The sequence below is a fragment of the Oncorhynchus masou genome, chromosome 18 (assembly GCF_036934945.1).
Source record: "Oncorhynchus masou masou isolate Uvic2021 chromosome 18, UVic_Omas_1.1, whole genome shotgun sequence".
Lineage (NCBI taxonomy): Eukaryota > Metazoa > Chordata > Actinopteri > Salmoniformes > Salmonidae > Oncorhynchus > Oncorhynchus masou.
Genome location: NC_088229.1, coordinates 60,266,827 through 60,508,418, shown reverse-complemented (window position 1 = coordinate 60,508,418; position 241,592 = coordinate 60,266,827). Strand labels below are relative to the sequence as shown.

Here is a 241,592-nt window from a genome sequence, read left to right as displayed (position 1 = left end):
CTGGAAGAGGGACATGAGAACACAGTTTGATTAAAAACAAATGACATTTTATGGTAAAAATATTATTTATCTCAATTTATCTTAAAACCAAGTAATGTTTTTCGAAAGGAAAGAGGATTGTATTTTCACTGCACCTAAGAATGAAAACTTTTGACACCTAAAAATGCCAGACTTGGGTACATCCTCTGTTTACGAACATGTATATAAAAACATTGAAAAATACAAAACCAACAATAATACACAATTTAAAAAACAGTAGAAAATGAACACAAATCAGCAGCTATGAATGTGTAGAGGACTGAGACCAGCCACCTGCTGACTGTCTGTGATGCACTGCCTATTGTGTGACTGGGCTACTACTCACATCATGGATGAACAGACAAGCTGCAACCCTGGTTCTTTAGACTCTGAAGTGAACACCCAGCTCTGCTGCAGCGTAAACATGATTTGACCTGAAAGGAAAAGTGGGGCCTCCGATGCAGATTCATGTTGTGCGTTTATTGTTTGTGACTTGACGAGAGGGGTTTGGTGGAGAAAGATTGGTTCAGAAGGATTTGAAAAAAAGCCTGCATTGCATTGTGGGATTTCTTTTTGACCACAACACAACGGGACATGAGGAATTACAGTACAACCTAAAGACACAACACTTGATGGTCGGTCACACTACATGTTAAGAAAGACCTACTTTATTTTCATCTCAGAAAAAAATTAATGGATGTTCAAAGGTTCAAGCCCAGGGAGGCTTATTTATTGCCCTTTTTCTTTTTTTAACTTCAAAATAATAGCGTAATGCACGTGTGCCATGCAATTTTGGAGGGCAGGAATGAATTAACTGCATCTGCATTAGAGAATGCTGTGAACAAAGTGATAACTAGTTTATTTAGCTATGCTTGCTTAAATAGGCTATTTGTTTACCAAGGACTTCTTTTGTACTTTTGTCTGATGGTTGTGTCTAAAAACACTTGGGGATGAAGGTCCATATTGTGCTATAAGAAATTCAGCATTAACAAATGTTTAACTATAGTGCCATATCTTTGATGAAAATCCTGTAGGTCTGAAAACACAGTGAAAGATGTCCAAATGTTGAGTGAACTTAATTTATTGTAATTTTATGTTCTCTTGGCACATCCCTTGTAATCAAAAGATCATGAATGAATGATCAATTGGTCTATTTCAAATAACAGGATATGGTGGGAATGAAGATTGATGGTTGTTGCAAATGAATGTTCCATGGAATAAGCTATAGATTAGCCCTAGATTAACAACCAATAAAAATCTGACCATCGAAAAAGTAACCAACACATCAGAGAGACCATGAGTAAAGACAAAACCCCTTAGAACCTTTAGCACCCCTAGAACCCTTAGAACCCGAGGCACAGAGCAATCCCAAACCCAACCCACCACCCAGCTCCACATATCAACAAGACAACATAACCATCAGCCAATGGCAGGGCCTTTCACTCAAAACCACTCAGTGGCACAGCATAAACATTTACAGACAGCCTCCCCTGGCGTAATCTCTCCATGCCAATATTAATCAAATCTAAGACAACAATGTATTCAGCTGGGGAGGAGATGAGGCCATGGTCAGGTTAGATTCTAGTTGACCTCCATGGAGATAATCAGGTTTTCAAATCAGCTGAAGCCACTAGGATAAATGGAAGAGCATAGAGGGAAATAGGAACACCATAGCAACCTGGACTACATCTACATGAGAGCTTACGGAGCAGTCAAGATACATGGCAATCATTTGCATTGAAGAATTGTAGAGGCTAGAAAAGATTATAGAACTGATAGCATCTCCAATAACTGAGATAAAGGGAGGTGGTAGGTTTTTCTGTCAACCACTGTTATATGTTGTAAGAGATGTGTCGAATTGAATCCACAGATGAACAGGAATATGTTTTCTATAGAATACAGTACAGAGACTTAACTGGACCTTGGGGGAAAAAACAACAAATGAAAATAATGCACATAAAAACAAGCGAATAAAAAGTAGTATTTGCCAGCTTTTTATCACCTCAGTAGTGAGAAACTCTGCATGCTTTCTTTCATTAGTTGATTCTCAAATTTCTTTCTAGAAATGCAAAATGGTTATAGTCATATGCAGCGAATAAATACCATTTTCATTTGTATGTCTTTTCCATGCCCACAAAAGGCTATTCTCTTCTGTCATGTGATGAAGGTTGTTCTTGGGGACTGTTGGTTGACATATGATAGATCTCTCTCCTCTGCTGTATCAGTGGGAGTCAAAGAGAAAAATGTATGGTGCAAATGGACATGGTTATGGAGCAGTACCGTGGCATTGTGCCTTGCAATGGGAAATGGGTTGTTGTGTGTAGCGCAGTAGGAGGGACACACTTTGGATGGGCTAGTGCTCTGGGGAAAAAGCAGGGCATTGGGGTAAGGAGTCAAAAGCAGGGGAATCTTGACCCTCTCGCTGTTCACTTGCCCCAACTCACTAAAATGTGCCATTTTTTGCCACTTGCATCACTGACTAGTTGTTTGAAAGACTTGGAAAAACCTTACAAAAAAAAAGAGAAAAAAAGTGATATGTTTGAACATTTCAGTCGACTTCGATTTCAGTATCTTGTTGCGTACTTTGTAGAACAAAAAAAGGGTGTTAAAGAACATGAAAAGGGGCATTTCAATGATGCATGTGAGCGCAGGTGTGTGAGAGTTTATCTGTACAGAAGAATGTGTGAATTTTGTTTTCTTATGACAAAGAGGAAGTGGAGGATACTCTACACTGATAGACTACTGGGACAGGATGTGATCACTGATAGACTACTGGGACAGGATGTGATCACTGATAGACTACTGGGACAGGATGTGATCACTGATAGACTACTGGGACAGGATGTGATCACTGATAGACTACTGGGACTGGGATGTGATCACTGATAGACTACTGGGACAGGATGTGATCACTGATAGACTACTGGGACTGGGATGTGATCACTGATAGACTACTGGGACTGGATGTGATCACTGATAGACTACTGGGACAGGATGTGATCACTGATAGACTACTGGGACAGGATGTGATCACTGATAGACTACTGGGACTGGGATGTGATCACTGATAGACTACTGGGACTGGGATGTGATCACTGATAGACTACTGGGACTGGATGTGATCACTGATAGACTACTGGGACAGGATGTGATCACTGATAGACTACTGGGACTGGATGTGATCACTGATAGACTACTGGGACAGGATGTGATCACTGATAGACTACTGGGACTGGATGTGATCACTGATAGACTACTGGGACTGGGATGTGATCACTGATAGACTACTGGGACTGGGATGTGATCACTGATAGACTACTGGGACTGGATGTGATCACTGATAGACTACTGGGACTGGGATGTGATCACTGATAGACTACTGGGACTGGGATGTGATCACTGATAGACTACTGGGACTGGATGTGATCACTGATAGACTACTGGGACTGGAATGTGATCACTGATAGACTACTGGGACTGGGATGTGATCACTGATATACTACTGGGACTGGGATGTGATCACTGATAGACTACTGGGACTGGAATGTGATCACTGATAGACTACTGGGACTGGGATGTGATCACTGATATACTACTGGGACTGGGATGTGATCACTGATAGACTACTGGGACTGGAATGTGATCACTGATAGACTACTGGGACTGGGATGTGATCACTGATATACTACTGGGACTGGATGTGATTGTTGGGGGTGGGGTAATTAGAGCTGTTCAAATATGTTATTTTGAAAAAGACAAAAAAGACATTGCTCCAATTGAACCTTTCTCAGTTTGTTTCTGCTTACTTTAATTTATTTTTGTACTGTGATGGAAAATAAATGCACTGATTGTTCATGACGCACAAATGAGTGGTGTCTTCATCTGCAGCTGAACCCTTCAGTGATATAATCACATACTTGACACTGTTTGTTTACTAGACCCCACAATATACAAGTCTATAGTCCATATACTGTATAGTTAAAGAGTAGCAGGGGTTATGAACTGACTAATCTGTGGAATGAAATCCATGAAATAATAATTTGAAGATTAAACATGGCATAGATCTCATATCCAGAAGAGATTCCAGCTAGTTACAAAAGATTGAGACATAAAGAATAGAATCTGGTTGAATCATTGCATTATCTATGACCATTCAATCTGTCTCAATTTGATTTAAATTGGCCATGGGGTAAATCAAAGGCAATATAATCAAAGAGTATGAAATATAGCACAACTGCCGACTCTTAGTTTGACCTAATTTATACCAACATGTCATGTGCAACCAGAGGGAAAAATAACTCGAGACCACCTTTAGTCCACACACAGAGAAGTGTACAAAACTCTCACTCGTCCTCCATTTGGCAAATCTGACCATAATTATGTCCTCCTGATTCTTACTTACAAGCAAAAACTAAAGCAGGAAGTGCCAGTGACTTGCTCAATATGGAAGTGATCAGATGCACAGATGCTAACCTACAGGACTGTTTTGCTAGCACAGACTGGAATATTTTCCGAAATTCATCTGATGGCATTGAAGAGTATACCACATCAGTCACCGGCTTCATCAATGACATCTTGACAACAGTGACCATACGTACTGTACATATCCCCACCAGAAGCCATGGATTACAGGAAACATTCGCACTGAGCTAAAAGCTAGAGCTGCCGCTTTCAAGGAGAGGGACACTAATCCGGACACGTATAAGAAATCCCGCTATACCCTCCAACAAACCATCAAACAGGCAAAGTTTCAATACAGGACTAAGATTGAGTCCTACTACACCGTCGCTGACACTCGTTGGATATGGCAGGGCTTGCAAACTATTACGGATTTAAAAGATAAGCCCAGCTGCGAGCTGCCCTATGACACAAGCCTACCAGACGAGCTAAAATATTTCTATGCACAATTCGAGGCAAGCAACACTAAAGCATGCATGAGAGCACAAGCTGTTCCAGACAACTGTGTGATCATGCTCTCCGTAGCCGATGTGAGTAAGACCTTTAAACAGGTCGACATTCAAAAAGCCTCAGTGCCCGTTGGATTACAAGGACATGTATACAGAGCATTCAACCTCTCCCTGACCGAGTCTGTAATACCTACATGTTTCAAGCAGACCACCATAGTCCCATAGTCCCTGTGCCCAAGAACACCAAGGTAACCTGCCTAAATGACTACTGACCCGTAGCACTCATGTCTGTAGCCATGAAGTGCTTTGAAAGGCTGGTCATCAACACAATTACCCCAGAAACCCTAGACTCATTCCAATTCGCAAACCGCCCCAACAAATCAACAGATGACGCAATCTCTGTTGCCCTCCACACTGCCCTTTCCCACCTGGACAAAAGGAAGATCTACGTGAGAATGCTGTTCATTGACTAAAGCTCAGCATTCAACACCATAGTGCCCTCAAAGCTCATCACTAAACTAAGGACCCTGGGACTAAACACCTCCCTCTGCAACTGGATTCTGGACTCCCTGACGGGCTAGCCCCAGGTGGTAAGGGTAGGCAGCAACACATCTGCCACGCTCTTCCTTAACACAAGAGGTCCTTAGGGGTGCGTGCTTAGTCCCCTCCTGTACTCCCTGTTCACCCACGACTGCGTGGCCAAGCAAGACTCCAACACCATTATTAAGTTTGCCGACGACACAACGTTGGTAGACCTGATCACCGACAACGATGAAACAGCCTATAGGGAGGAGATCAGAGACCTGGCAGTGTGGTGCCAGGACAACAACCTCTATCTCAACATGAGGAGGACAAAGGAGCTGAATGGCTCCATTCAGATCGACAGGGCTGTAGTGGAGTGGGTCAAGAGTTAAGTTCCTTAGTGTCCACATCACCAACAAACTATCATAGTCCAAACACACCAACACAGTCGTGAAGAGGGCACAACAAAACCTATTCCCTCTCAGGAGACTGAAAAGATTTGGCAATCGGTCCCCAGATCCTCAATAAGTTCTACAGCTTCACCATCGAGAGCATCCTGCCTGACTGGTTGCATCACCGCCTGGTATGGCAACTGCTCGGCATCTGACCACAAGGCGCTACAGTGGGTAGTACGTATGGCCCAGTACATCACTGAGGCCAAGCTTCCTGCCATCCAGGACATCTATACCAGGTGGTGTCAGAGGAAGGCCCTAAACATTTTCAAAGACTCCAGCCACCCAATTTCTAGACTGTTCTCTCTGCTATCGCACAGCAAGCGGTACCAGAGCACCAAGTCTAGCTCCTTAACAGCCTCTATCTTCCAAGCCATAAGACTGCCAAACAGTTAATCAAATGACTATTTGAATTGACCCTTTTTTTACGCTGCTGCTTATTATCTATGCATAGTCACGTTACCCCTAATGTACAGATGACCTCGACTAACCCGTACCCCCACACATTGACTCGGTACCCGTACCCCCTGTATATAGCCTCATTATTGTTATTTTACCGTGTTACTTTTTTGAACTTCAGTTTATTTAGCAAATATTTTCTTACTCTGCATTTTTGGTTAAGGGCTTGTAAGTAAGCATTTCACTGTAAGGTCTGTTGTATTTGGCGCATGTGACAAATTTGATTTGATTTAGTGATCGTCCATCGGAAGGCTGATGATGTGTCTGTTGAGGACAGGGAAAGGGAAGTGGTGATGTTGTCGACCTGACCTGTGACCTGACTGCAGAGGCTTTGGCTGTCGCGACGTCATCTAGGGAAACAGCTGCTAGGTTAGCAGGCGGTTTAGCGTGGTTTGGCTCCCCCCAAAAATCACACAGACAGCTGGGAGAAGGAAAAGAAAACATCACAGACTAGCCTATATACCAGCAGACCTTGATGAACCATGTCTTTTCCTGGTTGAAGAGAGATAAAAGGGGTGTCATCATCACATCTCCCCATTCACAAATTTGCACACACACTCACACACACACTCACACACACACACTCACACACACACACTCACGCGCACACGCATACGCACAAGACTAGGTGAGTAATATCAAATGCTGTATGCCAACAAAAGATGAGGTCATTGAGCAAACTTGAGCAAATACATTTATTAATCAAATGATTGATCAAATAACTATCATTGTGGCTCTTGCATATAACATAAAACAGTGATGTTCCCTTCAGATTTGGTCCAAACACTTTTTCTTTCATCATCAATATTGATATATTACATAAATATGCAAAATATAAAATTAGGCACGTACATTTTCTGATCAAACTATCTATATATTCATCTAGATATTTGGTGTATTGAATACATTGAAGGAAATGAGAAGATACAACAATGTTATCAATCTTCCCCAATTTAACATTTCCGGATATCTTTGCAGTACAATTTAAACAATTTTAACCATGAAACGTTGGGAATACGGGACACATTGTAATCAAAAGAGTTATCAACAGAACAAACCCAATGAAATAGCATAGACTGGGATCCCTTTCTGAAGGAACATTAGTGATATCCGGCTAGGAAAAAAAAAACAATTGAAGGGATTGTAGGTAAAGCTTTGGATCAGACAAGTCAAACCCAACACAAACCAATGAGGGACAAGGATGCAGCAGACACAACACCTTCTAGAGTCACATATCACAAACTGTAAGGTACAGCTGATAGAACATTGAGTGTAAGAGACTAAATGGCTATGGACTCAACCAAAAAATCTGGAAAACGTGATGGAAAAAGTAACCTATTTTCACTTTGATGACTTTTTCCCATTTGCACTGGATGTACGGTAGAGGACTCAGGATATGAATAGTCTCCATGCTGCACCCCAAAGAGTGTCAGTGAACCATTAGAATCCTTATTCAACTGAACAACCACGTGTTGTTCCCGTCTTACTTATGTAGTAGTGGGGAAATTGGGCATCTCATCTAGCTCAGTGTCTTCATTGATGCACGGTCCCTCTCTCTTTCGTCTCCTCCTTCCTTTCCCTCTCTCCTCAGGGCACGGGGGGGGGGGCACAGTCTACCCACCCGGGCATAGTGCCAAGACGTGATGGAGTGAGGGGAAAGAGAGAGAGCGATAGAGAATAAGAGGGGAGGAGAGGAGGCAGCCAGGCTGGGCTTTTGTTCTCAGACAAAAGTATCCTTCCCTACAAGACAGGCATGTCGGTAGACAGGAGATAGAGAAACCTTTTTCGGTGGGATGTGACACACAGTCACAGACAGAGCATTGTAATGAGTAGTGGAATAGAGAAGCCCTGTCGAAAAACATATTGTTTAACTGGAGGATATGGGGGGATAGCTATAGTTGGCCTTCTCATAATAACCAAATCTTACAGGCAGCCCTGAGGACTAACTACATATTAAAAACCTGCCGTTAGAGATACTACTACTGTGACATCCCTGATAATACCCACAACACAATACATAGCCTACAACGTTCCCCCCAATACAGGGAATTTTCTGGTCTGAAGTGGCTTATTAACCAACGGAACAAGGTCATCATAAGCCATAGCTGCAAGGTGAAGGAATATTTGATCAGTTGAGAGGGACGCTAACTAACTAATTACAATACCGATTTTTACGGACGATATTCAAAGCAATTAGCGCTCGGCAGCAATTCTGAAAGTGATTGGAGAAAACTTTTTTCACTCTGAAAAGAATGCCAAGTGACAGAGCGATATCTGCAGCAGTACTTTGACACTGAAACTAGAACTACTGGAAGTAGGCCAAGGATCTTGGGAAATGGCGGTGTTCATAATATCCCTCCACTGCCACCTCAGTCTAAGTCAATACCCACTGGGCACAGACGGCAATTCAACGTCTATTCCAATTGGTCCATTCCAATTCAACGTCTATTCCGAGTGGGTTCAAAGTCATTTCCTTGAAATTACATGGTAACAATGTTGATTTAGCCAGTGCGTGCCCAGTGGGCAGGCCTAGTCAGTCACACAAGAACACAATACTACTGATTTACTGCGCGGGTACAGTGTCGACATCCTTTCTCTCGTCTATGGAAAACGTACAGCATCTGGCTGTGTCGTCTATGGAAAACGTACAACATCTGGCTGTGTCGTCTATGGAAAACGTACAACATCTGGCTGTGTCGTCTATGGAAAACGTACAGCATCTGGCTGTGTCGTCTATGGAAAACGTACAACATCTGGCTGTGTCGTCTATGGAAAACGTACAACATCTGGCTGTCGTCTATGGAAAACGTACAACATCTGGCTGTGTCGTCTATGGAAAACGTACAACATCTGGCTGTGTCGTCTATGGAAAACGTACAACATCTGGCTGTGTCGTCTATGGAAAACGTACAACATCTGGCTGTGTCGTCTATGGAAAACGTACAGCATCTGGCTGTGGTCATATAGCATAGACGTGCTGAAATGTTGACATAATGGATTAAGTAATTTACGATGCATCAATAAATCATTATCTAGAACTATTTTCATGAAATGTACACAATCTGGCGGGGGCAAGTTCCAATTGGAATAGACATTTTGCGTAATACTATAAGCATGTAGAGTACTATTAATGTACATACAGTACACAGAGAGAACAGATAACAGGTTTTAAATTGAGATTTGAATGCTCCCCTCAGAGCACGTCATGACGTTCGGGTTCAAGATATGCTCAACACATCCCACTCCACACCCTGTGACTAACCGACTAAACACTTCTCATCTGTGCCTCTGACACGGGTTCTGTCCCTGAAATATACGGGACAACATTCTCTCCCGTTCTTGTTTCCAATGTGTACATGTAGGACTGTCTGTGAGTCTCTAGTCCAAAACAAAAGGGTAGTGTTCAAAAAAACATTCCATCAAATCTCCACTTTAGTTCAAAATAAATAATGAAATCTGATTCTAATCAAAATAAACCAAAGCTAGCGTAATATAAAACGATTAATGCCCCAACTAAACATATGAACTTGATATTGAAAAGTGAGGGGGAGAAATCTACTCTTTGATGAATTATTGTTGTGCATGTGTGAGAGTCTGTCAAACAAATGTTGTTTTTTGTTTTGTGATAAACATCTTACATGTCCTATTGAATTTTTTTGTTGTTGCGTAAAATAAATACCCATTCAAAAAAGGTACACATTTGGCATGTCTGTCATTCTGAGAGCTCAAATCCTCCCATGCATCATGCCATACTATCTAGTTCACAAATCAGCTCTATACCTAAAGAAATATATATGGTTCCTGTAGTCTTCATTTGACACTTGTCATCGTCACAGAACGAGTGGCCCCCGAGGGGCCCTTTTAGTTTCCAGGAACTGCCAGAATGTAACCGGAGCGGCTCTTAGTGAAGTCTGGCTGTGATTGGTTGATTTTGGGCTCCACAATGATGGTGCACTTCCTGCCGTTCATACTGCACTGGATGGGACTGGTGATATTCACTTGCAGCTTCCTCTTCTCACTGCAGAGAGAGGGAGAGAGAGAGGGGGAAAGAGAGAGAGAAAGAGAGACTTGTTAAGCATGTGTTGAACATGCATAGCTTAGAGCTGTTACATCAATATCAACAGAGAGAGAGAGTATGGTGTATGATGTTTGGTGTGTGTGCTCAGTCAAAAGGCTAAAGGCCTTTTTACACCAAAAACACTGATATGGTTCACTACAATTGAATGTGCATCCTTCACCATTGTCAATATTCCTCGTCATAATATGGACATGACAGCGAACTGGATGCCAAAGGGCATAGATATAGACTATAGAGCAAGGCTCTCCATGTCTGTTCCCGGAGAGCTACCATCCTGTCGGTTTTCGCACCAACCCTAATCTAGTGCACCTGATTGTAATAATTAGCGGGTTGACCAGCTGAATCAGGTTAGTTACAACTGGGGTTGGAGCAAAAACCTGCAGGAGGGTAGCTCACCAGGAACAGGGATGGAGAGTCCTGCTATGTAGATTGACAATAGCGAGCCCATGCTAGGCTAGCCTATACCCCAGGAATGATCCCTGTGCCTGTACTGTAGGTACGGCTCACCAGCCGATTGGATTTTAGCGCTTGCCATCTAGTGAAGGGGTTTCTGGCTGAACGGCCATCTTGCACTATTCCCTCTTTGAGAGAATCAATGAGGCAAATCAAAGATTTGTTGAGGGGGAAAAAAGCATTTGTGAGGGAGTCAGGGTGTGTGGGCAAACAGACGGAGTGTTTTAAAGTGTGTGTTTAAGAACTGTAACTAGTGCTACAGTGAACTACAGCACCTGGGAAGAGAGGGAGAGAAATGCTCGTCTACGTAATCCAACTCACATCCTGACACCATTCCACCATAACGACGGTCGCTCGCATCGTTTGTTAACAAAACACAATTCATGATAATACACTTGGTGACTCGTGGAAACGGCCGGAGCCAAAACATCCACTCAACCAGTGGCGCTAAGTCTACAGAAATTAATCAGCGCGACCTCGACACCCATTAGTTACGCAACAATGCCTAACAAACAAAAACAAATCACCTCAAACTACCCACGTCAGACTTCTGCATTATACATACAGCACTGTAGCCTAGCAATGAGGGCTGCATCTGTCATGGCCGCCCATGCCAGGGCCAGCCAATAGGACAACAGCTCTGATGAATGCCCGGGCCTGTCTCTGGTGCTTTCACCACCTCTCTTTCTCTCTGTCCGTCCGTCTCTGTCCGTCCGTCCGTCTCTGTCCGTCCCTGTCCGTCCGTCCGTCTCTGTCCGTCCGTCCGTCTGTCCGTCCGTCTCTGTCCGTCCGTCTCTGTCCGTCCGTCTCTATCTGTCCGTCCGTCTCTATCTGTCCGTCCGTCTCTGTCCGTCCGTCCGTCTCTGTCCGTCCGTCTCTGTCCGTCCGTCTCTGTCCGTCCGTCCGTCTCTGTCCGTCCGTCCGTCTCTGTCCGTCCGTCCGTCTCTGTCCGTCCGTCTCTGTCCGTCCGTCTCTGTCCGTCCGTCTCTGTCCGTCCGTCCGTCTCTGTCCGTCCGTCCGTCTCTGTCCGTCCGTCTCTATCCGTCCGTCTCTATCCGTCCGTCTCTATCCGTCCGTCCGTCTCTGTCCGTCCGTCCGTCTCTGTCCGTCCGTCCGTCTCTGTCCGTCCGTCCGTCTCTGTCCGTCCGTCTCTGTCCATCCGTCTCTGTCCATCCGTCTCTGTCCATCCGTCCGTCCGTCTCTGTCCATACGTCCGTCCGTCTCTGTCCATACGTCCATCCGTCTCTGTCCATACGTCCGTCCGTCTCTGTCCGTCCGTCCGTCTCTGTCCATCCGTCCATCTGTCTCTGTCCGTTTGTGTCTCAGGGGATAGCATGCTAAGCATAGCCACAGGTCTGCTATCAGCTGCCATCTGCTCACTTGAAAGGCAAGCAGGGTTAAGTTTACAAACACACACACACAGCATACACATACCAGTGGAGGCTCCTCAGAGGAGGAAGGGGAGGACCATCCTACTCAGTAAAAATACATTTAAAAAATAATAAAAATAAAAGTTTATATTTTTAGAGGAAACTATACTAAATATATTCACATCACCAAATAACAAATTACTGATTAAAACACACGGTTTAAACACACTGCAATGAAGATCTTTTATTAATTTTTTCTTTTAATTTCACCTTTATTTAACCAGGTAGGCCAGTTGAGAACAAGTTCTCATTTACAACTGTGACCTGGCCAAGATAGAGCAAAGCAGTGTGACAAAAACAACAACACAGAGTTACACATGTGAAAAACAAATGTACAGTCAACACAATAGAAAAATCTGTATACAGTGTGCGCAAATGAAGTAAGGAGGTAAGGTAATAAATAGGCCAATAGTGGCGAAGTAACTACAATTTAGCAATTTACACTAGAGTGATACAGTTGAAGTCAGAAGTTACCATTCACCTTAGCCAAATAGATTTAAACGCAGTTTTTCACAATTACTGACATTTAATCCTCGTAAAAACTCCCTGTCTTAGGTCAGTTAGGATCACCACTTTATTTTAAGAATGTGAAATGTCACAATAATAGTAGAGAGAATTATTTATTTCAGCTTTCATTTCGTTCATCACATTCACAGTGGGTCAGAAGTTTACATACACTCAATTAGTATTTGGTAGCATTGCCTTTAAATTGTTTAACTTGGGTCAAACGTTTCGGGTAGCCTTCAATAAGCTTCCAACAATAAGTTGGGTGAATTTTGGCCCATTCCTCCTTGGCCTCTTTGCTCGCACACACTTTTTCTATAGGATTGAGGTCAGGGATATGTGGTGGCCAGTCCAATACCTTGAATTTGTTGTCCTTAAGCCATTTTGCCACAACTTTGGAAGTATGCTTGGGGTCAATGCCCATTTGGAAGACTCATTTGCGACCAAGCCTTAACTTCCTGAGTGATGTCTTGAGATGTTGCTTCAATATATCCACATAATTTTCCATCCTCATGATGCCATCTATTTTGTGAAGTGCACCAGTCCCTCCTGCAGGAAAGCACCCCCACAACATGATGCTGCCACCCTCGTGCTTCATGGTTGGGATGGTGTTCTTCAGCTTGCAGGCCTCCCCCTTTTTCCTCCAAACATAGCGATGGTCATTATGGCCAAACAGTTCTATTTTTCTTTCATCAGACCAGAGGACATTTCTCCAAAAGGTACGACCTTTGTCCCCATGTACAGTTGCAAACCGTAGTCTGGCTTTTTATGGCGATTTTGGAGCAGTGGCTTCTTCCTTGCTGAGCGGCCTTTCAGGTTATGTCGATATAGGACTCGTTTTACTGTGGATATAGAAACTTTTGTACCCGTTTCCTCCAGCATATTCACAAGGTCTTTTGCTGTTGTTCTGGGATTGATTTGCGTGGTCCCATGGTGTTTATACTTGCACACTATTGTTTGTACAGATGAACGTGGTACCTTCAGGTGTTTGGAAATTGCTCCCAAGGATGAACCAGATTTTTCTGAGGTCTTGGCTTATTTCCTTTGATTTCCCATGATGTCAAGCAAAAAGGCACTCAGTTTGACGGTAGGCCTTGAAATACATCCACAGGTACACCTCCAATTGACTCAAATTATGTTAATTAGCCTATCAGAAGCTTCTAAAGCCATAACATAATTTTTTGGAATTTTCCAAGATGTTTAAAGGCACAGTCAACTTAGCAACTTAGTTAAAGCTGGAAGTTTACATACACTTAGGTTGGAGTCATTAAAACTCGTTTTTCAACCACTCCACAAATTCCTTGTCAACAAATTCCTTGTCATCTTTGTGCATGACACAAGTAATTTTTCCAAAAATTGTTTACAGACAGATAATTTCACTTAGAATTCACTGTATCACAATTCCAGTGGGTCAGAAGTTTACATACACTAATTTGACTGTGCCTTTAAACAGCTTGGAAAATTCCTGAAAATTATGTCATGGCTTTAGAAGCTTCTGATGGGCTAATTGACATCATTTGTACTAGGATTAAATGTCAGGAATTGTGAAAAACTGAGTTTAAATGTATTTGGCTAAGGTGTATGTAAACTTCCGACTTCAACTGTATGTAAACTTCTCACCCACTGGAATTGTATTACAGTTAATTATAAGTGAAATAATCTGTCTGTAAACTATTTAAACAATGTAAACAAATGACTTGTGTCATGAACAAAGTAGATGTCCTGTGGAGTGGTTGAAAAACGAGTTGTAATGACTCCAACATAAGTGTACATAAACTTATGACTTCATCTGTATATGTGCAGATGATGATGTGCAAGTCAAAATACTGGTGTGCAAAAGAGCAGAAAAACAAAAACAAATATGGGGATGAAGTAGGTAGTTGGTTGGATGGGCTATTTACAGATGGGCTGTGTACAGCTGCAGCGATTGGTAAGCTGCTCTAACAGCTGACGTTTAAAGTTAGTGAGGGTTATATAAGTCTCCAACTTTAGTGATTTTTGCAATTCGTTCTAGTCATTGGAAGCAGAGAACTGGAAGGAAAGGTGGCCAAAGAGGTGTTGGCTGTCACGCCCTGATCTTAGAGAGCCTTTTAATGTCTCTATTTGGTCTGGTCAGGGTGTGATTTGGGGTGGGCATTCTATGTTTTGTTATCTACGATTTTGCATTTCTATGTTTTGGCCGGGTATGGTACTCAATCAGGAACAGCTGTCGATCATTGTCTCTGATTGGGAACCATACTTAGGTAGCCCTTTTTCCCTCCTTTCTTTGTGGGAAGTTGACTTTGTTTAGGGCACATAGCCTTTGAGCTTCACGGTTTGTCTTTTGTATTGTTTGTTTTGTTCGGTGTCATTTCGATTAATAAAAGAAAATGTACGCTCACCATGCTGCACCTTGGTTCTCTTCCTTCAACAGCCGTGATATTGGCTTTGGGGATGACCAGTGAAATATACCTGCTGGAGCGCATGCTACAGGTGGGTGTTGCTATGGTGACCAGTGAGCTGAGACAAGGCGGAGTTATACCTAGCAAAGACTTATGGATGACCTGGAGCCAGTTGGTTTGGCGACGAATATGTAGCGAGGACCAGCCAACGAGAGCATACAGATCACAGTGGTGGGTAGTATATGGGGCTTTGGTGACAAAACAAATGGCACTGTGATAGAATGCATCCAATTTGCTGATTAGAGTGTTGGAGGCTATTTTGTAAATGACATCGACGAAGTCAAGGATCGGTAGGATAGTCAGTTTTACGAGGGTATGTTTGGCAGCATGAGTGAAGAAGGCTTTGTTGCGAAATAGGAAGCCAATTCTAGATTTAATTTTGGATTGGAGATGCTTAATGTGAGTCTCGAAGGAGAGTTTACAGTCTAGCCAGACACCTAGGTATTTATAGTTGTCCACATGTCAGAACCGTCCAGAGTAGTGATGCTAGTCGGGGGAGCGGGTGCGGGCAGCGATTGGTTGTAGAGCATGCATTTAGTTTTACTAGCATTTAAGAGCAGTTGGAGGCCACGGAAGGAGTGTTGTATGGCATTGAAGCTCATTTCGAGGTTTGTTAACACAGTGTCCAAAGAAGGGCCAGATGTATACAGAATGGTGTCGTCTGCGTAGAGGTAGATCAAGGAATCACCTGCAGCAAGAGCGACATCATTGATACATACAGAGAAAAGAGTCGGCCCGAGAATTGAACCCTGTGGCACCCCCATTGAGACTGCCAGAGGTCCGGACAACAGGCCCTCCGATTTGACACACTGAACTCTATCTGAGAAGTAGTTAGTGAACCAGGCGAGGCAGTCATTAGAGAAACCGAGGCCGCTTTCCAATCTTTAGGAATCTTAGACGATACGAAAGAGAGCTTGAACAGACTAGTAATAGGGGTTGCAACAACAGCGGCGGGTAATTTTAGGAAGAGAGGATCCAGATTGTTTATCCCACCTGATTTGTAGGGATCCAAATTTTGCAGCTCTTTCAAAACATCAGCTGTCTGGATTTGGGTGGGGGGGGGGATGCTTATTGAAATTCTCGATTATCGTGGATTTACAGTAGCCTCAACACTCTCTGGGGTAGCACCATGCTGTAGCCGGAGGACAGCTACCTTCCGTTCTCCTCTTGCTACATTGACTTCAATACAAAACCTAGGAGGCACAGTAATTAAGACAACTTCCAGAGGACATCCTGCAACCTATCAGAGCTCTTGCAGCATGAACTGACATGTTGCCCAACCAAACAAAGTATCCGAGAATTAATCTAGTACTTAAATCATAAGCTACAGCTAGCTAGCACTGCAGTGCATAAAATGTGGTAGTTGACTCAGAGACAGAAAGACAATAGTTGAACAGTTTCAAATTAATTTCTTCAAAAACAAAAGAGAAGCAGCGTAAAGAGAGAGAGAGAGCTATATTTTGTATTTTTTTCACTTTAATTTACTTCGCTAGTTAATGCAGCTAGCTAATTTAGCCTACTCAAATACCCGGCTCAAACCGAGAGGAATGCTATTTATGTTGGATAGCCTTAGCCAGCTAGCTAACACTGGAACTCTTCCAAGTCAAGGTAAGCTTTCGCTTGTATTAATTTATTGCAACCGGGGCCCGCTGGCGTAACTGCTACACTGTACTGCGTGATTTGCCTAATATAAACATTTGTTTTCAACTGTTGGGCTAATGATTACACCCTAAATCAGCTAGATGCAGGCAAGAGTGTGCAAGGCAGTATTGAATGTGCCACTGTTTTGATTCTCCAATTTGTCTCTTGACATGTGCACCATTATCATTTAAGACATTTACATTTAAGTCATTTAGCAGACGCTCTTATCCAGAGCGACTTACAAATTGGTTATAAACCTTCATTCATAGGCTTGGTTGTAGAAACCTCATGATGGGTATAGGGAAAATTTGAGTATCATGTAATTGCCTAAACCTATCGATTTTACATTGAGCTGGGTGAATGGGATATGAATTAGAGTCATCCAATATGCTGTAATAGAAATAAAGCCATGCTCATAAAAAAATAAACATCCTCCCTAATCTTAAACAGCACCGACCGCCACTGACACACACAGACGTTGCATAGAATATGTGTATGGGACATCTTAATATGTGGTTGATACTAAGAAACGCTTAAGAAATGTAATATCCATTGTAAAATCCCTGTGATTCTGGTAGACAAAAATGCTACGAAAGCAAATCATTCGACTGTTGACGTCACCTCAATCCAATACTAAGTGACCAGTCTTAGTCGAGATATGTCCCCAGGGGGACACTCAGACACCACTGCCTCTCCTCTCCAAGTAGAAAAAAAGCATTATTTCCTACTCTCTTCCCCAGTAACTGTCTCTTCTCTGACTTATGAATCCTCTACCTCAGCCTCTCTGAGGATAAAGTGGAAGAACAGGAAGAGAAGTAGGGAATCTTCTTAGAGGTTGGGGACCGACAGGGCAACCTATCTGCATCCACACAACACCGCTGACTCATCCTTTTAGGAGTGTTTTTGTCTCGGAGCCAAGCTCTCCTGTCTCCTGCAAAATATATGAGAACTTCCCATACTTAAGAGATACAGGTAAAGTCACTCAGAAAAGCCACTGTGGTTTGCAGAAGACTCTGGGCTCAGGATTAGGTTAAATACTGAGCAAAAATCTAAACGCAACATGCAACAATATTTATGATTTTACTGAGTTATAGTTCATATAAGGAAATCAGTCAATTGAAATAAATTCATTAGGCCCTAATCTATGGCGTTCACATGACTGGGCAGGGGCGCAGCCATGGTTGGGCCTGCGAGGGCATAGGCCCACCCATTTGGGAGACTGGTCCACCCACTGGGGAGCCTGGCCCAGCCAATCAGAATTAGTTTTTCCCCACAAAAGGGTTTTAGCTGTCCAGGTGGCTGGTCTCAGACGATCCCGCAGGTGAAGAAGCCAGATGTGGAGGTCCTAGGCTGGCGTGGTTACACGTGGTCTGCGGTTGTGAGGCTGGTTTGACGTACTGTCAAATTATCTAAAACAACGTTGGAGGCGGCTTTATGGTAGAGAAAAGAACATTCAATTCTCTGCGAACAGCTCTGGTGGACATTCCTGCGGTCAGCATGCCAATTGCACGCTCCCTCAACTTGAGACATCTGTGGCATTGTGTTGTGTGACAAAACTGCACATTTTATAGTGGCCTTTTATTGTCCCCAGCACAAGGTGCACCTGTGTAATGATCATGCTGTTTAATCAGCTTCTTGATATGCCACACCTGTCAGGTGGATGGATTATCTTGTCAAAGGAGAAATGCTCACTAACAGGGATGTAAACAGATTTGTACACACAATTTGAACGTTTTAGAGAAATAAGCTTTTTGTGCGTATGGAACATTTCAAGGATCTTTCATTTCAGCTCATGAAACATGGGACAAACACTTCACATGTTGTGTTTGTATTTTTGTTCAGCGTAAAATAATTGATATGTGTAGGTTATATTTAGACCATTTAAAATCTTCTCTGATAGACTTTAAAGTCCCTTTCAATGTGCTATGCTGGGAAATATCTATCAAGCTAACTAACAGAGGTTTTGTTGTAGTGTGACTCAAATATGTGCAGATTACTGCAAATCTGGACAGTGCATGTGAATAGACTGTCTGTGGCAGAGACAAAGACAGACCAGATGCTCAACAAGAGTGCAGGTTCTATGCCAAGAGCAGCACGCCTGCCCCGAGGGAGGGGCTCCATAGGGTGCTGTTGATGTGGATCGGAGATGGAGAGAAACCCCCACTGTTCGCCTGTCAGATCGAATTTCCCTGCTTTCCTTAATAACAGCAGTTCTAAAATAAAACCCGCCCGCCTCCCCTGATCAATACTGAGATTGTGTGTGTGTGTGTGTGTGTGTGTGTGTGTGTGTGTGTGTGTGTGTGTGTGTGTGTGTGTGTGTGTGTGCGTCTTTACTGACATTTTCAACCTCTCCCTGACCGAGTCTGTACTACCTACATGTTTCAAGCAGACCACCATATTCGCTGTGCCCAAGGAAGCGAAGGTAACCTGCCTAAATGATTACCGCCCCGTGGCACTCACGTCGGTAGCCATGAAGTGCTTAGAAAGGCTGGTCATGACTCACACCAACAGAATTCTCCCGGATACCCTAGACCCACTCCAATTCGCATACCGCCCCAACAGATCCACAGATGACGCAAACTCAATCGCACTCCACACCGCCCTTTCTCACCTGGACAACAGAAACACCTATGTGAGAATGCTGTTCATCGACTACAGCTCAGTGTTCAACACCATAGTGCCCACCAAGTTCATCACTAAGCTAAGGACTCTGGGAATAAACACCTCCCTCTGACACTGGATCCTGGACTTCTTGACAGGACGCCCCCAGGTGGTAAGAGTAGGCAACAATACATCTGCCACGCTGACCCTCAACACTGGGGCCCCTCAGGGGTGTGTACTTAGTACCCTTCTGTATTCCCTGTTCACCCATGACTGCGTGGCAAAACACGACACCAACACCGTCATTAAGTTTGCTGACGACACAACAGTGGTTGTCGATCACCGACAACAATGAGACGGCTTATAGGGAGGAGGTCAGAGAACTGGCAGTGTGGTGCCAGGACAACAACCTCTCCCTCAATGTGAGCGAGACAAAGGAAGTGATCGTGGACAACAGTAAAAAGCGGGCCGAATAATAATTTAATAATTTTCTTCTTCTTGAACTGCACTGTTGGCTTGTAAGTAAGTATTTCACGGTAAAGTCTACACTTGTTGTATTCGGCGCATGTGGCAAATAAAGTTTGATTTGATATGGGGACAGTATGCTCATGTGTTTCTGCTTATTACTATTGTCTGTGGGGGAGTGGCTGGGGGTAGGAGAGTGTCGAGACGAACCAATGGCCCACATGTATCCGATAGATAGCCAACTCCTCTCACAAATTCAACACCCAAGCCAAGCGGCCAACCTTCAATCCAGTCTTCCACAACACGAGCAAACATAATCCAGCCCGAGGAGGAGGTATAAGGAAGGAGGGAGGGAGAGAAGGAATAGAAATGGTGGATAAAATGGTCTCTACAGCCGTCATTTCCACCTCAACCATCCACCCTATCCCTCCCAATGGATCTGCATCCACTCTCTCACACATCTCCCATGTTCCCCGCCAGCTCCAACCTAGACATCCCACTGGAGACGAAAGGAAAAGTAAACACACCTCTTTCAGGTCGCTAATGGTTCTAGCCAGGTGGCACAGCGGGTTTAGAATTCTCCTTCAGTCACGTCACAACAGAGAGAGCGATTCATAGTTCAAGGCAGTTCCTCTGGCATCGGTGGCACTACATGTCACTACATGTTAGTGAGATGATGTTGGAGTGCTTTCAACTCCATTGTTCACTTTACAGTTGAAGGTATGAATATAGAGTCTCGGTGACTCAACTGAATTTACAACAAGGTAGCCATTAGCCAATGCTTCTGCTGTCTCGCCAAATCACACCTCCTCTCAGTTTCTTCTCAGACATGTCTCTTCCAGCCTTTTCTGCCCCAAAACATCCAATGTGATATTAAACCACAGAGAAATCAACAACAGGAAGCAACAACAAAAAAACTGCTCAAATGCAGGAACTCTGACCCTTCAAAACAGCCCAACAACCATTACAATATTTAGTAAGCTGTGAGAGTGCAGATATCTTCCTCTCCTCCTCTGTGTCTCTTTCTCCACCATTTCTTTCATGAAAAGAAGAGCCATATACTCTAAAATGGTGGAGATGACTAAGTAGGTCATTTAAAAATGTCTTAGCAGCAAAAAGTCTATTGATCAATGAGCCCTGAACGTAGAGAGGAGGAGAAGAGGAAGAGCACAACCAATCTGAAGGAAAGAGAAAGAAAGAGGGAGGAAATGGAGACACGAGAGAGACAAGCACACAATAACACACAATAGCGCACACACACACACACACACACACACACACACACACACACACACACACAGAGAAAGCAGCCTAGCACTGCCAAGGAGTGTTGATCAAAGCCACTGTAGCCTAGGTCAGCTAAGTGCCTAATGTACAGTAGCAGTGGAGGGAGGGGTCAAAAGGCCTTAACCATAGAGATCCTATAATGTAACTCCACACTCTTAATCATGTGAGGCGGCAGGTAGCCGAGTGGTTAGAGCATTGGGCCAGTAACCGAAAGTTTGCTAGATAGAATCCCAGAGCTGACAAGGTAAAAATCTGTCGTTCTGCCCCTGAACAAGGCAGTTAGCCAACTGTTCCTAGGCTGTCATTGTAAATAAGAATTTGTTCTTAACTGACTTGCCAAGTTAAATAAAAATATATAGTGGAGGTTCCGCTGGTCCTGAAGGACACGTGTGTTGTACCGCCGTTCGTTACAACCTTCGCTGACAATAAGGTTTTATTTAATGTGCTTCAGAGTCCATGATATGAAATATGAATGCATTATAAGAGCACAATAATTGAACGGGAGGGACGACCAATACTAAAAAATCCACTTCCAACAGGACTTAACCAACAGTTGGATTGGAACCACGGATCGTCTCATCATGCCTACTGATGGGAATGATAACGTCAGTGTGAACAGAACACGTTTAGCTGCGACAGTGGAGACAGCGGAGACAGGTTTAACGCACGGCAAAGTGAGACCAGCTCTACTCCCATAAGGGTAGAGACACTACTATTATCAGGGGTGGTACAGAGTATTCATCAGTCCTCCTAGACAGATAACCGAGACAAAGACACACACATCCCCTCTTCTGCTGTCATCGGTGTTGACGTCCTCTCTTTATTGTTTATGTTTATTTAACTAGGAAAGTCAGTTCACAGCAAATTCTTATTTACAATAGACGGCCTACCCCGGCCAAACCCGGACGACGCTGGGCCAATTGTGCACCGCCCTATGGGACTCCCAATAACGGCTTGTGATACAGCCTGGATTCGAACCAGGGTCTGTGGTGACGCCTCTAGCACTGAGATGCAGTGCCTTAGACCACTGTGCTTTAGACCACTGCGCCACACGGGAACCCCCTTTAAACGATCAGCAGGGTCAATGACGGTGATACGTCCCGGAAGTGGACAAAGCAAGGGGCCACTTCCCCCTGAGGGACCGTTGATAGTAGTACACACTCTACACGGACAGCTGAGTCTTCACACTGATGGAGCCACAATGGCTTCACAACAGGAGACTCCGTCCATCTTAAACAATCACGTCTGGCTCTTCAAATTCTCCAGTTTCTCTTCTCTCCGTTCGGTTCAATAGGCATGACACTGGTCAATGAACCAGAATCCCTCGTGTCTCTCTCTCGTCTTCTGAAGCACCCAGTATAATCACATGGGTGGCTGAACCACTGAAGGACCATCAGGGAAATCAATATATCGATGAGGATGAGTCAAGCGCAGGGAAAGAAAAGCAAGAAGAGTGTCTTCAATGAGTTTCTTCATTACAGATGGAGCGACCGCTCCCTTTTAAAAGAGACTCGGCTCTCACTTTGTCACCCCAGCCAAAATCAATAGATAAACGAAGACGCCATTCCTTCCAGCTTATCGATGCTTCACGGGTCCGAGAGACATGGGGGAAGGGGACGAGGTTGCGTTTGGAACCGGGATAATAGAGTTGACAGGCCCAAGCTGGAGGTGACAGGGGGAAAAGACGAATGGGGAGAAGCGAGGGATGAGAAGGATGAGAATGATCAGGAAAAAGAGTGGAGGGTAAAGGTCAAGCGGAGGCTACATCTCGGTATACTGTACAAGGATCGAGAGGCTTGCAGCAAGATGGTAGAGTACGTGGGTGTCTCTGTGTGAGCGTAGGTGGAAAGGCTAGAGGTATGGAAGGGAGGCCAGGGACCTTTCACCCCAGTCAGGGGAGGGGATGTCTGGGGCCGCAACACCACTCTATGAGCATGGTAGAGGCCTGTTGACCTGCACCTCACTGCGTCTTTTACTGGTTGGTTGGTTGGCGGGCAGGCAGGCAGACAGCACTGCAGTGGTGCAGGGACCCACGCAGAGGCAAACTAGGTCAGATCCCATCTCTCTCAGACACACACACACTCAGTCTACACCCCTCCCCTTCAATCACTCCACCAACCAAGTGACTCCCCAGGCTGATATTAAATATAAAACAGAGCAGGACTCTCTAATGTCCAGCAAAAACTGTGTGTGTGTGTGTGTGGTGGCTGTAGCCACATGTAAGTGTGTTATGATGACACATGCACGCGCACACCTGCACACCCCCCCCCCCCCCACACACACACACACACGCACACGCACACGCACACACACACATTTATACAGGAGGTAGCACAAACACAATTTTACTGTATGCTTTTGTAAGGCAAATGAGTGTTTATACGGATGTCTATCCAATCCATCACCTGGATAATGTATAAGGATGGAGACAGATCCATTCATGGCTAAAAAAAAATACTCTCCCTCCCTCTTGCCCCCTGTTTCTCCCTCTCCCCCTCTCTTTGTCCTTCCTACAGCTTCTGTTGACCTGTCTGACACTGTTTTTCTGCCTCTCCATCCTTTTCCTCTCTCCTTCTCTGTCACCCCCCCCCAACCCCCTCGCTCTCCCTCTCCAGAGGAGATGAGTTAGTTCTCAGCCAGCAGGGTTATTATTGGACTAAATACCAGACAAACATGGATCGGCTGGTCGCTATGGCAACTGCCTCTGCAACACCGCACAGGGAGGGAGGGAGGTAGGAAGAAGAGTAGGAGGGATGGAGAAAAAAAGGGGAGGAACGCTGACAAACAGAGGGGGGGGCAGAGAGGGAGGGGGAAGTGGGAGGGAGTGAAGGAGAGATAAAGGAGAGGGAGTGGAGGGGAGCATGACTTCCTTAAGTCTGAAATGCTCCACTCAGCATAAAGGGTGACCTTGATGGCGTAGGGAGACAAAATCACCAGTTAGCAGCACGCCGCCTCTGTCTGTCTTAGTGTCTTTAAGCGTGATGATGATGATGATGATGCCATTTCAAATTACACAGGAAAGTGCAGCACGGCACATTTGTTCACGCCAAGCAGCACTTCTTCAAGGTTTGAATATTCATCACGCTTCCGTTGTACTGACACTGCAATAACACAAACTTAACGGATCGTCTTTCTCCGGAAAGGAAAACAGGTGCCTACTTTCTCTGCCCGGGGAGGAGAGCAGAGAGGATTCGCCAGAGCAATCAGCGGCCTCAGACTTCTGCTACCTGGCTGACAACAAGCAACAGATCCGTCACAGTCTCTTATATCCCCTTCTCTCGCTCTCCTTCTCTCCCTTCTCTCATGAGTCAGCAGTATGAAGCCCATAGCCTCTGTATGATATGATGTAGCCTTTTGGTTATGTTCTGACCCGGGGCTGAACTGAGGGCTTGAATTGATCATGTAACTATGCTGCCCTGTCAAATCTGGGCCAACCTCAATCTGTGACACACATAACAAGGGAATGACGAGGGAGAGAGAGAGAGAGAGGGGGGGGGGGGGAGAACAAAAGAAGAGAGCTTGAATGAAACGAAACAACAAAATGGTAGAAAGACTAAGCAAACAGTTACGTCCAATAACTGGTGTCACACAGACATGAACAGTATTACAGCGCAGAAGTGTCTCATATCTTTAGTCTGTCGGGCGCCCTCTCTCCCTGTCTTTCCCTAGTGCTATTAAGCGAGTGATGCTTTCCTTCTTATTACCGGGTTAGGCTGGGCCCAGAATAACACCATTCATCTCCACAGTGGGAGAACACAGGAAAGAATTCCTGGCGAGAGAGAGAGAGAGAGAGAGAGAGGGCGAGAAGAAAGATAGCGGCAGAGACACACACTCATCCATCGTTTGCCTTCACAAGGATCTCTCCCTCCACCCCCCGTGTCAATACTTTCTGGACTTTCAGTAGTCACTGAAACAGCAAGACAACAGCAAGACAACCTACCACAGAACGCTCTTTTCTCAGAACCCAGTAGTTCAAATACAGCGTTCCACAACGGCGAAACAAAGCTACATCTAGGACCGAGACCAGCGCAAAAGAGTCATCTCTGTCAGGGACTTACACGTCTCACAGTGGAACTTTCTCATTGGATCGGGTTCCACTGGAGCACAATGTATAGTTTAGAAACCATAACAAAGGGAAGAGTCACTATATGGAAATGTAGGGAAGTAGGTCTGAGTCCGAATCAGACGGACATAGAGTAGAAAAACATAGCTCGATGTTTGAATTTGGACGTGAAGACAGAGCTTGTGCATTGCTGGTATTTCGCCGAGTTAGCTTCTTTATAATTCCTGAGAAAAATGAATAATTAACAAGGAGGCTATTTTTAGGACAGGTGTGAACCGGTGATCGGGTAAGCTGAATGTAATGCACATGTAATGTACACTGACTATACCAAACATTAGGAACGCCTTAATATTGAGTTGCATCCCCCCTTTTACCCGCAAAACAGCCTCAATTCGTGGATACATGGACTCTACAAGGTGTTGAAAGCGTTCCACAGGGATGCTGGCCCATGTTGACTTCAATGCTTCTTACAGTTGTGTCAAGTTGGCTGGATGAACTTTGGGTGGTAGACCATTCTTGATACACACGGGAATCTGTTGAGTGAGAAAAACCCAGCAGCGTTGCAGTTCTTGACACAAATCGGTGCGCCTGGCATCTACTACCATACCCCGTTCAAAGGCACTTAAATATTTTGTCTTGCCCATTCACCCTCTGAATGACACACATACACAATCCATGTCTCAAGGCTTACAAATCCATCTTTAACCTGTCTCCTCCCCTGATTGAAGTGGATTTAACAGGTGACATCTGTAAGGGATCATAGCTTTCACCTGGATTCACCTGGTCAGTCTGTGTCATGGAATGAGCAGGTGTTCATAATATTTTGGACACCCAGTGTGTATCAGGGTCATATACAGTCGACTGAAATGTACTGCATGTAGGGTGGATGATGTATAAGCAGTGGTCAATCCTCCTCCTGGAAAGCTGCCGATGTGCCCTTGAGCAAGGCACTTAACCCGTAATTGCTCCTGTAAGTCACTCTGGATAGGAGCGTCTGCTGAATGTAAACGTAAATATAAAAACGTACTGGGTATGCATGCAGGCTTTTGATCCAGCCCTGCAATAACACACCTGATTCTACTAATGAGTTGTGTGTTAAGTGTTGTGGTGTGTTGTGCTACAGTGGGGTGCATGTCAATAGAACATAGGTCTGGGCTAAATATAGGATAGAGAGAGCAGAGCAGAGCAGCTCATCACCTTAAATATTTAATCTCTCCTCTTCTGAGTTGGAGGGAGAGGGGTAGGGAGGGAAGGAGGAGAGGGAGGAATGGGGGAAAGGGAGGGGCAGGAGAGATGGAAGGGGGTAAGAGAATGACAGAGTGAGAGAGAGGAAGAGAAACAGATGGAGGAAGAGAAACTGAGAGAGAGAGAGAGAGAGAGGGAAGAAAACAGAGAGAGAGAGAGAGAGAGAGAGAGAGAGAGAGGGAAGAGAAACAGAGAGAGACAGAGAGAGAGAGAGAGAGGGAAGAGAAACAGAGGGAGAGAGAGGAAGAGAGGAAGAGAGAGAGAGCGAGAGAGGGAAGAGAAACAGAGGGAGAGGAGGAAGAGCGAGAGGAAGAGAGAGCAAGAGCGAGAGAGGGAAGAGAAACAGAGAGAGAGACAGAGAGAGCGAAGAGAAACAGAGGGAGAGCAAGAGAGAGAGGAAGAGAGAGCGAGAGAGGGAAGAGAAACAAATGGAGGGAAGAGAGCGAGAGAGAGAAGAAAGAGGGAGAGGAAAGAGAAACAGAGAGAGAGAGGGAGAGAGGGAAGGGAAACAGAGAGGAAAGAGAAACAGAGAGAGAGAGAGAGGAGAAACAAAGAGGGAAGAGAGAGAGAGAAGACAGAGGGAGAGGGAAGAGAAACAGAGAGGAAAGAGAAACAGAGAGAGAGAGGGAGAGAGGGAGAGAGGGAAGAGAAACAGAGAGAGGAAGATAAACAGAGAGAGAGAGGAGAAACAAAGAGGGAAGAGAGAGAGAGAGGGGAGAGAGGGAAGAGAAACAGAGAGAGAGGAAGATAAACAGAGAGAGAGAGGAGAGAGAGATGAAGAGAAACAGGGAGAGAGAGAGACGGAGGTACAAAGAAGAGGAATGAAAATAGGGGAACGACAAAAAAGGAAAAAGAGATGAGAAAAGAAAAGAGCGAGGGAGGAAGTGAGAGCATGGGAATATAATCCGTTTTCATGCAGAAGCGGCTGGACTATTTGTGAGTTTCTAGACAACTGTTGTGCGTCACAGCCGATAAGAGGGTTATGTTCTTATTCACATGTGAAGCAGAATTCGCCGCGTCTGTTTTGCTCTCAACAGATTTGGCCCCGATACATTCTGAGAGGGCGCCTATCTACTCGTAAAATATGACAGCTTTGACATTTCTTGAACAAACCCGTCAAGTCGCGAACTCAATCTGAAAAGTAGTCTTTTGCCCCAACCCCCAAACCCACACCCCTCCCCTCCAGTGAAATAAGCCCCCATATTCGAAAGTTGGAACTCTCATACACTAACTACACAGAGAAAGAACCAGTGTTATTTGGAGTGGGGCTTACACAGTGTCACTATCACTCTGCACTGCACATGCTGTACATTTGGGGAATTAAAAAGCCAGCCATTGACACTGGGTCCCTGTGTGTGATGTAAGCTGCTATGGCACTCTGCTCAGTATTGTGTGGGCTGTGCACAATTTTTTTTATTTTTTTTATTACACCTTTATTTAACCAGGTAGGCAAGTTGAGAACAAGTTCTCATTTACAATTGCGACCTGGCCAAGATAAAGCAAAACAGTTTGACACATACAACGACACAGAGTTACACATGGAGTAAAACAAACATACAGGCAATAATACAGTATAAACAAGTCTATATACAATGTGAGCAAATGAGGTGAGATAAGGGAGGTAAAGGCAAAAAAAGGCCATGGTGGCAAAGTAAATACAATATAGCAAGTATAACACTGGAATGGTAGATTTGCAATGGAAGAATGTGCAAAGTAGAAAAATAATGGGGTGCAAAGGAGCAAAATAAATAAATAAATACAGTAGGGGGAGAGGTAGTTGTTTGGGCTAAATTATAGGTGGGCTATGTACAGGTGCAGTAATCTGTGAGCTGCTCTGACAGTTGGTGCTTAAAGCTAGTGAGGGAGATAAGTGTTTCCAGTTTCAGAGATTTTTGTAGTTCGTTCAAGTCATTGGCAGCAGAGAACTGGAAGGAGAGGCGGCCAAAGGAAGAATTGGTTTTGGGGGTGAATGGAGAGATATACTTGCTGGAGCGTGTGCTACAGGTGGGAGATGCTATGGTGACCAGTTAGCTGAGATAAGGGGGGACTTTACCTAGCAGGGTCTTGTAGATGACATGGAGCCAGTGGGTTTGGCGACGAGTATGAAGCGAGGGCCAGCCAACGAAAGCGTACAGGTCGCAATGGTGGGTAGTATATGGGGCTTTGGTGACAAAACGGATTGCACTGTGATAGACTGCATCCAATTTGTTGAGTAGGGTATTGGAGGCTATTTTGTAAATGACATCGCCAAAGTCAAGGATTGGTAGGATGGTCAGTTTTACAAGGGTATGTTTGGCAGCATGAGTGAAGGATGCTTTGTTGCGAAATAGGAAGCCAATTCTAGATTTAACTTTGGATTGGAGATGTTTGATATGGGTCTGGAAGGAGAGTTTACAGTCTAACCAGACACCTAAGTATTTGTAGTTGTCCACGAATTCCAAGTCAGAGCCGTCCAGAGTAGTGATGTTGGACAGGCGGGTAGGTGCAGACAGCGATCGGTTGAAGAGCATGCATTTAGTTTTACTTGTATTTAAGAGCAATTGGAGGCCACGGAAGGAGAGTTGTATGGCATTGAAGCTTGCCTGGAGGGTTGTTAACACAGTGTCCAAAGAAGGGCCAGAAGTATACAGAATGGTGTCGTCTGCGTAGAGGTGGATCAGAGACTCACCAGCAGCAAGAGCGACCTCATTGATGTATACAGAGAAGAGAGTCGGTCCAAGAATTGAACCCTGTGGCACCCCCATAGAGACTGCCAGAGGTCCGGACAGCAGACCCTCCGATTTGACACACTGAACTCTATCAGAGAAGTTGTTGGTGAACCAGGCGAGGCAATCATTTGAGAAACCAAGGCTGTCGAGTCTGCCGATGAGGATGTGGTGATTGACAGAGTCGAAAGCCTTGGCCAGATCAATGAATACGGCTGTACAGTAATGTTTCTTATCGATGGCGGTTAAGATATTATTTAGGACCTTGAGCGTGGCTGAGGTGCACCCATGACCAGCTCTGAAACCAGATTGCATAGCAGAGAAGGTATGGTGAGATTCGAAATGGTCGGTAATCTGTTTGTTGACTTGGCTTTCGAAGACCTTAGAAAGGCATGGTAGGATAGATATAGGTCTGTAGCAGTTTGGGTCAAGAGTGTCCCCCCCTTTGAAGAGGGGGATGACCGCAGCTGCTTTCCAATCTTTGGGAATCTCAGACGACACGAAAGAGAGGTTGAACAGGCTAGTAATAGGGGTGGCAACAATTTCGGGCAGATAATTTTAGAAAGAAAGGGTCCAGATTGTCTAGCCCGGCTTATTTGTAGGGGTCCAGATTTTTCAGCTCTTTCAGAACATCAGCTGAACGGATTTGGGAGAAGGAGAAATGGGGAAGGCTTGGATGAGTTGCTGTGGGGGGTGCAGTGCTGTTGACCGGGGTAGGAGTAGCCAGGTGGAAAGCATGGCCAGCCGTAGAAAAATGCTTATTGAAATTCTCAATTATAGTGGATTTATCAGTGGTGACAGTGTTTCCTATCTTCAGTGCAGTGGGCAGCTGGGAGGAGGTGTTCTTATTCTCCATGGACTTTACAGTGTCCCAGAACTTTTTTGAGTTAGTGTTGCAGGAAGCAAATTTCTGCTTGAAAAAGCTAGCCTTGGCTTTTCTAACTGCCTGTGTATAATGGTTTCTAGCTTCCCTGAACAGCTGCATATCACGGGGGCTGTTCGATGCTAATGCAAAACGTTTTTGTGTTGGTTAAGGGCAGTCAGGTCTGGGGAGAACCAAGGGCTATATCTGTTCCTGGTTCTAAATTTCTTGAATGGGGCATGTTTATTTAAGATGGTTAGGAAGGCATTTAAAAAAAATATCCAGGCATCCTTTACTGACGGGATGAGATATCCTTCCAGGATACCCCGGCCAGGTTGATTAGAAAGGCCTGCTCGCTGAAGTGTTTCAGGGAGCATTTTACAGTGATGAGTGGAGGTCGTTTGACCGCTGACCCATTACGGATGCAGGCAATGAGGCAGTGATCGCTGAGATCTTGGTTGAAGACAGCAGAGGTGTATTTAGAGGGCAAGTTGGTTAGGATGATATCTATGAGGGTGCCCGTGTTTAAGGCTTTGGGGAGGTACCTGGTAGGTTCATTGATAATTTGTGTGAGATTGAGGGCATCAAGTTTAGATAGTAGGATGGCTGGGGTGTTAAGCATGTTCCAGTTTAGGTCGCCTAGCAGCACGAGCTCTGAAGATAGATGTGGAGCAATCAGTTCACATATGGTGTCCAGAGCACTGCTGGGGGCAGAGGGTGGTCTATTGCAGGCGGCAACGGTGAGAGACTTGTTTTTAGAGAGGTGGATTTTTAAAAGTAGAAGTTCAAATTGTTTGGGTACAGACCTGGATAGTAGGACAGAACTGGGGGTGATAAAATAGCATCAAGGTATAATGTAGAGACAAAGGTATGGTAGGATGTAAATACAGTGGAGGTAAACCTAAGTATTGAGTGATGAAGAGAGAGATATTGTCTCAAGAAACATCATTGAAACCAGGAGATGTCATTGCATGTGTGGGTGGTGGAACTAATAGGTTGGATAAGGTATAGTGAGCAGGACTAGAGGCTCTACAGTGAAATAAGCCAATAAACACTAACCAGAACAGCAATGGACAAGGCATATTGACATTAAGGAGAGGCATGCTTAGTCGAGTGATCAAAAGGGTCCGGTGAGTGGAGAAGTTGGTGGGGGTCACGGCGATTTAGACAGATAGCCAGGCCATCGGTAGCAAGCTAGCATAGGATGGAGGTCTGTTATTAGCCACCTCTTGAGTTCCGTCAGTAGATTAGTGGGGTTCGGTGTGGTAGAGGGGATTAATCCAAATCACACAACAACAACAAAAATTAAAACAATAGATATAGTTATAGAGGCCCAAGAAGAAAAAATAATAATAATAATAATAAAAATAAACAAATAAATTGTCCGATTGTCTATTCAGATAGCAGCCGATAAAACAGCTAACGGTTAGCAGGCCGCAGATGGGCGTTCAGGTAACGTCGTGACGGAGGAGCCAGCCGGATAACTCCTTCTGGTAGATAACGTCGGCAGTCCAGTTGTGAAGGCTCGGTGGGGCTCCCTGTTGGCAGTAAAACGGGTCCGGATAGGTGACTGCAGCCCAGGAGTGATTGATGGAACTCTTCAGCTGGCTAGCTCCGGAATAATTAATGTTTGCTCCGGAATCGACGAAAGCCGATAGTCACACGGATAGCAGCTAGCTAGCTGTGAGATCCAGGTATGAATGTCCAGAGTCAGCGGTTGAATTCCAGGGACATGGAGAGAAAAATTGGTCCGGTATGTTCCGTTCTGAGCCGCGCTGCGCCGTACAAAACTGGCGATAGATTTTCGAGCTAAAGGATAGCTGATGACCACAAACCGTGGTTAGCTGAATACTAACGATTTGCCAGTAAAGAAGCTAACTAGCTTCTGAACTAGCTTCTGGATTAGCTTCTGGCTAGCTCCTGGCTAGCTTCTGGCTAGTTTCTGGCTAGCTTCTTGGAATTTCTGGCTATCTTCTTGGAGGATTACAGATTTGAGGTAAATAATACTTTTTTGTAAATATAAATTGGTGAGGCGGGTTGCAGGAGAGTGTTTTGAAGATGAGTTTATGGAAAATAAAATAAATGTATATGAAAAAAGTTGTAAATATATATATATATATATATATATACGGGACACGACAAGACGAGGACAAAAGACGTCTGAACTGCTATGCCATCTTGGAGTGGGAGAACTTGCACAATTGGTGGCATGCTGAAGGACTGATAAAGGTTACATCTACAGGGATGTGTAAGGCACATAACACATTATACACTCATTATACACACATTATAGCTAAGGGATCTTAGCTATAATGTGCTACAAACAATTGGATACCACAAAATTGGGGAGAAAAAGGGGGAAAAAAAGAAAGAATGGTTCACCACCCAAAGGACATCCAACTAACCTCACACAACTGTTCATTGGAGTCAACATGGGCCAGCATCCCTGTGGAACGCTTTCGACACATTGTAGAGTCCATGCTGAGAGTCCTGTTCTGCAACTCAATATTAGGAAGGTGTTCCTAATGTTTGGCGTACTCAGTGTACATGGAAACACACACTGAGATGTCTCGGCGTGGCCTATTGTTCTGGCCACCTTTCATTGTGATAGATGGGCCTCTATAGGAAGCACATGGAGACTAATTAAGAGGGACCCAATGGCAGAGGGCTTTCTCTCTCTCGGTCTCTCGCTGAGAGCGCGTATACAATGAGACATGATAGCATCGGAGCAGAGGCGTGTTCAGGCACATCCCCCCACAAAATAGACCCGTTTCAGACCAGAGCAAGGATATGATAAAGTGCCTTGGCTTAATTATAATGAAGGTATTCTATAGCAAGGAACACATGCTGCAATCATCTATCATACGTTACTGAACTATCATACAAGTCCCAACTTAAAAATAACACGACATTAATACTTGTTCTCTTGTCCGGGACAAGTCAAATAAATAATATTAATAATAGTCGCACGAGAAGAATATAGATTTAAGTTGTCTGAAAGGGCAAGTAAAAAAATAAGTAATGAAAATCACACAAATCACAACATCACAAGCATTGGAAGAATATACAAGTCAATGTGTAGGTGCTACGCATGTTGGCTACAGCCTCGCGTCCAAACCGATGCTGACACGAGGAAGGCGCCAGAAAATGGAGCCAAACTTTAATGAGACTTTTAATGACAGAAATACAGGCTAAACGCCAGTCAGGTTTGACAGGTATAATGAAGGATAATTAACATGAACATCTGAAAGGCTCGATTTAGTTGACGTTCTGAAGGCACGGTCAGGTTCAGATCAAACGGTCAGACGACCGGAGGGTGAAGGACAGTGCCTGACATGCACCACACATCACCCACCTTGAATCGGAGCAAAGGTGGTCAGCATTTTGAAACTATTTAAAGATATACTTGTTTAAAACCTGGATATTTGATGTCCTTTTATGAAGCAAGTCTAACCTGGTTTCAAAGTAGCCTAGTCAAAATACGACCAAATGTTGAGGGACTTACTTAAACACTTAATATGTCATTGAAACTAGCATTTTTCAGGTAAGATTGGTTTTCAAATCAACTTTATTTGATTTTCCAGCAGGAAAAGGCATAATCCTAGTCATATTAGTAACACAAGTTAGTTGATGCATCTTTAGATCTCCTCTCTTAATTTGTAACGGATATTTTAATCTCTGTCACATGAACCCGCTCGTGCGTGCGGTGAGAGCGGTGTTTTGTCGCTAATAGCATTTTGGAACATTAGTGCGTAGCCTACAGCCATGTGCACATTGTTGATCTTATAATATGAAGAAATACAACTTCATCAACATTTTAAGATAAACGGTCTGACGTGTTGCATCTGCCTCATTGCTTTTTAATTTTCTTCATGTTCAGCGGTATGAATTTTGGATCTGTCGTCCCAGAACCTTTGAACCGTAGACATATTTTGAATCATCCAACGGACAACGGGACACCTTTAATTACCAGCCTTGGGGGGAATTATTTTATAAAAGACATAAAAAATATTGGTTGTAATTGTAATGTTGTAATATTTGATAGGCTACCTAGGGTGGCCAACCATCCTCCAGGAGAGCCTTAAAGGGGCAGTGTTGTATTTTGAGACAGCCTTGAATATGTAAAGAAGCCAACAGGCAGAGTGTAACGTACATTTTTGTCTGATTCTCTGTGGTAAAATAAAAGATAGTAATGCGACAAAACAAAAATATTTTGGGGGGACAAGTGACTGGAGCTTTTGGACAAGTAAAAACAATCTATCCTCCTTGTCCTAAGGACAAGTGTTGAAACAAGTTCAAAGTCAAGCCCTGGTATATAATAGATGTACAGTACCATATCAGGTGGGACAGTAGAGCAGTTCAAATCTGCTGCGTGTGCAGTCTTTCCAGGGGTGACTGAAGGGACAGTGAGTAAGTAACACAGTAGGTGGGGGGTGACAGCTGGCCTGGACCACAATCTCCTTTCCTGTCTGCACATCTGAGAGAATGCACCATACAGGTACTGGACTTTGCATACAGGAGAGCACAGGAGGCTGCTGAAGGGAGGACGGCACATATTAACGGCTGGAACGGAGCGCATGGAAAGGCATCAAACACATGGAAACCATGTATTTGATTTAGTTCCACCGATTCCGCTCCAGACATTACCACGAGCCCATCCTCCCCAATTATGGTGCCACCAACCCCCTGCGGAGGACAGGTTCTGTATAGCTGTACTGGTTCTATGGCTCCCTGCAGACACACGTCACAAACATACGCAGACAGACAGAAAGACGAGTAGAAAGGCAAACAGACTCACCCACTGACCGACCGACCACCTGACCGACCGACCAACAGACAGAAAGGCAGACACATGCATGGCACACATAAACACCCACTGGTTACCTTTTGAAGTGGCTGAGCAGGGTGCCCACCAGCTCTCCAATGCGGCTGTCCCCGGCAGGCATCATGCCCTTTAGACAAACCACCAGGTCCCGGCTATCCTTAGTGTGGAACACCACCAATTGATCCTTACCAGGGGACACACTGATCCCAGTCACCTGGTAGGACAAAGAGAGAGAGGACACACACGTAAGTACGCACACACACACACACACCAGGGAAGTTTGAGTTAGCGCAGCTCAATGGACACACCAATACACTAGCGGTTCTCAGACTGAATCAAAATTGCTATCCATCACCCCTCATTTGCTTAGTAAGGAAAGGGACCAGGGGTCAATCTGACATGGTCCCACACAGACTGCAATAGACAGGTAAAACCCCAAGGTTCTGTATGTAATGTCTGGCTGCTTCAAGGGTTATTGTTCCTGGTGTGATTTCTTTATTTAACGGAACATAGCATCTCTAAGGAACGTAATGAAGATAATGAAAATTAGACTGTATATTGTGCATTTGTTTGCTCTGGAATGAATCATATTTTGTTTTGTTGATGGATTTTTGCTGAGTGGGTTATACTGTTAAATAAATATGAACTGAACCGAGCAGAACTGTGCTTGTAAAAAAAAAAGTGTAAAATTAAAAAGTGGTTGCTCAGAGAGGCTGAGAAGAATGTGGCCAAATATCTTCTTCAAGATAGAAATGTTTTCAGTTATTGGTCTTGATCCCACAGGACTAATCAATGACTGATCGAGGCTCATTGAACCAGCCAGTGTGGTCAGATGCCAACATTCTGCAGGTGTGTAGTTGGGCTTTACTGAGCTCTGCAAAACTCTACCAAATGTGTTAGACCTAGCCCTAACCTCTATTTAATAGCATCACAGGTAAACACCGCTTAAAGATTAGGGCTATGCCTACAGGTCATGGTGTGTCGAATTACCTCTCTCTTAGACACCCTCCTTCTCTGTCTCTGTCTCTCCCCCCCTATCGTTCTCTCTCTCCCACAGGTCAAGACAGCGCAGAGATTAGGGTCTAATGCTCATAGCTTATAGTTTCTTGCTTTCTTTCCCTCTCTCTTTCTATCCCTCCCTACCTCTCGTTTTCTATCCCTTCCCCTTTTCACTCCTTCACCCTGTCTCTGTGAGTCCAGGCCCCATTAATCACAGTGTAGAGTAGACTATGGCAAGAGTCTTACACATTACCCCTTTAGCCCAGCGTCATACTGGGACAAAATAATAATTATACTATCTCCATCAGATGAAGGAAATGTGACAGCTCCACCATGGCAACATGCATCAAGGGGTAAACAAACAATAGCTAGCTGCTTCACCAATAGCTCGCCGAAATAACTGAACGTGAAATGAGCCCGGGGGTTAGAAACGATTTCAACAGGTATACTCCCAACACCATATGCTCGTGTTCGTGACAGCATATTAAGAGGAACAGGTTACATTTATATTTAAATTAACAGGTCAATTGATTGGAACGAGCCTCATTTCTTTTTAATTAGTTGGGATAATGAAGCAGTCAGACTGGCGTTTTTCGATTCAGCTTCTTTCATCGAAATCAAATCAAATATTATTAGTCACATGCTCCGTATACAACAGTGAAATGCTTACTTACAAGCCCCTAACCAACAATGCGGTTTAAAAAACACAAAAAATAAATAAAAGATGTTCAGGAGTCTTATGGCTTGGGGTAGAAGTTGTTTTAGAAGCCTCTTGGACCTAGACTTGGCGCTCCGGTACATGGTAGCAGAGAGAACAGTCTATGACTAGGGTGGCTGGAGTCTGACAATTTTTAGGATATTCCTCTGACACCACCTGGTATAGAGGTCCTGGATAGCAGGAAGCTTGGCCCCAGTGATGTACTGGGCCGTACACAACCAGTCAGGATGCTCTCGATGGTGCAGCTGTAAAACCTTTTGAAGAACTGAGGACCCATGGCATACTTTTTCAGTCTCCTGAGGAGGTTTTGTTGTGCCCTCTTCACGACTGTCTTGGTGTGCTTGGACCATGTTAGTTTGTTGGTAATGTGGACACCAAGGAACTTGAAGCTCTCAATCTGCTCCACTACAGCCCCTTCCGATGAGAATGGGGGCGTGCTCAGTCCTCCTTTTTCTGTAGTCCACAATCATCACCTTTGTCTTGATCACGTTGAGGGAGAGGTTGTTGTCCTGGCACCACACGGCCAGATCTCTGACCTCCTCCCTATAGGCTGTCTTGTCGTTGTTGGTGATTAGGCTGTTGTGTCATCGGGAAAACTTAATGATGGTATTAGAGTTGTGCCTGGCCATGCAGTCATGAGTGAACTGGGAGTACAGGAGGGGACTGAGCACACACCCCTAAGGGGCCCCTGTGTTGAGGATCAGCGTGGCGGATGTGCTGTTACCTACCCTTACTGCCTGGGGGCGGCACGTCAGGAAGTCCAGGATCCAGTTGCAGAGGGAGGTATTTAGTCCCAAGGTCCTTAGCTTATTGATGAGCTTGGAGGGCACTATGGTGTTGAACGCTGAGCTGTAGTCAATCACATAGGTGTTCCTTTTGTCCAGGTGGGAAAGGGCAGTGTGGAGTGCAATAGAGATCGCATCATCTGTGGATCTGTTAGGGCGGTATGCAAATTGGAGTGGGTCTCAGATTTCTGGGATAATTGTGTTGATGTGAGACATGACCAGCCTTTCAAATCACTTCATGGCTACAGACATGAGTGCTGTGGTCGGTCGGTAGTCATTTAGGCAGATTACCTTAGTGTTCTTGGGCACAACATGTTTAAAACATGCTGGTATTACAGACTCGGACAAGGAGAGGTTGAAAATGTCAGTGCAGACACTTGCCAGTTGGTCAGCGCATGCTCGCAGTACAAGTCCTGGTAATCCGCCTGGCCCTGTGGTCTTGTGAAGGTTGACCTGCTTAAAGGTCTTACTCACATCGGCTGCGAAGAGCGTGATCACACAGTCGTCCGGAACAGCTGGTGCTCTCATGCATGTTTCAGGGTTATTTGCCTCGAAGCGAGCATAGAAGTAGTTTAGCTCATCTGGTAGGCTCATGTCACTGGGCAGCTCTTGGCTGTGCTTCCCTTTGTCATCTGTAATGGTTTGCAAGCCCTGCCACATCCGACGAGCGTCGGAGCCGGTGTAGTACGATTCGATCTTAGTCCTGTATTGACACTTGGCCAGTTTGATGGTTCGTTGGAGGGCATAGTGGGATTTCTTATAAGAGTCCCGCTCCTTTAAAGCGTCAGCTCTAGCTTTTAGCTCAGTGCGGATGTTGCCTGCAATCCATGGCTTCTGGTTGGAGTATGCACAGTACGGTCACAGTGTGGACGTCATCATCGATGCACTTATTGATGAAGCCATTGACTGATGTGGTGTACTCCTGAATGCCATCGGAAGAATCCCGGAACATATTCCAGTCTCTGCTAGCAAAACAGTCCTGACCACTTTTTTTATTGATCAAGTCACTAGTGCTTCCTGCTTTAATTTGAGCTTGTAATTTATTTTAATTTTTTTATTTTACCTTTATTTAACTAGGCAAGTCAGTTAAGAACAAATTCTTATTTTCAATGACGGCCTAGGAACAGTGGGTTAACTGCCTGTTCAGGGGTAGAACGACAGATTTGTACCTTGTCAGCTCGGGGGTTTGAACTTGCAACCTTCCGGTTACTAGTCCAACGCTCTAACCACTAGGCTTTGTACACGTCTCTATGTGTGGAGTAAAGGTGGTCTAGAGTTATTTTCCCCTCTGGTTGCACATTTAACATGCTGATAGAAATGTTGTAAAATGGATTTAAGTTTCCCTGCATTAAAGTCCCCGGGAGCCTCCTCTGGATAAGGTATACAGCTCATTGAGTGTGGTTTTAGTGCCAGCATCGGTCTGTGATGGTATGTAGACAGCTACGAAAAATACAGATGAAAACTCTAGGTAGATAGTGTGGTCTATAGCTTATCACGAGACACTCTACCACAGGCGAGCAACACCTTGAGACTTCCTTAGATATCGTGCACCAGCTGTTGTTTACAAATATACAAAATCACTTGATTTTGTAATGAAACACTGAGAATGGTGTTGTTTTTTTATTCAAAATGTTGTTTGATTTTGTAAATGTCATGTCGGTGGGTAGCAGGTAACCTAGTGGTTAGAGTGTTGGGCCAGTAACCGAAAGATTGCTGGATCGAATCCCCGAGCTGGCAAGGTAAAAATCTGCCGTTCTGCCCGAGCAAGGCAGTTAACCCACTGTTCCGCAGGCTCTGAAGAAGTGGATGTTGATTAGGGAAGCCCCCCTCTCTGATTCAGAGGGGTTGGGTTAAATGCGGAAGACACATTTCAGTTGAATGCATTCAGATGTATAACTGACTAGAAAAAAGCAGGTCCGGGACAAGGTAGCACGTCTGGTGAACAGGTCAGGGTTCCATAGCCGCAGGCAGAATAGTTGAATCTGGAGCAGCAGCACGACCAGGTGGACTGGGGACAGCAAGGAGTCATCAGCCCAGGTAGTCCTGAGGCATGATCCCTTATTGATGTCACTGGTAAATCCACTTCAATCAGGGTGAATGGGCAAGACAAAAGATTTAAGTGCCTTTGACTGGGGTATGGTAGTAGGTGCCAGGTGACAGAACTGCAATGCTGCTGGGTTTTTCACACTCAACAGTTTGGTCCACCACCCAAAGTTCATGCAGCCAACATGGCACAACTGTGGGAAGCATTGGAGTCAACATGGGCCAGCATTCCTTTTTTACACCTTATGGAGTCCATGCTTCGATGAATTGATGCTGTTCTGAGGGCAAAAGGGGGGGGGGGGGGTGCAACTCAATATTATCAAGGTGTTCTTAATGTTTTGTACACTCAGTGTATATTGATAAGATCATCTTTGAAAACTAACAACCACCAAAATAAAAACTAGACAGTCAGGGAGAATTAAAAAAATCCCAAAATGTTATGGCATGAGTAAACCATTAATTTAGTTATAATGTTGGAGTCACTCAATGTTGGAGATAACTTAAGAACATGTATAAGCCATGGCAAAATGTGTAAAATTGCAGGAAATTAGTTTAAAACAGCAACATTTTGTCTATGTGACCAAGAGGTCGGAGACCACTCTCCCCCCACCCATGCGAACTTTGCCACCGCTGATGAAAAAAATCCTAGGGGAAACACTGGGGAAACAATGAATGTTTGGAGAGATGGAAAGATAGAGTGAAAGAGAGTGAGAGGAAAGACAAATAACCTCTATTGGAAAGCGGAGCACATGTAGCAGCCAGGCGATTTGTGCACATGCCTGAACGACACCAGACACCAGCTGATCTGCCCTCCCGCACGGTCGTCATGACAACCCCGTCTCCTGGGAAGTTGGCATGACAACGGCGGAGGGAGAGAGCAACAGCCGGAGAGGGAGAGGGAGGAAGATGGCGGGAAGCAAAGGGAATGTGTTGGGAAAAAGAGGGATGAGGGAGGTAGAGAGGGATGTACAACGGATATTTGTTTTATTTTTACGACTTAGTTTTTTTTTTTTTTTTACAAGGGCACAACAGTTAACACACTAACGATCGCTGTATGCACCGCAAGGTGGTGGTTAATTGACCTATAAATCGGAGGTAGACAGCCATGACTCCTCAGTAGCATGGACGTATGGGGAGCTATCCATCTCCTAGTGGATGCGTCTCAAGTCACACCCTATTCCCCACATGGCGGACTACTTTCGTCCAGAGCCCTATGGACCACAGGGAATAGGGTGCCATTTGGGATGCACAAATTGCCTCTGGTTCCTGCAGGGGCAGGAAATAAACACAAGGGCAGCCAAGATTTAGCGTGGCAGCAACCCAGCTAGCTCGCTAATCTACAGGCCTTTCCCCTCCATCTGACCTTCAAGTAATCGACGGTTCCTCGTCATGCCTCGCTGGCTCCCCTAGCAACCATACGTCTCCATTCCAACCTACTCTCTCACCTTGACCAGCTCTCCAGCTCCTATAGATGACATTCAGAATAATGGAGTATTTCGTCATATATACAGTATGTGCGACCGCACTTGAAGAAACCTTCCGGATTGACTGACCTTCACGTCTTAAAGTAATGATTGACTGTCATTTCGCCTTGCTTATTTGAGCTATTCTTGCCATAATATGGACTTGTTCCTTTACCAAATCTTCTGTATACCACCCATACCTTGTCACAACACAACTGATTGGCTCAAACGCAGACTGGTACTGTACTGTAGCTGTACACAATGTTCTATACTGTAAGTATTGTGGGTACCGTCATTTTCTACCCCTCCGAGTAGTCTTCTTATGTCTCCCAGTCTGTTCCATTTCACAATACTGAAGCTTCAGACCGTGTGTCCAGCACACACACTTTCTCTCTCCAGGATCTCATGCGTGTGTGTGTGTGTAAACAATAGCCGATAGCCCTTCAGCCAACCCCATTCTCCTCCTAGCCCTGCTTTTCCATTTCCATTACAGATGCAGCGATAGGACCGGGGTGTCCATCCTATAATTCTTTCCTGACAGTTTCTCCAGATTGAACACCGTGGTTCCTTGTCATAGTTGCTATCGGTCGCCTCAGCTCATTCCTCACTTATGACAAAAGCACATGGAGGGAATATCTGGTCAGACGGATGACCTTTTTATACCTTTCTATCCTCCCTCCCTCTCTCACCCCCCCCTCCCCCCCCCCTCCCCCACTGTTAGTATCTGCCTGTTCTGTAATACCAGAGATTATACTTTGCCGCGCACTTTGACTCGTACGTGGAATGAGGACAGAGGTTTAAATGCGGGTGTAGGTTACATAAACAGAGTTCTGATAAAAAGCCAGGGTGTTTTGGGTAAAAGCAGGGACGCACTGCTGTGAATCTAAAAAACATCCATTCTCACCATGGAAACAAGGCTCATAGTCTTTGTGTGCCTCATAGTCCACCAATCAGTGAGAATGTTTTTAACATAACATGAATGCAGCAGGGAGAAAGGATTGGGAGAGTTGCACATTTAAACGCTGATGCCTTAGCTACAAATAACAGTCTCCGTATATAGCATAATAAGAGACGATTTAAAATGAAACAAAATCCCATCTGACCTTTTTTCAATGGAAGTCTACCAGGACATGGGAAAGACAATTATTCCATTATCTCAACATAGCGTTCAATTTTCTCCTCCTCCTCAAACCGTGCTGTTATTAATTATCAATTGAGAATCATTTAGAGAGGTCCATTATGCTGTTTGGAGCAGCAGCTAGTAAGATCCCCATCAAATCCACCACATTAAGAACACAGGGGAGATAATCCTACGTTGTAGAGGGGGATGCTCTTCATGGGCTTGTACTGCTTCAGGGGGTCCATCTTGTACAGGTGGCGGTCTGTGATGAGGACGGCTCGGTCCTCTGCCTTGTGGAAACGGTTGATCTGAGAAACACAAAAGGCCTCATCAGTTGCCCCCACAGGAGACACACAGCACTGGGAGTTGGCTAAACTCAGAGACAGTTAGGTGAGAGTGTGTGTGTGTGTGTGTGTGTGTGTGTGTGTGTGTGTGTGTGTGTGTGTGTGTGTGTGTGTGTGTGTGTGTGTGTGTGTGTGTGTGTGTGTGTGAGAGATGTGATCGGAATCTCTATTGTGTGTGTGTGGGTGCGGGTCCGCGTCTGCATCTATGTACCTTGCGCACATTGCAGGAGAAGAGAACTCTCATGAACTTGTCCTTACGCTGCAGCTCACTGGACACCAAGGTGAAGGAGGACGCTGTGTCAGGACTGTCTCGTTTCTGAACACACAGACAGACAGACAGACAGACAGACAGGCAGGCAGGCAGGCAGACAGACAGACAGAGACAGACAGACAGACAGACAGACAGACAGACAGACAGACAGACAGACAGACAGACAGACAGACAGACAGACAGACAGACAGACAGACAGACAGACAGACAGACAGACAGACAGACAGACAGACAGACAGACAGACAGACAGACACACAGAGACACACAGAGACACACAGAGACACACAGACAAAGACTGTCATGAAGATCATCAACTATACAAAGACAGCCTCCCGGGTTGCGCAGTGGTTAAGGGCGCTGTACTGTGCCATCAGAGACTCTGGGTTCGCGCCCAGGCTCTGTCGTAACTGGCCACGACCGGGTTAGGGAGGGCTTGGTCGGTAGGGATTTCCTTGTCTCATCGCGCACCAGCGACTCCTGTTGCGGGACGGACGCAGTGCGCGCTGACCAAGGTTGCTAACGGTGTTTCCGACGGCACATTGGTGCGGCTGGCTTCCGGGTTGGATGTGCGCTGTGTTAAGAAGCAGTGCGGCTGGTTGGGTTGTGTATCGGAGGACGCATGACTTTCAACCTTCGTCTCTCCCGAGCCCTTACGGGAGTTGTAGCGATGAGACAAGATAGTAGCTACTACAACAATTGGATACCACGAAATTGGGGAAAAAAAAAAAAACTCTACAAAGACAAACCTCTTTCCATTGTATTTTAGTTCCAACAATGCACGTATACACACGGCGCACACACACATTTACAACTACATTCAAATAAAAAACTAAAATCACACACATCAGAGCTACAGTGTCAGAACCCCCCCCCCCAGCCAGTTCAACTCACTAGGTAGTTGCCCTCCCAGGTCCTCTGCAGCCCCAGGTCGGGTCTCTGGTCCTTGAGGGCCTCCAGGGTGGCCCCCTTGGCTCTGATCCGCAGCTTCTCCTCTGGAGTCATGTCTTTGATCAGCATCCACGCCCACCACCTAAAGCAGCATGGAAACACCCACAGGAATAGCCATGGAGCCAAGATATCGACTCTGATACAGTAGAATCTATAGCCTTGACAACAGGATTGGCTATTTCTGACGGGATGATATTGTAGAACAGTGATTTCTTGGGGGGCTGCACTCTCTCTGACAAGAAACATCCTGCCTTGAAACTGTACTTTCGGGGATTTACGTGTGGAATTTCACTTTCTCCGGATGAAAGTATTGAATGAGGCTTTGATGGGGGGAAAATCAATGTCCACCACAGAGCTGAGGCTGGAGGAAACATGGGTAAGCACCTTCAAAGGAAACCGGTTGGAGTTTAAATCAGCACCCCTGGTTATGGCACTCCACAGAATTCTTACCACACTGATGATATACTGATGGAAGGGCTTACAGTGCATTGCGTTCAAGGTTTGATGTTCTGTCTGAACAGAGGTGAGACAAGTCACATTACAACCTTGTGTGTGTGCTATTTGTTAACCTGTTGTAGAAGCTCCGCAGCGCCTCTTCAAACCTCCTCAAGACTTTGGGTGGCGTGGGCCACTTGACGTGCTTGCCGTGGTCCTTCATGGAGCGCACGTTTTTGAATTTGCGGTTGACGTCTTTGATGTAAGACTTGACTTTGAAGCGCCGGTAGGCCCGTAGAATGATGGCGGCGGCACACATGCGCCGGTAACGCATCCTGGCTATGGTACCGCGCCATACCTGGTGAACAGGACCGAAGAGAGAGAAGGGGATGGAGAGGTTCATACAGTGGAAATGAATCAACTTTATTGATACCACCCAATAACAACTTTTACGTGAACAGGATGTAGGTCTAGAGTATGAAACAAACTAAATATAATACCTGTAAAATGTATTTCAAGAAATACTTTTTTCTCTCTATATATTTTAGATACATAAACTAGATTTTGTGTATGTTTTAATGAACTCAAGCAAGAAAGCCAGAACAAAGATTCACATGATTAAAATGTCAAATTGAAGTTAGCTGTTGTAAATCTGAACAGCATGTATGTTGGACCTTTATTGAAAAGAATGCAGACACTAACTTGAATGTACGTTTTTTTATGAGCTCAAGCAAGAAAGCAAAAACAAAGATTAACATAATTACATTTCACGTTCAAGTTAGTAGCTGTAAATCTGAACAGCTTGCATGTTGGACTATTACCGAAAAGAGCCGGCATTTCTCCTTTACCAAGATAATCCATCCATCTGACAGGTGTGGCATATCAAGAAGCTGATTAAACAGCATGATCATTAAAAAGGTGCACCTTGTGCTGGGGACATTTTTTTTTTTTTTTACAACTTTACAATTTGCAGTTTTGTCACACAACACAATGCCACAGATGTCTCAAGTTTTGAGGAAGTGTGCAATTGGCATGCTGACTACAGGAATGTCCCCCAGAGCTGTTGCCAGAGAATTTAATGTTCATTTTTCTACCATAAGCCACCTCCAACGTTCATTTAAATAAAATTGTCAGTACGTCCAACCAGCCTCACAACTGTCATATGGGTGAGCGATTTGCTGATGTTAACACTGTGAACAGAGTGCCGCATAGTGGTGGTGGGATTATGATATGGGCAGGCATAAGCTACGGACAACGAACACAATTGCATTTTATCGATGGCAATTTGAATGCACAGATATACTATCACGAGATCCTGAGGCCCATTATTTGATATTATTTGGCCATTCACCTGCCGCCATCACCTCATGTTTCAGCATGATAATGCATGGCCCCATGTCGCAACGATCTGTGCAAAATTCCAAGAAGCTGAAAATGTTCAAGTTCATGCATGGTCTGCATACTCTGACATGTCACCCATTGAGCATGTTTGGGATGCATATCTGTATTCCCAGTCATGTGAAATCCCTAGATTATGGCCTAGTTTATTTATTTCAATTGACTTTCCTTGTATGAACTTTTAACTCAGTAAAATCTTTGAAATTGTTGCATGTTGCGTTTATATTTTTGTTCAGTACAATTGAATACAGATCCACTAAAAATCATTACTTTTCTAAACTATTTGAATACAGATCTTGGAAAGTGACTACTTTTCAAAACTTTGTGAATACAGAATTCAGAAAGTAACTACCTTATAAAACCGGACACATATCAGAGAAAGCAACTAATTTGTCATTGTGGGGTATTGTGTGTAGATTGATGAGGATGTTTTATTTATTTAATCCATTATAGAATAAGGCTGGAACATAACAAAATGTGGAAAAGGGAAGGGGTCTGAATACATTCTGAAAGCACTGTACTCTAATGTTGAGGTGATTCCATGTCCTTCATGTATTTAATTATAGGCTATAGGCAATATTACGATGAATATCCAAGAGCCCTCCAAACCATGTGCTAATGATCATATATATATAAACTAATTCAACTAACTGTTGTAGTTTTTGGCTTTTCATCAAATATTTGTCAGTCATCACATTTGTTTTGTTTTCAAATAACTTCAAATATTATATGGTTTTCTGAGAGGTATTCAAAATACCTTCAAATATGACCTGGTTTTCTGAGACCTGTATTTGAAAATCAAAGAAAATAGTTGTTTTTATTTGAAACGCTACAAAAAAAATATATTCGACGACCTTGAGATTTGAATGTTGCTATTTAAAAATAAACTACAAAATACAACTATTTTCTGCCCATGTGCCTCACACTCCCCCCGTCCCCCACCTTGCTGCCCTAGGTGACTCAGAAATAAGGAGGGACGAGAGAGATCAGAGTGATCCATATTCATCGGTCCCATCTACCCATGGGCTGTATTTATTAGGCAGCAAAAAGAAGAAAAAAAAAATACTGAAAACCAGGAGGGACTAACTGAACTTGTCCAATAAGAAACCCTCATTTTCGTTTTCCATTGCAAAATGTTTTACTACAGTGTGCAATAATGAATACAGACGGGACTGTTACTTACTATCCTCCCACATGACAAGGATGATAATGAGGTGAATAAATGAATGGAATCCAACTCATAGATGGTCCCCACTAGCTAATAGTGTTAGAAAAACACACATTCTAATTCAGATCTGATCAAATGTTTGGAGAAATGAAGTCTGTTTAAGGCGAACAGCATTGAGATAAGATATTATAATACAACATATTAAAATGGAGATGGAGAATTAAAGATATTTCTTAAGGGACCCGAGTGTGTTATGGTCTTGGGTTGAGATTCACAGAATATGCTTAAAGGTGCAATATGCAGACATATCTCCACCATTTCCTGGTTGCTAAAATTCTAATAGTTTGCCTAATTTCAGTTTATGTGAAACAATAAGCAATATTGTATAGCTTATAGTATAGTGTAGAGAATCATTGTGCTATCTAAACCGCTGTGAAATATATTTTCATTTAGCAAAAATATTGTATTTTCAGCTGATGTACAAAACCGAAAGTAAAAGACGCAAAAACTAAACTTAAGAACGGAAAGCATAGAAATAGTGAACATATAACAGATCTACCACTTCTTAGACTTGCTTTCAATGAGAATGACAGATCTTTAACAAAACATTTGTATGTGAATTTGGCTAAATATTGCCACTTTAAACTGATTGTGAGCAATATACTGTAGGGCTATTGGACCCTCAATGACCTTCTTCACTTTGATTTTAAACAAAGGATTGTGAGCAGAGAGATGGTGGGATGACTGCGTGTCAAAAGAAGCTCTCCGAGTTAGAAGAAGATTTCATACAGTACATATCTTCCTAAACATTCTATATGGGCAGACATGAGAAATGTTATCTAAGTGACAAAATACTGTAACCACAAAATACTGTCGTCACATATTATGATACAACTGTGGCAGTCGTGTCATAATATTGCTAATTGATGGTAGCTACTTAGCATCAATCAAGCCCTTTGTATAAACATACATTTCAATGCGAATGTCCTGAGCTAAAAGTAAGAAGCCCGGTTACAGGAAGAGCAACAGCTGCATTGGATAAGGCCTAACGTCATCTAAATCTATCTGAATTATCTTAAGCCGACTAAAATATACAACAGGTAAACGGCGGGATGTGTGTATTCACCATGGATTTAGGTGGACCGCCCGCCTGGCCAACACACACACCCCACTGCTTGGCTGCGCTTAAACAAAGGAGGGGCAGACAGTGTGGGATGATCATGAGTAGGAAGGAGAGGAAAGGACGACACCCAGGGGAACGTGTGTAAATCAGGCCAATAACACGGCCGGACCTCCGTCTTCTCCAATAAAGCCATCTGATCAGCTTTTTACAGACTCCCTCCATCCTCCCTCCAACATTGGGTCATATTGGCTTTGGGGCACCAGATTTACGAGCTCGTCAAAGCCAAATTGGGGGTGTCTTGGCCAGACAAAATGGGACAGATTGGTAAGGCTTTATTGGGGCGCTTTGAAATGCATGCTGGGTAGAGAGAGGCCGGCCGGCACAAATCACGTACCATGACAATGGCTGGTTGTGTAGGGGGTTTGAGAGATATATATCTTCATGTAAACGTAGAGATATATAGGCTTGGTGTACCAAGCGATGCAACTGCTTTAGGCTTACTGAATATCCATATACCATTCATAGTCTCTGACCAAACATGCTAAACAAAATATCCTCTTAGGTCATCCACAGAACTAATCAAACATGGAAAGACGGATAACCTAGTCAATTTGAGCCGGTGGGGCGACACACTCGACTACAATCCAATGCTGAGCGCCACTCTTTCCCTGTCCTCTGGGGACTCCAGGCTGGTTTTCCAGTGACATGCTCGACACCAAGGTGGGTGGAGACGGCATCAAGCGGAGTGTGTGACACAATTTAACAAGGGCACCACACACACACACTCTGACCGCAGGCAATCACCAGGGACACTGGGTGAGACACTGGGCCAACGGGTATTAGCATAAATCAATCCAGCGCTCGGGTGAACAGCAACAGCATCGCCACATGCTCAAGGCAGCAGGCTTGCTCTGAAACCCTCATTAGACTGACATCCTCTATACATGATCACCATGTTCCATCATTGGGCTCATGTACTGTGTGACAAAGGATTTTTAACAATGGGAAGACTGGAACTGAAGTGATTGAAGTGATGAGGAAATAGGCTAGTTACGGATACTGATACGAATTTTGATATAAATAATTTGTGTTGCCTCCAATGACCGACTGTCAGACGCTAAAATCACTAACTGAAACAAAGAAACCCTCAGAAATGATCGCTTGTATCCGGTCCGTCAATTAGAAATCCAGACAAGTAGATCATACTGTATTTACATGAACATACATGCCAGAGGATAGAAAGCAAGGGGGGATTCTATGAGGAGTCGGGGAACATTTTAAATGAAGGTCATCTCAGAGGAAAGGCTGGGAGCCAAACCTTGGTTGCCATGGTGAGAGCCCCGTCTATCCATATCCTTACACTGTCAGGGGGATGCGTCAGGTCCGTGGATTGTTTTGAATGTGGAACGCCTGGCAATACTGTATCTTGTTGCTAGTGCGGTGAATCCAAGCGTGAATAACTATACTCAAAATAGCCTACAACGAATCAATTACATGACCAACTCAAGGATTTTTTTGCAATATAACATGAGTCGGTATTAATTCGGTTTGCATTGTAAAATATCAAATAAATATGTAATTATGAATTCAAAGGAAACAGCTGTGCCTTGATTGTTCAACAGTGGGAAGTGGGAAGTTGTCGGTGCAATGAGAAGTTGCAGCAAAAGAGAATAATCAAACTGTCACGGCGCTAGTTGACAGCACAGAACAGAACAAGCAGCATGAAAGAACACAAAAGGAGAACGCAGCTGAGCTCCGAGAGACAGGAGGGAAAAATACTCCGGTACAAGCTAGACACACTTCTTCATCATCAAAGTCTTCCTTAATAACAGAGGATGCATGTGCAAGTATCTCCCTAAGTGAAGCAAAAGTCACTGACAAAAGAAATGACAACAAGAGAAACAACATGGTTTCAACCTGACGAGGCATTGGGGGATAATTTACTAAACAACAGTTGCTGACTTCTTATGTCTTACAAACACGTACGTTATCAAATGTCCTAGACTTTAGTAGCAACATTTGCATTGATGTGACGTTGTTCTGTATGTATAAGGGGAGCTGACCCTCATAAGCCAAATTGTATCTTAAAAGGCATCGTTTCAGACTGAGGGGTGCTGTAACTCTGTTAGTGTTTGCTGTTCTTCTGTCTGTCTGTGGCATGGCCTCAGGGAGAGAGTGGAGGGGTCAGAGACAAAGCTCAACAGGGTCACGGCGCAGGGAGAGAGAGCAGACTGAGCGAAGTTCTGATGGAGAGCCGAGGGACGGAGGCCATGGGTGCGACCGACGAACGCACAACCACACCTGACATCTGGAATGAGGTGAATGAGCTGAGAGACATGGTGGTGGAGCAGAGAGAGAAGCTGAGGTACACGGAGACCAGAGTGGCAGCAAGTGAGGGCCTTACAGTGGAGCAGAGAATCACTACGAAAGAAGTAGACGAACTGAAGACAGACAATACGGCCTTGGAGGCCCGACTGACAGCCAGTGAGAGCCAGGTGGAGGAACTGAAGAACAAGAATGCAGGTAGGCCTAATACACCTGTGTACGAATTACGACAAACAACATTTTGTTCCTCGTCTACTTTATATGAGCATTAATGGCTTATGTTTACATCATTTCAAGCCAAGAAGCTGAACTGTCAGGAGCAGAAGCCAAAGAGACTGCCAGTGAGACAGAGTGCAGCCAGCGAGAGAACAGAACAGCGCAAATCAGCTCTAACCAGAATAGAAAGAGTGGCCCTGATGCACAACTGAGCAAGAGGACAAGTACATTAAAGTGTCTAGTTTGAGAAACAGACACCTCACAAGTCAACTGGCAGCTTCATTAAATAGTACCCACAAAACACCAGTCTCAACTGCAACAGCGAAGAGGCGACTCCGGGATGCTGGCCTTTCTCAGGACAAGAATGGACTGATGAGATTCAGAAGAAAGTTCTTTGTTTCTGGACATTTTGAGCCTGTAATCAAACCCACAAATGCTGATGCTCCAGATACTCAACTAGTCTAAAGAAGGACAGTTTTATTGCTTCTTTAATCAGGACAACTGTTTTCAGCTGTGCTAACATAATTGCAAAAGGGTTTTCTAATGATCAATTAGCCTTATAAAATGATAAACTTGGATTAGCTAACACAATGTGCCATTGGAACACTGGAGTGTTGGTTGCTGATAATGGGCCTCTGTACGCTTATGTAGATATTTCATTAAAAATCTGTTGTTTCCAGCTACAATAGTCATTTACAACATTAATAACGTCTACACTGTATTTCTGATCAATTTGATGTTCTTTTAAATGGACAAAAAAAATGAGTTTTTCTTTCAAAAACAAGGACATTTCTAAGTGACCTCAAACTTTTGAACGGTAGTGTATGTCACTGATGGGTGTAGGCTATATGATGATACTGACAATCACATGATCTTTAGTAGCTTCTGCTCTTCACTTTGCGAGAAGATTGTGAATACTCAATGCTGTAATGGTCTGAGGTGAACCTATTTTTGGAGCCCCAAATGCATGATAAAAATCAATACTACTTGGTGTTGTTCATTAACAAAGACATTGTCGACAAACCATGGGAGTAAAACAACCTCATATTGTGTTATATTGAGGTTAGACAGTTGTTCTCAGCTCATGAGGCATTTCAAAACTGCATTATTCAAAAATCAAATGGGCCTACGTCACTAACTGAAATGATCATTGAAGAGCTGTTCATATTGCAGAATGTATCTTTACATCCTATTTTTATTTAAACGTGATCATGTGGAAAGGATATTATCAAGTCAAATGTTATTTGTCACATGCTTTGTAAACAACAGTGAAATGCTTACTTACGGGCCTTCCCAACAATGCAGAGAGAGAGAGAGAGAGAAAATGTATAGATAATAGAAAAGTAATAGCACGTAATAATAAAAACAACAATAATAATAAACACACAGTGAGTAACGATAACCTGGCTATATACACTGTACACAGGGTACCAGTACTGGGCCGATGTGCAGGGGGTACAAGGTATTATCTGTTCTGCTGTAACAGTTCTACGAACTTCTATCACATAAAAATACATTGACAAACGTGCATATATTTCTGGCAGATTGCCCATTTTGGAGGTAGCTAGGTGCTTTGCAGTCAGCAGGTGTAAATCTACCATAAGTAGTAGAACACCATACACGCCGCTGCAATAATGCCTACATCAGACCAATTAGGATCAGGTTACATAGTGCTGAGGCGTGTGGATAGAAGGGGATCAGTTCAGGCCCAGTAGGCAGACAGACTGCGTGCTAGGGCTTACGCTAGGCTAACGCTAGGCTAACGCTAGCCTAGCCTACAGCCACACTGATAAAAACCTCAGCCGCTCAGATACATGTAACGCTTTCAATAGCGATTAATGCCCAGTTCCTTATACACAGGGGACTGACTCTCTGTCATCTCAGCTAAAAGAAAAGCCCTGACAGAAACTGATGTGGATGGCTGGGCTTAAATGTATGAAATATTCATTAAAAAAAGGGTAGAAGCTCATGAATCATTTATAAAGTCTCTGCATTTGTGTTGGATTGTAGTATTTAATCCCCTTTAGGTTGGTTCAGATTGGGACTAATCAGCCCTTTCTGAGGATAAGGTTCTGACTGCGGGTTGGATGGTGACTTGTGTGCTCAACTGCCCGCACAGTCCACACTAGGGAGTGGGCAGTGGAGCAGATACAGGCCATTGATAGTGGGATGTAGTGCACTCAGTCAGTCAGCGGGGAGGGCAGAGTTGATAGCCGTGACGGTGGATTCAGCGGAGCCAGGGTTCTATCCACTGGCTTGGGATGCAGAGGAGAGCCGGAGTGGAACGGCTTAGACGGGGGCTCGGGAGAACTGGGCGGAACCCGAGGAACGACGGAGCAAAAGGAAGCGTGAAATGAGAATGGGAGAGAGTCCCTCTCTCTCTTCCCCCGCCCTCTTCAGAGGATGAGGCTCACGTAACGAGGCTGTAACGAGGGGATGACGGGGTGGTAAGGAGAAAAGTGCATTGTGTACTCCAGAACCAGGCATGGAGAAGGGCACCTCAAACCTAATTCTCAGGTTCTATATATAGGACCTCTCACTTCTTATGTGGAGTGCAGTCACTGACAAGCACTTGTGTTTGTCTGGGGAAGGAGGCTCGTATGGGGGGAGGGGAAGAACGCTTGAGATACTGGCATGGGTTCTGCCACCCCTGGCATTGTGGGGCCCATTGGCATAAGGCACATTGGTGTGCCAGCTGCTGATAAGGGGATTGCGTCGCACAGAGGATGAGCTGTGTGTAAGTGGCAGTGGACAAATAGAGTAAAATAGTAGTCTATTTTGCTTATTTCTGGAGGGTGGTGCATTGAGTGTGTGTGTGTGTGTGTACCTGCGTAGGTGTGAGCAATGTCCATTGACAAAGAACTTCTGTTCTTATTGTCTGGCAGAGCCCCTACACGATTCCTTCTACCCTAAACCTCTCTTTTGTGTGATGTTTGTTTTGGTAGAACGCCGGGAATTCTCTCTGGTGTTTGTACTTGGTTATCAAAGTGACAACATCCTTTTGAGGTAGGAAAACAGGAGCACGAGGCGAGCTCGTCTGTTGGGCAGCCCAACCAGGTCCTTGTAGATCAATACAGAGGTCAAACAATCGATCCCAGATTGAAGCCATTTGGTTGGTTTAAGCCTTTGATGTCTGTGGGCAGTTAGATCGCAGCACAGTCCTCTGAGAGAGCTGACTGAATCAAAGTTTAGAACGTGAAGGAATGTACTCCTTGGGATTTGAGTAGCACTAACAGGCTAGGTAAATGTATAGCCGTCAATCTTTATTCTGCCAGAACACCAAACATATAGATGGCTCCCAGAATAGGCTTTCAAATCCCAAACTGGGAAAAGGAAACACGAAATAGAACAGACAGACAGGCGCTGAGAAATGGACGTTTTGGAGCTCTGTACAGAGAAGGCATTACCTTCAGAGATGCTTAGCTAGACTTAACAGCAAATTGGCAGCGCAACATTCTACAACAACATAAAACACCCCCCCCCCCCCCCTTGTACAGTCCTAGGTTGTCTTAGTGGGTGTGTAGGGCACGTGGTATGACACACACTATCATCACATCAGAGTTGCTACCGTTCTTACCTGAGGAGTACTCTCATGCACCACACAACCACATGACTTTCTTTACCAACCAATCAACAGAGGAAAGCATATAGAAAATCCAACATCCATGTCCCCCAATCCAATCACATAACAGAGAACATTTATGGAGAATTGGCTGTAATAAAGCAATAACGGATTACGCTCCGGTCTGTATCAACGTCATAACAACTGTCAATATGATAAAAGGGTCTCGTACTAAATGGATTTCCCCTACAGCTACAGTACATTAGCTAATGGTTTATATTGATACATGTGTGTTTCAGCATCTCAGGAGCTGTGGTGATATATTCCAACTAAGAGTGGGAGTCGCTGATAAAGGTTGAATAGGAGTATAGGGAACATTAGATTCTGTTTTCACAGTTGGCTTGTTCTTTTAGTGTGCATGAGTTGCTAGCGGCGTCGCAGAAGTCTGCAGTGCGTAATGTGTGGACCCCTCTTCTCTCCTCCAGATCATTTACTGAGCTGGGTCGGCGTGGGCAGATGAAACCCAAAGAGGAAGAGAGAGAAAGCCAACGCTATAATAATACAACATTATTTTAGGCTCTGAAAATATCTTGGCGCCTAGCGGCAGTGGCATATCAAGTGCTGAGTCGTTCCAGTCTCGGGAGTTTGTTACTCACATGAGAAGGAAGGAGAGTGAATTTAAATGAGGACACAAGAGAACGAGGTCACTGGATTTTAGGGAGCTTTGACCAACAATCAGGCTCCCTGACAATGTGATATTGAATATTAAAGTGTCCTCTATTGAATTTGTAGCGTATTTTTGTCTTAAAACGTATTTGTATTAATTTATAATAATAAATGTACCTGCAGAGGTAACACCTATACAATATTTACACTCGACCTAGGGCCGTTGCGATGGAGACCAGGCCAAAGGTCAAATGGGACGAGATTGACACTGACCTTCTGAAGGAAGAGAACGATTCTCCCAACCATTTCGGTCCTCTGCTCCTCCAGGCAGAAGAGGGTGCGTGGCGTGCGGATGAACACCTTCGTCTTGCCGTACGCCACGTCCTGCTCGAAGCCGCAGCCCTGCAACAGCTTCTTTACCGCCTCTTTTTCCGATGGGAGGTCGTGATTGGGCCACGTGAACTCCGAGATCATCTTGTACCTGAAGGGGTGGAATGGAGGCCGAGGGGAAAGGAGTCCAATATCAGTGGACATCAAAATACATAAGCACGATCGCAAACCAGAGTGGTTCTGATTGCTCAGTGGTCAGAGCACGGGGTGTACAATGCCATTTATTGGTTTAATTCCTGCATGGGTTATAAACACGGTATACAGTGTGTTAAATGTATGTCAAGAGCATCAGCTGAATGACTAGGACTTAAATTCCTAATGGCGTTTGCTTCTTTTATGAAACCTGAACAACAGAAAAACTGCCCAGCAAAATACAGAGCGATTTGTAACTACTACAGGACACTGTGATAAGATATTATTTGACTGCCAAGAGAGGTCAGCAGGCCTGACAAAAAAAATCCTACATGAGTTATTTCACTGGCATTTTACTGCTAAGGTATGATGTAATACCAAATTATAGCAATTTCCAGTGAATGAAAAATGAGTAAGTGGGATAGTTAGAGGAGAAGTGTGCAAAATAATCACTGTTAACTATCACAACTATTACCTAATCTATACTGAAAAAAAGTATAAACTCAACATGTAAAGTGCTGGTCCTATGTTTCATAAGCTGAAATAAAAGATCCCAGAAATGTTCCAAACGCACAAAAAAAGCTTATTTCTCTCAAATTGTGTGTACAAATTTGTTGACATCCCTGTTAGTGAATATTTCTCCTTTGCCAAGATAATCCATCCACCTGACAGGTGAAGAAGTTGATTAAACAGCATGATCATTACACAGGTGCACCTTGAGGCCACAAAAAATGTGCAGTTTTGTCACAGAACACAATGCCACAGATGTCTCAAGTTGAGGGAGTGTGCAATTGGCATGCTGACTGCGGGAATGTCCACCATAGCTGAAGCCAGAGAAATGAATGTACATTTCTCTACCATAAGCCGCCTCCAAAATTGTTTTAGAGAATTTGGTAGTACGCCCAACCGGCCTCACAACCGCAGACCACTTGTAACCACGCCAGCCCAGGACCTCCACATCAGGCTTCTTCACCTGCGGGATCATCTGAGACCAGCCACCTGGACAGCTGATGAAACTGTGTATTTCTGTCTGGAATAAAGCCCTTTTGTGGGGAAAAACTAATTCTGATTGGCTGGGCCTTGCTCCTAAGTGGGTGAGGCCCTCCCAGGCCTCATGGCTGCACCCCTGCCCAGTCATTTCAAATACATAGATTAGGGCCTAATTCATTTATTTGAATTGACTTATTTACTTATATGAACTGTAACTCAGTAAAATAGTTGAAATTGTTTCATGTTGCATTTATATTTTTGTTTAGTATAATTTGACCGAGGAAGGGCAGGGGAGTGGGAGATCGAGACAGCTGTGAATGAATTAGGGAAAGGGATTAACAGTTAAGAGAGTGTGTGTGTGTGTGTTTGTGTGTGTGTTTGTGTTTTCATCATTTGGAGCTTGTGTGTGACAGTGCAGTTTGGACCAATTCCTAATTAAACATTTGGTCAGTCTTGACTGCCAAGAGTCCAAAATAAATCCTAGAAAAATCCTCATTTTGCACACAATATAAACCTGTTTCTGTTTCCCAGATAACACACTTTTAGAGAAAAGTGTCTGAATTTATTATGCAACATCTCATCTGATGTAAGAGACTTGCTGCCACCTCAGTGACATCACTGCTGTCGCTTAGCGCCCGCTCTAGCTCTGGAACAGAGACGCAAGGTGATGGGATGATGCAAACCCCACCCTCCTCTCTCCTCTGCACAGATCTCTATGACCTAGTCCAGTACTGACTGGATTCTGCTTGATCAAACTCAAGCCCAGGCCTGGTTAATTCACGAGTTGGTGTTAGTAGAACTGTTGTACACAAAATAATATCATAGCATCATGGTAGAGAAACAAGGTTGGGAATGTTCAGTCTATACTGGTGAATGGATTGAAAACAGAGGCAGGAAGAAGTGAGGGTCACAGAGCTTGTTTTCCCCACTGAATTGCAGTGCGTCGACTGAATTCCGTGAAAAGGAAATTCATTAAATAAATCCACTCTGTTACAAGGCTGTTCCTAGTCAAGGGCACAGGAACATTGTGTTGGTGGGGAAGTATCAAATCAATTGTCTGGGACATTGGCTAAACAACACCTTAATATCGGACAGCAGGAAGTAACAAGATAAGGATGAGGTAGGGAGGGAGGGAGGATGACGTTGCCCCTAGCCAATGATCTTATGCAGGGGTGGGCATCTTGTTCAGGCTCTTGTTCCAGCCCAGTTATAACACGGATGTAAGAACATCTTGCAATGAAATCACACATATTATCATGTATTTTTTAGCACTATGAAAATGTTGCTCTCACAGTAAGACTGCTGATCTAGGATCAGGATCACAACTTTTAGATCATAATGAATAAGATTACATGGACAGGAGAGACTTGATCGTAAATCAGTACAACTCTGAGAAGCTTTTTGAATACAGCCCTGATTCTACTTCTACCCGGGAGATGGGGTGGAAGCTTATACCTCTGGAGGAATCGGGGGTACTCCTGGCGGTTGGCGAATCCAGCGCGGCGCACACGGACGTTCTCCAGTAGGCCTAGGTACTCGACCTGGTGGCGACAACGCTCGTGCTCGAACAGCAGGGGCGACTTGACGTCGTTGGGCTTGATGCAGCGCACGTAGTACGGCTCCTACACACACGCCACAGTAAGGAAACACATCATTGGCTACTATGGGGTTCGTCAGAAAGTGGCACTGAACACTGACAACAAGTCAATAGTCTGACATGGCTTTAACCAGTGGTCTCCTATCTATTATCTACACTGTTGTGGAAGAACGGGAAACGGGAAAGCTAATTTGTGTAGGATAGCCAACATGTTTTTTCACCTATCCTGTGAGTTCACATTTGTGTAATTTTGGAGGAGAGGAGCTGAGGAAAGAAAACCACTTTAGACGTTGAAATACACACACACACCAGCCAAGTCAGTAGTACAAACAAAAATTGGAAGTTGTTGGCCAATGAAATAGTTGCCCGGCGGTGGCCGCGCCCCTCACCTTGCAAGCCAGGTTCTCCACCAATGCGATCATGGAGTTCTTAAAGAGGGTAGCGGCCGTTAGGGGTCGTTTGGTGACCTCAGTGATCTTCAGCTTGCCCTCCGGCCACATCACTTTCAGCACTGGGTTGGAGCTACGGAGAAAGAGGAACAGAGATTCAGCTTCAGAGATTCAGAACAGAGATTCAGCTAACCACGGTTTGTGGTTATCAGCTATCCTTTAGCTCGAAAAGCAATCGGCAGTTTGGTACAACGTGACTCAGACCAGAACATTCCGGACCTTTTTTTCTCTCCATATCCCCGAATTTCTACCACAAGCTCTGTATATTTACATCTGGATATCGCAGCTAGCTAGCTGCTATCCGTGTGACTATTGGCTTACGTCGATCCTGGAGCAAACATCAATTATTCCGGAGCTAGCCAGCTGAAGAGTTCCATCAGCCACTCCTGGGCTACCATCACCTATCCGGAACCGTTTTACTGCCGGGGTGGAGCCCCACCGGGCCTTCACAACTGGACTACCGACATTATCTGCCCGAGGGAGTTATCCAACTGGCCCCTCCGTCGCGACGTTACCTGAACGCCCATCTGCGGCCCGCTAATCGTTAGCTGTCTTATCGGCTGCTATCTGAATAGGTCTATCGGACAATTTTTTCTAAGGGTCACTACAACTACATCTATTTTGCCAATTGGATTGATCCCCTCTACCACACGGTACCCCACTAATCTACTGACGGAAACGCACGAGGTGGCTAAAAACAGACCTCCCTCCTATATGCCAGCTTGCTACCGATGGCTCGGCTAGCTGTTTGAATCGCCGTTACCCCAACCAACCTCACTTCTCACTGGACCCTTATCATCACTCGACTAAGCATGCCTCTCCTTAATGTCAATATGCCTTGTCCATTGCTGTTCTGGTTAGTGTTTATTGGCTTATTTCACTGTAGAGCCTCTAGCCCTGCTCATTATACCTTATCCAACCTCAAATTGTTCCACCACCCACACATGCGATGACATCACCTGGTTTCAATGATGTTTCTATATCTCTCTCATCATCACTCAATACCTAGGTTTACCTCCACTGTATTCACATCCTACAATACCTTTGTCTGGACAATATATCTTGAAGCTATTTCATGGCCCCCAGAAGTCTCCTTTTACTCTCTGTTCCAGACGTTCTAGATGACCAATTCTCATAGCGTTTAGCCGTACCCTTATTCTACTCCTCCTCTGTTCCTCTGGTGATGTAGAGGTGAATCCAGGCCCTGCAGTGCCTAGCTCCACTCCTATTCCCCAGGGCTCTCTTTTGATGACTTCTGTAACAGTAATAGCCTTGGTTTCATGCATGTTAACATTAGAAGCCTCTTCCCTAAGTTTGTTTTATTCACTGCTTTAGCACACTCTGCCAACCCGGATGTTCTAGCCGTGTCTGAATCCTGGCTTAGGAAGACCACCAAAAATTCTGAAATCTCCATCCCTTACTACAACATTTTCAGACAAGATAGAACGGCCAAAGGGGGCAGTGTTGCAATCTACTGCAAAGATAGCCTACAGAGTTCTGTCCTACTATCCAGGTCTGTACCCAAACAATTTGAACTTATACTCTTGAAAATCCACCTCTCTAAAAACAAGTCTCTCACCGTTGCCGCCTGCTATAGACCACCCTCTGCCCCCAGCTGTGCTCTGGACACCATATGTGAACTGATTGGCCACCATCTATCTTCAGAGCTCGTGCTGCTAGGTGACCTAAACTGGGACATGCTTAACACCCCAGCCATGTTACAATCTAAGCTTGTTGCCCTGAATCTCACACAAATTATCAATGAACCTACCAGGTACCACCCCAAAACCGTAAACACGGTCACACTCATAAATATCATCCTAACCAACCTGCCCTCTAAATACACGTCTGCTGTTTTCAACCAAGATCTCAGCGATCACTGCCTCATTGCCTGCATCTGTAATGGGTCAGCGGTCAAACATCCTCCATTCATCACTATCAAACACTCCCTGAAACACTTCAGCGAGCAGGCCTTTCTAATCGACCTGGCCGGGGTATCCTGGAAGGATATTGATCTCATCCCGTCAGTAGAGGATGTCTGGTTATTTTTTTTAAATGCCTTCCTCAACATCTTAAATAAGCAGACCCCAATCAAGAAATGTAGAACCAGGAACAGATATAGCCCTTGGTTCTCTCCAGACCTGACTGCCCTTAACCAACACAAAAACATCCTATGGCGTTCTGCATTAGCATCGAACAGCCCCCGTGATATGCAACTTTTCAGGGAAGCTAGAAACCAATATACAGCGGCAGTTAGAAAAGCCAAGGCTAGAAATGTGCTTCCTGCAACACAAACTCCCAAAAGTTCTGGGACACTGTAAAGTCCATGGAGAATAAGAACACCTCCTCCCAGCTGCCCACTGCACTGAGGATAGGAAACACTGTCACCACCGACAAATCCACTATAATTGAGAATTTCAATAAGCATTTTTCTATGGCTGGCCATGCTTTCCACCTGGCTACCCCTACCCCGGTCAACAGCAGTGCACCCCTACAACAACTCACCCAAGCTTTCCCCATTTCTCCTTCTCCCAAATCCAGTCAGCTGATGTTCTGAAAGAGCTGAAAAATCTGGACCCCTACAAATCAGCCGGGCTAGACAATCTGGACCCTTTCTTTCTAAAATTATCTGCCAAAATTGTTGCAACCCCTATTACTAGCTTGTTCAAACTCTCTTTTATGTCGTCAGAGATTCTCAAAGATTGGAAAGCAGCTGCGGTCATCCCTCTCTTCAACTCTTGACCCAAACTGCTACAGACCTATTTCTATCCTACTCTGCCTTTCTAAGGTCTTCGAAAGCCAAGTCAACAAACAGATTACTGACCATTTCAAATCCCACCATACCTTCTCCGCTATGCAATCTGGTTTCAGAGCTGGTCATGGGTGCACCTCAGCCACGCACAAGGTCCTAAACTATATCTTAACAGACATCGATAAAAAACAATACTGTGCAGCTGTATTCATTGACCTGGCCAAAGCTTTCGACTCTGTCAATCACCACATCCTCATCGGCAGACTCGATAGCCTTGGTTTCTCAAATGATTGCCTCACCTGGTTCACCAACTACTTCTCTGATAGAGTTCAGTGTGTCAAATCGGAGGGCCTGTTGTCCAGGCCTCTGGCAGTCTCTATGGGGGTGCCACAGGGTTCAATTCTTGGACAGACTCTCTTCTCTGAATACAGCAATGATGTCGCTCTTGCTGCTGGTGAGTCTCTGATCCACCTCTACGCAGACGACACCATTCTGTATACTTCTGGCCCTTCTTTGGACACTGTGTTAACAACCCTCCAGACGAGCTTCAATGCCATACAACTCTCCTTCCGTGGCCTCCAATTGCTCTTAAATACAAGTAAAACTAAATGCATGCTCTTCAACCGATCGCTGACTGCACCTGCCTGCCCGTCTGTCCAACATCACTACTCTGGACGGGTCTGACTTAGAATATGTGGACAACTACAAATACCTAGGTGTCTGGTTAGACTGTAAACTCTCCTTCCAGACTCACATCAAACATCTCCAATCCAAAGTTAAATCTAGAATTGGCTTCCTATTTCGCAACAAAGCATCCTTCACTCATGCTGCCAAACATACCCTTGTAAAACTGACCATCCTACCGATCCTCGACTCCGGCGATGTCATTTACAAAATAGCCTCCAATACCCTACTCAATAAATTGGATGCAGTCTATCACAGTGCAATCCGTTTTGTCACCAAAGCCCCATATACTACCCACCACTGCGACCTGTACACTCTCGTTGGCTGGCCCTTGCTTCATACTCGTCGCCAAACTCCCTGGCTCCAGGTCATCTACAAGACCCTGCTTGGTAAAGTCCCCCCTTATCTCAGCTCGCTGGTCACCATAGCATCTCCCACCTGTAGCACGCGCTCCAGCAGATATATCTCTCTGGTCACCCCCAAAACCAATTCTTCCTTTGGCCGCCTCTCCTTCCAGTTCTCTGCTGCCAATGACTGGATAGAACTACAAAAATCTCTGAAACTGGAAACACCTATCTCCCTCACTAGCTTTAAGCACCAGCTGTCAGAGCAGCTCACAGATTACTGCACCTGTACATAGCCCATCTATAATTTAGCCCAAACAACTACCTCTCCCCCTACTGTATTTATTTATTTTGCTCCTTTGCACCCCATTATTTCTATCTCTACTTTGCACATTATTCCACTGCAAATGTACCATTCCAGTGTTTTACTTGCTATACTGTATTTACTTTGCCACCATGGCCTTTGTTTTGCCTTTACCTCCCTTATCTCACCTAATTTGCTCACATTGTATATAGACTTATTTTTCTACTGTATTATTGACTGTATGTTTGTTTTACTCCATGTGTAACTCTGTGTTGTTGTATGTGCCGAACTGCTTTGCTTTATCTTGGCCAGGTCGCAATTGTAAATGAGAACTTGTTCTCAACTTGCCTTCCTGGTTAAATAAAGGTAAAATAAAATAAATTAATTAAAAGATAGAGGACGAGTGGAAAAGAGACAGGAGAAGATTGTTTATCAGTTCATAATTGTAGGTGCTGTTGTTCTGTTAATTGAAGGCTACTGCGGTGTCATGTGAGGGGAATAGGAGGAGAGGAGAGGGGAAAGCAGGTGTGTGTTGAGTCTCACCTGTTGTACAGTAGCCTTTTGAAGTCCTGGAAGAGAGTGTCCTTGTTCTTGTCGATGAAGCCAACCACAGAGTACCTGTGTAAATACAGAAGTGCACACACACACACACACACACACACACACACACACACACACACACACACACACACACACACACACACACACACACACACACAAACCTCTTGATCATCTTTATCTGACACTAAGACCGTCTTAAAACTTGCATCACCAAAGACGGTGCTTACAAATGACAACAGCGTCTCCTAAACCCCACTCAGAAACGATTAAAATGGATGAATCACAGAAGAATTAGAGAACAAATCCTCTGTTTCCAGTCTGAGACAGTGGAAGAGTAGGATCCATCTGTGTTACTCAGTAAGACCCAGGGGAAACTGGCCCATTACACCCCTTACTCTACAGTAGCAGCCTGCATCTCAAGCAGCACCCTCTTCCCTATATAGTGCACTCCTTTTGGCCAGAACCCATTGACCAGAGACCTACAGTATGGGCCCTGGTCAAAGGTAGTGCACTATCTAGGGAATATGGTTCCATTTGGGATGCAAAGAGTCTGAAGTTTGAGTGCTCCCTGAACCAATTAGGCTACGCTGCAGGAGTCAGAGTCCATGGTTATTATAATGGTCTCATCTTTAAAGCCATATAATATGTTAACTATGGGGAGTTAGCTTGAGCTGCTGGGCTGGACAGGCAAGCAGGCACTGAGGATGGTTGGCACACTAGCATACAAAGCTTGTGATTTGGTTGATAGTGTTGGATGATCTCACGCTGTTGTACTGATTAGGGTATTAAAAGAACATAGTGAGGTGCAATGAACTCCCTACTGCCGCCACAATGACTTTTAGCCGAGAGTGGTTCCAAACAGTACACCACCGCAGCGGTTACTTACACGACATTCCCTGCATAGTGCCGGACACGGAAATCTCTGTCAAACTCCAAACTCTTGTCTGTCGGGGAGAGCTGAGGATGGAGAGAGATAAATAAAGAGAGAGAGACAGAGAAAGAGAGAGAGGGAAAAAGAGAGAAAGAGAAATTGAGTAACACTAATAGGGGGAAGTGGGGACATGTAACCTAATAGCTCCCATGCAGAGGAGCTAAAAAGATGGGACAATACACTCTGTAATATCAAGGATACCTGTTTTCATATGTGCTATGCTCAGTATTTCCTTACGGGAAAGTTGCTTCCCCAGATATAACATTAGAGAGCGACAGAAGTGTACACCATTGGTGACAGGAACTCATGTGGATGGCAGCCATCCCCAGATAGAGGAAATCTGTGCACATGAAATATGAATGAGCTGTGTGTGGTGCCGCAGGAACTCATGTGGATGGCTGTATGTAGGCCAGTGGTGCCGCAGGAACTCCTGGCTGTATGTGGGCCAGTGGTGCTACAGGAACTCATGTGGATGGCTGTATGTAGGCCAGTGGTGCTACAGGAACTCATGTGGATGGCTGTATGTAGGCCAGTGGTGCTACAGGAACTCACATGTGGATACAGGAACTGTGGATGGCTGTAGTAGGCCAGTGGTGCTACAGGAACTCATGTGGATGGCTGTATGTAGGCCAGTGGTGCTACAGGAACTCATGTGGATGGCTGTATGTAGGCCAGTGGTGCTACAGGAACTCATGTGGATGGCTGTATGTAGGCCAGTGGTGCCGCAGGAACTCATGTGGATGGCTGTATGTAGGCCAGTGGTGCCAGGTGGTGGCTGTATGTAGGCCAGTGGTGCTACAGGAACTCATGTGGATGGCTGTATGTAGGCCAGTGGTGCTACAGGTGGATGGCTGTATGTAGGCCAGTGGTGCTACAGGAACTCATGTGGATGAACTAGGCCAGTGGTGCCGCAGGAACTCATGTGGATGGCTGTATGTAGGCCAGTGGATGGCTGTATGTGCATGTGGATGGCAGGCCAGTGGTGCTACAGGAACTCATGTGGATGGCTGTATGTAGGCCAGTGGTGCTACAGGAATGGCTGTATGTAGGCCAGTGGTGCTACAGGAACTCATGTGGATGGCTGTATGTAGGCCAGTGGTGCTACAGGAACTCATGTGGATGGCTGTATGTAGGCCAGTGGTGCTAGGCATGTGGATGGCTGTATGTAGGCCAGGTACAGGAACTCATGTGGATGGCTGTATGTACAGTGGTGCCGCAGGAACTCATGTGGATGGCTGTATGTAGGCCAGTGGTGCTACAGGAACTCATGTGGATGGCTGTATGTAGGCCAGTGGTGCTACAGGAACTCATGTGGATGGCTGTATGTGGGCCAGTGGTGCTACAGGAACTCATGTGGATGGCTGTATGTAGGCCAGTGGTGCTACAGGAACTCATGTGGATGGCTGTATGTAGGCCAGTGGTGCTACAGGAACTCATGTGGATGGCTGTATGTAGGCCAGTGGTGCTACAGGAACTCATGTGGATGGCTGTATGTAGGCCAGTGGTGTAGGCCAGTGGTGCTACAGGAACTCATGTGGATGGCTGTATGTAGGCCAGTGGTGCCGCAGGAACTCATGTGGATGGCTGTATGTACAGGCCAGTGGTGCTACAGGAACTCATGTGGATGGCTGTATGTAGGCCAGTGGTGATAACAGGAACTCATGTGGATGGCTAAGGCCAGTGGACAGGAACTCATGTGGATGGCTGTATGTAGGCCAGTGGTGCTACAGGAACTCATGTGGATGGCTGTATGTAGGCCAGTGGTGCTACAGGAACTCATGTGGATGGCTGTATGTAGGCCAGTGGTGCTACAGGAAAGTGGTGCTACAGGAACTCATGTGGATGGCTGTATGTAGGCCAGTGGTGCTACAGGAACTCATGTGGATGGCTGTATGTAGGCCAGTGGTGCTACAGGAACTCATGTGGATGGCTGTATGTAGGCCAGTGGTGCTACAGGAACTCCTGGCTGTATGTGGGCCAGTGGTGCTACAGGAACTCATGTGGATGGCTGTATGTAGGCCAGTGGTGCTACAGGAACTCATGTGGATGGCTGTATGTAGGCCAGTGGTGCTACAGGAACTCATGTGGATGGCTGTATGTGGGCCAGTGGTGCTACAGGAACTCATGTGGATGGCTGTATGTAGGCCAGTGGTGCTACAGGAACTCATGTGGATGGCTGTATGTAGGCCAGTGGTGCCGCAGGAACTCCTGGCTGTATGTAGGCCAGTGGTGCTACAGGAACTCCTGGCTGTATGTGGGCCAGTGGTGCTACAGGAACTCATGTGGATGGCTGTATGTAGGCCAGTGGTGCTACAGGAACTCATGTGGATGGGATGGCCTGTGCTACAGGAACTCATGTGGATGGCTGTATGTAGGCCAGTGGTGCTACAGGAACTCATGTGGATGGCTGTATGTAGGCCAGTGGTGCTACAGGAACTCATGTGGATGGCTGTATGGATGGAACTCTGTATGTAGGCCAGTGGTGCTACAGGAACTCATGTGGATCATGTGGATGGGCTACAGGAACTCATGTGGATGGCTGTAGTGGTGCTACAGGAACTCTGTATGTAGGATACAGGCTGTGGATGGTATGTAGGCCAGTGGTGCTACAGGAACTCATGGAATGGCTGTATGTAGGCCAGTGGTGCTACAGGAACTCATGTGATGGCTGTATGTAGGCCAGTGGTGCTACAGGAACTCATGTGGATGGCTGTATGTAGGCCAGTGGTGCTACAGGAACTCATGTGGATGGCTGTATGTAGGCCAGTGGTGCTACAGGTGATGGCTGTATGTAGGCCAGTGGTGCTACAGGAACTCATGTGGATGGCTGTATGTAGGCCAGTGGTGCTACAGGAACTCATGTGGATGGCTGTATGTAGGCCAGTGGTGCTACAGGAACTGGCATGTGGATGGCATGTGGATATGTAGGCCAGTGGTGCTACAGGAACTCATGTGGATGGCTGTATGTAGGCCAGTGGTGCTACAGGAACTCATGTGGATGGCATGTAGGATGGCTGTATGTGGATGGCCAGTGGTGCTACAGGAACTCATGTGGATGGCTGTATGTAGGCCAGTGGTGCTACAGGAACTCATGTGGATGTATGTAGGCCAGTGGTGCTACAGGCTGATGGCTGTATGTAGGCCAGTGGTGCTACAGGAACTCATGTGGATGGCTGTATGTAGGCCAGTGGTGCTACAGGATGGCTGTATGTAGGCCAGTGGTGCCAGGCAGGAACTCCAGGAACTCATGGCTGGATGGCTGTATGCTACAGGAACCATGTGGAGTGGTAGGCCAGTGGTGCTACAGGAACTCATGTGGATGGCTACAGGAACTCATGTGGATGTAGGCCAGTGGTGCTACAGGATGGCTGTATGTAGGCCAGTGGTGCTACAGGAACTCATGTGGATGGCTGTATGTAGGCCAGTGGTGCTACAGGAACTCATGTGGATGGGCTGTAGTGGTGTAGGCCAGTGGTGCTACAGGAACTCATGTGGATGGATACAGGCATGTGGATGGCTGTATGTAGGCCAGTGGTGCCACAGGAACTCCTGTGGATGGCTGTATGTAGGCCAGTGGTGCTACAGGAACTCATGTGGATGGCTGTATGTAGGCCAGTGGTGCTACAGGAACTCATGTGGATGGCTGTATGTAGGCCAGTGGTGCTACAGGAACTCATGTGGATGGCTGTATGTAGGCCAGTGGTGCTACAGGAACTCATGTGGATGGCTGTATGTAGGCCAGTGGTGCTACAGGAACTCATGTGGATGGCTGTAGGCCAGTGGTGCTACAGGAACCATGTGGATGGTGGTGCCAGTGGTGCTACAGGAACTCATGTGGATGGCTGTATGTAGGCCAGTGGTGCTACAGGAACAGGAACTCAGGAACTCCTGTGGATGTGTGGGATGGCTGGGCCAGGAACTCATGTGGATGGCCAGTGGTGCTACAGGAACTCATGTGGTGCTGTATGTAGGCCACAGGAACTCATGTGGATGGCTGTATGTAGGCCAGTGGTGCTACAGGAACTCATGTGGATGGCTGTATGTAGGCCAGTGGTGCTACAGGAACTCATGTGGATGGCTGTATGTAGGCCAGTGGTGCTACAGGAACTCATGTGGATGGCTGTATGTAGGCCAGTGGTGCTACAGGAACTCATGTGGATGGCTGTATGTAGGCCAGAACTCTGGATGGCTGTATGTAGGCCAGTGGTGTACAGGAACTCATGTGGGCTGGTGGGCCAGTGGTGCTACAGGAACTCATGTGGATGGCTGTAGGCCAGTGGTGCTACAGGAACTCATGTAGGCCAGGAACTCATGTGGATGGTGTAGGCCAGTGGTGTACAGGAACCAGTGGGTGGGCCTACAGGAACTCATGTGGATGGCTGTATGTAGGCCAGTGGTGCCAGGTGGTGCTGTATGTAGGCCAGTGGTGGAACTCATGTGGATGGCTGTATGTAGGCCAGTGGTGCTACAGGAACTCATGTGGATGGCTGTATGTACAGGCCAGTGGTGCTACAGGAACTCATGTGGATGGCTGTATGTGGAGGCCAGTGGTGCTACAGGAACTCATGTGGATGGCTGAACTCATGTGGATGGCTGTATGTGGGCCAGTGGTGCTACAGGAACCAGTAGGCAGTGGTGTACAGGAACTCACGTGGATGGCTGTATGTAGGCCAGTGGTGCTACAGGAACTCATGTGGATGGCTGTATGTAGGCCATGTGGTGCTACAGGAACTCATGTGGATGGCTGTATGTAGGCCAGTGGTGCTACAGGAACTCATGTGGATGGCTGTATGTGGCCAGTGGTGCTACAGGAACTCATGTGGATGGCTGTATGTAGGCCAGTGGTGCTACAGGAACTCATGTGGATGGCTGTATGTAGGCCAGTGGTGCTACAGGAACTCATGTGGATGGCTGTGGATGTAGGCCAGTGGTGCTACAGGAACTCATGTGGATGGCTGTATGTAGGCCAGTGGTGCTACAGGAACTCATGTGGATGGCTGTATGTGGTGCTACAGGCCATGTGGTGCATGTGGACAGTGGTGCTACAGGAACTCATGTGGATGGCTGTATGTAGGCCAGTGGTGCTACAGGAACTCATGTGGATGGAACTGTGGATGGCTGTATGTAGGCCAGTGGTGCTACAGGAACTCATGTGGATGGCTGTATGTAGGCCAGTGGTGTACAGGAACTCATGTGGATGGCTGTATGTAGGCCAGTGGTGCTACAGGAACTCATGTGGATGGCTGTATGTGCCAGTGGTGCTACAGGAACTCATGTGGATGGCTCAGTGGTGTGGATGGCTGTATGTAGGCCAGTGGTGCTACAGGAACTGGCATACAGGAACTCTGTGGATGGCTGTAGGCCAGTGGTGAGGCCAGTGGTGCTACAGGAACTCATGTGGATGGCTGTATGTAGGCCAGTGGTGCTACAGGAACTCATGTGGATGGCTCAGTGGTGCTACAGGTGGATGGCTGTATGTAGGCCAGTGGTGCTACAGGAACTCATGTGGATGGCTGTATGTGGATGGCTGTATGTAGGCCAGTGGTGCTACAGGAACTCATGTGGATGGCTGTATGTAGGCCAGTGGTGCTACAGGAACTCATGTGGATGGCAGTGGTGTACAGGTGGATGGCTGTATGTAGGCCAGTGGTGCTACAGGATGTGGACTGTAGGCCAGTGGTGCTACAGGAATGATGGCTGTATGTAGGCCAGTGGTGCTACAGGAACTCATGTGGATGGCTGTATGTAGGCCAGTGGTGCTACAGGAACTCATGTGGATGGCTGTATGTAGGCCAGTGGTGCTACAGGAACTCATGATGGCTGTATGGCCAGTGGTGCTACAGGAACTCATGTGGATGGCTGTATGTAGGCCAGTGGTGCTACAGGAACTCATGTGGATGGCTGTATGTAGGCCAGTGGTGCTACAGGAACTCATGTGGATGGCTGTATGTAGGCCAGTGGTGCAACAGGAACACATGTGGATGGCTGTATGTAGGCCAGTGGTGCCACAGGAACTCCTGTGGATGGCTGTATGTAGGCCAGTGGTGCTACAGGCATGTGGATGGCTGTATGTAGGCCAGTGGTGCTACAGGAACTCATGTGGATGGCTGTATGTAGGCCATGGCTGTAGGCCAGTGGTGCTACAGAAACTCATGTGGATGGCTGTATGTAGGCCACAGGATGTGGACTAGGCCAGTGGTGAACTCCTGTGGATGGCTGGATGGCCAGTGGTGCTACAGGAACTCATGTGGATGGCTGTACGTAGGCCAGTGGTGGAACTCATGTGGATGGCTGTATGTAGGCCAGTGGTGCTACAGGAACTCATGTGGATGGCTGTGAAGGATGTGGGCCAGTGGTGGAACTCTGATAGTGGTGCTACAGGCTGGCTGTATGTAGGCCAGTGGTGCTACAGGAACTCATGTGGATGGCTGTATGTGGGCCAGTGGTGCTACAGGAACTCATGTGGATGGCTGTATGTAGGCCAGTGGTGCTACAGGAACTCATGTGGATGTGGATGGCTGATACTCCTGGCTGTAGGCCAGTGGTGCTACAGGAACTCATGTGGATGGCTGTATGTAGGCCAGTGTAGGCCATGTAGGCCAGTGGTGGCTGTATGTAGGCCAGTGGTGCTACAGGAACTCATGTGGATGGCTGTATGTAGGCCAGTGGTGCAACAGGAACACATGTGGATGGCTGTATGTAGGCCAGTGGTGCCACAGGAACTCATGTGGATGGCTGTATGTAGGCCAGTGGTGCTACAGGCATGTGGAGTGGTGCCAGTGGTGCCACAGGAACTCATGTGGATGGCTGTATGTAGGCCAGTGGTGCTACAGGAACTCATGTGGATGGTAGGCCAGTGGTGCTACTGTGGATGTAGGCCAGTGGTGCTACAGGAACTCATGTGGACTGTATGTAGGCCAGTGGTGTGCCACAGGAACTCATGTGGATGGCTGTATGTATGTGGATGGCTGTATGTAGGCCAGTGGTGCTACAGAAACTTATGTGGATGGCTACAGGAACTCATGGATGGCTGTATGTAGGCCAGTGGTGAACTCATGTGGATGGCTGTAGGCCAGTGGTGCTACAGGAACAGGAACTCATGTGGATGGCTGTATGTAGGCCAGTGGTGCTACAGGAACTCATGTGGATGGCTGTATGTAGGCCAGTGGTGCTACAGGAACTCATGTGGATGGCTGTATGTAGGCCAGTGGTGCTACAGGAACTCATGTGGATGGCTGTATGTAGGCAACAGAAACCATGGTGCTACAGGAACTCATGTGGATGGCTGTATGTAGGCCAGTGGTGCTACAGGAACTCATGTGGATGGCTCATGTAGGCCATGGCTGTGGATGGCTGTAGGCCAGTGGTGCTACAGGAACTCATGTGGATGGCTGTATGTAGGCCAGTGGTGCTACAGGAACTCATGTGGATGGCTGTATGTGGGCCAGTGGTGGAGTGCAGTGAGGAGAGAAACGCAGCGTGACAGGAAAGGCAGAGAGGTCTGCCGCAGTCCTCTGCAAACTCTGTAATGAGCCTGTGTGTGTATGTGTGTGTATGTGTGTGCGTACCTGTTTGTGTGTGTCTATATAAACATCCATCCATCCATGTTTGTACATCTGTGTGTTGATGTGTGTGACTGCGTCAGTGGTAAATTGGTGTGCTACTGTAGAGTAGCTAGTGTGTCTGGTGACAGGGAGAGGACGCCCTAGGCAGCACTGTGGCATGGTGGGAGTAGCATTATACAGTGGGTTTCATAAGTATTCACCCCCCTTGGATTTCTTCACATATGTGTTGTGTTACAAAGTGGGATTAAAATGGATTTAATTGTCATTTTTTATCAACGATCTACACAAAATACTCTGATATTTTTTGTATTTTTGTATTGAAAAATAAAACACTAATATATCTTGAATAGATAAGTGTTTACCACCCTGAGTCAATACGTATTAGGAACAACTTTGGCAGCAATTAAAAGCTGGGAGTCTTCTTGGGTGAGTCTCTAAGATTTGCACACCTGGATTGTGAAATATTTTCCATTATTATTATTTTCAAAAGTCTTCAAGCTCTGTCAAAGTGTTGGGGATCATAGCCAAACAGCCATTTTCAAGTCTTGCCATAGATTTTCAAGCAGATTTAATTCAAAACGGTAACTTGGCCACACAGGAACATTCTCTGTCTTCTTAGTAAGCAACTAGTGTAGATTTGGCTTTTTGTTGGAGGTTATTGTCCTGCTGAAAGGTGATTTCCTCTCCCTCCCCTGTTTCTATGTTGTGTCTTGGTGGTTTAATACATCATCCACAGCATAACTATTAATGTGACCATGCTTAAAAGAGATATTCAATGTCTGATTTGTTATTGCTACCCATCTACAAATTACTGCCCTTCTTCACGAGGCTTTCGAAAAGCTCCCTGGTGTTTGTAATTTAATCTGTGATTGAATTCAATACTTGACTGAGGGACCTTACATATGTTGTATGTATGGAGGACAGATGAAGTGGTGGTCATTCAAAAATAATATCAACCCCTATGTAACATATTATCTCACACAGAGAGAGAGAGAGAGAGAGAGAGAGAGAGAGAGAGAGAGAGAGAGAGAGAGAGAGAGAGAGAGAGAGAGAGAGAGAGAGAGTGTGACTGAGTCATCAAGCGGAGAGAGAATAGAGAGCCTGAGAGAGGGAGAGAAAGGCATTTAGTCCCATTAAAACACAAGCCAGAAATGATTTGCACACAGCAATAGATTAGAGAACCTCCAATGAGCCATTGGGACAGACACTGCTATATAAAACAGGGACAGCCAGGACGTTTGGAGGAGCAGAGAGAGAATAGAGAGCCTGAGTGCCTGAGTCATCGAGAGGAGAGAGAATAGAGAGCCTGAGTGCCTGAGTCATCAAAAGGAGAGAGAATAGAGAGCCTGAGTGCCTGACTCATCAAACCGAGAGAGAATAGAGAGCCTGAGTCATCGACCTGAGAGAGAATAGAGAGCCTGAGTGCCTGACTCATCAAACCGAGAGAGAATAGAGAGCCTGAGTCATCGACCTGAGAGAGAATAGAGAGCCTGAGTGCCTGAGTCATCGACCTGAGAGAGAATAGAGAGCCTGAGTGCCTGAGTCATCGACCTGAGAGAGAATAGAGAGCCTGAGTGCCTGAGTCATCGACCTGAGAGAGAATAGAGAGCCTGAGTGCCTGAGTCATCGACCTGAGAGAGAATAGAGAGCCTGAGTGCCTGAGTCATTGAACAGAGAGAGAATAGAGTGCCTGAGTCATCAAGCTGAGAGAGAATAGAGAGCCTGAGTCATGGAGAGAGAGAGAGTGCCTGAGAGAGAATAGAGCCTGAGTGCCTGAGTCATCGAGCATAGAGAGAATAGAGAGCCTGAGTCATCGAGCATAGAGAGAATAGAGAGCCTGAGTCATCGAGCATAGAGAGAATAGAGAGCCTGAGTCATGGAGAGGAGAGGAGAGAGAATAGAGAGCCTGAGTGCCTGAGTCATTGAACAGAGAGAGAATAGAGTGCCTGAGTCATCAAGCTGAGAGAGAATAGAGAGCCTGAGTCATGGAGAGGAGAGGAGAGAGAATAGAGCCTGAGTGCCTGAGTCATCGAGCATAGAGAGAATAGAGAGCCTGAGTCATCGAGCATAGAGAGAATAGAGACCCTGAGTCATCGAGCATAGAGAGAATAGAGAGCCTGAGTCATCGAGCATAGAGAGAATAGAGAGCCTGAGTTATCGAGCATAGAGAGAATAGAGAGCCTGAGTCATCAAGCATAGAGAGAATAGAGAGCCTGAGTCATCGAGCGTAGAGAGAATAGAGAGCCTGAGTGCCTGAGTCATCGAGGGGAGAGAGAATAGAGAGCCTGAGTCATCAATTGGAGAGAGAATAGAGAGCCTGAGTGATCGAGCGTAGAGAGAATAGAGAGCCTGAGTGCCTGAGTCATCGAACAGAGAGAGAATAGAGAGCTTGAGTCATCGAGCAGAGATAGAACAAAGAGCCTGAGTCATCGAGCGGAGAGAGAACAAAGAGCCTGAGTGCCTGAGTCATCGAACAGAGAGAGAATAGAGAGCCTGAGTGCCTGTGTCAATGAGCAGAGAGAGAATAGAGAGCCTTAGTCATCGAGCGGAGAGAGAACAAAGAGCCTGAATCATCGAACGGAGAGAGAATAGAGAGCCTGAGTAATCGAGCGGAGAGAAAATAGAGAGCCTGAGTCATCGAGCGGAGAGACAATAGAGCCTGAGTCATCGAGCAGAGAGAGAATAGAGAGCCTGAGTGCCTGTCATCGAACAGAGAGAGAATATAGAGCCTGAGTGATCGAGTGGAGAGAGAATAGAAAGCCTGAGTCATCGAGCGGAGAGAGAAGAGAGCCTGAGTGCCTGAGCCATCGAGGAGAGAGAGAATAGAGAGCCTGAGTGCCTGAGTCATCAAAAGGAGAGAGAATAGAGAGCCTGAGTCATCGAGCGGAGAGAGAATCGAGAGCCTGAGTGCCTGAGCCATCGAGGAGAGAGAGAATAGAGAGCCTGAGTGCCTGAGTCATCAAAAGGAGAGAGAATAGAGAGCCTGAGTCATCGAGCGGAGAGACAATCGAGAGCCTGAGTGCCTGAGTCATCGAGAACAGAGAGCCTGAGTCATTGAACAGAGAGAGAATAGAGAGCCTGAGTCATCAAAAGGAGAGAGAATAGAGAGCCTGAGTCATCGAGAACAGAGATAATAGAGAGCCTGAGTGCCTGAGTCATTGAGGAGAGAGAGAATAGAGAGCCTGAGTGCCTGAGTCATTGAGCAGAGAGAGAATAGAGAGCCTGAGTGCCTGAGTCATCGAACAGAGAGAGAATAGAGAGCCTGAGTGCCTGAGTCATCTAGAACAGAGAGAATAGAGAGCCTGGGTGCCTGAGTCAGAGGAGAGAGAGAATAGAGAACCTGAGTGCCTGAGTCATCTAGAACAGAGAGAATAGAGAGCCTGAGTGCCTGAGTCATCTAGAACAGAGAGAATAGAGAGCCTGGGTGCCTGAGTCAGAGGAGAGAGAGAATAGAGAACCTGAGTGCCTGAGTCATCAAAAGGAGAGAGAATAGAGAGCCTGAGTCATCGAGCGGAGAGAGAATAGAGAGCCTGAGTGCCTGAGTCATTGAGCAGAGAGAGAATAGAGAGCCTGAGTGCCTGAGTCATCGAACAGAGAGAGAAGAGAGCCTGAGTGCCTGAGTCATTGAGCAGAGAGAGAATAGAGAGCCTGAGTGCCTGAGTCATCGAACAGAGAGAGAATAGAGAGCCTGAGTGCCTGAGTCATCAAAAGGAGAGAGAATAGAGAGCCTGAGTCATCGAACGGAGAGAGAATAGAGAGCCTGAGTGCCTGAGTCATCGAGCTGAGAGAGAATAGAGAGCCTGAGTGCCTGAGTCATTGAGCAGAGAGAGAATAGAGAGCCTGAGTGCCTGAGTCATCGAACAGAGAGAGAAGAGAGCCTGAGTGCCTGAGTCATCAAAAGGAGAGAGAATAGAGAGCCTGCGTCATCGAACGGAGAGAGAATAGAGAGCCTGAGTGCCTGAGTCATCAAAAGGAGAGAGAATAGAGAGCCTGAGTCGTCGAACGGAGAGAGAATAGAGAGCCTGAGTGCCTGAGTCATCGAGCTGAGAGAGAATAGAGAGCCTGAGTGCCTGAGTCATTGAGCAGAGAGAGAATAGAGAGCCTGAGTGCCTGAGTCATCAAAAGGAGAGAGAATAGAGAGCCTGAGTGCCTGAGTCATTGAGCAGAGAGAGAATAGAGAGCCTGAGTGCCTGAGTCATCGAACAGAGAGAGAATAGAGAGCCTGAGTGCCTGAGTCATCAAAAGGAGAGAGAATAGAGAGCCTGAGTGCCTGAGGCATTGAGCAGAGAGAGAATAGAGAGCCTTATTCATCGAGCGGAGAGAGAATAGAGAGCCTGAGTCATCTAGCGGAGAAAGAATAAAGAGCCTGAGTCATCGAACGGAGAGAGAATAGAGAGCCTGAGTGCCTGAGTCATTGAGCAGAGAGAGAATAGAGAGCCTGAGTGCCTGAGTCATTGAGCAGAGAGAGAATAGAGAGCCTGAGTGCCTGAGTCATCGAACAGAGAGAGAATAGAGAGCCTGAGTGCCTGAGTCATCGAGCGGAGAGAGAATAGAGAGCCTTATTCATCGAGCGGAGAGAGAATAGAGAGCCTGAGTGCTTGAGGCATTGAGCAGAGAGAGAATAGAGAGCCTTATTCATCGAGCGGAGAGAGAATAGAGAGCCTGAGTCATCAATTGGAGAGAGAATAAAGAGCCTGAGTGATCGAGCGGAGAGAGAATAGAGAGCCTGAGTGCCTGAGTCATCGAGGGGAGAGAGAATAGAGAGCCTGAGTCATCAATTGGAGAGAGAATAGAGAGCCTGAGTGATCGAGCGGAGAGAGAATAGAGAGCCTGAGTGCCTGAGTCATCGAGGGGAGAGAGAATAGAGAGCCTGAGTGCCTGAGTCATTGAGCAGAGAGAGAATAGAGAGCCTGAGTCATCGAGTAGAGAGAGAATAGAGAGCCTGAGTCATCGAGCGGAGAGCTCACACACACCAAAGGAAGAAGAGAAAGTCCCTGTAGATGGGAGTGAGGATGTTGTTAACGAGAGAACAACTCACAGGCAGCAAACTGTGGAGGAAAGTATACATTCAAAGCATTGAAAATGTAACATGTTTTCCATAGCAGAAATACTTCAGTGGAGCTGTGATAGGGAATTGATCCATGAAGGGGCCCGTGCTCTTTACAGGCCAGTACCGCCAGCCAGCCAACCTGGCAGCTGGACATACAGCCATCTAGCCAGACAGACAGACGGAGGCTGCTGGAAGCCACCTTGTCCTCATCTATCACAATAAGTCCCCCTCCACGCACACTGCCAGCTATACTATTACCATCTCTCTCTCTCTCTCTCTCTCTCTCTCTCTCTCTCTCTCTCTCTAAAGGGGGTGAGAAAGGGACAGAGATACGCGAGGTGGAACAAAGAGGGTATGAGGGGAGACAGAGCGAGAAAGAAATAAGCCTGAAGCGAGAGGGGATACAGCAGAACACCTTCGACTGGAACAGAAAGGAGAGAGAAGACGGAGTTAGTGTTATGGGCAGGGGGGGATATTGGGTCCTTCACAGGTAGATATAGGACACATAGAACATATAACACATCAGGTGGATCCAAAACAGGTTTTGAACAAGTATATTGAGCCTATTTACACAGTCATGTGTGCACAGACTGTAATCATTGGCATAAGTTCCCTTGCCTCTTGCATCTTTTAGTTCCACATTCATTCCTTGGAGAACGACGCTACGGCTGCACACAAAAGCACCGAACGTTTAGCACCGAACGTTGAAATAGTACGTGAGCATGTAGGCAAGTCATATCTGTACAACTCAGAGAAACTGGCCTCATGCATTTGTAATCACAATAAGGCGATAGCCTGGTGTGTAAATGGGTGAACAGCTTTATGGCAGAGACCCCTTCTGATCACCCCAACACCTGCTGTCCCTCGTCCTCCTGCCCAAATCTCGCCCTCCCTCCAGCATCTCTCCTCTCCTCTGCCACCTCCACCGCCATCCTGTTCACCACCTGTGCCCCCCACGCTGACTAAGCTGGCACCTGTCGGGTAAACACGCCAGGCGGACCGACTGACTGGATCCAAACCGGTCAATCACTCACCACAGGAGCCAATCAGGACACAGGGAGGTGGACGGTGCAGCTGTCATGGTATTTACTTTCTCACTACATAACCTCTCTAGACTGCAGATGATTACTCTATAAAAAACAGAAACAGACATACACTGAGTGTACCAAACATTGGGAACACCTTCCTAATATTGAGTAGCAATACCATTTTGCCCTCAGAACAGCCTCATTTCGTCAGGACATGGACTCTACAAGGTATGTTGAAAGTGTTTCACAGGGATGCGGGCCCATGTTGACTCTAATGCTTCCCACGGTTGTGTCAAGTTGGCTGGATGTCCTTTGGGTGGTGGACCATTATTGATACACACGGGAAACTGTTGAGCGTTAAAAACCCATCGGCTCTTGAAGTTCTTGACACAACTGGCACCTACTACCATACACCGTTCAAAGTCACTTAAATCTTCTATCTTGACCGTTCACCCTCTGAATGGAGGTGTGAAGTGGATTTAAGTGGATTTAACAGGTGACATCTATAAGGGATCATAGCTTTCACCTGGATTCACCTGGTTAGTCTATGTCATGGAAAGAGCAGGTGTTCCTAATGTTTTGGACCACTTCTAGGACTAGTTCAAACGTGATATCAAGAGTATGATGCATTGAGAGGTAAAAAAGACATTGCGTTGGAACCGGAGAACTTGCGAAGCTTTCTCGCTTTCTCCCAGACACGAATGAGAGCACTCTAGACATCCTTCCTTCCTGCCTGCCTCTCCAGAGCTTGTGTTGTAAACACCCTACAGCCTTGAACAGCAGGCCCATGCTATTAGCATCACATGGTGTATGCTAGGGTAATCACTTAACGACGGCCTGCCACACACACACACACACACACACACACACACACACACACACACACACACACACACACACACACACACACAGCATCCTATGCTGCATCTGAACAGAGACGGCAAAGAGCAGGATCAGTGGGTGGATAGAAGAGGGGGGGGGTGAGGGAGAGGAAGGAGAGGTAGTGTGTGTGTCAAATAAAATAGTATTTGTCACGTGCTTCGTAAAAAACAGGTGTAGACAAACAGCGAAATGCTTACTTACGCCCCTTCCCAACATTGCAGAGAGAAACATAGAAAAATAATACATAGACCATTTGTAACGATAACGTGGCAATATACACACGGTACCAGTACCGAGTCGATGTGCAGGGGTACAAGGTAGTTGCGGTAGATATGTACATATAGGTAGGGGTAAAGTAACTAGGCAACACAATAGATAATAAGCAGTAGCAGCAACGTATGTGATGAGTCAGAATAGTTAGCACAAAATGGGGTCAAATGCAGATAGTCGGAGTAGCTACTTGTTTAACTATTTAGACGTCTTATGGCAGAAGCTGCTCAGGGTCCTGTTGGTTCCAGACTGCGGCAAGCTGAGAGAACAGTCTATGACGTGGGTGGTTTGAGACTGACAATTTCCTAGGGCCTCAAACACCGCCAGTTGCCATACCAAGCGGCGATGCAGCCAGTGAAGATGCTCTCAATGGTGCCGCTGTGTAAAATCTTGCCAAATCTTTTCATCCTCACGAGAGGGGAAGAGGTGTTGTCGTGCGACTGTGATGGACTGTGTGGACCATGTTAATTTCCTTAGTGATGTAGAAAAGTAGCCCCAAAAAAGAATGAATTCCTAGCATATACAAAGACAGGGTATTACAGGGGTACGACCTCACAAAATGCACAAGAGAAGGCGGAGAGCAAACTTGTAACGGTAGGAGGACCAAAGCGCAGCGTGGTATGTGTTCATGATACATATTTGAAAGAAATATCACTGGACACAGAAAACAAAAGGAACAAGAGAAATAAATGAGAACCGACACAGTCCCGTGTGGAACAAACACTGACACGGAAAAACAATCACCCACCAAACACAGGTGGGAAAAGGCTACCTAAGTATGATTCTCAATCAGAGACAACGAACGACACCTGCCTCTGATTGAGAACCATACCAGACCAAACAAAAAACCACAACATACACTACACACCCTAACTCACGCCCTGACCATACTAAATCAAAAGACATAACAAAGGAACTAAGATCAGAACGTGACAAAATTGGGAGATTCGAAATTTGAGGATGGTATCAACTAGTCTGGCTGACACCTAACTTGAAGCCCTCGTTACTTCAGAGTCTGGAAAGGCTATTTTGACGTTGTCGGCACGGTGTGTTCATAATCAAGGGGCAGTGCTGTTTTACTGATTGGGTCTCCTCTGTGTCTTTCTCACTCAAACAGCCACATGGACAGCCACACACAGCCCTCAGAGCGCCGCCCCCTTCCAATACAACTGTTGAAATTATTTCAACCCCCTTCTTTGCGAATACTGCACTAACAACAGACTCCTGTCCAGACCAGCGTGTCACAGCTATCCCTCGCTGTGTACCACATCAGCCAAGCTAAGAATCGACATCAGCAAGTACGAGGAGAAGCAGGGAAACTTTATATAGCGAGAACAACTGCAGTCTGTTTAAAACTTCTTCAAAGTTCTATTATACAATTGTCTGGAACACCACAAAGAGGACGCAACCACTCCTGGAACACCACAAAGAGGAGGTAACCACTCCTGGAACACCACAAAGAGGAAGTAACCACTCTTGGAACACCACAAAGAGGAGGTAACCACTCCTGGAACACCACAAAGAGGAGGTAACCACTCCTGGAACACCACAAAGAGGAGGCAACCACTCCTGGAACACCACAAAGAGGAGGCAACCACTCCTGGAACACCACAAAGAGGAAGTAACACTCTTGGAACACCACAAAGAGGAGGTAACCACTCCTGGAACACCACAAAGAGGAGGTAACCACTCCTGGAACACCACAAAGAGGAAGTAACCACTCTTGGAACACCACAAAGAGGAGGTAACCACTCCTGGAACACCACAAAGAGGAGGTAACCACTCCTGGAACACCACAAAGAGGAGGTAACCACTCCTGGAACACCACTCCTGGCAACCACTCCTGGAACAAAGAGGAAGTAACCACTCCTGGAACACCACAAAGAGGAGGTAACCACTCCTGGAACACCACAAAGAGGAAGTAACCACTCTTGGAACACCACAAAGAGGAAGTAACCACTCCTGGAACACCACAAAGAGGAAGTAACCACTCCTGGAACACCACAAAGAGGAAGTAACCACTCCTGGAACACAACAAAGAGGAAGTAACCACTCCTGGAACACAACAAAGAGGAAGTAACCATCCTGGAACACCACAAAGAGGAAGTAACCACTCTTGGAACACCACAAAGAGGAAATAACCACTCCTGGAACACAACAAAGAGGAAGTAACCATCCTGGAACACCACAAAGAGGAAGTAACCACTCTTGGAACACCACAAAGAGGAAATAACCACTCCTAGAACACCACAAAGAGGAGGTAACCACTCCTGGAACACCACAAAGAGGAAGTAACCACTCTTGGAACACCACAAAGAGGAAATAACCACTCCTGGAACACCACAAAGAGGAAGTAACCACTCCTGGAACACAACAAAGAGGAAGTAACCATCCTGGAACACCACAAAGAGGAAGTAACCACTCTTGGAACACCACAAAGAGGAAATAACCACTCCTGGAACACCACAAAGGGGAAGTAACCACTCCTGGAACACCACAAAGAGGAGGTAACCACTCTTGGAACACCACAAAGAGGAAGTAACCACTCCTGGAACACCACAAAGAGGAAATAACCACTCTTGGAACACCACAAAGAGGAAGTAACCACTCCTGGAACACCACAAAGAGGAGGTAACCACTCCTGGAACACCACAAAGAGGAAGTAACCACTCTTGGAACACCACAAAGAGGAAGTAACCAATCCTGGAACACCACAAAGAGGAAGAACCTCTCCTGGAACACCACAAAGAGGAAGTAACCACTCCTGGAACACCACAAAGAGAAAGTAATCACTCCTGGAACACCACAAAGAAAAGTAATCACTCCTGGAACACCACAAAGAGGAAGTAACCACTACTGGAACACCACAAAGAGGAAGTAACCACTCCTGGCACACCACAAAGAGGAAGTAACCACTCCTGGAACACCACAAAGAGGAAATAACCACTCCTGGCACACCACAAAGAGGAAGTAACCACTCCTGGAACACCACAAAGAGGAAGTAACCACTCCTGGCACACCACAAAGAGGAAGTAACCACTCCTGGAACACCACAAAGAGGAAGTAACCACGCCTGGAACACCACAAAGAGGAAGTAACCACTCTTGGCACACCACAAAGAGGAAGTAACCACTCCTGGCACACCACAAAGAGGAAGTAACCACGCCTGGAACACCACAAAGAGGAAGTAACCACTCCTGGAACACCACAAAGAGGAAGTATCCACTCCTGGAACACCACAAAGAGGAAGTAACCAATCCTGGCACACCACAAAGAGGAAGTAACCACGCCTGGAACACCACAAAGAGGAAGTAACCACTCCTGGAACACCACAAAGAGGAAGTATCCACTCCTGGCACACCACAAAGAGGAAGTAACCAATCCTGGCACACCACAAGAGGGATGCCATGATCACACTACAGAGTCAAAAAAACATCCACCAAAACGTTCTGGCCCATCATAGTCCCATTATATCAATTACATCCAGTAGTTTTATCTAAGCGAGAGGTCTGTGTTAACAACAACCCAGCTCCAACCACCCCTTGATGTATACATAAACAGCCCTGACAAGACTGAAAACCAAATACAGGGATATTTAAAAAGGGATATTTTCATTAGACAACATAACAAGTCTCCAAAAGCCAAAATGTGCCTGAAGACACTGCCACTGATCAAGACACTTCTTCGTTTCCACTTTCTCTCTGATCTGGAGCGTGAGGTCTTTGCCAAAGGGTGGAACAGTGTGTGTGTGTGTGTGTGTGTGTGTGTGTCAGAGTGTTTACAGGGTGACAGTCAGCCAGGAGAACAGAGAGAAGCTTGGTGTCTAGCAGCTCTAGGTCTTCTTCATAAAAAATAGGGTGACAACATTAGTGCTGACAGACAGTGCAGATCTTATAACAGGCTAATCCACTATTATAGCACTGCTTCTCTCGCTCTTTCTTACACCCCCCCTCCCACATCCCTCGCTCCCTCACTCGATAGCCTTTCTCACCCCACTCCCTCATCTTTCTACACATCCCCCACTCCCTCGATAGCCTTTCTCACCCCACTCCCTCATCTTTCTACACATCCCCCACTCCCTCTGTAACACATCCCCACTCACTCTGTAACACATCCCCACTCCCTCTGTAACACATCCCCCACTCCCTCTGTAACACATCCCCCACTCCCTCTGTAACACATCCCCACTCCCTCTGTAACACATCCCCCACTCCCTCTGTAACACATCCCCCACTCCCTCTGTAACACATCCCCCACTCCCTCTGTAACACATCCCCCACTCCCTCTGTAACACATCCCCCACTCCCTCTGTACATCCCCCATCCCCCCACATCCCCCCTCTGTAACACATCCCCCACTCCCTCTGTAACACATCCCCACTCCCTCTGTAACACATCCCCCACTCCCTCTGTAACACATCACCCCACTCCCTCTGTAACCCATCCCCACACCACCCCACTCCCTCTGTAACACATCACCCCCCTCCCTCTGTAACACATCCCCCACTCCCTCTGCCACACATCACCCCACTCCCCCTGTCACACATCACCCCATTCCCTCTGTCACACATCACCCCACTCCATCTGTCACACATCACCCCACTCCCTCTGTCACACATCACCCCACTCCCTCTGTCACACATCACCCCACTCCCTTTGTCACACATCACCCCACTCCCTCTGTCACACACCACCCCACTCCCTCTGTCACACATCACCCCACTCCCTCTGTCACACATCACCCCACTCCCTCTGTCACACATCACCCCACTCCCCCTGTCACACCCCACCCCACTCCCCCCCTGTCACACATCCCCCACCCCACTCCCTCTGTAACACATCCCCCACTCCCTCTGTCACACATCACCCCACTCCCTCTGTCACACATCACCCCACTCCCCCACTCCCTCTGTCACACATCACCCCACTCCCTCTGTCACACATCACCCCACTCCCTCTGTCACACATCCCCCCACTCCCTCTGTCACACATCACCCCACTCCCTCTGTCACACACCACCCCACTCCCTCTGTCACACACCACCCCACTCCCTCTGTCACACACCACCCCACTCCCTCTGTCACACATCCCCCACTCCCTCTGTCACACATCACCCCACTCCCTCTGTCACATATCACCCCACTCCCTCTGTCACACATCACCCCACTCCCTCTGTCACACATCCCCCCACTCCCTCTGTCACACATCACCCCACTCCCTCTGTCACATATCACCCCACTCCCTCTGTCACACACCACAATTCTCACACTCACTTGAGAAGATCTCCAACAAAAACTGCAATGTTAAAAAACTGCCCGAGGTCTTTCAAGTCTGCAGAGTCTGAGCCCACTGAACCTGGCAGCCGTGAACATGTCTAAACTTTTCAAGCAGAGCTGCTTGTAGAATATGGGACGTGAACCGTGAAAGTAAAAATGTATCCCTCCAATGCACCAGGGATCAGCCTTAGAGCATTTTCACGTCTGCTTTTGCAATAATTACCACTTTTAAAAGTAGTCTTAGAGTTGTTTTCTGCCTCCTGATAACAATGAGAGTCAAGCATTTGTACTGTGTCTACCCAGATTGTGGCTGATAGCATAACAACTCCACGGAAAAAGACATCCACATGCACACAATCATGTAGCATCCTAAACTACCTTTCTCTCTCATTCTCTGCTTCTTTTTTTTTATTGTTTCATGTACGTAGTTCTGTCCTTGAGCTGTTCTTTTTTATTTATGTTCTGTATTCAAATCAAATCAAATTTTATTTGTCACATACACATGGTTAGCAGATGTTAATGCGAGTGTAGCGAAATGCTTGTGCTTCTAGTTCCGACAATGCAGTAATAACCAACAAGTAATCTAAATAACAATTCCAAAACTACTGTCTTATACACAAGTGTAAGGGGATAAAGAATATGTACATAAAGATATATGAATGAGTGATGGTACAGAGCAGCATAGGCAAGATACAGTAGATGGTATCGAGTACAGTATATACATATGAGATGAGTATGTAAACAAAGTGGCATAGTTAAAGTGGCGAGTGATACATGTATTACATAAGGATGCAGTAGATGATATAGAGTACAGTATATACGTATACATATGAGATGAATAATGTAGGGTATGTAAACATTATATTAGGTAGCATTGTTTCATGTTTCCTGTTTCCTGTTTTGTGTGGACCCCAGGAAGAGTAGCTGCTGCTTTTGCAACAGCTAATGTGGATCCTAATAAAATACCAAATCTTCTCCACTGGAGTCTATGGGGACCGTGTACTCGAGCACACACCAAATAAAACTACATGTTATTTGTCTCACGCGCCGAATACAACAGGTGGAGACCTAACAGTGAAATGCTGACTTATAAGTCAATGTGCGGGAGCACCAGATAGCCAAGGTAATTGAGGTAATATGGACAGTTGAAGTCGGAAGTTTACATACACCTTAGCCAAATACATTTAAACTCAGTTTTTCACAATTCCTGCCATTTAATGCTAATACAAATTCCCTGTCTTAGGTCAGTTAGGATCACCACTTTATTTTAAGAATGTGAAATGTCAGAATAATAGTAGAGAGAATGATTTATTTCAGACTTTATTTATTTCATCACATTCTCAGTGTGTCAGAAGTTTACATACACTCAATTAGTATATGGTAGCATTGCCTTTAAATTGTTTAACTTAGGTCAAATGTTTTGGGTAGCCTTCCACAAGCTTCCCACAATACGTTGGGGGAATTTTGGCCCATTCCTCCTGACAGAGCTGGTGTAACTGAGTCATGTTTGTAGGCCTCCGTGCTCGCACACGCTTTTTCAGTTCTGCCTACAAATCTTCTATCGGATTGAGGTCAGGGCTTTGTGATGGCCACTCCAAAAGCTTGACTTTGTTGTCCTTAAGCCATTTTGCCACAACTTTGAAAGTATGCTTGGGGTTATTGTCCATTTGGAAGACCCATTTGCAACCAAGCCTTAACTTCCTGACTGATGTCTTGAGATGTTGCTTCAAAATATCCACATAATTTTCCTTCATCACAATGCCATCTATATTGTGAAGTGCACCAGTCCCTCCTGCAGCAAAGCACCCCCATAACATGATGCTGCCACCCCCGTAATTCACGGTTGGGATGGTGTTCTTCAGCTTGCAAGCCTCCGCCTTTTTCCTCCAAACATAATGATGGACATTATGGCCAAACAGTTCTATTTTTGTTTCATCGGACCAGAGGACATTTCTCCAAAAAGTATGCTCTTTGTCCACATGTGTAGTTGCAAACCGTAGTCTGGCTTTTTTATTGTGGTTTTAGAGCAGTGGTTCTTCCTTGCTGAGCAGTCTTTCAGGTTATGTCGATATAGGAGTCGTTTTACTTTGGATATAGATACTTTTGTACCCGTTTCCTCCAGCATCTTCACAGGGTCCTTTGCTGTTGTTCTGGGATTGATTTGCACTTTTCGCACCAAAGTACGTTAATCTCTAGGAGACAGAACGCATCTCCTTCCTGAGCGGTATGACGCCTATGTGGTCCCATGGTGTTATACTTGCGTACTGTTGTTTGTACAGATGAACGTGGTACTTTCAGGCATTTGGAGATCCCAAGGATGAACCAGACTTGTGGAGTTCTACAATATTTTGGCTGATTTCTTTTGATATTCCCATGATGTCAAGCAAAGAGGCACTGGGTTTGAAGGTAGGCCTTGAAATACATCCACAGATACACCTCCAATTGACTCAAATGATGTCAATTAGCCTATCAGAAGCTTCTAAAGCAATAACATCATTTTCTGGAATTTTCCAAGATGTTTAAAGGCACAGTCAACTTAGTGTATGTTAACTTCTGACGCACTGGAACAGTGAATTATAAGTGAAAACATGTTGGTATTACAGACTTGGACAGGGAGAGGTTGAAAATGTCAGTAAAGACACTTGCCAGTTGGTCAGTGAATGCTCGCAATACACGTCCTGGTAATACGTCTGTCCCTGTGGCCTTGTGAATGTTCACCTGTTTAAAGGTCTTACTCACATCAGCTGCGGAGAGCGTGATCTCACAGTCGTCCGGAACAGCAGGTGCTCTCATGCATGTTTCAGTGTTATTTGCCTCGAATCAAGCTCGTCTGGTAAGCTCGTGTCACTGGGCAGCTCTCTGCTGTGCTTCCCTTTGTAGTCTGTAATGGTTTGCAAGCCCTGCCACATCCGACGAGCGCCGGAGCTGGTGTAGTTCGATTTGATCTTAGTCCTTTATTGGCACTTTGCCTGTTTGATGGTTCGTCGGGGGGCATAGCGGGATGTCTTATAAGCGTCCGGTTTAGAGTCCCGCTCCTTGAAAGCGGCAGCTCTAGCCTTTAGCTCAGTGCGAATGTTGTCTGTATCCATGGCTTCTGGTTGGGGTATGTACGTACGGTCACTGTGGGGATGGCGTCATCGATGCACTTATTGATCGCTGTTCTGAAGTTCTTTTCGGTCATTAGAAGCGGTAGGAGCAACATTATGTGCAGAATAAGTAAAAAATTAAGTTACAAACAAAGCAAAAAACCCCACATTCGGTTAGGAGCACGTAAAATGTCAGCCATCTTCTCCGGCGCCGTGATATTAGCATAGCACTAGGTGTGTTATCTCTGCAGAGGGCTGTGTGCGTGCGCGCACACACACACACACACACACACACACACAGGAACACATGCACACACAAACACCAACACACATACCTCAACAGGATCGGTGTGTCACCCGCGGGACGGTTGAGCTAACATGCACTAATGTGATAAGCATGACGTTGTAAGTAACCAAATAATTTCCCAGGACATAGACATGTCTTATATGTGCAGAAAGTTTACATTCTTGTTAATCTAACTGCACTGTTCAATTTACAGTAGCTATTACAGTGAAATAATAACAAGCTATTGTTTGAGAAGAGTGCACAGTTATGTACTTGAAAATGAATCAATAAACCAATTAGGCACATTTGGGGAGACTTGATACAACATTTTGAACAGTAATGTCACGTTCTGACCTTTATTTTCCTTTGTTTTGTCTTTATTTAGTATGGTCAGGGCGTGAGTTGGGGTGAGCAGTCTATGTTTTGTGTTTCTATGTTTTTCTATTTCTGTGTTCGGCCTTGTATGGTTCTCAATCAGAGGCAGGTGTCGTTAGTTGTCTCTGATTGAGAATCATACTTAGGTAGCCTGGGTTTCACTGTTGGTTTGTGGGTGTTTGTTTCCGTGTCTGTGTTTTTCACCACACGGTACTGTTTCTGTTTTGTTATTTCACGTATTCGTTTATTGTTTTTGTATTTCATAGTGTTCAGTGCTTTTGTTATTAAAATCGTCATGAACACTTACCACACCACATCTTGGTCTGCCGTTACAATCTGCCGTTACAAGTAATGCAATGGTTCATTGGATCAGTCTAAAATGTTGCAGATACACTGCCGCCATCTTTTGGTCAAAATCGACTCGTAAGTCATATAACAGCCATTCTCTTGCATTTCAAAGATGAAAAAAATAAAAAATAAAAATAAACATGCTTTTTTTTCTTTGTATTATCTTATACCAGATTTAATGTATTATATTCTCCTACATTAATTTCACATTTCCACAAACTTCAAACTGTTTCCTTTCAAATGGTATCAAGAATATGCTTATCCTTGCTTCGAGTACCAAGCTACAGGCAGTAAGATTCTGGTAAGTCATTTTAGGCAAAAATGGAAAAAAGGTTACGATCCTTAAGAAGCACAAAAAACACACACGGTATGATAGCCATCTGCCTGCAAGCCCTTAAGGCCTCAGCCTTAAGCTAATCTTTGAGTTGATCTATGACCAGATGAATGGCACAGATGTAACGATCGCTTTACTTGAGGGGGAATGCAGTCTATATCATTACCCATGGGAGTGATTGGACAATGAAACCTTGGCTAGTAGCGTAGCCCAATGTGCTGTCTTTGAATGGAGCAGGGATCATCAACTATATTCAGTTGCGGGACTATTATTTTTTGAGAGGATAGACAGTCAGAGGGGCGGAACATAATTACAGATCATTTGTAAACTGCAAATTGACGGCAAGAAGCCCAAAAATATATAATATTGGACTAAAACATAATAATGTCCAACCTTGCTTACATTTGTATACGAATTCTTCGGGGCATGGATTTTACAATGTGTCGGAAACGTTTGTTGCTCAATTGGTATCAAAGGACCTTAACGAGTGCCAGGAAAGAATTCCCTACACCCGTCCACCACGGCCACCAACCTGTACCAGGCAGGATGGGTCCATGGACTCATGTTGCTTACGCCAAATCCTGACTGTCATCAGCATAACGCAACAGTAACCGGGAATCTTCGGACCAGGCAATGTTTTCCCACTCCTCAATTGTGTTTCCCACTCCCCAGTGTTGGTGATTGTGTGTCCAGTGTTGGTGATTGTGTGTCCAGTGTTGGTGATTGCGTGTCCAGTGTTGGTGATTGCGTGTCCAGTGTTGCTGATTGCGTGTCCAGTGTTGCTGATTGCGTGTCCAGTGTTGCTGATTGCGTGTCCAGTGTTGCTGATTGCGTGTCCAGTGTTGCTGATTGCGTGTCCAGTGTTGCTGATTGCGTGTCCAGTGTTGGTGATTGCGTGTCCAGTGTTGGTGATTGCGTGTCCAGTGTTGGTGATTGCGTGTCCAGTGTTGGTGATTGCGTGTCCAGTGTTGGTGATTGCGTGTCCAGTGTTGGTGATTGCGTGTCCAGTGTTGGTGATTGCGTGTCCAGTGTTGGTGATTGCGTGTCCAGTGTTGGTGATTGCGTGTCCAGTGTTGGTGATTGCGTGTCCAGTGTTGGTGATTGCGTGCCCACTGGAGCCACTTCTTGTTTTTAGCTGATAGGAGTGGAACCCGTTGTGGTCGTTCTACTGCAATAGCCCATCCGTTACAAGGATTGACGAGTTGTGCGTTCTGAGATGCCGTTCTGCTCCATTATTTGTCTTTTCGTGGCCGGCCTGTTAGCTTGCACGATTCTTGCCATTCTACTTCGACCTCTTTCAGCAATGAGCTGTTTTCACCCACAGGACTGCCACCGGCTGGATGTTTTTTTGTTTGTCACACAATTCTCTGCAAACCCTAGCCTAGACACTGTGATGCATGAAAAGCCCAGGAGGGCAGCCATTTCTGAGAAACTGGATCCGGTGTGCTTTGCACTGACGATCATACCACGCTCAAAGTAGCTTAAGTCACTTGTTTTGCCCATTCTAATGTTAAATCGAACAGTAACTGAATGCCTCGATGCCTGTCTGTCTGCTTTATATAGCAAGCCACAGCCACGTTACTCGCTGTCTGAAGGAGAAATCAATCTTCATGAACAGGGTGGATGTACCTAATAAACTGTCTGTTGAGTGTATGTGTCTCTATTATGCGTGGGAATACTTTGGAACAGATTTCCAGCTGATCTGCTGGTGTATTTACAGTCTTTTATGACAAACAAGAAAACTTTGTGGGGCAAATAAAATCAACTGGCTGCCAATTGGGGAACCCTGCCATAGAGAAACAGCTAAGGTGATGACACATAACACAGTCTAGGAAGTTGAGGGTAAAACATTACATTTACATTTAAGTCATTTAGCAGACGCTCTTATCCAGAGCGACTTACAAATTGGTGAATTCACCTTCCTTCTGACATCAGTAAAACAACCTGGTTGTTAGTGATAGGTCCTCTATCTTTACCTTGTGCCTCCCCTCCTCTCCGTCTGTTCCTCTTGTTATGATTCTGTCTCTTCTCCCTCTCTCCCTCCCTCCCTCTAACACCCATGCCAGCGCAGCGAGACACCAACTCCATTGACTCCCATTGGCTGCCAGTGACATCACTGTGGGCAGAGTGTTGAGTCAGATAGAGAAACGAGTGCTGGGCTGACACTTGTCTCCCTCTTGTGGTCCACTGAGTGAAATACAACCCTGTAAAATGCAGCCTTCTGAGTCACTGGGGAACAGATGTGCAGGTCAATTAGTTCATGTTAGTCTGGTGGTGCTTCTACACCTGCATTGCTTGCGGTTTGGGGTTTTAGGCTGGGTTTCTGTACAGCACTTTGAGATATCAGCTGAAGTACGAAGAGCTATATAAATACATTTGATTTGATTTGTGCACAATGACTTTAATGCCAATTAGATTTTAAACAGGATTTGATGGAACTGATAATTCAAACGTATACAGTATATGTCTCGTCTTATGTTTTAAAATACAACTCCTCCTCTGTTCCTCTGGTGATGTAGAGGTTAACCCAGGTCCCCAGTACCACACCTATTCCCCAGGAGCTCTAATTTGTTGACTTCTGTAACCGTTAATGCCTTGGTTTCATGCATGTTAACATCAGAAGCCTCCTCCCTAAGTATGTTTTTATTCACTGCTTTAGCACACTCTACCAACCCTAATGTCCTAGCCGTGTCTGAATCCTGGCTTAGGAAGGCCACCAAAAATGCAGAAATTTCCCTCTCTAACTACAACATTTTCCATCAAGATAGAATCGCCAAAGGGGGTGGAGATGCAATCTACTCCAGAGATAGTCTGCAGAGTTCTGTCATGCTATCCATGTCTGTGCCCAAACAGTTCAAGCTTCTACTTTTAAAAATACACCTTTCCAGAATTAATTTTCTCACTGTTGCCGCTTGTTATAATAACCCCTCAGCCCCCAGCTGTGCCCTTGACACCAAATGTTAATTGATTGCCCCCATTTATCTTCAGAGTTCATAATGTTAGGTGACCTAAACTGGGATATTCTTAACACCCCAGCCACCCTACAATCTCTAAGCTAGATGCCCTCCATCTCACACATATTATCAAGGAACCTACCAGGTACAACCCTAAATCCGTAAACACGGTCACCTCATAGATATCATCCTGACCAACCTGCCTTCTAAATACAACTCTGCTCTCTTCAACCAGGATCTCAGCGATCACTGCCTCATTGCCTGCATCCGTAATGGGTCCGCGGTCAAACGACCACCCCTCATCACTGTCAAACACTCCCAAAAACACTTCAGTGAGCAGGCCTTTCTAATAGACCTGCCCGGGTGATCCTGGAAGGATATCGACCTCATCCCGTCAGCAGAGGATGCCTGGTTATTCTTTAAAAGTGCTTTCCTCACCAACTTAAATAACCATGCCCAATTCAAAAAATATAGAATTAAGAACAGATATAGCCTTTGGTTCACTCCAGACTTGACTGCCCTTGACCAGCACAAATACATCCTGTGGCATACTGCATTAGCATCGAATAGCCCCCGTGATATGCAACTTTCAGGGAAGTTAAGAACCAATATACACAGTCAGTTAGGAAAGCAAAGGCTAGCTTTTTCAAACAGAAATTTGTATCCCGTAGCACAATTTTCCAAAGGTTTTTGGACACTGTAAAGTCCATGGAGAATAAGAGCACCTCCTCCCAGCTGCCCACTGCACTGAGGGCAGGAAACACCGTCACCACTGATAGATGTACAATAATTGAGAATTTCAATAAGCATTTTTCTACGGCTGGCCATGCTCTCCACCTGGCAACCCCTACCCCGATCAACAGCTCTGCACCCCCCACTGCAACTTGCCCAAGCCACCCCCCCCACTTCTCCTTCACTCAAATCCAGATAGCTGATGTTCTGAAAGAGCTGCAAAATATCGACCCCTACAAATCAGCCAGGCTAGACAATTTGGACCCACTCTTTCTAAAATTATCCGGCGCAATTGTTGCAACCCTTATTACTAGCCTGTTCAACTTCTCTTTCGTATCGCCTGAGATCCCTAAAGATTTGAAATCTGCCACGGTCATCCCCCTCTTCAAAGGGGGAGACATTCTAGACCCAAACTGTGACAGACCTATATCTATCCTGCCCTGCCTTTCTAAAGTCTTCGAAAGCCAAGTTAACAAACAGATCACCGACCATTTCGAATCCCACTGTACCTTCTCCGCTATCTGGTTTCCGAGCTGGCCATGGGTGCACCTCATCCACGCTCAAGGTCCGAAACGATATCATAACCACTATCGAAAAAAGACAGTACTGTGCAGCCGTATTCATCGACCTGGCCAAGGCTTTCAACTCTCAGACTCAATAGCCTTGGCTTCTCAAATGACTGCCTCGCCTGGTTCACCAACTACTCTCAGATAGAGTTCAGTGTGTCAAATCGGAGGGCCTGTTGTCCGGACCTCTGGCAGTCTCTATGGGGGTGCCACAGGGTTCAATTCTCAAGACCACTCTCTTCTCTGTATATATCAATGATGTCGCTCTTGCTGCGGGTGATTCTCTGATTCGCCTCTACGCAGACAATACCATTCTGTATACATCTGACCCTTCTTTGGACACTGTGTTAACAAACCTCCAGACGAGCTTCAATGCCATACAACACTCTTCCGTGGCCTCCAACTGCTCTTAAATGCTAGTAAAACTAAATGCATGCACTTCCACCAATCGCTGCCCGCACCCGCTCGCCTAGCATCACTACTCTGGACGGTTCTGACTACTACAAATACCTAGGTCTCTGGTTAGACTGTCCTCTCCTTCCAGACTCACATTAAACATCTCCAATCCAAAATTAAATCTAGAATCGGCTTCCTATTTCGCAACAAAGCCTCCTTCACTCATGCTGCTAAACATACCCTCGTAAAACTGACCATCCTACCGATCCTTGACATTCAGAGATGTTATTTACAAATAGCCTCCAACACTCTACTCAGCAAATTGGATGTAGTCTATCACAGTGCCAACAATTTTGTCACCAAAGCCCCATTTACTACCCACCACTGGGTAGTATATGCTCTCGTTGGCTGGCCCTCGCTTCATATTCGTCGCCAAACCCACTGGCTCTAGGTAATCTATAAGTATTTTCTAGGAAAAGCCCCACCTTATCTCAACACACTGGTCACCATAGCAACACCCACCCATAGCACGGGCGCCAGCCGTCATATTTCACTGGTCACCCCCAAAGACAACTCCTCCTTTGGCTGCCTTTCCTTCCAGTTCTCTGCTGCCGATGACCGGAACGAATTGCAAAACAAAAATCACTGAAGCTAACTTTAAGCATCAGCTGTCAGAGCCGCTTACCGATCACTGCACCTGTACACAGCCCATCTGTAAATAGCCCACCCAACTACCTCATATTGTTATTTATTTTTGCTCTTTTGCACCCCTGTATCTCTACTTGCACATCATCATCTGCACATCTATCACTCCAGTGTTAATGCTAAATTTTAATTATTTTGCCACTGTGGCCTATTTATTTCCTTACCACCCTAATCTTACTACATTTGCACACACTGTATATATATTTTTCTATTGTGTTATTGACTGTATGTTTGTTTATCCCATGTGTAACCCGGTGTTGTTGTTTTTGTCGCACTGCCTTGCTTTATCTTGGCCAGGTCGCAGTTGTAAATGAGAACTTGTTCTCAACTGGCCTATCTGGTTAAATAAAGGTGGAAAATAAATAATTCACTGGGCTTGGTCGTTGCATTACTTTAGCATTACTTTATAATTTCCGGGAGCAAGCCTTTAAAATCACAAATATTTTATAATCGCTAATGTTGTCCTAAAGTTAACACCACGCCATGTGGTAAGAAGAAACCCATTGGTGCATGAAGCCTAGGGTGATCAATTCCATGTGTCCACATTGTTGGTGTGAATTCCACTTTCAATTCAGTCAATACTGGAAATTAATACAAATTAAATTAATGAATTGCCAAAGAGTTCCTATTGTTTCCAACGTACCTTGCGGCTGGTGTAGTGGGCGTGATTGGCCAGCTTGCTGTTGAGTCCCTGTAAGAAGACCTTGTCGGTGACTTTGCCCACGTTCATACAGGCCTCGTCCAGCACAGAGAAGATGCCCTTGTGTTGCAGCTCCACCAGGTCCACAATGATCTGGTTGTTGAAGAAGTCAATCTACGCCCAGGTACAGAGAGAAAACGGGGGATCAGTATATCATTACAACTAAAACCAGTACAGGGAGGAAGACGCTCCTAGTAGTCATATTCAATGGGAAGGAAAATGACTTGAGGCGAAGTGACAATGCTGCCGTAGGCGATACAAGACATGAGTGGTGTGGAACCAAGATGCGGCCTTACATGTTTCCAGGGGATTCCCTCGCGCTGGTACTCTTCCTGTTCCTGCCTCAGCACCAGCTGAATGAAGAGCTGCTGCAGCTTCTCATTACAGTAGTTAATACAGAACTGTTCAAAGCTGGCAGACAGACAAGGAGAGGGTGAGTGAATGACTGTGACCCTGGTTTAAATTGAACTAGACCATACATGTTTTACGCTGTGTTACATACAAATCAACTAGGTGTCATGACAGAGAGATTGACACTAAATCTGTATAAATCCAGTATATTTCATATATATGTATAAGAAAAGAGACCAACTCAAGTAGACGTTCTATGCTGAAGTACATTCTATGTTGACGTATTTCTAGCGGACACGGCTCATAACCTGTTGTTCTGAAAGATCTCAAAGCCGTAGATATCCAGCACGCCGATGACCGTGTTCTTCCCGTGGACTTTGGCATCATAGTTTTTTACTTCGATGACATCATTGATCCTTCCCACGATCCAACAGAACATTCTTTCGTACATAGCCTGTTGGTCACAAGCCCCAACACCAAGGCAGACAACAGTAGACCAAAATCAATTGACAGAAAGCAGAGTGAAATGCATCCATAGTCAGCCTACCTACATTGGTTCCTCTTTTACGCAGAAGCATTCATAAGATGTTACACTGGTTACTTTAAAAAATGAATAGCTCTACCACGTCTAAATCAACATTGGGCCCATTTCACAAACCCTTTTTGAGAGTTGGCATTATCATTGAGAGTTGGCATTTTCGTTGAGAGTTGGCAATAGCTGCTGTTAACGAAGCGGCTAATGTAGTGTAGCGTGCTAGATAGCTACCTTAGCGAAGAGTCAGCATGTTGACAGTTAACTGTGCATCGGTTAATATAGCGTACTAGCATTAGCTACCTTAGCCAAGGCGTCCCGGCCGTAGCTGGCCTCCTGGGCTGTGTGCTGCTTGTCAATGACGTCACGGCCGGTGGCCACAGTGCGGTAGAGCAGGGCCTTCTCAACATTCTCCTCCTTAGTGGCCAGCAGGTCCCCGATCACCGCCACCACCTTGGAGTTCTCAATCAGTGTTGTGTCACCATCCACACCAAACGTCAGGTTGCCCTGGGAGAGGTCACATGGAGGTAAATACAGGAAGAAAACTGTAAACTAAAGAGACTAGAGTAATAGCATTGGAGAGAAGGGGAGGAGAATAGCACAAACAAAGGGCTGGACAGTTTCCATTCAAATGATGACGTCATATTGCTGAGTATACAGTGCCTAGTGAAAGTCTACAAACCCTTTACACAGTCGTCACATTTTGCTGCCTTAAAAATACATCTAAAAAGGATAACATTCATTTATTTTCCTACAGATCTACACAACCTACTCGACATTCACAAAGTAAAAGACATTTAGAACATTTTCCAAATGAATACATAAAAAACACTTGGTGGACGCTCCTTCGGCAGCCATTACAGCTGTGAATGATTTTCAAATAATATTCTACCAACTTTGCTCAACTCTCAGGGCAACATATATTTTTCTTCAAATTTCTCAGTCATGCTCATGAAATTTGGTTGAGAATCACTGATGGACAGCAAAATTCAAACCTCGTCTCTGATTTTCATGCAAATTTAGGTCAGGAATGAGGCTAGACCACACGGGAACACTTAACACCTCTTGGAAAGCCATTCTGGTGTGTCTTTAGATAAAAATGTGTGTAATTGTCTCGCTGCAAAATAAAACTACATCCCAGGGTTAGGTTTTCCTTTAACTAACAAACTCCCCAGTCCCTGCCAATGACAAGCATACCCATAACATGATGCTGCCACCACAATACAGAGGGTTTCACTTCTGCGTTGTGTTGTATTGGATTTGACCCAAATCTGTAGTTTTTAATTTAGGTTGTCTTGCAGTATTATTTAACAACCTGTTTGCAAATAGACCAGTCGGAATGGCCTCTTTCATGACTTAATACATCTGAGACAAGGTTTGAATATTGCTGTCCATCAACGATTCCCAACCAAATGTTCTGAGCTTGAGCAATTTTGACAAAAACAATGCATATACAGCATGTTGTGCAAGGTTGGTAGAATCTTATTCAAAATGATTCACAGCTGTAATGTGTGTAATATATTACCTGCTTCCACCAGGCAGTAACTCTTGGTTGTGGAGACATACGCAATCCTCATTTTGTATTTCTTCAAAATGTGTAATATATTTTTAGAATGTGGAGTAGGTTGTATAGATCGATAGGAAAACAATCTAATGTAGTCAGTCCCTTTTTAGATGACATTTTAAAGCAGCAAAATGTGAAGACTGTACAAGGGGTGTGTAGGTTTTCACAAGGGACTGCACATTTAACCCTGTTCCACTGGAACCTATGCTAACACTGCTGGCAGGCCAATAGGGTTAGGAGTTAGTATGGGGTATTACCAGGTGCAGGATAGTGGCCAGGACCTTGTAAACCGTCTGGAGCTCATCTGCTGTGAAGCCGATCACCTTCATGGCGTCTGCCACTGCTTTGAAATCGCCACCATCGTCGATGGACGACTGACAGGGAGAGAGAAAGGAGGGAGATGGAGGAGTAGAACAATTGGAAAGTATTTGTCCCCTCATTTCACACAAATCACGTTATATTTGGTCAGTTTTGAAGGAAAACGTCCAGCTCGTGTCGTGAATTTAGTCAAGATATTTACTATCTACTTTGGGTCAGTCTGTAACACTGGCCAAGTACACCACTTCCTCACTTTGGCAAGGACGAGTTAATTCCTAACATGTTTCCCCTCCCAGCAGCCAAAGTCATACAGTAGGAATCACTAGATGACCACAAATGTCTTCAAGACAGAACACTGAGTGTCAGTCGGGGACTATTCCTCTAAAAATGGGACCATGTACAAACCACTTCAGCAGTGTGGGCCCTAGCTCTGTTCTGTTCCATGACGTCACGTTGTTTGTTGCTATAAAATATTGTTTTGTTCCTACTCGTTTAGCTTAAAGTGCAGAGACAGCAGAACGGATATGCCTGTTTTAATTAAACAATGTTTTAATAGCTGGGCTTGTGTATCTTTATTCCTGGGAAAATAAACAGTGTGACCAAATAAACACAGCATGATAGTGACATTCTCTGTCTAGAACTTGTTTTTGTGACCGTTTATACAAAATTAGGGTTCAAACTAGATATAGTTCTGTAGTAACCTACAGTACCTTGATGTGGCCTCCCACTTTGATGTAGTTGAAGGCTGTGGGGTCCTTCGAGACGTGGAGGGACCGCAAGAGAGACTCAGGACCTCCTTTAACCATCTGAAGAGAACGGATAGAGAATGAGAGAGATAGAGACTGAGTCAGTACTGACACATGCCAATGACTGTTCAGTATTTACATTCTAAACCACTTACATTTAGCGACTTACAGGAGTAATTAGGGTTAATTGCCTTGCTCAAGGGCACAGACATATTTTTCACCTAGTCGGCTCAGGGATTCGAACCAGCGACCTTTCGGTTACTGGCTCAATGCTTTTAACAGCTAAGCTACCTGCCGCCCCCTATTTAATTTGAATGTTGCCGTTAGTCATATGTAACTCCCCAGTAAAATGGAGCAAATGAAAATACTAATCTAGATAGCGAGACCGGACCAATGGAGGGTGAAGTCCCTTGAGAATCGGGAGTTTATGGAGTGAGAAAGATGGAAGTTTATTAGTGGAGATAATGGGGTGAGAAGATGGATATATATTTTCAACTGACAGCACAGGGCTGTAACAGCTATGACATCACCATGCCTTTATGATTAACACAGTCACAGACCCACGGCCCATCTGGTCTGGATACCAGCTTATGGTGGCATCAGTCTGGCGTGTAACACACACGTAAACGCTCACACACACACCTGGTAGAAAGAGTGGAAGCTTCTCTCCCCCTCCTGCTGGAAGATGACTCTGGACTGTAAGAGAAACAGATTTAGTTTAGTTGATTCAGCGAGAAATATATTTGATCTTTATTTATACAGGTGATCTCATCGGGAATAAAACATGTATTTTCTAGTGCCCCCTACCTTCTCCAGCAGGTAGTTGTTGATGTGGCCCCCGATGGGATCTCCCTTGAAGTCGAAGTTGATGTCCATGTACTTGCCGAAGCGGCTGGAGTTGTCGTTGCGGTTGGTCTTGGCGTTGCCGAAGGCCTCGAGTACACAGTTGGATTTCAGCAGCATGTTTTTCACCCTGGAGAGAGAGGCGACACATGTTCTCAGTGATACTAACGGCTCTCCGGGCTCCTATCAACTGATACTAACCCACAGAGATAAACAATAAGGTGGCCTATGGAGGACGACGGGGATGAATATAGTAGTGTGAGGTAGATACACGAGAGTTAAGACTTAAAGGGATAGTACGACATTCTGGCATTGCTCTACTTACTCCGAGTCAGATAAACTCATGGATATCATTTCTCCGCATGCAGTATGAATGAAATTAAAGGCAGCTTCGCGAGACATTGCTAACATGCGTTAGCACAACGACTGGAAGTCTACAGGTACGCTGGCCAGAATCTTACACTATCCCTGTAAGTTCTCCATTTTACACCGATTAGGTAGTACAGTCATTACTCGGTCAGATCCTACAGTTGCCTGTCCCTTACGGGGCCCATCTGTGTTAGGACAAGTTTATAGATGGTTGGAGTGTCTTATATCAACATGTTCATGTGCAGCATATGACAACTCCATTTAGCACAGAGACTACGTTGGCCCTGGATATTTATGCTGTGTATTTATGCTGTGTAGTGCTGGGTCAGACCACAGGCTCCTCACAACATACTCTGTGCTGGGGTGCATGCCTCCTCCCATGGCCCATACAAACACGAGCACCGCAGCGCACATATACCACCCGCTCTGGCTATCCCATTAGTCGGAGCTCCATACAGCCTGTAGCATTTCCTTACAGGCAGGGCAGAACTGGGAGAGTTGTGGGCTTATAAACGTGACTTGTACTCTCTGTCTTAAAATAACACAAAACAACAGTTTTACTCCTTTAAAACGGCTACAGGGAAGATGTAGTGGGTCAAGGGCAATATATTCAGCACTAAAAGGCCATAAACAGCCCTATTTCTGGGATTTTATTACGAGTGGTGTGTGCCAATCAGGTGTGTGTCATAAGAAGTGTTATAAAGCATTTATACAGCTGAGCTTTGATCCTTGGGTCAATGTAGAAATAATAACAGGGGTAATAACTAGTAATGACCTGATAGGCAGGGGTGTAGTGCTGCATGGAGTGATACTCTCTCACTTTTGGTAAAACTAATTCTGTAAAATTAATTCAGATACATTTTAAATAAATTATATTTAATTACCACTGAAATTCAATGAAAAACGATAGAAAGACAAACCAAATCAATATGTATAGCAGCCTAGAGGTAAATGGTGGTTTCTTCCCTGTCTTTTCTGGTGTTGTCGAGGACGATGAAGAACTGTAGGCTTCGCAATAATGCATTTAGGTTATAGTTTTTAACAACGGGTCAAACAAGCTGTAGCTAGCTACAAACTAAATTGAAAAAACACGCTGCCGTGAAGCTACATTTTCAGATATTATATGTTTCTTAAAAATAAAAAAAATTCTCCCCAATTTCATGAGATCCAATTGGTAGTTACAGTCTTGTCCCATCACTGCAACTCCTGTACGGACTCGGGACAGGTGAAGGTCGAGAGCCATGCGTCCCCTGCCAAGCCTCACTGTTTCTTGACACACTGCTCGCTTAAACCCGGAAGCCAGCTGCACCATTGTGTCGGAGGAAACACTGTACAGCTGGCAACCGAAGTCAGAGTGCATATGCCTGGCCACCACAAGGAGTCGCTAGAGAGCGATGGGACAAAGACATCCCGGCTGGCCAAACACTCCCTTAACCCGGACATAGCTGGGCCAATTGTGCGCCGCCTCATGGGTCTCCCGGTCGCAACACAGCCCGGGATCGAACCAGGATCTGTAGTGACCACTGCGCCACTCAGGAGGCACATTTAGTTTATAGTTTAGGATGAGTTAATAAACTACACTAAAATATTGATTTTATGGCTATTTTAAAATGAATTTCCTGCAATTCTAGGTAGTAATGATTTATGTACACTACTTGGTCAATTGATTTGATAGCCTGTTTAATCTATGCAAATCAATTATATGAAATGATAGTTGACCTCTGTTTTCTTTTATTCTGTAATAGGGTATATTAGGGTAGGCCGTCATTGTAAATAAGAATTTGTTCTTAACTGACTTGCCCAATTAAATAAAATGTTACATTTAGAAGAAAAAATATATAAAAAACAAAAACAAAAAATATTGTAACCATGTGTTCAAGCTAATCAAATCAAAGTTGATTTATGATACAGTGTAGTGTAGGCTACAAAATACAATCAAATGCCTACTCGCAACTAAAGCTCTCCTCGCAAACAGTGCAATGATATCAAGCTAAATGTATTTGTATTTACATTAGGCTGTAGTGTATAAATAGCTATACCACGTAGTCGTAAGTCTATTAGCCAATACTGCAAATTATTCCTGAACTGAGTTGGTTCAACTTCTTTATCACTGAGCGATCCTGACGCTGTCCTTTCATCACCACGAAGGGCGCTCCAATCGTTTAACCTCTTACACCTATGGTGGCGCTATTTCATTTTTGGAAGAAAAACGTTCCCGTTTTAAACAAGATATTTTGTCACAAAAAGATGCTCGACTATGCATATAATTGCTACTGTTCGAAAGAAAACACTCTGACGTGTCCAGAAATACAAATATCTTCTCTGTGCGTGCCCTAGAACGTGAGCTTCAGGCAAAACCAAGATGACTTGGCATCCAGGAAATGACAAGGATTTTTTGAGGCTCTGTCTTTCATGATCTCCTTATATGGCTGTGAACGCAAGAGGAATGAGTCTGCCCTTTCTGTCGTTTCCCCAAGGTGTCTGCAGCATTGTGACGTATTTGTAGGCAGATCATTGGAAGATTGACCATAAGAGACCACATTTACCACGTGTCCGCCCGGTGTCCTGCGCCGAAATTGGTGCGCAAAAGTCACCTGCCAGTATTTTTCCATGGGGCACAGAGAGAGAAGCAAGCTTCCACGAACTGCATGTCAATGAAGAGATATGTGAAAAAACACCTTGAGGATTGATTCCAAACAACGTTTGCCATGTTTCGGTCGATATTATGTAGTTAATCCGGGAAAAGTTTCACGTTGTAGGTGACTGCATTTTCGGTTCGTTTCGGTAGCCAGGCGCAATGTAGAAAACGGAACGGTAAAACTAAACGAAATACAGCTATGCAGCTGTCTTTCCAGCTTCAGTTTGAAGTGATTGTGTTAGCTGTGTTGTTGGCTAACTCATCTGAACAACAGTGTCCTGACAAGAGAGCACATTTTCTAAGCCAGGCGAAATCATGCATCATTAGCTCACTGTTATGGATGTATCCAAATAAATGTCACAAGAAAACAGGTTGAACAAACGCAAATGTAGCTAATTTGCTGTTATTCTGGCTGCACTATTTGACTTGACTAAGTTAGCCGTAATTGGCCAGCTAGCAAGCAAGGGTTAAGAATGCCAGCCTGTATGGCAATGGAACATTTAGAATGAACGAATGGGTTGCATCCATAGATATAGAACAAAAAAAAGACAAAAGACCAGCTGGCTTGGGTAGCAACCTTAGATTTGTGTCGGGACTATATTTCGTGGAAGGGTGAAATAGTATGAATAAATTAATATAATGTTTTTTTATGAAAATGTGTCAAACATTATTTGAATATTTTTCTAACCTGTATAAAATGATAAAGCCCTGAAAGCTGGTGTTTGGAGGATATATTGGCACGGTTTGCAGGCCCTCGATTTTGGTTAAAAGCCTGGGTGAAAGACTCGCTGGCACGAAAATAGGCATGAATGATCAGTTCCCGAAAGAAATTGGAGAATGGCGCAAAGTTCTGTACCCAATCTTCAAGGTGAATAGATTAAAAGGGAAAAGTGTAGCTCCCGTGTTCGATAAACTGCATATTGATAACCAAATGTACCGAGACACAAAGACTTATCCATGGCTATTCTAAATATTACAAAGTTCCCATAGAGGAGTCGAATAATGGAAAGAAAGACCCAATACTAGCCATGGTAGGGATTGTAATAAAATATATACAGTTGAAGTCGGAAGTTTACATACACCTTAGCCAAATACTTTTAAACTCAGTTTTTCACAATTCCTCACATTTAATCCTTGTAACAATTCCCTGTCTTAGGTCAGTTAGGATCACCACTTAATTTTAAGAATGTGAAATGTCAGAATAATAGTAGAGAGAATTATTTCTTTCAGCTTTTTTTTTCTTTCATCACATTCCCAGTGGGTCAGAAGTTTAAATACACTCAATTAGTATTGGGTAGCATTGCCTTTCAATTGATTAACTTGGGTCAAATGTTTCAGGTAGCCTTCCACAAGCTTCCCACAAACCTTTGGGTGAATCTTGGCCCATTCCTCCTGACAGAGCTGGTGTAACTGAGTCAGGTTTGTAGGCCTCCTTGCTCGCACATGCTTTTTCAGTTCTGCTCACACATTTTCTATAGGATTGAGGTCAGGGCTTTGTGATGGCTACTCCAATACCTTGACTTTGTTGTCCTTAAGCTATTTTGCCACAACTTTGGAAGTATGCTTGGGGTCATTGTCCATTTGGAAGACCCATTTGCGACCAAGCTTTAACTTCCTGACTGATGTCTTGAGATGTTGCTTCAATATATCTACATAATTTTCCATCCTCATGATGCCATCTATTTTGTAAAGTCCACCAGTCCCTCCTGCAGCAAAGCACCCCCATAACATGATGCTGCCACCCCTGCGCTTCATGGTTGGGATGGTGTTCTTCAGCTTCCCCATTTTTCCTCCAAACGATGGTCATTATGGCCAAACAGTTCCATTTTGTTTCATCAGACCAGAGAACATTTCCCCAAAAAGTTCAATCTTTGTCTCCGTGTGCAGTTGCAAACCATAGTCTGAATTTTTTATGGCAGTTTTGGAGCAGTGGCTTTTTCCTTGCTGAACAGCCTTTCAGGTTATGTCGATATAGGAATCGTTTTACTGTGGATATAGATACTTTTGTACATGTTTCCTCCAGAATCTTCACAAGGTCCTTTGCTGTTGTTCTGGGATTGATTTACACTTTTCGCACCAAAGTACATTAATCTCTAGGAGACAGAATGCATCTCCTTCCTGAGCGGTGTGATGGCTGCGTGGTCCCATGGTGTTTACACTTGCGTACTATTGTTTGTACAGATGAACGTGGTACTTTCAAGTGTTTGCAAATTGCTCCCAAGTGTGAACCAGACTTGTGGAGGTCTACAATATTTTTTCTGAGGTCTTGGCTGATTTATTTTGAAATTTTGAAGGTAGGCCTTGAAATACATCCACAAATAACACCTCCAATAGGCTCAAATGACGTCAATCAGAAGCTTCTAAAGCCATGGCATCATTTTATGGAATTTTCCAAGCTGTTTAAAGGCACAGTTAACTTAGTGTATGTAAACTTCTGACCCACTGGAATTGTGATACAGTGAATTCTAAGTGAAATTATCTGTCTGTAAATAATTGTTGGAAAAAGTTATTGCGTAATGCACAAAGTAGATGTCCTAACCGACTTGCCAAAACTATAGTTTGTTAACAAGGAATTTGTGGAGTGGTTGAAAAACAAGTTGTAATGACTTAACGGTATTTAACAAAGTATTGAGATAAACTTTTGTTATTGACCAAATACTTATTTTCCACCATCATTTGCAAATAAATTCATTAAAAAATCCTACAATGTGTTTTTCTGGATTTTTTTTCTCATTTTGTCTGTCATAGTTGAAGTGTACCTATGATGAAAATTACAGGCCTCTCTCATCTTTTTAAGTGGGAGAACTTGCACAATTGGTGGCTGACTAAATACTTTTTTGCCCCACTGTACATTTTAAAATAAATTATAAATCTAGTTTATTTATTTATTGTCCAATCATAATTGGACGTTCCCCAATCCTATACCCTAGACACCCACCAGAGCGACCCATAAACTAAAGAGAACTACTAAAGCAGAACTTTCCCCTCAAGATTCTGAGCCTGCCTGGCAGGGTTGGTCCTACAAAGCCAAAGCCCCCTGAAGGGTTAGCATAACATACAAGACAATTCCAAAGCTGCAATTGAGAGCCTTGACGACCTTGTACCCAGCCGGTGGGGATTCCGGTGGGGTGCCCCCACCCAGGTCGCGGCAGTGCTGGAAACACTAGATGCAGTAACCCATTGGGAGGGGGTCACCCTCGGACAATCAGAGAGGGGGCATATTATTGTGGCCCCAAAGTCTGACGGAACAGAGATGCTTCGGGAAATGGTCACAACGGGGGACCAGCGTGTGTGTGTTTCAAGGGAAGGGGGTGTATCTGAACTCCACCAACCAGGACTTGAAAATGGTTAATCAAATCTCCCCATTTTTGCCAGCATTAGCTCAATTTTGCATGCGTTCTCAAACAGCTGCAACTGTATATGAATTTGTAAATCAAGTCCTTTCTTGAATTGGGCTAAGGGATGGAAAGACTTGAGCATCTGAGCTTATGGTTGTTTGTGGTAGAAAGGACCTTGTGAAGATTCTGGAGGAAAGAGGTACAAAAGTATCAGTATCCACAGTAAAACGAGTCCTATATCGACATAACCTGAAAGGGTGTATGAGTGTGTGTATGTGTGTATGTATCCCACATCTGTTGCTAGAGGGTAATGATGTTAGGATGAATAACAACAATTGTGTCTGGTAATCTACCATTTATATAGGAGTGGTTAAAACATGCTAATAACGGTACTCTGAGAATATAAAAAAAGACTTGGTATACAGTACCAGTCAAAGGTTTGGACACACCTACTCATTCCTGGGTTTTTCTTTATTTATACTATTTTATTCATTGTAGAATAATAGTGAAGACATCAAAACTATGAAATAACACATATGGAATCATGTAGTAACCAAAAAAGTGTTAAACAAATCAAAATATATTTTACATTTGAGACTTTTCAAAGTAGCCACCCTTTACTTTTATGACAGCATTGCACACTCTTGGCATTCTCTCAACCAGCTTCATGAGGTAGTCACCTGGAATGCATTTCAATTAACAGGTATGCTTGTTAATAGTTAATGTGTGGAATTTCTTTCCTTCTTAATGTATTTGAGCCAATCAGTTGTGTTGTGACAAGGTAGGGGTGGTATACAGAAGGTAGCCCTATTTGGTAAAAGGCCAAGTCCATATTATGGCAAGAACAGCTCAAATACGCAAAGAAAAATTACAGTCCATCATTACTTTAAGACATGAAGGTAAGTCAATACAGAACATTTCAAGAATTTTGAAAGTTTCTTTAAGTACAGTTTAAAAACCATCAAGCACTGTGATGAAACTGGCTCTCATGAGGACCGCCACAGGAAACGAACACCCAAAGATCTCTGCTGCAGAGGATAAGTTCATTAGCACCTCAGATTGCAGCCCAAATAAATGCTTCACGGAGTTCAAGTAACAGACACGTCAACATCAACTGTTCAGAGGAGACTGCGTGAATCAGGCCTTCATGGTTGAATTGCTGTAAAGAAACCACTATTAAAGGACACAAATAAGAATAAGAGACTTGCTTGGGCCAAGAAACACAAGCAATGGACATTAGATCGGTGGAAATCTGTCCTTTGGTCTGATGAGTCCAAATTTTGGATTTTAGGTTCCAACCGCCGAGTCTTTGTGAGACGCAGAGTAGGTGAATGGATGGTCTCCGCATGTGTGGTTCCCACTGTGAAACATGGAGGAGGAGGTGTGATGGTGCTTTGCTGGTGACACTGTCTGTGATTTATTTAGAATGCACGGCAAACTAAACCAGCATGGCTACCACAGCATTCTGCAGCAATATGCTATCCCATCTGGTTTGTGCTTAGTGGGACTATCATTTGTTTTCAACAGGACAATGACCCAAAACACACCTCCAGGCTGTGTAAGAGCTATTTGATCAAGGAGTGATGGAGTGCTGCATCAGATGACCTGGCCTCCACTATCACCCGACCTCAACCCAAATGAGATCGTTTGGGATGAGTTGGACCGCAGAGTGAAGGAAAAGCAGTCAACAAGTGCTCAGCATATGTGGGAACTCCTTCAAGACTGTTGGAAAAGCATTCCTCATTAAGCTGGCTGAGAGAATGTCAAGAGTGTGCAAAGCAGTCATCAAGGCAAAAGGGTGGCTGCTTTGAAGAATCAAAAATCAAATCTTGACTTGTTTCACACTTTTTTGGTTACTACGTGATTCCATGTGTGTAATTTCATAGTTTTGATGTCTTCACTACTTTTCTACAACGTATAAAGAAAATAGTGAAAATAAAGAAAAATCCTGGAATGAGTAGGTGTGTCCAAAACTTTTGACTGGTACTGTATAGCCATTGATTCTTGAAGAATATAACTTAGAAATGCCTCATGGCCTTCAGTTGAACTGGAGTGTGACAGATTACTGACTACAATTTTGGACAGGTAACTAGTAACTGTAACAGATTACATTTAGAAAGTAACCTACCCAACCCTGGTTATAAGCAGTGCTGTAGCATGCACCTCCGTGAGGCGGTATTTTGTATACAACCAAGCCTACCTTCAACCAATATTAATCTTGCATGGCAAGCAACGCACTTTTACTCAAGACTGTGTCCCAAATCATCACATTCTCTACGGCGATAGAGAGGCATTTCTGCTCCATCTAGCAGAAACCCTCCCAGTGCATACCACAGGTGAAATGGTGACAACTACCTCAACCTTTCGTTTGTCATACTGTACTCCTAGGAATGCAAACCATTTCTGATTACTTCTGCATTCCCAGGTCATTTAGTATGGACATTCTGAGAATGTTCAAATGGAAACCTCTCACAGAAGAACGGCAGAATGTCTCACCTTTCCACCTCCGCTCTTTGCCCGGGGTTTGTGATAGCAGCAATGTATTGCATTATATATTTGCTGGCTTCAGTCTTCCCGGCGCCACTCTCCCCTGCAATGAAAAAAATAGACACAAATATGTTAGAAAGTGCCAGGGAATCCAATGAGAACGTCTGAAATGTCATCTATATTAACACAGACTTCTTCAGGGTGAGTTTTGGGATTGATGCATTTTGATACAGAATATTCCTCTCTTCACCACTAAGTGGCACTCTGTCAACCAAATAGATTCACCACGCTGTCACAGCTTGTGGCCACTTTCAATGTTTTCTTAGAAATAAGGTGAAGAATTGGTCCTGCTATTTTCAACTATATAGGGTCATATTGAGTTCTCCAAAAGGCTTTCCACTGAAATGACAAACTCACATTACTCCAGACAGAAAACTTTAGAGCAAAGGTCAGATATGACTTCAATATTTTGAGAAAATATTTTACTCTTTAAAAAGGTACGTTTTCAAACGAAAACTAAATTTGGCATCAAGGAAGACGAAATTTGACCTGAACCAGTGTTATGTATGTGTATTACTTCTTATAAGCATTTATGAGCCCTTATAATATCCTATAATGTTGGGTATTTCTATGCTGCAATTAATTCACTAGACAGATAAGAATTCATCAATCAAAACTGATTTGGTTGGCCGTTTCTGGGGGCTTCCCCCGTTACCTGAGATGACAATACAGGTGTCCTTGTTCCGCCTCTTCATGGCTTTGTAGGCTGCGTCTGCGATGGCGAAGAGATGTGGCGGTCGCTCGTACAGCTCCCGGCCCTTGTACTGCTCGATGGTGTCTCGACCGTAGATGTTCATGGCACGGTAAGGGTTAACCGACACCACCACCTCGCCGATGTAGGTGTAGATACGACCCTTCTCAAACCTGCAGCCACATGAGACAACGAGCATGGTCAACTCCTCCTTATGTCACCTGACAATGTACCGATACCCCCCCAGTATATAGCCTCACTATTGTTATTTTACTCCTGCTCTTTAATTAGTTGTTATTTTTTACATATATTTTTTTTAGGTATTTAAAAAAAACTGGATTGTTGGTTAAGGGTTTGTAAGTAAGCATTTCATTGTAAGGGCTACCCAGTGATATTCGGTGCATATGACAAATAAACATTTGATTTGAACGTGTGATGCTACACTGCTGATTCCTAAGATTATTAGAGGAAAGGGACCGTTTTTGGACTAGAATGTATACATTTTCAAAAAGGCATATATTTAAAACATTTGTGGATAAAACATATCCACAAATGCTGGTCAGAAGTACAGGTATTCCAGTCAAATCTAACATTTTAGCACACCCACAACAACAAAAAAGCTCAAGACTATACGAGGTCATGTTTGGACAACCAAGCAATCTGCTCTCGCTCTCATCATAACCCTTGATTAGCCTTTATGATGTTCTATCACCAACCTTATCATCCCAACATCGGCCGTAATCCACTGACTCTGTGCAGAGGTAACAGCATCTAGTGCTGAGAAACATTACAATAGTGTCCTGCTCTCTATGTAAGACTATAAAAAATTGTTTTATTGTCACATACACCAGATAGGTGCAGTGAAATGTGTTGTTTTCCAGGGTCAGCCATGTTCAAGGGCACATCAGATGTTTCACCTTGTCTGCCCTTTTGGTTGCTGGCCGAATGCTCTAACTCAAGAGGTGGGGTTCAAAGTACAGTCCGCCGGCCACTTCAATCCGTATTTACAGTCTTGTCCCATCACTGCAACTCCCGTACGGACTCGGGAGCGGCGAAGGTCGAGAGCCGTGCGTCCCACGAAACACGACCCAGCCAAGCCGCACTGCTTCTTGACACAATGCTCGCCTAACCCGGAAGCCAGCCGCACCAACGTGTCGGAGTAAATACCGTACACCTGGCAACAGTGTCAGTATGCATGCGCCCGGCCTGCCACAGAGGTTGCTAGAGCGCGATGGGACAAGACAGCTGTGCCACTCCGGAGGCCCCCGCCAATTGATTTTATTAAAAATGCTGCCCTCCGTGGATTTCAAAATCCGATGTGGCCCTCGAGCCAAAAAGGTTTACCCACCCCTGCTCGAACCGCTTGGCTACCTGCCGTCCTATCTAAACAAAGAGGTCCTCCATCACTATAGAATGAAGCATCCCTCTCTATATCTCAACCCTCCCTTCAACACAACAATGTGTCAGACAATGATAGCTGTCTATACTGATCTGCAGCCTAGAGGGATGCATGTATGCAGGCATGGATGCTACCAGGAACATGGTCTTGGTAGGTCCAACTCCAATGCCTACACACATTATGCAGTTGAAGACACTGACCATACAGCTGTGAAGAATGCAGAGAGAGGAGCTGACTGGGGCTGATCTTGGCCTTCTCACTCTCTCTCTCTTTCGCTCTCTCTTTCTCTGCCCTCCGGCAGCCTGCCTGCCTGTCTCACTTCCTTCCTCTGCTGGACCAGGGTCTTTTCCCCCTACTCAGAAGAATAGAGCCTTTCTTCTCAGCTGCACCCCAGCCAAGCCTACCTCTGCTCTGGCCTCTGGGTTCCTCCTGGCAGCCCTGGGTTCCAGAGGCCTACACTAACATACAGTGGAATACAGCTTCAGGATCACTGCTTTTCCAGACTGTGTACCTCTGTATTGATGTACTTATGTGATATAGCCAGGTAAGTTACTAAGAAAAGATCCTATTTTACAGTATTTCAAAGACCCGGTTATCGTAATTACGATCTTAAGACCTTTGCTACAGCACTGCCCTTGCACAGAGTCCCTGGAAAAAAACCTTGGCTTCTGATTGTCGTGTCTTTACTATCATTAACCGAAGACTTATAGTTTTTATCAAAGATTCTCTGTAATTAGTTATTACGCGATCAACTGATTAATCACGTAACTAATTAACTAGGAAGTCGGGGGACCAAGGAAAAATATTCAGATTACAAAGTTACCATTTCCTAAAATAACTTTTCAGATATTTTATCTGATCAATTAGTCTTCGAATTAATGAATTATTTACTGTACCTCACGTTAGTCTCATTCCAAACATCGAAAATGGTTGGTTAGCTGCACAAACCCAGTCTTCACTATGAGTCATCCATACATCAATTGTCTTAAATAATTTATTTATTACTAACTAATTCACAGAAATGCATAAACAAACAAACAAAGGTAAATGTAATGATAGGAGGATGTGCCCTAGTGGGCTAAACTGGCATGGCGGCTTGTTAGACAAAGGGGGAAGTGGGGGTCGACTAAGAAGTCACTACAGAGTGATAATTCTAACAATTGAAATGCTAATCCTTTACACATGAACGCTCACTCATTCGGGAACAATTGCAATCAATATATATATTTACGCTCAGTGTGTCGTCTTGATCGCTGGTGAAAAGTTTGTGTCTTTTGTAGATTTGTCCGTCTCTCTCCCGGTTGTGGTTCGAGGGGATAGTTCAGAGTGATAGAATGGATGTTTCGGCGGTTGTCGTTCTTCTCGTTCAATGATACCGAATTTCTAGCTGCAGACTAGTAATTCATATCAAAGACTTGTTCTCATTCTGTCGGTATCGATAGTCTAAGAGTATAACCTTGTGGTATGGTTAAAAGATTCAGCTATGGTCCACAACCTTTGTCCCTCCTAATGGAGAAAACATGTTCTGCAACCTTTAGCCATCTCGTAATTGAGGTAAGCTCGGTCTGCTGATCGAAAACCCGAATGGGGTTTTATTCAGATAGAGCAAACAATCTTGTGTTGTTAGATATAGGCCTATAGATAGTCATGATGTGTTGTGCATTGGACATGCTTAAATGATGAACACTGAACGGAGCAACATACAAACATTGACAGAGCAATTGAGGTAAGCCACAACATACACACAATGGTTGTTGAAGAACTGGCCAAAACACACACAGAGCTGACTGTAATCGAACCAGTGTTTCAGCTGAAACGCCCAGACAGACAAACAGAAGAGAAAGATGGCTTTAGATATTAAATGAGAACTGAGAGAACAAATGAAGAGAACGAGAGCTTAATTAAAGTACACTACAGTACACTATCCAAACAACCACGGCTTATTCTCTGACAGGTCAACACAGGTGGTGACTGGCTCATTCTCCTGCAGCCAGCCATGTGTGAGCCCTCTCATGTCGTCATGCCACGCGCCACTGGGCATGGCTGACACAGAGACGCCGTGTTCGTGTGCCCAGGTTGGAATCGTGTGCCCAGGCTGGCATGGTTGCCCAAGCCCGAGGGCCTATGAAAGTGGTGGGCAGGCTGGTAAGCCTGGCAGGTTGGCTGGTGGCACCTCCCCTGGCACTAGAGAAGGAGCCATTGTGCCATCCTACAGGGCAGAATGCTGCTGTGTGCACTGCCCGCTCCATTGTTCACACGTCAATTGGGGGTCTTTGTATGAGAAGCACAGATAGGCCTCCTTTCCACTACATACCCTGGGCCAACACAGTGAGCTGCCCACTTAAAGTGCACGTGTACAATGTGATCTGGGGGAATGTAAACAATGAACTACCAGTTGGGAGTGTTCCATCTATGGCTGTGATCTCTGCTGGTTAGGAGTTGACAGCAACAAAAAGAAAAATTGCTAAATGCGAATCTACGTAACACTATATAGGCTACTGTAGACCTAACAGGTTTCAGACGGGACGTGGAAAAATATAAGTCCAAAAATCGAGAACATCACTAGGGAGTGTGATTTTGTCATTGTGGTTTGGTTTCCATCCACACTCAGTAACGTCATATATGGTAGAGAAGAAACACAATGGCAGACAAGGAAACAATCTGTTTGCGCTATATTACCGTTCCACCCAAATAGTCCGTCAGGCCGTTTCAACAATACAGACAGTGTCCTGGTGTTTTCCGAACCTCTGGGGTTTTAATAAATAGACATTATGATTCATGTCCTATTCCATCCTCATCTCTTCAGGATCAGAGGGCATCTGTCCAAAAACAGAATCAATTGTGCGCGTATTATGATGAGAGACACATCTGTGGGAGAGTATGTGTGACACCACTGGATGGTTCAGTGAGTCTCATTCCAGGGGATTTCAATAACGCAGAGAGATTATTACAAAGATAAACAGACTGGAGTGTGAGTCTAGACTAAACGTTGGGTGGCTGTTTCTGGGAAGGTTGAGAAACGTTCTAGATCCCGGCTAGGGTCTTTAGAAAAACTGGAGGTGGGTGGGAGGGTACTATGGCAACTCTAGCGTCAGAGCGTGAGGGTGTTGATGTCAGCATGTCTCAGCGCTCCTCCCCTCTCTCTCTCACTCCCTCCTTCTCCCTTCTCATCCGGTTTCCCGTCAGCTCAAGGGAGGGGTACTGCTGGAAGGACATGAATGCTGTGGGTCATGCCAGTCAGACACTCTTCAACTCACAGCTGGGCCCAGAGCAGAAAGAGGGAGAGGGAGGGAGGATGAGAGGTAGACAGCAAGAGAGTACAAAAAAAGTACAAAAATGTATGAGCTTACCAGGATTGAGGGCAATTACATGTACATATTACCTCGGCACCGGTGCCCCCGCACATTGACTCTGTACAAGTAGCCCCTGTATATAGCCCCACTATTGTTATTTACTGCTGTTTCACTAAGGTCTACCTACACCTGTCGTACTCGGCGCATGTGACAAATACATGTTGATTTGATTTGAATTCCTTTTCAATTCAGGAAGTACACTAACATTCCAATTCTCTTCGATGCTTTTCAATGAGGAAAACATTTCATTGTATTTGGAGTTTGGTTCACTTTTTGAGTTGACTGCACTCTGGATAAGAGCATCTGCTAAATTACTAAAATGTAAAATGAGAGAGAGAGACACTAGGGAGAGAGACTAGGGGGAGAGACCTGGGAGAGACAGGCAGAGACCAGGGAGAGAGACGACCAGAGAGAGAGGGAGACAGGCAGAGACCAGAGAGAGAGAGACCAGCCAGAGAGACCAGAGACCAGCCAGAGAGACCAGAGACCAGCCAGAGAGACCAGAGACCAGCCAGAGAGACCAGAGAGAGAGCGGGAGAGACCAGAGAGAGAACGGGAGAGACCAGAGAGAGAGAGAGACCAGAGAGAGGGAAAAGTTGGATTGGGAAAGTGTGTGTATTTTGGACTCAAGATTAAGGTGTGGCCAACATTTTGGGACTGTTGTTTTCACTCCATTTTCCTTGACCTCTGTGACTTGTGCCTGAGGTAGTTGATTGGGACTGGGCCTCCTTACAGAGTACAAAAATCGGAGAAGCGATATCCTTTGAGCTACACCACAAGCTAGACCACAAACAATCAATCTCAAGAGCTACCTTGGGCATGGAGCTTGTTGAGCCACTGTAATGTCTACTTCACTATGACTGTCTGTCCCTACCGTTCGTATAAAGATTCCAATGCCAGCCCATGTGCACACGCCCCTCAGAAGTGAATTACAAGCTGAAGCAAAGCATATAACCGCTGGCCCCAATCTTGTTTGGGTGGGTCTTTTATGGTTCTTTGTCAGTGGTTAACTAGGGTGGGGAGCAATTTTCTCACTCAAGTTTAGTTTAAAGTTGTATTGGTCGTATGTACAGGATACCCATGGTATACATCGACCAATGAAATGCTTACTTGCAGGTTCCTTCTCGACAATGCAACAATAAGAAATACGAAAATGTGAATACGAACATAAAATAAATGGCAGTAGAATAGATTAATACATTTCAGCATAAGCATAATACAGGAACAATTTATAGTCCAAATATTTACACGTGTTTTGGGAAATGGGGATGGGGGCAAGTGACTAAATTGAGCAGAGCAAGAGTCTGGTAGTAGGCTTGGGTGGTATACCGTATATATACCGTATACTAGGGTATTTGAAAATAGCCACGGGATGTTTTTTCAATACCGTCGAAACAAATTCTTTGAAGTTGTTCTATACATTTCAATATTTGCAGCTACTTTTTAAGCATCTGCAGTCACCTTGTGCAATACGTTACGAGATCAATCAGTTCAAGTTCTTCATTTCGCCTGTCACATTATGAAGATTACCGTAGTTGCCCTGAACAGGTGAGCCAGTCACATGCTTGTTTGTAAATAGCACAACGAGAGGAAATGGGAGCAGGTGAGTCCTATTGACAGGGGTTGCATTTTCTATTATTATATGTCATTTAGAAGACGCTTTCTTCCAAAGTGACTTTAATTTTAATTTTACCTTTATTTTACTCGGCAAGTCAGTTAAGAACAAATTCTTATTTTCAATGACGGCCTAGGAACAGTGGGTGAACTGCCTGTTCAGGGGCAGAACGACAGATTTGTACCTTGTCAGCTCAGGGATTCGAACTTGCAACCTTTTGGTTACTAGTCCAACGCTCTAACCACGAGGCTACCCTGCCATGCGTGCATACATTTTTACTTATGTCCCCGAGGAAAGTCTGTGTTTTTCTGCTTCAATAGAGTGATCAGGGACACGCAACGATAGTTTTCCTTCACAGATAATGCATCAGTGCAACACATTCGGCAGAAAATCGCTTCAATTTCATCGGATGACAACAGAAGTGCAAAGCTATTTTCTGCCTGCAGTCACACAAGTAAATGAGCTTACGATGGAAAAGCAAGGTCTTTTTGAAAGAACAAGGCATGGCTGTCATATTTCAAACGTTTTGCTTAAAGTTAATCTTGCATTTTACCAGAGAAAATTAGGTACACATCAGTCATAACACTGTCTGCAGATAGATAAGAATTCACAATCAGCCATTCTGAGTGGAGAAGCGCAACTGAACCACAAAAAAATGCATCCCTCTAGCAGAGATGACAATAAGAAGCATTTTAAATCTGCATTTACAAAAAAGGTAAGAATTAATAAGGTGGCGGGACATCTTATTGTGTTCGCTTTCTGCCGTGTCTCCTCCGAACAGAGCTGGCAAGCCTGTTGCCCTAGTGACTCCAGTCTCCACACAGACACAGTGGATACATGCTGCTCCAAAGCCAGTACTGGTCTTCCTTCATACAAGCAAGTGTGTGGCCTCCCGAGTGGCGCAGAGGTCTAAGGCACTGCATCGCAGTGCTACAGACCTACGTTCGATCCCGGTATGTATCACAACCGGCCATGATCGGGATTCCCATGCGCACAATTTGCCCAGCGTCGTCCGGGTTAAGGGAGGGTTTGGCCGGGGGTGCTTTACTTGGCTCATTGCGCTCTAGTGACTCCTTGTGGCAGGCCAGATGCCTGCAGGCTGATCTCGGTTGTCAGGTGAACGGTATTTCCTCCGACACATTGGTGTGGCTGGCTTCCGGGTGTTAAGAAGCGGGTCATGCTTCGGAGAACGCATGACTTGACCTGCACCTCCCGAGCCCGTCGGGGAGTTACAGCAATGAAACAAGATCAAACATTTGGGAGAAAAAGGGGTTAAAATATTTTAAAAACTGAAGGAAGTTTTGTTGTCTGAAGAGCAAGCCTTGAATTGTACATCTTGTCTCATACAATCATTGGTTCCTGTAGGTGCTGGGTAGAGATATGACAGAGAGACGGTCATGGCCCCCTCCTCAGACTTTTTGGCAGAACGCCCGGAATATGTTCTATAAGTTAAGATAGGAGACGGTGCCAGTCACATGCAGGAGCCAAACGTTAATTATGAATTCATTATGATCCATGAATAATGTAAATCATGCAAATATAACTTGTCTATGTAAGCAGTATATAAGAGAACTAACGGGACTGCCCCAGAAGAGCTCCCGACCGACGTGTACTATGGTGCATTAGGTTTGTTGGAACCTCTCCAGAACCTCTTAAGTTTGACTTTGAGTCCCTGGTGGTAATTTCCACAACACAAACATGCCTCAAAACTTTGTTCATTTGCACATTTTCATATTCGCTTGTAAAATATCCAAACTCACCAAAAATGGCATTCGGTAGCTCCTAACGATATACTGTATGTATAACTTTATGAGCTGCATAGCCTGTCTTTGCAATTAGTTTATGTTCTTTTGTACTCTTTAGCATATGTAGCAGCAGGCTCCACGGAAATTCGCAATTTTTTGTGCTAATTATGTTAGCATTCTGGTAATAGATGCACAATGGCCGTTTTATTGTTTTTCTGGCGCCCACTTGTGTACTTAGCCGATAATACCATAAATCCCGGAATGAGAGAAATGGTGTGACGACATGAAAATCTGGATACCGCCCAACCCTATCTGGTAACAGCAGTTGTGATGTGTGTGTAGCATGAATGTATATGTGTGTGTGTGTGTGTGTATGTCTGTGTGGGCGTGTGCATGAGTCAGTGCATGTGTGCTAAGGTGTGGAGAATCAGAGCACGTGGTCAGTCCAGTTCAATTGTACAGCAGTCTGATGGCTTGTAGATAGGAACTGAATGACAATTTTTAAAAATACAGATAAAGAGAAGAATGCAACCTCACAAATGTACATATATAACATAGCATGGTGGTCCTAAGAGACCTCTTTAAACCAAATAGCCTCTAGAGCCTATCCCCTAGACCAAGGGGGGACAATGTACCAGGCACTTCAATCCGGCCCACTGGACATTTTTTACCCCTTTTTCTCCCTAATTTTGTGGGATCCAATTGGTAGTTACAGTCTTGTCCCATCGCTGCAACTCCAATCCGGATTCGGGAGAGGTGAAGGTCGAGAGCCACGCGTCCTCCGAAACATGACCCAGCCAAGCCGCACTGCTTCTTGACACAATGCCTGCATAACCCGGCCGCACCAATGTGTCAGAGGAAACACGGTACCCCTGGCGAACGTGTCAGCATGCATGCGCGCGGCCCGCCACGCCACAGGAGTCACTAGGGCGTGATGGGACAAGGACATTTCGGCCTGTAAAACCCTCTCCTAACTCGGACAACGCTGGGCAAATTGTGCGCCGCCTCATGGGACTCCCAGTCCCGGCCAGCTGTGACACAGCCTTAGACCGCTGCGCCACTCGGGAGGCCCGCGCAAATTGATTTTAACAAACAATTGGTCCCCCAAAAAATGCATCCCTTTGTTGAATTCCCAACAGGTTTGCACACCACTGCCCTAGACACTTGTGTACAGCTGAAAGGATTGGAATGGCATATTTTTTAAAAACAGCGCAAGGTGGAATTGTTACCATATTACTTCATCATTCCAAACCTTCAAAAGATGCCTAGGGGTAAAAGGAATAGGACACAGCCAGTGTTATCGCCAAGGATCCAGTATAATAGACAACACAACACGTGCTGGCTGGCTGTTATCAGTGACTGTGACCTTGTTGGGGATTTCCAGTAATCAAGACAGGGATAATCTCTGGCTGTTCCAATTTTCTCTCTCCCCATGAATTTACCACCAAGCAGTGTTCTGCTGTCCCTGTTTAGACTGATTGAATGATTTACAGCTTATCTGGCCCAGTGCATGCTGGGTACGACCTCTCAGGGATTACGATTTTTTTCACACTTTTATGGAGCTGTTTCATAGAGAGAAATGGAAACTGGTGATTCTGGCATAAATTAAGTTTGTCTACTGGAAGTTAAGGGTCATTTGAGGACATTTTGGGTCATTTCAGCCAGTGCTATTTCAAAGGAAAGCATAGTTCTGGAAAAGTGTTTGAATCCATTGAAGAGATATTAACTTCAAAAACTCCCATTACTGGTCAATATTTATATGTACATATTCTTATTCATTACTTTGCACTTGTGTGTATAAGGTAGTTGTTGTGAAATGGTTAGGTTAGATTACTTGTTAGATATTACTGCATGGTCAGAACTAGAAGCACAAGCATTTCGCTACACTCGCATTAACATCTGCTAACCATGTGTATGTGACAAATAAAATTTGATTTGATTTCATAGATATAAAACACATACTTAGTCAAAGGCATCAACAGACAAATCTCCAAAATCTAGATATCTCTGAAGACTTTGATCAGCTGAACGACAACTACGAGTCAAAGTACATACTATATCTGATCCGATACAAAATGTTATCTTATGGCCAACTGGCCATTACACCTGAATGAAGCAATCCTAACATCGATCACGCCCAATCTCTTCACAGCCATCTATGGGCCTCCTTCTCCTTCAGCTCTTGTCAAACATCTGAGAACTGCATTGGGAGATTTTCCATTGCTTTGTAAACTGTTCCTTAGTGCTAAAGAGAAGCTCCTGGCTCCCACTCCAGCCTGTCTGCCTGGGGCCTTAAACACAACACTCCCAGCCCTTGGCCCACAGACAAATCAATTTTCACAAGCACATACTGTAGGAGTGGATCTGGACTCCCCCTCTGTACCATAGTGCAGCTTCTGCAGCACAGCTGGCGCAGAGCTGACTGGGTGAGATCACTACAGTACCTCCCCTTCCCTCCACTCTAATGACAGCACGTCTGCAGATTTATGATAGCAATCAGATGGGTTAGCAGCTAGTGTTAGCGGCTCTTCTGGCTCTATAGGGGAGAGGATGCAGCTGAGAGTCCTTTACTTTTCAATGGTTTGGGACAGATGTTAGAATGTGACAGGGAAAATACAGGACATGACACACCCAGTATAGAAAGGGTGAGACAGAGAAACAAACAAGGTAATCTTCCCACTATTTTGAAATGAACCATTATTTACGAAATTAACCATTATTATGAACCAATCATATGATTAGAGTTTCTCCTGACCACGTGACTAGGAAAACCTCTGGGTCATAGGTCGTACATTGTAGGCCCTTCATATGATGACAATTAGGAGAGGTGCCCATCTTGTCATCTTACACATTCAGTCATAAGAACGCTGAATGAAATGTAGAATAAAGCAGCGGGCATATTTCGTGTTGACGCGTGAGATATAGACTAGCATGTGTTCCCATGATCTCCACTTTCATTGGCTCGCGTCTGAATACTTAGGAAATGGGAGCCAGGTGTAAACAGCTTGGCTGGAGATCTGGTGGCTGACAGACAGTAGTGTTTCTTTGGGCCTCGGCCCTTTACTGTTTACTACTCTGACGGAGGAGATCATAGCTACTTCCCAGGCCGATCCTGAGCTTCGGGAGCTCAGCGAGAGAACAAAAGATTCATTTTAGTCAGATTAAGTTTCAAGAATTCAATAAAGAGACTTCAGAGAAGAGAAGGGAGGGGAGGCTGGCTGGCTGTTGGGCCTGGCTGCCGGTCCGATGCGGAACATGCTTGCACTTTAACATGTTGGCCAGTCCATTTATCTATGTAAATTCACAGCCAACCAGCCGATGGGAGGATGACGACAGGCCGCTGGAGAGAGAGAAAGACAAGTCCATCCAAATTAACTCAGACGTTACTCAGCAGGCTATTTCAGGAACGCGCTGAGATTTCTGTCAGGGGTAAAAATAGGGCAGGAAAAAGCACCAAAACAGACAGAGGGAGTGAGTGAGGGAGACAAAGAGAGAGGGAATGGAGAAGTTAGGGTAGAAATATGAGAGCATACTTAGCTACCGTATAGGGATAGAGGGAGCATAGGATAGATATAAAGAGAAAGAAAGGAAAAGTGAGAAAGAGAGAGTGTCCAGGTGGGCATTCAAAAGGTGTGAAGTGAGTCATGCTGGGGCTGTGATCTGATCTCAGACCTGGCTGTGAAAGCCAGATCCCCCACAGTGCCTTAGGGCATTGAGCCAACAGGTAGACAAGGGAACAAAAGATCTAGAGAATGACATCGCCCAGCCACTACACCCACACAGTTTGACACACACACACACACAAAAAGGTCCAAAGCAGCCATTTTCATCTAAATATCAAATGTAACCTGTTTCAAGAAACTAGGCTTATGTCACAAGTCACTATTTCACAGGAGAGGCATTTGATTTGTAATTTTTTTTACATTTATTTATCAAAATGCATTTTTTGGGCAGAAATGCCTCCTGGAACATATGAACTTCCATGACCCCTTAATAACAGACTTGTATGCCATCTGCAAATACGAATGGAATTGTTAAATTACGAGCCAAGTTGGTTTAGAACCTTCTCGCTAGCTGTGATTGGCTGAGATAATGGATGGGCTAGACATCTGTAACATGCCCACAACATGAGCTGCTCGGTATGTGTAGATAATCCTTGCTACAGCGGCTTTTATAAAATGTATAATGTTAGCCATGTAGAACTGCAAAAGTGTTGCTACTGCACTCAACAACATTGCTGCCCAGAATTTAGCAGGCGCAATCGACAAAGATCAATGGGAAACAGTTGTGACGGACTACTTTCTGCACACGGTCAGTGCGAACCGGAGTGATTTGATACAACAACGGGTCAAACAAGCTGCAGCTAGCTACAGACTAAACTGAAAAAAGCGTTTATCCATGTACTTTTATTAGATTTTTTTGAATGTATACACCTTTTTCTCCGAAATTATATATATTTCTTTTAAATTATTTTTCTCCCCAATTTCGTGGTATCCAATTGGTAATTATAATCTTGTCCCATTGCTGCAACTCCTGTATGGACTCGGGTGAGGCGAAGGTCAAGAGCCGTGTGTCCTCCGAAACACAACCCAGCCAAGCCGCACTGCTTCTTGACACAATGCCCGCTTAACCCGGAAGCCAGCCACACCAATGTGTCTGAAGAAACACTGTGCACCTGGCGATCTGGGAGTGGTCTGAGTGGGGAGGGGGGAACTAAAAACTAGCTGTTATTGGCAGAGAGTTTAGGAACTCTTTTTCTTATTGGTCTATTAACTAATTTACCACCTTGTGATGGCACCAGGTAGGCTAAAACGCTATCCCACTAAAACAGGCTGAAATTTCAGGCAGTCTTTTCAAACAGCTTATCACCATTTTCAACATTTCCCAGTATTATTCCAACCTCATAGTGTGGAGATACTTTTGTATATATAGTGTACAGTGGGGCAAAAAAGTATTTAGTCAGCCACTAATTGTGCAAGTTCTCCCACTTAAAAAGATGAGAGGCCTGTAATTTTCATCATAGGTACACTTCAACTATGACAGATGAAATGAGAAAAAAAATCCAGAAAATCACATTGTAGGATTTTTAATGAAATTATTTGCAAATTATGGTGGAAAATAAGTATTTGGTCAATAACAAAAGTTTATCTCAATACTTTGTTATATACCCTTTGTTGGCAATGACAGAGGTCAAACGTTTTCTGTAAGTCTTCACAAGGTTTTCACACACTATTGCTGGTATTTTGGCCCATTCCTCCATGCAGATCTCCTCTGGAGCAGTGATGTTTTGGGGCTGTTGCTGGGCAACACGGACTTTCAACTCCCTCCAAAGATTTTCTATGGGGTTGAGATCTGGAGACTGGCTAGGCCACTCCAGGACCTTGAAATGCTTCTTACGAAGCCACTCCTTCGTTGCCCGGGCGGTGTGTTTGGGATCATTGTCATGCTGAAAGACCCAGCCTCGTTGCATCTTCAATGCCCTTGCTGATGGAAGGAGGTTTTCACTCAAAATCTCATGATACAGGGCCCCATTCATTCTTTCCTTTACACAGATCAGTCGTCCTGGTCCCTTTGCAGAAAAACAGCCCCAAAGCATGATGTTTCCACCCCCATGCTTCACAGTAGGTATGGTGTTCTTTGGATGCAACTCAGCATTCTTTGTCCTCCAAACACGACGAGTTGAGTTTGTACCAAACAATTATATTTTGGTTTAATCTGACCATATGACATTCTCCCAATCTTCTTCTGGATCATCCAAATGCTCTCTAGCAAACTTCAGACGGGCCTGGACATGTACTGGCTTAAGTAGGGGGACACGTCTGGCACTGCAGGATTTGAGTCCCTGGTGGCGTAGTGTGTTACTAATGGTAGGCTTTGTTAGTTTGGTCCCAGGTCTCTGCAGGTCATTCACTAGGTCCCCCCATGTGGTTCTGGGATTTTTGCTCACCGTTCTTGTGATCATTTTGACCCCACGGGGTGAGATCTTGCGTGGAGCCCCAGATCGAGGGAGATTATCAGTGGTATTGTATGTCTTCCATTTCCTAATAATTGCTCCCACAGTTGATTTCTTCAAACCAAACTGCTTACCTATTGCAGATTCAGTCTTTCCTGCCTGGTGCAGGTCTGCAATTTTGTTTCTGGTGTCCTTTGACAGCTCTTTGGTCTTGGCCATAGTGGTGTTTGTAGTGTGACTGTTTGAGGTTGTGGACAGGTGTCTTTTATACTGATAACAAGTTCAAACGGGTGCCATTAATACAGGTAACGAGTGGAGGACAGAGGAGCCTCTTAAAGAAGAAGTTACAGGTCTGTGAGAGAAATCTTGCTTGTTTGTAGGTGACCAAATACTTATTTTCCACCATAATTTGCAAATAAATTCATTAAAAATCCTACAATGTGATTTTCTGGATTTCTTTTTCTCATTTTGTCTGTCATAGTTGAAGTCTACCTATGATGAAAATTACAGGCCTCTCTCATCTTTTTAAGTGGGAGAACTTGCACAATTGGTGGCTGACTAAATACGTTTTTGCCCCACTGTATGTGGACACCCCTTCAAATTAGTGGATTTGGCTATTTCAGCCACACCAGTTGCTGACAGGTGTATACAATTGAGCACACAAACATTGGCAACATGACACCTTCACAGGATTCCACCTTTCCAACAAGTCAGTTCGTAACATTTCTGCCCTGCTAGAGCTGCCCAGGTCAATTGTCTGCGCTGTTATTGTGAAGTGGAAACATCTAGGAGCAACAACAGCTCAGCCTCAAAGTGGTAGGTAACACAAGCTCACAGAACGGGGCGAGGGCTGAAGCACATACAAATCATCTGTCCTTGTTTGCGACACTCACTACGCGCGTAGCACGCGCTCCAGCAGGTATATCTCACTGGTCACCCCCAAAGCCAATTCCTCCTTTGGTCATCTTTCCTTCCAGTTCTCTGCTGCCCATGACTGGAACGAATTGCAAAAATCTCTGAAGCTGGAGACTCACATCTCCCTCACTAGCTATAAGCACCAGCTGTCAGAGCAGATCACTTTCCAGATCACTACACCTGTACTTAGCCTATCTGTAAACAGCCCATCTATCTACCTACCTCATCCCCATACTGGTATTTATTTATTTATTTGGCTCCTTTGCACCCCAGTATCTCTACCTGCACGATCTATCTCATCTTCTGCCGATCTACCATTCCAGTGTTTAATTGCTATATTGTAATTACTTCGCCACCATGGCCTATTTATTTCCTTAACTTACCTCATTTGCACTCACTGTATATAGACTTTTTGTTGTTTTCTTTTGTTCTACTGTATTATTGACTGTTTTGTTCTCAACTAGCCTACCTGGTTAAATAAAGGTGAAATAAAATAAATTAAATAAAACTACCGAGTTCCAAACTGCGTCTGGAAGCAACATCAGCACAATTTATATTTAACTAGGCAAGTCAATTAAGAACAAGCTCTTATTTACGATGATGGCCTAGAACAGTTGGTTAACTGCCTTGTTCAGAGGCAGAACAACAGATTTTTACCTTGTCAGCACGGGGATTCGATCTAGCAACCTTTCGGTGACCGGCCCAATGCTCTAACCACTAGGCTACCTGCCGCTCTGCTCAAACAATAACTGTTTGTCGGGAGCTTCATGAAATGGGATTCAATGGCCGACCAGCTGCACACAAGCACAATGCCAAGCGTTGGCTAGAGTGGTGTAAAGCTCACTGCCATTGGACACTGGAGCAGTGGAAACACCTTCTCTGGAGTGATGAATCATGCTTCACAATCTGGCAGTCCGACGGACGAATCTGGGTTTGGCGGATGCCAGGAGAACGCTACCTGCCCCAATACAACCAACTGTAATGTTTGGTGGATGATAAATAATGGTCTGGGGTTATTTTTCATGTTTCGGGATAGGCCCCTTAGTTCCAGTGAAGGGAAATCTTAACGCTACAGCATACAATAACATTCTAGGTGATTCTGTGCTTCCAACTTTGTGGCAACAGTTTGGGGAAGGCCCTCCTGTTTCAGCATGACGATGCCCCTGTGCACAAATAGAGGTCCAAACAGAAATGGTTTGTTAAAATCGGTGTGGAAGAACTTGACTGTCCTGCACAGAGCCCTGACCTCAACCCCATCGAACACCTTTGGGGTGAATTGCAAGCCTAATTGCCCAAAATGTGTGCATGACCTCACTAATGCTTTTGTGGCTGAATGGAAGCAAGTCCCTGCAGCAATGTTCCAACTAGAGGTTGACCAATTAATCGGAATGGCCGATTAATTAGGGCCGATTTCAAGTTTTCATAACAATCGTTAATCTGTATTTTTGGGTGCCGATTTGCAGATTTTTTAAATTTATTTTATTATTATTATTTTTATACCTTTATTTATCTAGGCAAGTCAGTTAAGAACACATTCTTATTATCAATTACGGCCTAGGAACGGTAGGTTAACTGCCTTGTTCAGGGGTAGAATGACAGATTTTCACCTTGTCTGCTCGGGGGATCCAATCTTGCAAACTTACAGTTAACTAGTCCAACGCAATAACGACCTGCCTCTCTCTCGTTGCACTCCACAAAGAGACTGACTGCCTGTTACGCGAATGTAGTAAGGTAAGGTAAGTTGCTAGCTGGCATTAAACTTATCTTATAAAAAACAATCAATCATAATCACTAGTTAACTACACATGGTTGATGATATTAATAGATATTATCTAGCGTGTCCTGCGTTGCATATAATCTGACTGAGCATACAAGCATACAAGTATCTAAGTATCTGACTGAGCGGTGGTAGGCAGAAGCAGGCGCGTAAACATTCATTCAAACAGCACTTTCGTGCATTTTGCCAGCAGCTCTTTGTTGTGTGTCAAGCATTGCGCTGTTTATGACTTCAAGCCTATCAACTCCCGAGATGAGGCTGGTGTAACCAAAGTGAAATGGCTAGCTAGTTAGCGCAAGCTAATAGCGTTTCAAACGTCACTGGCTCTGATCCTTCTAGTAGTTGTTCCCCTTGCTCTGCATGGGTAACGCTGCTTCGATGGTGGCTGTTGTCGATGTGTTGCTGGTTCGAGCCCAGGGAGGAGCGAGGAGAGGGACGGAAGCTATACTGTTACACTGGCAATACTAAAGTTCCTATAAGAACATCCAATAGTCAAAGGTATATGAAATACAAATGGTATAGAGGGAAATAGTCCTATAATTCCTATAATAACTACAACCTAGAACTTCTTACCTGGGAATAATGAAGACTCATGTTAAAAGGAACCACCAGCTTTCATATGTTCTCATGTTCTGAGCAAGGAACTGAAACGTTAGCTTTCTTACATGGCACATATTGCACTTTTACTTTCTTCTCCAACACTTTGTTTTTGCATTATTTAAACTAAATTGAACATGTTTCATTATTTACTTGAGGCTAAATTGATTTTATTGATCTATTATATTAAGTTAAAATAAGTGTTCATTCAGTATTGTTGTAATTGTCATTATTACAAATACAATTTTAAAAATCGTCCAATTAATCGGTATCAGCTTTTTTGGTCCTCCAATAATCGGTATCGGCATTGAAAAATCATAATCGGTCGACCTCTAGTTCCAACATCTAGTGGAAAGCCTTCCAAGAACTGTAGAGGCTGTTATAGCAGCAAAGGGGGGACCAACTCCATATTAATGCTCATGATTTTGGTATGAAATGTTCAACGAGCACGTGTCCACATACTTTTAGTCAGTGTGTGTGTGTGTGTGTGTGTGTATATATATAAAACTCACGGAAAAATCAAGTTTTTGACTGCACTGGGCCTTTAAGGGATTCTTGGATGATATGACAAGGGATTCATGACAAACACCTTCCTCATTCATTACAGAAACGGATCATTAATCACATGAATGCAACATGCGTCATGTCTGTAAGTAAATTGGTTTCTGGGAAATTACAGCAGTTAATGTAGTGGAGGATGTGCTTCACCTCGTTAAAGCCAGACAGCCTTAATTGGGAAACCTAATCTCATTGAATCTATCAAGATTGAATCAAGGTCTTCCCAGAGCTAGGATAGATTGCCCTGTGCAGTGAGCATATGCCAGACAGAACTGTTTACTGAATGAGTAGCACACATTCCATACATAAGATGGGTAACTTACTGTATGACCCTACCGTACATATTTTGATTTGTTAAACAGTTTTTTTGTTATTTGTTTTTTTTTTTTTACCTTTATTTAACTAGTCAAGTCAGTTAAGAACAAATTCTTATTTTTAATGACGGCCTAGGAATAGTGGGTTAACTGCCTTGATCAGAGGCAGAATGACAGATTATTTTTACTTTGTCAGCTCGGGGATTCGATCTTGCAAACTTTCAGTTACTAGTCCAATGCTCTAACCACTAAACTACCTGCCGCCCCATGATTACCAATAACACATGATTACATATGTGTTATTTCATAGTTTTGATGTCTTCACTATTATTCTACAATGTAGAAAATAGTGAAAAGAAAAACCCTTGAAGGTTGACTGGTATTGTATATAAACGCAACATGTAAAGTGTTGGTCCCACGTTTCATGAGCTGAAATAAAAGATCCCAGAAATCATCCACACCATTTGTCCTTTGCCAAGATAATCCATCCACCTGACAGGTGTGGCATATCAAGAAGCTGATTAAACAGCATGACCATTACAGGTGCACCTTGTGCTGGGGACAATAAAAGGCCACTCTAGAATGTGCAGTTTTGTCACACAACACAATGTCACAGATGTCTCAAGTTGAGGTAGCATGCAATTGGCATGCTGACCACAGGAATGTCCACCAGAGCTGTTGCCAGAGAATTGAATGAATTAAACTGCCTCCGTCGTTTTAGAGAATTTGTCAGGCATAAACTACGGACAACGAACACAATTGCATTTTATCGATGGCAATTGGAATGCAGAGATACTGTGATGAGATCCTGAGGCCCATTATCGTGCCATTTATCTGACAGCATCACGTTTCAGCATGATAATGCACGGCCCCATGTCGCAAGGATCTGCACACAATGCCTGGAAGCTGAAAATGGCCCAGTTCTTCCATGGCCTGCATACTCACCAGACATGTCACCCGTTGAGCATGTTCAGGATGCTCTGGTTCGATGTGAACAACAGCCAGTTCCCGCCAATGTCCAGAAACTTCGCAGTCATTGAAGAGGAGTGGGACAACATTCCATAGGCCACAATCAACAGCCTGATCAACTCTATTGGAAGGAGATGTCGCGCTGCATGAGGCAAATGGTGGTCACACCAGATACGGACTGGTTTTCTGATCCACACCCCTACTTTTTTTTAAGGTATCTGTGACCAACAACTGCATATCTGAATTCCAAATAATGCGAAATCCATAGATTAGGGACTTATTTCAATTGACTGATTTCCTTATATGTACTGTAACTCAGTAAAATCTTTGAAATTGTTGCAGGTTGAGTTTATATTTTTGTTCAGTGTATAATAGACCGATAGTGTACAACAGGAAGAGGTAGTAGAACTTTCGACCTCTCTCGTCTGCTTCTGCTCACTGTACCTGAACTGTGGAGAGACTTTGATCCCCGTGTTTGCTCTGCAGGGAGGGAGTCGGGTTGCTATGTTCGGTGTGTCGCACCTATTCGATGATTAAATCTGCTGTTACAGCAACAAATTAACGTTAACAAGCCTGAAATGGGAGAAGCTGCCAGGCCCTATTTGTTCAGCACTTTCATAGTGGTTAAAGAAGAAGTTTTTTTTTTTACAACCAAATCTAAATGTTTATGTAAATAGCATGTTATAGAAGGGTCCAGACACTTGCGAGTTTACTTGTTTTGAGAAACTTACCCCAACCAGCAATTCACTTCCTCATCCTTGTTGTGCAGTGCAGGGGCTCTGAAAGATCTTGAACAAATGCTCCAAAAACCCCCAAATTCATCTTTTTAGAAATGGAAACACTCTCAGTATAGTGAGGTGTATTCTATTTTGTGTGACACGAGCAGTTTCCCCTATCCAGCTGTTCCATTCTCCATGAGAATGAACAGTCACTCTAGTCGCAACAAAATGGTATAACGTTGCAGATAAAATTCAGAATGACGATTACATGTGTACAACATCTAAAGACCTGCATCACTATACAGAGCTTTTTCGTTTCTAAAAGGGCTTATTTTAGTATTTTTGGAGCATGTGTTCATGTTTTTCAGAGCCCCCGTACTGCACAACGAGGATGAGGAAGTGAATCGCAGGTTTGGATAAGTTTCTGTAAAATTCCTAAAAAAAAAGTATCTGGAACCATCTATAAAATAGAGATTCGGGTGTAAAAAAAAGAAAAGCACAATCCTCCTTTAAAGCCATAGGATACACTGCAGATACTGGGTTACAGTGGGGCTCAATGGTAGACCAGACACACAAACTCAATTTCGCAGAGTATGCCTTTCCTAGCCAGAGTGGACTCCAACAACTCTCCCTGAGGAATTGGGAGGTGCTTTCATGCAGATACAGTCCCACTCTGAGCAGGAAGTGGAGCGCCAGTTCTGTGTACGGTACATGAAAATCATGAGCCTATTCCTCATGTTGTCATCCGAGTGTTATTATTTTTATCTTGTCATCATAACTTCAGTAGGACTTGCAATCTCGACATTGTGCCTTGTCAGATAGTTTCAGTCAATATTCAGGCTTAGAGAGGACATGCAGAAACAATGAAATGAGAGGCTAAAGAAAAGGGAAATGCCAATAGGAAAAGGCAGCTTTCCTTTGCCTTCCTCCAGATGCCATATTTTTGTCTCCTTCCTTTCCCAATCCCCCAAACCCCTCTTAGGAGTTCAAAGATCAAACCAATTGAAATGACGATAGACAACAGAAAAATAGTAGCTTTGTATACTACACAAAAAGAGTAATACTGTAGTCCCTAAGTCATGATGTCCCCTACAAGGGATACCATCATCTTCATGTTTTGATTAGGTGTAAAGCATTATTTCTTGGCTGGCAAAAGAAACCTGCATCCTAATCTAACCAACCCAACACAACTAGAGTAGTATTGATGGGCAGGGTCACTATAAGGCGAGTTGTAACTATTTTTCTCGTTAATTTAAAAATAAAACTTTTTTTTTTTTAAGTACACGTTTTCAAAGAAATGTCTCAATCTGGTATTTATTAGGATCCCCATTAGCCACTGCAAAAGCATCAGCTACTTAGGGTCCACATAAAACAGTACAGAACATTTTTAGTCAAGGCCTGAAATACACAGTGTATTTGGAAATTATTCAGACCCCTTCACTTTCCCCACATTTTGTTTCAGCCTCATTCTAAAATGTATTAAATTGTTTCCCTCACCCCCTCAATCTACACACAATACCCCATAGTGACAAAGCAAAAACGGGTTTAAACATTTTTGCAAATGTATTAAAAATGTAACTGAAATATCACTTTACTCAGTACTTTGTTGAAGCACCTTTGGCAGCGATTACAGCATCGAGTCTTGAGTATGAGGCTACAAGCTTGGCACAGCTGTATTTGGGGAGTTTCTCCCATTCTCTGCAGATCCTCTCAAGTTCTACCAGGTTGGATGGGGAGCGTCGCTGCACAGCTAGTTTCAGGTCTCTCCAGAGATGTTCGATCGGGTTTGATTCAGGGCTCTGGCTGGGCTACTCAAAGACATTCAGAGACTTCTCCAAAAGCCCCTCCTGCGTTGTCTTGGCTGTGTGCTTAGGGTTATTGTCCTGTTGGAAGGTGAACCATCGCACTCAGTCTGAGGTCCTGAGCGCTCTGTAGCCGATTTTCAGAGAGGTCCTTGATGTACTTTGCTCTGTTCATCTTTCCCCTCAATCCTGAAATGTCTCCCAGTCCCTGAAAATCATCCCCACGGGATGATGCTTCCACTACGCTTGACTGTAGGGATGGGGCCAGGTTTCTTCCAGACGTGAGGCTTGGCATTCAGGCCAAAGAGTTTGATCTTGGTTTCATCAGACTAGAGAAGCTTGTTTCTCATGGTCTGAGAGTCTTTAGGTGCCTTTTGGCAAACTCCAAGTGGACTGTCATGTGCCTTTTACTGAGTGGTTCAGTCTGTCCCATCTACCATAAAGGCCTGACTGGTGGAGTGCTGTAGAGTTGGTTGTCCTTCTGGAAGGTTCTCTCATTGCCACAGAAGAACTCTGGAGCTATGTCAGAGTGACCATTAGGTTCTTGGTCACCTCCCTGACCAAGGCCCTTCTCGCCCGATTACTCAGTTTGGCTGGGTGGCCAGCTCTAGGAAACTTCTTCCTTTTAAGAATGATGGAGGCCACTGTCTTCTTGGGGTCCTTCAATGCTGCAGGAATGTTGCTGTACCCCTCCCCAGATCTGTGCCTTTACACAATCCTGTCTCAGCGTTCTAAGGACAATTCCTTATACCTCATGGCTTGGTTTTTGCTCTGATACACACTGACAATGGTGGGACCTTATATAGACAGGTGTGTGCCTTTCCAAATCATGTCCAATCAATTGAATTAACCACAGGTGGACTCAAGGATGATCAATGGAAACTGGATACACCTGAGCTCAATTTCGAGTCTCATAGCAAAGGATCTGAATACTTATCTAAATAAGGTATTTATTAAATTTTTTATATATACACATTTGAAAATGTTCATTATGGGTTCTTGTGTGTAGATTGATGAAGGATGTTTAATTTTAATTTTATTTTAGAATAAGGCTGCAAAGTAACAAAATGTGAAAAAAGTCAAGGGGTGTGAATATTTTTCGAATGCACTGTACATTTAAAACGTCACACATAGCCTACATATCAGTACATACACACAATATATTGGTCTAATACATAATACAGTGGAAATTACAATACAAGATATATAAAATGGCTGTGTCTCTTCACAGTCCCCTTTATGCAGTAAGGCGTTCTTTTATCTGTTTTTTTAAACTGTTTTTATTGCTAGCTTGAGTTACTTGGGGTGGCAGAGAGTTCTGTGTAATCATGGCTCTATTTAATACAGTGCGTTTCACAACCTCTGTTCTGGACCTGGGGACTGTGAAGAGGCCTCTGGTTGCATGTCTTGTGTTGTACCAATGTGTGTCCGAACTGTGTGCCAACTGCACAAAGACCAATAGCGATGCAGTCAATCTCTCCTCAACTTTGAGCCAGGAGAGACTGACATAGAAACATAGAAAGGCAAGATCTAGAAAGAGGATGGAGGTTTGGGTATCAGTGAGAGAAGAGAACATTTTTAGCTACTGACAAGTAGAGTGGTTGTCAGCTATTTCATCTGCAGTATGTGGGATGCCCGTTTTGGAAGAATAAAAAATATATACTATTGTTTTGTTAATGGTAGCGGTTTGCCAAAAAAGTTCCCTGCAGGCCCAGCAACAGACAAAACAACACTGCCAAAGTGCCATATAAAGACAAACAGTGAACATCGATAACATTGTGCTCCAAAGAAGAGTATTTGGTGTACACCCCCAGAGGTGTATATATCAGGAGGTTCCAGAATCAGACATGAGGAAAGAAACTTTGAGACTACCACCTTTCCTTTACAGTTTCCACCATTGTTAGGTTGGATCACAATGGTTTATTTGCTCAGTTCCAATGTGCTGTAGAGGCTTCATGGCCCCTTATCTGCTGACTAGTCCATTGAAGCAAATTCCCAAGACCTTTACTGGAGTTTCACTGTTTTCATATGGAACGTTTCCAAAGAGATTGGGCATCTGTTGGGGTTATATTTAGGAAGTTCCTTGGCACTGTGCTCCCTGAGGCCAGACTGTTCAACTTTAAGTCAAACAAAGTAAATGTCAACTGGACCAGCACTCTGGCCAAAAGAAGACGGAAACTAAGCAGGCTACTCCACATCATTTATCATATAGTCAGTAGGGGATAGTTTCTGATGAGCAACTCAACATGGCTATCATGGGCTGACTGCAAAATACACCCCCGAGAGCCATGATGGCATTGCAAGTGGATATTTGGGAAATTTCGCACCTTAAAATAGCTATTGAAGGAGGCAAATAGATGCCTTGTGTACTCTTGTCGGTGTATCCCTTCTCCAAGTGTTTCTCTACGCCTCCTTCACCCTGCTGCACACACACACACAGGATGAGAAGGGACAGGAGGAGAAAATGCTCCTGGTCGGTCACACCCTCTGCAAATAACAACTTGCATACATCCTCTCCACTCTGGCTTGTCCAGCTGGAGGGAAAACAAACAGTAGGTCCAGGGAGAGCTAGGAAAATGATGCATGCAGATCCTGCTGCCTGGCTATCAAATGCAAACAGCTACGTTATAAACTGGATGCTTATCGGGATAGAAACACCAATAAAATCTAATAATTGTGAGGACAGCTTTAGACGTGTGTCTTTGAAAATACTCTTGTACTGAACTACATGGTCTGTCTGTGGTCTGTCAAATAGTTCCCAAATCCACTATTCAACCCTGACCCTACAAGGTCCAGAGCCTGCTGGTTTTCTACCTGATAATTGCACACACCTGGTGTCCCAGGTCTGAATCAGTCTCTGATTCGAGGGGAACAATGAAAAAACACAGTGGAACTGGCTTCTAGGTCCCGAGTTGAGTTGGGGGGCACTTTTTCCACTCAGTTACAACCAGGGCTCGCCAACCCTGCTCTTGGAGAGCTACCATCCTGTAGATTTTCGCTCCAACCCTAATCTAGCACCCCTGATTCTAATAATTGATGAATCAGGTTAGTTACAACTGGGGTTGGAATAAAAACCTACAGGTGGGTAGGACTCCAAGAACAGGTTTGGAGGCCCCTGGGTAAAACAAATATGACTTGGCACCAATGTTACGTATGATAAAGATAATTTCAGACATATAAGATGTAGGCCTATGTCTGTTTACACATGCATTCAATAACAGAGCTGCATGTTTCCCATTTCCATGCATGGATTACAAACTGCGGTTTGTATAATACTATAGTTCAGATAGCAAGAGAACATTGAGTGGGTTGAGGCCCATTAATGACGACAAGTTATATGGATGTTTATTTGTGCAGAAACAAACATTGGAGAGGCTGCCTAGAAAGTAAGGTATTTTGGTATGCTATATAATTGATCTTCAGGAAACTAGATCCTCAAGTCTGGTTCTCTGCCATTGTCATGTCTAACACAGGAGGCTGCTGAGGGGAGGACGGCTCATAATAATGGCCGGAACGGAGCTAATGGAATGGTAAACAACTGGAAACCATGTGTTTGATGTATTTGATACCATTCAACTCATTCTGCTCCAGCCATTACCAGGAGCCCATCCTCCCCGGTTAAGGTGCCACCAACCTCCTGTGGGCTATAATGTTCCAAATATTTAGAGGTCATTTCCATAAAAGTCTCAAACGTGGTTACGTTAAGCGAGTAAGCTAAAGTTCAGCTCGTCGCCATTACCTGCAGTAATTCGAACAGGTCAAGGTGTTGACATCGTTCATTGACGTCAGCAATAAGGAAGTGTGACTTGCACTTTGATGTAGGCTCGAGGTGCTTAGGAAAACAGACTTCAATATTGTTCCAACTAATTTCATTGCATTATCAGAACAGAAAATTATTTGAGAATTCTACTAGAATCATCTCTGGCCATATTCAAGTCAAACAGGAGTAAGCTATTACAATGAGCATTACATAAGAAAGGGACTCCCATCCACAAGTTCCCACCCTGACATTCAATAGTGTCAGAAACCACATGCAAAGTTGCATGCAGCTGCAGCAGAGGACAGGTACACAGGGCCAGGGCAGTGAGTGACTGAATCTTTCCCACATTCACTTTCCCAAACATACCATGCTTGGTTGGCATCATCCCACAAACCACTCATGATGCAAAAATAGCCTTGGACAATCTGTATGTTAGGATGACACTTTTCATCGGGAGCACCGTGAATCCTTGGGTGGAGCCCCATTCACACACAGCATGGCTCATATAATTACCAGTCGGACAAAGACAACATCTCTGAGGAATGCTGTGTGTCTGGACAGAATTACGGTCCAAGAGGAAGCTATGTCCATTGTTCTATGTCTGACTTGCATACATGATTCAAAAAGATCATGTATGCAGACAAAACACGAGGAATAGTGTTCACATGATAGGTCAATTCCTGTAGTAAAGGCCAAGTAATAGAACTGCTCTTCCTTGTTTCATCCGTCAAATGACAATGAATAACTGGCACATCTATAGCTCGGTTTACATCCAATTTGCGACAGATTTTCATACGAATATTTAAAAAATCTGCATAAAACAATATGCTTCACGGAATCGTGGCTGAATGACGACATGGATATTCAGCTTGCGGGATTCATGCTGCCCCGGCAGGATGGAACAGCACACTCCGGTAAGACGAGGGGGGGGGGGTGGTCTGTGCATATTTGTAAACAACGACTGGTGCACAAAATCTAAGGAAGTCTCTAGATTTTGCTCGCCTGAAGTTGAGTATATTGTGATAAACTGCAGGCCACACTACTTGCCTAGAGAGTTCTCAGCTATACTTTTCATGGCTGTTTATTTACCACCACAGACAGATGCTGGCACTAAGACAGCACTCAGTCAGCTGTATAAGGAAATAAGCAAACAGGAAACGACTCACCCAGAGGCGGTGCTCCTAGTGGCCGGAGACTTTAATGCAGGGAAACTTAAATCAGTTCTACCAAATCTCTATCAACATGTTAAATGTGCAACCAGAGAAAAAAATTCTAGATCACCTGTACTCCACACACAGAAACTCGTACAAAGCTCTCCCTCAATTTGGTAAATCCGGCCACAACTCTATCCTCCTGATTCCTGCTTAGAAGCAAAAATGTAATCAGGAAGCACCAGTGACTCGGTCTATAAAAAAAATGGTCAGATAAAGCAGTTGCTAAACTACAGGACTGCTTTGCCATCACAGACTGGAACATGTTCCGGGATTCTTCCGATGACATTGAGGAATACACCACATCAGTCACTGGCTTTATCAATAAGTGCATTGAGGACGTCGTCCCCACAGTGATTGTACTACATACCCCAACCAGAAGCCATGGTTTGAGGCATTCACGTGACAAATAAACTTTGATTTGAGCATTTTCCCCACCAGCGATGTTTCCATCACTGACTTATTTTCGGATAAAAGTATGTGGGTGATGACCTAGTGCGCATAAAAATTTCGTTAAATTCCCATGTACCGAATTAAAAATACAAGTTCAATTGGTTTCCATCGCATTTTCAACTCTACTGATGGTTTTGTCGCAAAAACTGTTGCATTATATAGCAAATGTGCCCACTCTGGTCTTGGTACATGCGCACCAGCCAAAGGCTCGCAGATGCAGTGCGAGTAGGGTACCATTATTATGGATAAGAGCAATATTATTTCACTTTATCAAACGGCAAAAACAATGTCATGTTTTCATCAGCCTGCTCGTGGCTTTTTATTTTCTTCGTCAGGTTATAATTCATCCGCATGAAATGGTTGGATGGAAACTAGTGATAAACAAATGTTGCTCTGCAAGATGTGCACTCCATAATTGAATGGCAATTCCATTTATATTACTCTGAAAAGTCATTAAATAGTAGCCTCGGCTATGGCATCGGCAGTCTGGCACAGCCAACTAAAAATAAACAAATCTGACAATTATATTGTACGGTGTGGTGTAGGAATGTAGCACTGCAACTCTGACCTGTCAAAATGAACAGCAAGCACTCTTGCACCTGTGGTGCTTGAAAACAACTCATACATTAGTCAGTCCTATACACATAGTGGCCTAATTGAACGAACAAAAAAGTATAACTATTTAGGCTTAGTACTATAAAAAGCGTCCATCAGACAGGGAAAGATGGCTTTCCTGAACCAGCAGGCTACGTCTTGCCTCATTGAGGTGAATGACCGTGGTGGACGCCACTGCCTACCTGAGCTTTAGGTTAGCCATGAATTCCTCCAAAGAAACATTGTCCAGAAGAACAAAGTCAGCCTTTCCAAACTCCAGACTCTCGTGTTCTGCCATGTTGTATTTGTTTTTTTAAATCGGTTCAGAAGAAAATACTTTTTTGAAAAAGACAACTTCACTGTTTTGAGGTGGTCCTCCGCGACACCAGGTAAACAATGGCGAGCTGGTCAGTGCACCTATTCAAGCTCTAAATGGTCGAGGAGCATTGTCTTCATTAAAGTAACGTTAGTCAACAGTACAAGTGATACGATGTTATTTTTTACTCATTTTGAATGAGCTGCAAAAAAATAAGGAAACGATACAAAACAGCCAAACTTATAGCAAAACGTATCTAAGTATTTGTTCTCAATACAACGGACGGTTTCAAATAGGAATGGTTAGTTCAGAATATGCTTTCATATCCAGACACTTGTTGCTTTCGCCGAAAAGGTATTGTCCGGAGTCCCGTTACACTAAACGCCTATCAATAGAGCCCTTTCCTTGAATTTCTCGTCTCGACTCTATACAGACGAATACAATCCTACCCGCCTCGCAACGCTCCACCCCCTGGTCAGAAGTGTTGGTCTAAACTTGTCATGTGTACATTTTGAAAAAAGTACAATTCCCATGACAACTGAAGAGTTTTATACATTTCTCGGGTGACTAGTCATTTTGACAAGTTCTTCGAATCCAATTCAGTATGCCTAGTCAGGGCCTCAAATGATTCCCAATAGTTATGCCATATAAGGAAACATTCATAGCCTACAACATCTCTTATGTGCAGACTAATCTACATAGCAGGCCTAAAAGAAACACCTGAAACTTGATCCGCCAACATTCTGGTCTTGACTGGAATAAAAAAAATACTGTTGGGGAAGGTTCTCTGCACTGTTCAAACAATCCAGTAAATGTGAAGGAGTTTTAAGATAGAGCGTGGGGTATGCTTGTTTGCATGTGACTATTCCTCTTTTGTTTGTTGATATTCGTAAATTAAAAAATAGAGCGTGGCCTTGTTAACTTCAAAAGGTGGAAGTTGCATCACAGGTGCTCTCTACCGTTTCCCCTGAAAATCGGAGCTTCCGGTTGTCAACAACTCAGCCTAGCTACATGCAGGCCTGCCATTTGTGAATTTGGGTAGTTTTTGTATGTCAAAAAAAATAGCATGTAAAAAATAAAACACTTTTTATTTTCAAGACAGCCTGTAATTTTTAGGCTCAACTCAACTCCCTGTTACAGAATTTGTACCATTGACTGAACATATGACAAAAACACACTCAGCACTTTTAATTTATTGGAATTAGGCCTACTGAACACTGGCAAAATAAACTCAATATATAGGTTTATGACTGACAGTCTATATCACTTCACTGATGCTGCTGTAATTTGTCAACTAATTACAATTGTATGCCCTAGTATGCCATCTTGTGTTTGAGAGAGGTAGGCTATTATTTTACAATCTCTTATTACTGTACTGTAATTGTATTAAAATACAAAAGGCCTATCTTAGTGATATAGAGTATCAACTAACACAGCATTTTACTCTGAAAACATCATGGGCGGGAAATATTTTTCTTACTGGTGCCTTTTGCGAATGTCAGCAAAATATGGAAATTAAATGTCAAACAATCTGAGAATTACATTAAAACTGCCTAATTTCAACTCTTGAGAATCTAAATTGTTTTCATTTTGAATTAAAGCAAACTTTCACTTACTACAAAAGCAACATACAGTATTTATTTTAAGCCAAATGATTAATGTCCATGCATCTGACTGTAAGTTGCTCTGGACAAGAGTGTAGACTGTGCTAAATGACCAAAATAAAAAATAATATATTAGAAGAAGTGTTTTCAACTGCAACGCTGTTTTGACAGAAACACCATTAAATCTATAAATAAGAATCATATACTAAATGAAAACAGACACATATTGGCTTTAGTCTACCTCTTCGACTGAACAAGCAGTGACCCACCAAATGTGATGGTATTGGATGAAGCAGTGGCCCAAGAGCTACCACAGTCTTGGCTCACATACACCAGGGACCCTCTGCGCAGAAAGGTCATATAAGTGGACAGATTACCCACAGTGGAGGGACTACTGATTTTGGTGTGAGAGACAGCCACCCAGTAACCATTGATCACCAACCATAGGTCCGTCTTGACACCATGTTTCCCACTCTGTGTGGAGAAGAAGAACTGGTAGACTCCTTTGACAGGAGCCCGGAACACCCCGGTCCTCCGGTTGAAGGCTCGCCCAACGTTCACAAGGACAGTCCTGTACTTGATGCGGTTCACCTTGCCTGAGATGGGCCCGGGATAGGAGGCAAAGAAGTGGACTTTTCTCTTCAGGGCTGGAGGAGAGAAATGACCAGAGATCAGCATGGACATTTGGAAATGTATTTTGATTGTTTTAATTCAGAACGTTTTATGACTACTCACGTCTTGGCTTCTTCTTACACCTCCAGTTTATATTGTCTCGACTTACACAGGTCTCGCTGTCCCTGCACTTTCCACACACAATGGTGTTGATATCTGACAGGGGGGAGGGGGCACATGTTCAAATTGTAGAACACTCATAAACTACCACAATGAGAGTTCAAGCTATACATATTGTGTCCGTTTCCCAGACACAAATTATAGCCAAGTCCTGCCCTAAAAGGCGTTTTTAATGGAGAATCTCGATTGAAAATGCTTTTAGTCTAGGACTACACTTAGTCTGTGTCTGGGAAACTGGCTCACTAAGACCAATCTTACCTGCACAGTAGGCCAGGTGACATGTCATCGGTTTGGTTAACTTGTAGACGTAATAATTGCCCTTGCACTTCTTCACTTTGATGGGTGTGGACTTGAAAGCGCAGCAGTTCTTGTTCCAGTGGCCGCAGACCTTGCGGGTGACGATCCCTTCTCTCCTCTTCGGGTGAGGCCCGGCCAGCCACAGGGGGGCGTGGGTGCCACACTTGTTCATGGGCACACACCTCTCGGGCATCTGCAGACTGTTGCCCTTGTAGAACAGGCGGTACCAGCCTTGCCACTTGACGTTGCGGTCACACATCTTGTTCTTGATGCTGGTGTTAGTGGCCCTCCAGGGCTGGTCCAGAACGGTGTAGCGGAAGCAGGGATCGAAGGGTCGCATGGAGTCTTCTTCCTCTGATGACCGCACAATGTCCCCCTCTCCATGGTTTGGGGGGTAAACAAGAGAAGTGCTGCCTACCAGAGATATCACATAGACAGAGGCCAGACAGGAAAGGTCATAAGGTCAATTCACCAATTTGTAAGTCGCTCTGGATAAGAGCGTCTGCCAAATGACTTAAATGTAAATGTAACAACAGACCAGTTATGCTCACACTAACGCTAGTCATATGGATATCTTGTCAAGGATTATAATGATGATCAAATTTTACTTATCAACAATAATGAAATCGACTGCAGTACATGTCAGACAGGTATACTACATAACAAGCTGCACAAATGATCTTCATAAAAAAAGTTGTAGAAATGTAATTGTGATGTAAAGGACTAATAATCATATCATTTCATTCACTGACCTATTTCTGTTGTAGTTTCATTTTTAGGGCTTGTCAGCATCTGTGGAAGAAGAAACAGAATCAAAAAGTCTAATCTGCCCATTTAAAGAAGTATCCTATCACAAAAGATAGATCTTAATTAAGTGGAGAATCCCTTACCTGATTCAGGGCCTCCAGCTGTTGCCTGATATTTGTTTGTTCACATTTGAAGTGTTCTATTTCCTGAATAGATTATTATATTTTTTTTAATATGACAAAAACCAATGAATAACTAATGAATCTTGTTACGCAGCATTATTGTTTAGGGGCGAACAAAGATTGATTCTGAGACTACATCATAGAAAGAATTTCTAAAACATGTAATTTAAGTTTCAAAAATTGCATTACCTTGTAGACAGCAGCAAGTTGCATCACCAAAGGTTGATCCTCAAACTTCCAAATCTTAAACTCAACCTGGAAGATTAAGATTTAAAAAAGCGTTATTCATTCGGCAAACCTTTGGAAGGTTTATAGCACTGTGCCAATCTCATTATTAGGTTGGGTTTGGAACTTCCATCTGATGTAAACAACATTGGGAAGAACGTATTTAATACATAATGTATGATTTCTATATTCCAAATCTCCATCTGCTCTGCTTTTGAACATCACTCTGAGTAGTTGATACTCACAGAACTGGCATTCCCTACCGAGCCCACTGTGTAGGATGATAGCACAGCAAAGAACACAGCCACAGTTAACGCAATCATCTAGGGAAAACAGTGACAAATCAATTATATAAGATAGTACTATTTCAATTATTATACATTTCTAAGATTATTTTTTAGATATTGTGCTATTCTCAAATGAATGCTCTTGTAATTACATATGTAATTACATATTAATTAGAAGTGGAGCGTGATCAGATATAAGGTATTTCGTTTTAAATTATGCTGGCTAAATATTCTTACCTGGAAACACTGCATCTCAGAGTCAATGATGAGGGACCCTGTAGAATAGGATAACAAAGTTAGGGAAACTATAAGGGCTGTCAAATCCCTCTGTCAAATGTGTTGAATCAGCACATATCAGAACATATCAGCATCATGATTCATGTAATGCACCTAAAGGATTCGAAAGGGTACCAACGGTACACAAACTGATATTTGTCTTTAAATAATATAACCCTACAAAGCACTTGAAATGTAAAACCGTGTCCCCACCTGTTTAGGTCAGCATCTTGAAAATCAGTCTGCAGATGGACTTATATACCCATGTACGGGGACTAATGTCACACACAAAAAAAGAGAAGTTATTAAGGACTTCAGTTAAACAGCATTTTACCCACTCAGTAAGTTTAGGTGTTACTTTTCACAGACAAGATGCAGACATGTACATGAAATGATCTTACTATCAGCAGTTTTGGATGCAGTGTGGTCAACTATGGCCCAGTGGAAAAGTTGTTGGCTATACATATTCATGAACTGCATTTTGACTTTTCATGGGTCAAAATGGGTCCTCATCGGGGAACAAAATCACAGGTGAATTGGGAAAGAAACTTTCAGTGTTAATTATATCAGACAACCAGGACAGTTAAACGTATTCCAATGGGGCTGATTCAAATCATAACAAAACAGATACGAAGTGGTAGATCAATATAATAGATCAATATAGCCAAGAATTTGATGCTGTCCATTAAATAAAATGAACCCGATACACCGATCTGAAATGTAAAATCAGAAATGGCTCTTCAAATGAAAAGGTTCCCTGTCAAGTATTTTTCATCTGTTTGATTTAGGTTTTGAGACATGTTGCTTGGGTAAGCAGCTAATGGGGCAATGCATGGGAAAACCACATGCAAGTTATGATTGGTTGGAGCCATGAGTGTGCAAATGTTTTTTTAGCATCAGCAAAACTAAGAGTGGGGACATAGGCTGCAGTATGAATCTAAAAAGATTCATTGTGAGCTAAACCTAGAATTGAAAAACAATGATACTTGAAACATTGACGTGTGAAAATGTTGAATACGTAGTACTACTTCACGTTTCCTGTATTGAAAATGTCCATTTTTTTACATGCGTAAATGTCAGCAATGCACTCAGCAATGTAATAACCCGAGAAAATAGGTCCTATTCTAGACTGAGGGGTGCAGGCATATTTACATTTTAAATGTAATGTATTTTGCAGATGCTCTTATCCAGCGCGATTTACAGTAGTGAGTGCATACATTTTCCTACTTGTTTGTTCTGGTCTCCCTAGGGAATAGAACCCACCACCCTGGCATTGCAAGGACCATGCTCTACCAACCGAGCTACACGGGACCCAGCCATTGAGGAATAAAGAACTTGAGACTACGTCCAAGATGTCCGAACGTTGATTTCAACATGATCTACTCATGCGATCGATGGACCGTCTATATCCAGCTTGCATTCGGTTTAGACGGCCCAATTTCACACTCAGTGCACACAGGGAGCAGCGCAAGCAGCGATAACTTCATCACGTTGTCCGAAAACATGGTAGACATTGGATGAATATAAAATGTTAATATCTTCGGCTGTTAGTTATGGGAGAAATAGGCCTCATCGACAGTTATTTTAATAATTCAAAGGATATTTTGTACACAAAGATGACTAAAGTGTCTTATTAGGAATTTTCAAATCCGACTTCTCTATGCGGCTGTCTATGGAAATTGGCTTTATGGGCCCAGCTTCAATTAAACTGTAGTACTAAAGCAAGACTGTAGAAGCAGTCCAAACCGTCTAGACCAGAACCCTGGCCCCTTAGGGCCGGTCGTCACTTCTTACCACAGCCACAAAGTCATAAACCCTGCCTATTTAGACAATTTAACTTCTTAAAGTGGGATTGTACATTTAACCCTAACCACACTGTTAACCCTAACTTTAAATTAAGATCAAAAAGCTATTTTTTGTTATCATGAATTTTTACAATGTGGCTGTGCTATCTAGTGGAAACCCTTGGGTGCAGCTGCTTGCAAAGCCAAGAGTGCTGTCAGGACCATTCTCAACACCATCAACGACCTGCTCAAGTCACTGGGCAACATTGACAAGGTGGACCTGAGGGAGTTGGGCTTGATTATGATGATGCTTGAGGGCTGTGCAAACACTGCAGTATCAAATATACCCCAATAGGGGTAGTAGCAATGCTACTTTGGTATCTTACTGTTTCATGCCACTGAGAAGATGAATTAACTGGCATAGCTAAAAACAAACATAATAAATTGGTAGAAATAGCACATTGAGTCTGCAGTTGAACATCCCTTTTTAGACTAGTGCTATTGAAGAGTTCTTTCAATTTTCAGTTGTTCCACACAACGTTGTTGTCAGGTGGATGACAAGTGTCCTCTCACAAAGAATGCTAGCGAGGCACAGTCAGCTAGGTATGTTGCAGCAAGTGTGTCCTTGACAGCAGACGTCTGTCACTAGTCTGTGTTGAATGCCCCCAGTCATAAACAAGACTGGCTATACTTTGTTAGGATGCACGTCAGACGTCTTTAGCCAGGGCACAGGTGGTCTGGCTTGCCAGACTCTTAGACTCGGCCTAGGGCATTGAACAAAAGACTCTATCCCACTTTAATCTCATGGTTCTAATTCTAATCACCTATTCTTATGAATATGAAAAACACAGTGCCGCCGACGCGGCCCGCTACCAAAGACTGTGGGTTCTCCTTCTCCGTGGCCGACGTGAGTATGACATTTAAACGCGTTAACCCTCTCAAGGCTGCCTGCCCAGACCAGCTGGCTGGTGTGTTTACAGACATATTCAATCTCTCCCTATCCCAGTCTGCTCAAGATGACCAACATTGCTCCTGTACCCAAGAAGGCAAAGGTAACTGAACTAAATGACTATCGCCACGTAGCACTCACTTCTGTCATCATGAAGTGCTTTGAGAGGCTAGTCAAGGATCATATCACCTCCACCTTATCTGTCACCCTAGACCCACTTCAATTTCCTTACCGCCCCAATAGACCCACAGACTATGCAATCACCATTACACTGCCCTATCTCATCTGGACAAGAGGAATACCTATGTAAGAATGCTGTTTATTGACTACAGCTCAGCCTTCAACACCATAGTACCCTCCAAGCTCATCATTACGCTCTCGGAGAGTGGTGTCAGGAAAATAACCTCTCACTCACCGTCAACAAAACAAAGGAGATGATTGTGGACTTCAGGAAACAGCAGAGGGAGCACCCACATCGACGGGACATTAGTGGAGAAGGTAGAAAGTTATGTTCCTCGGCGTACACATCACAGACAAACTAACAGCACCTCTTTAACCTCAGGAAGCTGAAGAAATTTGGCTTGTCACCTAAAACCCTCAAACTTTTACAGATGCACAATTGATAGCATCCTGTCGGGTTGTATGACCGCCTGCTACGGCAACTGCACAGCTCTCCAGAGGGTGGTGCGGTCTGCACAACGTGTCACCGGGGACAAACTACCTGCTCTCCAGGACACCTACAGCACCCGATGTCACAGGAAGGCCAAAAAGATCATCAAGGACAACAACCACCCGAGCCATTGCCTGTTTACCCAGCTTCCATCCAGAAGGTGAGGTCAGTACATGTGCATCAAAGCTGGAACCGACTGAAAAACAGCTTCTATCGCACAGCCATCAGACTGTTAAAAAAACCATCACCAGCACAAAGGATGAGGCCTACATACAGACTTGAAATCATTGGTCACTTTAATGTTTATATATCTTGCATTACTCTTATCATATGCATATACTGTCTTCTATACTATATATATATATATATATTGCATCTTAGCCTATGCCACTCGGTCGTTGCTCATCCATATATTTATATTTTCTTATTCCATTCCTTTACTTAAATTTGTGTGTAATAACATCTGCTAACCATGTGTATGTGACCAATAAAATTTGATGACAGTCACTCACAAAAATTATATATATATATATATTGGTATTTTAGTTTAGCCAGCTATCTAAACTTATAGTAATCATTAATCATGGCCGAATTACCGACCAGGCATGAAGGGCATGTGCTCAGGGGCCCTGACCTTCAGGCACCCTCATTGTATAACATGGCATAAGTCACAGAAAAATGTGTAGAATTTCAAGAAATGAGCACGAGACTAACTGTAAAACGTTCCTTACTTGACTAGGCCACCCTCGATTCCATTCAGTCAAAGACGAGGGTGTCCCTGCAAAAAATCCCTGCAGCTCTGACGTCAAGGCTGCCTAGCTGTTGTCAGGTATATCACTCTGCTACAGTAAGGCAAAACAAAAAAACTGAGGATCATGCTACACATAGGACAACACATTAAAGATAGTCCTTACACAGGACACTAACAGTAGCCATGGCTGTTCCAGAGAGAGCTTTTTGTTTACTATGGGCTGCCTGTAGAGGCCAGCTCTGCCACACTTGGCATAGGGTTAACTACAACCTGGGTCAATCACTTCTATTTAAACTAAAGGCCAAGTCATCGTGGAAAATAACATGGCTGTTCTAAATAGGCTGATGGAATAGGTCAAAGAAGAGTCAGTGTAGTGACAGAAGCACATGCAGGGTGACATTCTAGATGTCTAGGGACATGTATACTGGGATGAGGGCAAGGTAGAGTTACTGAACTTGAAAGGTCATGGAGCTGGTTCCAGCCAATGGCAAGACAATGGTTTCTGCCTAGAAACACATTGCACTGATTATCTGGGCCCGGACAAGAAACAGCCACTAAGCCTCGACTCCTTACACATAGATTAAATAAGCAATAGCGCACAAATGATTCATAGCCCTTCAGATGGCTAAGTGGAAACAATTATTTCAGGTCTGTATGAACTGCCTGGAGATTGGTGGCTAGGGGTTGTTTCTGTACAGCGTCATATTGTTATCTTCAAGCCCTACATTACAGAATTATTAAAACAAGCATTTGTCACTGAAATAGGTTTAATAATACCACATATTTACAATGTCAACGAGAAGAAAAAAAAATCATTAAAAAAAATTAAAATATAAACTGAAGAAATGTATAGAGTTTATTACAAAATAAAAGGGAATTGATAAAAGCGGATAGGCTGGGAGCATCTTCCCATCACATACACAGCATCAAATATTCCTATGTGACTGGCCTAGCCTTAAGGGTCACAGACAATAAGAACGGCGTGCTTTACCCTTTGGGACATGTTTTCACTAGCTTCTGATGAGCTTTGCCACTGGCAATAGAACGCCGGTGCGTAAAAGATGAACACTGGCTTCCCATCACAAAGTATATCACTGTCTTACTGCAAATTAACTTGGGTAAAATTGTTTCCACAATGTATTGCTCTAGAGCTTGAGTTCACAGGAATACAGAAGGTCACAACACTGAACAGACCAACTCATTTTGGTTAGTTCAATCCGGTCCATTGAACTGGCAAGAGAAAATGTACTTGTAATGATGAAATCAATATATAGACATCAGGACCAATACTCATGAAGGCATCAAGACATGGTAGAAGAGTACGAAATATTATTTTAGAATCAAATAAGTAAGTCATTAGCAGCCTTCTCATAGATTGAATACTACATTGTTAATAATGTACATGTTTCAAGTAAAGAAAACTTGACTGACGCAGTTAAGGCTGAGGTGGCATTTTCTGACAGTCAGCGATTTAGAGCAAGGGAGGTCTAATGCCCGCCAGGACATTCAGTTATTCTACAGTACTGGTTCATCTAAGGACTTCTACCACACCTCAACAGCTCCAGCTCACTTCCGTTTACAGTACATAAAGATCCTCTCAGAGTTCATCGGATTGTTTTTCAACCTGGGTCCGGTTCAGAAGGACGCAACATTCTGAATGTTGCAGATAGAAAATGGTATGTCTAGAGATGCCGTGATTCCCTAGTCGACATGATAGAAAGGCTTGACTGCGCTACACAACGTTTCTACCTGAACGTTCCATAACATACTGAACTGGTGTTACATATTCTCACTCGCCCACGGTCACGCTACACCATCTCAACAACATACTGGGCACAGTATCTGGGTCTTCAGACCCACCCTGCCACATCTCTCCCCCCAAAATTAAGTATGACATTGGGACCTCACTACCCTGCACACCCTCCCATGTTTATTTCATCAACATCGAGCGATAGTAAAAGGCATAAACTGACACACACCCAGAAATGTTTTTAATAGAAGTGCTGACTAACGGAGAGTAAACTAGAAAGAAAGCCACACATTCTTATGCTCCCAAACATTTCATGGGTAAAGCAACCATGTTAGTATGCCCATTAAATGTTTGGGAGAATAATTAGTGTGACAACTTTTTTTTATTTTATTATCAACATCTGGCACTCCCATAAAAACCCTCATGGAGGTGAACAAAGATTATATGTTTTTATAATCTAAGCTAAAAGAAAACCATGAAGGGCATCATTGTGAGAACAAGAAAACATGCCAATGCCAAAACCAGGATGGAAAACAACATCCAGTCATATGTGGGCGGGGTTAGGTGGCTGTCTGCCTTGGCTGTTGGCATACAGAGCCTCAATCTAACCAGGGTGGCGTCAACATTATCCTCATTTGGCTACCCTGTAAATGGTCAGGTCCAGGGGTTCCCTGCTGGGCACACACCAGTCGTCTGCCTCCTGGCTAACCTTGTAATTCCGCAGAGCTGTCTTGTTGTACACCGGGAGCCTCTCCACAGAGTCTGTGGACAAGGCCTGTGGAGGGAAGGAGATAGAGTTGTATTGTGTGTTCAAAGCATCCCCCCCAAAAGAAAGAAAGGGCACTTCTCTTTTCCCCACTAGCACGGCCTTTGCTGATAAATACTTTGTCAATAGAAAAATGTAATTGATACGATTGTGATGTGTTGTTGTTTCACCTAGCTATCTTAACATGAATGCACTAATTGTAAGTAGCTCTGGATAAGAGCGTCTGCTAAATGAAAAAAATATATACAAAATTCGAATTAATCCATAGTCAGACGAGTTATGACAATTACACGAGTCCCATTGTCTCAGTATGTAGCTTACCTTCATGTGGATGACAGCATCAGTGCCGTAACCCTCCATAGAGTAGAGCTGCAGGTCTCCCTGGAAGTACTGAGCGTAGAGCCGGGAGATGGGCAGGCCGTAGCCAAAGCCAGCCTGGAGAGGACACGACACGGCTCTAAACCATGGCTGCTTCAACAGTCTGATAAACATGAATGTTTTGGGAAGTTCGGATAGAAATATGTATTGTGTAGAACAGACAGACATGCCTCTCTAACATGTAGAGTAAGGAATCATGTCAACTCTACTTCACAGCATTTCTACCGGCAATGTTCAGTACATTGCACCCTCCTGAACACGAACCTGGTCCGTGAAAGAATAGACTTGACAAAGAGCAGAGGCACTCACCAATGGGGTCTGAGAGTGCTCACCCCTCTCTGGCGTGGGGGCCGTAGAGTACATGTAGCTGAAAAGATTCTCAATCTTCCTGAAAGGGACTCCACCACCCCTGTCACTCACCTACGCGTTGCCAGAGAGTGAGGGGGAAAGAGAGAAAAGAAAAAAAAAGAAGTCAGGCATTAAAGTCATAAAAAAGGTGGAGATGCTGCCAGAAAGGTGGGTGCCCCTCGTGCCATTGGCTTGAATTCAACAGCCTGCCTTACGATAGGCCAAACCAAGGCATCTATTCTGCATATCGTCAAGGTAACTGGACAATAAGGCCACTCAGTTCCCTCTCCATGTCACTGCAAGGGGCATATTTAAGGACCAAACGGAAGTAAACAGAGAAAATTGAGTTTCTATTGAACAAATTCAGGTAGGTCCTTCCGCATTTAAGAAAAGCTTTGCCACAGAATCAGAGTAATGAATACTCCCCAGGTGCACTGGTCAGCTCACCAAAAGAACAAGCAGTACTGAGATCAAGTTACTGCAGGACAAGGTTAATGGGCTCTTAGTATGGAAGTCAATGTAGACCGAATCCTGTTAATCTGGAATTAGCAGCTTGGTTTAACATTAAACAGAATTAATAAGGGTCAAAATCTTACATAACAGCTTTAATAAGGATTTGGGGGGGTGGAGACAAATAAAATGTCAATTCATTATGCCACAGATTATCATTAGCATTTGTGAGTGTGACAATGGGATTAATTGGGAATAATTGCAAGGGTAACCACAAGGGTAGCCTAGTGGTTAGAGCGTTGGACTAGTAACCTGAAGGTTGCGAGTTCAAACCCCCGAGCTGACGATGTACAAATCTGTCGTTCTGCCCCTGAACAGGCAGTTAACCCACTGTTCCCAGGCCGTCATTGAAAATAAGAATTTCTTCTTAACTGACTTGCCTGGTTAAATAAAGGTAAAATAAATTTAAAAAATGTAGCAATACAATTCACTAACATACTGTACCTTGATTGACAGGTCCTCTCCTCCAATGGCCACCATGACTTGAATGGGTGGTAGCCTGTTGCTGGACTCATGGTTCTCAATTGTGGCCCTCATAGCATTCTGGAAAATGGACCAATAGACAACATTCACATTCACAAGTGACTAACATCTTCAATCTAAGAATACATTTTTAAGGCAGGTTCTACCATACCTTGAAAAGCTCAAACAACATGTGGTAGAGATGGGAGGGCACATAGACAATGCTTATAGGTTGTTTCCGGTTGTTGACTGGGTGAAGCAAAAGAGAATAAATGAATAAACATCTGCAGTATAATTAAAATACAAAAGCCATTAGGATGTAAAGAGTCATTGACAGATTCTGTTGACATCCATTTTGATTATTCTGGGAAGAGAGGGGATTTAGTCACAGTGTCAATATTGTTCAAGGCAGCCAGCCAGCCATCGCCACTTATCCATTACTTCTGCCTCGCTGGAATAATTACTTGGCCCTCAGGTCCAGACAGAAGAGACTGTTGGTACACACAGCAGTGGCACTCAGACAATTTCATCCAAGACTCCCAAATTAGCATAAAATGGTCATCTACATGCATGCGTCATAGGTGATATCAGTGGAATAGATGACTAGTTACTCTTGGTTTGGTTCTTACCATTCATTTCTTGCAGCATCAGGTCTGGCGAGCTCAGATAGTACTGATCACACACCAACTTGGCGCTCTGGTAAGCATCTGGAAAAATACAACACCATGAAATGACACAAGGGTGTTTGGGTACAAGAGAAATTTAAAAATATTTCACTACATCAAAAAAACACAATTGGTCACCTCTATTCTCCCCATGCACCCATAGGATATTACAAGTCTTTATAATCTATGACAGCTCAACACCACATTAAAGAACCATGAATTATTATTTCCTACCTCTGACCACCTCTGTGACATCACAGTGAGGGTCGATGCTCCCTATTGTGTTGGGGTGAAGTGGATTCGTTGCTCCATCAAAGACAAGAGCTACAGAGAGTCCAATGAGTGGAAAAGTCAGTTTCAAAATGGCTGACAATTGTCTAAAATAATGGATAACTTAGTGGACTGACATCTGTACTCACTGTGCTGGTTAATAAGCATGCGGATAGATATACGGCTCATGTAGAAACGGTCCAGGAAGTACTGAATGTTCTGGTTGGTGACTGGGTCCTGGCCGAACACCGACTTGTACTCAATGACGCCCTGTGCCATGGTGGGCACTACTTCATTGTGCCTGTTCCTGATATTCACCAGGGTGTCCACAAACCTAGAGGATAAAAGACAAACAGCATGAGATAGATTGAAAGGGCCTACCTGGCTATCAAAGATGATTGAGGACTTACTCATCCAGGACACTGTGGCTGTCAGGAGTCTTGTCCAAGAACGCCAGGATTTCCATCAAGCTCTGGACATACCTAAAAACACATTTTTCAGTTTGCATCATTCCGGTGTAGTGTGGTGTATATGTTTAGCTGCAGCAATACAACTTATAACTAGGGTTGCAAAGCTACCGGTAATTTACCAAAGTTCCCGGAATCTTCAGTAATTAACAGAAAACCAATGACGATCTATTTTCATTTAGGTCATTTATACTTGAAGAACTTATATTCATATATAGTATTATATAGTATTCATTCATCAGTGTCTATATCGTCCATGAGTTTCTAATAGACAGACCATATGGTTCAAGAGAAAATAGCCTAGATAAGAAAGCATCTAATAAACAATGGCATTTTTCAATTAACTCGGAAACTCTTCCAACTATTGACTTTTTTGCACAACTGCCACCAGTTTGACGTCAAAACATTAACAAATGCATATTGACATAGTAACATAAATTAAAGGATATTTCATGCTGAAACCCTCACATTACAACACCAAATGGTATTCAATACATTGATAGCTTATATTGAGGATAATGTTTTACAGCTTTGTCATTCCATTTCTTATTTAAAAGCCTTATGTAACTATTTAACATGTGATAAGGCCACACAGAGGGCCAAGGATAATCTGAAGTACCCAAGAGACACTTGATGTCTTGTGATAGAATTAACATTTTTCAAGGATTTTATGTAATCTATAGCTAGAGGACTCCTGATATCTTCAGAAGTGATAAGTATTTTTTGTCTTTATCTGTTGTGATATAGTACTGTCTTTTTGCTAGCTGGGGCCCTCTACTTTAAGTGCTGCATATCTTCCCAGTGGCCTACTTGGTGTGTGAACTGCATCACTTGCAGATAGTTGTTGACACATCAACCAGGATCAAGGTAATCAGTGGCTGTATTGGAGGGGGAGTAGTTTCACCTCTACTAGGCAATCAGCAATTAGTACAGGGAGGCTAGCTCTCCACCTCTGCTAAGCCATCCCCTGGTTTCTCAGGTTTGTCGCAAAACTAAGACCGTTGCCGAAACAAAAACGGTTTTGCTGAGTTGTTCGAGGAATGAAAGAGAGGAAGGCTCCACACCACTCACTTGAGTATCTTACCTAGTTATTTACAGATTCAAAATGTTGCTCTTTTGTAGCTTTGGCAACTATGTGTGTTTTCTATACCCATTTGCACCTCTCCCTGTGACACTCCCCACTCCTTGGCTGCAACCCTTGTAATTTAGTGTACCCCACGCGCACAACCCATTTGGAATTCAGGGTCTCGGGCAGTGTTTGGAACTGCCGATCTGCGGGCAAGAACGCTGAGTTCAACTCAGCCTGTGCTGACCTTCAGTCCCTTGAATATTTGGCCCTGACGGAGACGTGGATCACCCCCGAGAGCACTGCTACTCCAGCTGCTCTTTATTCATCTGACTGTTCTCTCTGAGAGCATCTGGACGTCGCAGTGGTGGCACAGGTCCACTTATTCCTCTTAACTTCTTGGTCACTGGGGGGCCGTATTGAGTAGCTTGGATGAATAAAGTGCCCAGCGTAAACTGCCTGCTACTCAGCCATAAAAGCCAGAATATGCATATAATTGGTATATTTGGATAGAAAACACTGAAGTTTCTAAAACTGTTTGAATGATGTCTGAGTATAACAGAACTTGTATGGAAGGCGAAAACCTGAGAGAAAAAAATCCAACCAGGAAGTGGGAAATCTGAGGTTTGTGGTTTTTCAACTCATTGTCATTCTAATATATCTTCCTAAGGCGTCCACTAGGTGTCAACAGTCTTTAGAACCGTGTTTGATGCTTCTACTGTGAAGGGGGGCCGAATGAGAGGGGATTGAGCTAGGTGTCTGGCAGATTGCCACGAGCTTGTGACGCGCGGTCATGTGGAACATTATTGAAGATTTGGCAACATCCAAAAGATTGATTCTATACTTCTTTTGACATGTTTCTACATCCTGTAATATAACCTTTTGGACTTTTCATCCGACCTTTCGGCTAGACTTGCACGCGCGTTTGGATTTGTTTACCAAACGCCCTAACAAAAGGAGGTATTTGGACAAATTATGAACTTTATCGAACAAATCCAACATTTATTTTGGAACTGAGATTCCTGGGAGTGCATTCTGATGAAGATCAAAGGTAAGTGAATATTTCTAACGCTATTTCTGACTAATGTTGACTCCACAACATGGCGGATATCTCTTTGGCTGTTTGTCTCTGAGCACCGTACTCAGATTATTGCATGGTATGCTTTTTCCATAAAGTTTTTCTTTTATTTTTATCTGACACAGCAGGTTGCATTAAGGAGAAGTGTATCTAAAGTTCCATGTATAATAGTTGTATCTTTTATCAGTGTTTATTATGAGTATTTCTGTAAATTGACATGGCCCTCTGCAAAATCACAGCATGTTTTGGAACTACTGAACATTACACGCCAATGTAAAATGAGATTTTTGGATATAAATATGCACTTTATCGAAAAAAACACATTATGTAACATGAAGTCCTATGAGTGTCATCTGATGAAGATCAAAGGTTAGTGATTCATTTTATCAATTTCTGCTTTTTGGGACTCCTCTCTTTGGCTGGAAAATTGGCTGTTTTTCTGTAAACAGCTTATACGAACTACATTTTCAAAAGTGAATGAAACAATATAAAACTTGACCTAAAAAGAAAAAACTGCAGTATCACCCTCAAACTTAACTGCACTTACAGAATAATCACTCTTACCAGCTCTGCACCATCTGCACAGATGGGGTTGTAAGCAATCGGTCAGGTAGCAAATTGATCTCTTTCATGATGTTAGATAGTCGCACAGGTAGCTCTTGTCTCAAAAAGACAAATGATGTCGTCTCGCATGCATTGGTGGAACCTGGGGGGGGAAAAAATTTAAATAAAGTAGAGGCAGGCAGGCCTAGCTTCTTTGCTCTGGGAGACCTGTACATAATGGGCTCCTGTCGCTGAAGGGGCTCCTGTCGCTGAAGGATACATTCTGTATTCCTAAAACATAAACCCATTTACCAGCCCTCTGGTTCGATTCACTTTTCCTGTCACCGAAGGCTTGCCTACAATCCAGAATGCTTTACCAGCCGCTAAAATGTGCTAACTATGGTAAAAATCAGCTTTTACATTTCCCGAAGCTCACTCCCTAGTCACCATACTCTGTAGCTCACCACGAGATTACTGCGTGATCCTAGATGACAGGGCACCGAATATGGAGTGAATTCAGTAAACCCTGGAAAAGTTTAATGGCGAGCGACTGGAAGAAGAAAAAAACTTCAGACAGACAATCAGGTTGCAGCAGTCTTCTCCTACAGTCTTGCTTTGGTACTGCAGTTTAACACCCGGCCCAGAAAAACAATTTCCATAGACTGCCACAGAGACGTCAGATTAAAAAATTCCTAATAAGACACTTTAGTCATCACCTTTGTGCACAAAACAGCCATTGAATTATTCAAAACACTGTTGCTGAGCTTTTTTTTTTAACTCACATTTTATATTTATCCAATGTCTGCCATGTTTTTGGATGACTTCGTCACTGCTCCCTGTGCACACTGAGTGCTTGTGGACATGTGAAGTTGGGTCGTGTAAACCGGATGCAACCTGGATATAGAAGATCCATGAACTCCTTGAGGCAGGCCGGGCGCCTGCTGGCTGACTTCGGTTGTCCGTTAAACAGTGTTTCCTTCGACACATTGGTGAGGCTGGCTTCTGGGTTAAGCGGGCAGGTGTTAAGCGCGGTTTGTTTCGGCGGATGTATGACTAGACCTTTGACTCTCCCGAGCCCGTTGGGGAGTTGCAGCGATGAGACAAGATCGCAATTGGATATCACGAAAGTGCAGAGAAAAGGGGGTATAGCTGGCTGCATAGACTCCAGTTGGACACAGAATATCCATCATATTGACCAGATACTCAAGTGCCGCTCCAACGATGAAAAATATCCAAATGTAAGGCAGTTGGGAGGAGGCAAGATCAGATGGGACCAGTCTAGCCAATAAGAGGGCAGATACGAGTGGTCCCAACTTAGTGCATTCTCAAAGTTCCTGGGAGGTCACGTGTCCTACTTATATCAGTACACTCAAAAACAACCTAAGCATTACAACACTTCAATTCGCTAAAATAAGCCACATGTAGCAAAGAAGCCATTATTTGTTAACCAAATCCGACACTCACTGACATCTATACAAAAACTCCTTGCTTGATGATTGTAAAAAATGTATAATAATAATTAAAAAGACAAATGCTGACAGATTAAGAGCCCAGTTATCCCTCCTGAGGCAGATGACAAATATGACGTCGCTATTATTCCTTTACATCTGCTAGCCGGTTGGGCTAGGGATGTACTAGCCTTCAATGACAGGAGCCCAGTGTGTAGGCTCCAAGGTCTCCTAGAGCAAAGAGTGCAGCCTAGGCCTGGCTAAATAACTTCTATACATTTCTAGTAGGGAAAATTATACATACATAAGGTAGGCTACAATAGGAAATAATGTCAGTGTTTTTGTGCCAAATTATGAATCCATAAAGATAACATTGTTGCAAGTGATGTTGAGGATAGGATCGCATACTTCTGATTAGTTTACTTCTGACCAATGTTCCCTCTAAGCTGTGTGTGGGCACGCTGCAGCCCTGAGACTAACGAGCAGTTCCCCCCCAGGACTGATGCGCAGAAACATCTGCCCACGAAGAGAAGTGTTGGTCACCAACCAGTCGATCACGATTGACTGGTCACTCTCCAAGGCATTCCTTGTCGATTGACAAACATTTGTGAGAAAAATAAAATTAAAATCTACAACGACTTATGTTCCTATAATTTATTTTGTGTCTCAGGCTGTTAGGGTTAGGTGCACCCTATTCAGCTGCCCTGTCCTCCGGGTTGGCAAACGGTTGACATTTTGTGTCTGAAAAGGTGCAAAGTCTGCTTTCCCGGATAGAAAAACAAGTGCACTAGAGGTCGACCGATTAAATCGGAATGGCCGATTAATTAGGGCCGATTTCAAGTTTTCATAACAAATTGGAAATCGATAATTTTGAAGGCCGATTGCCAATTTTTACACCTTTATTTAATCTTTACTTAACTAGGCAAGTCAGTTAAGAACACATTCTTATTTTCAATGACGGCCTAGGAACAGTGGGTTATTAACTGCCTTGTTTAGGGGCAGAACGACAGATTTATACCTTGTCAGCTCAGGGATTCAATCTTGCAGCCTTGCTTAACTAGTCCAAAGCTCTAACCACCTGCCTCACGAGGAGCCCGCCTGTTACGCGAATGCAATAAGATGCCAAAGTAAGTTGCTAGCTAGCATTAAACTTAATCAATCATAATCACTAGTTATAACTACACATGGTTGATGATATTACTAGTTTATCTAGCGTGTCCTGCGTTGCATATAATCGATGCAGTGCATATTCGCGAAATAGGACTGTCATTGCTCCAACGTGTACCTAACCATAAACAACAATGCCTTAAAATCAATACACAGATATATATATTTTTAAACCTGCATATTTAGCTAAAAGAAATCCAGGATAGCATGCAAAATATTAACCAAGTGAAATTGTGTCACTTCTCTTGCGTTCAGAGTTGCATGCAGAGTCAGGGTATATGCAACAGTTTGGGCTGCTTGGCTCATTGAACTAATTTGCCAGAAATTCACGTAATTATGACATAACATTGAAGGTTGTGCAATGTAACAGGAATATTTAGACTGATGGATGCCACCCATTAGACAAAATACAGAACGGTTTCGTATTTCACTGTTATGTGTTATGTTATAATTAAGTCTATGATTTGATAGAGCAGTCTGACTGAGCGATGGTAGGCACCAGCAGGCTCATAAGCATTCATTCAAACAGCACTTTTGTGCGTTTTGCCAGCAGCTCTGCTGCTTATGACATCAAGCCTATCAACTCCCGAGATTAGGCTGGTTTAACGATGTGATGTGAAATGGCTAGCTAGTTAGCAGGGTGCGCGCTAATAACGTTTCAAACGTCACTCGCTTTCAGACTTGGAGTAGTTGTTCCCCTTGATCTGCATGGGGAACATGGTTCGAGCCCAGGTAGGAGCGAGGAGAGGTTCGGAAGCTATACTGTTACACTGGCAATACTAAAGTGCCTATAAGAACATCCAATAGTCAAAGGTATATGAAATACAAATGGTATCGAGAGAAATAGTCTTATAATAACTACAACCTAAAACATTTTACCTGGGAATATTGAAGACTCCTGTTAAAAGGGACCACCAGCTTTCATATGTTCCCATGTTCTGAGCAAGGAACTTTAATATTAGCGTTCTTACATGGCACATATTGCACTTTTACCTTCAACAGTGTTTTTGCATTATTTAAACCAAATTTAACATGTTTGAGGCTAAATTGATTTTATTGATGTATTATATTAAGTTAAAATAAGTGTTCATTCAGTATTGTTGTAATTGTCATTATTACAAACACTTTATTTTAAATACAAATTTTTAAATAGGCCGATTAATCGATATTGGCTTTTTTGTCCTCCAATAATCGGCGTTGAAAAATCATAATCGGTCGACCTCTACACTATAGGCCTACTGCTGGCCAATCGGATGGCTCAGATTAGTGTCTGCAGTAACATAGCAGACATAAAAGAAAGCTAAAGCAATGTTATTACTGTGAGATTTCAAAACATTAAACCATGACTAGAGAGAGACTGTCAACAAACTGCTGTTTGGAGTGAGTTTGTTTCAGCTCTTATTCAGCACTGTCAACAAATTTGTATTAAACACTTCTATAAGCCATAAAATGCAGGCTCTTCTATTTCCACTCAAGAAACAAACAAGCACCGCAGCAGTAATGAATGAGTATGAAAGTGTATCCATAGGCTTGCATTGTTGTTATTATTAGCGGCTTCTGTCTTTTTTAATATCAAGGAATATGTCTCTGTTCATAGGAGTAACATGAATTTGTGCATGAGGGGCAGAAGTAATGTGGTGCGGCTCGAGTTTCGCCATGAGCTGGAAGACGGTGTCCCCTTTTGGTCAGTGTCAGTTGAGGAAATGGAGAGCAGAGGGATGTTGAGAAGCAGGCACTCAGTCTGCTGCGAGCTCCCTCAGCTGAGACTGACCAGCTGACGCAGGCACATCAGCCCAGTAAAATAAAAAGCAAACCATTTAAAATGTATGCTCACTCAGCTGTGCCTCAAGTAGTACAACAACTGATCTATTACCGGTGTGACCATAGAGACTACCTCAATGTTGAAACGTTTTATTGATGGCCCAATCAATGCATTGGCAGGGAAATTCAAGCAAAGTCAATGTGGTGAAAATGTATTGGGCCTATAGCTTACTGCACAAACCTCATTGCTACAGTACTGTTTTTTTTTTTTTTTTTATTAATTTAAACATTTTTCTTTGCTATGGCAATTGTGATCAAATCAACTCAATATTAGCCACTTTCAATGCAACATCCCAAAACAAAACTATGCAAGAGATTTGTAGGCAGAACGCATCGGTGTAGGATTATATTGCATTGACACATGACTCAGCCCGGTGCGGCATAACCAATCAGAGCTGCAGTAGGACTATATGCAAATAGACCATTGTCAAATATGGATCTGTGCCATTCACTTTGTTAACATGAGCAAACCCGCTTGTTCTGAGATCAAAGGGAGAACTGCAAACTGTGCAGTTTGTCTTAAAGGGGCAGTGTTGTATTTTGAGACAGGCTTGAATAAGCTATGTAGCCAATAGGCAGGATGGCATAATGTCTCATTCTCTAATAAATGGTATGGGAATAATGCATTTTATTTAGTGAAGTGATTACTTGCATCAAACATTTGCAGTCACCTCTGTCTGAAAGACAAATGGATAAACAGGTTCATGTCAAGCCTTGCATGTTTTTTCTCATGGAATGTAAATGTAAATGAATGTAGGCCTACATTGAACACCACACATTTGCTGTTACGGTCGGCTGAATGATAGAACAGCCATTTCCATGTTAATGTTATTTTCTCCATTGTTTTTGATGGTAGACCCACATTATGATGAAGTAGCCTACTTGGCAACTTAAAACTAACTTAAAGCGGTTACAGACTCGGTGTTCACGGTAAACGCGCGCTGGAAGTTGCAGAGTTTTCACAACGTTCAAGTTTGCGCTTAGCATAAATGACATTTGCTCAGTGGCGAAAACAATTAGAGGGAACATTGCTTCTGACTAGCAGTTAAATGGGAGTTTGCTACAAATGCTGACGCAATACTCAGCACTATGAACTAGCCTAGTCTAGGAAAGGCAGACCAAAATATTCAGGAATTTCGCCCAGTAGAGTAAACTGAAACAAATGCGTACATGCCAAGACAAGCAGTCTTGTATCTGTCATTCAAAACAATAATCTCTCTGAATCTGACCATTCAAAGTGGTGCAAAGTCATAAATCACACTAGCCGCCTATGTCGCTCCAAAACAAGAGCGCGATAAAACTAATTTAAATTGCCTCAGCTCAATGTTACATATTGCATTAAATGATTGTCAGTTGTCCAACATGGTAGCAACATTGAAGGGCTTACTCACCAAAATCGAGAAATTGTTTCATAGAGAGTGGTGACGGCGAAAATTTTGCAAAATGTTCTATATGTTTAGGCACATTGGCCAATGTAGCATTTTTCATTATAAATCTCACGAATTTCATCGTTGAGGGCTTCAGTAAATCGCTTTGGGGAAAAAAATAGGGCAACTACAAGTTCTCCTTCTTTTCCAATGTTGATTGCTCAAAAGAACAGGCTCGGTGAAAACCTGCAGCCAATAGGACACCAAAGTGGTTGTTTTTCCATCCAATAAAAAGGTTGTGGGTCCGTCGGAGAGGAGGGGCTTCTGACGAGACAATTGACGCACCCACAACCTTTCACAGCTTCTAGCTTCTTACAAATAGGCTTATTTTCTATTTTATTTTCCAAATGGGCTTATTTTGAAATAGAAGGCTCTAGAAATATCAGGCTCTGGAAATAGAATTGCTGGACAGTTTGAGGGTAGAATGTCCTCTCATCCAAAGTTGCAAGATGCTCTGAATAAGTAGGCTTCCAATAGAGTACCACAGTATGAGTCATAATACCCATAAAACCGAGGTCAAACAGGGAAATGGTTCCAATCGTTTGTCCACCATTCGTTTTTCAGGGGATTTTAGAAACACATAAAATAAGGGCTGTGTTTCGTGTAGGCTTACCCTGATCTGACGTTTTGATAACTGTGTAAATCTCTCTAGGACAAGGTGACTTTTATCAGTATTTGCGCCTACACGAAACACAGCCCTTATTTTAAGTGTTTCTAAAATCGCCTATGGGAAAAATGAATGGTGGAAAAATTATTGGAACCATTTCCTTGTTTGACACCTAGGTTTCATGGGTATCTCTATGATGTGTTGACCACAGAAGCTGCAGCCATCATATGATAATTGCACCCCAATGCACTACCACAATAAAACACATAAACAGTAAAAACACAAACAGTTAAAGGCCCAGCGCAGAAAAACATTTCCACACTGACGTGGGAATAATATTGTGAAAATTATGATAATGCCCTTTTAGTTAGTGATGGAGCCGTTTGAAAAGACCACCTCAAAGTTTTGCCTGTTTTGGTGGGATGGAATTTTGTCCTGCCTGGTGACATCATAACAGCTAGTTTTCAGTCCGTTTCCCCCTACTCAGACCACTCCCAGACAGTGAAAGAGAGCGACCTGGCTCTCTGTGTTTGCTGGTCTGTGATCCTCTAGCACCTCCCTGGGTAAGATGGGAATGAGGCAACCTCAGAGTTACACACAAGGATACTTTATTGGCAAACACAGGAATGAAAGGGACATGGAAAGCTAGTGGCTCTGTAACAGGAGAAAACAGAAGCAATGAACGTACACATACCTAATGAATACACCAGGGCAAGAATGCACAGATATCAGAATAAAGCTGTGATAAAGGACTGTATTGAAATTTAAGCTGACATGCTGCTGAACAACTGGCCATAATATACACAAATACACAACTTCATGCACGCACACCATCCCACATATCCAGTGATATGAATTAGTCCAGTTGTGCAGGACAGAGATTACATCATACCCCTGCACATCGACTCAGTACTGGTACCCTGAGTATAAAGCCAAGTTATTGTCACTCATTGTGTATTTATTCCTCTCTATTCTTTTTCTATCTCTTTTTTCTCTGCATTGTTGGGAAGTACCCGTAAATAAGCATTTCACTGTTAGTCTACACCTGTTATTTAAGAAGCATGTGACAAATAAAAATTACATTTGTTATGCGCTTGCTGCTCTCTCTGTGACTGCTTGAAGGAGACTGAAAAGTGACAGATGGGCAGATGTCTGGCCCGCTAGCAACCACCCTAACAACTAACCTGTCAACCAATCATTGACCAGGGCCCTAGGTGTAAAAGGACAGTTTATGACATGATGACCCCTAACTTAGCCTGCTAGGCTCCAGTGTGGGAAGGTTGCCTACTGCAAAGGTTAGAAAGTTAGTGTTTGCATCTCTGAGAGGACTGTGGATGTTATGCTAAGAGTCTCCGGCAGTGGATTCATAACAGACAGTCCTGGCACAATTCTTGCTTGAAAAATTACTCTCAGCTAACGATCTGTTTTTGTTTCTTTTTGACCATTTTAATTGAAAACAATCACAGTAAGGAACTTAATTGTTAACCAGAAATGATTTGATGTTGAGATAAAAATGATTGCTTTGGACCTTAAATATTCAAGAGTATTGCTGCATTCAAGTTCTAGTCAGAACTAGGAACCTCCAAGTTAAAATGAACTTAAGTTATTTGCGTAGAGCTTCCTATTGGTTGATTCTGATATCTCCCAAGTAGTAAACTTGGGATCCGATTTAGGCATAACACATCAACCCTTGATCACAGTAGGTTGGTGGCACCTTAATTGGGGAGAATGCCCTTGTGGTAATGACTGGAGGAGAGTCAGTGGAATGGTATCAAATACATCAAACACATGGTTTCCAGGTGTTTGATGCCATTCCATTTGCTATGTTCCCAGACATTATTATGAGACATTCTCCACTCTGCAGCCTCCACTGCCCCAAATAGGTTAGATTTTTTAAATACAAGTACACATTTTTCGTTATGCTTGCATTCAATTGACCCTCCGTGTTGCACACAATACGTTTCCATCCCCCCTGTCACAAGATAAGCTATGGCTAAAATAGGATGATTTAGTACTTTTTCTGAATTTTACCTCTTGAGATGTGAAAACATGTTTGTTATGAAGTTGAACATGTTCTCTTTATGCCAGAATGTTAAAGGTGAAATAAAGTACACTCCTCGAAAAGCACTCTATTCGTGGAATGACCCATCAAATAACCTTGAACAATAATTGTTAGGTGTGTGTGTGTATGGATCACACGTAGTACACTGATTAATATCTATCATTACCACGAGTGTTGTGTTATCAATTGTAATCTTATTTAATGGCATTGTGTTTATTTACATAAAGGTTTGTCAGCCACTCAGTAGCCTACTGTATAGTGCTATCCATCAGCCACCCTGTTTGTACTGTCTGCATGGTCTGCATCCATGGTCCTTTCTCTCTCTTGGGTATGGAAATTGTCCCTCCAAGCGGAAGCCCCTGGCAACTGACAATCCGCTGTTTTGAATAAGAATGCCATTGTGGGGGGGTCCAGGCAATCAAAGATCTTTGGGATGTCCCTACCCCATTGAAATTAATGTAAAATGGTGAAAGTTAGGGTTAGGTAAAGGTTATGGTTAGGGATGTCCCAAGGATCCCGTATAGCACTGACCATTGTCAGGGCGGACATGCATTTTAGCCATCAAATCCATCATTACATAAGCTATGCCAGTAAGGTGCAACCTCATATGAAGTGCTTTCTCCCTTGATCAACTTTTAGATAAACTTGGCTATTCAAAACAACTCTCCATAGATTACACTGTGCTGTTGCTGTATGATTGAAAGATTGGAAAATAAACAAGCTGGAGTGGAATTCAATAACTATGAAAGGTGCAAGAGAGTCATGCAGAATAAAGTCTCTTCTCATCAAATGATTCTGCTACACCTATGCCTATCTAACTATTCTGTATTAATTTTGGCAGCAGTTCGCCAACTAATGGTCGATGCCTAAATACAGCTCAATCTGACAGTATTAGTCACTTTGTTTTCAGGTGTCAATAATGTAGAAATACCATGTAAAGCACTTCCCCTATGATTATACACCCCCATGTGGTGATCATAAGAACACCATTCAGCATTATTTTCTAATCTACAACCCTTGCTCTTATACCTGTGTGTAATCACTAGTACCTAACAACGAATCAATATATTCTTGGATAATAATTCACTAATTGCTTTGAATTTGCATATTAATGGTATTGAGTGAATGCCCTCCCCTAAAATCCAGATGTGTTGGTCAATACTGAGACGTTAAGAATGTATTGAACACTGACGTTAACCTTTCTGGTTATAATCTTTTTCGGCAAGACAGATCTTCCAAAGGTGGTGGAGTGGCAATCTTTACCAATGAACACCTTCAGTGCTCAGTTGTCTCCACCAAGTCTGTACCCAAACAATTTGATTCGCTGGTTTTAAGCATTCAACTTTCAAATAGCTCATTTGTTGACTGTTGCTGGGTGTTATCGTCCACCATCAGCACAGGCCTGTACTCAACGTGTCCTAAACTTTCTCCTGGCCCCTTACACTAAGTCTGAATTTGTCCTGCTACGTGACCTAAACTTAAACATGCTTAAACAACCTGACCAAGTCCTAAAGCAATGGGACTCCCTAAATATTTATCAGATTATTACCAATCCCACAAGGTATGACTCCAAACACCCAGAAAAGGATACCCTCCTTGATGTTATCCTCACAAATAATCCTGATAGGTATCAGGATTATGTGTTTGTAATGACTCTCAGTGAAATGACCTGTCCTGATTTGTCATACACACTTGCTAAAAAACTGATGAGCAAGCCTTCCTTCATGACCTGGCCTCTGTAAATTGGTATAGAATCAGTTTAATTCCCTCTGTTGAAGACGCTTGGACCTTCTTTTTAAATATTTTCAGTGGTATTGTTAACAAACACACCTCCATAAATAAAATGAGATTTAAAAACAGGTTAATTCCTAGGTTTGACCTTGATCTTGCAGAGTTACTCCACCTCAAGAATTCCATTTGGTGAAAGGCTTGGCACATGCATACTCAGGCTGACTGGCTCTCGTTTAGGTAAATTAGAAATAAGTGCACTCAAGCTATCCGGAAGGCCAAAGTTAGTTACCTTAAGGAGCAATTCTCTCTCTGTGGGTCTAACCACAAGAAGTTCTGGAAAATGGTTAAAGACCTGGAGAATAAACCCTCCTCCTCACAGCTGCCCATGTCCCTTGATGAGGTTATTACTGACAAGGAGCACATGGCTGAGCTTTTGGTCAGGATTCCTATTTCACTCAGCCATGCCTCATTCCTCTGATGAGGAGTAAGATAGATCGGACCAATTTGCAGCGTGGTAAGTGTCCATAATTTAATAAGAAAACTGAACACTACAAAATACAAAACAAACACCGTGAAACAAACTAACCACTCCCGTGTGGCACAAATACAAACACGGAAAATAAACACCCACAACTCAAAAGTGAAACCAGGCTATCTAAGTATGATTCTCAATCAGGGACAACGATTGACAGCTGCCTCTGATTGAGAACCATACTAGGCTGAACACAGAAATCCCAAATTATAGAAAAACAAACATAGACTGCCCACCCAACTCACGCCCTGACCATACTAAAACAAAGATATAATAACAGAACTAAGGTCAGAACGTGACAGCCTGTTCAACATTTCCTCATCTCCCACCCCTTCTAATGCAACTAGCCACGATGCTCCTCCCTATTTCCCCCCTGCCCCTCTACAAAGTTTTCCCCTGCAGGCAGACACTGAGTCTGAGGTGCTAAAGGAGCTCCTGGAACTTGACCCCCCCAAAACCACCTGGGTCAGATGGTTTAGATCCTTTCATCTTTAAGGTTTCAGCCCCTATCATCGCCAAGCCTATCTCTGACCTTTTTAACCTGTCTCTCCTCTCTGGGGAAGCTCCCATTGCTTGGAAAGCAGCCACAGTGTGTCCTTTATTTAAAGGGGGAGATCAAGCTGATCCTGTTCTAGGCCAATTTCTATTTTGCTCTGTTTATCAAAAGTGTTGGAAAAAATTGTCAATAATCAACTGACTGGCTTTCTTGATGTCTATAGTGTTCTCTGGCATGCAATCTGGTTTCCGCTCAGGTTATGGATGTGTCACTGCAACCTTAAAGGTCCTCAATGATGTCACCATTGCCTTTGATTCTAAGCAATGTTGTGCTGCTAATTTTATTGACTTGGCCAAAGCTTTTGATAGGGTACACCATTCCATTCTTGTGGGCCGGCTAAGGAGTATTGGTGTCTCTGAGGGGTCTTTGGCCTGGTTTTCTAACTACCTCTCTCAAATAGTGCAGTGTATAAAGTCAGAAAACGGCTGTCTCAGCCACTGCCTGTCACCAAGGGAGTACCCCAAGGTAGGCCCTCACGCTCTTCTCAATTTACATCAACAACATAGCTCAGGCAGTAGGAAGCTCTCTCATCCATTTATATGCAGATGATACAGTCTTATACTCAGCTGGCCCCTCCCCAGGATTATGTGTTAAATGCTCTACAACAAAGCTTTCTTAGTGTCCAACAAGCTTTCTGTACCCTTAACCTTGTTCTGAACACCTCCAAAACAAAGGTAATGTGGTTTGGTAGGAAGAATGCCCCTCTCCCCACAGGTGTGATTACTAACTCTGAGGGTTTAGAGGTTGAGGTAGTCACCTCATACAAGTACTTGGGAGTTTGGCTAGACAGTACACTGTCCTTCTTTCAGCACATATCAAAGCTGCAGAATAAAGTTAAATCTAGACTAGGTTTCCTCTATCATAATCATTCCTCTTTCACCCCAGCTGCCAAACTAACCCTGATTCAGATGACCATCCTACCCATGCTAGATTACGGAGTCATCATTTAAAAATCAGCAGGTAATGGTGCTCTTGAGCGGCTAGATGTTCTTTACCATTCGGCCATCAGATTTGCCACCAATGCTTCTTAAGAGACATATCACTGCACTCTATACTCCTCTGTAAACTGGTCATCTCTGTACACCCATCGCAAGACCCACTGGTTGATGCTTATTTATAAAACCCTCTTAGGCCTCACTCCCCCCTATCTGAGATATCTACTGCAGCCCTAATCCTCCACATACACCACCCGTTCTGACAGTCACATTCTGTTAAACGTTCCCAAAAGTACACACATCCCTTGGTTGCTCCTCTTTTCAGTTCGCTGCATCTAGCTACTGGAACGAGCTTCAAAACACACTCAAACTGAACAGTTTTATATCAATCTCTTCATTCAAAGACTCAATCATGGACACTCTTACTGACGGTTGTGGCTGCTTTGCGTGATGTATTGTTGTCTCTACCTTCTTGCCCTTTGTGCTGTTGTCTGTGCCCAATAATGTTTGTACCGTGTTTTGCGCTGCTACCATGTTGTGCTGCTGCCAAGATGTATTGCTACCATGATGTCCAAAAAGTATCCAACTCTACAGTATCTTACTCTCAGAGAGACTATTCTAACTGATCTCTCAGTGATTCACACTTACAGCCTCTCCCATCCACTGCTCAGCCCTGGGGGTCAAATAACTTTACCAGTGGCTACTCTGGTAATTTTCCTCTCCCTTGCTAGTCCTAGCTGTAGTCCAGGCTGCAGTCCCCCATTGTAAATAAACAGGCTGTCATGTCAAGCCTGATTGCCGGAGCATTCTGTCTGTGCCTTAGTGATTGCCAGATAGGAGAGTGAACAACAGCCCCAGTGGAATTTTCCTCTGCGGCAGGGCAGGGGGAGCTGATGGCCTACTTAGCACAACCAAACCAACCCTACTCCAAATGGACCAATGCACCGCTTTGCCACTTAATGAGATCAATCAGCTCCCATTGCATTGTTGATGGATGAGGCTGTTTGGAGAACCACTCCAACAGTCACCTTTAGAGGGCATTTAAATGTGAATGACTGAAATGCCAACATCATGTTGTGCTATGCTCTTAACAGAGTGCACAGTTGAAGTGCTACATTTGAACAATTCAGAAGTGTAATTGGGGAGGTGAACAACAGTGCAGAATCTGCTGTCTGTCAGTGGTCATTGTCATCAGTCTTTTGCTTGTTGGGTTTTGGGGATGGGGATGCAAAGAAAGAGGGTGATTCCTTTGAAATACATGTTTTCTTGTAGGAGCATGGCCCACCGTATAAACTACACAAAGAAAAGAAAAAGTACATGAGACGGACATAAAGTGTATGTGTGTGTGTGTGAGAGAGAGAGAGAGAGAGAGAGAGAGAGAGAGAGAGAGAGAGAAACTACTGATTCTGTAGTTACTTTGAGTACACCTGAGACCACAACCAAAACATCATAAATTTACAATAAGCCTGACTGGATAGTTTTCTATTGCCCAGACAGCACTGGTCTCTTGTGACTCAGATGACTAATGGCTGTTGGTTTTCATGATCAATTTATCCAAATAAACTTTTGCAGATGACAGCAGCAATGAGCTACCAGAGGAGAAATAAGATAATGGTCTTTTGAAATAAGTGAATTGCAAGCTATTGGATTCTTGGAATAGACCAAGGTGGATAATACTGTACACAGCAAATTTGCAGGTGTTAAAATCTTGGTGTTCAGGTAAAAAGTGTTGTGAGTGTTGATTCTAGTGAGGGTAACACTAGCGGGATTGAAAATGACACCACATGGTGTTGTTACTCGACTGTGTTGAGTTAATTTCTGCTAACTTTCTGAGTGAAAAATATGTAGATGGAGCCTCATTATCATACTTCCCAGCATGCTTTGTTGCATAAATATTTTTTTTTAAATAGTTTGTTTTAATATCTATGTTTCTGCATGCACATTGATTGAATTGTTCTTATACTCTACAAATAATAATAATACACTTTTTTATCCCCTTTTCCTCCCCAATTTCATGGTATCCAATTGTTAGTAGTTACTCTCTGGTCTCATCGCTGCAACTCCCATATGGACTCGGGAGAGGCGATGGTTGAGAGCCATGCGTCATCCGAAACACATCCCAACCAAGACGCACTGCTTCTTAACATAGCGCGCATCCAACCCGGAAGCCAGCCGCACCAATGTGTCGGAGGAAACACTGTACACCTATAGCAACCTGGTCAGCATGCACTGCGCCCGGCCCGCCACAGGAGTCACTAGTGCACGATGAGACAAGGATATCCCTGCCAGCCAAACCCTCCCTAACTCGGACGACGCTAGGCCAATTGTGCGCTGCCCCATGTGCCTCCCGGTCGCGACAGAGCCTGGGCTTGAACCCAGAGTCTTTGGTGGCACAGTGCCTTAGACCACTGTGCCACCCGGGAGGTCATAATTTACATTTTTCGAAACAAATCCAATCTGTTGGACTTATTGCAGCTGTTACTGAGATGGTTGTTCCAATTTATATGGTTTAGGTAGTCTTTTACTAGATAGTAGTTTTCTATAGCATTAATTCTGAATGCAGGTTACAGGTGTTAAAATGTTCCAACTGTTGAATTTTCTCCCTCTAGCTGGACTCCTATAGGAAATACAAATCCCTTCACAAGCCAGCATATTGTTTACCTGGCTACCCAAACTCTTAGCTCTGGGCAAATGCTATGTCACGCCCACGGATGTTAGTTTGTTCTCTGCAATGAGTCTGGATCTGAGTAACTCCCCAACGATTTCTAGAACGCAAAAACATTCTAATTGTTCTGATTGGTCCCAAAACCCGATGTGTTGGGCCAGAGCCAGAACACAACTGGGTAAATCACCATTTGTAAAATGCATCATTGGCTTTGATGGTTAGAAATGAACCAATCGCTGATGACTTTGTTTTGTACAACACCCCTCATTTTGACATCACCACGAACGACTTCAATGATGGCAGTCTCAGACTGAACTATGTAGCGAACAAAGCAGAATAATTATTTTTGAGCCGTCAGGCAAGCATATTGTGTAAGGCATGGTGGGAAATACTCTTAGGGTGTAAATTTGTTAACACTTTGAAAAGTGTTCATTTAACACTATTTTGGTGGGTCACATATACACACACCTAGAAACGGTTAAATTTAACACTGTGGGCATCACAATTATTATCTAAAATTTGCTATGTAGAATGATTGATGTTGTAAGAGTAGTCTAAAGTTAAATTCATTTTTGCATAATCTGAAACAGTTTTTCTTTTGACAGATTAAGATTGCCTTTTATAGTTCGTTTTCTTACAAACCGACAGAGGCAAACGATTTATTAAAACGTTGAGACAGTGTGATGTGCTGCTGCTGCTGCGGGTTTGACCCGTATGACGTTCCTATTCCCTCGACAAGAATCCACATCAGTCGAGCACAGAAGTGTGCGATCTCCAGTCATATCAGCGGTTACTGTGGAAGAAAGGAGAGGTGGAGAACACTGGCCACTATCAACGGACATTGGGACTCGCCGTGAACAAGCGCTTTTTTGGGGGTGCACTGTAACCCTCTTGAGCAATGGCATCAATAAATCGATCAAAGGGAACGTGTGAGTATTGTCTCGCCTTTTTTATTACGATTTATCATCCGTAGATTATACATATCGTACGGTGATGGTGATAGTAGAGTTTCCAATACAGCCTCTTGATTGTGTGTGCAAGGAGACAGATGCAGACAAGGTTGAGAATGTAACAGAAGCAACGCGCTCCGTGTATACAGCCATGTTGTACAGATTGCACAAAACATGACCACGGAAAAGAACGGCACAATAAGTATTGATTCATTATCAGCTGTAAGTGAACATACAATAAATTAGCAGTATCTTAAAGGAGACGCGCGCGTGTTTTGACAACATCAGCACCACCTCAAATGGATGGAGTTGTCATCTGATCTTGGCGACAGAAATCGCCCAACTTCAAGCGCCACGTAGGTGAGGGATGCATGCTCATACGATATTTTCAATAGACGATCAAACAATTTTCTCAAGGTAAATGTCGATTACATAAGCAAAATTGTATAGCTTGCAATTCAATTGTTAAAACTGTGCAGGTTTATTTAATTAGACCACTGATTTAGTAGCCTTGACCAATTACAATTCTATACCAATACATAAATTAAGATAGTGTTGTGTTATTATTGAAACGCAAGGAACATTTGCACTATGTGGGAAGGAGTTTAGGCATGGGGGCCTACCTGCCTGTTGACTTTTGGTGTAGATCGACTTTTGCTCTCCAGTTATGTCAGAAATGTTTGGTTGGCTATAGGACAACCATAGCATGATGACGTGCAACTAATAGACCGTGTGATCTTGGGATGGAATGAGTCTAATGGAAAACCACAGTAGCAACATCTGGACTGAAACCTAAAGGGGAATGTGACATGACACAAGGTTTCATTGGATAGGCAATGACGTTTATTCTGAGGTGAGTGAAAGGCAATGCATTTTCTATTTATCTTGGATAGGCCTAAACTCACAACTGTGCATGTAATACCGGCATATACTTTACCATTTACCTAAAGAGGAAATATAATTTATCTACTTGTGGGATATTATGTTTGAGTCTTTCTGGTGTCGGGGGAAGCAGGTAGCGTATCAGTTCAGAGTGTTGGGCCAGTAACCGAAAGGGCACTTGTTCGAATCCCTGAGCTGACTAGGTGGAAAAATCTGCCGATGTGCCCTTGAGCAATGCACTTAACCCTAATTGCTCATGTAAGTCGCTCTGGATGAGAGTGTCTGCTAAATGACTGCAGTGTAAATTTAGTCATTGAGGAAGCCTGTATAAAATGGCTAGCATGATACGAGGTTGCCTTGAGAGGATAAATTATTATTGTCCAGTGGAGTGGACTGGACAGTTGGCTGCAGTGGCTCTGCTGTGGTAATGAAGAGTGAACAGCTCCATGGTGCTGAAATTCATCCGCATCACTTTGCGGAAATGTAAGGGTTTAAATAGGACTTTTCAGAAGAGTGAGAAGGAGGGATTGTTGAGTTCATCTCGACTGTAGGTTGTGCTTATATTGGGGTTTGGGTTCTTTGACAACCCAGGTCCTTGTGTATTGGTCGTCATGTATACAACTACCACCACTCTAACCTGTTCCCCCTGCAGACCCTTGTGTTGTCGCTTATGCTCTGTTCAGTGTTCACGCCAGGGCCTAAGCCTGACTTGATTACTTCGTTCTCCATTTGCAGTACTGCTGTACTGCTGGGCCCGCTGGGGCCTATCCATCTGTGTGCAGTTGCTTATCACCAGCCTCATACTAATCACCAGCCACATAACTACTGTAGCCTCTAACGGGGCTGTTGATGTGTCTCTCAGTTAACCATGTTGTTTTTCTTTTCTCAACCCTAAATTGGATTGTGGGAGCATCTCAGCTTGTTTCTGACGTCTTATGTTAAGTGTTGTGTTTGCGCTGTAATTAGTGCAGAACTGTGGAGCTGAGGTACTTGTTAGTAGGTTGTTAGTATGTCCATTTTGAGGCTTTATTGCTTCCTTTAAGGAAAACAAAGCACAGACATGCTGCACAGCAGAAGACCAACCAGGAGTACATAGGGAACCATGGGGAGAAGGGAGTACAGTATCTCCACGCCACTAACAACCGTGGGGACACGTATTTACCAGTTACATCATCATGTGTGAAAGGGATAAGGCCATTTGCTGGTCCAGACCAATTTTGCCCTATCCGAGGTCCCATAGGACACAAATCTCTCCAGTTTCTGTCTTGTCTGGCGTTTTATGGGTCACCCATAATCAGAGGCCCAACCTATCAAGCAGCCGATTTTGCTTCAGTCGATTAATTAAGACTGTTGGCGCTGCATTGTGCTGTCCGACCTTCACTAAGTGGGTTTAGCCTAGGGAACTCACCATCTCCTTACTCTCTACTGGTGACGAATGGGGATTGAGTGGTTTGGCACCATACTGTTGGAATGCTGAATAGAAGAGGGTTTCTCTCTGAGAGGTAACCCGCCGAGGGAGAGTAATGCGTTGAATTAGCTGGTTTAACCAAGTGGAATCGAATTGGTCTGGAAATTGCAGTTTCTCTTCCCTATCATCGGAGTCAACTCTTTCCTTTAGAATTCAAACTTTTTGGGCAATCTGTGAGGGCTGGTGTGATGCAGGTTTTTGTTCAAGTCAGGCAGAATCACACCTCATTCTACCAATCTACTTTTTTTTTTTACCAACAACTACTTTTCAATCAAGACTTCTTTAGAATTGGAACACCCAGTACTAGGAGTGGGCAGTCTTACCCACATAGGCTTGGTGTAGATGCAGGCTCTTTTGTTCCAGCTTTTCAATCAAAACTTTGATTAGTTGAATCAGAGGCGTCACCTCTTGCCCTTCTTGCCCCTCTCACCTACACCCATACTGCAGCGAGATCTACCTCTGCAAAGCCAACCACCAGAGAGTATACCTGAGTGATGTGTCTTTAACACAGCCAGTACCTGCAAGACTGCCTAGCCTAGCACACTGGCATATTGAGGTCATCCATCTCCGTCCATGTTCTCAACACCTGAGACCTGCATTCCTTCCACCTCTGGGCTCTCTGCTTAGCTATTATGCATGTGTAGTAACTTCATAAGCATGACTGAAGTACCCCTCATTACCAACCAAGAAACAGCCTTAACGTGACTCATGGCATAGCCTACTCATGTATATAAAGCAAATTCCATGTCTCACCCAGTGTCTTTCCAACGATGTGTCACTCATTTCTGCCTAGCCCATTCGACACGGATGCTGCTGGACATTTATGTAAGCCACTCACACTCTGACACATTTAGCTGATGATGAGGGAGGAGAGAGAGCAGGAACCCTGCTACATGATGGAATATTCATGGCCTGCTTTTAAGGGTGGCGAGGGGTGATTGAAGGAGAGACGGAGAGAGGGAGAGAGACGGAGAGAGGGAGAGAGACGGAGAGAGACAGAGAGAGAGCCTGAAGTTGTGCACTGATCTCTTCTCCTTCCTTCAAAAGTAGCCTACTGTATAACAACACACCTGGCAAATCTATTAAGTAGCTTGGATTCTTTCTACGGCCCATTTCTTCTCTCTCCCTTTGTGTTTCAGACTTGAACCCGAGGTGACCCAGCATAAATGTCTCTTCCGTTGATCTAGTCCAGGTCGGGGGAGTTTTCCGGCTATTGTCTAAGTCAGAAAAGTGCAGCGTTAATTTGTAGGTTGCGTTAATGTTCAAACAGGTTTTGACCATAAAATGGCACATCACTACGGTTGAGTTGTGAGGGAAGGAGCGGCATTCTCTCTCAAGTTCAGTCTGATGAATATTGGGGAAACAATCACCATGTTAGCCCAGCGTCATTGCTAGTGCCATTGCTAGCTCCTCCCCAGAGCTTTATCAACTACCAACTGCTTCTCTTACTGACTGTCAATCATTAATTCCAAACATCAAAGTCATCCACTCAAACAGACAAGCACCAGAATCCAATTAACCATAATAGATCCTTAGGCGTGGCTACTGAGGGGAAATTGAAATGCATGGTGCTTTTTGAAGTATGACGGATACTACTGTTTGTTTGATGACTAGCCGACACAAGTGTTGCCGGGTGCTTGACTTAATATGAGCACAACAAATAGCAGCCACCCGTAGAGCCGACTGTTGTTTCCCAAAAACACAATAATGTGCAACCAGCTAGCACATACAGTTTGCGCTACTGTGCTTTTCACTGCAACACATACACTGAGTGGAAAAAACATTAGGAACACCTGCTCTTTACATGACATGGACTGAGCAGGTGAATCCAGGTGAAAGCTATGATCCCTTATTGAGGTCACTTGTTCAATCCACATCAATCACTGTCGATGGAGGGGAGGAGACAGTTTAACGAAGGATTTTTAAGCCTTGAGACAATTGAGACGTGGATTGTGTATGTGTGCCATTCAGAGGGAGAATGGGCAAGACAAGACATGTAAGTGCCTTTGAACGGGGTATGGTAGTAGGTGCACCAGTTTGTGTCAAGAACTGCAGTGCTGCCGGGTTTTTCACGCTCAACGGTTTTGTGTGTATCAATAATGGTCCACCACCCAAAGGACATCCAGCCAACTTGACACAACTATTGGAAGCATTAGAGTCAACATGGCCCAGCATTCCTGTGGAACACTTTCAACACCTTGTAGAGTCCATGTCCCGACAAATTGAGGCTGTTCTGAGGGCAAAACAGGACGGTTGCAACTCAATATTGGGAAGGTGTTCCTAATGTTTGGTATAGTCAGTGTAGACGTCAGCTTTCCCAGTGCTTCACTTGAAATGAGCACAACAAATATCTGTCATGTCCAGCCAATTTGCTTCTCTAAGAGCATTTTGCCCATTTAGGATCATCATCATTATCACCTTCTATGCCTCGAGACTTGGTGCTACAATGTTTCCAAATGAGAGGTCAAATTTAAAGCAGTGACCACTTTAAGGATGTTTTATGGATGTTAATGATGTTAAGTACAGTTTTGTTCTCGGACCTCTAGTTTTGTTCTCTGACCTCTGGCAGGTTTTATTTATTTAACCTTTATTTAACCAGGCAAGTCAGTTAAGAACAAATTCTTATTTTCAATGACGGCCTAGGAACAGTGGGTTAACTGCCTGTTCAGGGGCAGAACGACAGATTTGTACCTTGTCAGCTCGGGGGTTTGAACTTGCAAGCTTCCGGTTACTAGTCCAACGCTCTAACCACTAGGCTACAAGAGCCAGAAACTGTATACTGCAACACATACCTGCCTCTAATGTTCCTCCATTCTCTCTTTCTTTCTCTCTCCCTCTATGTCCATTCCCCTTCTCTCTTTCTTTTCTGTCTGTCCCTCTCTCTCTCTATACCCCCATTCCTTCTCCCCCTTTTATTCCTCCCCTCTCTCTATATCCCAGCTTCTGTTTTTCACCTCTCTTTTCTCCCCCTCCCTCCTTTCCTCTCTCTTTCGTCTTGTCTCTGTTACGTAACATATCATAGTCTGTGTGAAGACAGAGGCGGTGACCCCGCTTGACAATATTTTGACAGCCAGACAAAAGGTAGGGCTTGGCACTGGCATCTGCCCTGTGTCTGAGCTCCTCCATCAGAGCGCTTGCTTCAGATGAATCTCTGCTGTGACTTATTCATTCTGGAAGGAAGGGGCCTCACCTTTCCATCCCTATTTGTTTGTTCCTCTCAATAAGAAGCAACTCTACTGCTTGTCCAGATAACTCTGCACACAGACTACTTCCCTATCGGCTCCACTCTATTTGGCTGTTGCTAGTTAGTCAGACAGTGTTAGTGTGGGTTTGTGTCAATGTGACATATCGTTGCCTTGATGTTGCTGAGGCGTTGTGTGAGCGTTGGGATGGGAAGGTACATGGTCTCTGTTCTGTTCCTTTAGTGTAGAGAACACCTGGTTCATTTGGTGACGGACTGGGAAAGAGTGATGCATCTGAATTGAAATGGGACCTCTCTCTCTCTGCCCACTCAAGGCACTAAGCCCGACCATGGAGGCGTAATGTAATATGAGAGAGAGAGAGAGAGAGGGAGAGAATTTGACAGAGAGAAACTATGAGAGAGAGAGGATTTGATAGAGAGCAGGCTGTGTGTGTGTGCTGTAAGAGAGAGAAGGAAAGAGTGTGTGGGAGAGAAAAAGATAGTGAGAGAGAGAGTGTGTTGTGTGAGGGAGTTTGCTTTAGGCCCCTATTCACCCTGGGGATTTACAGGGTTCTTTTTGTGTCTCGAAAAACCAGGTTACCCACTTGCCTGTCACTTGGTGATGTGCTGGACTGCCTTAATTCCCCCAGGTGGCACTAAAAATAACCACTAATGCTCCGAGAATGCCCCGGCTGCCTTGTTTGGCTGGAAAACCCTCTTTCCTTCTACTGACGTCTTCAACGTTAGCAGCGCCATGACAGCTATTGTTAACAGTCCTAATCCTGCTGCAACCAAAGCATCACAGCCCTGCATATGAAATAAACCACGAGGAAGTACAAACAAATAGATAGTTAGACAACACAGCGGCACGTTTCAATGAACAAGAAACTCTCGCTCTTCAAATGAGGCTCAACTAATATACTGGGCGGTAAATTGACTCAGAGGCACCGAAAATCGAAAATCATTTGTGGCCGGAACAGAGCTCACACGGCCAATATATTTCCTATAAATATCTTCCAAAAAAGGCCAGCTGAGGAAACAGTGTTGTGCTAGCTGCTAAGATGCATTGTTGGTATCTGGAGAGAACAGAGATTGAGAGGAAGCTGAGACTTGTCTTTGAACTCCATTTGTTGCAGTCTTTTGTTCGAGCGGAGGAGAGTCTAAACTGGGCCTCTCTGTCTTTGTGCCTCCTAGCTGAGTCAGTCTTTGATGCTCCTAACAACTGACACGGGCAGTTTTGTTGTTTTGCTGACATTGGTTGAGGGTAAGTGGGGAAAAAACAATATCTGGATCGGTTTGGAAGGGTTCTTTCCTGCAGTGCAGTATGGTCACTGCCCATGGTCTTGAATCTATATGACTGTGTTCACATGTGATTATTTGGTTTCAGTTACCCCCAAATTACTTATTCAGGACCTACTTTATACTTTTACTATTAAAAGGGACAATCTGCAATTGTTACTTACTTTTTTGGACATTTAAGTTAATGATATAGCCATGGTTCTTGAAGAATATAGCTTACACTACAAATACAAAAGTATGTGGACCCCTCAAATGTATGGATTTGGCTATTTCAGCCATACCCGTTGCTGACAGGTGTATAAAATTGAGCACACAGCCATGCAATCTCCATAGACAAACATTGGCAGTAGATTGTCCTTACTGGATACTGACCAAGACTCCCTGTGAGTTTTAGAATTTATTTGAAGATTCTTCTATTGATTTTCAAATCAATCTATGATTATGCACCCCAACACATATTAGACATGCTTTTAAGTTATGTACCCAGTAGGTCCTCTGGAACGGGCCTTCTAACTATCCCAAAGCCTAGGACTAAGTGGCATGGAGAGGCTTTTCCTTAAGGTGCTTTTTAATCCTCTTATGTTTGTTGTGTAGTAAATCTTTTAGTTATTTGACTTAGTTTTCTACTGTGAAGTGCTTTGTTCCATTCACGTCTGAAATGTGCTATATATATATATATATATATATATATATAGAACAAAAATATAAACGCAACATGTAAAGTGTTGGTCCCATGTTTCATGAGCTGAAATAAAAGATCCCAGAAATGTTCCATTTGTACAAAAAGCTTATTTTTATCAAGGCACAAGGCGAGACCCAGATGCAGACAAAAGAGGCAGATGGTTGAGGGGTAGGCAAGAGAATGGTCGTGGACAGGCAAAAAGGTCAAAACCAGATCAGAGTCCAAAAGGTACCAAAGGGCAAGCAGATTCAAGGTCAGGGCAGAAAGGATGATCAGGCAGGGGTCAGAACCAGGAGAGCAAAAGAGAATAGAAAAGGAGTACGGGGAAAACCACGCTGGTTGACTTGACTAAACATACAAGACGAAGTGGCACAGAGAGACAGGAAACACAGGGATAAATACAGTGGGGAAAATAAGCGACGCCTGGAGGGGGTAGAGACAATCACAGGAACAGGTGAAACAGATCAGGGCGTGACAATTTCTCTCAAATTTTGTGCACAAATTAGTTTACATCCTTGTTCGTGAGCATTTTAATCTTTGTCTAGATAATCCATCCTCCTGACAGGTGTGGCATATCAATAAGCTAATATAACAGCATGATCACTACACAGGTTCACCTTGTGCTGGGGACAATTAAAGGCCACTCTAAAATGTGCAGTTTTGTCACACAACACAATGCTACAGATGTTTCAAGTTGAGGGAGTATGCAATTGGCATGCTGACTGCAGGAATATCTACCAGAGCTGTTCCCAGAGAACTGAATGTGCATTTATCCACCATAAGCCACCTCCAAGGTCGTTTTAGAGAATTTGGCAGTACGTCCAACTGACCTCACACCTGCAGGCCACATGTAACCACACCAGCCCAGGACCTTCACATCCGGCTTCTTCACCTGCAGGATTGTTGAGGAGTATTTCTGTCTGTCACAAAGCTCTTTTGCGGGGAAAAACTCATTCTGATTGGTGGTGCCTGGCTCCCAAGTGGGAGGGCCTATTCCCTCCCAGGCCCACCCATGGCCGCGCCCCTGCCCAGTCATGTGAAATCCATAGATTAGGGCCTAATGAATTCATTTCAATTGACTGATTTCCTTATGTGAACTGTAACTCACAAAATCTTTGAAAAGTATTGCATGTTGTTTTTAGTTCAGTATAAATAAAGCTTGATTTGGTGAGTAATGAACTTCAATTAACAACAAGGGTGTTATGTTGGCCTGTACAAAATGTGTGGAGTGTGCCGAACTGGAACATGCGCAATCATTGCTCCTTAACGAGCCTGTGTTTAACAAGCCTGAGTCTGTGGGTAATAATTGGCTGTCATGCACAGCTCACCGTTCTGTCACTCTAAATAGAAGGTGCCGCCTATTTGTTTAGCCTGCATCCATTCATCTCCCCTGCTATCTCTTTCCTTTCTCTATCGCGTTTCATATTTCGCCCTCTCTCTCTCTTTCTTCCTCTTTTCTGTGTGTCTCTCTCTCTCTGCGTGTCTGTCTATCTTTCGATCTCTTTCTTACCCCTGACTTTCTCTGTTATGTATTTTTCTGTACCTCCAGTTCTTCAGTTTCTTTTCCCTCTCTTGAGTGTTGCTTGTTCTGTGCTCCCTTAGGTCCTTCCATCACAGTCTCTCTCTCTCTCAGGTGGCAGCTGTACATCTCTGTCGTTAGCAGAGGCAAGTGACGTCTGTTATTACGTGCCTTCCACTCATTGTCTGCTGAGGACTTCTGTGTGTGTGTGACTGTTTGTTAGTGATGCACGGGTTGACTCATAGCCCGCAGTGCCTGCGGTTATATCCGTGGGGTGGGCGGGTTTAGGGTCATAAAATATTATATATTATTTGAAGGGCGGGTGGATGCGTGGCGGATTGAATAAAGAGAAAACAATGCATGTATACATCTTATGTGTTAGATCTATAGGATACATTGAGGTTTTTCTTTCATATGTTTTGATCTGACGTTCGTGCGTAAACCTAAGCTTTAGGGCTTAACTGTACGCAGGCCAAATACACTCCAATTGCCGACTGCTTTTAGGAATTTGGGAAGAAAAAGTTCACGTTGATCCACTGAGGTTAATTCAGGAAGAGAAAAGCTGCAAAACGGAGAGTAGAAAATAAAAAGGGAGGGCTTCAGAACAGTAGCCTCATGTTTGGAAATATGTTTTTGATGATTGTGAGGTACAATACAAAGTCAACAAACTTCAGATATGGCAGGTAAAGGGAACTGTACTGGACAAATGGGTCAAATGGAAAAGTAACTGAAATCTGGACACTGACTGTTGGTCTGACCTCTCATATACCCTAATATAATATTAACTCATGCAGAATTAAGCAGTTTGTGAAGTAAAATGATACACCAAATGTACATTTTGACTCTAGAACAGGAGGGGAGATATATGATTGATTTATTTCAGCAACTTGAGAGAATGAATGCGTGGATAGGGACTGTCTGCAAAGGTGCTATCCTTATCAGCACCATTAAAGCTCATAGTATTTCAACCACATAAAACATGCATCCAAGCCAAACTGAAATCTTATCTGAAACATATTGGGTCATTTTCATAGCTTTTAATTCCCTTAACTGGACAAATTAATGTAATTTGGAAATTGTGCACTGAAAATATTTCCTGTTTTTTTAAATTAATTATTGCATTTTCTCCCTGGTCCCTTGACGTCTTTGCGGTGCGAGAGAAGCAGAGATGAAAGCAAGAACTTTACCAATGTCAACAAGATTAAAGCATTCATAATGATGAATGACATATTTTCTGCTAAGCAAGGGTTTATTTAGTATTCTAGGGCAACAAGTAATGACAGAAGGTAAGCTGCATGTATCTAATTACAGGCAAGTTGACTAACAAATAGCCTACAGCACATTTGTGGGTTAGGGTCAATTGCAGGCCTCAGATTTTCACGTCATCACATATAGTCGGGCGGTTGAGGATGAACAAACAGCTGACCCGCGCATCACTACTGTGTGCGTCTCTGTGCTCGTGTGTGCACGCGCGTGCCCGTCTTCATAGTGTCAACAGTCCGCTGAGTACAAGTGACATTCAGCTTAACTCTCTCCCTGAGCTCCATTCTTTTAACTCCAACGAGAATGGAGAGACAGTCCTCCTCTTTTCCCAGTCACCTTCTTACAACCCTTCCTCTAGTTTGGCCGTGTTTCCATCATCTCTTCACCCACTCTCCTCCCCCTTCCTCCAGTCTGTGAGGAGATGAGCAGAGCGTCACAGGGATGGTGGTGGGGTGAGAAGAGGGGGGGCCTCTGTCCTCTGCCAAGGACACCCCATGCTTTTCATTAGAGTAATGGACTAATGCCTTGAGAGAGAGGAACATGTGTGCACACACTCTGAGACACACACAACTTGGCTGTGTTTACACAGGCAGCCCAATTCTGATCTTTTGCCCAATTTATTGGCAAAAGATCAGACCTAAAAAATCTGAATCGGGCTGCCTGTGTAAACGCAGCTGTGTTTCTCTATCAAACCTACACAGACGCTGACATAGACACACACACACAGAGAGTGAGAGAGAGCAATATTGCTTACGTTCATCAAATATTCCTCCTGATCCAACCCACTGCTTTCACACTCATCTTTTTCTCAGCTGCTGGTCCAGGCTGAGAGGAGAGTAAGACATGTGCTGTATTCATTAATCTGAATGTCATAGCAGTGAATGCCATAGCACTGAAAGTCAGTTCAATCACACATATTGTTATTGATTGACTAATCAACACTGTCTCATTTTTCATCGCTCGGCAACAATATCCCTCGGAGTTTGCAATGGATTTCACATGACTGGGCAGGGGCGCAGCCATCAGTGAGACTGGGAGGGCTTAGGCCCACCAACTTGCGAGACTGGCCCACCCACTGGGAAGCAAGGCCCAGCCAATCAGAATTAGTTTTTCCCCACATAAGGGATTTATTACAGACAATCCTGTAAGTGAAGAAGCCGGGTGTGGAGGTACTGGGCTGGCATGGTGACATGTGGTCTGCGGTTGTGAGACCGGTTGGACTTGCTGCCAAATTCTCTAAAACGTTGGAGGCAGCTTATGGTAGAGAAATGAACATTCAATTCTCTGGCAACAGCTCTGGTGGACATTCCTGCAATCAGCATGGCAATTGTACGCTCCCTCAAAACTTGGGACATCTGTGGCATTGTGTTGTGTAACAAATTGCACATTTTATAGTATTTTTATTGTCCCCAGCACAAGGTGCATCTGTGTAATGACCATGCTATTTAATCAGCTTTTTGACATGCCACACCTGTCAGGTGGATGGATTATCTTGGAAAAGAAGAAATGCTCATTAACAGGGATTTGAGAGAAATAAGCTTTTGTGTTTTTGGAACATTTCTGGGATCTTTTATTTCAGCTCATAAAACATGGGACCAACACTTTACATGTTGCGTTTATATTTTTGTTCAGTATAGTTGACCTGGTTAGCATTGTACTACAGATGTAGGATCTTAATTTGAGCCACTTTGCTACAGCAGTAGTATAATCCTGCAGCAACAGGAATTATTTTGTGGATTATAATTAATGGACCTTTTTGTAGGGGTTGATACATTTTTCATAAGGGTAAATCAATGTCTGAAATGTCAAAGTTGAAATTATAAACTTTAGAAGCCTTTTTAAAACTCAAATACACAACATGTTTGCATTTCTCAGCAACAAAATGGTGATCAAATTAAGATCCTACATCTGTAGTTGATCTGGGATGAATACAACATGGGCATGTAGAAAAGGCTTTTAGTGGTGTATGTGTGTCTATGTAGCGACCCTGAAGACTGCACAGCTCTACTTCACTTCTACATCACACACTTTTCTTTTCTGCGTGATTCTGTTCCGCTCTATCTCATCCTTCTGTCTTATCTCTTCTTTCAGTGACGTGCGGTGAGGTCAGTGGCAGGGTAATCATGGGCCAAATTTACTCAAAAATAAAGCTTGATGAATCCCAAGTTCACCATACAACAGATAGCTCCAACAACCAGAGTGACATAGGCTATTAACAAAAATGTACAAACAATTTTAACCAAATGTGAATACCAAGATACACAAGCGGTCGCCTACGATGGCATCATATTTCAATTTCATCCAACCAAAATGTCACACAGATCAACTCAGGTCACCCATAGTCTGATGTAGCATCCAGAGTTACAACTGAAAAGCACTAAAAGACCAATATATGGACACATTTAATTGGGAAAATTTGCAACACAAACTCCATAGCCTTTCACCATGGATTTACAATTCTTCCAATGATCATGGCTATTCTGTGCCACTAGTGTAAAGTGAAGTAGCTAGTTACCTAGCTGTATAGCTAATCAGATGTGTGGCTTTCAGATCACAGACATCAGAAATGTAACACAACTTCAAGGATCCATATAGTTATAGTTCGTTACAACTAAATAGCTAGGCGACAAACCAATGAATGGCTCAGTCAGCTAGCTAACTCGCTAGCTACACTAGCTAGCTAGTAGCTGCTCTTTGCAACGCGGGTGAATTTACAGCTTTTCTTTATTAGATTATCACTGGGTAACCACTGCCTTCCCTGCCTACCCTGACTGCACGTCACTGATCTTCTCCAAGTAGCAATCGTTCACTCCAGTATTTATGCCTTCTGTGCATGTGGGCTATGCTCGGTGGCCTTGATGTTGCTCCGTAACGACTGAGCAGCGGAAATCATGGGGAGGGCGTGTTTCACTGTGATCCTTCCTGGGTAAAGCCTCTGACTCACTACTGTGTGTGCCAGGGAGTGGGGGTGCACTCGTGTGTGTGTGTGTGTGTGTGTGTGTGTGTGTGTGTGTGTGCGTGTGTGTGTGTGTGCGTGTGTGTGTGTGTGCGTGTGTGTGTTTGCCCAAGTTTGATGGACAGCTAAAGGTGGCAGGCGTAGGAAGGAGTGGTGCGGGTGGTGATTGGATGAAGAAAGACATAAAAAAACAGACCAAAATCTCATTGTTTTCTCTTTGCTCTTGGAGACTGCTGCAGACTTTGAGCTAGCCTTGAGAAGGAGGGACTGCAGTGCTAATAATGAGGAGATGAATGTATTTTGTGGGAAAGTTGTCATTGAAACTTGGTGCTGAGAGTAATTCCCCCTCCTTGGGGGGGTATGATGAACTTTTCCGCTGGAGCTGCGGGTCCCCGCTCAGTACGACAGGGGGGATGACTGAGATGGAAGGAGGGAGGGAGGGAAGGCGATGCAGAGCCAGGCTCCCACAGGTTCGGGAGAAAGAGAAGGAGAGAGGAGAGGGAGAGAAGGATAATTAGAGAGAGAGGGGGAAGAAGAGAGAGGAAAGAGAGACAGAAAGAGAAGAGGCGAGAGAAAGAGAGAGAGAGCTCATTGTCCACCCCCTGCTCCCTCTATCAATCTAATGGGTGACAACCGCCTCTACATCCTCACACAAACCCCCTACACACACACAGCTCGAGGCTGCATTTTGCCAGGCTGCCTACGCTGATGCGGAGGGATGAATCATGGCATGGAATGGAATGGCACAGCATGACGTGATGGCTGTGCATTGTTAACACAGTACAGTTTGGTACAGTTAGAGTACTGACATTCTGTATGGGACAACACAGCTGATGTCAGACTGTAGATACATGGGGACATGGTGTAGGTCAAGTAGCTATACACCTGAATTCCAATCGGACAAAACAGTACAGAGATAAAAAAACAGGTAAAATCGGTGTGTAGGTGAGGTTGGTGAAGCGCTGCAGATGGAGTGTAACCAAAACCAAAACAGGTTTTTAGAAATGTTTGCAAATGTATTAAAAACAAAAAACAGAAGTACCTTATTTACATACTGTACGTATTCAGATCCTTTGCAATGAGACTCAAAATTGAGCTCAGATGCATCCTGTTTCCATGGAACATCCTTGAGATGTTTCTACAACTTGATTGTAGTCCACCTGTGGTAAATTCATTTGATTGGACATGATTTGAAAAGGCACACAACTGTCTATATAAATGTCCCACAGTTGACAGTGCATGTGAGCAAAAACCAAGCCATGAGTTCGAAGGAATTGTCTGTAGAGCTCCGAGACAGGATTGTGTTGAGGCACAGATCTGAGGAAGGTTAACTCATTCTTAAATGGAAGAAATTTGCAACCACCAAGATTCTTCCCAGGGTTGGCCACCCGGCCAAACTGAGCAATCAGGGGAGAAGGGCCTTGGTCAAGGAGGTGACCGAGAACCCGATGGTTACTCTGACAGAGCTCCAGAGTTCCTCTGTGGAGATGGGAGAACCTTCCAGAAGGACAACAATCTCTGCAACACTCCACCAATCAGGTCTTTATGGTAGAGTGGCCAGACGGAAGCCACTCCTCAGTAAAAGGCACATGACAGCCCGCTTGGAGTTTGCCAAAGGCACCTAAAGGACTCTCGGACCATGAGAAACAAGATTCGCTGGTCTGATGAAACAAAGATTGAACTCTTTAGCCTGAATGCCAAGAATCACGACTGAAGGAAACCGGGCACCATCCCTACGGTGAAGCATTGTGGTGGCAGCATCATGCTGTGTGCATATTTTTCATTACAGAGACTGGGAGACTAGTCAGGATCGAGGAAAAGGTGAACTTAGCAAAGTACAGAGAGATCCTTGATGAAAACCTGCTCCAGGGTGGTCTGAACCTCAGACTGGGGTGAATACAGGTGTAGCATCATACCCAAGAAACCTGTAATTGCTGCCAACGGTGCTTCAAAACAGTACTGACTAAAGGGTCTGAATACTTATGTAAATGTGATATTTCAGTTTTTTATTTTTACTTAATTTGAAAACATGTCTAAGAAAGAGTATTTGCTTTGTCGTTATGGGGTTTGTGTGTAGATTGAAGAGGAAAAAAACTATTTTAGAATACATTTTAGAATAAGGCTGTAGTGTAACAAAATGTGGAAAGAGTCAAGGGGTCTGGATACTTTCCAAATGCACTGTATATGAAAACCACAAAACAAACATAAGTACACAAAAAAGTTTGTTTAATCAGTTAAACAAAGCATATTAATTATAATTGTACATGATATACTCAAAAACGAGAAACTACGTTTCATTATGTGTGTATGTGTGAGAGTTAGACGACATGGAGGGGATTGGAGAGTTTGGTCCATCAGGCTGACAATGTGAAGATAAGAATTCCATAGTATGCTACCTCTGTATCTGATAGAGAATTGACTGCGAGGCGTGGCAGTGGGGAGGGTGAAGGTTATCGAAATGTCTTGTGTTATATAGATGGATTTCAGAATTAACCTGGGAAAATCCATTTGAAGGGTTTAGTGTGACCTCAACAGCAGATATAGTGGCACGTGACCACTTTTGAGGTCTGAAAATGTCAAACATGACACCAGCTAACCCAGAATGTAAAGATGTGTATACATGCATGTCTGTCAGGACATACAGTGCCTTGCGAAAGTATTCGGCCCCCTTGAAGTTTGCGACCTTTTGCCACATTTCAGGCCTCAAACATAAAGATATAAAACTGTATTTTTTTGTGAAGAATCAACAACAAGTGGGACACAATCATGAAGTGGAACGACATTTATTGGATATTTCAAACTTTTTTAACAAATCAAAAACTGAAAAATTGGGCGTGCAAAATTATTCAGCCCCCTTAAGTTAATACTTTGTAGCGCCACCTTTTGCTGCGATTACAGCTGTAAGTTGCTTGGGGTATGTCTCTATCAGTTTTGCACATCGAGAGACTAAAAATATTTCCCACTTCTCCTTGCAAAACAGCTCGAGCTCAGTGAGGTTGGATGGAGAGCATTTGTGAACAGCAGTTTTCAGTTCTTTCCACAGATTCTCGATTGGATTCAGGTCTGGACTTTGACTTGGCCATTCTAACACCTGGATATGTTTATTTTTTTAATCATTCCATTGTAGATTTTGCTTTATGTTTTGGATCATTGTCTTGTTGGAAGACAAATCTCCGTCCCAGTCTCAGGTCTTTTGCAGACTCCATCAGGTTTTCTTCCTGAATGGTCCTGTATTTGGCTCCATCCATCTTCCCATCAATTTTAACCATCTTCCCTGTCCCTGCTGAAGAGAAGCAGGCCCAAACCATGATGCTGCCACCACCATGTTTGACAGTGGGTATGGTGTGTTCAGGGTGATGAGCTGTGTTGCTTTTACGCCAAACATAACGTTTTGCATTGTTGCCAAAAAGTTCAATTTTGGTTTCATCTGACCAGAGCACCTTCTTCCACATGTTTGGTGTGTCTCCCAGGTGGCTTGTGGCAAACTTTAAACAACACTTTTTATGGATATCTTTAAGAAATGGCTTTCTTCTTGCCACTCTTCCATAAAGGCCAGATTTGTGCAATATACGACTGATTGTTGTCCTATGGACAGAGTCTCCCACCTCAGCTGTAGATCTCTGCAGTTCATCCAGAGTGATCATGGGCCTCTTGGCTGCATCTCTGATCAGTCTTCTCCTTGTATGAGCTGAAAGTTTAGAGGGACGGCCAGGTCTTGATAGATTTGCAGTGGTCTGATACTCCTTCCATTTCAATATTATCGCTTCCACAGTGCTCCTTGGGATGTTTAAAGCATGGGAAATTTTTTGTATCCAAATCCGGCTTTAAACTTCTTCACAACAGTATCTCGGACCTGCCTGGTGTGTTCCTTGTTCTTCATGATGCTCTCTGCGCTTTTAACGGACCTCTGAGACTATCACAGTGCAGGTGCATTTATACGGAGATTTGATTACACACAGGTGGATTGTATTTATCATCATTAGTCATTTAGGTCAACATTGGATCATTCCGAGATCCTCACTGAACTTCTGGAGAGAGTTTGCTGCACTGAAAGTAAAGGGGCTGAATAATTTTGCACGCCCAATTTTTCAGTTTTTGATTTGTTAAAAAAGTTTGAAATATCCAATAAATGTCGTTCCACTTCATGATTGTGTCCCACTTGTTGTTGATTCTTCACAAAAAAATACAGTTTTATATCTTTATGTTTGAAACCTGAAATGTGGCAAAAGGTCGCAAAGTTCAAGGGGGCCGAATACTTTCGCAAGGCACTGTATGGGTGCCGTTGTATGCCTGCTTTTTCCATCTCTGTCTGGCATACACACAGTCACACACTCACACATGCGAGCAAACATATGCATGCACATACACGTGTATATACGAGCACATGTACACACACACTCCTCACTGGGATGTTAATAGGTTCTCAGTGTGTGTGCTAGTACAGAGCTGGCCATGTCTCTCTAAAAGTAGACTCCTGCCGGGGGAACAGGTGCAGCTGAGGGAGACTGGGTATTACGTGGGCATTAGGCGGGCATATGGTGGCGGGCAGGGTGGCACCCCCCTCTGAGCCCTGGACTGGACCATTCAGGGTTGTGATGTCTGAATTAGATGTGCCAAGCTTCTGCTGGGTTTTCCCTTTTTGTGCCACTGTTTCACACTAGAGATTCAGAAAAGCGAAGATGTATCTACCTTCTCCAACTACAAACTCTCCCAGTAATTCACACTCACAGTGACTCACTCCCCGAGTTCTTTGATTCTGAATCTATTGCCATTGGAATACATTCAGCTTGACCCATTTGGCTAGGGTTTATCGCTTCCTTCACAAACGATTCATGCCCGGAGACAACACACTACACAGCTTGCATCTTTGTGGAAAAATTACTTTGGAAAGTATGCAAAACCACTGGAGAATGGAGATGCCTTTGTGACCTTTGTGAGATGTCTGAGCTTTTAATAGACAACTTTTAGTTAGTGAAAGAGAAAAAACTAACACTAACTTTATTTGTAACTTTCAATGTGACTGTTACAATGACCAAGGAAAAAGGGAAAAGTACACACATCCCCCTGGTTCAGGTGCTGGACAGAAAAACAAATGTGAGGAAATGAAGGTTGTTTACAACTCTGATATATACCTAAATACATTCTAGTGGGAATGTGAGCAGAGCTTTGCTCACATCCTTCATGTCTTTCCTCAAAATGACTGTCCATGATAAATATAGATCCTCGTGTTATGGGATACATATGTTACAGTACGGGAGATTGGGCTAAGTTGAGCCACCCTTGTTTCTAGGAAACCATACACAAAATGTATAATTTGACCAAATATTTAGGAACAGGTAATTTCATTGAGTCTGTGAAGAAGCAAGCTAGGTCCAAAAACAGATTTTTCACCAAGTCAAATTAATTTATTGTGTTAGTTTCAAATGTATGTTTTCTTCTCAGGCCTAACGCAAGCTGGGATATGAGGTAACAACGGGGCCTATGTTAAAAGTGTTTTTTTAAAGTACAAATCAAATCAAACTTTATTTGTCACATGCGCCGAAGTGTAGACCTTACCATGGAATGCTTACTTACAAGCCCTTAACCAACAGTGCAGTTCAAGAAGAGTTAAGAAAATATTTACCAAATAAACAAAGGTAAAACATTTGTAACACAATAGCATAACAATAACGAGGCTATACAGGGGGTACCGGTACAGAGTCAGTGTGCGGGGGTACAGGTTAGTTGAGATCATTTGTACATGTAGGTAGGGGTGAAGTGACTAAAGTGACGATGCAGTCCGGTGGCCATATGATTAATTGTTCAGCAGTCTAATGGCTTGGGGGTAGAAGCTGTTAAGGAGCCTTTTGGTCCAAGACTTGGTGCTCCGGTACCGCTTGCCGTGCAGTAGCAGAGAAAACAGTCTATGACTTGGGTGACTGGAGTCTCTGACAATTTTATGGGCTTTCCTCTGACAATGCCTATTACAGTATATAGGTCCTGGATGGCAGGAAGCTCGGCCCCAGTGATGTACTGGGCCATACGCACTACCTTCTGTAACGCCTTACGGTCAGATGCCGAGCAGTTGCCATACTAGATGGGGATGCAACCGGTCAGTATGCTCTCGATGGTGCAGCTGTAAAACATTTTGAGGATCTGGGTACCCATGCCAAATCTTTTCAGCACAATGTTTTTGTTAGGTGTTAAGCCTGTGCTAAAATATGCTTAAAAGAATTAAAAGACAAAAAAGTTATTGTGATTGTGTTGATTTGTGTTTGGGAAATAAAGATAAACATGGTTTTAAAAAGGTTGTGGTAATATTTCATTCAGTATAGACATTTGTTGATTGGCTTACCCCATACCCAGGGAAAGTTGTGCCGAGATGTTTACATGAACTTTGACTATTTCAAGTGTCATGACGTTGCCCTCTTTGAGTACAGCGAGCACCATCCCCCGCTCTCTGCTTCTACAACTAGACTGCAGTGGTCAGAGGTCGTAAATTCCCGAGGAGACCTCATGGACACACAGTTATAGAGAGTAGTTTTTCATGGAGACAAAGGAAATCCTTCCACCTCGAAAATTTCATGTTCCAGAGAAAGTGTAAAAGATCGGTGAAGAATCCAGCTACGAACTGGTCCGTTTGGCACAACTTGGGAAGCTCAAGAGAGACGGTGTGGCCACATTACCATAACACTGTTTATATAATAGCCTCAGATAGGAGGTTTACATCTAATTGTTGTGAGGATTGAGTGAGGATGATACTGTTTGTATAATTGTGTAATATGATTGTGGACTGTTTAATGAAGAAAAATACAATTCCCTTTTGATTCAAACTAAATCAGAGGACCGCCCCTGAGCCCAGTGAGGGTCAGACATCCTGGGACAGCCCTCTTCTGCCATTCCGAATAAAACCCAACTTTGAGAAATAATCGTCAGACCAAGCTAACCTCAATTACGAGATGGCTAAAGGTTGTAGAATCTTTTAACCATACCACGTGGTTAAACTCTTAGACTATTGTTACCGACAGAATAAGAATAAGTCTTTGATACCAATTACTAGTCTGCAGCTAGGAATTCGGTATCATTGAACGCGAAGAACGACAACCGCCGAAACATCCATTCTATAACGAATGTCACTTTGAACTATCCCCTCTAACCAAGACAGAGAGAGAGGGAGAGAGACCGACAATTCTACAAAATAAAGACTTTTCACCAGCGATCAAGACGACACACTGAGCGTAAATATATATATTGATTGCAATTGTTCCCAAATGAGTGAGCGTTCATGTGTAAAGGATTAGCATTTTAATTGTTATAATTAACTCTATAGTGACTTCTTGGTAAAACCCCCACTCCCCTTTTGTCAAACAAGCCGCCATGCCGGGTCAGCCCACTAGGGCACATTCTATCATTTCATGTAACCATATTTACTGTTTGTTTATGCATTTCTGTGAATTACTTAGTTAGTAATAAATAAATGATTTAAGACAGTTGATGTATGGATGACTCATAGTGAAGACTGGGTTTGTGCAAATAACCAACAATTTACGACGTTTGGAATGAGACTAACGTGAGGTAAAATAAATAAATCATTATCAGAAGACTATTGATCACATAAGAAAATATCTGTAAAGTTATATTGGGAAATTATAACTTTGTAATCTGAATACTTTCCTTGGTGCCACAACTTCCTAGTTAATTACAGTTACATGATTATTCAGTTTAATTGAATAACTAATTACAGAGAATCTTTGATAAAAATGAAGTCTTTGGTTTAATGATAGTAAAGACACGACACAAGGGATACACAACATCCTGAAATATATGTAGATATCTTTGTTAGAAAGAATATTATATTTCCCTTGACGGAGTGACGCTGAATGTAAAAAAAAATGGCTCAACTTACTCCACTCTCCCCTATGCGGGATTTACTGAATACCTTACTATTTTACATACACAAATCAGATCTGATCTCAAGAAGAATCGATATCTAACCCCACATAGCAGGCACACCACACAAGACAAAAGGCTGGTGGCAACAGCAGACACTGATTATGCAATATTATGCATGTTATATTATGCATGCTGACATCATCTGATATCATTATGCATGCTAATATCATCTATCATCTATCATCATCCGGGGGTATATGTGGCGGTAGTACAACCATACAAGGTGGTAGAAGGTGCCCATTTGCTCTCGGGAGAGTGCTGCGGCACTCTGTCTCTGTGTGTGCCGGTGCAATGTGTGCCATCTCAGCCCCAGGTAATGTATGACTTCCTGTAGCAATCGCTCTAATGAAGCGGGCAGGGAGGGGGAGGCAGCTAGAGCCCAGTAGGTCTGAGAGATATAGAGTACTGAGAGAGAGAGGTGAGCGGTGACAGAGCGAGAGAGAGAGAGAGTGACAACGAGAGAGACGATATTTTGTGGAGGGAAGCTAGTTAGCTGCGTAGGCAGAGGCCAGAGAAAAGCCAGTGATAAATGCCCTGTCTCTCCAAATCAAAGTTTATTGGTCGGGTACACAGATTTGTAGATGTTATCGCAGGTGCAGCGAATTGCTTGTGTTTCTATCTCTGACAGTGCAGTAATCCCTATTAAGCCTTGAGACGTTTGAGACATGGATTGTGTATGTGTGCCATTCAGAGGGTGAATGGGCAAGACACAATATTGAAGTGCCTTTGAACAGGGTAAGGTAGTAGGTGCCAGGTGCAATGGTTTGTGTCAAGAAGTGCAACTCTGCTGGGTATTTCACGCTCAACAGTTTTGCGTGTGTATCAAGAATGGTCCACCACCCAAAGGACATCCAGCCCACTTTACAAAACTATGGGAAGCATTGGAGTCAACATGGGCCAGCATCCCTGTAGAACGCTTTCGACACCTTGTATAGTCCATGCACACGATGCATTGAGGTTGTTCTGAGGGCAAACAAATTCCCATTTCTTCCATGGACTGCATAATCACCAAACATGTCATCCATTGAGCATGTTTGGGATGCTCTGGATCGACATGTATGACAACGTATTCCAGTTCCCGCCAATATCCAGCAACTTCACACAGCAATTGAAGAGGAGTGGGACAACATTCCACAGGCCACACTCTACAGTCTGATCAACTCTATGCGAAGGAGATGTGTCGCGCTGCATGAGGCAAATGCTGGTCACACCAGATACTGACTGGTTTTCTGATCGACGCCCCTCCCTTTTTTTAAAAGGTGTCTGTGACCAACAGATGCATATCTATATTCCAAGTCATGTGAAAGCCATAGATTTCGGGCCTAATTAAGTTATTTAAATGGATTGATTTTCTTATATCAACTGTTAACTCAGTAAAATCTTTGAAATTGTTGCATGTTGCATTTATATTTTTGTTCAATGTACACTGGGAACACTAAAATAACATCCTAGATCTGAATGAATGAAATATTCTTATTAAATACTTTTTTCTTTACATAGTTGAATGTGCGGACAACAAAATCACACAAAAGTTATCAATGGAAATCAAATTTATCAACCCATGGAGGTCTGGATTTGGAGTCACACTCAAAATTAAAGTGGAAAACCACACTAAGGCTGATCCAACTTTGATGTAATGTCCTTAAAACAAGTCCAAATGAGGCTCAGTGTGTGTGTGTGGCCTCCACGTGCCTGTATGACCTCCCGACAACGCCTGGGCATGCTCCTGATGAGGTGGCGGATGGTCTCCTGAGGGATCTCCTCCCAGACCTGGACTAAAGCATCCGCCAACTCCTGGACAGTCTGCGGTGCAACGTGGTGTTGGTGGATGGAGCGAGACATGATGTCCCAGATGTGGTCAATTGGATTCAGGTCTGGGGAACGGGCGGGCCAGTCCATAGCATCAATGCCTTCCTCTTGCAGGAACTGCTGACACACTCCAGCCACGTGAGGTCTAGCATTGTCTTGCATTAGGAGGAACCCAGGGCCAACCGCACCAGCATATGGTCTCACAAGGGGTCTGAGGATCTCATCTCGGTACCTAATGGCAGTCAGGCTACCTCTGGCGAGCACATGGAGGGCTGTGCAGGCCCCCCAAAGAAATGACACCCCACACCATGACTGACCCATCGCCAAACCGGTCATGCTGGAGGATGTTGCAGGCAGCAGAATGTTCTCCATGGCATCTCTAGACTTTGTCACGTCTGTCGGTGTGAACCTGCTTTCATCGGTGAAGAGCACAGGGCGCCAGTGGCGAATTTGCCAATCTTGGTGTTCTCTGGCAAATGCCAAACATCCTGCACGGTGTTGGGCTGTAAGCACAACCCCCACCTGTGGACGTCGGGCCCTCATACCACCCTCATGGAGTCTGTTTCTGACCGTTTGAGCAGACACATGCACATTTGTGGCCTGCTGGAGGTCATTTTGCAGGGCTCTGAGAGTGCTCCTCCTGCTCCTCCTTGCACAAAGGCGGAGGTAGCGGTCCTGCTGCTGGGTTGTTGCCCTCCTACGGCCTCCTCCACGTCTCCTGATGTACTGGCCTGTCTCCTGGTAGCGCCTCCATGCTCTGGACACTACGCTGAAAGACACAGCAAACCTTCTTGCCACAGCTTGCATTGATGTGCCATCCTGGATGAGCTGCACTACCTGAGCCACTTGTGTGGGTTGTAGACTCCATCTCATGCTACCACTAGGGTGAAAACACCGCCAGCATTCAAAAGTGACCAAAACATCAGCCAGGAGGCATAGGAACTGAGAAGTGGTCTGTGGTCACCATCTGCGGAACCACTCCTTTATTGGGGGTGTCTTGCTAATTGCCTATATTTCTACCTGTTGTCTATTCCATTTGCACAACAGCATGTGAAAGTTATTGTCAATCAGTGTTGCTTCCTAAGTGGACAGTTTGATTTCACAGAAGTGTGATTGACTTGGAGTTACATTGTGTTGTTTAAGTGTTCCTTTATTTTTTTTAGCAGTGTATATACAGTGTCTTCAGAAAGTATTCACACCCCAGTACTTTTTCCATATGTTGTTGTGTTACAGCCTGCATTTAAAATAGATTACATTGAGATATTGTGTCACTGATCTACACACATACCCCATAATGTCAAAGTGGAATTTTGTTTGTAGAAAATAAGTATTCAGCCCCTTAAATAAGTTCAGGAGTAAAAATGTGCTTAACAAAACACATAATATTCCTTGACTAACATTCTAATTCTGTGTTCAATAATGACTACCCCATCTCTGTAACGGTTTTCATGCAGTGAAAAAGAGTCGGACCAAAATGCAGCGTGTAGATTGCGATCCATGTTTAATGAACAAAACGTAACACGAATCTAAATACAAACACTACAAAACAAAGAATGTAACGAAAACCGAAACAGCCTATACTAGTGTAAACTAACACAGATACAGGAACAAGGACACTAAGGACAATCACCCACGAAACACACAAAGAATATGGCTGCCTAAATATGGTTCCCAATCAGAGACAACGATAAAACCTGCCTCTGATTGAGAACCACTTCAGACAGCCATAGACTTAACAAGAACACCCCACTAAGCTACAAACCCAATACCAACACACCACATACAAAAACCCCATGCCACACCCTGGCCTGACCAAATAAATGAAGATAAACACAAAATACCTCGACCAGGGCGTGACAATCTCTGTACCCCATACAATTATCTACTAGGTCACTCAATCGAGCAGTGAATTTCAAGCACAGATTCATCCACAAAGGTCAGGGAGGTTTTTCAATGCCTCGCAAAGAATGGCACCGATTAGTATATCTGTAAAAATGTAAAAAATATTACATTGAATATCCCTTTGAGCATGGTGAAGTTATTAATTAGGCTTTGGAGGGTGCATCATTACACACAGTCACTACAAAGATACAGGCGTCCTTCCAAACTCAGTTGCCAGAGAGGAAGTAAATAGATCAGGGATTTCACCATGAGGCCATTTTAAAACAGTTACAAAGTTGAATGTTTGTGATATGAGCAAACTGAGGATGGATCAACAACATTGTAGTTACTCCACAATATTAACCTAAATGACAGAGTGAAAAGAAGGAAGCCTGTACCGAATAAAATGATTCCAAAACATGCATCCTGTTTGAAGTTAGGCACTAAAGTAAAACTGGAGAAAGTGTGGCAAAGAAATTGACTTTTTGTCCTGAATACAAAGCGTTATGTTTGGGGCAAATCCAACACAACACTGAGTACCACTCTTCATATTTTCAAGCATGGTGCTGGCTGCATCATGTTATGTGAATGCTTGTAATCGGCCAGGATTACAGATTTTTTTTACATTAAAAAAAATGGAATACTATAAGCACATGCTTATAACACAGCTATGAGAACAGGCAAAATACTAGAGGAAAACCTGGTTCAGTCTGCTTTCCAACAGACACTGGGAGACAAGTTCACCTTTCAGCAGGAAAATAACGTAAAACACAAGGCCAAATATACACTGGAATCGAGCAAAACACAAGGAATCGAGCAGTAAGCAGATATGATTAAAATAGCTGAGTAGGCAATGCCGGACTCACGAATCAAGCAGCACTGGAACTTTTTACACACCTTTGTTATAAGCCAAATTAACTACAATATCCACGGACAGTTATAGTATTGTTGTCAAGTATATACCACAAAGACTTGATTTCAGAAAAGGTGTCCTACCACCATTTCAAAATACATTTCAATTGGATCTTGCATTGGGCAGGTCCACACTTTTCTGCTGTTTGTTAAAGTAGTTGGATCACCCTCCCTGTAGGCCTATGTGACTCTCTTGTGCAGTGAACCGCCTCATAAATAGAGGTTACTGATATCATCGGGGGTGCACTTCATCTTCCATGACAACTAACCCCCCAAAGTCATGGTGGAATGCGAGGAGAATGAGGTCAGGTTACTGTGAATTAGCATGGTTGGTCAGTTAGCATGGCTAGCTAGCATGCTCAGAGCACAAGGCTAGCCTAGAGTGTTAGCATAGGATATCTAGGGAAAATACTGTGGTGAGGCGGCTTGTGAACTCGTCAGTCGCCACTGACGTCTATGCTTCTCACTGCCCTTTCACTCACTGAATATTTTACAGTGTCAGTGCCAGAAGAGTCTGGAAGTTCCCATTAGAGTCTGTTTATAGACATGCAAGGAGCGGCATTAGCCTTCCTTGCATTTTAGCAACGTCTTCGTCAGGATGCTGAAAGCATGGAGTGATGATTTGAGAGCAGCCAAAAGCTCCAGTTATGAATATTACTGTAGTATGAGTACCTTTGTTCAATTAGATGAGACTGGACCAGGTGTTACACAGAAATTATGCAGAGAGCTCTTTGGCCATGCACACCAGTGGTGGATTTGGCATCGGAAAAAAAGGATGCAACTGGACGCACACCACACATATCTACATGCACTATATATGCAAATGTATGTGGACACCGCTTCAAATTTGTGGAATTCAGCTACATACAGTGCCTTGCGAAAGTATTCGGCCCCCTTGAACTTTGCGACCTTTTGCCACATTTCAGGCTTCAAACATAAAGATATAAAACTGTATTTTTTTGTGAAGAATCAACAACAAGTGGGACACAATCATGAAGTGGAACGACATTTATTGGATATTTCAAACTTTTTTAACAAATCAAAAACTGAAAAATTGGGCTTGCAAAATTATTCAGCCCCTTTACTTTCAGTGCAGCAAACTCTCTCCAGAAGTTCAGTGAGGATCTCTGAATGATCCAATGTTGACCTAAATGACTAATGATGATAAATACAATCCACCTGTGTGTAATCAATTCTCCGTATAAATGCACCTGCACTGTGATAGTCTCAGAGGTCCATTAAAAGCGCAGAGAGCATCATGAAGAACAAGGAACACACCAGGCAGGTCCAAGATACTGTTGTGAAGAAGTTTAAAGCCGGATTTGGATACAAAAAGATTTCCCAAGCTTTAAACATCCCAAGGAGCACTGTGCAAGCGATAATATTGAAATGGAAGGAGTTTCAGACCACTGCAAATCTACCAAGACATGGCCGTCCGTTAAAATTGATGGGAAGATGGATGGAGCCAAATACAGGACCATTCTGGAAGAAAACCTGATGGAGTCTGCAAAAGACCTGAGACTGGGACGGAGATTTGTCTTCCAACAAGACAATGATCCAAAACATAAAGCAAAATCTACAATGGAATGGTTCAAAAATAAACATATCCAGGTGTTAGAATGGCCAAGTCAAAGTCCAGACCTGAATCCAATCGAGAATCTGTGGAAAGAACTGAAAACTGCTGTTCACAAATGCTCTCCATCCAACCTCACTGAGCTCAAGCTGTTTTGCAAGGAGGAATGGGAAAAAAATTCAGTCTCTCGATGTGCAAAACTGATAGAGACATACCCCAAGCGACTTACAGCTGTAATCGCAGCAAAAGGTGGCGCTACAAAGTATTAACTTAAGGGGGCTGAATAATTTTGCACGCCCAATTTTTCAGTTTTTGATTTGTTAAAAAAGTTTGAAATATCCAATAAATGTCGTTCCACTTCATGATTGTGTCCCAATTGTTGTTGATTCTTCACAAAAAAATACAGTTTTATATCTTTATGTTTGAAGCCTGAAATGTGGCAAAAGGTCGCAAAGTTCAAGGGGGCCGAATACTTTCGCAAGGCACTGTACCTGTTGCTGACAGGTGTATAAAATCGAGCACACCCCCAAGTCATAACACTCCTGAACAGGTAATCAAATGGCTACCCGGACTATTTGCGTTGTGTGCCACCCCCCAACCCCTCTTTTACGCTGCTGCTACTCTGTTTATCATATATGCCTTGTCACTTTAACAATACCTACATGTACATACTACCTCAATAAGCCTGACTAACAGGTGTCTGTATATAACCTTGCTACTCTTTTTTTCAAATGTCTTTTTACTGTTGTTTTATTTATTTACTCACACACACACACACACACACACACACACACACACACACACACCTTTTTTCCCCGCACCATTGGTTAGAGCCTGTAAGTAAGCATTCCACTGTAAGGTTTGCACCTGTTGTATTCGGCGCACGTGACAAATAAACTTTGATTTGATTTGTTATAGCAGCAAAGGGGAGACCAACACCATTTTAATGCCCATGATTTTGGAACGACATGTTTGATGAGCAGGTGTCCACATACTTTTGGTCATGTAGTGTATCTATCTTCTAATCATCTCTCTCTCCCTCTGGTAGGTTGAGGCTCTGAGCAATGGAGTCTCTATTCGGCGGTGAGCTTAGGCTGTTGGGAGGTGGCGAGGGCTTAAAAGAGGACGGCTGTGGCGACGTGGGCTGGTCCTCCTCACCCCTCCCTGAAGACATGTACTCCGCCTCCCACTTCACACTCATCACCGCCTACCAGGACATCAAGACACGGCTGGCGGGCCTGGAGAGAGAGAACAGTGGCATTAAGAGGAAGCTCAAGATCTATGAGATCAAGGTAGGCCTCAGAGCTGATAGGTTGACAGATGAGCTTTTCCTGATCCTGACCATGTGACATGACCAGGAAATAGTCTAAGCTCCAGTTAGGGGTCTGAGATGTTTCTGGGAAAGACAAACTCCTTGGCCCAAGCAAGTCTCTTCTTATTATTGGTGTCTTTTAGTAGTGGTTTCTTTGCACCAATTCGACCACGAAGGCCTGATTCATGCAGTCACCTCTGAACATGTTGAGATGTGTCTGTTACCTGAACTCTGTGAAGCATTTATTTGGGCTGCAATCTGAGGTGCAGTTAACTCTTAATGAATTTATCCTGTGCAGCAGAATTAACTCTAGGTCTTCCTTACCTGTGGCAGACCTCATGAGAGGCAGTTTTATCATAGAGCTTGATGGTTTTTGCGAATGCACTTGAAGAAACTTTCAAAGTTCTTGACATTTTCCATATTGACTGACATTCATGTCTTAAAGTAAAGATGGACAGTCGTTTCTCTTTGCTTATGTGAGCTGTTCTTGCCATAATATGGGCTTGATCTTTTAATAGTGCTATCCTCTGTTTACCACCCCTACCTTGTCACAACACAACTGATTGGATGAAATGCATTAAGAATGAAAGAAATTCCACACCTGTTAATTGAAATGGCTTCCAGGTGACTACCTCATGAAGCTGGTTGAGAGAATGCCAAGAGTGTGCAAAGCTGTCATCAAGGCAAATGGTGGCTACTTTTAAGAATCTCAAATACAAAGTATGTGTCTAAGCTTTTGACTGGTACTGTATATATTGTTACTGTGTAAATTGTTCAGTAGTCATTGAGCATAGTTTGAATGGTTTGTTCTACTTTTAAGGTTGAGAGTTTGATCCCCGGCCGAGTCATACCTGTCTAGGGGGTGTACTTGCACATCAAGCTGCCTCACGCTACAGAAGAAAAGAGGCTGCTGCTCCTATGAGCTGTTCCAGCTCGCAGACGCCAAGTCTCGTGCAAGGCTACTTACTGACGAATCCAGCTTCCATATGCCCTGTGTTGATGACTACCACTGTTGCATGTTGCATGTGAGGGACGAGGTCTCAGTATCCCATCTGTGGTGGTATTGTGCTGAGTAAGTGATGTGTCACCCCCGCTCTCTACATGCATGGAGTAGCAGGAGAAGTAGTGTAGAGGAACACAGCTGGTGCAGCAGATGAACAGTCTGAGCTGTCCCACCTGGCAGGGTGGACTCTAATGTGACCCTGTGGGACAACGCTGCAGGTGGGATGAAAGAGAGGAGAGAAAGCGGACAGGATGGAGAGAGAGGGGTGGAGGGAAGAGAGAGAGATGGGTGAAGAGCAAGGTACAGAGAGAAGGGCAAGAGAGAGAGAAATAAAGAGAAGAGAGTGAGTGGGAGGGTGGTGAAGAGAGTGCCCTCGGGGCTTGAGATTGCTATTTTTGTCTCTGTCCTGCCCCCCCAGATGTATGTACCCTCAGTAACAGACTGTCCATTAGGAAAGCAGCTGGCACTCAGGGCTTTTGGCCTCCATAAGGTTGCAGTGCGGTTGAATGCCTATAAAGTCTTTATTAAAATAACAGTTTGTTCAGTTTTAATCACCCCAAAAAAGAATGCGTTGATTTGGTTAGTACTGAATTATTCTCTTGTGATAGATGAAATAGAATAGCAAGATTTGGTTCTGCGTGCCGAGATTCCTACTAAATACGATGTGCTGTGCCTGTTTAAATACATTACGTAGCTAGTCTGTGCTTTTTATTTTTTGATAATGCGATTGGCCTTTCCAAAATTGCACAAATGTGAGGAATTAGTTGGTCTGAATCTGAGTTGCAGATATGAAAATGTAAAAAAAAAAATCTCCAATGTTAAGGATGTGAACCACAACTGTCATCCTCGTCATAAATTGACTCATTTACTTGTGTAATGGAGCATACAGTGCAACATTAAATATAAGCATAATACACGCAATCGAGTCACAACTTCTCGGGCCTGACTCTTTTCTCTGTACAGTGCCTTGCGAAAGTATTCGGCCCCCTTGAACTTTGCGACCTTTTGCCACATTTCAGGCTTCAAACATAAAGATATAAAACTGTTTATTTTTGAACCATTCCATTGTAGATTTTGCTTTATGTTTTGGATCATTGTCTTGTTGGAAGACAAATCTCCGTCCCAGTCTCAGGTCTTTTGCAGACTCCATCAGGTTTTCTTCCAGAATGGTCCTGTATTTGGCTCCATCCATCTTCCCATCAATTTTAACAATCTTCCTTGTCCCTGCTGAAGAAAAGCAGGCCCAAACCATGATGCTGCCACCACCATGTTTGACAGTGGGGATGGTGTGTTCAAGGTGATGAGCTGTGTTGCTTTTACGCCAAACATAACGTTTTGCATTGTTGCCAAAAAGTTAAATTTTGGTTTCATCTGACCAGAGCACCTTCTTCCACATGTTTGGTGTGTCTCCCAGGTGGCTTGTGGCAAACTTTAAACAACACTTTTTTATGGATATCTTTAAGAAACGGCTTTCTTCTTGCCACTCTTCCATAAAGGCCAGATTTGTGCAATATACGACTGATTGTTGTCCTATGGACAGAGTCTCCCACCTCAGCTGTAGATCTCTGCAGTTCATCCAGAGTGATCATGGGCCTCTTGGCTGCATCTCTGATCAGTCTTCTCCTTGTATGAGCTGAAAGTTTAGAGGGACGGCCAGGTCTTGGTAGACTTGCAGTGGTCTGATACTCCTTCCATTTCAATATTATCGCTTGCACAGTGCTCCTTGGGATGTTTAAAGCTTGGGAAATCTTTTTGTATCCAAATCCGGCTTTAAACTTCTTCACAACAGTATCTCGGACCTGCCTGGTGTGTTCCTTGTTCTTCATGATGCTCTCTGCGCTTTTAACGGACCTCTGAAACTATCACAGTGCAGGTGCATTTATACGGAGACTTGATTACACACAGGTGGATTGTATTTATCATCATTAGGCATTTAGGTCAACATTGGATCATTCAGAGATCCTCACTGAACTTCTGGAGAGTTTGCTGCACTGAAAGTAAAGGGGCTGAATAATTTTGCACGCCCAATTTTTCAGTTTTTGATTTGTTAAAAAAGTTTGAAATATCCAATAAATGTCGTTCCACTTCATGATTGTGTCCCACTTGTTGTTGATTCTTCACAAAAAAATACAGTTTTATATCTTTATGTTTGAAGCCTGAAATGTGGCAAAAGGTCGCAAAGTTCAAGGGGGCCAAATACTTTCGCAAGGCACTGTATATCAATGATGTCGCTGATTCTTTGATCCACCTCTATGCAGACGACACCATTCTGTATACCTCTGGCCCTTTTTTCCAAATGAGCTTCAACGTCATACAACACTCCTTCCGTGGCCTGCAACTGCTCTTAAATCCTAGTAAAACCAAATGCATGCTCTTCACACAATTGCTGCTTGCACCTGCCAGCCAGACTAGCATCACTACTCTGGACGGTTCTGACTTAGAATATGTGGACAACTATAAATACCTAGGTGTCTGGCTAGACTATAAACTCTCCTTCCAGACTCACATTAAGCATCTCCAATCCAAAATGAAATCTAGAATCGGATTCCTATTTCACAACAAAGCCTACTTCACTCGTGCTGCCAAACATACCCTCGTAAAACTGACTATCCTACCGATCCTCGACTTCGGCAATGTAATTTACAAAATAGCCTACAACACTCTACTCAGCAAATTGCATGCAGTCTATCACTGTGCCATTCGATTTGTCACCAAAGCTCCATATACTATCCACCACTGCGACCTGTATGCTCTCGATGGCTGGTCCTCGCTACATATTTGTCGCCAAACCCACTGGCTCTAGGTCATCCCCATATTGTTTTTATTGATTTTTTTGCTCTTTTGCACACCATTTCTACTTGCACAAGTCTTTGCTAGGTAAAGCTCCGCCTTATCTCAGCTCACTGGTGACCATAGCAACACCCACCCATACTGTAGCACGCGCTCCAGCAGGTATATTTAACTGGTCACCCCCAAAGCCTGGAACAAAGTGCAAAAATCACTGAAGTTGGAGACTTATATCTCCCTCACTAACTTTAAGCGTCAGCAGTCAGAGCAGTTTACCGATCACTGCAGCTGTACACAGCCCATCTGTAAATAGCCCATCCAACTACCTACCTCATCCCCATATTGTTTTTATTGACTTTTTTTTGCTCTTTTGCACACCAGTGTTTCTACTTGCACATCATCATCTGCACATCTATCACTCCAGTGTAAATTGCTAAATTGTAATTACTTCGCCCCTATTGGAGTATTTATTGTCTTACCTCCTTACTTCATTTTCACACACTGTATACAGATTTTTCTATTGTGTTATTGACTGTACGTTTGTTTATCCCATGTGTGACTCTGTGTTGTTGTTTTTGTCTCACTGCTTTGCTTTATCTTGGCCAGGTCGCAGTTGTGAATGAGAACTTGTTCTCAACTGGCCTACCTGGTTAAATAAAGGTGAAATAAAAAACATTTTTTTAAAACAAGGCCGACATCAATGTGAAAGTAACCGGAGTAAAAGAAACAGCTGACCGTGAACTAGGCCAGATAAATCCTACACATGATTAGAAATAAAAGGCATACATCCAGGGGCGCAACTTTGGTTTTAGAAGTGTGTGTGGGGGGGCTCGGGGGCGTCCGCATGGTCCTAAAGCACACCGTTGCCTCGTTTTGTATCACATTCTTATTATAGAACTGGGGGGGGGGGACAAAAATGCACCCCTGCTTACATCAAAGACTTACTTAAGTCTACAATCGACAGGGGCCCATGATGACAAACTCAACCAAAGAGTGACAAAAATCACGAAATACAAAAGGAACATCTACACATGCCCTTTTAAAGTGTGTAGCGCCTTGGTAGCCCACAGGTAGACATAGTGGAGCTCCGTGGCATGGAGCTGAATGGACAGTTTAGTGGCCAGTATAGAATTATTTTGTTTATGGGCAATTCAAATGTATTTTAGCACAGTTAGGTGTCATAACTAGCACACAGATCTTAGGAAATGGTAGGATCAATTGTAAATTGTCACTCCACATGAAAAGGTTGCCGACCCCCTGCTTTAGGCTTTATAAAGCCGCACTTGTGGAACGACACATACATTGAAGGCTATTACGAGAGTGTCATTGTCTCCTGGGCTTCCCACCAACGTTGTCTTGTGTGCTTCCCGCTCAGTTTTGCATTTGCCTGTCTGCATTATTCGCCAGGGAAGGGAAACCTTCTGCGAATATCGAAGCATTGTATCAACAAGGTAGCTCTGAGAATATTGAAACATTGTAACAACGAACTAGCCGGCTTAGAGAATATTGAAACATTTTGCATCAACAAATATTGATATTGCAACATAGTAGCCAATGAGGGGGCGGCTCACACATTTTCTTCCCCGGGCCAGCTTGTCTCTGTCTGATATTATTGTGTTGCCTATGCAGTAGTTGCACTATCTGGGTGCTTTTTTGATATTTAAAAAAAGCTCTACATCCACACTATAGCTAAATAACGTAGCAATGTTTAATTACGTTTTGCCTGCAAGATTTATTTGAAAATCTCATTTAAATTGAGTAAGATGGACAAGCAAGACTGATAGAGGGAGAGGTGGAAATTCATTATACCAGTGGCAGGTAGTCTATAGGTAGGGATTAGGGCAGCCCAGTCATTCAAGATTGACCGAAATTGGACATCTATGCATGTTCTGATGTCGGAAAGGCCTTCAAAACTTGCCACTGGGGGCAACAATGAGCACTATTACCATCAAGTAGGCTTGATGTAGACTTTTGCAAGGATGTTGTGGACGGGGGTGGTGGATGGGCGAATAGATCAGAAGGTTGTGTGTTCAATCCCAGTCGTGGACAGTGTTTTTATTTTTACATTTTTTAACCCTATCCCAAACCTTAACCCTTAATTTAACCATTCAGAATTCAGAATGAGTGACTAAACTTAACTTCGAAATGTGATGTTTGGAGACGTTTGGAGACGTTTGGAGAAATGGAACGATACAGAGCAGCAGGAGCAAATTTGACGTTTGGGGAACATGGATGAACGTCTAATTCTGCAGTGAGACTGTGAAAACCTGTTGGTTTAGAGATGCAGGCAGAGGATGATGATGGAGTAGGTCTACAGCAAAACGTTTTTTTTTAAGTTAGCCCAACTAAGTAATAATTAATGATTTGCATGATCTCAATTATCATTCTGTCACTGCATGACAATGTACATTTGTTATAGCCTACAATTGTTATTGTCTTTGAAGCCAAAATGCGCTAAAAAGCAAATACATGAATACCAATACATGAAACCAAAATTGCACTAGCCTACTGGATGAATGAATATCCTTGTTAGGTTAGATTACTCGTTGGTTTTTACTGCATTGTCGGAACTAGAAGCACAAGCATTTCGCTACACTTGCATTAACATCTGCTAACCATGTGTATGTGACAAATAAATTTGATTTGATTTGAATATCCATTATGCCTACAGCTATCCCAGCCTATATTTTAATGGTAATAAAATAGCTTTGTGTTTTGAATGGTCACTGAAAAAGAGGGTTTCCCCACCCCCCACCTCCCAATTCAGCCCCTGGCTATCAGATTACAACAAGGCTTACAAGGCCAAGTTCAAATACCGACATCAAATTCAAAGCAATCGGCGCACTGGCTGACAATGGCTGACTCACAAGATAAACTGTCACTGTCTCTGCTCTTTGCTTTCTGAAAGTGAGAGAAAAGGATGCAGGCCGGCAGCTGCTCTCCAAGCAATGCTGCGCATGGTCCTAAAGCCAGTCAGTAAATATGCTAAACAGCCAGCCAATACGTAAAACAGCCATTGCATTTTAATCGGGATTGGACTGATTTTTAGCCGACTTTACATTTGTTGTCTTGAGCTAGGGTATGGTGACTGCCTTAAACTGCCATACCCTAATGACTCCCATGGTTTAGAGTGGCTTGTGCTTCACAGTGAGACGACTGTGTGGCCCTGGAGACTTCCTTTCAGAGCTCCAACACGCTCTGCTAATTCAGCCTGAGTAGAAAGAAGTGTTCCTCTAAATGGAAAATGTCTGTTTGTTCCTCACGTCAACATCACTGGATGATTTAATTCATTTAGGTACTCCAAAAGAGAGATGAGCTGTAAGATGGAACCATCATTTGCTTTCTGGTTATATTATATAACTTGTGTTGTCCCTGTTTGGTTTGGTTTCCCCAGATGCTCAACTCACTCATGCTGTCCCTCTATGCTCTGTATTTCTCTGTATTTCTCTAACAATGTAGGATCACCGCGTTGCAGGAGAACTTTCCTGCAGGAAATGTAAAAGACGTAGTGTATTTGAGGTTTAAAAAGGCTTCTGAAGTTTGTAATTTTCCCTTTGATTTTCCCTTACAAAAAATAGATCAACCCCTACAAAAATGTCCATTACTTATAATCCACATAATAATGCACATTTCCTGTTGCTGCAGCATTACTTTCCAGCTGTAGCAAACTGGTTCAAATTGAGATCCTACATCTGTAAAGTCTAACAAGATTTAATTATTATTTTACACAGGTACAGTACACACCTACTCATTCCAGGGTTTTTCATTATTTTACTATTTTCTACATTGTAGAATAATAGTGAAGACATCAAAACTATGAAATAACATATATGGATTCATGTAGTAACCAAAAAAGTGAAGTGTTAAACAAAATATATATTTTATATTCTTCAAATAACCACCCTTTGCCTTGATGACAGCTTTGCACACTCTTGGCATTCTCTCAACCAGCTTCATGAGGTAGTCACCTGGAATGTATTTCAATTAACAGGTGTGCCTTGTTAAAAGTTAATTTGTGAAATTTCTTTCCTTAATATGTTTGAACCAATCAGTTGTGTTGTGACAAGGTAGGGATGGTATACAGAAGATAGCCCTATTTGGTAAAATATCAAGTCAATATTATGTCAATAACAGCTCAAATAAGCAAAGAGAAACAACAGTCCATCATTACTTTAAGATATCAGTCCATTTTTAAATGTCAAGGATTTTGAAAGTTTGAAGGTGCAGTCGCAAAAAACATCAAACGCTATGATGAAACTGGCTTTTATGAGGACCGTCATAGGAGAGGAAGACCCAGAGTTACCACTGCTGCACAGGATAAGTTCATTAGAGTTTACTGCACCTCAGATTGCAGCCTGCATTTATTTAAGAAATGCTTCACAGAGTTCAAGTAACAGACACATCTCAACATCAACTGTTCAGAGGAGACTGTGTGAATCAGGCCTTCATGGTCAAATTGCTGCAAAGAAACCACTAAAGGACACCAATAATAAGAAGAGACTTGCTTGGGCCAAGAAACATGAGCAATAGACATTTTCCCTGTAGAAATCTGTCCTTTGGTCTGATGACTCCAAATTTGAGATTTTTTGGTCTTTGTGAGACGCAGAGTAGGTGAACGGATGAGCTCCGCGTATGTGGTTCCCACTGTGAAGCATGGAGGAGGAGGTGTGACTGTGTGGGGGTGCCTTGCTGGTGACACTGTCAGTGATTTATTTATAATTCAAGGCGCACTTAACCAGCATGGCTACCACAGCATAATTATCCCCCTTATTTCCCATGTATGTATGTGTACATAATGCCATGATTCACTCTCCCTTCCCAGTTCCCAATGATCAGTGAGTTTGGGGAGGACAGGAACTCCTACTGCAGCTTTGAGTCCAAGGAGAATGCCCTGCTGCAGTCAGAGAACGGCAACCTGCAACAGAGAGTCAACGCCCTCACTCATGAGGTGAGACACCTGGGGCTTAATTTAATTCCACCCACAATGCAGTATTTATGAAAGGCAGTTGCTGTCCTTTCCGTGGTCAAATCAAATCACAGGGTGATTTTGCAAACTGTGAAAACTGAGATGCTTTTGGTTTTCAGAATAAGTGCGTGGGAGCAGGCTGTAGTTTGTACACAGTGTAAACATTGCTAGAGCAGTGTTTCCTCTGGCCATAAAACAAAATAACTACTCTATTCTTCCCTGTAAAAAAAATGGTATATCACTTTGTCTCTTGCTGAGAGGGAGGAAGGAGAGGCAAGAGAGGAGAGGTGAGGTGGGAACAGTGTGGAAGGAGTGTGCAAAGCTGTGAGAGAGTAAAAGAGCGAGAGGGAGGAAGTGGTTTATAGGGAGCGAGTCAAAGCGTGCCCATGGAAGACACAAGGTCACAGCGCTTCAACACAGGCCTTTATAAAAGATTGAATGTGTCAGGCCTCAGCGAGTATGCTCCATACACAGTCAAGGCACTTTTTGCTTCCCCTGCTAACCTGAAATGGTGGCTTCCACCTAGTAAAATAGGGGCGGACTTGTCTGGTCCATTTTCAGCTTAGTGGGCCTGTCTATCTCGTTTTTTTTTTTGTTGCACAGAATTCGCATTATCTGGTTAATAATGGGGGCCTCAAAGAAAGAAATGGGCCAGTGTGTTAGAAATACCAGGGCTGATTTCTGGTCCCAGTCCACCCCTGTAGGAAGACGATGGTTGCTATCCACAAAGCTATCCACTCATCTTAGTCACGATGTTGACAGCCTGGCTCACCTTGGCCGTGATTTCAGTGTGTTACCATAGACACGCTGCTGCTGAATAATTCTCTGCTCAAGCATCCAGTAATGTCATATCTCTCTTTGTCCTAGCTCCCTTCTCTCTTTCCCTCTCTCTCTTTTTTCTGACTTTCTCTCACTCCTTCTTTCTCTCTGGACCTCTTCCTCTCTCTCTCTCTCTCTCTGTCTCCCTCGCTCTCTTTCTCTCTTCCTTTCTCGCTCTTTTCTCTCTCTCTCTATCTCATCAGATGCTTTCCCGCCCCCTCCTTTGTTTCCATCTTGATCTCTTTCATTTGTCTTCTTCCAAAGTCATCTATCCATTTGCCCACCATGTCTCCCACATACATTATCAGTAATGAGTTTCTATGACTTTGACAATCTAGTTATCAGACAGGGCCCATGTTCACAAAGAGTCTCAGAGTAGGAGTGCTGATATAGGATCAGTTTAGCCTTTTAGATATTAATGAACAAGATTCTATGGCCTATCCTACTCCGAGAGGCTTTATGAATACGGGCCTTGATCTGTGGGTGTAAAAGTAACCAAGATACTATTGTTGCAAAGTCTTTTGTCTCAATGTTGAAACTAATTGATGGAATGAGAATACATGTAAAGGCTGTCGAGACTGTCGGAGACACTGTAATCATGAATGGCTGGTGATGGCACACATCACTGACTACAGCTCAGCGTTCAACACCATAGTCCCCTCCAAGCTCATCACCAACCTCGGAACCCTGGAGACTGAACACCTCCCTCTGCAACTGGATCCTGGACTTTCTGACAGGCGCCCCCAGGTGGTGAGGGTAGGTAACAACACATCTGCCATGCTGACCCTCAACATGGGGACCCATCAGGCGTGTATGCTTAATCCCCTCCTGTACTCCCTGTTCATCCACAACTGTGTGGCCATGCACAACTCTACCATTATTAAGTTTGCTGACAACACAGTGGTAGGCCTGATCACCAATGACAATGAGACAGCCTACAGGGAGGAGGTCAGAGACCTGGCAGTGTGGTGCGAGGACAGCAACCTCTCCCTCAACGTCAGCAAGACAAAGGAGCTGAGCGTGGACTACAGGAAACAGAGGGGGGAGCTTCCACATCGACGGAGCTGTCGTGGAGCAGGTTGGAAAGATTTGGCATGGCCCCTCAGATCCTCAAAAAGTTGTACAGGTGCACCATTGAGAGCATATTGACTGGCTACATCACCGCTTGATATCGTAACCGCCTTTGATCGCAAGGTGCTACAGAGGGTGGTGGGAATGGCCCAGTACATCACTGCGGCCTACTTCCCTGCCACCCAGAACCTCTATACCAGACGGTGTCAGAGGAAGGAAAATTGTCAAAGACCCCAGCCACCCATGCCACATACAGTGGCGAACCCTCGCAAGGTTCGATCACGGCAAGCGGTACCGGAACACCAAGTCTAGGACCAAAAAGCACCTGCACAGCTTCTACCCCCAAGCCATAAAACTGCTGAACAGTTAATAAATGGTTACCCGGACTATGTCATTGACCTGTGCATAGAGTGCATAGACTGACTCTATGCACACTCACTGGACTCTACCCACACACTCACTGGACTCTACCCACACACTCACTCATACACACTACACTGACACTCCAACACACACACATGGATATTTTTTGCTACACACACCCATACACACACTTTCATGCTTCTGCTACTCTGTTTATTATCTAACCTGATTGCCTAGTCACTTTTACCCCTAAAGAAGTACTCAGCTACCTTATACCTTATACCTCGTACCGGTACTCATTGCATATCGCCTCGTTATTGTTAGTTGTTGTGTTACTATTTTATATTTGCTAATTTTCTTACTTTTTAACTCATCATTTTTGGGAAAGGGCTAAATAGTAAGCATTTCACAGTAAAGTCTACACCTGCTGAAATTCACCAAATGTGACAAATACATCATTGTTTTGTTGTTGACACTAACACGGTCTGAAGTTGTCCTGTATAAGGATCATTATGTAATATTTGTTCAGGCTTCAGACTGAGAGAAACATTTAAAAAAAACTCAAATAAACAAGTGAATCTGTTTTGTTTCTAAGAAGTTTCAACAGTGACATGAATCAAAACAGGAACTTGTGGCTAGCCCTTCAGTCATATAATTCCTCATCTCTTTCCCTTTCTCTTTCTCTCTTACTCTCTCTCTCTTCTCCCTCCCCTCTCTCCCCCTCTCACTCTACCCTCTCTCTCTCTCTCTCTCTCCCTCTCTCCCCCAGGCCCAGAAGAGGAAGGAGCGTGAGGAGCAGCTGGAGGATGTGATTCAGGCCTATGAGAAAATCCACATGGAGAAGAGCAACCTCCAGAGAGACCTGGACAAGATGGTCAGATACCTCCATCCCAAACCTTCATCTCTGCGTCCCTCCACCCTTCATCCAGCCATTTCCATCCCTGCATCCTTCCTTCCTTCCATCCATTCACTTCTTCATCACTGCATCCCTCCATCCAGCCAATCCACGATATGTCCACAAATGTCCCAAAAATGCTTTTTGAACATCCATATAATGATATTAAATATTCATATTCAAACTTTTTAGGAACGTTAATTATTTATTGAACACTTTCCCTATGTTGCAATGACGACAGGGGGTCTAGAGCCTTTGCCTAACCCCAAGCAGCTGTTCAGAGGCCCTATATCAGTAGAGGGTTTCTCATGATTAATTATGAGGACATGCTTCTACCCCAGCCTGTGTGTTCGACCTGGTTACAAGCCAGACTGAAGCCCAATAAAGCAGAGATCCCCAACAATACTTTAGAAATTATTTCCCAAAAAATGATTTAAGAAAATCGTGTCTGAAATTGAAAAGCATCACTATGCACTTTCAGCATTTTGCATGTGTTCCAAAGGATATTAGATCACGTGTGTGAAAGAGGTCGATTGTAGAAACCACCTACCCTGAAACCATTTACAGTAAATGTGAGGTCCTATAGAATTACTTTATACTGGCTAAGATTTTAACTACACTACTGTTCAAAAGTTTGGGGTCACTTAGAAATGTCCTTGTTTTTGAAAGAAAATAACTTTTTTTGTCCATTAAAATAAGATCAAATTAATCAGAAATACAGTGTAGACATTATTCATGTTGTAAATGACTATTGTAGCTGGAAACGGCTGATTTTGAATGGAATATCTACATAGGTGTAATGAGTACGATGGGAGACTGGCAGCTTCATTAAATCGTACCCGCAAAACACCAGTCTCAATGTCAACAGTGAAGAGGCGACTCCGGGATGCTGGCTTTCTAGGCAGGGTTGCAAAGAAAAAGTCATATCTCAGACTGGCCAATAAAAATAAAAGATTAATATGGGCAAAAGAACACAGACACTGGACAGAGAAACTCTGCCTAGAAGGCCAGCATCCCGGAGTCGCCTCTTCACCATTGACGTTGAGACTGGTGATTTGCGGGTACTATTTAATGAAGCTACCAGTGAGGACTTGTGAGGTGTCTGTTTCTCAAACTTAAAACTCTAATGTACTTGTCCTCTTACTCAGTTGTGCACTGGGATCTCCCACTCTTTTTATTCTGGTTAGGGCCAGTTTGCTCTGTTCTGTGAAGGGAGTAGTGCACAGCGTTGTATGAGATTCTCAGTTTCTTGGCAATTTCTCGCATGGAATAGCCTTCATTTCTCATAACAAGAATAGACTGATGAGTTTTAGAAGAAAGTTCTTTGGTTCTGGACATTGTGAGCCAGTAATCGAACCTACATATGATGCTGATGCTCCAAATACTCAACTAGTCTAAAGGCCAGTTTTTTTATTGCTTCTTTAATCAGAACTACAGTTTTTAGCTGTGCTAACATAATTGCAAAATGGTTTTCTAATGATCAATTAGTCTTTTAAATGATAAACTTGGATTAGCTAACACAATGTGCCATTGGAACACAGGGGTGATGGTTGCTGATAATGGACAAGAAATGTGCTTTTCTTTAAAAAACAAGGACATTTCTAAGTGACCCCAAACTTTTGAATGGTAGTGTATGTTATACCTGCCATTATGTATACCTGTCACGACTTCTGCTGAAGTCGTTGCCTCTCCTTGTTCGGGCGGTGCTCGGCGTTCGATGTCACCAGTCTTCTAGCCATCATTGATCCATTTTTCATTTTCCATTGGTTTTGTCTTGTCTTCCCACACACCTGTTTTCAATCCCATTCATTACCTGTTGTGTATTTAACCCTCTGTTTCCCCTCATGTCTTTGTCAGAGATTGTTTTATTGTCAGTGTAGTTTTATGTTGTATAGGTGCGCGTCGGGTCCTCGTATGTATGTATGTACGTATGTATGTACGTATGTATGTACGTATGTATGTGCGTATGTATGTACGTATGTATGTACGTATGTATGTATGTATGTATGTATGTATGTATGTATGTATGTACCTTTTAGTATTATGGAGCATGTTACGTGGACTTTATTAAAACTCCATTTTACACTCCGTTTGACTCTCCTGCGCCTGACTTCCCTGCCACCTATACACCTATGCCTGACAGAATCTCTGACAAAGACATGAGGGGAAACACGTCGAACGCCGAGCACCGCCCGAACAAGGAGAGGCAATGACTTTGGCAGAAGTCGTGACAATACCATATATCAAACTCTAACCAGGACACTAACAAGCATTTGGTCTTGCACCCAACTTTCCACTAGTCTGATTCCAAATCTGTATGTGCCTTACCCAACTTCTCCGAATATCATTGTCAAAGCCATATGTTTGTGTTTCTGTATATGATCCTAGACCAGCCTAGTGGAGAAACACGTAGAGCGAATCCTAGGTCTGGAGTCTGCTCTGAGACAGAGGGACAACTCGCTACAGAAGTTCAACACCCAGCTACACAGCAAGGACATCCAATACCTGCAGCTGCACAGCCCAGACAATCACAGTGAGTCTCTATTAAGGTGGCACAAGCCTTGAAACCCTTCTCACACACAATTGTCTGCCGACGCTTGCAGGATTGGATTATTATTTTCATTTCAATACACTTTAGTCCAGGATCTGATTTAAAATATGATTAGTCAATGTCCTCATAAAAATAAAAATTGGCAGCTTTACTGCCTCCAGAGCTGGCCAAATTCAAATGGGATGGACCCCAATCCTGTTTGTTCCAGTAGTTGGGTTTCTCTGTCTTCCTATTCCTGTTGACCGGGTGTTTTTTTTAATGAGCTGTGGTCCTCAACTAACTGGTTAAATAAAGGTTAAATACATTCCTCTAAGGACCACTCGCGCCCATCTTCTTCTTTTGGATAATGGCATTCGCAACAATTATATCACCACCTAATGTGCGGGTGTATAATGAAGATCCCCCAAAATGGAACAATCTGGGGGAAAGAATCAAATACAATCAAATATATATATATATATATATATATATAAATATATATATATATATATATATATATATATATATATATGCTCAGCAAAAAAAGTTCCTTTTTCAGGACCCTGTCTTTCAAAGATGATTTATAAAAATCCAAATAACTTCACAGATCTTCATTGTGAAGGGTTTAAAACTTCTTATGGCTGGGGGCAGTATTAAGTAGCTTGGATGAATAAGGTGCCCAGAGGTACGCAGCGTAAACTGCCTGCTACCCAGTTGCTAATATATGCATATTATTAGTACATTTGGATAGAAAACACTCTGAAGTTTCTAAAACTGTTTGAATGATGTCTGTGAGTATAACTGAACTCATATGGCAGGCAAAAACCTGAGAAAAAAATCCAACCAGGAAGTGGGAAATCTGAGGTTAGTTGTTTTTCAACTCATTCTTTATTGAAGACACAGTGGGATATTGGTCATGTTGCACTTCCTGAGGCTTCCACTAGATGTCAACAGTCTTTAGGACCTTGTTTGATGCTTCTACTATGAAGTGGGGCCGAATGAGAGGGAATGAGTCAGTGGTCTGCCAGAATGCCTTGAGCTCGTGACGCTTGTTCACGTGAAAGCGAGCTCTGTTCCATCGCAATTCTACAGACAAAGGAATTCTCCGGTTGGAACATTATTGAAGATTTATGTTAAAAACATCCTAAAGATTGATTCTATACATCGTTTGACATGTTTCTACGGACTGTAATGGAACTTTTTGACATTTCGTCTGCTCCTAGTGAACGCGCTTCGTGAGTTTGGATTTATTTACAAAACGCGCTAACAAAAGTAGCTATTTGGACATAAATTATGGACATTATCGAACAAAACAAACATTTATTGTGGAACTGGGATTCCTGGGAGTGCATTCTGATGAAGATCATTCTGTAAAGCTTTTTTGAAATCTGACACAGCGGTTGCATTAAGGAGAAGTGTGTCTAAAGTTCCATGTATAACACTTGTATTTTCATCAACATTTATTATGAGTATTTCTGTAAATTGATGTGGCTCTCTGCAAAATCTTTATCGAACAAAACATACATGTATTGTGTAACATGAAGTCCTATGAGTGTCATCTGATGAAGATCATCAAAGGCTAGTGATTAATTCTATCTCTCTTTCTGATTTTTGTGACTCCTCTCTTTGGCTTGAAAAATGGCTGTGTTTTTCTGTGACTTGGCTCTGACCTAACATAATCGTTTGTGATGCTATCGCTGTAAAGCCTATTTGAAATCAGACACTGTGGTGGGATTAACAAGAAGTGTATCATTAAAATGGTGTGAAATACTTCTATGTTTGAGGAATTTTAATTATGGGATTTCTGTTGTTATTAATTTGGTGCCCTGCTCTTTCACTGGCTGTTGTCATATCGATACGGTTAACGGGATCTCAGCCCTAAGAAGTTTAAACACTGTTTCCCATGCTTGTTCAATGAACCATGAACAATTAATGAGCATGCACCTGTGGAACGGTCGTTAAGACACTAACAGCTTACAGAAGGTAGGCAGAACAGATAGAACGGATAGCTGATCGTCCTCGCAGTGGCAGACCACATGTAACAACACCTGCACAGTATCGGTACATCCAAACTTCACACCTGCGGAACAGGTACAGGATGGCAATAACAACTGCCCAAGTTACACCAGGAACGCACAATCCCTCCATCAGTGATCAGACTGTCCGCAATAGGCTGGGAGAGGCTGGACTGAGGGCTTGTAGGCCTGTTATAAGGCAGGTCTTCACCAGAGATCACCGGCAACAACGTTGCCTATGGGCACAAACCCATAGACAATCAGTCCTGGACCAGACAGGACTGACAAAAAGTTATCTTCACTGATGAGTCGCGGTTTTGTCTCAACAGGGGTGATGGTCGGATTCACGTTTATCGTCGAAGGAATGAGCGTTACACCGAGGCCTGTACTCTGGAGCGGGATTGATTTGGAGGTGGAGGGTCCGTCATGGTCTGGGGCGGTGTGTCACAGTATCATCGGACTGAGCTTGTTGTCATTGCAGGCAATCTCAACCCTGTGCGTTACAGGGAAGACAACGTCCTCCCTCATGTGGTATCCTTCCTGCAGGCTCATCCTGACATGACCCTCCAGAATGACAATGCCACCAGCCATATGCCACCAGCCCGTTCTGTGCCACCAGCTCGTTCTGTGCGTGATTTCCTGGAAGACAGGAATGTCAGTGTTCTACCATGGCCAGCAAAGAGCCCGGATCTCAATCCCGTTGAGCACATCTGGGACCTGTTGAATTGGAGGGTGAAGTCTAGGGCCATTTCCCTCAGAAATGTCCGGGAACTTGCAGGTGCCTTGGTGGAAGAGGTGGGTAACATCTCACAGCAAGAACTGGCAAATCTGGTGCAGTCCATGAGGAGGAGATGCACTGCAGTACTTAATGCAGCTGGTGGCCACACCAGATACTGACTGTTACTTTTGATTTTGACCCCTCCCTTTGTTCAGGGACACATTATTCAATTTCTGTTAGTCACATGTCTGTGGAACTTGTTCAGTTTATGTCTCAGTTGTTGAATCTTATGTTCATACAAATATTTACACATGTTAAGTTTGCTGAAAATAAAAGCAGTTGATAGTGAGAGGACATTTCTTTTATTGCTGAGTTTATATACAGTGCCAGTCACAAGTTTGGACACAACTACTCATTCAGGGTTTTGCCTTATTTGTAGTATTTTCTACATTGTCTAATAATAGTGAAGACATCACAACTATTAAATAACACATATGGAATCATGTCATAACCAAAAAGTGTTTTGCACACTCTTGGCATTCTCTCAACCAGCTTCATGAGGAATGCTTTTCCAACTGTCTTGAATGAGTTCCCACATTGCCCTATCCCATCTGGAGGAATATCTATGTGATAATGCTGTTCATTGACTACAGCTCAGCATTCAACACCGTAGTACCCTCCAAACTCATTATTAAGCTTGAGATCCTGGGTCTCAACCGCGCCCTGTGCAATTGGGTCCTGACTTTCTGACTGACCACCCCCAGGTGGTGAAGGTAGGAAACAACATCTCCACTTCGCTGATCCTCAACACTGAGGCCCCACAAGGGTGCTGCTCAGCCCCCTCCTGTACTCCCTGTTCAGCCATGACTGCGTGGCCATCAACTCAATCATCAAGTTTGAAGATGACACAACAGTAGTGGGCTTGATTACCAACAATGACGAGACAGCCTACAGGGAGGAGGTGAGGGCACTCGGAGTTTGGTGTCAGGAAAACAACCTCTCACTCAACGTCAACAAAACAAAGGAGATGATTGTGGACTTCAGGAAACAGCAAAGGGAGCACCCCCCTATCCACATCGACGGAACAGCAGTGGAGAACGTGGAATGTTTTAAGTTCCTCTGCGTACACATCACAGACAAACTGAAATGGTCCACCCACACAGACAGTGTGGTGAAGAAGGCACAGCAGCGCAACTTCAACCTCAGGAGGCTGAAAAATTTGGCTTGTCACATAAAAGCCTCACAAACTTTTACAGATGCACAATTGAGAGCATCCTGTTGGGCTGTATCAAGGCAACTGCACAGGCCTCAACTGCAAGGCTCTCCAGAGGGTGCGGTCTGCACAACACATCACCAGGGACAAACTACCTGCCCTCCAGGACACCTACAGCACCCAATGTCACAGGAACGCCAAAACGATCATCAAGGACAACAACCACCCGAGCCACTGCCTGTTCACCCTGCTATCATCCAGAAGGTGAGGTCAGTACAGGTGTATCAAAGCTGGGACCGAGAGACTGAAAAACAGCTTCTATCTCAAGGCCATCGGAGTATTAAACAGTCATCAGTTACTCAGAGCGGCTGCTGCCTACATTCAGATCATTGGCTACTTTAAGAAATGGATTACTAGTCACCTTAAATAATGCCACTTTAATAATGTTTACCCCTCTTACAGTACTCATCTCATATGTTTATACTGTCTTTTATACCATCTACTGCATCTTGCCTAAGCTGCTCGGTCATCGCTCATCCATATATTTATATGTACATATTCTTATTCTATCCCTTTAGACTTGTGTGTATTAGGTAGTTGTTTTGGAATTGTTAGATTATTTGTTAGATATAACTGCAGTGTCGGAACTAGAAGCATTTCGCTACACTACGCTACAAATTAACATCTGCTAACCATGTGACCAATAAGATTTGATTTGATTTTACATATGCTGAACACTTGTTGGCTGCTTTTCCTTCACTCTGCGGTCCAACTCCTCCCAAACCATCTCAATTGGATTGAGGTTGGGTGATTGTGGAGGCCAGGTCATCTGATGCAGCACTCCATCAAATCAAATCAAATGTATTTATATAGCCCTTCGTACATCAGCTGATATCTCAAAGTGCTGTACAGAAACCCAGCTTAAAACCCCAAACAGCAAGCAATGCAGGTGTAGAAGCATGGTGGCTAGGACAAATTCCCTATAAAGGCCAAAACCTTGGAAGAAACCTAGAGAGGAACCAGGCTATGAGGGGTGTCCAGTCCTCTTCTGACTGTGCCCGGTGGAGATTATAACAGAACATGGCCAAGATGTTCAAATGTTCATAAATGACCAGCATGGTCAAATAATAATAATCACAGGCAGAACAGTTGAAACTGGAGCAGCAGCACGGCCAGGTGGACTGGGGACAGCAAGGAGTCATCATGCCAGGTAGTCCTGAGGCATGGTCCTAAGGCTCAGGTCCTCTGAGAGAAAGAGAGAATTAGAGAGAGCATACTTAAATTCACACAGGACACCGGATAAGACAGGAGAAGTACTCCATATATAACAAACTGACCCTAGCCCCCCGACACATAAACTACTGCAGCATAAATACTGGAGGCTGAGACAGGAGGGGTCAGGAGACACTGTGGCCCCATCCGATGATACCCACTTTGCCAAAGCACAGCCCCCACACCACTAGAGGGATATCTTCAACCACCAACTTACCATCCTGAGACAAGGCCGAGTATAACCCACAAAGATCTCCGCCACGGCACAACCCATATCACTCTCCTTCTTGGTCAAATAGCCCTTACACAGTCTGGAGGTGTGTTGGGCCATTGTCTTGTTGAAAAACAAATGATAGTCCCACTAAGCACAAACCAGATGAGATGGCATATCGCTGCAGAATGCTGTGGTAGCAATGCTGGTTAAGTGTGTCTTGAATTCTAAATTATTCACTGACAGTGCCACCAGCAAAGCAACTCCACACCATCACACCACCTTATCCATGCTTCACAGTAGGAACCACAAATGCGGAGATAATCCATTCACCTACTCTGCGTCTCACAAAGACACACCGGTTGGAACCTAAAAATCTCAAATTTGTATTAATCAGATCAAATTACATATTTCCACCAGTCTATTGTCCATTGCTCGTGTTTCTTGACCCAAGCAACTCTCTTCTTATTGGTGTCCTTTAGTAGTGGTTTCTTTGCAGCAATTCGACCATGAAGGCCAGATTCACACAGTCTCCTCTGAACAGTTGATGTTGAGACGTGTCTGTTACTTGAACTCTACTCTGTGAAGCATTTATTTGGGCTGCAATCTGAGGTGCAGTTAACTCTAATGAACTTATCCTGTGCAGCAGAGGTAACTCTGGGTTTTCCATTCCTGTGGCGGTCCTCATTAGAGCCAGTTTCAGCATAGCTCTTGATGGTTTTTGAGACTGCACATGGATAAACTTTCAAAGTTCTTGAAATTTCCCAAATTGACTATCCATGTCTTAAAGTAATGATTGGACTGTTGTTTGTCTTTGCTTATTTGAGCTGTTCATGCCATAATATGGACTTGGTCTTTTACCAAATAGGGTTATCTTCTGTTTACCACCCCTACCTTGTCACAACACAACTGATTGGCTCAAATGCATTAAGAAGGAAAGAAATTCCACAAATGAACTTTTAACAAGGCACACATGTTAATTGAAATGCATTGCACTGACTGTTCAGGACCCATGGTTCCTGTATGTTGACTTGAGGAAGTAGTGCTATTGAATAACCAGCCAAATTTACATCAAATTTGGCTAGTTATTCAATAGCACTACTTCCTCAAGTCAACATACAGGAACCATCAAATTTGGCTAGTTATTCAATAGAAATGCATTCTACCTTATGAAGCTGGTTGAGAGAATGCCTAGAGTGTACAAAGCTGTCATCAAGGCACATGGTGGCTACTTTGAAGAATATAAAAATAAAACATTTTATAAACACTTTTTTGGTTACTACATGATTTCATATGTGTTATTTCATCGTTTTGATGTCTTTACTTTTTTATTCAACAATGTAGAAAATAGTTTAAAAAAATAGAGAACCCCTTAAATGAGTAGTTTTGTCCGAACTTTTGACTGGTACTGTGTCTATATAATCTATCAATAGCAACAATTTTTAAAAAACTAAGTCAGCCTGCTTCTCTAACAACATTCTAATCAGGTCTCTACTCAGGCTCAGAAGGATCCTGTGAGGGCGGGACATTTTCTGGCGACAGTAGTCCAAGCAGTGCTTCTGCTGTGAAGCGTCGGAGGCCCAAACACATGTTGGCTGCAGATACTGTTTATCAGCTTCTTGGACTTCTTGTACTGTACAGTTAATAACAGTGGTTATAAATGCTACAAAATCCACCTTCATTACAATAAGTGCATCCAGATCACTTGATTGACGTACAACATTTGCAACTGGTTGCGGTCCGTCCACAGACATATCTTCTTCAGCGCTGTGGCCTCTTTCCCCTTCAACTCTCTTCACCACCTGTAGGAGATTTGCTGTACAGCCCTGATCCTTGACACCTCAACCTCTTTCACCCCCTCAGGGCACTCTGGGAATTCAGAAATATGATCCCCACCACATTGGCAACATTTCACATTCACAGACTCCTCCATAACATATTCTTTCCGTCTGCAAACACTTGACATGTGGGCAAACTTTTCACACTTCTTGCATTGCATCGGGTTTTTCACGAACGCTCTCACGTGGTATCTTATATATCCCATCTTTACAAAGGTTGGTAGATACTCTTCATCAAACATCAATAATACAGATCAACTTTGCCCTCTTTTCCCCATTCTTCATACAGGTCAAGCGGCGTGCATCTATGGCAACTGTCGGATGCATGGTGCTCTTGACAGAAATGTTCTTTCTTGCCTTGCATTGGTATAGTGTTGTCTTGTTATTCTTCAGCACTGTTGTGGAGTTAAACGTCTGTGCAGGTGCCTTATTTTGTGCAGAGGGAGAGAGCTCCCGTCTCACTTTGTTCATTGTGCCGACTAAGCTTGTTTTATTTCCAAGCAACTTGTTCGCCATTGACAGTGAAGTGAAGAAATTGTCCATGGTGACATTTTTCCCTTTGCCAACGTAAGGTCCCTCAAGCCTCATCACCACATTCTCCGACACCTGCTGTCTGATGTGGATCTTTTCCAAAACGGCGTCCGTTCCTCTCTCCTATCTCACCGTTTCATTTGGTGGTGGCGCCGGGCTCCTGCTCAGTGCGCACCGTTCAGGCTTTTTACCACTCAGGGCTTGGAGGTTAAGGTTCGGGCTAAGGCTCAGACCCAGAAGAAGAATCATTGGAGATGTCGTGATTCATTTCTTCCTCGCCATCTGAGTCGTTTTCATTCAGATCTTATAGCAGCGCTAACGGAGCATGTGCATCCATTCGTCTTGGTCTTCTTGCCACTGTAAATTACACACACTCTCACTGTGTACTCCAAGTAGACCAGAGTAGACTAATTGGGTGGACTGCTATAGGGTATATAACATTTTGAGATTATAATTAGAATATACCAATAAAATAGAATGGCCCGCCCTGTTCCTCATTCGCAATAGGTAATTACATAATTAGGCATTGTCCACTTCCCCTTGCTCGTTAACTCACCCATTCACCCCTTTCCACCCATCATTGTTTACTTAATTTATTGTTGTTATATGTGTGAATTTACTTTCGGTATAGTTTAAGATCAGTTTTGAGGCAATTATCGGAGTGATTATCAACTGGCCACTGCACCTTCCAATGTCTGTAGAATGAGCAGAGCGGGCCTTACTGTCTATAGAATGAGCAGAGCGGGCCCTACTGTCTGTAGAATGAGCAGAGCGGGCCCTACTGTCTGTAGAAGCGGGACTGTCTGTAGAATGAGCAGAGCGGGCCCTACTGTCTGTAGAATGAGCAGAGCGGGCCCTACTGTCTGTAGAATGAGCAGAGCGGGCCCTACTGTCTGTAGAATGAGCAGAGCGGGCCCTACTGTCTGTAGAATGAGCAGAGCGGGTCTGTAGAATGAGCAGAGCGGGCCCTACTGTCTGTAGAATGAGCAGAGCGGGCCCTACTGTCTGTAGAATGAGCAAAGCGGGCCCTACTGTCTGTAGAATGAGCAGAGCGGGCCATACTGTCTGTAGAATGAGCAGAGCGGGCCATACTGTCTGTAGAATGAGCAGAGCGGGCCCTACTGTCGGAGAATGAGAATGACTGTCTGTAGAATGAGCAGCGGGCCCTACTGTCGGGAGAATGAGCAGAGCGGGCCCTACTGTCTGTAGAATGAGCAGAGCGGGCCCTGACGTCTGTAGAATGAGCAGAGCGGGCCCTGACGTCTGTAGAATGAGCAGAGCAGGCCCTACTGTCTGTAGAATGAGCAGAGCGGGCCCTACTGTCTGTAGAATGAGCAGAGCGGGCCCTACTGTCTGTAGAAATGACTGTCTGTAGAATGAGCAGAGCGGGCCCTACTGTCTGTAGAATGAGCAGAGCGGGCCCTACTGTCTGTAGAATGAGCAGAGCGGGCCCTACTGTCTGTAGAATGAGCAGAGCGGGCCCTACTGTCGGGAGAATGAGCGGAGCGGGCCCTACTGTCTGTAGAATGAGCAGAGCGGGCCCTACTGTCTGTAGAATGACCGGAGCGGGCCCTACTGTCGGGAGAATGAGCGGAGCGGGCCATACTGTCAGGAGAATGAGCGGAGCGGGCCCTACTGTCGGGAGAATGAGCGGAGCGGGCCCCTGTCTAAAGAATGACCTGTCTGTCTGGAGAAAGCGGAGCGGGCCATACTGTCAGGCCCTACTGTCGGGAGAATGAGCGGAGCAGGCCCTACTGTCGGGAGAATGAGGGGTAACAGGGGAAAACCAATCAAATAATGACATGCCCTCCTGAAAACTGGTAACAACTCCAGTTCTGTTTGTGATATTAAGATTCTAACAACGGCAGTGTGTTATATAGACTTATTTAGGAAGAGAACGGAGGGGGGCTTGACTTTAAAAATGACACAGTAATTAAATAAATGAATCACAAGTTAATAAGTTAATGAGCAGTCGAAATGACTGCTTTAGAGATTCTAGTGTTAACTACTCCTGAATTTTTCCCCCTAAGTTATACACTATTAATGTCCAATGGGAGGCCAGAGATAACACCTTTTACCAGTGCCCAGCTCTGAAAATCAAAGCTGTCCACTGCATGCATCGATCATTTTGCGAGCCACAATGCGCGCTCCTTTTGCTCTTTAGATATACACGATATCAACACCATATCGCTACTGGTTACTTTGACGGAATCCACTTTTCTCAACGCCTTCTTCACCATCCTCGTGACTTCAAAAAGGCTTCCCAAATAAACATCATTAGCCAAAGAAACGCACTCCAACAAGCAACGATTCATCAGACTCGTTATCCACAACCACTTTTCCCTTTTTGTTCCATTCTTGGACTTCACTGTTGTCCACTCATCCTTCTCACTAACTGTACTCAATGCGCTCTCAGCTTCAACCTCTCTCCACTGTCTGCTGGCTAGCTACCTCCCGCTCTCACGAGACTCACGACAACCGAAATTGATATGGGGAAACAGAACTACTATTGGCCAACTCTCTCCCATCTAGCACTGCCGCTTCCTATATGCTAATTACACAGTACCACCCACTCCAGCTGAGGGAAGCATGCTGGGTAGCAGGTCACTACTGAAGAGAACAGCTGCTATGGAGTCACAAGGCCTGAACTGTGTCCCCCTAGTAAAAAGGATGTAAAATGCTGATGAAATGTGTCATTAATACCTCTCTTATTGCTGAGTCATGCCGAGGTGTATTTATGTGAAGGGTTGTCCTTCAGATGGAAAGCGATCATGATATGCTTTAGTACCATTACATGTTGAAATGTATTATTCTGTACACTACTGTTCACTACTGCCTCAACCACAGGCTGACCTGGACACATTCAAATAAAAGGGAAAGCCACTCTAATGGTTTGATAAGTCTAGTACAGGGTTCCCTAACTGGCAAACCGCGGGCTGAATTTGACCCTGAATCTAGTTGATGATCCCAGCCCTAGTAGTTCAGCTGTGACTTGTACACAAACACAAATGTGTGCGTTTGATGTAATTGCGGAAGTTGCGTGCAAGAGAGTGTGGGCAATATACTGTGTTAGAGAGGATTTGTGTGTTTTCTATCAGTGCGAGTTGTGTGTATGTCAAATCAAAAATCAAATCAAATCAAATTTATTTGTCACATACACATGGTTAGCAGATGTTAATGCGAGTGTAGCGAAATGCTTGTGCTTCTAGTTCCGACAATGCAGTAATAACCAACAAGTAATCTAACTAACAATTCCTAAACTACTGTCTTATACACAGTGTAAGGGGATAAAGAATATGTACATAAGGATATATGAATGAGTGATGGTACAGAGCAGCATAGGCAAGATACAGTAGATGGTATCGAGTACAGTATATACATATGAGATGAGTATGTAAACAAAGTGGCATAGTTAAAGTGGCTAGTGATACATGTATTACATCAGGATGCAGTCGATGATATAGAGTACAGTATATACGTATGCATTGTTTAAAGTGGCTAGTGATACACAGTACCACAGTATGTGTTTTTTTCCTGTGTCAGTGTGTCAATGCCTGTGTGTTGTGTGAGGTGGCTGGTGAGATGAGATAGACGACTCCTCTATCACAATAGCTATTGGCTGAGTGACGGCGTCTGTATGAGCTGGGCTCCGAGGCTGTGCCCACGCACGCTCCTCTACCCAGGTGGAAAATGAAGATACGTGGAGCTGGCTTATCTGGCTGGTTGAACAGGTGTAACAATGTGGGCCAGGTGTAACAATGTGGGCCAGGGTAACAATGTAGGCCAGGTGAAGAATGTGGGCCAGGTGGAAGAATGAAGTTACGTGGAGCTGGCTTATCTGGCTGGAAGTCCACATCACTATCCCTTATCCTTTCCCTGGAAAGTATAAGGATGAATGGTATAAACCCTGGGATAATTAAGTCCCTCTAGATTGATCATGTGTGTGTGTCGGCGTTGCCTTCCCCCTCCGCAGTGCTGGACTGTCCTGCGCTGACCCTACAGAACTCTCGTAGTCTAGACACTCTGTCAGACCTGAAGCTGCAGCGTCTGGAGGCGGAGCTAGAGGGGGCGCGGCACCAGGCCCAAGGGGCGTGTCAGAGGGAACAGGAAGTGAAGGCCGAGTGTGAGAGACTGCAGGAAGAGCTGAAACAGATCCAGAACAACCACATAGAGAGGGTCAGTGAACAACACACACACACCTAACACACTGGTAAGTCTTACAAACTGGTACATTCTCCCTCTATTTTCTAAAGCATAGTAAGTTCTGTCTAACTCTTGTTCTCACTTGGCTCTTACTTCGAGCACCTGCATGCTAATCTGTTTTCCCGCTCTACTTCGGCAGGAAATGACTTCGTCGTGTGAGCAGTGTGATGTGGAGTGGATCAAGAAGGTGGGAGATGAGCAGTAAGTGAAGACAACAACCATTTACTGTGTGACACCTCCATAAGACCTGCAACCTTTTAGACTGCGAGAGGGAGAGAGAGAGACACGGAGAGAGAGACACGGAGAGAGTTGAGAGGGAGAGAATAGTAGTAAACAGTAACGTTTCACTAGGAGCTGTACCTGACCCATATCTGAGGGTCTAGACTCTAGTCTAGAGGGTGTAACGGTTTGGTCTGACTAAGGTAGCCTTTAAGGAACTCATTAAAACCTAAATGAGCCCTTTTCCAGGCCCGTCTTAAAGTTGAACTCTGCCTAGAATAATGGCCTATCCATTACATATACATTCTTTGATGTATTACTAGTACAGCATAGCCGCGGGAAGTACACTGAACAAAAATATAAACGCAACATGTAAAGTGTTGGTTCCATGTTTCGTGAGCTGATATAAAAGATCCCAGAAATGTTCCAAATGCACAAAAAGCTTATTTCTCTCAAATATTGTTCACAAATTTGCTTACATCCCTGTTAGTGAACATTTCTCCTTTGCCAAGATAATTAATTCACATGAAATGTGGCATATCAAGAAGCTGATTAACAGCATGATCATTAAGGAGGTGCACCTTGTGTTGGGGACAATAAAAGGCCACTCTAAAATGTGCAGTTTTGTCACACAACGCAAGGGAGAGTGCAATTGGCATGCTGACTGCAGGAATGTCCACCAGAGTTGTTGCCATAGAATTGAACGTTAATTTCTCTACTATAAGCCGCCTTTAATGTACAGTACCAGACAAAAGTTTGGACCCACCTACTCCTTCCAGGGTTTTCCTTTATTGTTTCTCTACATTGTAGAATACATTGTAGTCCGTGCATGATAATTTCACATGGATCTGTACACAATTCTTGGAAGCTGAAAATGTCCCAGTTTGTCAATGGCCTGCATACTCATCAAACATATCACCCATTGAGCACGTTTGGGATGCTCTGGATCGACTGTACGGCAGGTAGTTCCAGTTCCCGCTAATATCCAGCAACGCCGCACAGCCATTGAAGAGGAGTGGGACAACATTCCACAGGCCACAACAGACTGATCAACTCTATGCGAAGGAGATGTGTCGCACTGCATGAGGCAAATGGTGGTCACATCAGATACTGACTGGTTTTCTGATCCACACCACTACCCGTGACCAACAGATGCATATCTGAATTCCAGATTCCCAGTCATGTGAAATCCATAGATTAAGGCCTAATTAATTTTTTTCAATTGACTGATTTCCTCATATGAACTGTAACTCAGTAAAATCTTTGAAATTGTTGCATGTCGCATTTATATTTTTGTTCACGATAGTTTTCGAGTGGGGATGGTGCAATTTTTCTCATGTGGGGGGGGTCCTGGAAACACTAATTGCCCACACTGAAGATGTTTATATCGGTCTGCTAATACAGGACTATTAAATGCCCAGTGCACTATTGTGAAAAAATATAAAATATTGTTTTCGGAAAATAACTTACTTTTTTTTTTTATTCCGATTTTTCTGCAGCATCCTCGGCACCCCTCCTTCCCACAGTTATGCCCATAAGCCTTGCACTGGATAATTATGTGAACCTCCGTCTCTTTCAATGTGGGGAACATACTTGTGATGGGGAGCCTAGTTGTGTGTTGTGTGGTAATATATAATACAACAATAGAGGGCAGTGTGGGCACAAGAGCTTCCTGAAATACAGCAGTTGTCATTTGTTGTTTCTCAGAGGAACCAAAACTCACGCTGTGGACCCCTGTTGAATACCCCTGTCCTAGACACCGACACGCCACACACAGCTCGCCCACAAGCTAGTGCAAAACCACACTCACGACAAGTTTGAGGGGAGTGAAATGCAAACACTGTTTCGATAAGAAAGTGGAAGTAAAGTGTATGGTAGAATGGCTAAGGTTGAGTGTACTAGAGGCCTGGGAGGGGAAGCTAACTACTTTTCCAGTCACATCTTGCTTTCCTATCCTTACTCACCAACCTACATGCTAGCTGTTATTTTCTTTCTGAATGGCAGCTTACTTCTTGTAAGTGCTCTCATTTATTGTAAATGGCTCAGATTCACGTGGAACTGGTCATGTGTGTTGCATGTTCTGGAGAGCAACAGTTTGGTCCTCAGAGACACTTATAATTGGCTTCAAATGGTCAGGAAAAATTGAGAGGTTATTGAATGCGTTCATTTGATTGTGTAGACTGTTATGGAATGAACTTGACTTGTATTTGCTTTGTGCAGTTCCATAGTATGGAGATCACATTTTCAATGTAAAACAAATTCAGAAAGACAACGAGCCAACTGTAAGGAACAACAAATAATATACAGTAGATCATGTGTTATTACAGCCACTGGGCAAAAACTGGTTGAATCAACATTATTTCCACATCATTTCATCCACAAAAAATCTATCGATGATCTTAAATCAACTCTAAAAACTGATTGGTTTTGCAAAACAAGTCATCAACGTAAGGGCATTTCGTCTTTTTTTCACCCAACTTTTAACCTAAATCCAATGACATGGTGATATTTTTTGTTGATTTCACGTTGAATTCGTGTAAATTGGCAACTCAACCGAAAGTAGACATTGAACTGAAGCCTGTGCCCAGTGGGTAGCTTTTGACACTGTGTAGGCTGTGGACACGAGAGTCGAAAGCCAGCACTCATTTAGTGCTTATCTTCATCAGAGACCTAAAGAGGGCTATGGAGCCTCATTACCTCTGCCTTTGTAACTTTATGTACCAGAATTTGTCATCCATTGCTTTTTCTTATTAAATATCATTGACCAAATGGAACTTTTACTGAGAAATGATATGGTGTATGTATGTGATGAGTTGTATTTAGGATCTGCTTTTCTTACAGTTGAGTGAGAGCAGACAGGCCGTACTCAATAGCAGAGCAAAATATATGTTAGAGCACACAGGCCAAGAAGCTGCGTAGTAGTTACAGAAACAGCAAGCCTACAGTCCGTGCTCTCTAATGTGTATTCAGAGGTCAGATCCAGCTCATACGGCCCACACCACACACTTAATCTCCCACACACAACCAACATATAGATTGGCTGTCATCAATTTCTTCCTCGCTATATAACAGTCATCTTTCCTCCTACACAGGCACACACAAACACACACACACACACACACACACACACACACACACACACATAGAAAAGGCATGCACGAAAACACATACACACACACACACAGATGTGTGTGTTTCTGTTCCATCTATTTGAAATATACGTTTGATTTACTGCTGAGTATTTTGTATTTTGTATTACACTGTGCTGAACTAGACTTTCGAGGGTTGCATTTTTTACTTTCAAAATACTAAATACTTTTCAATGCCATTTTTTTTTTTAAATAGCGATTCACCATTTTGTGGTCCTCGTTCACCCTGCATTGGTATCAGAAGTCTGATGGCACTATGGTGTGATAAGAGTGTCTACTAAAGGAACTAAATATAAATGTACATTTAAAATGAACAATTGCATATCATGCTGAATATGAATCTAATGAGCTCTACCCCGAAACAAGTCCAATAATAAACCCTGTGTGCTTTGCAGTTCATTTTGGTATGTTAATTTAATACATATACTGTACATTTACATTTTGGTAATTTAGCAGACACTCTTATTCAAAGTGACTTACAGCCGGTGCATTCTAAGTCAGATAAACAACAACATATCACAATGTGTCTATAACTGTTACTGAGAATGTTGTTGCTGTTTGGGCTGGCTTCTTGCAAATGTATTTCTGTATTTTAAAATACAATATACATGTATTTTAATGAAATACATGTCAAAATACAAGCATTTTGTAGTTTATTTTGATATATTGAGCTTGGTATTGGTATTTTGTAATTGTATTTTGTAATTATTGCCAATCCCTGCACACACAGACTCAAACACTTCCAAAAAGCTTTTCCAAAACGAAGAGGGATGCAGCGCATTGAAGTCTTGGCAGTGTTGATGAACCAACAGAGGTGTTCACACATAAGATATTGCACAAGGTGCTGTGAGTGAGATGTGTTGCTTTCCAAGCCATCTTTTCAAAGATTGTCAAAAGGCACAGGCGACGTAGAGACTTGTGTGAGCCACAGTGTGAAAAGGAAGAGTTGCATATGTCAAAACAGTCAATAAATACAGTTCTGTGTGAGAAAATGGCGAGAGACGGGAAACTGTCACTCAGACATTCCCCTCGGATTGTAAAAGTAGGTAAGGAGATTTCCACTCAAAGCGAATACAGCTACTTCCATATACATGAAAGAGTTGGATAGAGGCAGTTGGGAAGAAGAGGACTGTTTTTTCCCCCAATGTCATCAGTGGTTTCCAGAGTTCCTGTAAGTTATGGATGATCTATTGTATTTTCAGATTGTTGTGAAGGTGTTGGTGGAGAGTTATAATGAAGGGACTTTAATAGCCCACTCTGTCTGGGTCATGCATAAATGTAGGGGTAGGCCTGTGAACAACTGATTCTATTGACTAACTGGTGGAACTTATGAACGCAATGTCTCTGTGGCCAAAATGACAGAATTTTGTGGAATGCTACCTTTTCATAAATCTTAGAAATAGAAATGAAATGAATTGATTCTTAGGTTAACATTGAGATGTTTCATAGCTGTGATTCATTTGTGGTGGCAGCATCATTCTCCTGAAAAATAAACTGTGAAGACCGATTTATGTATGTAGGAGAACTATAGAGGGAAATGGAAAAGATTCACAATAATGACAAGTGATGACTGTAATTTCCATTATCTGATGGTTTAGTGTTTGGAGATGTTAACTGGTTAAAAAACCTCAGTGTGATATGTTTTCTATTGGTACTGCATGTGCTTCCCTCTCCCTTCTACGCACAGTGGGTTGTGAGAGTACTCATAATTTGAGACTTCTCATGGCCATATAGATTTATTACAATTGCTCAATTTCTGGTCGTGCAGGTGAAGTATATGGGAAGTCTGTGTTTGTCTGACACCATATTTCTCTTATCTTCCACCATCACTATGTAGAGGAAGTGGAGTCAGATTCAAGTAAAACACAGAAGATTTTTATTGAAATGAGTTTGAGAGATAAGTTTTATCAGATCTGTTTGGGTACACATTGGCACCTATCTTCCTCCCACCTCCCCATTTTAAAACGTTGTATGAAGTTTGTGGCGATATACCTGGTAGAAATTATAATACAGTACGTGTATCATATAGTATAGTTTGTGATCTTTGTCGTTTGGCTAAATACAGTGATTGTTTCTCTTCGGGATAAAGATCAAAGATATAGGTGTAGTGCATTAGTGGAGACTAACAATGTTCTCAGAGAAGGCCTGCCGGTTTTGACTAGCAAAAGTTACTTTTCGTAAAAGGTTAGGAGAACTTGTGCAGCAGGTTAGGAAAATTAACATCGCAGGTTATTAAGATAATTAGGTTATGGTTAGGAAAAGGGTTAGCTAAAATGCTAAAATTGTCCCTGACGTGACTCGAACATACACTATATACATAAAAGTATGTGGACACCCTTTCAAATTAGTGGATTCGGCTATTTCAGCTACACCAGTTGCTGACAGGTGTATAAATTCGAGCTCACAGCTATGTAATCTCCATAGACAAACATTGGCAGTAGAATGGCCTTACTGAAGAGCTCAGCAACTTTCAACGTGGCACCGTCATAGGATGCCACCTTTCCATCAAGTCAGTTCGTCAAATTTCTGCCTTGTTAGCTGCCCCAGTCAACTGTACGTGTTGTTATTGTGAAGTGAAAACGTCTAGGAGAAACAACGGCTGCGAAGTGGTAGGCCACACAAGCTCACAGAACGGGACCTCCGAGTGCTGAAGTGCGTTGCACGGAATAATTGTCTGTCCTTTGTTGCTACACTCACTACCGAGTTCCAAACTGCCTCTGGAAGCAATGTCAGGACAACCACTGTTCACCGAGAGCTTCATGAAATGGGTTTCCATGGTCAAGCAGCCGCACACAAGCCTACGATCACCATGCATAATGCCAAGCGTCGGGTAGAGTGGTACAACATTCTAGACGATTCTGTGATTCCAACTTTGGGACCCTTTCCTTTCAGCATGACATTGCCCCCGTGCACAAAGCAAGGTCCATAAAGGAATATTTTGTCAAGATTGGTGTGCAAGAACTTGACTTACCTGCACAGAGCCCTGATCTCAACCCCACTGAACACAATTGGGATGAATTGGAATGCTGACTGCGAGCCACGCCTGTCGCCCAACATCAGTACCCGACCTTACTAATGCTCTTTGGCTGAATGGAAGCAAGTCCCCGCAGCAAAGTTCCAACTAGATGTTGGCATTCCATTTCATCCCAAAGGTGTAAGATGGGGTTGAGGTCAGGGCTTTGTACAGGCCAGTCAAGTTCTTCCACACCGATCTCGACAAACCATTTCTGTATGGACCTTGCTTTGTGCACGGGGGCATTGTCATGCTGAAACAGGAAAGGCCCTTCCTCAAACTTTTGACACAAAGTTGGAAGCACAGAATCGTCTAGCATGTCATTGTGTACTGGAACTAAGGGGACTAGCCCGAACCATGAAAAACAGCCCCAGACCATTATTCCTCCTCCACCCAAACTTTACAGTTGGCACTATGCATTGGAGCAGGTTGCGTTCCCCTGGCATCCGCCAAACCCAGATTTGTCCGTCGGACTGCCAGATGGTGAACCATGATTCCACACTCCGGTGAACACGTTTCCACTGCTCCAGAGTCCAATGGCAGCAGCGAGCTTTACACCACTCCAGCCAACGCTTGGCATTGCACATGATGATCTTAGGCTTGTATATGCGGCTGTTCGGCCATGGAAACCCATTTCATGAAGCTCCCTAAAACAGTTATTGTGCTGAAGTTGCTTCCAGAGGCAGTTTGGAACTCTGTAGTGAGTGTTGCAACCGAGGAAAGACGATTTGTACATGGTACGCGCTTCAGCACAAGGCAGTCCAGTTCTGTGAGCTTGTGTGGCCTACCACTTCATGGCTGAACTGTTGTTGCTCCTAGATTTTCCACTTCACAATAACAGTGTTGACAGGGGCAGCTCAAGCAGGGAAGAAATTTGACCAACTGACTTGTTGAAAAAGTGGCATTCTATGACGGTACCACGTTGAAAGTCACTGAGCTCTTCAGTAAGGCCATTCTACTGCCAATGTTTGTCTATGGAGATTGCATGTCTGTGTGCTCAATTGTATACACCTGTCAGCAACAGGTGTAGCTGAAATTGCCGAATCCACTAACATCTAGTCCAAAGCCTTCCCAGAAGAGTGGAGGCTGTTATACCAGCAAAGGGTGGACCACCTCCATATTAATGCCAATGATTTTGGAATGAGATGTTCAACAAGCAGGTGTCCACGTATCTAGCTACAACCAGGACTGACCTGAGAAAAGACTGCGTTTCCACTCATGTGATTATGCTGAAGAGATAAAAGATGCACTCTCTATTTTTTCAATGCTGTCTGATTAAACACACCGCTTTATTTTATCGTCTGTAAAATCAAATCATATTAAAACATTGCTGAGGTAGGTAAAATAAAAGGTAAAATAAATTACACAGCAAATACCAATAGGCTGCGTTTACACAGCAGACCAATCTCATCTTTTTTCACTAATTGGACTTCTGACCAATCACATCAGCTCCAGAAAAATATCTGATGTGAAAGATCTGATATGATTGGTCAAAAGACCAATTAGTGGAAAAAAGATCAGAAATTATATTTTTTGTAAATGCAGCCATTGTGTCAGACTCTTTTTTTCTTTTTTAAAGCTTCACATTTTCCATAACTAGCACCTCACACAATAGGATGTGTGTCCCTTTTTTGTCATATCACCATATTGTCTACCACCATCAAATTCAATTCAATTCAAGGGGCTTTATTGGCATGGGAAACATGTGTTAACATTGCTATCATCAATGTTCTAGTAAATCACAAGAGTCTTATATGAAATAGTTTTTTGAGCTCAGATAAGCTATGTTTTATCAGATCATAGGCTGGATAGCGCATACACACTGCTGCCATCTACCACAACCACCGCCTTTTCGCTCTTTTTATGTTTTCAAATACCACCCGTGTTGCCTTGTAACAGAGTTGTTTGAAATAGCTGCCTCGTTACCATGGAAAATGCCTGGGTGTCATGTTGAGACAGCTGGCTGTCTGCTTTACGTCTGACTACTTCACAATGGTGTGATTAATATGATTGGTATTCAAAAAAATACTCTATATTATGCAATGATATCAACAATGTGATTGGTATACAGTCAATCTGGAGATGAGAAAGGAATGCATTTAGGAACTGCTTAGATCGACGTATGATAGATGTCAAGTGTAAATAACCATAGACATTTTGAAAACTAGAATGCATTTAGTCAGGTAACCTCAGTGTGCACACACATTTGCAAGCAATATTAGTAGAATGATTTCAAAGGGGGATTTTGATTGTTTGGTTGGTTGGTTGATTGGTTGATCAACTCGGTTCTTCCCCCCCTGCAGGGTGAATTTGGCACTAGCCTACACAGAGCTAACTGAGGAGTTGGGACGTCTGCAGAAACTGAGCTCCAAACAGAATGAGATCCTGAAGAAGACCTCCCAGGAGCATCATAGCCCAGGTTAGTAACATCGCTAGAGAATGATATATGGCCCACATTTAACAGGCTAGCCCAGGTTAGCAACATACCTTCAGAAGTTTACATCTTTAATTCAAGGTATTTTTAAAAATTGTTTAAAAAACATCTTAAAAACATATTTAAAAATATCCTTTAAACCTGACCATGACGTCACAAAATACTCTACAATAATGTTGTTGCAACCAGTTTTGTCCACTGGGAACATTTACAACTTTCAAACTGCAGCGCCTTTTGTCTTCCTCTGTCATATCAACAGCTACCTCTTTACCACAAACCCCAACCCAAAAAGGTGTTTCAATGTATGCTTTTTTTTTTTTTTTTTTTTGCAGACACTGGGAAAGGTAATGAACAAGCTACATCTTGAAAGCAGCATTGTCATACTTGCTTCATTGGCCCATTTGCGTAGATATTCTTTATTTGTTGCTGTCACAGTACCCAACCTGACACACAACACACACATCACAGGATGGGAGAAGCACAGGGACTGCTGCAGAGCAACACCCCTTGAGCAATTACAGATAAAGAGCTTTGCTCAAGGGCACAACGGAGGTAGGGAGGATATGGGACATACAGTATACTAAGGCTTACAGCTCACTCCCTCAGCTCGGGAATTTTAACCGGAAAAGAGAGGAATGAACTAGACTCTCAAGGAACTGGAATGTACATTACATGACCAGAAGTATGTGGACACCTGCTCATCAAACATCTCATTCTAAAACCATGGGCATTAATATGTAGTTGGTCCCCCCTTTGCTGCTATAACAGCCTCTACTCTTCTGGGAAGGCTTTCCACTAGATGTTGGAACATTGCTGCGGGGACTTGCTTCCATTCAGTCACAGGAGCATTAGTGAGGTCGGGCACTGATGTTTGGTGATTAGGCTTGCAGTCGACGTTTCATTTCATCCCAAAGGTGTTCGATGGGTCTGAGGTCAGGGCTTTGTTCATGCCAGTCAAGTTCTTCCACACCGATCTCGACAAACCATTTCTGTATGGACCTCGCTTTGTGCACGGGGACATTGTCATGCTGAAACAGGAAAGGGCCTTCCCCAAACTGTTGACACAAAGTTCGAAGCACAGAATCATCTAGAATGTCATTGTATACTGGAACTAAGGGGCGTAGCCCGAACTATGAAAAACAGCCCCAGACCATTATTCCTCCTCCACCCAAACTTTACAGTTGGTACTACGCATTGGAGCAGGTTGCGTTCCCCTGGCATTCCACTTCACAATAGCAGTGTCAAGCAGGGAAGAAATTTGACGAACTGACTTGTTGAAAAAGTGGCATCCTATGACAGTGTCATGTTGAAAGTCACTGAGCTCTTCAATAAGGCCATTCTACTGCCGATGTTTGTATATGGAGTTTGCATGGCTGTGTGCTCAATTTTACACACCTCTCAGCAACAGGTGTAGCTGAAATAGCCTAATCCACTAATTTTAAGGGGTGTCCACATACTTTTGTACAGAAAAATGGAAAAAGTCAAGGGGTCTGAATACTTTCTGAATGCACTGTATAGTGTAAAGTATGTAGGCCTACAGCAGTTGTTTTACTCTCCTGGGGTTGCAGAGCTACATATACAGTACAGATGCAGGATCTTAATTTGAGCTAGTTTGCTCCAGCAGGAAAGTAATCCTGCAGCAACAGGAAATGTGAATTATTACATGAATTATAATTAATTAAAACATTTTGTAGTGGTTGATACATGTTTTGTTAGGGCAAATGAAGTCTGGCATTTTGAAGTAGAAATTACAAACTCTAGAAGCCTTTTTAAACCTTGAATACACTACAAGTTTGCATTTCCTGCTATGCAGGACAATTCTTAGCAACAAAAGAATGAGATCAAATTAAGATCCTACATCTGTATGTGTGCTGAAATACTTACATTCTCTCCTCAAGTCTCTGTTTTCTCAAGTCTCTGTTTTCTCTCTATTTCAAGACTCTGTGGAGAGTTCAAGAACAACATTTACCCTTTTTTCACTCAACCGCAGAACCAAAAATGTTTCCCCTTTGAGATGCTTCTGATTCATCGATGCACCAATCTTTTTTTTGTTGCTAAATTGCTGATAGCTGTCACAAGATTACAGGAAGCATCTCATACTGTACTGTAAAATGTGTCAACATTCAATTAGATCTGTGTCTCTTAGGTGAGGGGAAAATAATGTATTCATAAATGTATTTTTTTTGCCTATCTTGTCGAGTGCGCTGCTTGTGGAGAATTGATTTATGCTTTGTGATCAGACAAACATATTTGCATTGCAAATCCAGAGCAACACAGAGTGTCTGACGCACTGTAGAAAGACGTAGAGAAATGTTATTCAGGAAAATAGCATAATGTGATATGGTAGATATGAAAGATTATACACTTTTTCTTCATTATCAAAAATATATTTGATTCTGTGTTATTGCTAGAGACGTTACCAGACAAAAACTCCTCCTGGCCCTAGCAACTTCTCATACAGATCACTCTGTTGTCACAGGGAATTCTCCTACACAACAGAAAATCATCATTGTAGTGTATATGAGGTTTAAAAAGGCTTCTAAAGTTTGTAATTTCCACTTAAAAATTTCAGACTTGATTTGCCCTAACAAAAATGTATCAACCCCTACAAAAATGTACATTATTTATAATCCACATTTCCTACAGTATTACTTTCCTGCTGTGTGAAATGGAAATGTGTTTTTTTGGATTAGGGTTAGGGTTAAGTGACTTGCTCAATTAGGGTTAAGTGCTTTGCTCAAGGGCAGATTGACAGATTTGAACTAGCAACCTTGCGTTTACTGGCCCAACGCTATAACCGTTAGGCCACCTGCCAACCACTTGTATGTACAGTGCATTCAGAAAGTATCCATACCCCTTCCCTTTTTCCACATTTTGTTACATTACAGCCTTATTTTGAAATGTGTTAAATAGTATTTGTTTCTCAATCTACACACAACACCCCATAATGACAAAGCGAAACAGTTTTTTTTTATTTTATTTTAGCTAAGTTATTAAAAATAGAAAACAGAAATACCTTATTTACATAACTATACAGACTCTTTGCTATGAGACTCAAAATTGAGCTCAGGTGCATCCTGTTTCCATTGAACATCCCTGAGATGTTTCCACAACTTATTTGGACTCTACCTGTGGTAAATTCAGTTGATTGGACATTATTTGGAAAGGCACACACCTGTCCCACAGTTGTCAGAGCAAAAACCAAGCCAGGTCGAATACATAAAAAAAAAAAAGTTAGAATAAGGCTGTATTGTAATAAAGTGGGAAAAGTCAAGGGGTCTGAATATTTTCCGAATGCACTGTACTTATGTGCAACAAGTAACAACAGGCTTTAGTCCTATTTTGGCAAAATGTAATAACTTTTGTCTTCGAGAGACAGTCTTGTGTGCTGCTCTCTGACTCCCCCTGTCTCTTCTGTTTCCTCAGTCCAACGCCAATCCCACCCCCCATCTCCCATTCATCACCAACGCCACTCCCCTGTGCCCCAGCGCCACTCCCCCATCCCGCCCCAGCACCACTCCCCCATCCCCCAGCGTCGCTCCCCAGTTCTCCAGCCACAGCGCCTCTCCCCGGACATGCACCGACGCTCGCCCCTGTTGGAAATCAATGATGGGCCCGCCTCCTACTCCTGCCGGCCGGCCAGCCACCACCTGAGGGCTAGCTTCCAGGGCCGTCGCAGCTACTCCGAGGTCGCTGACCCTTCGGCCTACCAGCGGCCGCTGCGCCTCAGCCTGGACCCCGTGTCCACCCTGCCCAAGCCCCGGCCCTACAGGGACTCCAGCTACTCCAAGCAGCATCAGCAGCACCAGCATGGAGGCTCCCAGCATGGGGGGTCCCCCCACAGAGGAGGCCAGCTCCGAGGTTCCCAGTCTGGGCTGCAGAGGGCCGGCAGCGAGGTGGGCCTCCACGAAAGTTCCCGCCACGCTCGAGAGATGCCCTTCCCCCTGTCCGAGGTCTCTCCGAGGTCTCACCTGCACTTTGAGCCCCCGCCACCCCCCACGCCCGCCCCCCAGCTGCCGCAGTCCTCTGAAGACGAGGAGGAGTGGACCTGCCCGCACCCCATCAGCCCCCCACGGACGCTGGGCGTGCCCAACAATGCGTTGCCTCATGGGGTCATGAGGGGGCCGGCGTCCTGCTCACCTTTCCCCATCCCCTCCAGACCCAACACCCTGACCTGCCACCCGTCAAGTTACCTGCACACAGAGCACGCCCAGTCCTGGCCCTCCATCAATGTGAGTCACACGCACACTCTATCCCAAATATGCTGTAGAATATCATTATTCTATCACAACAAATCTCAAAAATTGTGAAATGGGTCAAGGTTAGCTTGTTATCCCCCACAATCAAAATATGTCTTTGAAAGAGAACTGCCCTTGACTTGTTCATGCCTTCCTGCACTGTGCTATTTAATGGGAAATGCTCTGTGTCACATGACATTTGTTCCAATGCACCTTTACATATGAGCTTATTTTCTTCATGAAATTACCTACATGGTCCAAATATTATAATTGATAGTTGCCATAGACCAGGGCTGCCCAACCCTCTTCCTGGAGATCTACCATCCCTTAGGTTTTCAGTCCAACCCTAATTTAGCATATCTAATGCAGCTAATAAGTAGAATCAGGTGTGTTAAATTAGGGTTGGACTGAAAACCCACAGGACGGTAGATCTCGAGGGTGATGGCTGAGCAGCCCTGCCATAGACCCACACTGCTTGTTGACCTGAATGCTGTGTGTGTGTGTGTGTGTGTGTGTGTGTGTGTGTGTGTGTGTGTGTGTGTGTGTGTGTGTGTGTGTGTGTGTGTGTGTGTGTGTGTGCGTGCGTGCGTGCTTTGGATACAGCTGTGGATGGAGACAGAAGAGAGTGACATGAGGAGCTGCCCTCTGTGCCAGCTCATCTTCCCCATTGGTTACCCTGATGACGCCCTCATCAAGCACATCGACTCGCACCTTGAGAACAGCAAGATCTGATCGCCATGGCAGCACTGCACCCTCTTTTTAGTTGCTACTGTTTTTTACTTATTGTGGAGTTATTTTAGGTTTTATTGCGTTTTTAAGCTGGCTAGCTTTTGTTTGACAATACATGAGGGCTTTTTGTGGGTTTATTAGCATGTTTGAAAAAAATAGGTGGTTTAAGAAATGACATGAATGGCGTTGAGGTTCATGACAGACAATTTCCTTGACAGATGCAAGATCAGGGACATTCCAGGCAACTTGCTGTCCATTTCTTTTTATATCTCACACTTTACCAGTACTACTTGCTGTAAAGTGTCCTGCTTTACTTTCCTCTCAACCTATGTACAGCAATACAGACCAACACAATGAATTCCTGGAATTATTTGGGTGACTCTAATGGATAGATCCAGTCTGTTTTTTATTCAGGGCTTTGCGATGTGCAGTCAGAGGTCAGAGTTATGTTATGGAGAGAGTATGTCTGTGTTAATTGTGTGTAGAAATGAATTTGTCCTGCAGGGCGGGCATGTAGTTGGCGTGACGACCTCGCTGTAGTGGAGTGGAAGAAACGCATAGGCAGTTTATCTTTAGGCTTGTGGCCTGATCAAAACTCTATATGAATCTTAGCACCTTAAATTAACCTAAATGAGCCTATATTAAAGCATAATCCCCCCCCCCACCTACATTTTCCAGTTAATGTATAGTTTGATATATCTGTTCAGTAACAAGTCAAAAGAATCTTAAGATATATTTTATATTTTCTTCTCCAAATGATAATGTCACACATGTATCATGTTGGTGACATTTCCCTCTCACACGCTTACACACAGCTGTATGTGGAATGTAGGAAAGGAGGACTCCCTATAGGGAAAAGAGTGCATGGAAAATATTTGTATATGATAACAGTGATTCAACTGGGAGTCTCTTTAGTCTTCCTGAAGAAACGACCTGAAAACACTTATAGTGGAACACTATTTATCACTTTTGTCCAAAAGAAAACATTTCTCAATCCTTAAAGTCCAACACTGGCACACTTAGTATTTTGTATCTTATACATAGATATCTTAAATATAACCTCCAAAAATCAGAGTGAGTGTTTGGGGTAATATTATGGAATCACTTTTTTTTTATTGAGTCGAATATGTTGTACATAATTGTTATCTGACATTTTGGTGAGACACAGTGGCTGCGTTTACACATGTCAAAACACACCAATCGTAGTGTAACAGATCCGAATTGGGCTGCCTGTGTAAACACAGCCAATGTCAATGTGTATCCATCAATGCATTTAGGTGGTTGTCAATTTTGGACAAAATTACATTCAGAATTCACCATCATGTCAAGTTGAACAATGAAATAACACAAGGGCCATACATTGATTTGAGCAAATCAGTGGCCTTTTAGAAACCACAAATATTCTATACTGTTATGTATATTCATATATTACTCTGTGTAAAACTTTTAAAGCTGTGTACAGACAGGTATTGTAAGCATAATGCAAGTTCTTCTGTGGTCCATAACTTTAATCAGGACATCTGCTATTAATAATCTCTATTATCCTGGCTACCAATTTAAAATATACACAGACAAATCACATTCTGCTATTAATCTATTTTATGACCTACTGGTTTGAAGTACCGTTCTTGCTAGCTTATCTTCAATCAATTTAACAACCTACATGACTAATACAGAATGCTGTTGATAAGCATTTGATATATTCTTGGCCCAATTTGTTATGTACCAAAGAAGAAATGTAGCACACCATAGTTTGGTTACTATAAGAGCTATATATATAGCTCTTATAGTAACCAAACGATGGTGTGTATATATATATATAGTTAACTAAATATTCTATAGTAGGCCTACAAACGGGTGGAAAATGAACAAACTCACCTATGTAAAAAATAATAATAATACGCAGACACACCTTTACATCTCAAAATTATTTCACTTTGGGTACTCTGTTCCTATGCATTCCTGACCCTCGGTAGTACATCTATATTCTCTTTTGAAGCTAACAATGATCTATATGATTGTGGAGTTAAAATAATGGTATCAATTGCTAGCCAGCCCACACAAAGACAACATTGTCTGTCATTGGCTGTGTACAGAATGTCATGTTGGATTGTACCTTTTGATTACTTTGAATTAAGTACCCTTTCATAACCAAAGAAACCTAGATTAGATTTATGTACAAGATATACACTTATCTCTCTTGATGATGACCAAGTATCAATTAAGCATATCATGTTCACACAGATATGAATGGAGAGATAATACACGGATATGAATGGAGAGATAATACACGGATATGAATGGAGAGATAATACACGGATATGAATGGAGAGATAATACACGGATATGAATGGAGAGATAATACACGGATATGAATGGAGAGATAATACACGGATATGAATGGAGAGATAATACACGGATATGAATGGAGAGATGACTAAAATGTCAATGTAAATAGGAATGGAGAGACGATACCATTTTAAGGAAAGTGTTCATGACCAAAATATGTAGACCAGCAGCTGTAGTACATAGCAAACACGCCTATCAGTTCAATGTTAAGCAGTCAAATGTATATACAATACACACACACACACATACACACGCACAGTCTGACACTCAAACCGCTATCCACAAAGAGGTAAGTTATGTAAAGATTTCCTCTCCTGCTTTTTTTTTTGCTGCAAATCCTCCGTCAAGTTTCAAATCAGATCAAACACTGACATTGACAAAGTCTATAAACCCTCTTTCTAGCTCTGTGACTTATCTGATGATAACAGTAAACCCTCGCGTGGAAAAGCCTTCGACGGCTGACTGATAAGAGCTCGACAGATCTTTCTCACAAGCTGAAGGGCCACTACTGAGGAAGAAGAATCACTATGGAGGTATTTTGTGCACCGCTGGATTTCAAGGACTTTCAACAACTTGTATTTAAAAATTAAAAAATAGTTGCGTAAGGAGTTGTGACTTTTTCTTTCTGTATCTAAAAATTTCCTGAAAAATAAACTGGAACTTGCACTGAAAGGACTCTCGGAATTGGTTGGTTTCACTTATGTAGAGATACGCAATAAATACTATTTAGTAGTCAAGATAGCATTTATTGTGTACCTATACATAATTCTTGTGTATCTCTAATATTCAGAGATAAACAGTTGTCCGGGCAAATCTTTACTAAACTGCTGTGGTGTATTATTTCCAAAGATCCTATCTATCTCTCCCAGAGCCACTCCAGACTGCAGAGCGGAATCTAAGCACAAGGGGGAAGCAGACAGTTGGAATCACATTGGGAATCACAGTCCATCCTCTTTACTGTCTATTTTATAAATTACAGATAGGCATGAACCCAATCTCTCTCTCTCACACATACTGTTTGTATCGCTGTCCTTGCTGGGACCAAAGAATTGATTACCATCCAAAATCTTATTTTCCCTAACCCCTAACCCTTAATCTAAACAGCACCCTAACCTTAACCCTAAAACTATACCTAACCCGAACTCCTAAACCTAACCTAAATGTCCCCTATTGTCAGAATTTCCCTTGTTTTACTATCCTTGTGAGGACTTCTGGTAACCACAAGGATAGTTAAACAAAAAAAAAACACACACACACACAGGGTGTGTGATGACATGTGTGTTCTGTGTTGCACTGTGAATGCTGCTGTCAGTGCAGCACAAGCAGTGGCTCATCAGCAGCTGTAACTCATTTGTTCCAGCCCCAGTGCTGAC

The 241,592-nt window shown here is 43.7% G+C and overlaps 4 protein-coding genes across 5 annotated transcripts; 1 reads left to right on the top strand and 3 right to left on the bottom strand.

Moving 5' to 3' along the window:
* Positions 1-7,034: 7,034 nt before the first annotated feature.
* LOC135505029 (unconventional myosin-Id-like) lies at positions 7,035-136,655 on the bottom strand. Its single transcript, XM_064924044.1, has 22 exons — positions 136,104-136,655; positions 108,131-108,339; positions 107,425-107,518; positions 98,548-98,713; positions 98,383-98,436; positions 97,705-97,800; positions 96,934-97,050; positions 95,416-95,619; positions 94,889-95,034; positions 94,526-94,640; positions 94,173-94,343; positions 63,633-63,703; positions 62,729-62,803; positions 58,042-58,174; positions 57,511-57,677; positions 54,817-55,024; positions 44,220-44,443; positions 43,594-43,732; positions 42,642-42,746; positions 42,281-42,394; positions 35,018-35,172; positions 7,035-10,376 (listed from the first exon to the last, which is right to left on the bottom strand). Exons 1-22 carry the CDS (start codon positions 136,196-136,198, stop codon positions 10,220-10,222), a joined length of 3,015 nt encoding a protein of 1,004 aa, XP_064780116.1. The 5' UTR covers positions 136,199-136,655; the 3' UTR covers positions 7,035-10,219.
* Positions 136,656-137,287: 632 nt separating this feature from the next.
* Positions 137,288-140,885, bottom strand: LOC135503749 (uncharacterized). Of its 2 annotated transcripts, XM_064921889.1 has the most exons (9): positions 140,840-140,885; positions 140,588-140,625; positions 140,309-140,386; positions 140,028-140,093; positions 139,800-139,862; positions 139,662-139,701; positions 138,871-139,323; positions 138,556-138,648; positions 137,288-138,467 (listed from the first exon to the last, which is right to left on the bottom strand). In XM_064921889.1, exons 2-9 carry the CDS (start codon positions 140,600-140,602, stop codon positions 138,058-138,060), a joined length of 1,218 nt encoding a protein of 405 aa, XP_064777961.1. In that variant the 5' UTR covers positions 140,603-140,625; positions 140,840-140,885; the 3' UTR covers positions 137,288-138,057. The 2 variants fall into 2 exon arrangements, with proteins under 2 accessions (XP_064777961.1, XP_064777962.1); XM_064921890.1 differs by lacking the exon at positions 140,840-140,885 and having other exon boundaries at positions 140,309-140,334.
* Positions 140,886-145,529: 4,644 nt separating this feature from the next.
* On the bottom strand, positions 145,530-159,145 carry pdk2a (pyruvate dehydrogenase kinase 2a). Its single transcript, XM_064924043.1, has 11 exons — positions 158,911-159,145; positions 153,105-153,246; positions 150,340-150,411; positions 150,079-150,263; positions 149,894-149,983; positions 149,624-149,701; positions 149,167-149,243; positions 148,977-149,075; positions 147,984-148,094; positions 147,618-147,731; positions 145,530-147,305 (listed from the first exon to the last, which is right to left on the bottom strand). Exons 1-11 carry the CDS (start codon positions 159,026-159,028, stop codon positions 147,162-147,164), a joined length of 1,230 nt encoding a protein of 409 aa, XP_064780115.1. The 5' UTR covers positions 159,029-159,145; the 3' UTR covers positions 145,530-147,161.
* Positions 159,146-168,851: 9,706 nt separating this feature from the next.
* tbkbp1 (TBK1 binding protein 1) lies at positions 168,852-240,885 on the top strand. The gene is made up of 10 exons (XM_064921888.1): positions 168,852-168,963; positions 197,390-197,633; positions 206,266-206,391; positions 209,432-209,536; positions 211,946-212,090; positions 223,859-224,061; positions 224,228-224,289; positions 232,773-232,888; positions 236,330-237,135; positions 237,745-240,885. The coding sequence occupies exons 2-10, from the start codon at positions 197,406-197,408 to the stop codon at positions 237,871-237,873; spliced, it is 1,920 nt and encodes a 639-aa protein (XP_064777960.1). The 5' UTR covers positions 168,852-168,963; positions 197,390-197,405; the 3' UTR covers positions 237,874-240,885.
* Positions 240,886-241,592: the final 707 nt, after the last annotated feature.

Bases quoted from the DNA above. Each gene is read 5' to 3' on its own strand.
- LOC135503749 (XM_064921889.1), bottom strand. The intron at 139,702-139,799 runs GTAAGGGATTCT...CTTCTTCCACAG, and splicing joins AGCTGGAGGCCCTGAATCAG to ATGCTGACAAGCCCTAAAAA. The intron at 139,324-139,661 runs GTCAGTGAATGA...TATCTCTGGTAG, and splicing joins TGAAACTACAACAGAAATAG to GCAGCACTTCTCTTGTTTAC.
- pdk2a (XM_064924043.1), bottom strand. From the start codon at position 159,028: ATGAAATTCGTGAGATTTATAATGAAAAATGCTACATTGGCCAATGTG. The intron at 149,984-150,078 runs GTGAGTACAGAT...GACTCTCTGTAG, and splicing joins CATGCTTATTAACCAGCACA to CTCTTGTCTTTGATGGAGCA. The intron at 149,702-149,893 runs GTAGGAAATAAT...GTATTTTTCCAG, and splicing joins TGTCACAGAGGTGGTCAGAG to ATGCTTACCAGAGCGCCAAG.
- tbkbp1 (XM_064921888.1), top strand. From the start codon at position 197,406: ATGGAGTCTCTATTCGGCGGTGAGCTTAGGCTGTTGGGAGGTGGCGAG. The intron at 206,392-209,431 runs GTGAGACACCTG...TCTCTCCCCCAG, and splicing joins TCAACGCCCTCACTCATGAG to GCCCAGAAGAGGAAGGAGCG. The intron at 212,091-223,858 runs GTGAGTCTCTAT...CCCCCTCCGCAG, and splicing joins GCACAGCCCAGACAATCACA to TGCTGGACTGTCCTGCGCTG.
- LOC135505029 (XM_064924044.1), bottom strand. From the start codon at position 136,198: ATGGCAGAACACGAGAGTCTGGAGTTTGGAAAGGCTGACTTTGTTCTT. The intron at 97,801-98,382 runs GTGTGTGTGTGA...CGTTCTCTTCAG, and splicing joins GCTTCCACTCTTTCTACCAG to ATGGTTAAAGGAGGTCCTGA. The intron at 42,747-43,593 runs GTGAGTTGAACT...CTGTGTGTTCAG, and splicing joins CCTGGGAGGGCAACTACCTA to AAACGAGACAGTCCTGACAC.